This window comes from Muscardinus avellanarius (assembly GCF_963383645.1).
Source record: "Muscardinus avellanarius genome assembly, chromosome: 19".
NCBI lineage: Eukaryota > Metazoa > Chordata > Mammalia > Rodentia > Gliridae > Muscardinus > Muscardinus avellanarius.
In genome coordinates, this window is record NC_137805.1 from 35,349,806 (window position 1) to 35,627,712 (window position 277,907).

General features: G+C 51.6%; 2 protein-coding genes across 2 annotated transcripts in view; one reads left to right on the forward strand and one right to left on the reverse strand.

Annotated features, from left to right (window-relative positions):
- JPH2 (junctophilin 2) overlaps positions 1-1,287 on the forward strand; it is a gene marked incomplete at both ends in the record, with an annotated part of 73,063 nt that extends 71,776 nt beyond the window's left edge. The window contains 2 exons of the mRNA XM_080716143.1: positions 1-604; positions 1,207-1,287. The exon at positions 1-604 is cut by the window's left edge and continues 43 nt beyond it. Coding sequence (XP_080572269.1) covers positions 1-604; positions 1,207-1,287 — 685 coding nt within the window. The remainder of the gene's footprint in view (positions 605-1,206) is intronic.
- Positions 1,288-18,611: 17,324 nt separating this feature from the next.
- Positions 18,612-149,656, reverse strand: TOX2 (TOX high mobility group box family member 2; the record flags this gene model as incomplete). The annotated part of the gene is made up of 9 exons (XM_080716504.1): positions 18,612-18,678; positions 21,089-21,216; positions 21,855-22,247; positions 22,924-23,004; positions 23,945-24,172; positions 25,595-25,834; positions 58,210-58,455; positions 93,670-93,735; positions 149,558-149,656. 9 exons carry the CDS (start codon positions 149,654-149,656, stop codon positions 18,612-18,614), a joined length of 1,548 nt encoding a protein of 515 aa, XP_080572630.1.
- Positions 149,657-277,907: the final 128,251 nt, after the last annotated feature.

Consider the following 277,907-nt stretch of genomic DNA (forward strand, 5'->3'; position numbering starts at 1 on the left):
GAACTCGGAGGGCCTCCCGGAGCCACCCCGCGGGAGCCCGCCGCTGCAGGACCGCGAGCCGCCGCGGCCCGAGGCGGGGTCGCCGTCCGGGACGCCCCCGCGGCCCAAGCGGCCCCGGCCCGCGCCGCCCACGGAGGGGCTGCTGGGCCCCGGCGCCTGGAACGGGGAGCCGGGCGGCGAGGGCAGCCGGCCCGCGACGCCGTCCGAGGGCGCCGGCCGCCGCAGCCCCGCGCGCCCCGCCAGCGAGCACATGGCCATCGAGGCGCTGCAGGCGCCGCCCGCGCCGTCGCGGGAGCCCGAGGTGGCGCTGTACCGCGGCTACCATAGCTACGCCGTGCGCACCGGGCCGCCCGAGCCGCCGCCCCCCGAGGACGAGCCCGAGCCCGAGCCCGAGCCCGCGCCCGCGCCCCCGGCCCCCGACCCCGCGCAGCTGCCCGCGCCCGAGCCCCCCGCCAAGCTGGAGCCCAAGCCCATCGTCCCCAAAGCCGAGCCCAAGGCCAAGGCGCGCAAGACCGAGGCCCGAGGGCTGGCCAAGGCGGGGGCCAAGAAGAAGGGTCGGAAGGAGGCGGCGCTGGAGGCGGAGGCGGCGGTGGAGGTGGAGGAGGTGAGGATGGACGCCGCGGTCCACCCGACTCCCCGCAGGGTCCGGTGGGCGGGGCTGTGGGGGGCTGTGGGGTCCTCCAGTGTAGCCGGGATCCCCGGGTGACCTCGGGCCGGGTGCCTTTGCCCTGGTGGCCCTGGCAGAGGCAGTTCTCAGGAGCAGGGTCTCCCTCCAGGCCTGTGCCGCAGCTCGCTGGGCGGGGAGGGGGGTTCGGGCACCTGCTGCTCAGGGTGTAGCAAGGGCTTCTGGCCGGGTGCAAGGCCCAGCCGCCTGGGGTGCTGAAACTCCCCGCCCATGGGAGGCACTCCGGCTTCAGCGCTGAGTAGAGCTAGGTTCTGGGGGACTGAGGAGCGCCACCCCAGGGGGTGAGCAGTTGAGACTGTGGCCACCTGTTTCCAGGCCTGACTGTGGGGTTTGGGACCTATTCATGGCTCTTTCTGGACCCTGAGGGCTTGGGTGAATCATTTCCAGGAACCCTTCCAGTCCCCCAGGGTGCGGGGTACAGGGTGGGGCTCTGGGAGGACCCTTCCCGGAGCTCCTGGGAACTCCAGGTGGGGGTGTCTGGAGGCCCTGGAGACTCAGGCAGCCTCTGTCCACTGCTCCAGGTCCCCAACACCGTCCTCATCTGCATGGTGATCCTGCTCAACATCGGCCTGGCCATCCTCTTCGTTCACCTGCTGACCTGACCCTCGGCTACCAGGTAGGAGCCCGCAGGGATGGCAGGCGGAGGGGCCTACCCCGTCCTGGGCGTCCATCCAGTGAAAGCCAGTTAAAGCCCAGCCCCCAGCAGAACCCAGGACTCACAATGTCGGGGAGACAGACTCTGGGCTCCGAGCACAGTCCCTCTCATTCCCCGGACCAACGCGTACCAAGTAGCATCTCTGCCGGGAGCTGGTGAGGCAGCAGGAGCGTACCCCTGCCCTAGGAGAGCGTGAACCCCTACCTGGCTGTCCTCTGTGGGAAAGGCTTGTGTTCCTCACGCTTCACCCCGACGACGCCGGTGTCTAGACCAGGTTCACCTCTCTGTGATGGAGGCGCTGGGCGAGGCCCTGCGAGGCGGCTGGGCCAGCCTGGGCTGGAGGGGAGTGGCCCTCACCGTCTCAGGGTGGAATCTCTGCAGGGCAGTCTTTCTCCTTCCAGGACCGGTGTGGACGCCCTGTCCTGAGTGGGACGGTGCTGTCAGAGTTCCCGTCCCTTGCCCTGCCTCTCCCAAAGACTCTCTCTATGATCCTAGCTTGGTGTGGGCTGGAGGTTCCCACTCAGTCCCAGGAGAGAGATGGAGGAGAAATCCCTGGGCCCTGTCCATGGCACTGAGCTCTGAGGGTTCTGTTTCACGCCCCCCCCCCCAGCCCTTCCTGTAGGTGTTGATGACCTTGGGGGCCTGAAGGATGAAAGGGAACAGCCCATGACAGGAGGAGGAGGGAGGAGGGAGGAGGGAGAGCTGCCAGCAAGGGGAATCCGGGCCTGGACGTACCTCTGAACTTGCTGAGTGTCAGAGCCCCATGAGGGGCTGCCTGGGGCAGGGACTGGGGGCCCCAGAGAAGATCAAGCCCGAGGCCACGCGCTGCACCCCACTCAGAGCGCCCCTCTTCCCTTCCTCCCCTCCCCTCCTTCTGTTGCTGTCCTTTTTTCAGAGCCAGGAGTCCCGCAGAGGACGCCAGGACCCATCTCTTTGCAACGCCAAGCGGGTGGCCAAGGACGACTCTGCATCCAGAGCCCAGCGCCCCGCTCGCATCCACACCACAGATGCTTACGGAGGCCTCCCGCGGGCTGCGCAGGGTGTCGGGGTGCCGGGGGAGTAGACTGCCCGGGACTCCTCCGGGAGTGCTCTGTCCAGGGCAGGGGAAGCCCGAGGGCAGAGCCTGGCCTCCCGAGCTTCCTGATGCGCTCCTGTCCCCATCCTCATCTTGCCCTCGCCTTGGCCCTGTCACCCCCTCCCGGAGCTTGAGCGTGTGTGGGAGAAGTCACCTAAGCAGGGTATTGGTATTAAATCCTTCCCTCTTCTCCGACCCCACCTCGGCTTTGACTTATTCCTCTGGCTGGTGGCCTGGGGGCGCCCCGAAGCTGAGGTGGCGCTAATATACCGCGAACTGTGCAGTCTTACCCAGCGCAGGCGGCCATGGAGGAAACGGACAAGCTCAGCGGAATATCCCAGCATGCCGTGCTCTGCCTTCTCCCACCAGTCCAGGGAGCCTCCCCCTGGCCCAGCGGACGGGGGAGACCTGCGGAACCCGAGCCTTTGGCTGGGAAGCCACTGACCAGGGAGGGTCCGGGGTTGGGATGAGAAGGGTAGCGTAGGGTTGTAATGGCCCCTGTTTTTGAGCGTGTCTGGGGCTGGGGTTGCGTTTAGGGCTGCCGCCTTGCCTGGGGTCCATCGTGCAGGGGTCCTGGGGCCATCCGGCGGTAGCTATTGTGATGCCCTCCAGGGCCACTGTGGGCTAGAGGAGCATGCCTGGAAACCCGTGGGAGGCCATGCAGATTTCCCTGGGGCAGACGCTCAGGGGCATTTCCCAGGAAGAGTGTGGGCCCCAGCCCGGTGCATTCTGCCCAGTAAGGAGTCCCTCCCGTGACCAGCAGGTACCTCACTTAAAGATGTTTGCGCCATGCTGCCTTCGGCCCTCGGGCTTGCGTGGAGGTGGAGGGCGCGTGGGTCCCTGTCCCCGGGAGAATGGAGTGAAAGGGCTGGCAGGCTTCTCCAAGCCGGGGGAAGATGTGGCCGTGGCATCCAAGCCGAGCTGGAGGGGAGCGGCCGCTCTTCTGCCTTTGTTCCTCTCGACCGTGGGGGCTTGGGCGTGGTGGCCAGGCCTCCCCCGGGGCAGCGCGGGGGCTGGACATTTGGGGTCCACCTTCCCTTTTCCCCACCAGTCCTTGGGAACCTTCCCCTCCAGCTTCACACCCGTGGCCTCGGGTCCTGCGGGGCCTGGAGTCCCGGGCCCGCGGTTCTGCAGAGAGGGCGCTGCCGATGCCCCCCGGCCCCCCAGCCGTGAGCACAGCTCTGCACCTGCGTCTGGATGGACTGAGGGGGTGGGCAGGGTCTGCCCAGGGCTGACGGGCGCCAGGCCTCGGCTCTGAGATCACTGTTTTGGTGTTTTGGGTCCGGCCCCGTGCTGGGGACAAGCTGTGGCTACCAGAGTGGCCGGGTGGTTTGGGGCTGGCACTGGGGGTGAAGGCTCAGGACGCTGCTCTGTGCGGTAATAAAGCCGTCTGCTCAGAGGCCGCAGTGTCTGCTTGTGGGCTGGGACGAGGAGCTGGCAGAGGGGGTGGGAGAGGCGGCGGGTGCTGGGTCCTGCCTGCCCGCATCCTCTCTCTACAGAAGTTCCTGCAGCCTCCTGAGGGCTTTGGTCCTGAGGGGAGGCTCAGGAGCCAGACGTCTTCCACGGTGGAGTCTGTTTCTAAACCGTTTTCTAGAAGCTTCTCTGAGTAATTTGTGGTAGAAGGAAGGAGGAGCCCGTCCTTTGAGGTGGTGTGCCCTAGACGCCAGCCCTGGCTCTGTTCTTGGAGACGCTTCTTGGAGATGGTTTCCTCATCCATGAGATGTGGGCAGAGCCAGGCACGGGAACGCGCTCCTGTGGTCCCAGGACTCGGGAGGCTGAGACTGGAAGATTGCGGGTTCAAGGCCAGCCTCAGCAACTTCGTGAGGTCCTCTGCAATTTAGTGAGACAATTTAGTTGAAATTGAAACAATTTAGTTGTTTCGAAAGAAAAAATAATATAGGACTGGAAGTGTAACTCAGAGGTAGAAAACCAAACAATGGGGGGGGGGTAATAAGACCACTTATCTCCTGGGTTAGATTGAGGGTTACACAAAACATGAAAGCTCTATAAAGCCCAGCTGTAGAAAACACCTAAGAAATAGACTCTGTCATTATTACTAAGTAATACTATAGTATTACCACTGGCTCTGCTGCATGTTATTTATTATTATTATTATTATTATTATTATTATTATTATTATTATATTGTTGTGGTACTGGGGAATGAACCCAGGAGAGCATTCTACCTCCAAGCCACACCTCCCCACCCCTGTTTTATTTATTTGGAAACAGGGTCTCACTAAGTTGCGGAGGGCCTCACTTAAGTATCTGAGGCTGGGCTCAAACCTGCAATCCTCCTACCTCAGCCTCCTCGGTACTGGGATTACAGGTGTGCACAGCGCACCTGGCTCATCCCTTTGTGTTTTGATGGAGGACCCCAGACACCTCAGAGGGGTGGAGACGCTTCAAGCACCAGCTATGTAGTCACAGCTCAGCTCAGGTGGGGGACCCAGGCGCCATCGCCACCCTCCACCCAGGGCAAGGGACCTGCGCAGACCCACACGCGCTCACGGAGGGGGCACAGCTCTCTGGCTTGTTTGGGAATAAGCACTGTCCATTAGAGCCTTCTCACCCCGTGAGAAGGGGGAGGGCAGGGCCCCGTGCCTGTTCACGTCAAGGCTCAGTTCAGTGATTCAGCCACTGGGAGCCCTGGCTCTTGCCCCAGTGCTGCCACTGACTTTGGCTCCTTCCCCTCCCGTGCCTCAGTTTCCTCTCCCGCCCTGGAGACTGTAACCGCCGCCCCACGTCCTTCCTCCCAGGCAGTGCAGTTGTGAGGGTCCAACACGATAGTGTCTGGATGATGAGGCGTTTCAGAACCCTAGGATGACCTCAAGGAGGGATGGGCGTGGACCCAGGAAGCTCGGCGGAGGTGGGAGTGAGTTGGGAATCGTATTAATCTGCAGAGGTTTTGGTAAGACGCACAGAGGAGGATGCTGGGGCCGCGGAGGGTGGGGATAACTGTCAGGATCACCGTGGATGGTTGGCGAAGAAGACAGCGTCTGGGGCCCGGGATTGAAGACGGGTCCTGTAGCTCACAGCTCTGTGGGCAGTTTGGTGATTTCGGCCCAGCAGGTGTCTGAGGACAGCGGGCGGGTGGGCAGGTGCTTTCTACCTTTTTTCTGCAGGGTCTGCTCATCGCCCAGCAGGCTGGCTTGGGCTCGCTCTCATGGTGATACTGTTCCAGGAGCATAAAGAGGACAGACCTTTAATGTCTAAGCACTTTTCAAGCCTCCGATTTGCATCGTGGTTGCTCCTGGTACCACGGACCAGAGCAAGTCACACGGCCAAGCCTGGAGTCATTGTTAAAGCCGTGAAGAAAATCAGGGCCATTGCAGCCAATTGTACAACACCAGGCCCCTGGCTGACACCGGGGCTCTTAGTCCATTCTTCATTGTTGTAGCAAAATGCCTGAGGTCAGGTGCCTTATAAAGAAAAGTTTATTGCCAGGCGTGATGGCGCACACCTGTAATCCTCGTACTCTGGAGGCTGAGACAGGAGGATTGCAGGTTTTTGGCCAGCCTCAGCAATTTAGTGAGGCCCTCTGCAACTTAGATCTTGTTTAAGAAGATATAGGGCTGGAGGTGTAGTTAAGAAGTAGAATGCTAGCCGGGCGTGGTGGCGCACGCTTGTAATCCCAGCAGCTACTTAGTGAGGCCCTTTGCAACTTAGTGAGACCCTGTTTCAAATAAAGAATAAAAAAAATAGGGCAGGGGGTGTATCTTGGCGGTCAAATGCCCCTGGGTTCCATCCTTAGATCCACACACACAAAAAAAAGTAGACTGCCCCTGGATTCAATGCTTAGTAACACACACACACACGCACGCACGCACGCACGCACACATGCACACACGCACATACATGCACACATACACACATATACATACACATACACACATACACACACGCACACACGCACATACATGCACACACACATATACATACACACACACGCACACACACGCACGCACGCACACGCACGCACACGCACACACACCCAGCAGTCTGAAAAGGTTTCTGTTTTGCGAATGGCACAGGGGTCTTAGGGCTCAATGGGATTTAAGTCAAGGTTTCAACAACTGAATGCAAAACAGTCTTTGCTTGGTTTTACCTCAGCTGTTAACTGATTCACTTTCCCTGGCTTTTCTTCACCTTCTAGCTAATTCAGGACATCTAAGAATTTTCCCTTCTTTGCTGGTGGGGGCACTGGAGATTAAACCCAGGGGCATTCCACCTCTGAGTGATACTCCTTGCCCTTTTTATTTATTTTTTATTTTTTGGTGGTACTGGGGTTCCTGGAAGCCCTTCTACCTCCGGGCTACACTCCCAGACCTATTTTATATTTTGGAAACAGGGTCTCTTAAGCCAGCGCGCGCGGCTGGCTTCGAACCTGCGCGATCCTCCTGTCTCTGCCTCCCAAGCGCGGGGATGACCAGCGTGGGCCACCACGCCCGGCTTATTTATTGTTTTGAAACAGGGTCTCAGTAGGTTGCTGAGACTGGCCTCGAACCTGTGATCCTCCTGTTTTATCTGCCCAAGTATGGGATTACAGGCGTGTGCTACCATGCACAGTAGGATTTTCCTTCCAGGAGCGGCTGGAGACCCTGGCCCTTCAGAAGTCCCTTGGCCTTGGAGGCCCACGGGGGAGCCGAGCAGGAGTGCGGGCGGCAGGCCAGCCGTTGGCCGCCCCCCAGATTTCTTCCTGTGCCTGGTCAGCGCCCAGCCTATCCCCTGGAGCTGCTGCGCCGGCCCCCAGGCGCCAGCTAATTAGTCTCGTGGTATTTGCCTGCAAAGGAGGCCAGTTGGTAGTTAGTTCTGGCTTATCAGAGGAGTAGTTAAAATTAGCTGGCCAGATTGTTCACCCGTTATGGAAGACAGTTTGGCAGGTTAAACATACACCTACCCTGTGATCCAGTCTCTTCATTCCCACGTATTTACCCAAAATAAATGAAAACATATGTCCAAAAAGACTTGTACGAGAACGTTCAGAGCAGCTCCGGGCATCGTTGCCAAGAACTGGAAGCACCACACGTGACTATCGACGGGAGATGGGGAGGCGCACTGGCCTCCGATGTAGCGGAATCCTGCTCAGGAACGACGAGAGCGATTTGCAGACACGCGACAGCAGCGTGATGAATTGAAAAGCCATCGTAGCTAGCCAGGCGTGGCGGCACACACCTGTAATCCAGTACTTGGGAGGCGGAGGCAGGAGGATCGCAGGCTCGAGGCCAGCCTGCTCAGCTTAGCAAGATCCAATCTCAAAATTAAAAATAAAAAAGGACCGGGGATGTAGTTCAGTGGCCGAGTGCCCCTGAGTTCTATTTATAGTATTGCAAAAAAAAAAAAAAACAACTTTATATAAAGGGAACAAAGCAGACACGAGAATAGCACCTGCCGATGCCTCTGTTTATTTGAGATTCTAGGAAACACAGCCACGCTATAGTGACAGAAAGAACAGTGGCTGCCTGGGGCCAGAGGGGAGAGGATGGGGACGGGGTAGGAGGGGAATTCTGTAATGCTGGGAATGCAGACACGATGGGAATGCTCTCGTGGTACAGGGCAGGTCATCATCTGCCTCCTGCCTGGGGTGGGAGAGGATGAAGAGAGACGATTGGTCCACGGTGCAGCTCAGCCCTGGCCCTGGCGCTGTCAGACCCGTTGTTACCTCCCCACTGGGCATCACGAAGGCTGCTCCTGGAGCAAGCCGAGGCCCCTCCGGACTCTCCAGCCTTTCTCCGTTTGCTGGAGGAGCCGGGGCCTTGTCAGGAGGCCGAGCGGGGTGCGGAGGGAGGCAGGGCTGGCGCGGGGTGCTGCTCCGGTGGCCGCTGGGAGCGAGCCCTGGCGGTCTGTGGTCAGGCCTGGCCTCTGGCCCCATCTCGGGACGGCCTGGCCCGCTCAGGGGCAGAGTCTCCGTCACAGAAAGGGTAGCCTGGCTGTGCGGGCGCCTTCTCCTCTCCCGGCCTCTGACAAGGGAGGATCAGCTCTGCGGGCCAGCTGCGGCAGGCGCGTGGACGGGGCGTCACCTGGAGTCAAGGGCAACACCGCGACCCCCACCCCAGGGCCCCCAGCCCCTCTGACCCGGGAGGGAAAGAGATGATGAATTCATCCTCTCCTGGTCTCTGGGACGAATACAGTCACCCTTCGGTGGCACTCCCAGTGTACGGGAGAAGTCTGGGTAGAGGCAGACATGAGCCAGAGGAGTACCTCGCTCCCATGAAAGTCAGGTGCCCCAGGGGGTCTTTTTGGTCAGGAGTCATCCAGAGTAATTCCTCCCTACTGCGACCCTATAAAAGAAAAAAGGAAACACCTGGGTGCCCGCCTGTTTCACCTGCTCCCAAGAGAGAAGGAAAGGTGCCGGCACCACGGGATCGGGGTGCTCTGAGCCCCGGGTCATCGAGAATCGTGCAGACGGCGTAGCCGGCACTTGTTACGGGCTTGTAGGGATTTTACTGTCTCACTCCATTGTCAGAGCCAGTCCACGGGGCTGTAATTGTTGGGGGGCAGTGAGCATGGAGGCGAATGGCCTGTGTCGCTTGCTTGCGTCTGGACTGGATCAAAGCCGGTTGTTTGACCTTGAAGCTCGGCTTGGCCACTAACCTCTTCAATACGGTGCTGACGTTCTCGACTCTGACCACAAGGGGGCGCCACCACTCCACGCAAGAGTGCTGTCAAATTCACTCCAGAAACTCTGTGTGTGTGTGTGTGTGTGTGTGTGTGTGTGTGTGTGTGTGTGTGTGTAACCCAGGGCCATTCTAGCTCCAAGCTATACTCCCAGCCCTACTTTTTATTCCTTATTTTGAAACAGAGTCTCACTGAGTTGCCAAGGGCCTCACTAAGTAGCTGAAGCTGACAGCGAACCATGATCCTTCCGTCCCAGCCTCCCGAATGCTGGGATCACAAGCTCGTGCCACCATGCCTGGCGTTATTTTTGAAATAGGTTCTTGCTAAGTTGCTGTGGATCTAAGTTGCTGAGGCTGTCCTCAAACCTGCAATCCTCCTGGCGCAGCCTCCTAAGTACTAGGATAACAGGTGTGCGCCACCTTGCCGCACAGGACTGCATTTTAAAAAAATAATCACCATCGCTGCTTTCTGACTCAGCACAATAATAACAGCTGCTGTTAATCTGAAGCGAGCAATGTGCCAGGCCCTGCCGTGAGCACTGGAGCTGCTCCAGTTCATATATCCCTCCCTCCCTCATCGTCCTAGGATTTGAGACAGGACCGTGCCACGCAGGAAGCTAAGACTCAAAAGCAGGTCTCTGGCCTGCTTCCAAGTCTGTCCTGGACCGTGGGCTCCATGGGATCACAGGTGGGGCACTGGCAAACCTGGAGGTTTGGTTGTCTGTGGTTAGGAGGGCATCGTAGAGGAAGCTTCTGGAAGGGCGGTCCCTCTCTGCTTAGTCGCAGTCCCCACCACGCCCTCTTGTGTGTTGGCCTGTCTCCTTCCTTTGTTTCCTGCTGGACCCTGATCACTATTAAATTTACAACTCTATCTGTGCCAGTAATAGTTTACAGACTCCCTTAGACTAATGCCATTTTTTTGTGTGTGTGGGTCTGGGATTGGAACCCAGGGGCATTTGACCGGGCGTGGTGGTGCACGCTTGTAATCCCAGTACTTGGGAGACTGAGACAGGAGGATGGCAGGTTCGCGGCCAGCCTTAGCTACTTAGGCCCTCTGCAAGTTAATGAGACCCTGTTTCCAAATAAAGAATAAAAAAAATAGGGCCAGGGGCATAGCCCAGAGGTGGAATGCCCCTGGCTTCAATACCTAGTACTACAAAAAAAAAAAAAAGGGTTGGGGGAATAGCTTTGGAGGTAGACCCTCTGGATTCAATCCCTGCTACCAAACCACCCTGCAACATAATATCAAATCAATATTAGGCAGCCACCTCCAGACAATGCTAACGGCCATTTGGGGTGATGTGTAAAAGTATTCTTGTTTTCCAGATGAGGAAAAGTAAGACTAAAAGAAAGGTAGGTAAACAACGCTGATTAAACAGCCCCGTTTATCATCTCATTCGATTACGAGGCCGAGCGGCCCAGGGGACCAGCTCTCCATGGAGCCCGTCTCCCCGGTGCTGCAGCCACTACGGGAAGGACCCGTGCTGCCCCCGAGGCTGTCGCCCCACGATCCCTCTTTTCCCATCGGCTGTGTGGTCTCCACTGTACACGGCTCCCTCTCTGGTTCAGCTCTGCTAGAATCCACTCTCAGAGCCAGCCATCTCTCTCCAGACCTCACCCACACCTCAGCGGTCTTCTTTTTCATTCATTGAAAGGATAGTGATAGCTTATCGGGTCCACTTTCCCACAATGGAAGCCATTCTGCAGAAATAAATATGTCCAATAATTAACAAGGTCTTCCATAAGTGTTGAAACTTGAGAAAAATTGATAAGCAGGCGGGACAAAAATCTTTCCCAAATGACGCACTCCCGTCGTGTACGCAGAGGTGAAGAGGCTGAGCGGCCGCCCGGGGCGCTGCGTGCAGGACGCATAGACTCCGCGCCAGTCCCCGGCCACCAGCTGCTAAGATCTCAGGGCTGCTTCTCCCCGTTGTCCTGACTCCGCAGAGGTTCAGCGCCACGGCTCCCAGCTTCTCGGGAAATGTCCCTGGCCTGCCTTATATGCCAAGAGACGAGAAGGCTGGCGAGGTTGGGTGTAGAGAACGTGCCTGGAAGCCAGGCGTGGTGGTGTGTGCCTATGGTCCCAGTGCTTAGGCGGCCGAGACAGGAGGATCGCAGGTTCACAGCCGGCCTCAGCGACTTAATGAGACCGTCCTCAGCTTAGTGAGACCCTGTTTCAAAATAAATAAAAAAAAAAATAGAATAGGTCTGGGGGTGTAGCTCAGAGGTAGAATGGCTCTGGGTTTAATCCCCAGTACTACACACACACACACACACACACACACACACACACACACACACACACACCACATCTGGGACTTTTGGATTAAGGCCTCCATTTTTCATGCCCAAGAGCGCAGCCTCTGGGGTCTCACTTCCTGTGCGTGAGTGTAAGATAGGGCTGGGAGTGACACATGTCACTTAATTCTTTGCACCGTACAAATGATGTGACTTCCAGCAAGCACTTTGGCCTCTCTGGCCAACAGGTTCTTCACCTAAAAGCGTGTTGTAATAATATATTGTAGCGCTGGGTATGGCGGCACAAGTCAGTACTTGGGAGGCTGAGACAAGAGGATGGAAGGTTTGAGGCCAGCCTCAGCAACTTAGTGAAGCCCTTAGCAACGTAGAGAGACCCTGTTTCCAAATAAAAATTAAAAAGGGCTGGGGGTGTGGCTCAGAGGTAGAATGTTCTGGGTTCAATCCCTAGCACCAAAACCCAAACCCAAACAAAAACCAGCAGGACCATCTGCTAGGAGTCCCACCACCTAGCAGCTCCCTCTGGGGCGTATTTCTCCAGAAGGTTCCATCTCCATCTCCCAGCCCCGTGGGCTCAGATGGCCACTGGAAATCAGGGAGCAGGGCCACGTGCAGCCAGGCCCTGGTCCAGGCCTCCTGCACCATCCCAGCGGGGACTCCGAGGCCTGAGAGGTGGCCAATCAGGAGGGAGCACGGCCCTGCATCCCTGAGTGTTCTCGGCGAGGGAAGACCGGCCGGGAGCACAGGTCCACCGGGCCAAGCCACTGAGATGTAGGGTCCTGACCGGCGCACGGTGCCAGAACGTGACCTCAGCGGGGATGCATCATGACCGTGGTCATGGTAATACTGCCGAGAGGCGGCAAAAGTGAACTCACTGTGAATCCACCTGTTGACGAGGAGCCGGTCGTTCTTAGGCCGCAGGAGGGGGGACCGAGGGGTGGAGAGTCCGCCCGAGGCCACTCGCTGGGCGCAGCCCTGTCCGGCTCTGAATCGCTGCGGCTGGCGCGGGTTTGGGGTTTTTAGTTCGGGGAAGGTTTTTTTTTTTTTTGGTGGTACTGGGGGTGGAACCCAGGGGCTTTCTACCTCCGGGCTATACCAGACCTTTTTTTATATTTTTCACTAAGTGGCTGAGGCTGGCCTCGAACCCGCGCGATCCTCGTCTCGCCTCCCAAGCGCGGCGATTACCGGCGTGGCCACCGCCCGGCTGAGCTGGGGCAGTGTGAGGAGCGGAGCTGAGTGATCACTGGCGTGCGGAGCCGTTTCTGAAACGCCCTGACTCTGTAGTAGCTCCGGGAGCTTTTTGGCGCGCTCTTTCAAACGCGCAAGAACGGGTAATTCCCAGGCTCGCTGTCGCCTGTGTATGCGTGTGCTGTCAGCTGTATGCGCCGCTGTACGGCTTGTGTGTGTGCGTGTGTGTGCAAATGATGGGTGTGTGTAAGAGGCACACCCCCTGCATCTGTGTAGGAATGTGAGTGTGCCTGCATTTACACCTGCAAGCTCGGATGTGCATGTGTGTGCGTGCGTGTTTCCATGTGTGTGCTGTGCCACCGCATGGTGCGCGTGTGTGGTACACGTGCATGCACGGACACTGTGTGCACGTGCTGTGCGGTGTGCATCCATGTACTCTGCACGTGTGCACATGTTTGTGTGGTTGAGGGCGCGTCACGTGTCTGGGTGTGGGTGTGATGTCTGTGTGGATGTGTGTTTGTGTAGTATGTGTATGTTTGGGGTGGGTGCTGTGTGTATGTTATCACACTAACTACACACATGTACCCAACATGCACACGTATCTTGCACTCACCACGCAAATAGAAACACACGTACTACACACGCCTGGGTGGCACAAATGTGCACGCACATGTGCGACACACAAATGCACACATGCCAGATGTATACACCCGGCCCCCGCACAGCAGGCACACGCGAGCACTCACGAACTCTCGCCCGCCTCCGCTCTCACGCGTCCACACCTGCGCCCTCACGCACGTCCCGCGTGCAGGCGCAGGGCAGGTGGCCCTGGGAGACAGGCAGAGGCGGCTTCCGCCATAAGCACCGGGCAGGAGGCTCAGCCGAAACCCGGGGCCGCCACCTGTTCTGGACTAGCGTCCCCGTGCGCAGGTGGCGCCGCCTCGGCCCCGCGGGGGGGTCCAGAGTCCTTGATGACTCCGCAGCCCCTGCGCGCAGGCCTGGCACACGCAGCCCAGTGGCAGTCCTAAAAGCCCCAGCCTCCCCCAGCCTCCAGCCCTGCGGGGCGGGGGCCTCTCTTCTGCCCCCTCTGGGCTCTCTCTCTTTGGGTACAGGTCACATGGTACTTTTAATTTTAGAGACTTACGATTTTTAGTATAAAGTTTTAATTTTGGAATTAATTAAATAAGTGTTTTCCTTCTCCACTTCCTCAACTAGACTTCAGGCCGCCAGAGGCGGGCTCTCTGTCAAATTCCAGCGCTGTCCCCGGAGCCACGGCCGGCACACGGGGGCTGCTCTTTCATGTTCTTGCTGAATAAATAAATTGAGTTTTAGCATCTTGGATTCTGAAAATTCACTGGGAAAAACCTAATCTGTGCCACGTTGCCTGCACGCCAGCCTTCTGCAGAAAGGCGATCTGTGTGTGTGTGAGTGGGGGTTACCCCGGGGCAACCTGGGGCCAGCGGCCTCCCCTGGGCCGGGATCCAGCCCCTCCCAGCGTGTAGGGGGTGGGGGGAGGAGCCTGAAGAAGGAGCTGGGATTGGGGCTTGGTGGCGCACGCTTATAATCTCAGTACTCGGGAGGCTGAGACAGGAGGATCACTGGTTTGAGGACAGGCTTAGCAACCTAGCCAGACCCTGTTGCTGGGAGTGTAGAATACCCCTGGGTTTGATTCCCAATAAAAAGACAAATAAATAAATAAATAATAAAACAAACAAACAAAAAAGAGCTCCACAATGGGAGGGAGAATGGTCTGTGGATAAAGGCGGAGGGCTGTGGGCAGCTGGGAAAGCTTCGCAGGATGCCCGGCGGCCGCTCTCAGACCAAAAACCACAGCCTGGGCCTGGTGGCTCGCGGGTGCTGCAGCTGCCGGAGCCTGGGCGCATGACCAGAAATCCAGGCACAAGGACAGGGTGGGGGCTCCCACCCAGAGACAGCAGTGCTGGGCTCTCGGGGGCTGCATCATCACTGCGGGATGAAACGGAGCTTAGGGGAGTGGGGCGCACCCACGGGTGGTGCCCGGGGGCTGGAAGCCTCGCATTGAGACGGGACGCAGCTCGTAAAAGAAGGCAGAGCGTAGCTGGTGTGGCCCCACTGTGCCCATGGGCTCCACTGTAACTCAGGGTCCTTTCTCTAAAAGTGCTCAGAGCCCTAGAGTGGATTGGGGCTCATGTGGCTTACTGAGGGGGCTCTTGGGAAGGGGGTGAGATGGCCGGGGGGCAGGGCGGGAGCCAGGTGAGGACAGTGTAGCTGAAGAACTGCACCTGCCTGGTCCGTGGGGAGCTCGGGGCGAGGTGGCACTAGAGGGGCGTCTTCGGGGTCCCTTTGCCGGCTGTGGGAAGCACTGCCCAGCCACCTCTGTGACTGAGTGAGGTGGCAGCTGTGACTCCTGGGCTGGGATCTGGCCAATAAAGGAGACCTGGGGAGCGGGGCACCCCGGGTGCGTGGTGCAGCCCGTAATGGTAGTCCTTGGGAAGCTGAGACAGGAGGACCACAGGTTCGAGGCCAGCCTCAGCAACTTAGCAAGATCCTGCTTGAAAAGAAAAACAGCCGGGCATGGTGGCGCACACTTGTGATCCCCGCGCTTGGGAGGCAGAGACAGGAGGATCGCAAAGGTTCGAAGCCAGCCGCGCGCGCTGGCTTAGGAGACCCTGTTTCCAAATAAAAATGTAAAAATAGGTCTGGGAGTGTAGCCCGGAGGTAGAAGGGCTTCCAGGAACCCCAGTACCACCAAAAAATAAATAAATAAATAAATAAATAAATAAATAAATAAATAAATATAAATAAATAAAAAAATAAAAAAAAATAAAAACCTAAGTTAGGGCTGGGGGTGGATTGAGAATGTCTCTGGGCTCAATCCCCAGTAGAGAGCTGGTTGGGATATTGACAGTGTCTACCACAGTCGTCGCTGTACACTGGACCTGTGTGTCCCCCACCCCATCCCTAGGTTGAAACCCCCAGCCCCACTCTGGTAACATGCGGAAGTGAGGTCTTTGGAGGGTGGTCACGTCGGGAGGGTGGCACCTTCGTCCCTGGCATTCACACCCTTGTAAAAGAGACCCCAGAGAGCTCCCTCGGCCCTCTGCCACGAGAGGACGCAGGGAGAAGGCGGGCAGCTCGCACCGGACACGGATCTGCCGGGGCCTCGCTCTGGGACATGCCAGCTCCAGAACCGTGACGGTGTTCTGCTAAGGGGCCCAAGTGGAAGAGGGCAGTCGGCGGCCACTCCATGGCCCTGCGACCAGCCTCTTACACCCTCCATCGGCCCGCGTGCTCAATGCCCTGGAGGGGACAGTCCCCTGGCCTCTGCGGGCAGGACCTGGAGTCCGAGTGGGCGTCTCTGAGCAACTCCAGGAGCCTTGCGGCGGGAGCATGGGCCGCTCCTGCGTGACCCCGAGGCCAGGTACAGCCACTTGGGGGGCAGAGGCCTCCCGGGGAAGGGCCTGGGGGGCTGAGCTCCGATCCCGGGGGGCTGTCTGCCTGGGTCCCAGAGCCGCTGCTGTCCCGGCTGTCGGAGCAAGGGAGGTCTGTTAAGCTGTGGAAGGCATCGCCGTGCTCCCGACAGTGCTCCCGACAGGCCCCGCACGGGAAATCGCAACCACAGGAAATCTTTCTGCTGCACGTTGCGGCGGCTGCTGATGTGACGACAGGTTGATTTTGTTTGGGGTTTTCTCTTTTTCTTTTTCCAGAGCGGATACTCTCCGGCGAGCAAACTGCTCACAGCTCCTGAGCTGTCATCTGGAAGGGGGCAGGGGAGGGGGCAGGGGCTGCCACAGCTGCGACACCGAGGCCGGGAGCGCCGTGGCAAAGGCGGGGGCTCCTCTGTCTGGGTCAGGGGCCTGGCGCAGAGCGGGCACCTGCGGGCGCCTCCAGAGAGTCACGGGCGACTCCTCCCCGCCCGGCAAGTCCTGCTCCTCCAGAGTTAAACTAGTCATGCAATTATTATTTTGTACTAGAGATCCAGTAAGTAGTATTCTACCTTCTAGCTACACCTCTAGCCCTTTTATGTTTTATTTTTTTATTTTTTTGTGGGTCTGAGGATGGAACCCAGGAGCATTCGACCTCCGAGCTGTACCCCTGCCCTATTTTTTTCTTCTTCATTTTGAAACAAGGTCTCATCAAGCTAAGCTGCAAAGGGCCTCATTAAGTAGCTGAGGCTGTCCGCAAACCGCGATCCTCCCGTCTCAGCCTCCCGAACGCTGGGATTACCAGCGAGCGCCACCACGCCCGGCTGATGTTTTAAGACCAAGTCTAAGTTGCTAAGGGTCTTGCTAAATTGCTGAGGCTGGCCTTGAACCTGCCATCCTTCTGTCTCAGCCTCCCAATTACTGGCGAGACAGGCCGACACCACCGCGTTTGGCTTAATTTTGCTTTTTGTACACCTCCACCTAACATCTCCTGGGGAACCTGGTTTAAGGAGTCCCTGGCCTGAGATGGTTCACACTGAGGTATACAGAAGTCCCCTGCCCGGGGGGCCCACTCCACCAGCCTGGGCGGCCTCACCCCTCAGGGACCAGAGGCAGGTCTTGCTGCTGCTGCCTGCTCAGGAGCGCCCCTGTGTGGTGGCAGTTCATACCCAAAGTCTGGGGACAGTGGCGTCACCAGGATCCTGTGCACCATTCTTAGCTCACATTTCCCCCCAAATGTTAGGTTGGCTTTTGCAATGTAGGATTAGCTCTATTACATACTGAAGTCTTTTTTTTCTTGTAATGGGGCTGGGACCAGGGCTTCATGAATGTCGTGTGCTCTGCCACTGAGCTACACCTCCCGGCTCCATACTGAGGTCTTACAGAAAATCCCACCGTCACATTAAAATGCCAGCGTTTCCTAGAACATACTTGGGTCTTTGGAGCACTAGGGGTTTTGTGGACACGTCCTAGTTTCTGGAGGGGCAGGGTTTGCACAGAGGCCTGTGTCTGGCCTGCCGCGCGGATCTGCTGTTGGGTTACTATCCTCCACCCACGTGACGTCTACTTATGAAGCACTCAGCAGGTGCCAGGACCTGTGTTAATTTTTGTGTCTCTCGTCGATAGCAAAGTGGAGGTCGGGGAGCCTGCCCCCCACGCGCAGAGCCACCCAGGCTGCTAAGTGGCCGGCAGGAGTTTTTACCAGAGTTTGTCCTCTTGGGCGGCTCTGTCCTGGCAAAGCCACCACCAGATGCCACTTCGAGAGGCCCAGCTGGCTTACAAAGGACAAGACAACACGGAAGTATTTGTAACTTTTCTGAAGTTTTATTATAAAGAGATTTGAGAGAAGCACTGGGCACCAAGACAGACATTTGCGGGGCCAGAAAACAGCTGCAGACGTCAAGAACCCAAACCAAAGCCCAGCCCCCAACCACGCACACGTTAGGATGAATTGCAAGTCTGTTCTCGAGTTTTCTTCATAAATAGCTAGAAAAAAATCGTCATTGGCAACTTTAAATAGATGGACGTATCGTTGTTTTGTTTTGTTCCTGAGGATTGAACCCAGGGACATTCTGCCTCTGAGCTACATCCCCAGCGCTTTTTATTTCTGAAACAGGGTCTCGCTAAGTTGCTGAGGGCCTCAGTAAGTTGCTGAGGCTAGCCTTGAACTTGCGATCCTCCTGTCTCTGCCTCCCAAATACTGAGATTACGGGCACGTGCCACCATGCCTGGCTGGACATATATGGTTTAAAAAAATAATAATAAAGAGCAGTGCCTCCGAGTGTGGCCATAAATCGTCCGGTTCTCTCTGTGCACTTGAAGAAACCGTTTGACAGCCGCCGTGCACTTGTCTCCCTTAAGATAAAACTTAAAAAAAATGTGCTAAGGGTCATATAAAATGCCTTTTTTTTTTTACCTTAAAGGAAACTACATCCCCCCCCCCCAACAAAATAATCTTACAGATGTCTTCGGCACAGTTCTAAAACACATAGTCAACTACTTACACGGAGCCCATAGTTCGGTTCGTAGGTTTCAGAACCTTAAAGTCCACACTGGAAAACTGTATTTTCGCGGCTGTGACTGGGCCGGCCCCCGGCCGCGCGGCACATCTGGGGATGGGTTTTCTGTTGGCAAGCGACCCCGCCAGGGTGAGCGTGGAGCCAGGCGTCCGGACACGGGGGACTGTATGCAGGGCGAGGAGCGGGGTCCGCGGCGACCCTGGAGCGAGCAGGTCAGTGGGCAGAAGGTTCCCGCAGGTTCTTTGGGCTGGCGGCGGCCGGCGGGCTGCCTCTGCAGAGTCTAGTGGGAGGTCGAGGAAGAGACTCAACCCCGGGGCCCGGCGCAGCACGCTGCATCGCCCGGCCTCCGGCCCGGCCTCGCCCTGGCCAGCCCTCCGGCGAGCCTCGGGGAGGGGCGGCGGGGTTAGGTGAGGTAGAGAGGGTTGTCCCTGGGGCGCAGGCTGTGGGAGAGAGAGGGGCCGTCAGCGCTGCCGGCCGCAGCCCCGGTGCTGTGAACACGGGCTGGGGGAGCCCTGGGACCCTCGCCCTGACCGGCTGCCCCTGAGCCTGGATGAGGGACGGCGGCCCGGCCTCCCCGGCTGACCACCAAGCAGAAACAAGCCCCCAAGGGGCCGCCTCGTCCATCCTCAGCTCGGCGCGCCTGTCTTTCCTCAAAGTCCAGCATCACCGCTGCTCGCCTGCCTGTGTCTAATCAGAGCATCTTCATGTCCACATTCCAAACAGAATTCTAGGAGGGTGGTGTCTGTCTTTCTTTTCTTTTCCTTCCTTCCTTCCTTCCTTCCTTTCTTTCTTTCTTTCTTTCTTTCTTTCTTTCTTTCTTTCTTTCTTTCTTTCTTTCTTTCTTTTTGCGGTCCCCAGGGGCATTCTACCTCCGAGCTACACCCCCAGCCCTATTTTATTCTTTATTTTGAAACTAGGCCTCACTAAGTAGCTAAGGCTGGCCGCGAACCTGCAATCTCCTGTCTCAGCCTCCCAAGTATTGGGATTAAAAGTATGTGCCGCCGTGCCTGGCCGCGTGGTGTCTCTTCCGTTATTTATTTATTTAGTGGCACTAGGGATTGAAGCCAGGGGCATTCTACTTCTGAGCTACACCCCCCCAGCCCTATTTTATTTTTTATTCTGAAACAGGGTCTCACTAAGTTGCTGAGGCTGGCCTCAAACCTGCAATCTTCCTGTCTCAGTCTCCCAGGCACTGGGGTTGCAGGCACGCGCCACCGCTCCCGGCTGCCCTTTTGTCTGTAGGACAGGGCACTGTGGTAGCCAGTGTCTGTGTGGGTACGAAGGGCCCACAGGCAGCTCGCCCAGTGTGATGTCCTAGAAGGACCTCCATCCAGTATCTGGCTTTTGGGAAGTGACTCCAGTGAGGGAGAGGGCAGCATCTGCTTGCGCTGCGGGCAGGGTCCGTGCTGAGCCGCCTGCCCGCCCAGGGAACTGTCCCCAGGCACATTAGAAGTGGGAGTATGGAGCCGGGCGTGGTGGCGCACACACTTGGGAGGCTGAGACCTGAGGATCGTGGTTCGAGGCCAGCCTCAGCTACTTAGTGAGGTCCTCTGCAACTCAGTGAGACCCTGTTTCAAAATAAAGAATAAAAACTAGGGCTGGGGGTGTAGCTCGGAGGTGGAATGCCCCTGGGTTCCATCCTGGTACTGCAAAAAAAAAAAAAAAAAAAAAGTGGGAGCGTGGTGGGATTGGTCAGCACCCAAGAACACTGGCGGCCTTGGCAGAGGGAGGAGCCGGTCAGGAGGCCTACGCCAGGGCCGGGGCGGCTGCCATCACTGTCCACTGAACACCAGGGCTCCGCCTCCCTTGGCGCTGCCCCTGGGACGGTGGCTCAGTGCTGCAGGCCCCAGGCAGGGCTGCAGATCTAGGGCTAGTTCTGTTTTTTTTCTGGCCAATGGATGGCAGGTTAAGAGACTAGCATGCCCCTCCCCTCTAGTCCTTTCTGTCTTCTGCTGTCTGAAATCCAAGCTCACTCTGCCCCCCAGTTGGTGTGGCCTGAGGCCAGGAAGGCTTTCTAGAGGAGGGGCGGCTGGCGGGGACGGGGAGGGCTGGACTGTGGGCAGAGGATGCTGGCTGCGGGGGCCTGGCCGGCCCTTTCTCCTAGGGCGCCTCACGCACGGGTTCCACGCTGGACACCTGGCTGTCGTCTTCTCCAAGGTGCTGCTCGAGCTGAATGGAAACTGCAATGTCCAGGGGACACGCAAGGGGGCAGCAGGCTGCCCAGCCCACAGCATGGCGGGCTGACCCAGCGATGGCGAGAAAGCTGGCACCCCGGCTCCAGGGGGGACCCTCTGCGCCACCACTCATGGGCCAGGGCTCTCGGGCGCTCAGGGAGAGACGAGTGCCCGGTTGGCTTCTTCCCCCTTCCTGCCTCCTTGCCAGCTCCCCGACAGGCCGCATCAAGGCAGCCCAAGTCCCGCCACCTTGGGCTCTGCTTCGGGGTAACCCGGCCTCAGACACGGGGGCCTCAATCAAAGTCACACGGAAACATTTGTGGAGGAGGCGGGGCGGAAGGTAAAGGGCAGGACTGCGAGCCAGCCTCAGTCCCCAGCTGCGCCTGGCGTCCGGCGGCCTGGCTCTGCGCTGTGCCCCACCCCGCGGGGCTGACTCGTTCTCCACAGCCGCGTCCCTGTCCCTGCAGTGCCCGCTCCCGTCCCCGGTGGGCAGGACGGAGGCCGGACCGCACTGACCTGCAGGTGCCGACGCCACACTCCCCGCTGGGGTAGCTGCTGTCCCAGTCCCCGCCGCTCGTGGGGTTGGACGGACCGGGGGAGCGGGCTCCGGAGCCGCTGGGGAACTCGGGGATGTGCACAAAGTCCTGCCGGGGACAGAGAGGGTGTGAGCAGGAGAGACGGGCCGGCCTGTCCCCGGCCTCTGCGTGTGAGGCCGTCCACCTCTGCAGAGACACGCCCTCAGGGCGCACAGGCGGCCCCTCTGCCTCCAGCGTCCCTTCCTTTCCTCCGGTGGGGTGCCTTTCAAAAACTCTAAACCCCTGTCTTAGCTGACTCGGGGCGAGTCTGCATTCGGGGCCTTTCCTTCTCTGGGCCTCAGCTTCCCAGTCTGTAAAGTGGAGCCATTGGGTTAAATGTCAGCCTCGGAACTGTCTCTGTGCAATAGCTGGCGGGGGTTGGGCCTCAGAGGCTTTGGGGCGACCCAGGGGCTAGGGCCCATCTGGCAGACGCCGCATGGCCTTGGCTCCTCGGGCCAGCAGGCTGGGGTGGATGGAGTGGGGGCTGGAGTATCCCCAGGGTCGACCTGGTGATAACATTCACCATGGCCAGTGCCTCTCAGGTCAGCGGCACTAGACCCATTTCAGAGATGCAGAAACTGAGGCTCCGAGGGGTCAGGGCTGAGGTTACACAGCCGGGGAGCGGCAGGACCGGTACGTGAGACCCGCGGCCACCTCCCCGCTCCAGCGCGGGTCACCACAGGCTTATTCTGTGCCTCCTGGCTTACCTGTGGCCCCGGAGGCGAGGGGCTCATGGCCAGCTGCACCTGCAGCGCCATGGGTGCAGGCAGGACCGGAGGCTGGGGGGCCGGGGACATGCTGACCGGCGGGCTGAGGAGGGCGCCCTGTGCGTGGGGGGGCAGCGGCAGCTGCTGGTGCAGCGGGGGGCTGAGCGGGAAGGAGGGCGGTGGCGGGGACGCGCTGAGGCCGGGCAGCAGCGACTTGGAGCCCAGTGTCCGGGCCAGGCTGGCGGGGGAGGCCCCGCTGCGGAAGGCTTGCAGGTCGGAGGGCGTCAGGAAGGAGGCCAGGCCCGGCATGGAGTACACGGGCTGCTTCGGGGGGAGCATCTTGGTGGGCGGGTTCACCTGCGTGTTCTTGGTCTCGCCTTGGTCCGGGGGGCTCTGGAAGGAGAAGGAACCGATCACTCTGGAGAAGGGGCTCCGCTAGGTCAGGGCTTGGGCTGCAAGACCAGGGTGGCCTGCGAGCCACTGTGGCCCTGCTGGCTCTCTGATCCTTCCAGTGGACGCTGGGGCTTAGCCAGCAGTGACCACACAGGGCCTCAGCGCTCTGGCTCTGACCAGCAGGCTGGCCCGCCCTCCATCCCTGCCCGCCTCAGCCTCTGCGCCTCTGCGCGCATGCCGGTCCCTCCACTCGGGGCACCCTCTTTGGTTGGCCCTTTATGGCCCACCTCCTGGGCATCATCTCTTCTATAACAACTTCTAGAACAACGCCCTTCCTCCCCTGGGGCCACGGCACACCTCGGCCCTGCCCTTCTGCTGCTGAGAGGCGCACAGCCTGGCCAGGAGTGGTGACTGGCAAAGCTGGGTTCGAATCCAGCCCAGTGACTTGACTGGGTAATTTCAGGCAAGTTGCGGAATCTGAGTGCTGGGTTCTTGTTGGGAGAATTCAAGGCACCAAGATGTGTGTAAAGTGTCCAACCAGGCCGGGCACTCTGGGAGTGCACTGTGCATGTGAACTGCAGGTCTCAACCTTTCCAGACCTACAGCGCTGCCGATGCCCTGCGCCCGGGGCTCGCTCTATCCCTGTGATCAGGGTGTTGCCTAGGGATTCTGTTACCTTGGAGACCAGGCTCGCCCTGTAGGCTGCCAGAGCTTTCAGATACTCCTTCTTGGCCGCCTCGGTCTTCCTCTTGTAGGCCTGAAAGATTCAAGACACGGGCGATGCTGGGGGGAGGGTTACAGAGGGATCACGGTGGGCGCCTGGGATGGGTGAGGCCATGCACAGGGGAGGGCAGTGAGACTGGAGGCTGTAGGCCACACACTGCTCCTCCCTGGGAGTGTGGAGGTCAGGCTGTCTCCAGGCCCCCCATGTTGCTGGTGCCCTTGGGCAACACGCCTCACCTCTCTGGGCCTCCAGCACTCTGAGCACAGGAAGACGAGGCCCCAGGAATCCCCCTCTTCTGACCCAGCACCATGCAGATTTCTTTCCTTCCCTCCCTCCCTCCCTCTTTCCTTCCTTCCTTCCTTCCTTCAGTACTGGGGATGGAAGCCAGGGGCATTCTACCCCAGAGCTACATCCTCAGCCCTATTTTTTTTTTTTTTTTTCAGATCTGGGGATGGAACCCAGGGGCATTAGACCTCTGAGCTACACCTGCCCTCATTTTTAATCTTTATTTTGAAACAAGGTCTCACTGAGTTGCAGAGGGCCTCACCAAGTAGCTGAGGCTGTCCGCGAACCTCGATCCTCCTGTCTCGTCCTCCCAAACGCTGGGATTACAAGCGTGCGCCACCACGCCCGGCTTCCCAGCCCCATTTTTTATTCTTTCTTTTGAAACGGGGTCTCACTGAGTTGCAGAGGGCCTCACTAAGTAGCTGAGGCTGGCCGCGAACCGCGATCACGAGGGTGATGAAGACGTGCGTCTCCATTCCAAGCAGAGGCGCAGAGTTGGTGAGGTCACTGGCGAACACAGCTGGGAAAGGGGAGACCCAGGAGGGACCGAGGTGCCCCGCTCACAGATGGGCAAACTGAGCCCGGGAAAGCCCTGGGTGGGAGGGGCTGGTCTCACCCCTCTGACGTCGGCCCTTGGCTCCAGGGCCCCAAGACCACAGAGGATAACCGGAGAGGAATGGCGGCTCACCTGCTTCTGCTCCTCTCCCAAGCTGTCCCACATGGAGGCCACGATTTTGGACACATCCCCGAAGGTGGCGCTGGGGTTCTGCCCCTTGATAGCAGCCTGGGTGTCCCTGAAGAAGAGGGCGTAAGCCGACACCGGCTTCTGCGGCTCGTTGGGGTCCTTCTTCTTCTTTTTTTTCGGGTTCTTGGCCTTTTTCCCTGGGTCCGCTGACGGTCTCTTCTCTCCCGAGATCTGTACAGGTGAGAGGAGTCAGGAAACCCCAGGAGCCCCGAAGCCTCCGGCTGAAGGTGAACCCCACCGCGAGCCCATCCAGCTTGGCTCGCGCCCCGCCAGGGCCCGTGCCCCAGCGGCTGCTCGCGGGGATCAGGCGAGGACCAAGCAGGGACACACAGACACAGACAGGAGGACAGGCACACATGGACAGACAGACACACACCCCCTGGGCAGGAGGCTGGGCGTCAGTTTAACTCATTAGAGACAGCACTACCAGAAAGGAAGTTCAGAGAAACCCAGAAGTCTTTGCAGCCCCTGGAAGACAGCTGGATCGAGATTACTAAACGGTAGGTGAAATTGGCTGGTGCCCTACAGAGCCATGAAACTGACACCTTTGGGACTTTCAATCCTTCCTTTTTTTGGAGGGGGAGGCAGAAAGCATTTGTTTCTCTATTATGGTGTGTGTGTGTGTGTGTGTGTGTGTGTGTGTGTGTGTGTGTGTAAAAATGGGGATTGAACCCAGGGGTATTCTACATCTGAGCTATAACCCCAGTCCTATTTTATTCATTTATTTTGAAACAAGGTCTCTCGAAGTTGCTGAGGCTGGCCTCAAACCTGCAATCCTCCTGTCTCAGCCTCTCAAATATAAAGATGATAAGTGTGGGCTGCCGCATCCAGCTTCAAGTATGTATGTATGTATGTATGTATGTATGTATGTATGTATGTATTTGGTGGTACTGGGGTTCCTGGAAGCCCTTCTACCTCCGGGCTACACTCCCAGACCTATTTTATATTTTTTTATTTGGAAACAAGGTCTCTTAAGCCAGCGAGGCTGGCTCCGAACCAGCACGATCCTCCTGTCTCCGCCTCCCAAGCGCGGGGATGACAAGCGTGCGCCACCAGGCCCGGCCAGCTTCGATTATGTTTTAACACTGTTTTTTTTTTTTTTTTCTTCTGCAGAGCTGTCGTCAGTGATGGTCAGAAGCAAAGCAAAGGGGCACGCTGCTGCAGAAGCCGGGCTCCCTGAGCGGCCTGCGGGGCCGTGCTTGGGTCTGACCCTAAAACAAGGTGCCGTCCTTGGGGCCCACTTCCAAGTTTTGGCTGAATATTTTTTCTTAAATGATTCCCCCCACCCCAACTTGGTGATCACAAATAATCTCCAAAGATTGCCCTGGGTTACCCAGGTCAGCCTCCTGCATCCTGTCTCTGCTGTGCACTCTAGGACGGCAGTCTGATTGGCCTGGCTTCGGCCTTCCAGGATGGGGAGGGAGGTGGGATGACCCCACAGACCTCAGTGGTCTCTGTTAAAATGCTCAGGCCACACAAGGACCAGGGATTTGGGTCAAAGGCCCTGGATCCTGCGGCAAAGTCTGCGGCTTTGTGTGCCAAGAAGATAAAGGGTCACAGGCCCAGGGCCTGCGCGGGCGTGCCCCCACATACCTTGAAATGCGCTTCCGACTCCTCCTCCTGGGTAGAGCTGGAGGGAGAGGGGGTTGCTGACTTGCTCCCTGGGGGTGACGGGGAGCTGTGCGTGACGCTGCTCCGGATGCCCATCTGGGAGATGAGCTGGGACTGGCTGAGGGCACTCATGTGGCTGGCCAGCATGGCGGGGCGCCCCAGCAGGGTCCCCGGCCGGCCCGGGTCGTAGGCAGCTACCTCCGAGTGGACCATCTCCTGGATCTAAGGGGAGGACAGGCGCGATGAGTGAGGAAGACCTGCCCTGCCACGCCCTTGCATCTGCACCACGAACTCCGAGGAGGGGCGTGGGGCTGGCTGAAGGCGGGCCAGCTCCATGCCCAGCTGTGGCTGGCTCGGGATCCCGGGGAGGGGAACCTCGAGGTGGAGCTCCGTGTTGCTTTGACCTCTGCGTGATTCGGAGCACGTGTGGGGAGCCAGGGCTCGGTGACAGTTGACTGTTTTGCTGACATCCATCCTGGATGGCGCTTCCCGCGCACCGGGGTTGAGCCCAGCTGTGAATGGATTACTTTATAATGCTGGGCTTTCCCTCTAAAACGCATCTCTGCATCCCTGCACCGTGCAACGTGATAGCAAGGCGCGCGGATGCTGGAAGCCCGGTGCCTTCTGAGTCCTGGACCTGCCTCTCGCCAGTGGGGTGACTTCGGGCAACGAAACCTCTCCGTCTTGGTTTTTTCACCTCCAAAGTGTTGATACAATCAAACCTATCTTCTCCTTCTTCTCCTTCTTTTTCTTCTTCTTTTTGTGGTACTGGGGGTGGGGGGACCCAGAACCTTTCTACCTCCGGGCTATGATCCCAGACCCATTTTATATTTTATTTGGAAACAGGGTCTCACTAAGTTGCTGAGAGCCTCACTAAGTAGCTGAGGCTGGTTTCGAACCCGTGCGGTCCTCCTGTCTCAGCCTCCCAAGCGCGGGGGTTACAAGCGTGTGCCACCACGCCCGGCTAGAATCTATCTTCTAAGGTTGTTCAGAATCATATGTACCTGGCATATCGTAAGCCCTATATTGTATTTGTTAAGTACACTGGATAAACAGATTTCTTGATAAAGTTTAGCACTTTTCTTCCTAAAGGTCAGTAATTTTCTTATAACTCTATTCCCCATGATATTTTCTTTTTTGGTGGTACTGGGGTTCCTGGAAGCCCTTCTACCTCCGGGCTACACTCCCAGACCTATTTTTACATTTTTATTTGGAAACAGGGTCTCTTACGCCAGCGCGGCTGGCTTCGAACCTGTGCGATCCTCCTGTCTCCGCCTCCCAAGCGCGGGGATGACAAGCGTGCGCCACCACGCCCGGCTCCCCATGATATTTTCTAACTGGTTATTTGGGGAATAAAATAAAGCTACTGATTTTGTGTCTAAGCATTTCTCACACCACACACATATTAAGAATAGTGTGCACCTGAACATAATGTATATAGTACATAAAATATATATGTGTGTGTATACAAGCACACACACACACGCACACATGCGTGCGCACACACACACACAGACTGCTCAGAGAGGTTTACCAATGTGCATACTCAGTTATTTTTATTTCCTCTGCCTCTATAGTCATTTTCCTATTCTAATTTCTAATGTGAAATATCTGCAGTTTCCTCCCACTATTTTATTAGCCAAGGTGATAGGGTGTTACTTCCATGTTTGAGATGAGGGATATTGACGATTCTGTTGATCCCAAGCGCGCACTCACTCCGTCTCTCCCTCTCTCTCTCTTCCTCTCTCTCCGTCTCTCCCTCTCTCTCTTCCCTCCTCGCCTCCCCGCTCTTCCTCTTCCCACCCCTCTCTCTGCTTGCTGGCTGTCATGAGGTGAGCACCTCTTCTCCACCGTGTCCTCCACAGGCCCATAATGATGGAGCTGAGCATGTGCAGACTGAAGCCTCCTGTGAGCCCAAAGAAACCTTTCTGCCTTTAAGTTGTTTTCCTCAGGTATTTTGTCACAACCGCAGAAAATTAACACACCCATCAACCGTGAGCGAGAGTTCCAACTTATCCACACCCTCGCCCCCTCTCTGACAGAAGTCATCCTTAATTAATATAATGCAGAATGCAACTGATTCTTGACTCTAAGATGCAAATAAACTGCTCAATAGAGATATAATTAATCCTATTCTATAGAAAAAAATGACTGCACACATTATATTCTATTGCTGTATAAATATTAACCAATTCTTCATTGATTGGTACTGGGGATTGAACCCAGGGGCATTCTACCTCCAAGCTACACCCAGCCCTATTTTTTGTTCTTTATTTCGAAACAGGGTCTCACTAAGTTGCAGATGGCCTCACTAAGTAGCTGAGGCTGGCTGCAAACCTGTGATCCTTCTGTCTCAGCCTCCCAAGTACTGGGATTACAAGCGTGCGCCACCGTGCTCAAAATTTTTGATTATTTATCATGTGTGTATTCTTCAGATCCCCCCTTTGGCGGCACACACCTGTACTCCCAGTACTTGGGAGCCTGAGACAGGAGGGTCGCAGGTTCAAGGCCAGCCTCAGCAATTTAAGGAAGCTCTCAACAACTTAACTAGACACTATTTCCAAATAACAAATTTTGTTTGTTATTAAACTAGACTTGGGGGAATAGCCTGGATGTAGATCCCTGGCTTCCACCCCAGTACCTTCTCCATTACTGGCTTCCCCATTAATAATGAGTTAAATAAGTTTTTGACATGTTTTCGTTTTTATTTGTGTGACAGTCATGATCTTACTTTTTTTTGGTACTAGGGATTGAACCCAAAGAGATTCTGCCTCTGAGCTACATATAGTTCTTTCTTTCTTTCTTTCTCTCTTTCTCTCTTTCTTATAACCTGAGGGTCTCATTAAGTTGCTGAGGTCCTTGCTAAATTCTGAAGCTGGTCTTGAATCTGCGATCCGCCTATCTCAGCCTCCCAAGCACTGGGATTACAGGTGAGGGCCACCACACACCTGGCTATGATGTTACCTTTTTTAAAAGTATATATTACAACAAGGATAATCATTATAGCATTTAAAAAAAACTACAAGAAAAAAAAGACCTGAAATTAGCCCAAATATTCACTAACTGGAAAGTAGTGAAAATCTGTGCTATCTTCACATAAAGGAATTCTGTTCAGTGTTTAGAGTCACACCCAGTCATAGATGCACTTGAAAAGAGTTTCAGAAGGACACACACAGCCCACTACTTTTACGTATATGTTTAAAACCTACAATGTTAGCCGGGCGCGGTGGCGCACGCTTGTAATCCCCACGCTTGGGAGGCGGAGACAGGAGGATCGCGCAGGTTCGAAGCCAGCCGCATGTGCTGGCTTAGGAGACCCTGTTTCCAAATAAAAAAATATATAAAATAGGTCTGGGAGTGTAGCCTGGAGGTAGAAGGGTTTCCAGGAACCCCAGTACCACCGGAAAAAAAAAAAAAAGAAGACAATGTTAATAAAAAGTGTGTAAGGATAGAGAAAAAGGTAGCAAAAGCATAAAAATACCCATGACAGAATAATGGCCGTTTCCTTCTGAGAGAAAAAAATGGAGAATGGACCTGAATTTGCATCTGTAATAATTATTCCTTCAAAAGCAGGTTCCCAAGCAGAAAGAACCACCCCAGGAGCCCTTCAAAGCATAGTGTGAGCTGAGAAGCCCGGGCCTGGGCTGGGGGTGGGGTGTGGCATCCACAGCGTTAATTGGCCACATACGACCGATGAAAGGCCTCCAGTGCAGCGAGACTGATCCGCTCATCTCTAGGCCCGGGCTCCAGACTCTCAGCTCAGCTGCTTGATTGACATCTTCCCCTGGATGCCCCCACGCGGAGCAGACTGAGCCTGTTGAAAAGGGAGCCCTAATTCTCCTTTTTCCTTCCCCAGTTTTACCCAGATAGCCAATGACGTCACGGCTCTTGACACCGCCCGAGCCACAATCCTGGGCGCCAGCCTCGGTCTCTCCCTTCCCCTTGCGCTCGCCCAGGCCCCGGACACGCCACCCCGCGCCCTTCCTCCGTGGTAAGTCTTAAGTCTTGCCCAGGTCTCCCTCCCATGACATCGTCATCCTCTAAAATAGTAAATCAGGCCGGACTAGTCCTCTTCTTAATATTCCTCACTGGTTTCCCGATCCTTACGAAATCAACCTAATGGCTTTGCTTTACTTTGGGTGTGGCTGGGGATCGAACCCAGGGGTGGTCTACCTCCGAGCTGTAACTCCAGCCCTTTTTAATTTTTACTTTTCTCACTAAGTTGCTGAGGCTGGACTCAAACTTGTGATCCTTGTGTCTCAGCCTCTCAAGTCATGGGATGACAGGCGTGCCTCGCCACACCTGGCTTCTAGCTTTCCCCGTTGGATGGATCTTGTAAGAGCCGGAACAGCAGAGGTGCACGCCGCCAGCCGAGGATGCCCAGCTCTCTACTCCCACGCGGTTACACACGGATTCTCTACAAACCTTGCCAGGCCTTTGGGGAACCCTGCCTTGTGACAGACACCATACTAAATTCTGGGGACCCCAGAGCCCCTCCCCTCGCTGTCCTTCAGAATCTCACAGTCAAGTAGGGGACAGTTTCCTAAATAATGACAATTTGTGACTGTTAATAGATACAGACCAATAAGACATGGGTACAGCTATATACACCCCAAGCTTTTTAGGGCATTTGACAAGCTTTATTTGAATCTCTCCAAAGGGAAAACTATGCCCCTAACTGGGGTCCTGTATTCTAGGATGCCCGTTGCGGTGGACACTGCAGGTGCCTGAACCCCACCCCTGTACCAAGCTGCTGGACCCACCCCTGTGTGCCGGGAACTTTGGCACCTGTCCCCCTCTCTAGAGAAATACCACTGTCCAAATGGAAGCCGCCACCCTTGGGAGGATCTGTCCCCACCAGCCCCAGCAACCCACCCTGCAGCTGACCTCACCAGGGCGGGGCGGCTGCTGCAGTGTGGGAAGGGCCAGCCTTTTGTTCTGTGGTGCAACGGGACTCCAGGGCTCCCAGGGTCAGGCTGAGTCTCCAGCAAAGGCCAATCCTCACTCAGATGCCCCAGCGCCCCTGATTCCTGCAGCCTCTTCCCCGGAGGCCACTCCTTCCATAACCAAGCTCACGACAGCCACCCTCCACCTGGCGGGTGTTGGGCGACAGAGGCCCCAGCGGTGGCCTCAACCTGGGGCGCAGGAGCTTGCGGCTAGCCCATGGCTTCCTCTCCTCAAGGGGCCAGTTCTGAGCTGGATGTCATGGGCGCTCAGGGGGCCCCCAGTGGCCTCTTTCCAGTCTCGCATTCTTTCTTCCCTCTGAGAAACTTCCGAGTTCACCTTTCCCCAGACCACATTGAGGCCTCTGCACTGGGATCTGCTTTGGGATACCCAGAACATGGCCGTCAGCATCAAATTCAGGGGTATTGGTCTCCCCCAGCTCGGCGTCTCTCTGCTCAACAAAGGCCTCGCCCTGTACAGCGCCACACAAGACCCGCGCCATCACACCCCTGAGCTCCGTAGCCCCTTCCCAGGGTTCCCTGGAGACGGGCTGACCCTTGGGGTCATTAGTTTCTGAGGTGTCCCTGACATGGAACCTCCTCAGAGGTCTCCCTGCCCTGGCCCCCTGCCCCACCCCTGGCCACGCCATCTCTGGAGCCTCCCCAGGGCCTCTGGTGGCACACAGGGACACCTGCTCCTCCGGGGGACACCTGCCCTGGCCCTGGCCCTGGCCAAGGACCTGGCGCATAGCTGAGCTCAGGAAACGTCCGTGTGCCACGCGAAGCAGCCCTGCGCTTCCCGCCTGGAAACAGATGGCTGCCTCTGGGAGCCGCATCTGCAAGGTCCCCTCCAGGAGCGAGAGGCCGCCGGGCCCGCGAGGAGGAGCCGGCAGCCTTGTGAAGGTAATTAGGTTCACAGGGCTTAATAGATTCTCCGGGCTGCGGGGGCAAAAAGGTGTTTTCACAGACGCCCCGGGTGCTGGTGTGACCTGTGCAGCGGGGACAGAATGAGAAACCACACCGTCCTCCTCGCCTTGTGCCGATCCACAGAACAGACACCCGCCCTCCTTCCTCAGGGGGCCGAGGTGTCACTGAACACGGGTCTCACATCACACTCTGCCTGTGGAGCTGGGACCTTTTTTTTTTTTCTGATGGTGGCCGTGGCTTCTCGCATTCTGTCGTTTATGCCCTGCCTGGGTTCCAGAGGGTCCCCCAAATCCTTAATTTATGAGGTCACAACAGTCCACTGACCAGCAGTTTACAATCCCCTGTTTAAGTCCCCAAAGTGGGTGGCATCGCCCTCTGAAAAGGGCTCAAAGGGAATATTAGATACATAAAAGAACGCAAACTTGTCCTGCATCGTATCTTTTTTTTAAAATTTGCTTAAAGGAGGTAGATTTCCAGGGGGCACTGAGTAATTTAATTTTTTTTCTGAAAAGGGGCCAGTAAGCCAAATAAGTCTGGGAACCTCGGCCAGTCTTTTGCTGTGCAAGGTCATATATTCACACGTCTTGGGGAGGGACAGGCACGATCCACCTGGAATCAGTGTGTGCAGTCACACCGACGCCCCTCATGCCAACCTCCCCAGCGGCACTCTGCTCCCTGAGATATCCACAGGCCGAACGTTTGAAACTTCTCTCCTCTTAGGACAATAAATTCCAGCGCAAAAGAGAAGCCAAGACAGCCCATGGAAAGCCTCGCCCCCCGCCTGGGAGCCTCGTTGGTAAGCATTTCTCATAAACTTTCATGCTTGGCGGGAGATCCTTTGCACGCTGACAAATTTCTCCTGAAATTTAGATGTCTTGTTCAGAGTAATAGCTGGAGCGCACAGGTGCCCAGCTGCTATTGTAAAACCAGTAAGCGTTTAATTGAAACAAACGACTATAATAATAGTACATTATCCCTGCGGGCCGAGCACCATCACAGTTTTAATTATTGAGTTAAGAATCAGACTAATTTATCCTTTTAAAGCAGCAGCCCCATTCCTGGTTAGACTGATCATCCTGTAAAAATATGGACACTCCAGCAGAGAAGGGTCGGATGGAAAGCAGTCTGTTCCCTGGGAGGCTGGTTTTGTCTTTGAAGACTGTTTGCAAACACAGGTCGCGGAGCTGCTGGTCTGGGATTGGCCAGCTGGGGTGTGAGACGCCAGTGCAGGCTGGAATGGGGTCCGTGGTCCCTGTGCCTTTCATCTCTGGGATTCAGCCCTCGCGCCTGTTTAGAGCCTGCACTCGCTCCCTACCTTATTCCAAGTAAAAGCCGAGTCCTTAATAAGTGGCAAAGCCTTATAACAACCCTCCTCCTCACCTGCTCCCTCTCTGGCCTCCTCCCTGCTGCCCCCCACTTTTCCAGCACACTCTCTTCCTGTGGTTCCCTGAATACCCTCCAGGCTGGGGTCCCAGGGCCCTTCAACAGTATTTTTGCCCCCCCAGGGAACACTGGAGACATTTTCGGTTGTTGCAATTGGAAGGATGCTACTGGATCGAGCCAGGAAAGGCCACAGAGGCATTTGCCATCTCCAGTGGCAGGAAAGCCCCTCCCGCAACACAGAAGGCTCCGCCCCCTACGTCAATCATGCTGAGGCCGGAAAATACCGCTGAGTTAGCTCTTGCCTCTGTATGAAAGTCCTTCCCCATCCCGGGGATGCTTACTCCAGTGAGGTTCTGGGGTGACTCCCGCAGCTATACTTGTGAACTGTCACAGTCCCAGGGTCCACACTGGGCCAATCCATGAGCCATAGGTCCCGGGACACAAAGAAGGCGGCCATAGGCCTTACCGTCCAGGAAGGATCACGCTGTCTAGCAGGACCGACAGACGCTTGAGTCGACCTCCCACTACAGCATGACTGGCACCACCACCACCTTCCTCCCTCGCTGAGCAGCTGCAATGGGATCCTGGGCACCAGGCCTCCCTGCGGTCTGGGGACGGGCAAGGCCGCAGCTCGTGGAAGTCCTGCTCGGGCAGATTCTTGTAGGGCAGTAAAGTTTTCTGCTGTCAAGAAACAGTTGCTATGCCAGGCATGGTGGCCCACTCTTGTGATCCCCGCACTTGGGAGGCTGAGACAGGAGGATCGCAGGTTCATAGCCAGCCTCAGCGACTTAGCGAGGCCCTCCACAACTTAGCGAGACCCTGTTTCAAAATCAAGAATAAAATATAGGGCTGGGGGTGTAGCTCAGAGGTAGAGTGCCACTGGGTTCAATCCCCAGTAGGCATAAAAAAAAAAGAAAAAGGAAAACAGAAAGAAAGAAACAAAGAAAGAGCTGCTAACAGCGAGGGCTAGTACATCAGAGGCGCAGGCAGGGAGGACTCCCCCCACTTCGTCCCTGCCCCCCATCCCTCCTCTTGCCCTGTGAGACCACAGCCTCTGGCATGAAAGCGCTGGCCACAGCCCCTCCCAGGCTCTGCATTTGGCACCTTGTCTCTGTAACCCAGCAGCAAAGGGCCCTGAAGCCTTCAGCTTCCTGGTTCTTACTGAGAGCTTCTTAGCAAGAATTAAACACTTCCTCGCGGTGCTGGTGAGTGCAAGGGGTCGTCATCGCTTCCTTTGTGTTCGGCCTCCACAGCCGCAGAGACCCTGAATGGCTTCCCCTGGCTGTTTCTCCTGTAGACTCTTATTTATAGGACTTGGCAGGTTTTTCAGGAATGGACCTGTCACATGGTGGTAGACACGTTTGTATGTATGTATCATCTGCTCTGCGGAGGTACTGTGCTAAGCACTGGGCATTCACAGTGCCTAATGTGGGTGCCCCTGCCCCACGGAGCTAACGCCACACCCTAATTAACACCTGCCCTGAAGGCCGCAAGATGGAGGGTCCAGGGCGGACTAGGGATTTTTAAGCCGGCTTTTCATCTCTGTGACCAAAATATCTGTCATGCACCACTTAGATGAAGAAAGGTTTATTTGAGGTTCACGGTTTCAAAGGTCAGTCCAGGGCTGGCCAGCAACAAGGCCGGCACGGCTTTGGTGGCACGGCTTTAGGGCAGGGTGGGAGCTGACAGGTGAGTACTGTTGAGGCATCTCAGACTCTACTGGTCATGGCAGGTGGTCAAGGAGGACACTGGATCACCAGTGGTATGCACGGGCTGGCCACACAGGAGAAGAGACCTGTCTGGCCAGGTGGGGAGCAGTGGTCAGCTGTGAACAGGCTGAGCTCAGACGCAATGTTCGCGTGGGTTTCAGGATGGGGGCAAGGATGGTTGGTGCCTGGGAGACGGGACTGAGCAGTGGGCACTGGTACCCAGGCATGATGGAGAATCAGCAGAAAGAGGGGGGAGCCCCGTAAAGGCACCCAAGAAGGGGTGGCGTGAGCCATGGAGGGCACCAGGATCGTGACACACAGAAGGAGGGAGTTCCAGGGCAGAAGGGAGTGGCCAGCTGGTCTAATACAGCCAAAGTCAAGCATGCTAAAGATGGCACAGGCCCAAGGGGCTTGGCAGCACAGAGGTGACCAGTGCCCCTCACCAGGACAGCTTTATACCGATGAGGTTGGCAGAGGCCCAAGTGAACAAGAAGAAAGAGACGGCAGGGCCGATGGCCCCCTGTTTGGATCATGACAGGAGGACAGCGGGCAGGGGTGGAGGATGACTCTCTTTAGATCACGGGAATGCCCAGGGGATCCTGGCCACAGAACCGATTGGTCGCAGCATGGCTATGCCACTCAGGGACCATGTTCTTGTTCTGGGTCTCAAGTGGCCCTTTTTAAGAACCCTAGGAGATGGAATGGCCTGTTCCCACTTTGCAGATGAGCGATGGGGTCTCAGAGAGGCGAGCTTCATAACTCCCAGTGCACAGCAGGGAGCAGGGCCAGGATCTGAGCCCCAAAGTCTGATCTTTCACTGTTGAAGGTAGAGCGAGGACCGGCAGGGGCTGGGCTGGCCTCACCGCATCCTCACCCCGGGTTACAGCCTGCTCCCAAAGGACCCGGGCTTCTTATGACGGCACGGGGAGTCCACGCAGAATTATCTGTCTTGTTTGGACTAATCTTTGTGGCTAACCTTTCTGTCTCTTTAAAGAATGGGAGGGAATTTCTGGACAGAACAATGACAAACCACCCTGGCATCATGGAGGGGAGGCGGGGTGTTTGGAGGGGCAGGGGCTGCAGGGGCTCCAGGGTCCACTGAGGCATTCTACCTCCGAACTATACCCCCAGCCCTATTTTTTTTTATTCTTTGTTTTGAAACAGGGTCTCACTGTGTTGTAAAGGGCCTCACTAAGGAGTAGCTGAGGCTGTCTTCAAACCACCATCCTCCTGTCTCAGCCTCCCAAATGCTGGGATTAATAGTGTGGGCCACCACGTTTCTGTTTGGAAGGTGCTAAGGCCACGCTGCCCACCACCCAGGGGCCGGAGGGATTCTGGAAGGGTGTATCGGGCGTGGCAGGGGCCTTTGCTTCCCCACTTGGGTGATAGAGAGGGCACACATCACTCCTTCATCTTGTCTGTCAGTCTATCTGCCTGAATGTAAACTCCATGGATCTGGAATGGCCACTTGCTCTGCCCATTGTTCAGGGCCTGGGAGGCTGCTTGGTGTACAGGAGACCTCAGTAATAGCACGTGGGGTGAATGAGTGAATGACTGGATGGGTGGATGGATGGATGGATGGATGGATGGATGGATGGATGAATGGATGGGTAGATGGATGGATGGATAGATGGGTGGGTGGATGGATGGATAAATGGATGGATAGATGGGTGGGTGGATGGATGGGTGGGTGGGTGGATGGATGGGTGGATGGATGGGTAGATGGATGGATGGGTGGGTGGGTGGATGGATGGATGGATGGGTAGAAGGATGGGTGGGTGGATGGATGGATGGATAGGTGGGTGGATGGATGGATTGGTAGATGGATGGATGGATGGATAGGAGGATGGATGGGTGGGTAGATGGATGGGTGGATGGGTAGATGGATGGATGGATGGATAGGAGGATGGATGGGTGGATGGATGGATGGATAGGTGGGTGGATGGATGATTGGTAGATGGATGGATGGATGGGTGGATAGGAGGATGGATGGGTGGGTAGATGGATGGGTGGATGGATGGATAGATGGTAGATGGATGGGTGGATGGATGGGTGGATAAATGGATGAGTGGATGGGTGGATGGATGGATGCATACATGCATGTGTGTGTGCATGTGTGTGCGTGCGTGTGTGTGTGCGTGTGTGTGTGTGTGTGTGTGTGTGTGTGTGTGTGTGTGTGTGAAGGAATCCTGCTGAAATGCAGCTGAGAAACTCTGCAGATCTTGTAGCACTAACCCCTGGGGCCCGTTGGAACCAGAAAAGCGGGTTATTTCCCCTTCCATGATGGCTTGTCCTGCTCAGTCCAGCCCACCTCTATTGCCAGCACAGTCCCACACCAGGCCCTGTGGGGGCTCTGCTAGACCTTGGTCCTCAGCAGCTCTCCAAGGCACAGACAGTTCTGATGCCTGCTGGCCCAGCCCCACCCCAGGGCCCAGTTGGCCTCCCTCGCCCCTGGCTTCTGAGGGCTCAACTCAATGCCCCTGCCTCTGGGAGGCCTCTCCTGGATCCCACCTAAATTGGGGTTTCTGGTGATTCCTTTAATGGAACTTGCCACAGTTTTACGCAGGGTTCACAGGAGCGTGTGCACCATTCTGACAGTGCGCTCCATCTGTGAAGAACGGGGGCCCCTTTTCTCCGGGTCATCTCCCTGCTGCCTAGTCCCAGGCATGGCATACAGCTGGCACTCAGGGAATAGGCCTGGGATCTCTGAGCCCCAGAGTGGCGGCCTCCCCCTCCCGTAGATAGCACCGCCTACTCTCTATGCCCCCCGCCAAACACTGGAAGGACACCACAGCCTCCCCCAAGCCGCTCCTCAACCTGCGGCCTCCAGCAGCCCCACACTGAAAGTTCCTGCCTCCGGTCCTCTGCCTGCGCTGGCCCCCAGCGATGCCTCCCCAGCCCCGTGCACCGGGACACTGGCTCAGGCCGCTGGCCCCTGGGTACCTGAGCTTAACTGGCTACTTTACCTCTCTGGGGTCACTCGGCGAGTGCTGAAATGCAACCAGATGCACGCTTGAAAACTCCTAACCGGCTCCCCACTGAAATGTGCAGGAGGAGGAAGGAACAAAGCAGAGGCTGGCCAGAGGCTGCTCAACCGGGCTGGCCAGCGCAGCGGGGAGAGGCTCAGAGGCAGGGGCCGCAGGGCCTGGTGAGCTAGGGTGTCTCAGGATCCCGGGCAGGTGGCGGGACCCCCCTACGCGAGAAGGGAACTTAAGAAAAGGCAAGGGACCCCCCCCCCATGCCTTAACACGGAACATTCTACGTTGCGAATTGGCGCGTGCGCTAATTAAAACCATCTTTCCGGAGAATTTATTACAGGCTACTCGGCGCTAATTATAAATGCTGTGTAGCGGATCCCGCGAGCGGTTTGCTAATGCAGTGCTAAAATCTCTCTGGCCACCCTCCTTTCAATTATTCATCGGGCCCCGCAACAGTTGTGAAGTGTAATTTAAACAGTCAGCTCATGAATATTCAATTAACACAACAAACACGGGCATGTTTTACCGCCTTGCCACTCAATATTTTGTATCCTCGCCCGTGTTTACATGTTTTTATGAACTCTCGAGGAGAGCGCTGCTGGGTGAAGTCTTTGGTTAAGCAGAGACTGAAGCAGGGCTAGCAGGGAAGGAGGAGGGGGCACCTCAGGAATCCTTCCTAGGAAGAGCTGGGGGTGCTCAGGCTGGAGGGGCCCAGGCAGGGCTCAGCGGCTTCGACTGCAGAAGACAGAGGGAGGCCCAGAGAGGGAAGGCCCAGCCCCGAGGCCACACAGCATCCCAGACACAGACAGGACTCGGTGTTCCGGGCACTTCCTGCTACCAAATCGTCCACACGTTAATTGGCAGAGGAGGCTTGGGGGGAATCTGGTCTCGGAGACAAGGACCGGAAAGTGGAGGAAGCCACGAATCCCCCAATCCCCAGCCTCTGTGGGCAAGGGCCACGTGCTGCCAGGTGGGGTGGTACCATTCATGGCAACAACAGGCTGTCTTAGGATCTGGGCTGGCTCTGTCCTTAAAAACCAGAGTTGGCGCCCCCACCCCTGGCCACGTGTCACCTCTCGTGTCTCACCACAAGCGCTGGTCCCCGACCCACAAACATCTCTGAAGCTTCCACAAGTGTCTCCTGGTCCATCCTCATGTCCTTCCAAGGGGAGAAGAGGCTGTCATGATTCCCACTTCTCCGACGAGGAAGCTGAGGCTGGGAGGGCTGCGCTTGCCCCCGGGAGAGCTGCGCTGGGGCCACGGCCTCGGGGTCGCCTCTCCGCACCGCACAGCACTGCTGCTGCACTGAGGACTGGGCTTCCGCCTTGGGACCCAGTGGGGCTGCCGCTCCACTCCTCATAAGGACCCAGAAATATGAAGGTGGGGAAAGAGGAACTTTTTTTTTTTTTTGCGGGTCTGGGGATGGAACCCAGGGGCCTTCAACCTCCAAGCTACACCCCCTGCCCTATTTTTCATTCTTTATTTTGAAACCAGGTCTCGCTGAGTTGCAGAGGGCCTCACTAAGTAGCTGAGGCTGTCCGCGAACCGTGATCCTCCAGTCTCAGCCTCCCAAATGCTGGGATTACAAGCATGCGCCACCACGCCCGGCTAAGAGGAACATTTTAAAATCATCAGAGTAACTTAAAACGGAATCTACAAAATCCAGGGGTGACATGGGTGGGGGCCTGGCCACTTGGCTGACGTGGCCACTTGCTGGGCAGTGTGGAGGGAGCAGGGCAGCGACCCTGGGCACAGAGCCCTGGATAAAAACCTCATTTCCTAAAAGCTGACCGCAGAGTTCCGTGGCCTCCAGCCGCCTTCCCCTTAAGATGGTAATAACAGGGCCAGGCTCAGACGGTCATGAGAGAATAAATCAGGCACCAGAAGTAGCCAGCAGAGAGCCTGGCAGATAGTAAGAAAGCCCTGGGTACCCTACAGCCATTCCGGTCACCGCCATCAACCCGCCCAACCTGATATGACTGGCAATAGGCTTCAAACTGGGCCTAGTAGCCCATCATTCCTCCACAGGTATTAAAAATAGCCACCAGCTGGCATGAGAGCTCACGTCTGTAATCCCTAGTACTTTGGAGGCTGAGACAAGAGGATTGCAGAATTGAGGACAGCCTCAGCAACCTAGCGAGACTCTTAGAAACCTAATGAGATCCTGCGTCCAAACAAAGGCTGTGTGTGTGGCTCAGAGGTAGAATGCCTCTGGGTTCAATCTCCAGCCCCCCCCCCCAAAAAAAAATAGTCACTGAATGCCTACTATGTTTCAGGCACTGACTAAGAGGCAAAGGTTAAAACAAACAAACAAACAACAACAACAACAAAAAAAAAAAACCAGAGCAGGTCCTGGTCCCAGACATGCGTTCCCACAAGGAAGATGAGCTCTGCAATAAATATATAAATGTATGAGGGGTGCAGGCTCTGCAGGCTCTGGGGGTATCATAAGGACGCTCCTACCCTGAGAGACGTGGAAGCTTCTGCACCGGGGCCTTCAGGACGGCCGGGTGTGAGCTGGGCAGGGAGGGCGATGTGCGTGTGTGTGTGCGTGTGTGCGCGTGTGCGTGCGTGTGTGTACACGGGGAGGGCAGTGGAAGGGCCGGCAGGGATGACCAGCGCTGAGTTCCAGAGAGGTTGAGTTTTACGTGCAAAGAGATATATTGGTGGCTGGGGTTTAAAAACTGGAAGATATCAGCACCTACCAGTTATTTATTTTATTTTATTTTATTTTATTTTATTTTATTTTTTTGGTGGTACTGGGGTTCCTGGAAGCCCTTCTACCTCCGGGCTACACTCCCAGACCTATTTTATATTTTTGAAACAGGGTCTCTTACGCCAGCGCGGCTGGCTTCGAACCTGCGCCATCCTCCTGTCTCCGCCTCCCAAGCGCGGGGATTACAAGCGTGCGCCACCACGCCCGGCTATTCCTTATTTTTGAAACAGGGCCTCACTAAGTAGCTAAGGCTAGCCATGATCCCGGATCCTCCTGTCTCCGCCTCCCAAGCGCGGGGATGACAAGCGTGCGCCGCCACGTCCGGCTTTCCCTTCCCCTTTATGGGCCTAAATGCACAGAGAGATGACTAAAAAGATTTTATCGAGTGGTTAATAATGGTTATCTGTGAAGGATGCAATTTTAATCCATTTTTCTTTCTTTGTGTTTGCTTGTGTTGTCTACGGCCATACCACCCGGACGCAACTGATCTCACGTATGCTTGCTTGTGTTTAATTTTTCTTTCTTTCTTTCTTTTTTTTAATCAATGAGCACATGATATTTTTACAAGACTCACAAAGCTATGCTTTGGGGGGAAACAAGAGAAGAAAAAGATGCAAGAATGCCTTGTTTCCAAATGTATAGCAAACAGGCAAAGCCATACTCAGAAAAAAAAATGTAGAGCAATAAACTTTTTATTATTAAACAATAAACAATAAAAGTAAATGAGCTAAAGAATCGGAAATGAAAAATTTAAACATCTACGGAGAGAAAGAGGAAGGGATTAGTAAACATCAAAGGGAAATGAATAAATTAAGAGAAAGAAAAGTAATAGAATTGAAATGTAACTCCGGTGGTTGGTTCTCAGAATAAAACAAACAGAACAAAGTAGATAAACCAATAACATGGAGAAGCCTCCAGCGGAGATAAACACGAAAAAAGAAAAACATACGACTGTGGGGCTATGAATGGGGCACAATTTCAGGTAAAAGGCCGCAAAAATGGTAAGATAGTACTACGCAAGGTCAGTGGGAATAACTGTATAGATCCCAAAGTAATAAACAATTGATTTTATGAAGATGGTATATCCTTCGTAAGACGTGTGAGAAAGCTTTCTCAAAAAAAAAGTGAAGGAAATATTTTACTAAAAAACAAAACAAAACACAACAAAAACATAGAAGATGCTGAGGGTGGTGGCGCACACCCGTAATTCCAGTACTTGGGAGGTTGAGACAGGAGGATAATAGGTTGGAGGCTGGCCTCAGCAACCCCGTGAGGTCTCATTTAAAAATAAAATAAAATAAAATAAAAGAGCTGGGTGTGGTGGCGCACGCTTGTAATCCCCACGCTTGGGAGGCTGAGACAGGAGGATCGCACAGGTTCAAAGCCAGCCTCAGCTACTTAGTGAGGCTCTCAGCAACCTAGTGAGACCCTGTTTCTAAATAAAATATAAAATAGGTCTGGGAGTATAGCCCGGAGGTAGAAAGCCCCTGGGTTCCACCCTCTGTACCACAAAAAAATTTTAAAAAATAAAAAATAAATAAAAAATAGGGATGGGGGTGTATCTTGAAAGTAAAATGCCCCTGGGTTCAATCCCCAGGACCAAAAAATAAGAAATATGTTGGACTTACCTATACATCTCTATATATGCATATGTATATATATATGAATATGTATTTACCTATACTAAACTATAAAGGGAGGCAAACTTATTTCAGGAAGTAGAAATTCACATTGCATTTCTTTTCTTTTTTTAGTTTTTGCAGGTCTGGGGATGGAACCCAGGGGCATTCTACCTCCGTGCTACACCCCAGCCCTACTTTATTCTTTATTTTGAAACAGGGTCTCACTGAGTTGCAGAGGGCCTCACTGAGCAGCTGAGGCCGTCCACGAACCGCAATCCTCTGGTCTCAGCCTCCCGAATGCTGGGATTACGCGTGCGCCACCGCGCCCGGCCACATTGCATTTCTTTTTCTTTTTTTTTTTTTTTTGTGGTACTGGGGTTTCTGGAAGCCCTTCTACCTCCGGGCTACACTCCCAGACCTATTTTTATATTTTTGAAACAGGGTCTCTTACGCCAGCGTGGCTGGCTTCGAACCTGCGCGATCCTCCTGTCTCCACCTCCCAAGCGCAGGGATTACAGGCGTGCGCCATCGCGCCCGGCCACCTTGCATTTCTGAATGAACTCAGTAATAAAATAGCAATTGCCCCCACCGTAACTGGTTGCTATAATGAAATTCAGGAGAAATGTGTGAGCTCTGTCAGAAAATAGTTGAAGAGTAGGAACTCTGGGAAAATTGTACGGTCAAATATTAAAACATACTATGAAACCAAGGTAATGTAAAAAGTGCCGCAGGACGTGAGAAAGCCCAGAGAAGAAGCCCCTCCTGCGCCACGGCCTCCCTGCCTCCTCTCCTCCCTTCCCAGGTGCCAGTCTGCAGAGAGGATTCGGGGAGATGTGCTGGGCCGAGCAGAAGCGGAAGGTGCATCGTCTCTGCAGCCAGCGTCACCTAACTTGACTTGAACGAACACACCAGAAGCCGTCTTGGGGAGCAAACTCTACCTGGTTCATAGGAGTACGCTGACAACCTGCTGGGGGTGCTGAGGGGTGGGCCCCAGGGATGCTCCGGTCAGACCCAAGAATTCCTAAACCAACTTCTAGAGCAGGTCTTGTTAATGGAGCATCCTCTGCTCAGTGAGTACAGGGATGGCCTGGGCCTTCGGTCTGGGGGAGAGGCCGAAGCTGCAGGGTTGCCACGGCAACCGGACCAAAAAGAGCCCGATGCAAAACCTGCCAAGAGCACAGAAGAGAGATGGTCAAGGAGACAGAGCCCCGCGGGAACCTGGGAGCGCGGGAGGGTGCAGGCTGTCTGGGGGAGCCCCATAACTTTGTTCACCAATAGTTAAGTAGGTGGGGTTTGGGGGAGAAGAGAAAGATATGAAGCCCTCCGTGTGGGTCAGCAGGGAAGAAAGAAAACCAGCCGCTGTATGGAAAGTGCCTGGCGACCAAGAACAGCCTTGTCACGCATATGCCATGCCAGCGCTGCCCAAGTGTTATCGCGTTTAAATGTCAAGACAACCCCATCAGGTGAGGACGGTTAACGCACCCATTTTACCTCTAAGAAAATTAAAGCGCAAGGAGGTACACCTCCCAGAGTACCGCACGAGGAGGGGAACCTGCTCAGGACAGCAAGCAGCGGGGGAATTCAGATCCAAGCCCAGGTCCCCCACATCCAGAGCCAGGTCTGCACTTGGCCCTGTGGCAAGCGGAGGGGCTCAGCGACTCGGGGGGCGTGGCTCGACACCCCCAGTTCTGTCCCATGTCCTTGGCTGGTCATCATTCACTGCTGCTGTGGACACCTGTCTGGGCAGCAGGTCTCCTGCCACATGCTGGGGCAGAGTGAGCCTGGTGCCTCCCACATGTGGGAACCGCTGTGCAGGGCCAGGCCCAGGTCAGGGCCACCAAAGCTCCCCTAGAGGGAGCAGGCCAAAGGGCCTGGCCATCTGCCTCCTGCCGAAGGCATTAGGTAGCTTCCTAGCGAGGACGCAAGAGCAGGGAGCAGGAATGTGTAGCGTTCGCAGGAGACAGGGATCCCGTGCACAGGCACAGGGGCCTGAGGTCCGGGGCTCCTAGTGAGAAGGGGAGCCCTGCGCGAAGGGTTAGTGACCCTTTGGGTCCAGAATCTCAACTGAGGGCCCCACAATTTGCTGCAATCAGGGCCAGATTCCTCTGGTCCAGCTGCTGCCAGTGCTACAGGTGTCTAGCCTGAGGCTTTCTGTCCAAAGGTTCATTCCTGTCCTCCCAAGATCTCTGAGGGTGGGATTCACTGATCCGCCCTTCCCTGGCAGGGGCTCGCAGCCCCCATGGGCAGCCAGCGGGAACTTTGCCTCCGCTCACAGTGGCCCCTGGAGCCTCCCCCGCCCTGGGTCTTCTTCTGCTCCTTCCCAGGAAGCTGCCTGGGCAGAGAGGCGCCTTCCTGCTGGTGAAGTCCTGCACCAGCTTACCCCACTGCCCACCTGTGACCAAAGATGGACTGGCCCGGGGTGCGAATGTCGCTCGTTTAAGCCCCAGAGCGTGGCCACACTTGCAGCGGACAGTGTCTGAGCCCAGGGCCCTCCTGGGGGCAGCAGCCCCTCTCGGGGCCACTCAGGAGACTCTCTGGAGCCAAGCTCGCCCTGCACCCTCTCCGCCGCTCCCCGAGGGCCCGGCTTTGTCCACGGGGTGCATGAACAGAGGTGGCTGGGGTGGGGGGAAAGTGGCTGGCCTCACACGGCCCTTAGTGGCTGCAGAGACGGGAAGTGGAACTGGGCGTCCTGACTCTGGCCTTGGGGTCACTTTCTGGGGTGACCGGAGGAGCTGACGGCACCTCACTGGGAGAGCGCTCTGCCCAGCTAGCGCGCTGTGACGGCTCCTGCAGCTTTCTTTGCCTTGGTCCTCTGGAAGGGTGTGGGAAGCCATTGTGCCAGTTTGGGCCCCTCCTGCCTAGCCATCCTCAGTCACCCAGGGTGAGGGTCCCCTCTCCAGTTCAGCCACTGGAGAGGGCTGGAGGAGGGGTGGTGTTGAGGGCGTAAAACACTTGGGGACAAGGAATAAAGTTTCTACCCCACTTCCACCAGTTTCTGGCTGTGTTTCAGGACAGGCACCTGCCCTTCATCTTTTTGTGTGGTACTAGGGATTGAACCCAGGGGTATATTCTATCTTTAAGCTCTATCTCCAGCCCTATTTTAATTTTTTACATCGAGACGGTCTCACTAAGTAGCTAAAAGTCTCACTAAATTGCTGAGGCTGGTCTTGAACCTGCGATCCTCCTACTGGGATTCCAGGTGTGCAACCCCAAGCCTGTCTACCACTAGTCCATTTTTAGAAGGTAGGGCTTTGGAGATTGAATTCAGGGGTGCTCTACTACTGAGCTTACACTTCTAGCCACTTTTTGATTTTTTTAAATTTTGAGGTAAGGTCTTGCTAATTTGCCCACTGGCCTCAAATTTGCCACCATCCTGCCTCAGCCTCCGGAGTTGCTGGGATCACAGGCGTGTACCGTTGCATCTGGCCACCGGTTGCTCTCCTGAATGTCAGGTCCACATCTGAAACGTGAGGCTGATTCTAGCCCCCTCCATGGTCAACAGGAGGGTTGGATGAGAGAGGGTGGGCTGCACTGCTACCACCGGCTGCAGGGTCTGCATCTGGCCCCTCTCCAATAACAGTGTGCACAGCACGCTACAGTTTGGGAGGTGTTCACATAGGCATTTACCTACCCATTCATTCATTCATTCATTCATTCATTCATACAGTGAGTCAAATGAAGCTTCTCTAGACACCTGCTCCACTCCCTCCTTGAAGCTAAGCGTAATACTGTTGGCATGGGGATTTTCACCGTTACTCCATGGAGTAGACAACACTAGCTCCATCATACCAGCTCAGACACACACACACACACACACACACACACACACACACACACACACACGTCCAAGATCCCCCAGTCCACAGGACTGCAGGCTCCAGGCTCCCAGTCGCGTGCCCTTGCTCGGGCCCCAGGCTGCCACCTCCGTAGCCCTTGGCCGCAGCCCAGCGCCCACCCCGGGGGCTCCAGAACCTGAAACCAGGAGATTCTCCCGGAAACGCCATGTCCGGAGCCTTCCGCGGCACGTCCCGCTCTCCCCGGGAGCGCTAATATTGAGACGAGGCGTTTTATTTGTCTTGCTGTCTTTTCTAAAGACTCTACCGAATTCTAAATGGGAGAGGCAGAGCACGCGAGACTGACTTTTTATTTTCCAGCCAGGGCAGGGGGAAAATGACGCCGATAAATCTCAAGTTTTATGTGCTCCAGACATTCTGCGGAGCCAGAGACGGCTTCTCCGCAAAGCCGGCTGTACATTAAAAGCTCATTTTGCCAAACATGGCCCTGAATATGCAGTCGGAGGGAAGAGCCATTAGACAGAGCGGTATCAAAGCGGCTGCTGACGAATGGCCCTGGGTCTGCCCAGAACCCTCCCTCCCTCTCGACTCGGGGGCAGGTCCCGGAGCTCAGGAGCTTGGCACCCTGCCTGGGATGAGCTGAAGCACCTGGCCCCTGCGCTCTGCACGCCGGGGTCACGGCTCCCATTAGCAGCCTGGCAGTGGGTGGCGAGGGCGGTCCCAGAGGGCGGCTAAGCGACCATAAAACATCACCAGATGTTTTATGGACTCTGGCAGAAGGGGTGGAGCTTGGTCTGAACAGGGAGGTCCCCCTCCAGGGGTGACATTTCTGGTTTTTGCCGCAGCCCTCTGGACCCCCAAAGCCCAGGCTCAAGGCCGCCACTTCCAGGAAGCCCTCCCTGTGTTGTAGTTACTTCTGAGCGTGAATGGCTGCCATGGGAGCTGGACAGTGAAGCGGGACTCAGTCTTGGCCCCCTCTCCCCCTGCTCATTCGTTCGCTCATTCACGGAGGTTAGCTGAGTCGGCGGGCCTGAGTTCAAATCCTGGCCCCATCATTTTGATAGTTTTGTGGCCATGTCATTTACCTCTCTGTGCCTCTGTTATCCCGTTTGTAAAAAGACAAGTCATCGTACCTCTTTCTCGGGGTCATAGATTAAAGGAGACAACAAATACAAAGGGCTTAAGTGAGCCAGGCATGGTGGCGCAGGCCTGGAGTCCCAGTATATGGGAGGCTGAGAAAGGAGGACCACAGGATCGAGGCCAGCCTCAGCAACTTAGTGAGGCCCTCAGCAATCTGGTGAGACCCTGTTTCAGAATAAAAACAAAAAAATAAGATAAAATAAAATAGGGCTGGGGTACAGGTTGAAAGTAGAACACCCTGGATCCAATACCTACTACCAAAAATGTTGGGAGTCTCAAGTGGAGGCCGAAGGAGTAAGGGCTTAGTAAGCGTCAGTAGACTGCAGCTACAGAAAAGTCAGCCATTTATTTGGGAAAAGTTCTCAAGAGCACATAGGGCCGGATGAGGTGTGGTCCGTACCCTCCAATGGCCAAGATAAGACGTCTGACCACGTGTGCGTGTGAGCGGCGCCCCGCGGGCCAGCCGTGGCCAACTTGGCGCTTCTGAATCTCCCCTGGCCGGGAGGTCACTCTTCGGGCAACTGAGAGCCACTTCCTGCGCAGCCTAAAGGCTGCTGAGAGCACTGGGCATGGAGTCAGCAGCCCGCGTTCGAGACCCCCCGCTGCCCTGTTTCTAGCCATGAGATCTTGAACAAGCGATTCTCTTCTCCCATTCACTCAGAACTAAACAGACACTGGCGGTGCACTGCTAGCCGGGCCCCTTGCCAGGAGCGGATGCCAGAGGGCGCAAAGCCTCCATCCCAGGCTGACAGTCCGGATGAGCGTATAAATGGCCAACCACATACTTCCACGAATTTATTCTGCCCCGCCTTTATGTAAACTTTTGGGTATGTTGTTTATCATTGTTTTGTATTTTCATACATTAAAATAATACTTACCTTGACTACTGTGTGCGTGTGTGTGTGTGTGTGTGTGTGTGTGTGTGTGTGTGTTTTGTTTTGGGCACTTCCTTAACTTTCATGATGGAGGCAAGAGCTTTATATGCCGACAGCCCCAGAAAAAAAGACTGCTGAGTTGGGTCCGAACGCAGGAATAGGAGTTCGCCAGAAGGACAATGGGGAAATCTTCAGGCCTGGACGGGAGGGGTTCCCAAGCTGGGGCAAGTCGGTCCTCTAAGAGATAGCTGGCACTGTCTAGGGACACTCTTTCTGTTGATTTTGACTAGGAGTGAGCTACTGAAGGTCAGGCATAATGGGCAGGGGCCAGGAATGCTGCTAGACGTCTACCAATGCACAGCACGCCACACCCCAACAGAGAACTGTCCCACCCCAAATGTCAGTAGTGGGAGGTGGAGAAATCCGACACTTAAGAAAAAAGATGGAAACACTGGCACAGCGCAGGACCCGCCTCGGGCTCAGCTCTGCGCCTTCCTAAGCCTTCCTACCTCGGAGGGCCACGGGGAGGAGACGGTACCAAGCTTGTACACAGCAGGTGCTCAGTAAACGCGTGCGCTATCCTTGTCTACCTTGAAGACGTTCTGAGCTTTAGAGCCAACAGTTCTCGAAAGAGACCGTGCCTCCGGGTTCCAGAGAAAACTTTGACACAGAACAGAACGTGTTTGTTGCTTTCTGACCCTTCTTGCAGGGAAAGCCGTGCATCTTATCTCCCGACAGATGTGATCCTGTGCGTGGAAAACCGGCCTGTGCACTTACCGGGTTATCACTGGCCTGACTTTTAACAGGGAGTGAATTTTTATGACCGAGTTGTAAACCTTTGCAGAAGCCATTTTTAAACTACAACACACACACACACACACACACACACACACACACACACAAACAATGCTCAGATTTCTTAACTACATAGCTGCTAAATTAAGCATGAGGGATGGGACTGGGGAAGAAAACCAAAGTGGCCTAAAAGAGTTAGTGGAGGTAAAATAATGTTCATTAAAAATAGAAACACACACACACACACACACACACACACACACAATCTTTTGTGTTCAACTTCACACTCGTACATCATAATGTTCCAGTAAAAGGCCATTTCCCCTGAGATAATAAAAGAATTGAATTTTTCCTTATCGGTCATCTATTTTTCTAGCCCAAGCTATTACTCCCGCTCTGGGGTTGCTAAGCAACAAGAAATATTAATAGCAGCTTTTATTAGCTTAGCTTTTGCAGCCGAGTACCAGAATGAGAAAATGGGGGACATAAATGTGTTACATAAATCTTCAACCTTTCAGAGCCGGTGTTAGTCTCTGTTTTCATAATGATTTATTGAAGTGATGGTTCATTTATGAGCAAGAGGAGTGCCGGATAAGAAAACGGAGCAGTCCCCTGCAGGAGTGTTGGAAAATAAATAATTAGAGCAGGGGAGCAAAAGCTGTTTAAAGCCATTTTTCTGAGTTTTATAAAATGTAAAGAGACATATTTCGTTTCCTTACCGCCTCTGAAAAAACAGGGGGAGGAAGTCCCACCCGCACTCGGATGCATACAAAGAAACCTCCGGGCCTCTAGAGTTGCGGTCACCCCCATTTGGAACCCTCGGAGGCCCATTCTGGAGATTAGTCTCTCTTACTCCGCCCTGCGGAGGGAAATTAGACAAAAACATGGCTTCCCTGCGCTTATTATCCTGCCTCCCTGTGCTTATTATCCTGCCTCCTGCCCATAGGGCCAAGAAGAGTTGAGTCTTAGCCCGGGCGGGGCGGCACACACTTGTAATCCCAGTACTTGGGAGGCTGAGACAGGAAGACCCAGGTTTGAGGACAGCCTCAGCCATGTAGTGAGACTTTCAGGAACCTAGAAGGACTTTCAGCAACCCAGCAAGACCCTGCTTTCAAACAAAATAAGTGGGTAAATAAATCAAAAGGGCTTGGGGCGCAGCTGCAGCTCAGAGGTATAGAATGCCCCTGGGTTCAATCCCCATTTTGTTTTCTTTTTCTTTTGAGGCACTAGGGACGGAACCCAGGGGCATTCTGCCTCCAACCTACACCCCCAGCTCTATTCTTATTCTATTTTTTGAAATAGGGTCTCCCTGGGTTGCAAAGGGCCTAAGTAGCTGAGGCTGGCTGTGAACCTCCATCTTCTTGTCTCAGCCTCCCGAATGCTGGGATTACAAGCGTGCGCCACCGCGCCCGGCTTCGGTCCCCCTTTTCAATCCCTGGGACCCCCCACACTCACACACACAGTGTCTCGGGCCCTCGCCGTTTGGGTAAACAGTGTATATGACTTTGCCATTGCTTTTCAGTGCCAAGTCCTCACCCCAGCCAGGTCTGGTGTAACTAATATGGCTTCCTTTGCCTTCTCCATGCTGCCCCCATCTCCAGACACCCTGGCCAGGGACAGAAAAGCAGGAAGGGAGCAGAATGAGGTGGGGGTGTCGGGAAGTATATCGAGGGCTCCCAGAGTCAATACAAGGGCCTCGCTCCAGACTCCAGGCCCAGGGCTGCAGTGATCTCATAGGAACCATCTCCAAAGTTAGCCAGAGGTGTCCGCCAAGCACTGCCCCCCACAGCCTGCCCTGGGATGCCACTGGCAAGCCCTTCCCTTGGGGAGCGAGTCTCTGCGCCTGGCTCCCAGTCCTGTTTGTGCTGGGAGGAGAACCCACCCAGGCAGGGTGCTTTTTTTTTTTTTTTTTTTGTCCCCCGTGGTACTGGGGATGGAACCCAGGGGCATTCTAACTCCAAGATACACCCCCAACCCTATTTTTATTCTTTACTTTGAAACAGGGTCTCACTGAGTTGCAAAAGGCCTCACTAAGTAGCTGAGGCTGTCCGCGAACCGAGATCCTCCTGTCTCAGCCTCCAAAGTGCTGGGATTATAAGCGGGCGCCATCACGCCCTGGCGGGGCGCTTTGGATCAGGGGTCCAGAGCACAAGGGTCTAAAACTCAGCACTAGAGACTTTGACCCAAACTGACAGGATGTGCGCCCCAGCCCGTGGCACGGCGTGGCTGGCAGCGGGATGCCTGTGGAACCTGAAACCCTTCTGCTCTTCCAGTCTGGCACGACACACCAAGCCATGGCACCCATTTTCCCGTCCCTGAACTCCTCAACATTGGAATCTCACCCCCATTTCATAGATAGAAAAACTGAGGCTGGGAGAGACGTGACCAGTCTAAGTTCCCAGAGAGAGCAGGCGAGAGTCCCCCTGGGAGGACGGCTGAATGATACCTGCGTGCCACGTCTGTGCTAACGGAGGCCGAGACCGGGCCACACAAGCTCCAGCGACCCACAGGAGACGCAGACCCCCAAGGCACCAGGATCCACGGCCAGTGTGGGGAGCTGGGAAGAACTCATTTCCCCCTGGGGCCCAGCCTCTACCTGCCCAGGGGACTCTCGGCCCAGCCTCCACCCGCACAAGGGATTCCCACGAGCATCCCTGGTTTCACAAAAGGTGCAGGCTCCCCGGGGAGCTTGTCTGAGGACGTCAAGCTCCAGCCCTTCCCAGGATAATTCTCCCTTGAGTAAACCAGGACCGACTGTACCAACGTTTTCCAAGGAGAACTCCAAAAATAAATGATTTCAGACTTAACGGAGGCTGCTGAATACATTCCACTCTTGGAGTTTCTTTGGGTATTTTAGAAACTGATTTATACATACAATATCTCCCTCGGAATGAGACAATCAACACACACAGGATAAAATTATTGAGTTATGAAATAGGGGTCAGATGGAGGTACGGCGCTTTAAATTAAATCGGCAAAATATATCTTTCATGCTAAATTGACTCTTTTAGTCTTGGAAACGAATGTTTAATCAGTTAAGATGCCGAAGTCGGGGAGAAGCCTTGAGCATATTTAATTTTGTCAAGGGGCCTGATTCCAATCCGGTCCACGATTCCCGTTGGCAGTCATACCTTTAGAAAGGAGAGGGGCGAGTCCACACGTGGCTGCGGGGGCCAGGGCAGCTGGGCGGGGATCAAAGCCAAGGGGGCCTGGCATTCAGGAGCGGCCTCGCCTCCCTGCAGGGCGACACCTGGGCGCTCGAGCACCCTGGCTCTGTGCCATCTGAGGCTGAGAGCTGGCCCTCCTTCGGTCACTGGTAAAACTGGGAGGCAGATGGTAGGGCGCCGATCGGGGTTTGAGTTCTGATTTTGCTGCTAAGAATTTGACGGCATTAATTCACTCACAGAGACTTACAGAAGCTGCCCTGACCCTGTGCCAGTCCCCCACTTCCTATAGGAAGCAACATTGACCGTTTCCAAGGGTCACTCTGCTAACCCTGAGCTGTGCTAAGCACTTTGCAATCCCGCCCACCGCGCCATGTCAGTACCGTTGGTATGCCCAGGGTACAGACAAGGCCGTGGAGGCCCCGGTCAGGCTTTGTGTCTCCGGAGTTATTAGAAAAATCTGTGCTCCTTATCCTATATTCCCTCCCCACAAAGGACAGCGCCCCCCGTTAGGAAGTGGTAACACAACATCTCAGTCACGAGCCTCTTCAGGTTATATCTACAGCACCGTGTATTCACCTTAGGAAAGCATTTACTTCATCTTTAGAAATAGGTGATATTAAATACCAAATGCCTGTGTGTCCCTATCTCTATGAACTACATAGAGATGTGAGACTGTAATGCACCAATAAAAGTATAAAAATTTTAAAAAGTAAAAAAAAAAAAAAAATAGGCAGTATTAGTCAGCTTTGCATCGCCATAACAAAAACCCGACACTGGCAACTTAGGAAGTAAAGAGAGGTTTACTTTGGTTCATGGTTCTGTAGGTTCAAATACAAGATTAGGTGACATTGTTGGGTCCTCTGGCAAGAGTGGGCCGTCATGGCAGAGGTATGAATGACAGCCAAATGGTCACATCTCCAGCCAGGAAACAGAGAAAGAGAAAGAGACCTGGTATGCCCCCCAGGACATAAAGACCTTCCACTAGGATCCTTTAAAAGTCCACAACATCCCCCAATAAGGCCACCCTGGGGATCAAGCTTTTACACGTGGTCCTTTGGGGGCACCACAGGGTGGCCTTTTCTCTGTCTTCACGAGAGTTCTTCAAGCAATTACGCAGCTCCCAAGCCCAGAGTAATGGCTGGTACTTAGTAGGTGCTCAATAAAGAGCAATGGCTAGAACCTAGCTGGTGCCCAATAAAGGCTGTTTCACAGCTGAAGATCACCATGGTGGGTTAGACAATGCCCCTTCTTCGTCAGAGATAGCAGGCCCTGATCCTTGGAGCCTGTAAATACGGCTGTATTTGGGAATAGGGTCTTTGCAGATGTTACTAAACTAAGGATCTTGAGATGGGGGGGGTCATCCTGGGCTTGCCCTGCATCGTCACAAGTCTCCTGGGAGGCGGGGGGGGGGGTTCCATGGGTAGAAGCAACATCAAGTTGGGGTTAGACCACGGGGACATGGCCAAGCCCCAGGGAAGGCCCCGGAAGCCAGAAGCAAGAACACGCTCTTCCCCGAGGCCTCGGGAGGAAGTCCGGCCCTCCCCGCAGCTTGACTCAGTGCAGGGTGCTGGCTGTGGACCTCTGAGGCTGTACGAGAACAGATTTTTCTGCTGCTCTAGGGCGTCAGCATGTGGCAATGTGTTAGGGCAGCTAGAGAAAACACCCTCGCCTTGGGAGCCTTGGTTCCCTGGGCTCCTACTACCTCCTTCCTCCCTGTGTTGATAGGATGTGAGAGACATCTGCAAAGTCCTCCGCCCGGTGCTCGACACCTAGCAAGTGAGGACACAGATTCCGGGTCACCCAGGCAGCACGCGCCGCCCGCGGACCCCCGCCCCAGCCCTGTAGTTCCCACGATTCTGACAGGTCTGTCGTTGAGGGCCCCCCGTTTCTCCACCAGACAGACCTAGGAGACGCGTGCATTCTTATCTGGTTTTCCCAGTTGCTGCGGCTTCTCCCCTGGGTAATGGGGTTTGGCTTATCTTTCATTACATAACGAGCGACTATAAAATCCAGTGAACCCTTGCAAAGCCGGACTAATGGAAGAATTAAGGCGATCTGAGTTGGGGAGGCGTCTTCAACAGGAGCGAGTCATAAAGAGATCTGGAGAATGACGACAAAGTGCCCGCTTGGACGGAGCCCAACGCAAGAATTTCCAGGACGGCGGCGAGGGGTCATCTTTGATAAACAGACAGCACGCTCTGTAATTATCAGGGCTATTACAACCAGGCGTCTTATGCACGCGCCCGGGAGTCCCCGCAATCTGTTCCTTTGGGTAAATGAGACTAAAGGGGAAACGTGGCCATTTGGTTGCGGCGGGAATTCATTTTTATTACTAATAATGACAACAGCAAACAGGCCCTGATCCTTCCCTCTCTGTGAGACATTTGCTAAGACTTTACATACATTATCTCAGCTACGTTTCGCTGTGATCTTGAGGGCAGAGATGATTCCAAGACAAGAGAGCTGAAGCCCCAGAGACAGAGCCAGGAGCCGCAAAGCCCGTGCTAACCACTGCCCCATACTGTCTCCCTTGGTCACCGCACCGCAGGAGCTCAGCAACCTGTGGCCCAGGACTGCGGCCACCTCCCCCCGCAGCATGGCTCCTGCACACACGATCAAGTGTCCACCGGGTCTTACCCTCACTCGTGTTACCACAAATCCTGGACAGCGACAGTTTCACTAGGAAACTAGGCGGGCAAGCAGTTAAGATGGAAACCTTCTAACAGGTGGGCCGGGCCACACGTCCATGGAGTTGGAATCAGTGCGTCTCTTGGAGGAAGCGGCTAAAGACCTGCATTATTAATGGGCCCACAAATGAAATATTCATCGTGGAATGCAATTTGTTTCTACCGAGCTCTGTAGTGAGAACTGAATACGACACAATTTTGATTTTTTTTTTTAAAGGGGAGTCCTGGGGATTGAACCCAGGGCCGTTCTGCCTTTGAGCTACACCCCCCAACCCTATTTTATCTTTTCATTTTGAAACAAGGTCTTGCTAAGTTGCCGAGGCTGGCCTCAAATCTCCCGTCTCAGCCTCCCAAATACTGGGATTACAGTGCACACCCCCGCAGCCGGCTAAAATGTGGATTTTGAGTTGGCTCCCCCTCCCCCTCCCTCCCTCCCCCGCCTTTTTTTTATTTCTCATCTCGCTTCACAAACAAAACAAAAATGTGAGGGACTTAAAAACACGCAGAGCGTGCCAGGGTTTTTAAGCAGGGAAAACTGTTGGTAGTAAAACTGGAGTAAACAATAAGAAAACAGAATAGAGCTGAGACTGTTAGAATATCAACAGCATGCCCGAGGGTCCCAGGCATCTGCTAGTATCGAGCACAACTTGGTGGTGGCTTCCTGGGAAGCCACGGCAGAGGGAAACACAGGCCACTCGGCACCGTGCGATTCTGATAGGAAAGTAAAGCGGCAGCCCCATTCCCGCCACAGGCGTGCTTGTGGCCCAGGCTGATAAAACCAAGGACCGCTTCTTCCAGCACACAGTGGTAGGCCCAGCAATGCTGTCGTGGTGGTTCCTGGTTCCTGGAACACCCAGCCACTGCCAGAGACGTAGGGAGTCTTGCTGGCTGCCAGCAGCCATAAGGCCTGCTGTGTGGCTATGGGGATGCAATGGAGCCCCAGATCCTGGATCAAACCATGCCTGAAACCCTTTATACGCTCCTGGATATTTCAGTCCTTTTTGCGTAACTTAGTGTGAGTTTGGTCCTTGCCACTTAAAGATAAATTAAGAGTTATGAGTTGTAGCCGGGCGTGGTAGCGCACGCTTGTAATCCCAGCATTTGGGAGGCTGACACAGGAGGATTGCAGTTTGTGGAGAGTCTCGGCTACTTAGCAAGAGACCCTGTTTCAAACAAAACAAAACAAAACAAAAACCAACAAAAAATAGGGCTGGGGGTGTAGCTCGGAGGTAGAATGTTCCTGGGTTCCATCCCCAGTATCGCCCCCCCCAAAAAAAAAAAGAGTTATGGGTAGTATATATTACTAACCGTGAAGGGGGAAAAAAGCAAAAATAAACACAGATTCCAGTTTAGGAAAAGTTGAAAATTTCCTTATAAAGTTTTGTCTTTTGTATAGAAAAAGAGAGTCTGCTAAATTCCTATAGGTCCTGATGGTTTCAATCAGCCACTCGGGGCCGGGATGTAGCTCAGTGGCAAAGTGCTTGCCTGGCAAGTGTTACTGCCCTGGGTTTGATCCCCAGTCCAAAAAGACACACACACACACACACACACACACACACACACACACACACACACACACACACAAGACCCCCTTTGAATCAGCCGTTCATGCTGAGAAAACAATGTGCTGAGCATAGCGTCCAGGAGCCTTAGGATCCAGGTTGCTGGGCTCTTTCTTCTCCTCTCTCCCTCCTTGACCTCCGGCCGCTCTCCAGCTCAGTAAAGAGAAGCAGTCACAGGTGTCCCCGGCTCCTGAGCACAGTCCCCGGCGCGCGCTGCTCCCAGCAGGGGCTCCTTCCAGGCCTCTGTCTCATGCTAGGCTTCTACCTAGATCATGAACTTTTTTTTTTTTTTTTTTTTTTGGTGGTACTGGGGTTCCTGGAAGCCCTTCCACCTCCGGGCTACACTCCCAGACCTATATTTTTACATTTTCATTTTGGAAACAGGGTCTCCTAAGCCAGCGCGCGTGGCTGGCTTCGAACCTGCGCGATCCTCCTGTCTCTGCCTCCCAAGCGCGGGGATGGCAAGCGTGCGCCACCACGCCCGGCCTAGCTCATGAACTTTAACTCGGCGATCGATCACGCTCTTTCCTGGCTGTCTAAGCAAGATACAGTTTTTTTTGTGTGTGTTGTACTGGGGATTGAACCCAGGAGCATTCTATTTCTGAGATATACCCCCAGCCCTATTTTACTTTTTGTTTAGAAACAGGGTCTTGCTAAGTTGCTGAGTCTCACTACTTGCTGAGGCTGGCCTTGAACCTGTGATCCTCCTGTCTCAGCCTCTCAAGTTATTGGGATTACAGGCGTGCACCACCATGTCCCCCCCCCTTTTTTTAAAAATTATTTTTCATTTTGAAACAGGGTCTTGCTAAGTCGCTGAGGGCCTTTCTAAATTGCTGAGGCTGGCCTGAAACCAGTGATCCTTCTGTCTTAGCCTCTCAGACATATTACCATGCCTGGCAAGGCACGATTTTTTTTAAGTATCATTCTATTTAAATGAAATGCTCCAAACAGCACATATATAGAAATGTAAAGTAATTTGTGGTTCCCTAGGGCTGGGGGTTGTGGGCAGCAGCTTGAGAGAAGTGACTAAAGGAACAGGGTGCTCGTGGGAGAGTTGTGAACATGGTCTAAAATTGGCTGCATAGGTGGCTACCGACCCTGTAAATACATGAAAAGCTACTGAATTGTATGTACACTTTGAATGGATGAATTTTATGGTATGTCAATTATATCTCAAGTTAATTTTTTGTGGTGCTGGGGATAGAACCCAGAGGTGTTCTACCTCAGAGATACCTCCCCTACCCGTTTTTAAAAATTCTTTATTTTGAAATAGAGTCTTACTAAGTGATGGAGGGCCTTACTAAATATCTGAGGCTGGTCATGAACCTGCGATCTTCCTGCCTCAGTCTCCCAAGTACTGGGATTACAAGTATGTGTCACCACACCCACTCCTATTTTATTTGTTTTTAATTTGGAAATGGGGTCTTGCTAAGTTGTTGAGAGCCTCACCAATATGCTGAGGCTGGCTCTGAACCTGCCATCCTCCTGTCTCAGCCCCCCCAAGTACTGGGATTAGAGACATGCGCCACCACACCTGGCAAAACATAATATTTTTTTTTAAAAAAAGATCATTTCACTTAGATGAAATGCCCCAAATAGGCACATACGTAGAAATGGAAAGTAATGTGTGGTTACCTAGGGCTGGGGTTGTCAGCCAGAGGTTGAGAGTAGTGACTAAAGGGACATGTTGCTCGTGGAGGGTGACAAACATGGTCTAAAACTGGTGGCATAGGGGGCTACCTGACCCTGCAAATACATGAGAAGCCACTGAGCTGTGCACTTTGCATGGGTGAATTTTATGGTATGTCTATTATATCTCAAATTATTATATTATTATTATTGCTATTGCTATTTTGGTGCTGGGAAGAGAACACAGGGGCATTCTACCTCCAAGACATACCTCTGGCCCTGCTTTCTTTTTTAACTGGGAAACAGGGTCTCGCCAACTCGTTGAGAGCCTCACTGATTTGCTGAGGCTAACTCTGAACCTATCATCCTCCTGCCTCATCCTCCCAAGCACTGCACCGCCATGCTTGGCAAGTTAAACATTTTTAAATGAGATTATATTATGAACAAGCAATAGAAAAACCCTGAGACCTTATAAACAGAGACTTGGCAGTGACCACGGTGAGGACACCGAGTTTCCCCTCCAGGTTACCCGGACTCTGCGGATCCCATGCGAGCCCCCAGTTGAACCCAGGGCCCAGGGCCGGGGGTGCCCACTGCAACTCGGCATTGGCTCCCCTCGACCCCTTTACCCGCCGTGACCAGCGGGGCCGTGGCACGAGGCAGGACTCACCGTGGGCAGCTGGCCTGACAGCAGGTGGCTGTCCTGGGCCAGCACGTTGGACACCATGAGGGCCGGGAGGTCCATGGCTTGGTAGGGGTAGGCGGGGAGCAGGCCGTTGGGTGCGAGGCTGTGGCACAGGGTGTGGTAGCTGGCCTCGTGGTCCCCCAGGTGCAGGAGGGGCGGCTCGGGGAGGTTGGGAGGCGTTATCGGCGGGATCTCATAGTCTTCGTTGCCCTCGCTCTGGCTGTTATAGGTCTAGAACATCAAAAAGGCACATTGTTGGGGGTCAGTGCCTTAAAACCACAGCGCACATTCAAGCGCACCCACAATAGCAATGATGCCCCCGTGGCAGAGAGGAAGGCCGAGGGGCTGGGTGGCCCCATACTCAGACAGACTGCTGCGCAGTTCCCCGAGCAGGCGGACGCTGCTTCCCCCGAGGGGATCTGTCCACCGAGACCTGCCCTCCCAGAGAGCAGACTGGCTCCTGTGACCGGTTTCTCTGTTTACTCACCAGGTCTGGTCTCCACAGCCATTACAGATGGGGACTCTGGGCCAAGGAGGGAAACGGGCCGCCCAGAGTGGGCGGAGGCTGGGGGATGGGGCTGCACTGTCCGCTCCTGCCCGGCGGTCCTTCCGGGCAGCTGGGCAAGTTTCTCTTATGTGGCCCCCAGACTCACCCCAGCTGGGGCCTCTCTAGTTCTTCCGGTCTTGATAAATGGGATACACAGTCCCAAGGGAACAAAGCTAGAAGCCAGGGGGCGTCCTGGCCACCTCCCATCCAGCCTTCTTTATTTATTTTCTTCCCCTCTGTTGAGCTGTCCAGAAACCGCAGGGACACAGTGGACAGAAACAGGGTACTTTGTGCCATAGTTCTTGTGGGCATCCTTTAGCAGGCAGAAGGACTGCTCGTCTATAAAGGGTGAGTGGGTTTTGAAAAATACTACACGCGGGGTTTTAATTTTATTAAATTAACTTCCCTGCATCTACTGAAAAGCTCAAATGACCCTTCCCTCTTCGGTCCAGTGAATAACGTATATAACTTCGGTGTTGGCGTTTCTTAAATAAGCCTTTCTCAGTCACGATGTCTTATTCTTTCTAAGCTAAGTTGCTGACGGTCTCATGAAGTTGCCGAGGCTGGCCTCGAACCTGCGATCCTCCTTTCTCAGCTTCCCAAGTGCTGGGATTACAGGCGTGCTTCCGATCACACATCCCTTTTCTGCTGTCTCTCGTCTCTTCCGGAGTATAGACAAGGAAGTGTAACTCCCCAGGCTAACCTAAGCATGGCACCAAAGACCCAACGAGGAAAGTCTGAGGCGGGAAGATTGAGGCCGATCCCAATTGTGAGCCCAACGCAGAAATCCTCCTCCGTGAGACTGTGGTCTGACAGCGGCCCTGGTCCTCGGCCGCGGGCCTCCTGTTGTCTGGGTGGGTGGTGAGCGCTGGGGACAGTGGGCTGAGTACAGCTATGCCAGCAGCAGAGAGCACATGGCACCCAGAGGCCTGCTGGCTGGCTGGCTGGCACCACGGTTCCACGAGGGAGAGCCCTGGGCTGGCCTTTAAAGCACCAGGAACAGAGGAGAGGGGAAGGCCCTTCCACCCTCCAGCCCCTCTTGGACCCCAGCCTTGGTCGCCTCTCGCTCGCCGGCTCCCCCTGCAGGGCAGTGGTGGGATTAACTCGCACAGGGGCGACCAGCCCGGGAAGGTGGCCCTGCCTACCTCTGGCTTACCTTCCTCTCTCTGTTCCCTGGTCAGAGCTTCTGGGGCTCAGTCCTGAGCCCTGCTCCCTCTGCCCCAGGTCTCTCCCACCCGGACCTCAGCCAGGCTCGGTTCCCGCTCCCCTCTTGGGTATCTCAGAGCCACCCCATATTCCCACAGGATGATGGGGCACCTGCCTCCCATCCTGCACCTGAAGTGACGCTATCCGGGTCCTTCCTCCCAGAAAATGACACCATTAAGTTAAGAAAGCCACAAACCTGGCACTCACCCTCGGTCTGCCCTCCAACCCAGTGGTGCTCCCCCAGAATACCTTAAAAACCTGCCCGTTTCTCCCTGTTGCCACTGCTGCTGCCCCAGCCCGGGCCACCACCACGCCTACCTCGGCAGTGACAAGAGATACTTGCCAGCCGGGCGTGGTGGCGCACGCTTGTAATCCCAGCATTTGGGAGGCCGAGACAGGAGGATCGTGGTTCGAGGACAGCCTCAGCTAGTGAGGCCCTTTGCAACTCAGTGAGACCCTGTTTCAAAATAAAGAATAAAAAATAGGGCTCGAGATATAGCTTGGAGGTAGAATGCCCCTGGGTGTCATCCCCAGTACCGCAAAAAAAAAAAGAAAAAAAAAATTGCCAATCTAGCCAGCGATTGACCCTGGCTCTGGACCCTCTGCGATCCCGCTCTGCCCGCTGGGCACTCTCTGGTCATCTGCCTTGCTGCCACTCACCCCCCTCTGGATTGGTTTAAATGTGTCCCCGACACTTCAGAGCAGGTCAGACCCCAGCGCACCCCAGGCTTGCCCGCCATGTCTCCTGGAAAATGCTCATCTAGTTTTAGTTGGCTGACTTGCGGTGCGGTTCGTACGGCGTGTGTAGTACGGGGATGGAACCCAGGGCCATTCGATCTCAGAGCTATGCCCCCGGCCCCTTTTATTTTTTATTTTAAAACAGGGTCTTGCTAGGTTGTTGAGAGTCTCGCTAAGTAGCTGAGGCTGGTCTTGAACCTATGATCCTCCTGTCTCAGCCTCCTGAGTACTGGGAGTGCATCACCATGCCCCGCTGGCCGGCTGGTGTATATTTGGCGTGTAACGTGACTTCTGCTTGCTCTGCCCCGATGCTCACGTCACATCCTGGCGCAAAGTGTGAGCTTAAAAGCGGTTCACCGAGCAGAAGCCAGGGCCCAGGGTGGCGACGCCAGACACATGTTATTTCAGGGGCGACTGGGGCCGGGCGCCAGGTCCCTCTTATGCAGGAGGCAGTGCGGTTGGTGGCTCAGAGCAGGACGGCTGGCGTCTGAGTCCCGGCTCTGCCACTTACTACCCGTGTGTGTCTCTGGGCACATCACTTGCCTCTCTGCGCCTCAGTTTCCCCCTCTGTGACAGGGTAGTGACGGTGTCTACAGAGCCACTGCAGGGAATAAATGAATGGATTTGCGTAAGCCGCTCAAACCCAGCCCGCCTCCTCGCGCTCTGTGAACGCCGTCCTGTCCCTGCCTGCGGGTCCAGAGACGTCGAGTGGCTCCCGGGGACGCAGAGCTACACAGCTACACCCTCACTCACACGCTGCGGGTCTGTGCGGTGTGTAGTGAGCACGCGTGCACGCACACACATCTGTGTGCACACCCGTGATGACCGTGCCCAGCCTCACCGCTGAGACGGACTGGGGACCTGCCCCCTTTAGGTAGGTCTCCCCTTAGCAAGCGGAGCCCCCTGCCGGCCTCCCGGGCCCCTGCCTCTCCCACGGCTGGCCTCCCTCCTCTCAGCCCTCCGCAGCCCCAGGGCATCTGCCTCCTGCTGGAGTCTCCCTTCCCTCAGGTCTCAGCTCTGCGCGGTGTCATGGTGACTGGCAGTGTCTGGCACGCGGCAAGTACTAAGTAAAATGCCATAAATGAGTGCCCCAAACGGGGGTTGCCCAGACTCGGGGTTCACACCCCCACTGCCTAAGGCTCAGGAGTGTCGGCGGCCACCTCCTCCCTCCCTGTCCTCCAGGACCGGGAACAGATGCCGCCACGCGCAGGTGCCTGGTGAATCCCCTCCATTCCAAACCCCCCAAACCAGGGTGGGGGCTTCCGAAGTGCCGTGTGCGTGTATGTCCCGGTTAACATGAGTTACGGTCGCGATGAGCCTGTCATGCGCCAATAAAAACACACTAAGGAAAACCAAACCAGACCTCGAGCCCCTGGAACCAGCCCAGTCGGCCAGAAGCCTTCTGGGGAAACAAGCATATGTTGTGTCAAAATATTGAAATAACACGATTACGGCAATTTATTTAAAGAGGCAATTAGCGCACTTCGAAATGAGCAGCCATACACGTGCGTGCCTCGACACACCTCGACGCAAGCCAGGCTGTCCCGCTGCAGACTCACACGGCGTCTCCGCGCGCGCTCCCCCTCCGCTCGCCAGCGTGCTGTGACCCCCAAAGAGGTGCCTGGAACCCCCGCCTTGCAGACACAAGATGCGGCTTAGGGAGGGGCCTTCCACGCCACGTCAGACGCCGCCAGAGCCCCCCGTCCGCTTCCCCTGAGCGAGAGGCGGCCGCGGTGATTCCTTCGCTCTGAATCACGGTGCTCTCACGGAAATACAGACCGACAGGCCCCGCGGCCAGAGCTCTGGACCACCCAGCACAGGAGAGGAGTTGCCATATTTTTTACGCACTGGTTCCGAGAAGCAGGTAATGCTGAGCTGACTGCATGACCTGGAGTTCTCTCTTGGGTCGGAGAAGGGCGAAGCCCCCTCCTGAGATTCTTGGGAAGAGGGTTTTTTTTTTTTTTTTGAGGGGGCTGGTACTGGGATCGAACTCAGGGGTATTCTACTTCTGAGCTACACCCCGAGCCCTACTTTATTTTTTTAAATTCTGAAACAGTTTCACTAAATTACTGAGGTCCTTGCTAAATTGCTAAGGCTGGCCTCGGACCTGCAATCCTCCTGTTTCAGTCTCCCAAGTACGGGGATAACAGGCCTGAGCCACAATGCCCGGCTCTGGGAGGAGCGATCTCAGAGCACCGAAGGCAGTAACTTCTCAGGGGAGCACAGTCGGTGGGCAAAGGGGAGACTCTGAGCTCCAGGCAGTAGTGGGGAGGAAGGGCACTGAAGGAGACCCCGTAGGTCAGACCCCACTGCACTGACAAGGCTTCCAGCCTATCACATGAGCAGAAGAAACTCATTCATTCACCGTGGTAAAATAAAACGACAAAGTCATTAAACACTCAACCACAAAAAGTAAAAAAAAAAAAAAAAGAAAAGAAAAATTCTCAGCCAGGCATGGTGGCGCATGGCTATAATCCCAATACCTGGGACTGTGACAGGAGGATCACAGGTTTGAGGCCAGCCTCAGCAACTTAGTGAGACCCTATTTCAAAATCAAATAAAAATAGGGCTGGGGGTATATTTCAGAGGTAGAATGCCCCTAGGTTCAATCCCCAGAGACAGACAGACAGACTGACTGACAGACTGACTTTTAAATTTTCTTCTTTGGAAAAATACTCAAAGCTAGAACCTAAGAATAAAAAGTGGATGCGAGGGACGGATTCTAGCAAGAACAGCAAACTGCAGAACCGTGACGGGTTCTGTCCATCCCGGGCTCGATGCCGTGGCCACAGGATTTCATGAGACTGTTGCATACGGGGACTCATAACATAGACAAGATGGAGGACCGTCATCGTCATACTGACCCAAACTCCCAACTAGAGGGCTCTGGCCACAAAACACGACCTTCGTTAATGGAGGACATTCCAGACACAGATCCATTCTTTACGTTGTAAGGAAAACAAGAGCTTAAATAAATTTGTTAAAATGTCTTAAAAGGCATTAGGGTTGCACACAGTATATAATTAGCCCTTTTAAAGGGAATGATTCAGCCAGGCATGACGGCGCACACCTGTAATCCCAATACTTGGGAGGCTGAGACAGGAGAATCACAGGTTCAATACCAGCCTCAGCAACTTAGCAAGATCCTGCTTCCAAATTAAAAAAACAAACAAACAAAACAAACAAACAAAAAAACGCCGGGCGTGGTGGCGCACGCTCGTAATCCCAGCATTCGGGAGGCTGAGACCGGAGGATCGTGGTTCGTGAACAGCCTCAGCTACTTAGCGAGGCCCTCTGCAACTCGGTGAGACCCTGTTTCAAAATAAAGAATAAAAACTCAGGCCAAGGATGTAGCTCAGAGGTAGAATGCCCCTGAGTCCCATCCCCAGTACAGAAAATATACTTATTTATTTATTTATTTATTGGGTGGTACTGGGGTTCCTGGAAGCCCTTGAACCTCCGGGCTACACTCCCAGACCTATTTTATATTTTATTTGGAAACTGGGTCTCCTAAGCCAGCGTGCGCGGCTGGCTTCGCACCTGCGCGATCCTCCTGTCTCTGCCTCCCGAGCGCGGGGATTACAAGCGTGCGCCACCACGCCTGGCTGAAAAAATATTTAAAAATAAATAAATAGACAAACTGATAAGTTGGGTCCCCCCCCCGCCCCCCCCGCGTGATCTCGCAGTGGAAGCCAGAAGTGGAGATATCGCGAGACTCCAGGTGCCTCGAGACTCCAAACATCGTGATGCTGCAGATGTCACGAGAATCGGCACGCCCATAAAGCAGCGGTGCTTCCGATCCCCCACGGGACTCAGCGGCCAATGAGGACTATGCGCAGCTCTCCCCCACGGCCGGCTGACTCTCAGAGGGTACTGGGATTGGGGCGGAATAAAGCAGTGGTCTCTGATAACCCCGTTGGTGTTTTTACCTCCCTCCTAAACCCCCTAACTCTATTTTCAACCTAACAATACATGCATACATACATACATACAATAGAGCTCCGAGGTAGAATGCCCCTGGGTTCAATGCCCATCACCACAAAATGAATGAATAAACGGATTATACAATTCAGTGGCACAGCTGTACGGCACCACCTCTACCCAGCTCTTGGAGACTTTTATCACCCCCAAAGAACACTCCGGACCCATGACATGGTTCCTCCCCATCGCTCTGGCCCTTGGTGAGCACGGTCTTCCCTCTGCCTCTATGGCCTTACTCATTCCGGGTGTGTTCATACACATGGACCATATGGCATGGGACCCGCTGAATCTGATCTCTCACTTGGGAGGTGTTGAAGCTTCTCCACGTCCCCCTTAGTATAATGTATCTTGTTCACCTAGACTAATGCTGTCGAGGTTCATAGTCTATACCGGTACTTCCTTCTCTTTTATCTTACAAAATAGTCTGCTGTCTGTATATATCATAACGTGTTTATTCAAAAGCTGGGTGTGGTGGTGCTAGCGTGCAATCCTAGTACTTGAGGGGCTAGGACTAGAGGATTGCAGGTTGGAGATCGGCCTCAGCAATTTAGTGAGGCTTTTGGCAACCTGGCGAGGCTCTCAGCAACCTAGCGAGACTCTGTTTTCAAATAAAAATAAAATAAAATAGGGCCTGGGCGTGGTGGCTTATATTTGTAACCCCAGTACTTGGGAGGCTGAGGCAGGAGGATCGCAGGTTCGAGGCTAGCCTCAGCAACTTAGTGAGGCCCTGCACAGCTTTGAGATCTATGCTAAATGGGTGGAATTGCTGGGTCAGGGAGTAATTCTATGTTTAAATTTTGGAGAAACTGTTCAGCTGCTTTCTACAGTGACAGCACATGCAACAATCCAACTAACAAGGTCCCCACAACCTCACTGCCAACACTTATTTCATTTTCAAGTGGTTTTTCGTGTGTGCTACAACCATCCCGGTGGGCGTGAAGTAGCGTCTTACTGTAGTTTTGATTTGCATTCTCCTAAGGACTGGTGATACCGAACATCTGTTCACACATTTCTTCATCATCTGTGTATCTTTTTTTGGCAAAACACCTATTTAAGTCTTATGCCATATTTCTAATGATGTCTTTTTGTTGCGACATTTTAAGGATTCTTTAGATGTAGCAGATTCAAAGCTCTTATGCTATGGAGAGATATTTATGGTTTGTGAAGGTATTTGCAAATCAATTTCTCTCTCTCTCTCTCTCTCTCTCTCTCTCTCTCTCTCTCTCTCTCTGTCTCTGTCTCTGTCTCCTGTCTCTCTCTCTGCGGCAATGAGGGTTAAAACCAGGGCCTCTAGCCCTTTTTGTCTTTTATTTTGAAACACAGGCTCACTAAGTTGCCGAGGGCCTGGCTAAACTGCTGAGGCTGGCTGCCGTCCTGGACCTCTGTCAGCCTTTCCAGCACTAGGATCATGGGTGTGCACACCACACCTGGCCTCCCTTTCTTGATAATATCCTTTAATGCCCCAAAGCTCTAATTTTGATGAAGTCCGATCCACCTATTTTTTGTTGCTTGTGCTTTGGATATCAGAGCCAAGAATTCGTTGGCAAATTCAAAGTAATGAAGATTAACTCCCTTTTTCTCCTACGAACTTGATTCTATCCTGATGTTTAAGCCATGGGTCCCCTTGGAATGGACTTTCTCACACGACATGAGATAGGGTACAACTTTTTTTTATTTTGCATGTGGCTACTTAGTTGTCCCAGCACCATTTGTTGAAAAGACTGTTCTTTCCCTAAGATTGTTCTCAGTATCCTTGTCAAAAATCAACTGTCTAAGCCGGGCGTGGTGGCGCACGCTTGTCATCCCCGCGCTTGGGAGGCTGAGACAGGAGGATCGCGCGGGTTCGAAGCCAGCCTCAGCTACTTAGTGAGCCTCTCAGCAATTTAGTGAGACCCTGTTTCCAAATAAAATATAAAAAAGGTCTGGGAGTATAGCCCGGAGGTAGAAAGCCTCTGGGTTCCACCCCTAGTACCACAAAAAAAAAAAAAAAATCAACTGTCTATAGATGTATGAGTTTATTTCTGGACTCTTAATTTTTTTTTGTATTGGGAATTGAACCCAGGGGAATTCTACCTCTGAGCTACACCCTCAGCCCTTTCTGTTATTTTTAATTTGAAACAAAGTCTCGCTACATTGCTGAGGCTGACCTCGAACCTGCAATCCTCCTGTCTCAGCTGCCCAAGCCCAGGGATTACTGGCACCAGCCACCATGGCCAGCTCTGGACTCTCATTCTGTCCCGTTGGTCTGTGTGTCCTTGTTCCAGGACCACTGTAACTGTACAGATCCGATTCCTCTAACTTGGTTCTCTTCAAGGTTATTGGCGCCATCCAGGACCTGTTACACAATTCACAAGAGTTTGTGGACGAGCTTTTCTGCAGTAAAGGTCGGTGGAAATGGAAAAGAGACCGAGTGTGCCTGTAGCCTCCGTGAGCAGTGCTGCCGGCAATGACATCGGGTGTGCCGGTGCGCGGGCGCGGGCCTTGAGCTCACGTCGGTAACGTCCGCGGTGTTTGGTTTACGAGACTTTCACCTCCTGGGTTACACTCATGGCTTCGTGTGTGATTCTTCTCAATGCTATGATACACGGAATTGTTTTCTTAATTCCCCGTTTGGATGATTCACTGTTTGTTTAGAGAAACACAACCGACTGTTCCGTGTTCGTCTTACGCCTTGTACTTTGCCAAAGCAATTCATTCATTCATTGTATCGTTTGAAGGGAAAGCGGGACAGGAGCTCCGCGCCATCGGGGCGGGGGTGGGGAGAGGAAAAGCAGAACTTGATCGGACTAACAAAACTCTAAAAAATAAGCAGGAGAGAACCACGGAATCTCCTAATAAAGAACCTTTTTAAATGACAGTATTTAGACTAAATAATAGTCGACAATGTGAATGATTTCCGTTGCATTCTTAAAAGATGAAGATTAATATCTTTGTTAAACTAGATGACTCCAGCGGAGAACATTTATAATACACATGCCTAAACCCAAATGACACCGAAGTTAAAAGTAAACAGCTGTATTGGGCAAGTAAAAAGCAGAGTGGCAAAATTAATAACAAATTAAATACAATTCAGGGGGAAAAAAAAGCATTAAAGAGACCAGGAGGAATACACAAGTTGATAAATGATACAACCCACTGTGAAGAAATCACAGACGTTTACGTAGATTGATAAACCACAGGAATCCACAGTGTAAGAAACCGTTGGAGGTACAGAGTAGTAAACATAGTGAAGACACTAACGCGGCTCTTCACACCCGACAGGCCAATCAGATGAAGGAACGACAGCGGATTCGGTCAAAACCAGCAAACTCCTCGGTTCGTCCCGCTATTTAAAAAAGATGAACACACATCCATTTCAGGCATCCGGGGAACACAAAACATAACCGCATACGAGCTGCCGGCAGAATCTCAAACTTGGCAAAAGGTAGGGTATAATCCAGACCAAGTCTGGCGTGGGGGTGCGTGCATGTCATAACGGTACTTGGGAGGCTGAGCCAGGAGGATCTCGGGTTCAAGGCTAGCCTCAGCCATTCAGTGAGGCCCTCGGCAACTTAGTGAAACCCTGTCTCAGAATTAAAACATAAAATACGGCTGGGGGAGTAGCTCACGGGGAGGAGGCCCCTGGGTGCAAGTTCTAATTGCACAGGAAGCAGGAGGGAAGAGGAACACAGACTGTATTCCAAGACTAAACGCAACGGCCTGATTATTAGAAAAGAAACACACACAGGAGAGAAAAAGCAGAGAGGCAGGCTGGGAGGAAGGTCCTTCTAGGTACGAGGATACTTAACATCTTTTAGATACCTTTTGGGCTAGTGAGGAAATCACAGCTGAAATTATGAGGACAGAACCTGATGAAACCTGTGAGACTGGAAATTTTTTACCTTTTACCTAAACATATTTATTTATTTATTTATTTATTTATTTATTTATTTTTTGCGGGCCTGGGGATGGAACCCAGGGGCATTCAACCTCCGAGCTACACGCCCTGCCCTGGTTTTTATTCTTTACTTTGAAACCGGGTCTCACTGAGTTGCGGAGGGCCTCACTAAGTAGCTGAGGCTGTCCGCGAACCGCGATCCTCGGGTCTCAGCCTCCCGGATGCTGGATGACAAGCGTGCGCCACCGCGCCCGGCTTGACCTGAACACATTATAGGGCCAGAAAGAGGAAATAACTGAAGCCGGGCTTTACGGTGGAGCAAAGAGAAGAGCAGCCTAGGCCAACGGGGGGTAGGAGACGGGCAATAAAATAGAAATTGCGCTGTAGACAGAAAACCTAAGGTAGGGCTTTTCCGCTAAGGCTGGAAAAAGTCGGTGGCCATCGAAAAGGAAAAAGAAGATACCCAGAAAGGAAGGACAAATACATGGATTCTCTTGAGAACTAATTACAGATGACTCAGGAATTCCTTTTCCAACTGAGAATTACAAAGGTGGTGAGGATTCCTCTATAACACAGTATAAGGCTAATTCTGATAAAGGCCTATGGTTACCAGTTTGTTCATTTTTTACAATTTTTTGATGGTACTGAGGATGGAACCCAGGGGCCTTCTACCTCCGGGCTACACTCCCAGACCTATTTTATATTTAATTTGGAAACAGGGTCTCACTAAGTTGCCGAGAGCCTCGCTAAGTAGCCGAGGCTGGCTTCGAACCCGCGCGATCCTCCTGTCTCTGCCTCCCAAGCGCGGGGATTACAAGCGTGCGCCACCACGCCTGGCAGTTTGTTCATTCTGTTGTTTAAGTCTTCTAAGTAACTGCTACTTTTCTTTTTCTGCTCGATCCCTGGGTTTCTGAGAGACGCATGTTAAATTTTTCCCAATGATTGTGATTTTACCCACTTGTGTTTCCGTCCACCCCACATCATACACTCCAAAGCCACGCTGTCCAGCGTCTACACTACACATTTCTTATTACCCTGTCTTCTTGGTGAAGTGTCTCTTTCCTTATGGTTTTTCACCTGAGCCCAGCTCGTGCTTACTACAGAATCCTCCCAGCTCCAACGCCCACTCCAGCTGAGAGGAGCGGGTCATCTGACCTGTTTGTAAAACTCATCGACCTCAAGAGTCCGGCCCGGAAGGGGACGTGGGAGCTTTCTCCCTGGTGACTCGTGAGAAAGAATTCTCGGGAGAACTCAGCCTGCGCTGAGAAACCGGGGAGAACGCCAACTAGCACGTGACTGCCATGGGAGGTTTTGGAGGATGGGAAGATAGCTGGAGATGCCTGAAATGGTGGGGAAAGGGGAGAGATGGATGGATGGATGGACGGACAGACAGACAGAGGCAGACTGATTGATTTCAGAGACTGAGTAATATGCACGAACATGGCTTGGCAAGTCAAGGAGGTATGGCTCCGGCAGATCAAGTGAACTTTTAAGGATAGTGGAGGCACCTGGAGGGGTCTCACCCAGGATGGCGGCCCTGATGGAGCAAGGGCACCTCAGCCGCAGGAGGTGTGACAATGGGGGCACTAGTCAGCGGGCCTCCTGGGAAAGCTGGCACTCGAAGGCGGCCATGGCAGGGGCGTGCGGGCAGGGGGGCGGGCGGCAGGACCTCAGGTATATAGACAAGATGTTTTGGCCCTGTTTCTTTAACCCCACCTCACCCTGTCCCGATCCTGTCTCCAGCAGCTGCAGAGGGAAGGGGCAGAGACCACCCCACCCCACTGCAGGCTCTGGAGGCCCTGAGCAGAGAAGGAAAGATCAGGGGGTTGGCCCTGAGGCTAAAATAGCTGGAAACACTCCACCCACAGCTATAGGCTGGGACAGAGATGGTGGGTGTTTCCTGGAACCCCACCCGGGATCGCCTGTGGAATAAACCTAAATTGTTGCAACAGCCTTGCCCAGGATGGTGAATTTCCAGATGGTTTCATCCATTAAAAGCATTTCTCAGTGCCAGGCGTGGTGGCGCACGCTTGTAATCCCCACACTTGGGAGCTGGAGACAGGAGGATCGCGCAGGTTCGAAGCCAGCCGCGCTGGTTTAAGAGACCCTGTTTCCAAAAATAAAAAAGTATAAAATAGGTCTGGGAGTGTAGCTCAGAGGTAGAAGGGCTTCCAGGAATCCCAGTACCCCCCCCCCAAAAGGGCATTTCTCAGCAGGAGGTGGTAGCACATGCTTGTAATCCCAATACTTGGGAGGCTGAAACAGGAGGAGGATCGCAGTTTCAAAGCCAGCCTCAGCAATTTAGTAAGGCCCTCTGCAATTTAGAGAGACCATGTTTCAAAATAAAAATATCATAACCTTTCTAAAGGATAGCATTTCTTCTTTTCCTTCTTCTCCCTCCCTTCCCCTCCTCGTCCTCGTCCTCCTTGTCCTCGTCCTCATCCTCGTCCTCCTCGTCCTCGTCCTCCTCCTCCTCCTCTTCGTCCTCCTCCTCCTCGTCCTCCTCCTTGTCCTCCTCGTCCTCGTCCTCGTCCTCGTCCTCGTCCTCGTCCTCCTCCAGATTGAACCCAGGGGTATTCTATCTCCTAGCTACACCCCCGGCCTTATTTTATTTTGAAACAGGGTCTCACTAAGTTGTTGAGGGCCTTGCTAAATTGCCAACTGTCTTTGAACTGTGATCCTCCTGTCTCAGCCCCCCCCCCCAAATACTGGGGTTACAGCTGTGCACCACCACACCCTGCTTGGGTAGTATTTCTGACATAAGGTGACATCTGGGCTGGACATGAATTATGATAGATGTATCATCTGTGTGTGTGTGTGTGTGTGTGTGTGTGTGTGTGTGTGTGTGTGTGTGTTACTGGGGGTTGAACCCAGGGGCATTCTACCTCCAAGCTATGCTTTCAATCCTATTCTATTTTTATTTAGAAACACAGTCTCACTAGGTTGCTGAGAGGCTTGCTAAGTTGCTGAGGTTGTCCTTGAACCCGTGAGCCTCCTGTCTCAGAATTATAGGCATGTACCACCTTGCCCAGCTGCTGCTGCTTCCCCTCCCTCCCTTCCTCCTCCCTCTCTCCCTCCTCCTCCCTCCCTCTCTCCCTCCTCCTCCCTCCCTCTCTCCCTCCTCCCTCCCTCTCTCCCTCTCCCCTTCCTCCTCCCTCCCTCCTCCCTCCCTTCCTTCTGTGGTGCTGTGGATGGTACCCAGGACCTCTCACCTGCTAGACAAATGCTCCACCACTGGGTCACATCCCCAGCCCTCCATCCCACCGTTTTAATAAGGAAAGCCCAACGCCCCGCAGGAACATCTCCGCTGACAGACTGTGCGGTTATTCTGTGTTTTCAAACTAAGGAAAATGGTGTGTTAGCCAAACCCCATCAGCAGAGCAGGGCTCCCGGCGCTAAAACTTCTCCTGTGCGCAGGGATTTTATGAATTCTGCGGGGAATGAAATGCAATTCCGTCAGGCTTGTCTGTGTCCATAATGACCAAGTCAAATTAATCATGGCGGATAATACCCCTGTGTCACCCGTCCCGCAGACATTTAATAGAATCTTTCTGATGCACGTCTCGAAGCCCATCAGGGCTGGAGTGTGCGGCACTTCTCAGAAATCAGGACAATTATGCCTTCTGGTCGGCCTGTCATTTTCCTGGACAGAAAATGCTTCTTGAGGAAATAAATAAATAAGAGTCCATGCCATATGTAAACCAGATGGGAGTGTAAAAGCTCTACTATTAAATTAAATGTGGGTTCTGCGGAGGGCGGGGGAAGGGCGCGGAATAGCTTTCCGAGCCTCTGTTTCCAGGCAGAACCTCCTGGCCAGGCCGGGCGGCTGGGTGGGGAGCGCTTCCAGCGCCTTCCACGGTGGTCTCCATGCTGCAGGCCACCGGTGCGTGGCCGTCCCTGACCCGGGACATGTTTGCATCTGAGCATGGGCCTTGTAGTGGGCTGGTGATGGTGGTCATTAGACGTGAGCTTTGTTTATTAAAGCCGTATCTGGGAATGAACACGGTAACCCCCACGTGTTCTAGCTCAAGAAAGTATTAGACAACAGTTGGGTGTGGTGTAAACCTCAGTACTTAGGAGGCTGAGACAGGAGAATCACAGGTTCGTGGCCAGACTCAGCAACTTAGTGAGGCCCTCTGCAACTCAGTGAGACCCTGTTTCAAAGTAAATAATAAAATAAAATGGAGCCGGGCGTGGTGGCGCACGCTTGTAATACCAGCATTTGGGAGGCTGAGACCGGAGGATCACAGTTTGCAGGCAGCCTCAACTACTTAGTGAGGCCCTCTGCAACTCGGTGAGACCCGGTTTCTAAATAAAGAATAAGAAATAGGGCAGGGGTTGTATCTCGGAGGTTGTATGCCCCTGGGTTCCATCCCCAAACCCGCAAATAAAATAAAATGAAACAAAATAAAAAATAAAATAAAATGGGCTGGGGGTATAGCTCATACAGGGGTTGGGGGAAGAAATTATCAGACTCATACTGAGGTTCTGGCAGTTTTCTGGGTGATTCGCCTTGGAGGAAAGAAGGTTCTGGAAAGATTAAGGGCTGATGGGTGGTCTGGGGGTTTTCTTGTTCTTTAGGAAGAGGTAGTCCGGCAAGGCTGAGGTATGTTGGGAGCCACAGTATTTGAACAAGACCAGGCATTTGAAACCAGGCAGCCCCCATTCTATAGATGAGGAAGCTCACTTCCCCAGCAAGCGGGGAATTGCTAGGTTTGTTTAAGTAACATTTCAATAACCACGTGTCCAAATGCATCCCTGGTTCTTTCCCTCGGATGCTGAGAAAAAGGGCCTCAGCAAACTTTTTCTGCAAAAGTCCAGATAATGTCGCTATCATTATGAGCTACCCTGTTTCCAAATAAAGTATAAAATAGGTCTGGGAGTATAGCCCAGAGGTAGAAATGCCCCTGGCTTCCACCCCCAGTACCACCAAAAAAAAAAAAAAAAAAAAACAAACCCAAACTATAATGCAATAAAGGAAATATATATATGCATTTTTGGCTTTGGGGGGGCCATACAGTGTCTGCCACAACTACTTAGCTCTGCTGTTACAGCACAAAAGTATCCACAGGCGATACTGAAATTCAGAAGCATGCCTATGTTCCGATAAAGATTTATTTATAAGAAACAGGCGGAGGGCCAGATTTGGCCTACGGGCTGTGCGTTGCTGACCCGTCCTAAGTGAAGGAGGAAGTTAATGTCCTCTGCTCTCACCCAACACGTTTCCCCGGCACTGCTCCTTTGCCTGGTGGCTCAAGCCAGCAACCTGGGAGTGAGATTCAGGTCCTACCTCTGCCCCAGGCCCACCTCCACCTGGACACAAAGTCCTGCTGGCCCCACCTGCCAGTCCACCTCCAACCTACCCACTGTAGTCCCTGTGTGGAGTGAGCGCCCTGGTCCAACGGCGTCTGCAATGACTTCAGTGGGCTCCGAGCTTCTGTTCCGGCGCCCTCTGGTCCATTCTTTCCATTGCAGCCCAGGAAATAGTTTCATGTGCAAATCTGATGACAGTTCCTTGGTGGACAGCCCTTTGCACTCGGGATGGAGTGAGACCCTCTCAGCAGCACGCAAGGCCCTGCGTGATCTGGGCCTGCCACCCTCCAGCCACAGCTCCTAGGACACCCCCTCACCACCGTGGGCCACCCCAACGGCGTCTGATACACCAGGCACCTTCCACTGCAGACTGCCGGCCAGTCCCTCGGGCAGCTGCAGCGCCGGCTCCCCAGGGAGGCCTCCCCGGCCCACCCTCAGTAACGAAGCCCTTTTCCTTCTGCACAGCGCCTTCAACCTTCCTCATGACACTCCTTGCACTCCTGCTGATGACAGCTTGCCTCCCACGCCAGAGCCAGAGCGATGCTCCCTGTCTGTCCCACACCGAGCCCCCAGGGCCTCCAGGTGTGGCCAGGGCCTGGTAGAAAACCAAGACCATCTGTTGAGCAAAACAGCTGGGAGATCTCGTGGCTTTCCAGAAACCTCTCATCTTCCAGTCTCAGCCAGAAAGAGCATCCCCGAACCCCTGCAATGGTTTGGGTCCAGAATATCCTCCCAACGCTCACGTGTTGAAAGCAGGTCCCCGGTGCAGCAAGCTACAGAGGTGGGCACAGCTGGGGGAGTGAGCCGTCAGTGTGGGCCTTGTGGACTATACGTCCCGGGCTCCCTCCTCTTGGTCCGTTTTCAGCGGCCACGTCTGAAAGTGGGTCTTCTGCACCGTGCACGCTGCCGCTGCGGATTCTGCCTCTGAGCAGGCCAACCATGGACTGAACCTCAAAACCCTGAGCCGAATAAACCTTTCTTCCTCTGCATTCTGCTTGTGAGGTCAGAGTGACAGAAGACACCCCCAAAGAGAGCAGGCCCAAGCCCACTGCTGCCACCCATCAGACCTTCCGCAGCCCCTTCTCAGTCTTAGCACTTATCACAACTGAACCTTCTTTCTTTTCTTTTCCCTTTCTTTCTTTCTTTCTCTCTCTCTCTCTCTCTCTTTCTTTCTTTCTTTCTTTCTTTCTTTCTTTCTTTCTTTCTTTCTTTCTTTCTGGAATCCCTTCTACCTCCAGGATACACTCCCAGACCTATTTTTTTATATATATTTTTAATTTGGAAACAGGGTCTCCTAAGCCAGCGAGGCTGGCTTTGAACCTGCGCATCCTCCTGTCTTCGCCAAGCGCGGGGATTACAGCGTGCGCCACCGCGCCTGGCGACAACTGGATTTTGCTGTGTGTTTGCAGGGCTGAGGAGCAAACCCAGGCCCTCTCGCAGGCTGTGCAGGGCAGTGCCCTCGAGCTACATCCCCAGCCAGGACTACTCAGGAGATGACATTTTTAATGCTTGTCTTTCGGATAACATAGGAAGATTTTTTTTTTATCTCCAGGACATAGCCCTGGGCTGGAGATATAGTAGAAGACAAGTAAAGATGCTGTGATGTGGTTGTTTAGCTTGTGTAGTTACTGACTTCTTTGCAATGGACATGCAGCTTGCTTTCGCTAGTCTGCAAACTCTGCAAACACTGGTGAACATCCGCATTCTTAGATCTCTGCACACTGCACGGGCCTCCAGAGGGCCTGCTCCTAGAGCCACAAACGCCAAGCGACCGAATGCTATCAAAAGTTTAAAATTTAGTCCACCCAAGAAAGGACTGCCTTGCCTGGGCTTTCATTCCTTTGTTAATGAGGCTTCTCTCTCTCCTCTCTCTCCTCTCCTCTCCTCTCTCCCCTCTCCTCTCCTCTCTCCTCTCCCCTCTTCCCTCCTCTCTCCTCTCCTCTCCCCTCTCTCTCCTCTCTCCCCTCTCCCCTCTCTCCTCCTCCCTCCCTCCCCTCCTCTTTCTTTTTGTGTGCCTGTCTGTGTGTGCAGCACTGGGGGTTGAATCCAGAAGCATTCTACCTCCTAGCTTTACTCCCACCCATTTTTATTTTTCCTTTTGAAATAGGGTCTAAGTTGCTAACGGTCTCTTTAAAGTGTGGAGGCTGGCCTTGAATCTGTGACTCTCCTGTCTCTGCCTCCCAAGTACTGGGATTATAGGTGTGTGTCACAGCACTTAGCTTCTTTCTCAAATTTTTATGGCCAGGTTTTTTGTTTGTTTGTTTGTTTGTGGTACTGGTGATTGAACCCAGGGGCATTCTACCTCTGAGCTACACCTCCAGCCCTATTTTTAAATTCTTTATTTTGAAACAGGGTCTCACTAAGTTTCAGAGGGCCTCACTAAGTAGCTGAGGCTGGCTGCAAACCTGCAATCCTACTGTCTCAGTCTCCCAAGTACTGAGATTACAAGGGTGCGCCCCCACGCCTGGCCTCGGCCAGGGGGTTTTGACTGCTTTGTTTACAGTTCTGTCTCAGCACCTACACCACTGCCTGGCACCTAGTAGGTGCTTAGTAACTATGTTTTCAAATGAAGACTGAGTTGGCCGATGGCCTAAAAGGGTGTCGGGCCCAGCTTTGCACGACCTCCCTGCAGGCTCTAAGAAGTCAGCAAAGGTCGAAGGAAAGTAGCCTCCCCTGAGAGCGTGGCTCAGCATGAAATAATTCTCCTGGATCCTTGTCATTATTGTTATTATTATTATTATTATTATTATTAGTAGTAGTAGTAGTAGTAGCAGCAGCAGCAGCAGCAGTATTTGTGGTACTGGGGGGTTAAACCCAGAGGCATTCTACCACCAGCCCTTAAAAAAAAATTTTTTTTTGAAACAAGTTCTCAGTAAGTTGCTGAGAATCTCACTACATTGCTGAGGCTGTCCTTGAACCTGTGATTCTCCTGTCTCAGCCTCCCAAGTTTGTTACCGCACCTGGCCTCAGAGCCCTGACTTATCTTGGCAGTTACCTTCCCAGGAATGCTGGAGTCCCAGCTCTGCCCCTGACAGGCCCAATGGCTCTGGCCAAGTCACCGGCCCCTTTCTGAGCCCCAGCTACACCCCCGGTAAAAAGAAGTCAGGCCAAGGGATTTTGAAACCTAAATTGAATTCCTGCCCATGCTGCTGGTTTGCAGGTACGCGGGCGAGGCCGCGCTGCTTTTAAAAGCCTTTCTAAATTGATGAGTAGGCTCTCTAGTTGTTTCTGTGCTGAAATAGCTTCTGAGAAAAAAAAAAATGACATCTATTTGCAGCTCTTTTTCTTTTCCCTTTCTACCTTTTGAAAACCACAGAAGCAGCAACGTCTGAAAAGGTGCCAAGCCAGCTGCCTGTGGACGAAGGCACCGCAGTTCTCAGAAAAGGGCCCCGGCAGGGGCCTGCGGATGGCAGCGGGGTAACCTCCCAGCCAGGGCTGCGGCCCACTGCCCGGCTCAGGCCCCGCGGGGCGGGGGCCGGCACTGGTCTGGTGCCGAGTCCTCCTCGACCTGACCCTGAAAACTTGCCTGACACCAGCCACAGTGAGCACCCTGCGGCCCCCAGGCACCGCACGCCTCTGGGGAGGGGCCCTCCGCTCAGGCCACTGCCCCCAGGTGACATGGAGTCGCCCACAGGACCTCCGCCACACCCTCCTGTCTCGCCGGAGGGTGGTACCAAGGACTGCGCCCGGTTCTGAGCAGGAAGGAGCCGGGCCTGCTCCTTCTGCAGCCTGGACCCCGTGCTCCTGTCAACGTGCCTCAAATGCCCCACTGGGGGGGGCTGCGGCTCAGAGCTCCTTCGCGCCCCAAGGCTTACTGAACACCTGCGCAGAGCCGGGCTTGGCGAGCCCTGGAGAGCCAGGAATGAAACGCTGGCTCAGTCTCCATCTTTAGGCTGGTCCGTCCTGCTTCCCTAGAGCCTTGTTTGAAATATAATAATAGCTGGGCCTGGTGCTGCGGGCCTGGAATCCCAGTACCTGGCAGGCTGAGACAGGAGGAGTGTGGGTTTGCGGCCAGCCTCGGTAACTTAGGCCATCAAGAACTAAGTGAGACCCTGTTTCAAAATAAAAAATAAAACAGGGCTAGAGGTGTAGCTCAGAGGTAGAAAGCCCCTGGGTTCTACCCAGTACCCCAGTGTCTGTCTGTCTGTCTGTCTGTCTCTCTCTCTCTCAACACACACACACACACACACACACACACACACACACACACACACTTCATTGAGAAAGGTCCAGAGACACTCTGCTGTGGAGTGTGCCTAAAGTCGCAGATTCAAGAGGAGTGGGATGGAGCCAGGATCCCAGCTCAACAGTCCTGCTCCGGAAACTGAATCCTGCCCCTAACCTCCAGCCGGAGGGAGCTCAAAGCGAGTCCCCTTCAGTCAAGCCATCAGACAAGACTGCAGCCCCGAGGGCCACCTGGTGCCCTGCCAGGCCATGCCTGGGTTCCTGCCCTATAGAAGCCACAAGAGCATTGATGTGTGTTGTTTTCACAATTTAAAAAATCTAGCACATACGCCAGGCGTGGCGGCACACGCTTGTAATCCCCGCGCTTGGGAGGCGGAGACAGGAGGATCGCGCAGGTTCGAAGACAGTCACGCTGGCTTAAGAGACCCTGTTTCCAAATTTTAAGAAAGTATAAAAATAGGTCTGGGAGTGTAGCCCGGAGGTAGAAGGGTTTCCAGGAACCCCAGTACCACCAAAAAAAAAAAAAAAAAAAAAAAAAAAAAAAAAAAAAAAAAAATCTAGCACATAGAAGAAAACCCAGCTCATGGGCTTCTACTCTAAAGACTGTGGCCTATTTCTTATTTATTCTGGTATTGGACATTGAGCCTGGGTAATTCTACCTCCAAGCTGCACTCAGCCCTTTTGTTTTATTTTTTGAAACAGGGTCTCACTAGGTTGCTCAAAGTCTCATTACGTTGCTAAGGCTGGTCTCAAACCTGTGATCCTCCTTTCTCAGCCTCTCAAGTCCTGGGATTGCAGGTGTTTGTCCCCATGCCTGACTGACAGAGGGCCTGGGAACCCCGGGTGCAATGCTGAGGCCTACTGTCGGCTGTCTAACAGGCAGCTCCTGACTGCCACGGGGGCTGGGCTCCATGGCTCCTCGGGGTGGCCTGTGTCGGTGTCTCAGCCTCTAAGACAAGCTCTCCGATTCCTCCTAACTCAGGGAAGGCGTGTACCTGGGGCCAGCGCTTCTGTCTCTAATGTGCCCGCAAACCAACTAGCCATCCGTTAAGATGCAGGTCCTGGCTTAGGAGGTCTGGGTGGGACTGATCCTGCATTCCTGAGCAGCCCCAGGTGATGCTCTGGGTTCTCCAGGCATGCTGGGCAGCAGTACAAACCTTGATCCAGAGGGATCATGGTTCAAATCCCAGCTGGGTGTCTCAAGGTCTCAACAAATTAGAGTCACCTGGAGCCACACACAGAGCCTGTGTTCTGACTTCCTGTCCAGAGCTCCAAACTGTGGCCAAGGCCGGGCTCCTGAGTGCAATTTTGGCTGGGGGGGAGGGTAATGTGTGTACCCTGCATGTGTACAAATGCCTACACCCTGAGTGTGTGTATGTCAGCGTGTGCCAGCTCACTCAGCTCCCACTACATGCCGGGCCCCCGCTCCCACGAAGCCCAGTTGAGGAGGGAGGAAGTCACTAGAGGAATGCAAAAAATCTCCTCATAGCCAGGCGTGCTGGTGCAAGCCTGTAAAAGCAGGCCTTGGGAGGCTGAGACCAGAGAATCGCAGGCTTGAGGGCGGCCTCAGCAAGTAGGGAGACTCAGCAAACTAGAGAGACCCTGTTTCTAAACAAATAAAAAAGGGCTGGGGGTGTAGCTCGGGGATAGAATGCCCTGGGGTTCAAGTCTAGGTACCAAACAAACAAACAAACCTCCCACTCCCGTGTGCACAAGCACACATGAGTACTGACCATAAAGGCCCCAAGAACCAAGTATCATTCTATCTATTTAACTGAGGAACCCGAGGCACTGAGAGAAGTACACTGCCCAGAGCCACAGCCGCGCTTTGAGATGTGTGCGACCCCAACACTTCCTAAAACTCTGTCTGCCGAGAAATGGGAGTGACCGCTGCAGGGCTGAACGGACCAGGCAGCGCTCGCCTCCTTTCCTGGGGAAGCCGCCACCAGGGAAACGGTACAGCTCATCATCCATCATGAGGTCGGAAGAAGTCTTCCCCTCCCAGGAAGTTATTGAAATAAGGCATTCAGGCGGTAAAGGGCCAGCCCATGAACGCGCCCAGTAGAGACCTGACTGGCACAAGATACGAAGCCAGAAGCTGCCGAGGCCCCTTCCCTTGCCCACCAGGGCCTGGCTCAAGAACTGGAGACGCCTGGATATCTGTGAGATTCATCCGCGCTACTGCTCCGGCTATAAAGTGTTTCCTGTCATTGCTGTATAGTATTCTACTGGGTACGACTATTCTGTGATCGTTTATCCAGTCTACTGCTGATGGACATCTGGATTGTTTCCAGTTTTGTGCTTTTATGAAAAAGACCGCTATGAACATTCCTCTGGTGAACATGTGAAAGCATTTATGAAGTGGAATTGCTGGCCACAGGGATGATATTCAGCGTGCGTGTGTGTGTGTGTGTGTGTGTGTGTGTGTGTGTGTGTGTTGCTGGTGATTAAACCCGGGGGAATTCTTCCTTTGAGCTACACCTCCAGACCTATTTTTTTGTTTGTTTGTTTGTTTGGTGGGTCTGGGGATGGAACCCAGGGGCATTTGATCTCCGAGCTACACCCCCTGCCCTATTTTTTATTCTTTATTTTGAAACCGGGTCTCACTGAGTTGCAGAGGGCCTCACTAAGTAGCCGAGGCTGTCCGCGAACCGCGATCCTCTGGTCTCAGTCTCCTGAATGCTGGGATTACAAGCGTGCGCCACCACGCCCGGCCCTATGTTTTATTCTTTATTTTGAAACAGGGTCTCACTAAGTTGTGGACGGCCTCACCAAGTAGCTGAGACTGGCATCACACCTGCGATCCTCATGTCTCAGCCTCCCGAGTACGTAGTGGTGCGTGCGATTACAAGCACCAGCACGCCCAGCTCGACAGTCATTTAAGACCGGGAGTGAGAGTAAAACAACGTTTATATGTCACACAAATATAACCACTAGCCAGATCTTACCCACCCTTGGAGACCGTCACAGCAGAGTAGATTGCCAAAGTGACACAGAGCCAAGTCTAAAGCCCCTGAGGTTTTCTGGTTTCTTTTTGGATCATAGAAATCTTTTGCTTTCTACTAAAAGCCTTTGAGTAGCTATAGGAGACACTGATCACATGTTTTTTGGTACTGGGGATTAAACCCAGGGGTATTTTACCTCTGAGCTATACCTCCAACACTTTATACACACACACACACACACACACACACACACTGAAACAGGGTCTCAGTAAGTTATTGAAGGTCTTGCTAAGTTGCTGAGGCTGGCTGCGAACCTGCGATCTTCCTGTCCCAGGCTCCCGAGTCCCAGGATTACCGGCGCGTGTCGCCGTGCCTGGATCTTGCAGGACTTGTAGAAGGGCAATCCCACCTCAAGGCGTGAAGCCGAATTTCCTCAAATTCCTCCTGGCCACCTCCCATGCCAAAGCCAACCGTCACTCACGTGGCCATCCCTGCCCTTCCCCACCTGGCACTCCCCGTCCTGCGAGCCGCCCTCCTGATGCCCGGCTCGGTGCCACTGCGCATTTGTGTAGCCAGACTCTGCCACTGGCCGACAAACGCGTGCGCCGAGGCTGGCCCGGCTTGAGGGTCTCCGGGATGAACCTCTGTTCGCCTAAAACACAAGCCTCATCTCCTCTCACCCACACACCCTGCATCCTAGGCAAAAACAAAACCAAACCAAACCAGAAAATGGAGTAAATATTCTTCTAGCCCCATCACTATTTTGCTTTTCTCCCCCAAGTTGCAAAACGGCTTTAGCGTGCTGCTCACCAGCACGGCTGGGCTAGTACCGACGCCTACTTCTGGGTCTCAACTAACCTGTCAGGGCAGTGTCCAGGCTTCTGCTTTACAGACATGGAAAGCAAGGCCAAGAAAGGTTAAATAATCTGGTCAAGGTCACACAGGGGAGCAGCGGAGGCTCCAGGAGCTGGCGGGGCGCAGAGCTGGCTCTCCCTGGAGCCCGAGGGAGCGCTCCCCCAGAGCGGGCAGGAGGAGGACGCCAGGCCTGGCAAGGCGCTGTCCACTCCCTCGCCATTCTTCCCCATGAGAGTCCCGGGCTTTGAGCTTTCTGAGCCCTGCCATGGGCCGCAGAAAGGCCTGTTAGTATTATGAGCCGTTAAGGGACCTGGGCAAACCAGGATGGTCAGAGGCGGCGGCCGCGAGGTGGGGAGCGCTTGCGGGTCTTTAACCAGCTAGAAATGATCAGGAGGCATCTTTTGTTAGTTTTGTGAATTTATGGGGACCTTTCTTGGCGCATTTGAAAGCAAGATAATTCTGATAGCATCTTTTCAATTTCAACTCGTGTGTGTGTGTGTGTGTGCGCATGCGTGTGTGTGTGTGTGTGTGTGTGTGTGTGTGTGTTTTACTGGGGATGGAACCCAGGGGCATTCTACCTCTGAGCTACACTCGCAGCCCTTTTTTATTTTCTTATTTTGTTTTGAAACGGTCTCGCTAAGCTGCTGAAAGTCTCACTACACTGCTGAGGCTGCCCCCCGAAACTTGTGGTCCTCCTGTCTCAGGCTGTGATTACAGGAATGCCCCACGATGCCTGGCTTCATTTCTACCTTTTGATGGTGGAGTAAGCTCACGTTTATGGAGGGACAGATGTGTCAGATCGGGGGCTCTCGGAAACCTCCCCAGCAAAGAGCCAGGTCCTCCAGGAGATGCTACCTTCAAGGTGCCTGGGAGAGGGGGAGGGGCGCTGCTTTTGCAAAAAAAAAAAAAAAAAAATCTTTAAAACCCCCTCCCCAAGCCGTCCACTTCCCACACCGTCCTCTGGGTTTCCATCCCATTTACAGTGAATGTTTCCTGGGATTCAATTTCTCTCATAATAGTTGGAAGGAAACAAAACCATGCCCTGTAAACATGTGCTGCACTGTAGGGGAAAAGTCTTTATCCCAGGCAAGGCACAACAAGGTCCTCCCCCAAACCCGTCCCAGTGCCTTCTGGCTGTGTCCCTGCATATTTAAACATCTCCCAGGCAGGAAACCAGAGCTTTAAAATAAATATATTTTTATCCACCGGGATGCAAAATTAAGATCGGGGAGATGTAAATACCGAACCCTTCTCAGCAGTTTTATCACAATGAAAACAAGAGAGGTTTGTGCATTTTTTTCTGGGTGTGTGTTTAGGGCGGCTCATTAGTTCCGTGTGACACAAACTCCGCTCTCCCCATCGACGACGCAGGGCAGGTTTCTCTCCCCCTCCTTGCATTTCATTCTCCAGCCGTGAAATGGTATTAAATTTCATCCGATTCGAACAAAATCTATGATCTTGAGGAGCAGGTTGCTTTAAGGGCCCTCGTATTTATTCAGAATTCATGAATCAGGTTCCGATAACACAACCATAATTATTTTTAAAGTGTGATGTTTGTGGCTTTAATAGGAAATGCTCGCAAAAGGCCTTTTCTCTTTGATTGTTTGTAATCTTAGGCATAATCGCTGCTGTTGCAGGCGAAACACAATTTCATTTTAATATGAATCCCAAGCTCTTCACCCAGGTTTTAATTAAAGCAATAAAAGCCATGTCATCTTTGGCCTTTGCAGTGTACACAGACTCAGAGGCGAGCGTTTCGAAGCCTAGAATGGTAGACTTCAACAGCGGCGGGAGGGTCTCTTGCCTTCTTTATGTCTGCTGGAAAATGGTTTTGTTTCTAAAAGCTCCAGCCGCTTCCTGAGTGGCACTTTCCTCTATGCTGCCCCCTACTGGAAGGAGCGCCAGGTCCCAGCTCCTTCCTCCAAGGCTGGCCAGCTCTATCTTCTGTCCTTCTGGTTGGGCTGTCCACCCACCTCGGTCCATGCCTGGCTGGGCAGTAAGGAAGACAGGCCAGGCGCCCCTGAGGACCGAGGCAGGAGGCTGCTGCGTGAACACAACAAGGGGGGCTGGGAGCTGAGCTCAAAGCTCACGCCCCTCTGGTGCCCACAGGTGTGGAGTGAGACCCTGGGAAGCCTTGCTTTGTGGCTGGATGTTGGTCTTTATGACGGGAGTGCTCCCCGGAGCACTGGGAGGTGCTGAAGGTGCCGGGGCTGCTGGAAACATTCCAGACACCACTCATGCCCCACCTGGCTGCGCTCATATTTGGTGGTACTTTGCATACTCTGGAGGCCTGGGGCTCCCCAGTGAGCACCTCAAGTGTGAGCCCCCAGCCCTGAGCCTTCATGCTCACCCCTGAGGTCTCTCTTGCAAACAGGTCCTGGGCTACTTTTACTTTAGGAAGAATAAAACATTCCGTTTCCCATCTGCATCTTAGAAGACATCTTCCACTCTTCCAACATCCACCTGACTTTTCCTCCCTCTCCACTGCCCCATCCCACCACTGCCCAGGACCCGGTGAGTCCCCAGGCCCGCCCCACCAGCTCTGCCAGGACCCGGTGAGTCCCCAGGCCCGCCCCACCAGCTCTGCCAGGACCCGGTGAGTCCCCAGGCCCGCCCCACCAGCTCTGCCAGGACCCGGTGAGTCCCCAGGCCCGCCCCACCAGCTCTGCCAGGCTCCGCCTGCCCCTGGCTCCGGCTTCCCACCACCCCACCCAGCACCCTCCCAGGCCCCTTCAGCTCAGGGCTCCTCATCTCCCGGGAGCATCTCCTGTCCGCTGCCTTGGCTCTCTGCTCTGGGACACACCAGGAGCCCGCTCACCTTCAAAACCCTCTGCCCGTGGCCCTCACTTTTGGTCCTCACTGCCCAGTACCACGGCTCTTCTGTGCACCGAGAAGACCCCTGGGCTTTCATCTTCTCTTCGCACCCAGCCTGGACTCCTGCCCCTTCATGTCCATCTCTCTTTGGGGCAAAAAATCCTCGAATGTCCTTCTGATACACCTGACTGGCAAATCCCTGGCCATGGAGTAATCCATTTGTCTGGCCCCAGGGCATCGGCACCGGGGGCTCCTTCTCCCACACTCTGCAAAAGATACCCCAGACCGCACGGCAAGGTAGAAAGTCAGTTTCCCCACGAGAACGCCGAGTGTGGTACCAAGCCTTTGCATTCTTGTCAATCTGATCAGCCAAAAGAGTCGTTTTCTTTGTTTCTCTTATCGACTGGTCTTCACATCTATTCACACATTTCCTTTTCTGTAAACTACTGGTTCATATCTCCTCTGTTTTTTTCTACCAGTTTCGGTTGGTTTCCAGTTACACTATATTAAGAAAGTTAGTGAGCTGGGTGTGGTGGCGCACGCTTGTAATTCCAGCACTTGGGAGGCTGAGATGGGAGGATCACGATTCACAGACGGCCTCAGCTACTTAGTGAGGCCCTCAGCAACTCAGCGAGACCCTGTTTCCAAATAAAGAATAAAAAGTAGGGCTGAGGATGTAGCTCAGAGACAGAATGTCAAGAAAGAAAGAGAGAAAGAAAGAAAGAAAGATCCTTCAACTATGTTGTGAGTTGCAAGTATTCTTGTTCAATTTTCCACTTATTTTTTCACTGTACTTAGGCCGTCTGGCCATCCTACAGCTGTTCCATATCAGGTCATGGTCCAATTTTCATGCCTTTTCTTTTATATTTATTTACTTCTACTGGTGCATTTTAGTCTCACCGCGGAATGTAGTTCCGGGTGATGGGTGCCCGTGCTCACAGCCCGCGGCGAGCTCCCGCTGCCTCCCGCGCCTCTCCTCCCCTGGACATGACATGAGACAGGCTCAGCCTCTTCTTCTAAGGCTTTGAGTCACAGAAATGTCTTCCCTGCCTCAGAGTGGTAAAGTCTACTAAGTGTTGCTTGCTGATGTACCTTTATGGTTTCCTTGAGTATGTTTTTTGTTTTTTGTTGTTATTGTTGGGTTGTTGTTGTTGTTTTTCCGGACTGGGGATGGAACCCAGGGGCATTCTATCTCTGAGCTACACCCCCAGCCCTATTTTTTATTCTTTATTTTGAAACAGGGTCTCACTGAGTTCCAAAGGGCCTAAGTAGTAGCTGAGGCTGTCCTCGAACTGCGATCCTCCCATCTCAGACTCCCAAATGCTGGGATTACAAGCGTGCGCCACCAATGCCTGGCTGAGTATGTTTGATTTACTTAAATTTTGTATTTCTTTTGTATTTCTTTCATTTGTCTATTTATTTATGGCACTAGAGATTAGATCCAGGGGCACGCTACCTCTGAGCTACATCTCTACCCCTATTTTATTTTCAATTTTTTGAAACAGGGTCTTGCTAGGTTGATGAGAGTCTCACTGCTTGCTGTGGCTGACCTTGAACCTGCGATCCTCTGGCCTCAGCCTCCCAAGTACTGGGATGACAAGTATGCGCCACCATGCCTGCTTAAAACTTGCCTTTTGATGGGAAAGGAGCTGCAGATTCAACATCCTTTCCCCCTAGACCCCCTCTGTCCTTGAAACACTCTGCCCTTGGCCTCTGAGACCCCGTGGTTTCCTACTCCCCAAAACGAGCCTACCTAAACCACGTCACATTAGATCCTCCTCCTCTGGCTTGATCCACTTCCGTTTTTGCAGCCCGGCAGGTAAGTCACTGATCCTCACTCTCCCCCATCAACCTCAGCCAGCCCCAGGGTTCTGAGATCATGCATAACCAACTGGCCTTCTCCCGTGAGCTGTCCGCTCGGCAGCTATCTCTCCACAAGAATGAACATCTCAAATGTCACACGTCCAAGCCTGGCCTCATTGAATCTGCACCCGCCCATCACTTCCCCAGCTCAGAAAACGGTGCTCATGCTAGAATCCCCAAGTGACCCGTCACCCCCCCAGTCCTCTCTGCCTCTGTGGCGGTCTGAAACCTACCATCTTTATTTCCAAAACACATCTCTGATCATCTGCTCTGTCTCTACCACAATCTAAGAAAACAAGAGCCTTTACCTGCCCCGTCACCACACCGTCCTGAGCCGTCTCCCCGTATACACTCGTGCAATGGAGGGCTTTAAAAACTGCGAATCTAGGCCGGGCGTGGTGGCGCACCCTTGTAATCCCCGCGCTTGGGAGGCGGAGACGGGAGGCGGAGACAGGAGGATCGCACAAGTTCGAAACCAGCCGCGCTGGCTTAAGAGACCCTGTTTAAAAAAAAAAAAAAATGTATAAAATAGGTCTGGGAGTGTACCCGGGAGGTAGAAGGGCTTCCAGGAACCCCAGTACCACCAAAATAAATAAATAAATAAATACATACATACATACATACATACTGCAAATCTAGCCCGGCGTGATGGCGCATGCTTGTAATCCCAGTAATTGAGAGGCTGAGACAGGAGGATCCTAGGTTTGAGAACAGTCTCAGCAAATAGTGAGACTCTCATCAACCCAGTGAGACTCTGTTTCAAAATTAAAAAATAAAATAGGGCTAGGGAATGTAGCTCGGAGGTAGAATGCCCTTGAGTTCAATCCCCAGTACCACAATAAATAAATAAATGAATAATAAATAAGTTAAGTAACTGCAAATCTGGTGGGGTACACCTGCAGTCTCAGTACCTGGGAGGCTGAGACAGGAGGATCACAGGTTTTTGGCCAGCCACACCAACCTAGTGAGGCCCTCAGCACCTTAGTGAGACCCTGTTTCAAAATAAAAAAATATAAAATAAAATAGGGCTGAAGTTGTAGCTCAGGGGTAGAATGCCCCTGGGTTCAATCCCCAGTAACACAGAAGAAAAACACACATAAAAAAGACCCCTGAAAATCTGATTATGCCGTTCAGTCTCAAGCAATCTCCCCCTAAATCTCTGCTTCAATCTCAAACCCACCCACATGTGCCGGCACACACAAACACACAAGTTCTCTTGATAATTCTTAGGAAAAATTCTGAGATCGTTAGCAGAAATCATATTGAAAGTCATGTGAAGAGAAAACTCTACCCACATCCAGGAAGGCGTCCTTGGGAGCTGAGGTGTGAGGTTCCCCTAAAGGGACAGATAGGATTTGCTGAGTGAGCATGGCCAGGGGATTCCCGTTCCGGGACACAGTGTCTAAAGACCCAGAAATAAACAGAGCAAAGCACTATTTATGTCAATAAAAACAAAACAAAACACAGAAGCTTGGGTGTGGTGGAGCACACCTGTAATCCCAGTACTTGAGAGGCTGAGGCAGGAGGATCGCAGGTTCAAGGACGGCCTTAGCACCTTAGAGAGACCCCCTTGTTTCAAAATTTAAAGCAATCAAAAGAAAACAGGTACAGCCAGAGGCAAAATGCACTGGTTTCAATACCTAATACCACAAAGCAACAATAAAAATACAGCAATAAAAAAATAGAAGCCATAGCTAGTTTTTCTGAACATTAAAGCTTTGTGTGCGAGGAAGCAGGGCAGGGCGGGAGGTGCTGATCAGGGACCTAGTCTGGCTGGGGCCCCATGGGGGCCGGGCAGAGTTGATCTCCCTTTGAGGAAATCAGACAGTTTTTCTGACCATCCTCACCTCCTCCGTCCCCATTTGGCAGAGGCCAGTTTTCCAGAGAAGGGGCTGCTGCGAACACTCACAGCAGCCGGACAGGGTGCTCTGGCTGCGAAGAGAGTCTGCTAAGGCCCCAACAGAGCCCCAGCCCCCAGCTCCCTGCACTTCCCCGAGGCCAGGCGAGTACAGCCAGCTCCCTCCCTCCACAGGCTCCCCAGGGGCATCTGGCCCAGACCAGGACAGCTGGAATTCACATCCGGGTCGGCACAGGCCTCTTCCTTTTACTCTTCCCTGGAAAAGTCTTCTACTTTCCACGTCATCTGACCAGGAAATAATCCTTGCAACTCCTGGACAGGGTCTGCTCTCAGTACAAGGGAGGGAGTTGATCTCTACCAGCCCGAGGGGCTGCAGCCTCCTTCTCAGGCCACTCAGATCAGTGGGACGAAAAAAAAAAAAAAACTCCAGGAGCAGGGGTCTGGGGGATGATGACTTATACAAGCGAAGGCAGGAATCTTATGGACACGAAAAACCAAACAATGTTTGCAAAAGCAACTTCAAGCCTGTAAAAGCTGGTTTGAAAATTTGTTTAAAAGGGACACTGTTGAGTAATACATACCCACTGGAGACTCACCAGAGTCTGGGCTGTGGCTCCTGGGGCTTCTTTTTTTTTTTTTTTTTTTTTTTGTGGTCCTAGGGACATCCTACCTCTGAGATCTCCACCCCTAGCCCGACTTTTTTTTTTTTTTTTTTTTTTTGGTGGTACTGGGGTTCCTGGAAGCCCTTCTACCTCCGGGCTACACTCCCAGACCCTATTTTTACATTTTTATCTGGAAACAGGGTCTCCTAAGCCAACGCGCACGCGGCTGGCTTCCAACCTGCGCGATCCTCCTGTCTCCGTCTCCCAAGCTCGGGGATTACAAGCGTGCGCCACCACGCCCGGCTTATTCTTTATTTTGAGACAGGGTCTTACTAAGTTGCAGAGGACCTCACAAGTTGCTGAGGCTGACCGTGAACCTGTGATCTTCCTGTCTCCGTCTCCCAAGTACTAGGGTTATAGGCGTGCACCGCCACGCCCAGCTTTGGACTGTGGCTTCTAAGTAAAAAAGTTGGTGTTTCAGGAGAAGAGTTACAATAAAGAGCAGGTTTGTAACACGATAAAATTGGGTGTTCTAGAAGGAAAGAGTCTTCAGAAATAGTTCCCTATTCATATCCAGAGCTGCATCGTAAGTACCCAATACACACTCACCAGATGTATACTTAACTGGTACAATCTGATACTTAACTGTATTTATAAAATGTATTCTATACCTGGGCATGGTGATGCATGGCTATAATCCCAGTAGCTGGGGGCTCAGATAGGAAGACCACAGGTTCGAGTTCAGCCTCAGCAACTTAGCAAGACTGTTTCAAAAAATAATAATAAAATAAAGGACCGAGGGTATAACTCAAGAGGTCAAATACCCCAAGTTCAATCCCCATATCACACATGTCTGCAGGTGAGTATATATAATATTTAACATTTATTTATTTATTTATTTATTTAAATGACATTCAGAGTGTTTTCGTGTCGGAATTCACTATTGGCTATGGACCTGCATTTTGCTGAGGTATTATGTAAGTCCTTCAGGAAACCAGGTCAATACAATTTCTGCAGTCGACGAAGTGGTACAACGTGAGAGGGTGTTCACATGTATATGAGTTCAAGTACGCACTCCAGGGAAAAGTTGGGAAGGAAACAGACAGACCCTTTGCCACTAGAGACTAGAGGCCACTGAGCCACCGGGAGCTGCGGGTCCTGGGGGAGTCTGAGTTCATCTTGAGCAGAACCAGCATGATTCTGTGTTTCCCTGGGGTGGTAGTTTTGTAGCTGCTGTCAAGGGGTGGAGTCTGCCTCCCCGCTCCTTGACTCTCCATTGGCCCTGTGGCTGGCTTTGACCAATAGAAAGAGCTGGAAGCAGTGACACATGGGTCTAGGCCTCAGGAGGTCTTACAGCTCTGCCTTGGCGCCCTGGGAGGCCTTCCTCCACCTGGGCTAGGTTGCTGGAGGACGAGCACCCCGTCGGGAGAAGCAGACCCCACACCGAACTGTCCCTGGCTGCCCCGGGGCACTGCTGCCCGCTGAGTGATTCCGGGCAAGACCAGAAGAGCCACCCAGCAGAACCCAGCCAAACCGCCACACAACGGGACCGTGAACTCGAGAACTATTTGTTGTTTCAGTGAGTCATTACATTTGGAAGTGTTTGTCACACAGCAGAACTGAGATACTTTAAGAATATATCTGCCATATGTGTTTACATTATGGCTGTCTCGCGCAACTGGAGGGACTTAGTTAATCGCAGAGAATCCTGGTGTCTCCTTCATAAAGTCTTAACTCTCTGGATGACGGCACAAAAGATCTGGAAGGACCCTCTGGAAGTCCAACACCTTATTCCACAGAGTTCGAGAAAGCAAAAGTTCAGGAAAAACGAGGGGCTGCGTTCATTCATCACGCAAACATTCCCTCAGTGCCTTCCCTGTGCCCCTCGGGGGGTCCCTGGCAGTGAGTCAGAGAGGAAAACCATTTCCCCAGGGAGGTCCCAATCCAGCGTGAAATCAGACGTTAACCAATATCAGCCGGCTAGGCAGACAACCACTGCGGCCAACGCTGCCGTGAGTCAAGCTGCCGCGGTGCTGGGAGGGAGACTCCCGGGGAGGCCACTTAATTTGGATCTGAAGGACTCAAGAGCTCTCTGAGGGAGTGGCATTCAAAAGGCTGAAGCAGGTGGTGGCGTCTTGGGGTGGGACAGGCTCTCCCCGGGGAGGGGCTGGGCTATCATGTGCGACCCTGAGTCCCACTGTTGAGGTCGCCATGCTTGGCCAAGTCAGTCAATAGCCTCAACTGCCCTGTGTACAAAACAGACTGGGTGGTAATTTCTTCTTTGTTTCTTGGAGGATGGTGGTGGTGGTGGTACTGGGGATTGAACCCAAGGATATTCTACTCTGATTACACCTCTAGCCCATTTATTCATTTTATGTTTGTATGTATGTATGTTGTGTATATATGTATGGATTTATTACTTTGAAACAGGTCTTGCTAAGTTGCTGAGGGCCTCATGAAATTGCTGAGGCTGGCCTCGAACCTGCGATCCTGCTGTCTCAGCCCAGCTGGTAATATCTCCTTCTTGAGGCTGCCGTGAAGATTGGCTAAACTAGCCACTGAGAAGGGCTTCACAAAGAGAAGGTGCGGAAGCGGGTCACTGGTGCTGCGGCTCGGGGCTCGGGGAAGAGGTGTCTCAAGAACTGCGGCCCTTTTGTCCCAGCCTCAGGAGGACACGGAGCCCCTGAGTCCCGCTTTCCCTTCCTGGTGGAATGATGGTACCAATTCTTGCCATCACGCTCAAGCCAGAACGGACTTCACGGTGGGCCGGTTCTAAAACGCCAAGAGACTGCAACAGAGACACTGGGAAGGTCCCACTGAGCGCCCGGCAGTGAGCTCTGATCTCTGGAGATCACCACGTCTCCAAGCCTACTATGGATACTTAAATGACATCAGCGGATGCTCCCAGACCCGGAGTCCAGCGGGCTGGCACAGGCCACAGCCACAACAGAGGGCTTTGCTGGTGCAGCACGATACCCCAACAGGGCCGGGCCAGAGAAGGGTCTGGGTTATGGCCCTGGCATGAGCACCCACGCTGCGCAGGGAAGGAGGTGTGGTACCCTGCAGATGGGGACCACAACATCTTCCTCCCTGACGATGCTCTCTCAGGGACACAGGCCCATGTCTTACTCATCTTACGGCCTCATGGGACCTGTCATCGAGTAAGGGACATAAATGTCCATGCATCATAGGTTTCTGCTTCCCCAGACAGAAGACATGGGCCCAGAGCCTGGTAGCTGAGGGGCCACGCAGCTTGGACCGTGTAGACAGAGAGTGCAGGTCAGCCCCGGGCCAGGCTCCCCAAGTCTTTCAGCAGTTCCGAGCCAGCTCCTCAGTCCCCGTCCAGCACCCTGAGCCAGTGTCACCCTGCAGACACTGCTGGGGTGCCAGGACCTGGAGTGAGGACCCTCCCTGCAGTCACAGTCTACAGAGGGGACCCTCCCAGCACCTTGGCCTGTACCAAGGACTTGCCAAAGACTCCCAGCTCCCAGCTCCCAGTGCTCGGGCAGGGAAAAAGGTTAATGTTCAACGCCCCATGGAAATCTGATTCAAGCCGGCATCTGTGAGCCCCAAGGAGCTGTGCTGGGGTCGGGACAGCCCCGCCCAGGGAGTGCCGGGTCCCCCTCACCACCAGAGAGGACCGGAGGCCTCTCTCCTCCCTGTGTGCCAGCTGCAAGCCCAGTGGCGCTAGACAGTTCACTCCAGGTGGGTGGGACAAGCCTGCAAAGCTGAGCGTGTCCCCAGGTGTTGAGCAAGAGGCAGGGAGCCCCAGGCCTCCACTCTGGGAGGCTGCCACCTGCCTGAGCCCTGGGGAACTTGGCCAGCACGTTCTGAGTCCCCTCAATGGTGCCGCTTGAAGCCAACAGTAGCCAGGTAGTTAATTTACCCAAAACACGACTGTCCCGATTTGATTGTCCCTTAAAGACTCAGCTGATATATATATATATATATATATATATATATATATATATATATATATATTTTTTTTTTTTTTTTTGCAGTACTGGGGATAGAGCCCAGGGGCATTGTACCCCTGAGCTACACCCCCAGCCCTATCTTTTTAGTCTTTTTATTTATATGTATATATTTGGGGGGGGTCTGGGAATAGAACCTAGGGGCATTCGACCTCCGAGCTACAGCCCCTGCCCTATTTTTTTCTTCATTTTTTGAAACAGGGTCTCACTAAGTTACGGAGGGCCTCACTAAGTAGCTGAAGCTGTTCGCAAACCACGATCCTCAGGTCTCAGCCTCCCAAATGCTGGGATTACAAGCGTGCACCACCACGCCCGGCTTAGACTTTTTATTTTTTATATTTTTGCGGGTCTGGGGATGGAACCCAGAGGCATTTGACCTCCAAGCTACACCCCCTGCCCAATTTTTTATTCTTTATTTTTTTGAAACAGGGTCTCACTGAGTTGCAGAGGGCCTCATTAAGTAGCTGAGGCTGTCCGCGAACCGCGATCCTCCAGTCTCAGCCTCCCGAATGCTGGGATGACAAGCATGTGCCACCACGCCCAGCTCAGCTGACACTGTTGAACATTCTGAGAGAGGACAGTAGTGGGCCATGCCCCCCAATGCTGAACCCCTCCTGCCTTTACCCCAGGAACAGCTGGGCTCCAGCCAGCCGGGGCTGAGACCCCTCGGGGAAGGCGGGCACCCACCTGGCTGGTTGACAGGAGCTCTGGGTTTCCGTCACTCATCCCCAGGTAGGCACTGTCACCATCAAACTAGAACAGAGAGAGAGAAGCAGAGCTGAGTGCAAGGTTCTCGGGGGAGGGGGCAGGAGAGGCCGCCGCCGGGGCTGAGGGTCCTCACGAGTCACATGCGGACAATGTCAGGATGAGCTATGGCGGGCCCGTGCCTTGAGATGGTGTCATACACAGGGCTCCCTGGAAGCAGAGCCCGAGGCCAGGGTTCAAAGGCAGGTGATTGTCAAGGGAGCGCTGTTTAGGAATAACCTTCCAGGGGGGAGGGCAGGCGGGCAGGCTGTGGCCGGAGCAGGCGGCCCCCACTGGGCCAGGGACAGTTATCCAGAGGCTGGACCACTGTGAGCCGCTTGGAGCTGGTGCTCACAGCGCATGGGGGCAAATGGCCATTTTGTTTTAATTGAACTTTTTTTTTTTTTGTACTAGAGGTTGATCCCAGAAGCAGTCTACCTCTGTGCTACACCCACCCGCCCCCCAGCCCTATTTTATTATTTTATTTTAATTTTGTGGGTCTGGGGGTGAAACCCAGGGGCACTTGACCTCTGAGCTACACCCCTTGCCCTATTTTTTATTCTTCATTTTGAAACAGGGTCTCACTGAGTTGCAGAGGGTCTCACTAAGTAGCTGAGGCTGTCCGCGAACCGCGATCCTCAGGTCTCAGCCTCCCGAATACTGGGATTACAAGTGTGTGCCACCATGCCCAGCTAGCCTACTTTATTTTTTTATTTGAAACAGGGTCTCACTAAGCTGCCGAGGGTCTTGCTAAGTTGCTGAGACCAGCCTAAAACCTGTCTCAGTCTCTCAAGTACTGGGATTACAGGAGGGCACCACCACGCCCAGCTTTAATGAACACTTTATTAGCATATAGTCCTGAGGTTGAAAATTCCAAAGGCACACACCCTCCCAGGCGGCTAGCGTACTACACACACACACACACACACACACACACACACGCGCGCGCGCGCGCGCCTCTCGCCTCGTGTTTCTCCTAGCACCGCATCTTGGAAAGCGCTTTACGCCAGAACATAATTCTTCCTGCCGGCACCTAATATTCCTTCGTAAGGAGATAACAGACACGAAACTAGCTCAGCACGGGGCGGCTACGCTGTTCCTAGCTGTTTGCTATTCCAACATCTCTGCCCTGAATATGTCCGGGCCTCTGCCACTGTGCAGGGGTGTGAGTTTATCTGCAGGACGAATTTGTCAAGTGTAATCGCTGAGTCCAACAGTGCGTGCGTTGGCAAACGGTGCTAACCATCACCGTGCGGCCACTGCCCCGCTGTGCAGGGGAGCAGCGCGCACTCTTCTCTCTGGGGTCTCTGGCTCAGATGCCGCCTCCCCCGCCGCCTCTCCGGATGCTTCACCTTGAAGGCCTACCTTGCTTTGTCACTGCCCTCTACCTTCTAGCGCCCTCTATCATCCGCTATTTATCATGCCATTGCTAACAGTTGGGTTTTCTTACTAAACTGGCCGAGGGTCAGGAATCTTAGTCAGCCCGAGCGCTGATGCCTCCCACCCTCGTAGGACCGTGCCCCGCACCAAGGAGATGCCCAATGAATGTCTGTTATTCGGGGGCGGTGGTCCACGCCCGTAAGCCCGGGACCTGGGAAGCTGAGACAGGAGGACCGCAGGTTCATGACCAGCCTCACAATTTAATAAGATGCTTGGCAACTTGGCGAGACTCTATTTAAAAGAACAAAAAAATAAAATGGGGCCGGGGGTGTGGTGCAGAGGTAGAATGCCCCCGGGTTCAATCTCCAGCACCTAAAGGAAAACTTTAAAAAAGCTGTCAGGTCCCACTTGGTTTGTCATCATGGCTGATGATCATTCTGATTAAAGCAAACCCTTTTCAAAATGATCTAGAGCCGGCTGTGTTGGCGCACACCCGTGAGCCCAGTACTTGGGAGGCTGAGACAGGAGGATCAGGGTTCATGGACAGCCTCAGCTATTCAGTGAGGCCCTCTGCAACTTAGTGAGACCCTGTTTCAAAATAAAGAATACAAAATAAGGGCTAGGGATATAGCTCAGAGGTAGAATGCCCCTGGGTTAAAAAAAATCATATATAATCTATAAGTATATTCTAATAGAAAGAATGATTAGAAATAGAGGGGAACTTGCCGGGCGTGGTGGCGCACTCTTGTAATCCCAGCACTTGGGAGGCTGAGACCAGAGGATCGTGGTTTGCGGACAGCCTCAGCTACTTAGTGAGGCCCTCCACAACTTAGTGAGACTGTGTTTCAAAATAAAGAATAAAAAACAGGGCAGGGGGTGTAGCTCGGAGGTCAAATGCCCCTGGGTTCCATCCCCAGACTCACAGAAAAGAAAAAGATAAAGCAACAGAGGGGAACTAGGTGTAACCAGGCATCTGGAACACTGCGTAAAACAGCAGTAGCCAAACAGCATGGTGTAGGTTGGAAATTTAACAAGATGTAACGAAAGAGCAGGGGGAACGATGTCCCCCAAACCTGCACAGTAGCCCACTTTATTAAGTGCTGGCTGCGACCACCGCCTCGAGCCGCCACCGCCTCGAGGGGCCGCGTCCCCCGCGTGCGCAGCAGGCAAGCGAGCCATGGCTACTCGCGAGCTCTGAACGCCCTTGGCGCTGGGCGGCTGGCGTTACAGAACGGATTTTTAAGCAGCCCGATGAAGTGGTCTTTTCCCAGTTGAGAACCGAGGGGTAGAGAGCAGAGTTCCCAAAGGTACACAGCTGGAGAGAGAGCGGATTCCAGGGTCTCTGGTTTGCTCTGTGCGGCTCTGAGCCGCTTGAGGCAGAGATCAAGGCTTATCTAGATCCTTTGGTGTGATCACCAACCAGCCTAAGGGCCTGGCACACAACAGGTGCTTGCTAGTGTGATAGGGGTTCGGGAGAGGGAGGAGTTTTCTGTGGCAAGCAGTGCCCGTGGCCTGGGAAGGGAGACCCTGGACTTGGGGATTTGGGGGCTGGGGCGATGGGTCCCCATGAGATCACCAAGGAGTCCTTGGCAAGGATAGGCAGTCTCGGCTAGATCCTTCACACAGTGCTCTGGACCTGCAGGGCTGAGCTGCGGTGCGCAGACACCCAAAGGGGAGGGGACCTGCCAGCTACAGCTGCCACCTCTGCCAGGGCTCTCCTTGGCGGGGAGGCAGGAGGGGACAGTGGCTTCCTTTGGCCTGCCCTTCAGGACATTATGGCCTGGGCTTACCCCCTCAGGCCTCCTTGTGTGAGACTCTTTGGGGAAAAGAGCCCATAAGCCCAGGAGATGACAGACACTGCAGGGCCACCTCCTCCTCCATCTGTGCACAAACAAGACAGGAAGCGCTCACGTACACACCACCACCAGCACGTGCAGAGGCGAGCACAGGGGTATACGGCGCGCGCAGTGTGCAGAGATGTCTGTGTGGGCCATGTCGGCACAGCTCAGGGTTCAACAGAGCACACGGTCACACACGTCGCACGCCCATGGATGACACATGCCAGCCCAAACCAACGTCATAGAGCACAAGGACAAGCGTGCTGCTGTGCACGATCCCACAGCAGGCACGCGCAGGAAAGGAGGGCTCGCCAGGTGCGTGCAAATACACCGTGCAACTGCAACCGTCTGCTGTGATGCCCATTCACACGAACACAACACACACGGCGTGTGCATGGGCAGAGATGCGCAGAAACTGCGATTCTGCGTGTGCTTCACGGTTTATCAGGCCCTTGGCCCGCAATCCTTTTCACACAGCACAACCTTCTGCGGGCCTTAAAACGGGAAGAGAAGATGGAGGCCGAAACAACGGCCTAAGAATTGCCCTGGAACGCCAGGAGAGCGTCCTGTCACCGCTGACTGGAATAGATTAATTTCCCCCATTTCATATTCTAATTATAATTCCTTTTCCCATTGCCATCTTCAGTCCTCATTACAGCTGGAAGATTGTTCTGCAAAAGCCAGGCCTTCATCTTCTCTTCCCAAGAGTTTTGTCATGGAAATGAGTTTTAGAATCTGAAAGAACCCACATTTTTGCAAATATCGAATGTGTAGGGATAACCCTTTCGTGACGGCCACCAGGGACACAGCTCACAGAGCCTTCTAAAAGGTCTGTGTCTCCCTACACTGTGTGGTCCCCAAAGGGAGAGGGGCTCCCGGGCCCCTATTCCAACAGCCACCCCCAACCCAAGCACACTGTGTTCCCCGAAAGGATGCCTTTTAAAATCTTTTTTTTTTTTTTTGCACGTGGTAATGGGGATTGAACCCAGAGGTGCTCTACCTCTGAGCTATACCCTCAGCCCTATTTTATTTTTTATTTTGAAATAGGATCTCACACGGAGTTGCCGAGAGACTCACTAAGCTGCCGAGGCTGTCCGCAAACCTCCGATCCTCCCGTGCCAGCCTCCCAAGTACTGGGATGACAGGCGTGCGCCGCCACGCCCGGCTCGTTTCTTGGTCTTCGAGGCAGCTTAGCAAACAGGCAGCGGAAGAGGGAGCCCTGGCCTTTTGCCGTCTCTCTCATCTCCATCTGTTCCCCTTCAGCCAAGTTCCTTAACTGCTCAGCTCCCTCGTTCTCCTGACCCACGGAGTGGCTGGCTCATGACAGGTGTAAATTAAAGACCTGTGGATGGGCATGTGATTAGTGGGTGTTTGAGAGGGAGGCGGGGAGTAAAGGATGGGGCGGAAGGGTGAGTGGACTGACAAAGGGGTAGACACACAGATGAATGGCAGATGGGTGCGCGGGTGGCTGGAGGGACGGACAGTGGGATGATGGATGGTCTCCATGAGCAACATCCAACAGAAACATAGTGCAAGTCGTAAGTGTGAGCTGCGTGTGTGCTTTTTAATTTTCTAGTAGTTACGGTTTTCAGAGGGAAATATAAACAGGCAAAATTAATTTTAACAATGTATTCTATCTAACCCAATATATTTACAGGAGTATGATTTCACCATATAATCGATGTAAACATTATTTGTTTATTCTGCAGTACTGAGGACTGAGCCCAGGGGTATTCTAACTCCAAGCTACACTCCTAGCTCTTTTCACTGTTTTGTTTTGAAACGGGGTCTCATTAGATTGCTGAGGGCCTCATTAAGTAGCCGAGGCTGGCCTGGAACCTGCGATCCTCCTGTCTCAGCCTCCCAACTACTGGGATTACAGGTGTGAGCTACCATACCTGACAATTTATTATTTTTTTTCGTGTGTGTGGTACTGGGGATGGAACCCAGGGGCATTCTATCTCTAAGCTAAACCCCCGAACCTATTTTTATTCTTTATTTTGAAACAAGGTCTCACTAAGTTGCAGAGGGCCTCACTAAGTAGCTGAGGCTGTCCCTGGGTGAACCACGATCCTCCTGTCTCAACCTCCCAAATGCTGGCATTACAAGCATGCGCCACCCCGGCTACCACAACTTATTAATTATTAATTGGCTTTTTTGTTAATGGGATGAAGGGATGGCTAGCTAGGTGGACGCAGGCATGGGTGGGTGTGTTGATGGGAGTTGGGATGTGAGGATGAGGAGGATGGTATGAGTGAGAGGAGACAGGTGAATGGGAGATGGTTGGAATGTGGGTGAGATAGACAGACTCAGGGCTGTGCTGGGTGCTGGGATTCACAGACAGATGCGTAGATGGGCAGCTGCCTGGGTGGAGAGAGGGATGAATGGGTGTGGGTGGCAGGTGGTGGATGGGGAGGTATTTCTTCCTCACTCTAGTTACACTTCCCTGGACAATGGCATGGTTTCTTGGGGCTGCAACATGTCACCAACTTTCAACTCCTCATCTCTAGCTAAGTTACCTCCAAATTTCAATGTACGGTTTCTCCCCGGACAACTCCCCCATTTGGCTTCTGAGAGCTTCAAATTCAACACAACCAACACTGAGCTCCTGACCTGTGTGCTGACTTGCTCTCCCTCCAGCCTCCCCAAGATAATGGGGGTCACCTCCCACACTCCCACATCAGTGCCTGGACGTGACTCTGGACCCCTTTCCTCCTGACCCCCAGGCCAGCACCCACGCCAGGCTTTCTGCTCAGTAACCCCGCGACACATCTTCTACCCTGGCTATCGCTAGGGATCTTTGGGCGATCATTTCTCAGACCAAAATCCTGCCCGGGACTCCACACCACTCAGCCTTGTGTCCAGGACCTCCAGGATGACCGGCCCTGGCCCTCGGGTCCCGGACCCTCGGGGTTGTAGAGCTCTCCAGGGTCCCTCCATCAGCTGGATACTCTCCTCCATCTCTCCACTCACTGAAATCCAACTCTTCCTAAGGCCATATTTGTTTATTTATTTTCTGGCTGAGCACTCTATCCCAACAGTCTTGCTTTTACGCACCCCTATTCTTGGGTCTGACCTGAAAGTGTCCTTGTAGGTTCACTTTGAACCTAATTCATTCCCACATAGCGTAGCAGACTGCGTAAGGACACTGATTCTCGAGTCTGCGCACTGGTTCCGGTACCCACTGGCTGTGTGACCTTGGCTTTAACTTCTCTTCATTTATGGAACAGTAATGATAACAGCTAACATTCTTTGTTTTTTTTTTTTTTTCTTTTTAGTGGTAATTTGGGATTGAACCCAGGGTATTCTACCTCTGAGCTACATCTCTAGCTGTACTTTAAAAAAATTTTTTTTTGAAACAGGGTCTCACTAAATTGCAGAGGGCTTCGCTAAGTGTCTGAGGCTGGCCACGAACCTGCAATCCTCCTGTCTCAGCCTCCCAGGTACTGGGATTGCCGGCCTGCGCCACCAGGCCCGTTAATGGCAGCTAATAAGTTTAACTCGCGAGGTTCTTAATATCTGTTATCAAACATCTGATAGGAGTCAACATTGATAATACAATGTTTAATAAGGCTAACTATTTTTGAGAAGTGGTTAATAAATGTTATCTTATTGTTGTTATTCTATGTAAACTCATATCCCCTTAGCAGCCCCAAACCCCCTCGGCCTAGCGGACAGCCTTGTCTGCCTTATCACTGAGAGATCGGGCCTCAGCCACCCTGTCTGCTCTCGAGCCCGCCCCTATTATTTCCATCACACCCATCCTGACTTCTTTAGTCTGAAAAGGTACAGAGGCTCCCTCCCATTCAAGGCCAGCCCCTTACCTTAACTCTGTCTCCCCCATGCCTTCCTTCAACTCCTTCTTTTTTTGGGGGGTGGGGGTTCTGGGTCTAAGACGGAATTTCAGTGTGCGGAGGCAAGAGGCCAGCCAGTGCCTTCGCTGTACTGTGTGCCAAGCGCCTACCAGCACCAAAGAACAGGCTTCCAAAGGGGCGGATTTACGGTAAGTGAAATTTTGTTGCTGCCCCGGGGAACTCGCAATCATGGGAATAAATGATCACAAGGCCCCAAAACGAGGGGGAAGCAAAGGGTAAAATTTAGAGGTTCCGGAGGGGGTCGCCGAATGCTATCTAGTGTGTGCTTACTGTATACCAGGTCCTGCACAGGATGCCAGGTGTACCACAGTGGTCAGAAAACAACCCTGCCTTCAAGGAGCGCCCCAGTCTCCAGATAGGCCGACGGCTCCCAGCTCTCTGCCTGCGCTCCAAACCCGTAATGGGAAAGATGGAAAAGATAGGCCAGGTCCCAAGCTGCAAAATCACTCGATCACAAAACCAGTTTAAAATCCATCCTAGCCGGGCGTGGTGGCGCACGCTTGTAATCCCCGCGCTTGGGAGGCTGAGACAGGAGGATCGCACAGCCTCAGCTACTGAGTGAGGCCCCGTTTCCAAATAAATTATAAAATAGGTCTGGGAGTGTAGCCCGGAGGTAGAAAGCCCCTGGGTTCCATCTCCAGTACCAAAAATAAATAAATAAATAAATCCGTCCATCCATCCATCCTGACTGGTCAGGGACAGCTTTGCAACGATTCAGACTTGGAAAGTCAAGCCGCCGAGAACAGTCCTACTCCAGCGTCCACATGTCCACAGCTGGGGACAGCCAGCCCCAGCCGCCTGCTCTGAATGTCCTGTCCCAGGAGTCTACGCTTCCCGAAGCCCTGCAAGCCCAGCGCTGGCTTGATTTGGAAAAACTAGCAGAGCACAGCACTGAATCCAGCGCATGGGTTCAGACATTGAGCCACGCCTCCTTTCTGATACCCATGGCCAAAGCGGGGGTGGGGGGGGGTCTTGAAACTGGCTGGAAAGCTCTCTGCCTGGCCACACAGGAGGCCTGACAGCCAAGGCTGCTCCGAGCACGGGCCAGGGAGCAGGTATTGTATACCAGCCCCTGTCCCAGAGTTGTGCCCGGTCGTCCCTAGATGCCAAGAAACCCCAAGGCTGCCGTGAACAGCCTCACTGTAGAAATGAGCCAGGCTGGGCCCCATGTGGTTGGGAGCTTGCCTGAAGTCAGCCAGCCCTTTTGAACCTGGCCTTGACCTCAGGTAACAGAGCAACCGTGCTCTGGCCAGGCGTGATGGCGCACACCTGCAACCCCAGTACTTGGGAGACTGAGACAGGAGGACTGCAGGTTCAAGGCCAGCCTCAGCAACTTAGCAAGACCTTATTTCAAAATTAAAAAGGTCTAAGGAATATAGCTTAAAAGTAAAATGGCCCTGAGTTCAATCCCAAGTACAAAAAAAAAAAAAGAAAAATAAGAAAAAAGCAAAAAGGAGGAAGTGTTCCGAAGACGCTGCAGCTCCCGCCCTCTGCACAGACAGATCAAAGACCACAGACGCACAGCGCTCAGCCCAGCTAATCGCAGATACCGAGAGATGTGCTCGCAGATCTGAAGAGTCAACAATCAAAGCAGCGTGCCTGCGCCTGCCGGGCCACCGTGAGAACACTCCGCACAGGCACGAGCCGCTCAGGAGACAGAGGCAGCGCCCGTGGCAGCCGCGATGTGGGCCGGCGGAGAGCGCGGCTGCCCGTCGAAATCTCAGGGCCAGATACGTACCGGGACCAGGGAGCTGCTGGTGGGGAAGGCAGGGCAGAGAGGCCTACAGGCTTGGCAAGGAATGGGGCCCAAAGCCAGGCCCCCCGAGTCCAGGCCCAACACCACTTAGCCAGCATGACTGCGGGTTAACAAGCAGTGACCTGGTGCCTGGGGCTGGGGTTCAAGTCCTGAGCTTAAGCCACGTATGGGGGGGACATGCCTGAAATCCCAGTACTTGGGAGGCGGAGACAGGAGGATCCGGGTTCGCGGCCAGCCTCGGCTACTTAGTGAGGCCCTCTGCAACTTTGTGAGAACCTGTTTCAAAATAAAAGAATAAGCCGGGCGTGGTGGCGCTCGCTTGTCATCCCAGCATTTGGGAGGCTGAGACAGGAGGATCGCGGTTCGCAGACAGCCTCTGCTACTTAGTGAGGCCCTTTGCAACTCCGTGAGACGCTGTTTCGAAATAAAGAATAAAAAACAGGCTGGGGATGTAGCTTAGAGGTAGAATGCCCCTGGGTTCCATCCCCAGTACCGCAAAATAAAATAAAATAAAAATAAAAGAATAAGATAGGGCAGGAGGTATAGCTCAGAGGTAGAATGCCCCTGGGTTCAATCCCCAGTACTGAAAAAGTAAAATAAAATATCTGGGCTTATTGCTTTAACTAAGTTACTGTCCCCCGTTTTGCTCATCTGGAAAATGGGTGTGACGGCCACTGGGATTCATTAAGTTACAATACAGGCCGCACTGCCAGATGTTGCTGGCGCACTTCTATAATCCCAGTATTTGGGAGACTGAGACAGGAGGATCGCAGGTTTGAGGCTAGCCTCAGCAACTTAGCAAGGCCCTCCACAAGTTAGTGATCACACACACACACACACACACACACACACACGGAAAGTGCCAAGGGGTCGAGAAAAAGCCCTCAATAATTTTGAGCTATTTCTTACTGTATTATTTACTCCTCACAAGACACCTGCAAAGTCGCAGCAACCCCCTCTCTCTGTTATGGAGAAGCTGGGGGGTGGGGGGTCCAGCCGCCTCTGAGAGCTTAGTCTTAGGAAAGAGCCCCCACCCTCTGTGTGTACCACATGGGACTTAAAATGAAAGTCGTAAGAAAGTCCAAATGAGGGTTTATTTTTTGCTACGGTGACGACTTTCAACTCTTTGTTCCTGAAATATCGACCGTCATTTTCTCTCCCATAATATCTTTCTCCTGATTGGTGCGCCTCTTTGCGGAGGAAACGCAGGGCTTTCTGAGCTCATGTGGAAATGTGGCACTATGTAGCCCAGAGAGGCGAGGGAACCCTGCCGAGACAACACAGCCAAGGATGCCTCTGCCTGAGTCTGGAGACCAGGATGCTGGTCCCCAGAAGTCCACCCTGGCCCCGTGCAAGCTCTGGGACTGAGCCTTCTCCACCCACGAGGAGAGACAGGACCGTGGCACAGCCTGCCAGAGGGGATAGGAAGGTGCCCGTGGGCTTCTGCAGGACCGACCTCCTTGCTATTAGGAGTTGGTGTCATTATTTCAGTTAATTAAAAAAAAAATAACTCTAAGAGGTGACGTAAAAATAGCAGTGGTCAGCCGGGCGCGGTGGCGCCCGCCCGTAACCCCAGTACTTGGGAAGCTGAACAGGAAGATCACAGGTTCAAGGCCAGCTCTGGCGATTAGAGAGGCTCTCAGCAACTTAGCAAGACCCCAGTTTCCCAATAAAAGAAAAAAATGGGGTGGGGGTGTAGCTGGGAGGTAGGCCTGGGTTCAATCCCCACTACCAAAAATAACTAAATAAAGAGTAATGCCACTTCAGCTACTTCAGATGAGGGCTGTGGGAACCTGGCTCCTCTGCAGGGCAGGAATCACTGTCCCCACTTCACAGATGAGAAAGCAGAGCCCCTTCCTGGCTCCGTCTACACCCGCGCTGTCCAGAATGGTGGGCGCCGGCTGCCTGTGGCCGCTGAACACTTGAAATGTGTCTTGTCCAAACAGACGTGTTTGGTCCTCAAAGGCTCGGTGGATCGCGAACACTCAGAACAACAAAAGAGAATGCAAAACACGTCACTATTGTCTGTGTCGGAACTGGGCGCACGCTTGTAATCCCGCTATTTGGGAGGCTGAGACAAGAGGATCCGTGGGCAGCTGCAGTAACTTAGCGAGGCCCTCTGCAACTCAGTGAGATGACACCCTGTTTCAAAATAAAAAGTAAACCGGGCGTGGTGGCGCATGCCTGTAATCCCAGTACTCGGGAGGCTGAGCCGGGGGAGCACAGGTTCAAGGCCAGCTTCAGCTACTTAGAGAGACCCTGTTTCCAAATAAAATAAAAATAAAAGTAAAAAGGGATGGGGATATAGTTCGAGGGTAGAACAACCCTGAGTTCAATCCCCCGTACTAAAAAAAAAAAAAAAAAAAAAAAGTAAAATAGGGCTGGGGTTGTAGCTCAGAGATAGAATGCCCAGTAAGACACACAACCCTCCCCCCACATAAGCACACTCTCTTGTTGAAATGATACTTTAGAAGTCTGAGGTCATCTAAAATATATTAAGTTAGTTGCACCTGTTTCTTTCGCCCTTCTCTGAACGTGGCTGCAAGGAAACGTGCCACGGCAGATGTGGTCTGCGTTCTATTCCTGTTGGGCAGCGCTGCCCTGCCCCTACCACCACCACCCCCGCCGCTGTCCGCTCTGGACCCAACCCTGGACCTGGGAGAGCTGACGTCAGCACCGGCCTAATGCAGCTCTGTGCGGGCACAGGGAGACGGAGGCCCACAGAGCGAGAGTGACTTGTCTACGGCAAGAGGCTGGTGAAGAGGAATTCCCTCATTTCTCCGGGGTTAACTGAGGTCCTACTATGTGCTGGGAGCCACGTGGGAACAAGCCAGGGCCCACGTCTCAATCTGCCAGCCTGCAGGCTCGGGGTGCATGTGCCTGGGGACCCCTGGCCTGGCCGGGTTGTCCTGGGGGTCAGGGCGGCGCTTGGCACCAGCCCTCCTGGCCAGGCGGGTGGCCGGGACACAGAGCTCTCTACCTGCAGGCAGGAGCTGCGGTGCCAACCCAGAGCGGATCCGCCTCTGAGGCCACTGAGGAGCCCAGGGCAGCATCCTGACTCGCCCACCTGCCAGGAGGGCCCAGCACGGTGGCCTGCCAGGCTTGCGTTCCTCCCCCGGTGCTGCCAGTGGTAACACACATCGGCTGCATTACAGCAGATTTATGGCGAAAATTATCCTCTCTCTCAGCTCCATTTAAAGCCATTTGGAGCTCGCTCCCTTCCCCGATTATAAATCTAATTGCACATTCCAAACAGACAAGCACTCATTAAGCTTTAATTATGCACATGTTGTTTTCAACAAACATTTTCATTTGGCCGCTGTGAGGGGGAATGGTTCCCGGGGGGCCGCAGCGCTGTGGGCACCTGCGGGGAGCTGGGGCTGGGAAGCAGGTCAGGGTGCGGCCAGCAGAGGCCCTCCCCGCCAGCGCCGGGCCAGCCATGCTGGGCTCGTGACTCCGTGGCCCTACACCTGGCTTCTGCCCCGGGAGATCCCAACATGTGTGTCCTCAGCTGGTGCTACCTGTCCCCTCGGCCTCCCCGAGCCTTCGCTCAGCGGACACCCCTGGGGATGGAGGAGGGAGGACGGGGCTCCGCAGCCCGGCTCCCTGCACCCCTACATTGCACCTCTGCAGTGCTGTCTTCCTCTCCCTCCTCTGTCCACTCATTTATTCAACAACTATTTACTGAGTGAGCGTTGGCTGGGCCAGTGAGGACCACGGCAGACCTGGCTCTGGGGTTGTGCCCAGGCCACTCTCAGCCAAGTCCCACCTTCCCCCCAGAGAGGCCCCCGAGAATCTGCCCACACCGGCCTGGCCATGCGAGCTGACCTCTGTCCCTCGCAGGTCCACCCTCCTCTTCCCTTCTAAGATGGCCCACACGCTCCGTGCTCCCCCATCTAGTGCAGATCCTGCCAGGCTCCTTGCTCCCTTGCTGACCCCTCCAGGAAGCCATTGCTGATGGCTACTCCCAGGCCCGGCTGGCTGCCCTTCTATGGGTAGCACAGAGAAGGCATCTACTGGAGCAAAATGCCATAGCCAGCTGCCGCAGGTGTGACTCCCGGGACCAGCCGTCAGCATCACTTCCCCTGAAGGACAAAAGGACCCTGCGCGGCCATGAACAAGGCTGCCCCCTCCCGGCCTCAGTTTCCTCATCTGCACCTGGAGGGAATGAACAGGCGAGCTCTCCCTCGCCCAGCTGTTGCCTGGGTCTCGGCTTGGCGCTTCATCCAGGAGCCAGGCCTCCTTCTTCCCTCCTGGGGAGTGCGGGACCCGCCCCGCCTGGAGCTGATGGGAGAGGCTTTGGCAGGTGGACACAAGAGAGAGGAGGGGTCGGCGGTGGTGGGAACCCCAAGGCCACGCCTACGAGAACTTTGGGAAATACAAGCATGTGAAATGCGCGCGTGTGTCACAGCGACGATTGGAATGAACTCAGAAATCAGAGGGTGGTTTTCGATTCCTTGGAAAGAGACTTGGTGAATGCTATGCTGGGAAGTTTTTATTGGGGAGCAAGTTTAAGTTTGTTGGGGAGCGAGGCAAGCAGGAGGGGCTGGGGACGAGCTCTGGAGCTCAGCGGGTCTGTGGCGACATCCCCAGTTTGGGCAGAGAGTCAAGCACTGTGTCCCAAACATGGGATCAGGCCAGTCATGGGATCCAGGCCTACCAGGCTGCAAAGACACCCTCCTGCCACCCAAGAAGATACCTGGGACAGACTCGGCAGAGAGGTGCCCACAGCCAATACTCAGCCGACAGCCGGCTGACTGCCACGGCACTCATGACGACTGTTTATTGTGTGTGTGCGTGCGCGCACACACGTGTGTTACAGGGGATTGAACCCAGGAGCATCCTACCTCCAAGCTACACCCCCAGCCCTTTTTACGTTTTAGTTTGAAACAGGGTCTTGCCAAGTTTCTGAGAGTCTCACTAAATTGCTAAGACTGGCCTCAAACCTGCAATCCTCCTGTCTCAGCCTCCCAAGCATTGGGATTATAAAAGTGTGCCACCACACCCGGCTTTACTTACTCATTTCAAGGAACTTGCGGGACACAGATACGGTGCTTGTGCCGTGAGCCAGGCACTCTCTTTTTCGATCTGCAGAGACTAATTCACGTAACCCTCACTGCCGTGCTCTGGGGTAAGTGACTCTTGGTGCTAAAGGGTCCCACTTCACAGATGAGGAAACTGAGGTCCAGTGAGGTACAGCAGTTTCCCCGAGGCCACACAGCGGGTCAGCGATGGAACCAAGACGCAGACCCAGAAAATCCAGCTGCAGTGCCCAGGCTAGGGGCGGCCGGGTCTGCGGGCCAGCGCTGTTCCTCTCACAGAAGGAGCTGTCCAACACCAGGCTGCTTCCCCAGGGCCGGCTGCGGTTAGCGGTCTAGAGCCCCCGGGCAGTTCAGCACTGCCAATATTTGTGCCTGACAATTATCTATCAACTGAGCAGTTGGGAACACATCCCAACACTGATTCTTGCCAAAGACAATTAACTAAAAGCCGTCGGGTGGGGCCGTGGCACGGGGGTGGGGGAGTGGGGGGACTAGAGCGGCCGAGACAATGCGCAGCAATGATCTGGAAGATATTTTCTCCCCAGCGCTACAAAACAAACCCTCAATCATGCCACAAAAGGCTGGTATTGTTGCAAGGGAAATATGTCAACGACAGCGTTGGATCGGGTGGCGGTTTGAAAGAAAAAAGGAGAAAAAAAAAAAAAAGTCTTTTGAAATTGTCATTTGACCTAGAAAGGTTTTTCTAGGTCACCTGAACTTGGCACTTCTGCCTCTAACCCCAAAACCTAACACACGACAAAGTGGCAGGCTCACTTCCTTCTGTCAGGATCAGATAACGCAGGAAATGACATTTGTCAACACCGCGGATACATTTTTAAGCGCTGTATCTAAATCAGCTGTGGGGGCCGGGAGCTGCGAGGATGCTGGCGTGGCCCGGCTCTGGAAGCACCTGGATCTGGGTTCAAGACCAGGCTCCGAGCTTAACTACTGTACGGCGGGGAGCAGAGGGGCCAGATCCCCTTCCACCCGGGGCACCTTCCCAGGCTGAGGGCCACCCCTCTGTTCCCGACCATCAGACCCTTAAGCCCCAGACCTGGGCAATCTCCTGGAGACCTAGTGGGGAGCCTCTGTCCTAAGAGATCTTTCTTCCCCAAGAAAAGAGAGAGCGCAAACTACATTCTAAGACACAGCAAGTGCCCATGAGTGACTCTAATCCGTTTTCACTATTAAGACATTCCAGTTTAGGATAAATAACAGGTGTCAAGTTGGGCGTGGCGGCGCACACATGTAATCCCTGTATTTTGGAGACTGAGAGAGGATTGCAGGTTCGAGGACAACCTCCGCAAGTGGTGAGACTCTCATCAACCTGGTGAGACCTTGTTTCAAAATAAAAATAAGGGCCGGGCGTGGTGGCGCACGCTTGTCATCCCCGCGCTTGGGAGGTGGAGACAGGAGGATCGCGCAGGTTCAAAGCCAGACGTGCGTGCTGGCTTAAGAGACCCTGTTTCCAAATTTAAAAGTATAAAAATAGGTCTGGGAGTGTAGCCCGGAGGTAGAAGGGTTTCCAGGAACCCCAGTACCACCAAAAATAAAATAAAATAAAATAAAATAAAATAAAATAAAATAAAATAAAATAGGGCTGGGAGAGCCGGGCATAGCAGCGCATGCTTGTAATCCCAGTACTTGGGAGGCTAAGACAGGAGGATCGTGGTTCTCAGACAGCCTTGGCTACTTAGTGAGGCCTTCTGCAATTTAGTGAGACCTTGTTTCAAAATAAAGAATAAAAAATAGGGCTGGGGGTGTAGCTCAGAGGTAGAATGTCCCGGGGTTCTATCCCCAGTACCGCAAAAAATATAAATAAATAAATAAATAAATAACATGTTAAGGCTGGTCCAGCTTCAGAGACTTGTCAGAATTCACTGGGGAAACTGAGGCCAGGGCTGGTAGATGGCCCCCAGTTAGGGACAAGAGCATGTCAGAGGTTACAACTGTCACACGGTCGGGTCTCTAGATTCAGCCCGGTTACTCTGAAGCTCAGGGGTGTGGTGAGCATCCCAGCCCCCCTCTGTGCCGGCCCCCAACCTGAGCACCTGCGATGTGCCCAGCAGGCACCAGGCTCTGAAGGGGACCTGGGACACAAAACAAACCCCCAGGGAAGTCTGGGCTCTAAAGGGGGACACACCCCAGCACAGAGAACCTCAGTAGTGATGGGACACTAAGAGATGGGGCAGGTGTGAGCAGGTGATTCATATCTGTCAAGAAGGGACCGGTGAGAACCCTGGTGTGTGTGCGGGGAAAGAGGGGTGTCTAATTACTGAGGCGGGTCACAGTGCGGGACGGGAGGAAGGAAAGCACAGGTGTGAGTCTACAGCGACATTCAGAGTGGCGGAAGGGGCGCCTGCTTTGGCCAGAGAGAAGACAGTCATACCATAAAGTATAAATTAAGCAACTTGGTGTGGTGTCAAATGAGAACTCGCCATCGATGAGACAGAACAAGACTAGAATTAAGCTGGATGAGGTACGGATACCCTATGATCAAGGAGGACCCGTGTGACCGGCTTCACACACCGTGTTTCATTCAACCTTTAAAACAACCCCGAGGGCAAGAGATTAACATTCCGCCTAGCAGAGGAGGAAAAACAAGCTCGGCCTAGTCCCTGCGCTCCTGGGTCATGCAGCGAGAGAGTGGTAAGGCCGGGCTCATAACAATTCTCTATTTTGTCTCTCCTTTTGAAAACAAAGAGACAAAGGCCAATTATTTAATAAACAGGAGGAGGACAGCAGGGTTAGCCTGCTTAGGACCAGCAAACTAGATGCCGTGGCAGGGCACCCACCAAAAACACACTCCAAACAGATTAAAGAGTTAAGCGTAGAAAGTCAGGTTGCAGGGAAACGATCAGAAAACAGGAGAGAACATTTATCAGATCTGCGGGGGCAGGATGACTTCCTCAGTCCTCGACGCAATCACGGAGGAAGAGAGATTGACAGATTCAAATATATATGCATTAATATCTTCTGTGGAAGGAAACATAATAAAGCCGAAATGAAAAGGACATCAGACTAAGAAAATATCAGCGCCGACTAGGAGACAGTTAATATACACGCTGCAGAAATGGCTCTGTCAAATTAAACGGAAAGCAAGATGCCGAGAGTCAAAAAGACACAAAATTCGAACGGAAAAGCCACACGAGAGGCAATATTCCAAGAAACAAGCGCATGGGCTGGTGGGGGGGGGGGCACACTCAATTCGATGGCAAATGGAGAAATGCACCTGAAATAAACCCATTATGCAACCGGGAGACTACACCGCTGCAGACACGGAAAGAGGCTTCAGGCTTAATGGAAAGCAAGATGGCGGCCCTCGCTGGGCAGAGGACCGGCCAGGAGCAGGGAGAGGCCGCTGCTGGCTGCCCGAGGAGTCCCACCCTTACCGCGCTGCCTGTTTGCCCCAAGTACACCCCATCTTTCTGCAAACAGCCGTTCTCTCAGAATGCTGGGGATGGTACCAGAGATGTGCAGGACCTAGTCTTTATCCTCCTGGAATTCCCAGTCTAGCAGGAATTAGAACCTGAGTGAATGGTAAGTATATTGGGGCCCAGAGAAGGGCCGTGTAAGAAGACTTCAAAAAGAGCTAGGCGTGGTGGTGCACACTTGTAATCCTAGTACTTGGGAGGCTGAGACAGGAGGATTGCGGGTTCGAGACCAGTGCATGGCAACTTAGGGAGACTGTTTCAAAAGGAATAGGGGTGTAGCTCAGAGGTAGAACACCCCTGGGTTCAATACCCAGTACCAAGTGGAGGAGGAGGAGGAGGAGGAGGAGGAAGCGGAGGAGGAGGAGGAAGAGGAGGAGGAGACTGCATTTGGGAGGCTGAGAAAGGAGGATCACAATGCGTAGACAGCCTCAGCTACTTAGTGAGGCCCTTTGCAACTCAGTGAGACCGTTTCAAAATAAAGCATAAAAAAAATAGGGCTGGGAGTATAGCTCGGAGGTAGAATGCCCCTGATTCAATCCAAGGAGGAGGAGGAGGAGGAGGAGGAGGAGGAGGAGGAGGAGGAGGAGGAGGAGGCAGCGGCGGCGGCAGCAGAAAGTGGAGAGTAATCTGGGAAAGAGGAGACTGGATCCTGTGCGGGGAGCCAGGCAGGAGTGGCCATGATAACCCAGGGATAAGACCAGGAAACAGAATTCTCAGCAGAGCCCGGACAGGGAAGAAATATTGGGTAAAGCAATCATAAGTAAAACAGTGCGGCGGCAATTCCAAAATGTAAGTTTACAGCTGGGCGTGGTAGCACGCACATGTAATCCCAGCACTTGGGAGGCTGAGGTGGGAGGATGGTAGGTTCGAGACCAGGCTCAGCCATTTCACGAGTGAGTCCCTGTTTCAAAATAAAAAGCAAACTAGAGCTGGGAGTATAGCTCAGGGACAGAACGCCCCCAGGGTTCAATCCCCAGTACCACAAGAAAAAACGAAAAGAAAGAAATTTGCATTGATGGCTACCGTGGGAGGCCAGGTTGGAACCAGAATGAAACCACAGCAGCCCTGGTGAGTTGTGCAGACTCGGGCACCGAGTCTCAGCAGTCAGTAAACACTGGCAGAGTAAGGGATCACCCAGGAGTCAGAAAGGGGGTGACTCACACAGGTCGCAAACCCTAATTTCCTCCCCTTGGTCACACACTTCCTTCTGATTTCTTTTTCTGATGATTCATAAGAAAAAAATTCACCTTCTAAATGCATAGAAAAAAATGTTTGAAGCCGGGCGTGGTGGGCACGCTTGTCATCCCAGCATTCGGGAGGCTGAGACCGGAGGATCGCGGTTCGCGGACAGCCTCGGCTACTTAGTGAGCCCCTCTGCGACTTAGCGGGACCCTGTTTCAAAATAAAGAATAAAAAAATAGGGTTTAGGGTGTAGCTCGGAGGTGAATGCCCCTGGGTTCCATCCCTAGACTCGAAGAAAAAAAAAATTGAGTACCTGGGCTTGCGCTGCCCGGGCTTCAGCCTCTGTCCCTGGGCCAGCAGAACTCCAGGGCACCAAGGAGATGTGGGCTGCAGAGAGACCAGAGGCCCGGGAGGAGACGAGAGGCCGCAGGCTCCAACGGGGTGCAGCCGTGGCTCACAGGCCCAGGGCCCTTGGCCAGGACCCCTGCAGCTCTGGGATTCAGAAACCGGATTCTAGAAAGGTGGTGGTGTGTGGCTCCCACACATGACGAGGCAGCTCCCCACCAGCGATCAAACCCATGCGCCCTCCAAAATGGGACCCATAGACAGACGAATATTCATACAGGTGGTACAAAGGGCCCCGCGCAGCTCAGGCCAGGCTTTAGGACAAGACAGTGGTGGTGCACGCGTGTCATCCCAGCGCTTGGGAGGCTGAGACAGGAGGATCACAGGTTCAAAACCAGCCTCAGCTACTTAGTGAGGCTCTCAGCAACTTAGTGAGACCCTGTTTCCAAATAAAGAATAAAAATCAGGGTTGGCAGTATAGTTCGGAGGTAAAATGCCCCTGGGTTCCACCCCCAGTACTGCAGAAAGAAAAAGAGAGAGGGAGGGAAGGAGGGAGGGAGAGAGGGAGAGGGAGGGGGAGGGGGAGAGGGCGAGGGCGAGGGAGAGAGTGAGCACGAGGGTAGTATATAACAAAACAACTTTTTTTTTGGTGGTACTGGGGTTCCTGGAAGCCCTTCTACCTCCGGGCTACACTCCCAGACACCTATTTTTTATATTTTTATTTGGAAACAGGGTCTCTCAAGCCAGCGCGGCTGGCTTCGAACCTGCGCGATCCTCCTCCTGTCTCCGCCTCCCAAGCGTGGGGATTACGAGCGTGCGCCGCCACGCCCGGCACAAAACAACTTTTGTTTGTAGAGCCTTCTGGGTCTTGGATAGAGGATATTATTATTATTATTATTATTATTATTATTTTGTGGTTGGGGATTGAACCAACGGGCATTCTACCTTGGAGCTACACCCCCAGCCTGATTTTTATTCTTTCTTTTAAAACAGGGTCTCACTAAGTTGTGGAGGGCCTAAGTAGCTGAGGCTGGCTTCGAACCTGTGATCCTCCTGTCTCGGCCTCCCAAATACTGGGATGACAAGTGTGGGCCACCACGCCCGGCTCTTCATTTTTAATTTTTCTTTTTCCGTGATGCTGGGGATCATACTCAGGGCTTCGTGGATGCTAGGTCAGATAAAAAAACTTTTTTTAATTATTACTGGGGATTGAACCCAAGGGGCATTCTAACCTCTGAGCTACCCCCAGCCCTTTTAATTTTTCATTTTGAAACTAAGTTGTTGCTGAAGCTGGTCTCAAACTCTTGATCCTCCTGACTCAGCCTCTCAAGTGCTCGGGTCACAGGTGTGTGCCTCAGCGCCAGGCTCAGATGAGAGATTCTGAGTTGAATCAGGTGCCAGGTATACATGCGCTAGTCCCTCGTTGAGAGGCTGTGCCTCCGTTAGCCCATTGTACAGATAAGGAAAACGGAGGCTCCGAAAGGTTAAGGAAATTGTGCCAGGGGTCTGAACCCAAGCCTGGCATCTTTTCCCACACCCTCATGGATTCCGCCTGGAGGCTGAAATGCCAGGTAGAGCTTTTAATGCTATAGAGAATGTGGGGGCCGCTGGAGCAGATTGGGCAGGTGCCACCGAGGTGACGGGAATGACCCCATGCCCCCCCGGGGGCGGTCCCGGGGTGCCTGTCTTCTGAGGCAGGTCCTAGAGCACCCGGCCATCCTCAGAGCTCCCCCGCGCCCTCTGCACCCATCCCTCACGCCTGGCCCCATCCTCGGGACCAGGACACGCCGGGGATCCAGGCAGGCAGGGTTCCTGCCCCTCCAGAGCTCAGTCTGCTGGGGAGGCAGGTCACAAGGACACACACACACACACACACACACACACACACACACACCAATAAAGTGCAATCAATGCTGTTAAGCAAAGAAAGGGCTTTGGAAAGAGGATGGGAAGGAACAGACTTAAAAAGGTCTCTCTCGAGGTGGTGCTAAACCCAGTGAGCTCTGGAAAAGTAGAAACGGAGCCACCCGGCCACAAGCCGGGGTGGGAGCCTTTCAGAAACGGGGGGATCGGCAGATGCGTCCCGAGATCAGCGCCCGGGAAGCTCTGCAGGGACTGAATGGCCCGGCTGGGCACGGCGAGCGGCAGGCGGTGGGGGATGGGCGTGGGGTCCCCAGAGCCTTTGGTGGGGGGGGGGGCTCTTCAGGGGAGTAACATGCTCTGATTTACGTTTTAAAAGATGATTCGGGTAGTCATACAGAGGAGGATTTCAAGAGGCGTCCTCCATTCTGTCTTCTCATCTATAAAATGGGCTGATGAGAAACCCTGTGCAAAGCGCAGTCGGGGGTGGAGGGCTTTCTGGCACAGAGCTGACTCTCAGACGGTGGGAGAACGAAGACCGGGTCATCCCACCTAAGCACTAACCAGGAGAAGCCTGGGGGAGTCCTCGGTAAGCACCTCCCTGCTCACAGTCCTCCCACTGGCCGGCGCGGAGCACTGTCCTTGGTCCTGAGGGCCTGCTCAGTCTGACCCAGCCCCACCCTCGCCTCCCGCTGGGCCTCCGCTCTCCCGTCCGTCCGCTGGGTCAGTTCTGGATGCCCAGGCCTGTGCCCAGAGCACAGGTCTCCCGCGCACCAGCGCTGCCAGGCTCTCTCCTGCCCAGAGCTGCTGACGAGCCCGAGGGCTGACCCCGTCCTGAGCAATGAGGGGCCGGGAGGTGGCCGAGGTGCGTGTCTGTGTCGGGATCCCGGGGAAGGGGTGAGGAAGGGGATCGTGTTAACGGGACTCTGCATGAACGGTTCACGGGATGGGGGTGTAAGGAAGGCAAGAAGGAAGCATTCGGTTGGTCTGGACAGAGGCGGCTTCCGCACCGGGGTCCAAAGTGGCGGGACCAGGGACTTAAGAGAGCCGTTTCCCACGGCTGTTGTAACAAATCACAACCTTGGTGGCTTATGACGATACACGCTGTTCTTTAGTTCTGGAGATCACAAAGCCAGCGTCAGTCTCCCCGGGCTCTGGTCAAAGCGTGTCGCTGGGGAACGCGGTCCCGTGCTTTCCCAGCTCCCAGGGGCCGCCTGTCTCCCCCCCCCCCCCGGCTCCCGGCTCCTCCTCCCTCTGCAAAGCCCATCACCTAAACCCGCTGCCTCCTCCTCTCAGATGCCTGCATCCCCCCCGCTCCTTCAGCTGTACTGGAGATGGAACCCGCAGGCATTCTCCCTCTGGGCTACACTCCCGGCCCTACACACAGCCTCACTGAGTTGTGGAGGGCCTACGTTGCAGAGGCTAGCCTCAAAACTGTGATCCTTCTGTCTCAGCCTCCCGAGTCCCGGGATCACAGATGTGTGTCACCATGCCCAGCTGTCCTGCATTCCTTTTATAAAGACCCTTGTGGTTACATCAGGACCACCCAGGATGGTCTCTCCATCACAGGCTCCTTGATGACACCTCAAAGCCCCTCTTAACAGTCACAGGTTTCAGAGATTAGGACCTGGGTACATTTAGGATCATCATTTAGCCACCCAAAGGTGAGTTTAGACTATTGATTAACGGGCCTAAGTTTCCCTCTCTTCCCTGGAGAGGGCAGGAAAGGATGTGCCCAGTATGGCAGATGTCCCAATATCTGATTCTCTTCTCCTGTCATGGGACACTTGCACTGAGCTCCCCCTGTCATGGGACTAGTCGGGGCCAATCGGCTATGAGCAGAAACAACATGGTCTCTTCTAGGTGGGAGCAGAGAAAAGCAAACATGAGGTCTTCAGGCTGAGCTTGCACTACCGGCAAGCTTCCAAATGGCACAGATTTGACCAAGGCGCAGTCCTGAGTGACTCCACGGAGCAGAGCCCCACCCCTATTTCTCTGCTGATTGTCACAGGACAGATGTACAGAGGAGCGAATACAGGCCTTCCTTGTGATAAGCAACTCAGACTTGGGGGCTGCTTGTTGCTGCGGCATAACCCAGCCTAACCTGACTAATATTCTCAATTAATGAGGTAACTGACTATGAGTTGCTGACCATGTACTACGACCCAGACGCTTTATATACGTGACATGTGGTCCTCACTCAAGTGCAGTCAGAATGGCCTACTTCATTTCACATGTAAGGAAACTGAAATCCAGAGAGGCAGAGGAGATGGTCCCTTGTAGAGGGACTCAGCACCAGAATATGGCGATTCCAAAATCAAATTCTTCCCTGCTGCAAGGGTCCCACCTACAAGGCACCAGAGGCTTCCGGAGCCTTCTCAGGCCCCACACAACAGTTGCCTCAAGGGTGAGCAGGGACTCCTGCCAGGGCAAATAAATCCTGGTACCACTCAATGACAATGTGAGTCCATCCCTGATACACCCTCGCCCTGGTCCAGCTTGAATCTGACGACTAGGCCAATTCTTATGCAAGCACCCATGCAACCAGTACTAAAAAAATGTTTGTTGAGCACCAACTTTGTGCCCAGCACGGTCCAGGGCACCTGGGAAGGAGCCGTGATCAGAGCCCTCCGCAGTTATATTCTTGTACTGGAGAAAACAAGCACTGCTCCTAGTATGTACGCAGCTTACATAGATTACCAGAAGGCTCTGCGTACTATGGAAAGAAGAAAGGGTCAAACAGAAGAGGGGCATCAGGAACATCTGCGGGTCTAAAGAGTGGTCAAGGCGCTCGTGCAGGGCATGGCAGCCGGGCAGGCCGGAAGGGCCACGCTTTCCAGGAGCCTGGAGAGCCCGCGCTGAGGCCCTAGCCTGCAACACAGCGTGGCCGGGCAGCAGGGAGGCAGGCGGGTGGGCAGGCGGGGAGCAGCCGGGGACCGGGGCCCAGATGGCTCTAGATTACCCCTCCCCGGCGAGGAAGCAGCCCTTTTTCCACCGGCCTTATCTGATGTGTGGTCCAAGAGCCAGCGAGGCGGGCGGAGGGCTGCGTCTCCTGCACATCTGAGAGACCTCAGCGGGGCCTCCAGGCAGCCGACATCCGGGCCCGCAGCTTCCTCCTGCGGCTTCGCGTCTCAGGTCGCCCCGATGGCTGCTATTTTTGGTCCCCTTTGGGGTCCGATGGGGGGAGGTGGGGGCTTCTCTTGTGTAGGGCACTGAGGGCTCCTGGACTTGGACCCTCTTTGCTGGATTAAACGGGAGGGGGTCGCTTGAATGTTCCAATGCCCAGGAGTTGAAGAGAAAATGTGTCCTGAGTTATTATTTGTTAATCCTCATGACCCTCCAAGCCCAGAGAGGTTAAGGGGCTTGCTCAAGGTCACGCAGCCAGATCAATCCACAGACCGAGGATTCTAATCCAGGCTATCTAAGTCTTGGGGCCTTCATTTACAGAGAGTTCTTTCCATTTGATGCTTATACAGGTCTTCCCAGACAGACATGCTATGTCTCTGGCATTCCCCCAGTGTGAGAGTAAAGGGGCACAGTCCATGGGTGATGTCCTCTGGAGCCTCGCAGCAGCGGTAGGGGGACTATGACATGACAGAGGGGGCGATTAGCTTCCTAAGGCCCCTCCCTCCCTTCCCAGACCATCCTGCGCAGCCCAGGGCTCAGCGCACCGGCTGTCCAGCAGCAGTCTGACCTGGTTTACTGGGTGGCTGCTGTCCCAAGACCCCACCATGTGTTCACATGGCTGCTGATGGGGCTTCGGTAAGCTGTTTAGGAACTGTTAAAACGAAAGGTCAGTTTCAGCTGGGCATGGTGGCACACGCCTATTAATCCCAATGCTAGGGAGGCTGAAACAGGAGGACCGCAGGTTCGAGGCCAGCCTCAGCAACACAGCAAGATGCCCAGCAACCTAGCAAGAGCCTGTTTTCAAACAAAAAAGTAAAAAAGGGTTGGGGGATATATCTCAGAGGTAGAATGCCCTTGGGTTCAACCCCCAGTACCACACACACACCAAGTAAAGGTCAGTTCTGTTTCAAGATGGTAAGTCCCACCATGAACTCCTCTCCCAGCCGGGAGCCCTCGGAAGTTACCGGAGACACAGAGAAGTTGCTAATAGCTGGGTCCTAAACAGTCCACAGAGCAACCCCAGGTAAGTGGAGGCGGCTGCCCAGGTCTCGCACGCACACACACACACACACACACACACACACACACACACACACTCACCCACTCACCATGACACAGGGAGGGAGGTCCCGGGGTCCCCACCTGGTGGATGGGGAGCGAGACCGGAGGCCCAGGCGCTCGCTCTGAGGCACAGCGAGCCCTCAGGGCCCCTGGCGGGCGGGAGCCCCGGGCCCTCTCCTCCCTGGCCAGGTGGCCGCAGGTGGAGCCGCCCTCAGCCCGGCCCTGCCGCCTCGTGTGGATTAAGAGGGGCTCTCCCAGGGCCCACAGAGGCTGCTGTGTCTTGGTCCCTCCCGGCTCCCTGAAGTACCCTACGAGGGGAGCGGGCCCTCTGCACAAGGCCAGATGCCCCAGCAGCCAGGAGAGGGTGGGCCTGTGACAGCAGCCGCGAGCCCCGCCCCGGCTCCCAGCACAGCGTCTGCTCAGGACGCGGGCGGGTACCACGACCGTGGGCTCCCACTTCTGCGTCCACCCTTAAAGCCAGGGCCGCGGAGATCCTGACTGGTTATTTCTCAGTGTCCTCACTGGACACAAGGAGAGGCGGCCCGGACGCTGCCCCTAGTGAGTCCCCACCACGGCACCTGTCTGCCCGCCTGCTTGGTTTGTTTTGTGGTGCTAGGGATTGAAGCCAGGGGCTTTCTACCTTGAGCGATACCTCCAGCCCTATTTAATATTTTTTATTTGGAAACAGAATCTCACTAAGTTGCTGAGAGCCTCTCTATGTTGCTGAGGCTGACCTCAAACCTGCGATCCTCCTGTATCAGCCTCCCAAGCACTGCTGGGATTACAGGGGTGGGCCACCACATGTGGTTCTCGCCTTACTTTTTATATTTCAGTTTTTAGTACTGGAGATTGAACCCAAGGGCATTCTGTCTCCTAGTTACACCTCCAGCCCTTTTATTTGATTTCTCTTTTCCTTATTTCATTTTCTTTTTTTATTTTTGTGGCACAATGGACCGAAATCAGGTGTATTCTACCTCCAAGCTACCCCCCCAGCCCTATTTTTACTTTTAAAGCAGGGTCTCGCTAGGTTGATGAGAGTCTCACTACTTGCTGAGGCTGTCTTTGAACCTGCGATCCTCCTGTCTCAGCCTCCAGGCCCCGCCCTCCTGCCTGATTGCACAGGGATCTGCTGGGCTCTTACGAACCATGGGCGCCCCATTCCTACTTTAATTCCTTCTCAACTGAGCCAGACCCCCACCCACAGCTAGCCAGGCACCCTGCACGGCGTGATGGATGGATGGATGGATGGATGGATGGATGGATGGATGGATGTTTTCTGAGGACCCCAGACACCTGCTACGCTCTGGACACCAAGACCAGAGGCTGACGCGGCTCCACAGGGCCAATCCCAACCACCTCCAGGATTCCTTTGCAGGAAAGAGCTGCCAACTGCAGGTCCTGAACTGTCCAAGGCACCTGCTTTCCAGAAGCAGCCCAGGTCCCTGCCTGTCCCCACCCAGCACGCTCGGCCGTCCCCACAGCGCCGGCCTGGCCACCTCCGCCCCCCAGGGACACGCCACGGCTGCTAACCTTCTGGGAAACACACCTGCAATGCACCAATGTCTCAGGAGGAGAAGGAGCCCGAGCCTCATCCACAGAAGCCCCGGCAGCGGAGAACGCGCCCGCCACAGCCTGTGCGATTCTGCTGCATAATCAGCAGAGAAAGAGGAAAAAAAATGCCAGAAATAGCAAGCTTTCTGAGCCCTCCTGACAACTCTTGGTCCTCTATTGGCTGGAGGCCCGGCACCCCCGCCCCCCATCCCGCGCCTACAAGGTGAAATGGAAAAAACCTGTGATTTAACCTCTTATATCAAAATCCATCTTCTATCCCAATCTGGGCTGGCGCGTCGGGAGCTCCCGGGAGCGGTGTGCGCGCCGGGTCTCGGGGAGCAGGAGGGGAGGCGGCCTCCCCACCCGGCTAAGCTCCGTACCATCACTGGCTTCAGAGCCGCTCCGGAGCCCGAGTCTCCCTGGAAGGGCCTGACAGCACCTGTCAACGTGTGAAACCCGCACCCTCTTCCCTGGGCAATTAGACTTCTGAGCATCCGTCCTGCAGAGAGAGCCGGGCTCCGCGGACGCACGCCCAGGGTGCTGCTCATTACGGGGAGAGGCGGCGGCGGGCGACACGCAGAAAGCCAGCTGGCCACGCTGAGATACACCCAGCCTGTGCGCGGGGATGGAAGGAGGAAGGCGTCGGCGCCGGCTTGCAACTGGCTGGGAGGGATTGTCAACGACATGGTCCTGTTTTATGAAAAATAATAACCGTGTGCATGTGCGCCTGTGTGCTGGGATATGCATTTATGTAAAAGGTACCAAGCTGTTAACAGCCGTACCCGGGGAGCAGGGGAACAAGGTATGATTTTCAGTTGCTATTTTTGTTGTTGTTTTTCTTGCCCTGTTTCATTGTTGTTGTTGTTGTTGTTTTTTGTGCAGCATATATTTGTCATTTATTTATTTATTTATTTATTTATTTATTTATTGCGGTATTGGGGATGGAACCCAGAGGCATTCCACCTCTGAGCTACACCCCCAGCCTTATTTTTTTTCTTTATTTTGAAACAGGGTCTCACTGAGTTGCAGAGGGCCTCACTAAGTAGCTGAGACTGCATGAACCGCGATCCTCCTGTCTCAGCCTCCCAAATGCTGGGATTACAAGCGTGCGCCACCATGCCCGGCTCTACTTTATTCTTTATTTATATTTTTGCGGTACTAGGGCTGGAACCCAGGGGCATTTTACCTCTGAGCTACACCCCAGCCCTATTTTTCTTCTTTATTTTGAAACGGTCTCACTGAGTTGCAAAGGGCCTCACTAAGTAGCTGAGGCTGTCTGCGAACCGCGATCCCTCTGTCTCAGCCTCCCAAGTACTGGCATGACGGGTTTGGGCCACCACAACTGGTGTTAGCACTCCTCTGAAGCCAGAGGGCCACGGCGCCGTCACCAGCTGGGGCTCGAGACAGTGCTGGCCCTGGGCACCGCGGAACCCGGCGGGCTCTCAGCTTTCATCTACAAATAGCCGAATTAGGGCCTCATGGAAACTGTGGGCTCTGGATAAGAGTCCTGGGTTCAAATCCCAGCTCTGCTTGCTGGAGCCGCTGACAGCCGGAGCCTCGGTTTCTGAGTGCGGAGCAGCTGTCAAGTACGACGTTCTGTGCTGGGTGCTCTTAGAACAATTTCATGTTTCTGGACATACCAGGCGCAGGGAAAAGAAAACCAACAACACGGCTGCTGGGAAAGCGTCCCCGAGCTCAGGCCAGGTCCGGGACGGAGCGAGAAGAGTTCTAGGGAATCCTCCCATCGCGGATGGCTGAACCCCCGTGACAGAAGGGCCAGGGAGCCGGCGATAAGAGGGGCCGATGCCCGGCGTGGCCACAGGGGCGCCAGCGGGCACGGGAGCTCCCCGGAGGCGGCTCACTTCTTACCTATCTCCCTGGCCCTTCCCGACCCCCTTCTCCTCCCCAGCCCTTCCCGACCCCCTTCTCCCCGCCTGCTCTGGTCTCAGAGGTACCAGCACCGTGTCCCCAGCGCCTCGGGCCCGGGGTTTCTGCTGGTCTTCTGCTGGGTTTGGTTTCTGTGCTGACTGTTCGTCTTCCTCGCTAGGCTCTAAGTTCCTGGATGGCTCAGACCACGTGTCTTGTAGATGTCTGGCTCCCAGCTCCCGGCACAAAGCCTGGCGCCCAGTAGGTGTTCAACAGATAGAATCCACACAACTCCAGAACAGAGAGGCCCAACCCGGACACGATGGCGCCCGTCCAAAGGAAGGAGGTGCGGACCGGCCACCATGGCACAAAGACAGAGAGAGGATGGATTTGTTTGTTTATGGGTACTGGGGGGTTGAACCCAGGAGCAGTCTCCTCTCAGCTATACCTCCAGCCCTTGATAATTGTGTGTTTGTGTGTGTGTGTGTGTGTGTGTGTGTGTGTGAGTGATACTGGGGGTGGAACCCAGAGGCTTTCTACCTCCGGGCTATACTCCCAGACCTATTTTATACTTTATTTGGAAACAGGGTCTCACTAAGTTGCTGAGAGCCTCACTAAGTAGCTGAGGCTGGCTTCGAACCTGCGCGATCCTCCTGTCTCAGCCTCCCAAGCGCGGGGATTACAAGCGTGCGCCACCACACCCGGCAACCCAGGGACTTTCTACCTCCAGGTTACACTCTGAGACCTATTTTATATTTTATTTGGAGACTCACTCACTAAGCTGCTGAGAGCCTCACTAAGTAGCTGAGTCTGGCTTTACACCTGCGCGATCCTCCTGTCTCAGCCTCCCAAGTGCTGGGATTATAAGCGCGTACCACCACACTTGGCTTCTTTATAATTTTTTATTTTGAAACAGGGTCTCATTAAGTTGTGGAGAATCTTGCCAAGTTAGCTGAGGCTGGCCTGAAACCTGTGATCCTCCTGTCTCAGCCTCTCAAGTATTGGGATTACAAGCCTAAGACACCATGCCCGGCTAATTTTATGTATTTACTTATTTGCAATATTGGAGATCGAATCGAAGGGTACTATAACCTCTGAACTACGGCCCCATCCTTATTTTAGTTTGAAAAAGAACCCAAGTTACTGTGTGTTTCTGCTCTTGAATCTACGATCTTCCTCTCTCAGCCTTTCAAGCACTGGGATTGCTTAGGATGGGAAAGAACTTTCTAGGTTCAAATTCACATGGACGAGGATGTTTATCACATCATTATTTACAAGGAAAGCAAAAATGACAATAAAGTCCACTGATACAGGATCAATCAGTTAAACGAACCATGGCTCTCCATAAAACCTACCCAAAACCATGACTGCACACTATGCAGTCATGAGAAATGACCGGCATTTGTCACTGCGGATGGGAGCCCACTCTGCATGTTCACTTTTTTTTTTTTTTTTTTTTTTTTTTTTTTTTTGGTGGTACTGGGGTTCCTGGAAGCCCTTCTACCTCCGGGCTACACTCCCAGACCTATTTTATATTTTATTTGGAAACAGGGTCTCACTAAGTTGCTGAAAGCCTCACTAAGTAGCTGAGGCTGGCTTCAAACCTGTGCGATCCTCCTGTCTCAGCCTCTCAAGCGCGGGGATTACAAGCGTGCACCACCACACCCGGCTCTTTTTTCACGTTTTAAAAACCCTTTGCTGGCTTTAGTATCAACTTTTTTTTTTTTTTTTTTTTTTTTTTTTGGTGGTACTGGGGTTCCTGGAAGCCCTTGTACCTCCGGGCTACACTCCCAGACCTATTTTTACATTTTATATTTGGAAACAGGGTCTCCTAAGCCAGCGCGCGCGGCTGGCTTCGAACCTGCGCGATCCTCCTGTCTCCGCCTCCCAAGCGCGGGGATGACGAGCGTGCGCCACCACGCCCGGCCTGCATGTTGACTATTAAACTTGCTAATCAGAAACCAAAGATTCCGGTAACCGGAGGGTGTAGCTGACTGCCACAGAGAAAGCATGAAGGTAAAAGTGCTTCCACGGGCCTTCATTCACTCCCTTGTTGACTCCAGAATCACGTTCTTACCCTCGGCCTCCTCGGTTAGCACCGAAGCCAAGGTCCCGGACGCTACTGCAGTGTGGAAGGACAGTGCCCAGCCCCAGGGGCACCCGGCCCCCAGGGGAGCGGGGCTCACAGCCCAGGGCCCGGGGGTCACGGCAAAGGGACGGCTGTAGCCGGGACCTGAAGGCAGGCTGAGCGTGGACGCACAGATGCACCACGAGTCATGGCGGGCTCACTCAGCAGGCCCGTCAGAAGTCTGAAGATAGCACAGTCAAAAATGCATTTGTGACCGGGCGTGGCGGTGCGCGCTTGTAATTCCAATACTTGGGAGCTCCAAGGCGCGTCTAGAGGAATTCTACTTCTGCGTGACACCCCCAGCCCTTTCTACTTTTTGTCATGAAACAGAGTCTTGCTAGGTCACGGAGGGTCTTGCTGCACGACTGAGGCCGTCCTCGAACCTGCGATCCTCCGGTCTCAGCCTCCCGAGTGCCAGGATTACAGGTGTGTGCCACCACGCCCGGCTGCGGGAGGCGGCATGTTAAAAGGTACAAGCCACGGGCCAATGAGGGACAAGGACGCGAAGTCCCTGCGCTCCAGCATCTACCTGCGGGACGGACCAGCTGTGTGCAGAAGCTCAGCGGGCTGCAGAAGGTTCTGGGCCTGCCTGCCACCGTGCCGGGGCGGCACACGGGGCTGTCCCCACACGGGTGACTAGGGAGCTGCCTGGCCGTGACTCTTGACCCTAAGGACCCCAAGGCTCAGCGGGGAGAAGCCCCACCCGCGGGGGTGCTCCCACACAGTGCTCCCAAGGTTGCACCGGAGGGTCAAGCCAAGGGACCCGGGCAGGCTGGGGGGTCGCATCTCTACCGTCCCCCTGCTCAGCTGCTTCTGGGAGGAGCCAGGCAGGGCCCCTGCACCCCGAAGGGCCTCAGCCGTTTTCAGTTTTCAGATTCGGAGGCCACTCGATGGTTTGGGTTCAACACAAAGAGAAATGAGTCACCTTCCTGCCAGGCGGGAGACGCTGGGCGTTCCTCTCCGCCACGCCGGCAGTGGATCTGGGTGGCCAGGGGTTCTCTGTCCAACTGTCCCCAGAGCGAGGCACGGAGACCCCCGGCCAGGCTCCGGGCTGGAACGGTGGCCCCGTTTTGACTTGTCCAGATGACCCGCTCTAAGCCTCTCTTTCCCAGGCTGAAAATGGGAATCATAGTTCCTTCCTGGGTTTTTTTTGTGCAAAGCTGTCATCTACGGAGAAGTTCTGGTCCGGAGCCTGACACAAAGCAGGTGGTCCATAAATGTCACTGTTAGGGTCTACGGGCCTCGGGGAGCTGACCTCACCCTCTCTGGGCACCACGCGCGGCCCTATTTCAAAGGAGGAAAATGAGGCTCAAAGCGGTGAGTTGAACCGGGTGAGATGGCACAGGCCTGCCATTCCAGTACTTGGAGGCTGGACAGGAGGATTGCCGGCTCGAGGCTAGCCTCAGCAACACAGTTAGACTCTCAACAACTTAGAGACCCTTGTTTCCAAACAAAAAATAAAAAAGGCTGGGAGTGTAACTCAGAAGTAGAATTCCCCTGAGCTCAACACACACACACACACACACACACACACACACACACACACACGCACGCAGCAGTGAGTGATCTGAGTTTCCATCTTTGCATTCATGAGGGTCAGTATGCCCTCCCCCAGGCTACCTTACAATCAAATCTACAAACCAGTGGCTACGTGCACTGCCGTGTGTGTGTGTGTGTGTGTGTGTGTGTGTGTGTGTGTAGTACTGGGGATTGAACCCAGGGGTGTTCTACCATGAGCTATACCCCCAGTCCATTTTATTTTATTTTTATTCCCTTGCTGTCTTTATCTGCAAAATGGAACACAGATTTTGATATGGTAGAGACCATCCTCCAGGGCTTAAAGATCGTCCCACGAAGGTCTGAGGACCCCCCAGCCCCAGGACGCTGTTCCTTCCTGCAGGGCAAGGGAGAGTCCAGAGTCCTCCCTGGAGCACCCCCAGGGAGCTTTAGCAAACCGGAGAAACACCAAAGCTTGTGCTGATCACGAGAACAGCCCCTTACGACCGTCGGCTGAATGGTCACCCCACACACGGATCCTCCCGACCTGTGTCCTGGAACTAATTTAAAAAAAAAAATCACCCAGGGCAGGTGACCACAGGGTAAGCCAAGACAGCGCGCCCGCAAGCTCCCTCCCCGGCTCCCCACGAAGCTCGGCTGACAAAGTAACCTTAATAGTAACTGACTAATTTTAAACCCTGTGATTACCAGGGTTCATTTCCTTGGCTTCCTTTCACAGCACCCCGAGACTCTCAGGAGCGGTAATTGCCAAGTTCAATCTTAGCTCTGTCAGGCCCGAGCGTCGGCGCCAGGTAAGCTGGGAACGCTGCCGGCTCCGCGGCTTCCTTTCACAATATTGTGATGCCCGTCAGCGCCCGCCGGTGCCAGGAGCCCCGAGCTCGCGCAGGCTCCTGTCGCCGGGCGGGGAGCGCGAGATCCCGCTAGATCCTCGGGCCCAGGGCGCCGAGAACCCCTGGTTGACCGCAGGCCACGCTCAAGCCGGCCCCCATCGCTGCCCATCCCCTCCAGCACCTTCCCCAGGGCCCAGCCCGGCCCATCCTGCAGCCGCGGACCTGGCCTCTCCCGCTCATCTGCCAGACCCATCAGCAGGTCAGAAAACAACAACAACTTAAAAAAAGAATTGGGGTGCCTGCTGCTCTCTCCCTTCATGGTACTGGGAATTGAACCCAGGGGCATCCTACCTCTGAGCTACACCCCAGTCCTATTTTACTTCTTTTTTTCTTTCTTTTTTTTTATGGTAGTAGATATCAAACCCAGGGGCAGTCTACCTCTGAGTTGCACCCCCAGCCTATTTTTTATTTTGAAACCGGGTCTCACTAAGTTGCGGAGGGCCTCACTAAGTAGCTGAGGCTGTCCGCGAACCGCGATCCTCCGGTCTCAGCCTCCCGAATGCTGGGATTACAAGTGTGCGCCACCACGCCGGGCTCTATTTAATTTTTTATTTTGAAACAGGATCTTCTTGCTAAGTTGCTGGTGCTGTTTTCTCCTTTAAAAGCCCTCAGTGCCCCCCACCCGGTCCTCGGGTAAAAGTCCCCGTATTACCTGTTTCTTTCTTTTCTTTTTTTGGTGTTGGGGGGTTAAACCCAGGGGCTTTCTACCTCTAAGCTACACCCCTAGCCCCAGTTTAAATTTGATTTGGAAACCAGGTCTCACTAAATTGCTGAAGTCTCCTCAGACCTGCAGTGTGTCTCAGCCTCCCAAGCGCTGGGATTACAGGCGCGCATCACCACACCCTGCTCACGTGTTTCTTTATAAGACTCCTCAGGAGGATGGACTGCCTGCAGTACCCCAAGCCCCATACACCCCAGGTTGCGTTATCCGGGTGAATAGGATATTTCCCACAAGGCTCGGCTCCCGTCCCTAAAATGTAGAAGGAAACCTCTGCAGAACATCTAGGCTGAAACCCTACTACACTCTGCAGACACCCTGGGAGTCTCTGGGCTGCATCACATAAACACCCACACAGCACCCTCCGGGCGCTTAGTGAGCACCTACTGTATGCCAGGCACCGTCTCCCCTCGAGTCCTCCAACAACCCCCCAAGATTAGCCGCCTCACCTTTCAGGTGTGCTAACAGGCTGGGGAGGGTAAGAAGTGCTGGGGCCCTGCGCCTGCTGACCTCAGGGTCAGAACTCAAGTAGAAACCCAGATGCCAGACTAGACAGCCATCTCCTGGGCCACCCTGCGGTCGGCCTCCCGCGATGCGTCCTCCCCGCCCTCCGGCGCCACTGCGGGGGCTCGTGGGATTTTACGCAAAGCGCCTGCCAGCCTCACTCCGTCCCAGTGCCCGGCGGCCCTGGTGTCTGTCCACCATCCGTCTGTCCCCGGGCGGATTCCCAGCAAAGCTAGCTGTACATGGGTGTGTCTGAGCGTGGTGGCGGCCTTTGGGCTTCTGCTTTTGCCTAGACCTGAATGGGAGCTAGAATTGGGGATTTTCCTCTTTGGTCCAGCCCTCCATCCTGATGTGATGAAAGCCCCGTGCAGATAAACACCAATTAGGTGGGTCCAAGCATCCAATTAGGTGCGTCCAAGCATCCCCGTTCTCCAGGGAAGGAAGCCGGGGCACAGGGAAGTCACGCAGCTTCCCAGATGTGCAAAGCCAGTGACTGTCAAGAGCCAGGGCTGGGACCGAGGTCCTGGGCCTCCCATGCTGCGCGGCCAGTGGGCTGCGCTGTTACCTGGCTCACAGGCGCCCTTGCTTTACAGGAAGGTACTGAACAGGGGCTTCCAATGCCAGTCGGGATTGTCATGGGCACTGGTGGGGCCCACCCTCAGCTCCCGCCTGAGGAGGAGCCAGGCCTGGGTCCGCTCCTGCCAGGGATGCCCCACCCCCTCCCCGCCCGGCCCCGCCCTGCTGGGAGCAGCAGCCCAGGCGGCCCAGGGAGCCCACAGCAGCTCTCTTCTCTGACGCAGTAGCAGCTGAGCCCCAGCTAGGGAAATGAGCCCTGGTATATGGATAGCAGGTTCGAATCCCAGATCTCCCACTTACTACTAGCTGTGAACCCCAGGGAAGGGGCTGAGACTCATCAAGTGTGGTAGACACGCCGCCCCCTCTCTGGATGAAAACAGAGCCCTGGCCCTCCCTCCCTCCCTCCCAGGGTAGATGGCCCAGCTCCAGGGCCCCCAGCTCTATCCTGGAGACTCCAGCCAGCACATCCGGCAGCTGAGGAGGCGGGAGGGCCGGGAGCTTGCACCAACACCGCTCCGCTGAGACCTGCTCTCCTGGACAAGTCTCCAAACTGGAATAAAGTAATAATGAAACTTGAAGTTGAATAGAACCCCCAAGTTAGGAAGGGTTTCCCACACCTTCTCAGCTCTGCTCATGTGGGGAGGACCCCGGGTGCCCAGGAGGGAGCACCACCGGCCTTCCCCAGGCCATCACCGCCCACGTGACATCTCGGTTGCCATGGTTTCTGTGGATTCTAGGGAAGACCCTTCACTGACGTCGGGGCCTGGGAGGAGGGTGCTTCTTCTCAGTCGCCCTGGCCCCCGCATGTCCACGCCCGCACACAGGCAGCAGCTGCTCTGCACGGGGGCAGAGGCTCGGGGTCCACGAGGGCCCCCGGATCCCCCTCTCCAGGCCCAAGAGACAGGGGACCAGGCCCATTTCCAGGTAGGAAAGGCCAGGCTCAGGGCCGGGCAGCAACTTGGCCAGCGCTTCACGGCGACGTAAGCAAGAAGCAGGAATTCAAACTCAGATCTGTCCACTGGTCCCGTTTCTCCAATCTGCTCTTGTTCCTTTAGGGTCATGATGCTGGTACCACGTGACCCTGGTCTTCTCCAAAGCCACGCCCTCCAATAGGCCCGGAGAGCGTGTCCAAGGTGTGGGGCCCTCCACGGCCGGCTGTGAGCCGGGGCTGGCGGCGCATGTCCTGTCTGTGATCCCAGTATTTGGAAGGCTGGAGGTTCGAGGCCAGCCTCAGTCGCTCAGAAGCTAAGACTGTTTCAAAGCAAAGCATAAAAAATGGCTCGGGTATAGTTCAGAGGTAGAATGCCTCTGGGCTCAATCCCCAGGACCAAAAAAAAATTGGCAGATAGTGGGAGGAGGCCCCCTCTGGGGCCCGCCTGGGACGCAGAGGCTGGCGGAGAGCTGAAGGTCGGGCTGGCTGGGAGGTGCGTCCCCACAGCCCCCCACCCAGATCTAATCCCATCCCTTCATGTTTCCAAGGCCACCAGCCCACAGAACTAAACCTGACCCTGTGCCGCCCCCACCTAGCCTACCCAGAGTCCTCCCCACCCTCCTCATCTGAGCCCTCACGGCCTCCTGGCCCCCGAGCAGGCTGACCTGTGCCAGCAACGCCCTTTCCAGTACTCAAGCCCCAGAGCTTGCCTGGAGGCCTTCATGAGCACCAGCCTTTCCCTCTGCTCCGGACCCACAGAGCCACCCAAATTCTCTCCCCACCTCCCACCAGACTGCCCAGGGAACCCGTGATCTCCAGACCCACAGAGCCACCCAAATTCTCTCCCCACCTCCCGCCTGACCCTGAAGCACACAAGGCTGCCCAGGGAACCCGTGATCCAAAACTTCCTTTCTTGGCCCAGCCTGCTGGGACTGGCCCTTCACTAATGCTCGAAAGTGCTGGCCACAGGGCCTTTGCACATGCAGCTCTCTGACTAAAGTGCTTCATCTTGTCCCCATCACCTAGGAGCTCCTAGTCTCCCTGCAACTCTCATTTTAAGTCACCTCTGTCCCGGCCTGGGACGCCGTCCCTCATCACACCTGTCCTCCGCTGTGTGTTTCAATCCGTTACTATTCACCAGTCAGGAGCCCACTAAGTCGAGTGCTAGGTCTGTCCCATTCACCCCGAGCTCCTGCCACACACAGTACCTGGCACACAGCAGGGGCTCAACGAGTGTTCACTGTCTGAGAGGCGAGGGCAGCTGTCGCCGATTACACAGGGGGCCACGGGCCCTCCATCCCCGCACGCCCACCCTCTGCATTGGGACTGAATCTTTCTTCCTGCCTTGAGCCTCAGGGACTCTATCTGTGACATGGTAATAACGACGCAGAACTTGCAGGGCTATCGTGGGGCGTTCAAAGGACGCTGCCAAGCACACAAGAGCGTTCCATGAGCGGCCCTCGCCCACCGCGGCCGCCCTGTGTGATATGGGCATCCCGGGCCGGATGTCAGCACCCGCTGCTGCCTGGTGTCTGAGAACAGCATCCTGTGCCCAGCGCCCAGCTGTGCCTGGCGCTCATCTGACGTTCACGGCAGGAGACCAGGAAGATGCCAGAGAGTGAACAGAAAGAGGATCCGGGGTCTCCCAACGCGCGCGTGCACACACACACACACACACACACACACACACACACACGCCAATAAAGGAGCTCAAATCCAGACATCCTGGGGAAGATGGCTCAGAGTGGGTACAGGAGGGGACCCCAGGGCAGAGGGGCACGGCCCACATGCCCACACGTGGCTCCCAGAAGGGAATCCAGACTTCAGGGCCGGCGCTCACCGTCCTCCAGCCCTGCCAGCAGTCCTCCCCCAGCCGCCCTGGACCTCGCCGTCCCAGCATCCCCTCCCTACATGGTGCGGTTCCCAGTGAGGAGGACAGGCGTTCCCCGCAAGCAGGCCCATCACAGGCCCACTGTCCACTCGGAGCATCACCGCCTCTCCGGAGCTCAGCTCACCTGCAGCAGTGGAGTTTGCCACCCACTTCAATTAAATAAATTAATTGAAATTAATTTAATAAATTAATTAAATTAATTGAAATGCCTGTCCTGTGGTGGATGGTAAATGAATACCCGCTCCCTTGATCTTCTCCCCAAGTCCCCATCCTGCCCCTCTCGGGGGCCCAGTGTCCATGGCTCCCTCTGCCAGGAAGCCCTCCCGGAGCACTGTGGGTCAAGTCTGTCCATCTCTTTTTCTCCGTATCCCTCCTCCTAAAACCTTGAGGTCCTAGAGAAGAGCTGCCTCTCCACCAGGCTTCCCCTAGGCTCCATGACAGCCTGAAGACAAGCACAGGACCAAGGCCGACCACGACCCCACGCACAGCACAGCCCAGAAAGGGGCAGGGGCCAGCACGAGGCGGCAGAGCAGAGCCCCACAGCACCTGCCTCCTCCCGGCCACACTCCTCAGGACCAGGACACCGTGTGGACGCTGCGGGAGGCCACAGCAACGCCCCTGAGCCCCCAGAGCCAATGACTGACCGGCATGGGGGCGTCAAGATGGGACCCACTCTGCTCCAGCACTCCCCAGCCTCTCTCACTAGAATCCCAGCTCAGGTTCTGTGTCCAGGCGTCTCAGCCATTACAGTCTCCTGGTGCTCAGAGCCACGTCCTCTGAGCGGCAGCATCGAGACCCGCCTAGACACGTAGACCCTCGGGCCCACCTTGGCCCTGCCGTGTCGTTAGACCCCAGGCTGCCCCACGGCATGCAGACGGAAGTCTGAGAAGCCCTGGTTGGACCAGGTAGCAGCCCGCGGTGAGGCCCAAAGAACGAACCTGGGTCTTACCCAGACCTTCCCACCTGTCATGCAGCTACGTGACCCGTGTTATCCGCTGTGCTCGGAAGGTCTGGGTCCCCCTCTCAGGCCCCAAGTCCTGCGCTGAGGTCCTGGCGGCCTTTGCAAGGTGACCAGGAACAATGCCCTTGAAAGAGACACCCGAGGGTCAGCGTGAGAGGGTGCCCGTTTTCATAAAGGCCACCCAGGGTCCCACTCCGCTGGCCCTAGATCCCGGACTCCCCAGCATCCAGAACTGTGAGCTCAAACGCGCCTGTTGTTCACGACCCACCTGGTCTCTGGTTTTTGTCACGAGCCATAATGCACTAAGACATCATCCGCCCTGACCCTCGGCGGCCGGGACGAACCGGCCCCTGTGGGCCAGCGCGGGGGTCTGCGTGGCCCCTTCCGCTCTGGGTGAGAGTAAATCCCAAAGCCTCGGGCTCCTCCGGCTCGAGCTCTGACCCCACGCACCTTACTTGCCCACCAGAAGTCTGTTTCTTTCGGATGCTGGAGGAAGGAATCCCAGTGTACGCGCTGTCCATTAAAACCTTTGCCTCTCGAAGGGTCCTCGTGCCCCAGCTGACCGCCGGGGGCGGGGGTCTGCAAAAGCACCCCGGGGCAGGTGCCAAGTGGGCGGGTGCGTTCTCCACCGCCCTGAGGGGGCGCGGGGTGAGAGAGAGAGGCCCACTGATGCCTCTGCTTCAGAGTTGGAGGCGGCGGGGTGGGGGGCAGGGACCCCTCTTCAGAGACCCCGCTCCCGCCCACCCCAGGGTGTGAGCCCCCATCCGAGGGGAAGTCCATGACCTTTGCAAAACTAAATGCAATAACCAAGAGCGATGTGCCGAGCAGACCCCAGGGCCGGCCGAGGCCGCCATAATCCAGACGCCTGTTTGGACAGGAGGCACCCGCCAAAGCTCCGTCAACTCTGCCTGTCGCCCGAGGAGGGAAATTGCTCACCTTTGGCTAATCGCCCTAATTCATTTTTTATTACTAACTTTCCTGTTTTCTGTTTGCCGTCTGATTGAGGATATTGTCAAAGGCATTGAAGAAGCGGCAGATAGTACCACAATGGCAAACATAACTCTTCTCCCTGAACCCGGTGCTGATATACATATAATTCCCATCACGAAGACCTCCCGGTCCACAGCTCGGACCCTAAAGGCAGGCAGACCTGAGGCAGACAAAACACACGGTAAGGGCTTTCCAAAGATGCGCGCTGTGCGGGGCGGGCACAGTAAGATGGCACCTTGTCCCTGCGGGTGCCGCTGGACCACACTCTGGGGAAATGCCACGCCAGCACGGACCAGGGGCCGCAAAGATGCTCGCTCCTTTTGACCTGGGGAGTCTGCTGGTCATGGCCAGCACCCTGGACGCCGCATTGACGCCTTCCTGAGTCTTCTCACATCTGACCCATCCCCTGATCTAGTACATTCTACCTCCCACCTCCTCCCATGATCCTCCTCTTCACTCCATCCCCCGCCCCCATCACAGGCGAGCCAGAATGGGCCAAGGGAACCTTGTGAAAGAGAGAAACAAACGTTCTCTTTCAGCCCAGCCCAATACAGGCTACCCAGTCATACCTAATGTACCTAAAGGGACCACAGAGCGGAGCTCGACTGTATTTTAAATGTAAACAAGTCTGGCGTGGCGGCGCACGCCTGTAATCCCAGTATTTAGGAGGATCACGGGTTGGTTGGAAGTCAGCCTCAGCAACTTAATGAGAATTAGTTTCAAAATTAAAATAAAAAAAAAAAGCCCACGGGACTGAAGGTATAGCTCAGGGGGAGAGTGTTCCTGGGTTCAATATCTAATACCACAATAAATCAATACATTAATCGGTCCTTAAGTAAATATACATAACCACCTGCGGTCAGTGGCTACTGTATTGGATGGTGCAGCGGCAGCCAGCATCGACTCTCCTGGACCACAGACATCACCTCCTGCTTTCTCCAGCATCCGCTCTTGCTCCAGTCCAAGGACCTCCTCAAACGGCCAAACGGCCGCAAAGATCCTTCTCAAATATGACAGACTCCTACTGCCCTTGGGTCAAGCTCCCAAGGCCCCATCTGCCGGGGACATTGAGCAGCCCAGCTCCCGGGGACCTACAGTCACAGAGGCGAGATGGGCCGAGGACAGCGGTGAAGCGGCCCATAAGCAGACGTGGGACAGTGACGAGGAAGGTTGGAACCAGAGGCACAGCCCGCCCCGACAGAGTGGCCCCGCTACAGCGAGGGACACGGCCCCCGGGGAAGGCTGACATTCTGGAGGAGAGCGGAGGAGCACGGCCGGAACAAGCCTGTAATCCCAGTACTCAGGAGGCGGAGACAGGAGGATCGCAGGCTCACGGACAGCCTCAAGAACTTAGAGCACGACGCTCAGCAACCTAGCAAGACTCTGTTTCAAAATAAAAGATAAAAAAGGGCTAGCCAGGCGCGGTGGCGCACGCTTGTAATCCCAGCATTCGGGAGGCTGAGACAGGAGGATCGCGGTTCGCGGACAGCCTCAGCTACTTAGTGAGGCCCTTTGTAACTCAGTGAGACCCTGTTTCAAAATAAAGAATAAAAAATAGGGCTGGTATGTCGCTCAGAGGTAGAATGCCCCTGGGTTCCATCCCCAGTATCGCAAAAAAAAAAAAAAAAAAGGCTAGTGTAGCTCAAACGTAGTATGTCCCTGGGTTCGATCCCCAGTACCACACACACACACACAAAAACATTAAGAAAGGAAAGTGCCAAAATAAACAATGTTCTTAAATCTGCATGGTGGGGTGATAGGTGATTTCTCCCCATTTCCTCTGTTTTTGTCAGGTAACATCGTGTGCATATTTCAGTTTACTCAAAAGAGAGGGGTGATCCCTTAAGGAAAAAGAAAGATACCCCAAAGTCCCACGTGGTCAACAGAAACATTCCCACAGAACGCTAGAGAGAGAGATTCCGCCAGAGAGAGATTCCGTTATCTCTGAAGGTCGGCCAACTGTGAGCCAGGCCTCCGCGGGAGCAAGGTCACCCGGCTGGGCGGGCGGGGCTGCTGGCGGGGGCCAGAGTCGCACGCTGACCCCGAACCACAGGGCCGGGATTTCCAGCGGTCCAGCGTCGAAGGCCCGGTGCTCCGAGGAGACTCGGTTCTATCAGCGCAGCCAGCCCCAGACGTGCGCCCCCACAGCATGGGTGCAATCCTCCCGGCAGCCATACACAAAGCAGATGAGCGAGTCCCAGAGGAGCCGCGTGGCTGGAAACGCAGCCAAGGATATGCTGTGGGGCCACCGTGGGGAAACACAACCGGCCACATCCGGGTATTCAGTCCTTCGACAACTGTTTACTGAACACCAAGCCGGGGTGTCACCCAGCCATGGACAAAACAAATATGATATCAGATTATTTTCTTGTGGGGTATATTTTCGTAGTGTTTGTTCTGTTCTTTGGTAGCACGAGGTGGGGGGTTGAACACAGGGAAGTTTTATCTCTAAGCTATACCTTAAACCTTTTACTTTTTATTTTGAAACAGGGTCTCGCTAGGTGGCCGAGAGTCTTGCTATAACTTGCTGCGGCGAGCCTGAGCTTCCTGTTTCTGCCTCCCGAGGGCTGGGATTACAGGTGTGCCCACCACGCGCAGGCTCCTGGCGGTTTTTCCAAGTCTCCCAAACTGAAGGGCGAACAGTGAAGCTGTCATGTTGTTGTAGTTCACAGATGAATTATGCCACGAAAAAAAAAAAACACTCGAGGCCAGGATATAGATGGGGGGGGTGCTGTCATAGGGGTCGGCAGACGGAAGGCAGGGACCCCCCCCCCGGCATGGAACAGCACGCGAAGCCCCTCATGGCCTGGGGACTCCAGCGGCCGGGGCTGGGATGGAGGCAAGCCGGGGAGGCCGGCTGCCGGCCACCGTGTCCCCAGCACAAAGCGTGGCACTTGTCCAGAGAGGAAAGGCAGGCGGGAGCTGGAGCCTGCAAAGACTTAGAGCCAGAAGAGGGTCTGGTGTGACCTGCACACCAGGGCAAGGATGTGGAAAACACCGCAGGCTCGTAAGGATTCATAAGCTAGCTGATTTGCACACACGGAAGAGGCCAGACCCAACTTCTGCCCGGGAAGGGTCTCGTGTGGCCAAGAAGGCTGCACAGCTCATCCTGGCCCATGACTTCTGGTCCCTCGAGGGCAGAGTTCCCTCATGGGATGCAGGAAAGCCAGACAGAGCTGCAAGGTGGTGCGTGGTGGGAGCATCAGCCAGAAGTGGGCAGTGGGCAGCTGGACGGCGGCCCAGCGCATGCCTCAGCCGGGCGCAGGCTCAGGGTGAGCGGTGCGGCGGGGAGGAAGCGCAAGTCCGTGCTTTGCTGAGCCTGAGACGCCGTGCAGAGCGCCAACGCGCGGTGCTCCGCTCCAAAGAGCGGAGAGACTCCCAGAACAGCAGCCGGGGACGGGCACAAGGACAGGCACGGGGGCAGCCGGGCCCCCGCGGGACTTTGTAAGCCTGTCTCGTTTAAAATACAAGTCTGAAAAAAACAGGTCTGGGAGTGTAGCCCGGAGGTAGAAGGGCTTCCAGGAACCCCAGTACCACCAAAAATAAAATAAAATAAAATAAAATAAAATAAAATAAAATAAAATAAAATAAAATAAAATAAAATAAAATACAAGTCTGAGTCGGGTGTGGTGGTTCACGCTTGTAATCCCTGCGCTTGGGAGGCTGAGACAGGAGGATCGCACAAGTTCAAAGCCAGCCTCAGCTACTTAGTGAGGCTCTCAGCAACTTAGTGAGACCCTGTTTCCAAATAAAATATGAAACAGGTCTGGGAGTATAGCCCGGAGGTAGAAAGCCTCTGGGTTCCACCCCCAGTACCACCAAAAAAAAAAAAAAAAAAAAACCAAATAAATTTTAAAAAATTCAAATCTGGCTCCTGGCATCTGTAGTTAGATTTAGAAAAGGAATTAAAGCTCCTATACCAGGTGCTTAAACATGCATCATTAACTCATCTAATTACATCAACAGGCAAGCATTGTCAACCCCATTTTAAAGATGGGGAAACCGAGGTCCAGAACTTAATGGCTTTCCACATGCCACATGCCCGTGGTGCCCTTCACCAGCTTCATCTGTGTGAGTGTGTGTGTGTGAGTGAGTGTGTACACCAGGATCGAACCTAGGGGAATTCCGCTTCTGAGCTACACCTCCACCCCTATTTTATTTTGAAACAGGGTCTCACTAAGTTGCAGAGGCTGGTCTGGAACCTGTGATCCTCCTGTCTCAGCCTCCCAAGTACTAGGACTGCAGGCCCGCGCCGCCAGGCCTGGCTCAGTCTCACCTGACACCCTCACCCCCTGCGGTGCCTTCACAAGTGCTGTTCCCGCCACCGGCGATGCTCTTCCCTGCTGCCTTCACAGGGCCAAGTCCCACTCACCTTCAAGCACAGGCAGGTGTCCACTCTGTGATGGGCATGGACCAATCGCAGAGCCTTACGGAAGGCAGTCAGTGTTCATTGGACTTGAATGAAGGAAGGAAGGAGGAGTTAATGGACTTCTAAGTGGCAAAGCCAGGGTTTGATCCCAGTATGCCAAAGTGTATCTTCGGAACAGAGTATGCGTGCGTGTGCGAGTGTGTGTCTGTCTTACATGGATCAATAAAAAACGTGCAGTGTGGAATGATTATGACACATGCCGAGGACTCCATCCGCGTCTCCAAAGGAGACGTCAAAACGCACCAGTCCCTGGGGTAAGCAGGATGCCACAGCTATCTCCTCGTTGCAAGAGAATTCCTCCTTTGTCCATGGTCCTGCACGCTCCGCAAGAAGCCTGCTGGAGGTGAGCTGCCGGCGGCCTTCCTGGGCAGCTCTGCTGGTGGTAAAACTGACCCCAACCACTAGGTCACACCGGGACAGGAAGGAGCCACATGTAAATTATAAACATCTGATAAAGAAGCCCTGCCTTGGGTTTTCCTGCATGCAGTGACATCCGTAACTGCCAGTCCCCTGGCGGGGGCCCTGCAGCCAACCCTCGGGCTGGTTACAGGTGCTGTGGCCGCTGCGGGCAGCGGTTCCTGGCTGGGTGGCTTCGAGGCCACCAACCACTGCAGGGCTCCGCACCCTGCACCGGAACTAAAGCCCCAGCAGGTCAGGCCACACCAGGGACACTGCGGGGCAGCTGGAAGGCTCCTCCCGCAGAGGGCAGCAGGTCATGGGTCCCAGCCCGAATCCTTCCAGGAGGCAGGTGCCATGAGTCACCTGCATTCATCTTCTGATTCTGAAGGTGTGACTGATGCTTAACGGCTGCCTGTGAGGGCTGCAGGGACAGGGAAGGGGGCTGCTACAGGAGCCCATCCTACCACGGGACGCACTGCAACTGTCTCAAACCCCAAAGCTTCCTACACCCCGGAGTTTAAAACAGACTCAAGTCCAGATGTGGTGGGGTGCACCTGTAACCCCAATATTTAGGAGGCTGAGACAGGAAGATCGCAGGTTCAAGGCCAGCCTTAGCAACTTACCAAGACCCTATTTCAATATAAAAACAAAAGCAAAAAGGGGACGTGGCTTGCAGGTAGAATGTCCCTGGGTCCCATGTATAGTACCACATAAAATTAAATAAAATAGTCATAAAATCTGGGGATAAGCCAGGCATGGTAACGCACGCTTGTAATCCCAGCCCTGGGAAGGCCGAGACAGAAGGATCGTGGTTCGCGGACAGCCTCAGCTACTTAGGCCCTCTGCAATTTAGTGAGACCCTGTTTCAAAATAAAGAATAAAAAAATAGGACAGGGGGTGTAGCTCGGAGGTCGAATGCTCCTGGGTTCCATCCCAGACCCGCAAAAAAAAAATTAAAAATAAAAATAAAAATAAAAATAAAAAATCTGGGGATGACGGCCGGGCATGGTGGCGCACACTTGTAACCCCAGCATTCAGGAGGCGGAGACTGGAGGATTGCAGTTCGCAGACAGCCTCAGCTACTTAGCGAGGCCCTTCGTAACTTAGTGAGATTGTTTCAAAATAAAAAGACTACAAAATAGAGCTGGGAGTGTAGCTTGAAGGTAGAATACCCTTGGGTTTTATCCCCAGTACCACCAACAAAACAAAACAAAATCTGGGGATAGGGCTGCATTGCTCACCGATTTCTAGAAAGGCCCAGATGACCCCGCGGCAGGAACGAGGGAGGGGATGGCTGCCTTTAATCCAGATTCAGGTGTGGTTATACGAAGAAAGTGGAGCTCAGAAAGACTGAGCAACGGGCCCAAAGTCACACAGCTTCTAACGGCCAGGAGAGGAATCCAGGCACTTCCACCGGAGTTAGAGTCACAGAGCTGGGCATGGTGGTACATGTCTGTAATCCTGATATTTGGGAGACTGAGACAAGAGGATCGCAGGTTCGAGGCCAGCCTCAGGAACTTAGCAAGGCCCTCAGCATAACACACACGCACATACATGTCACATGTGAATCCAGCACCTGGCTGTGCATAAAAGTTAACTGAGGTCTCAGAGGGAAGTAGAAAATGGAGAAGATAAGGGTGCAGTGAGTCTTGAAGTAATGAACAAGCACCCGGGCAGTATCTGCAGAGTCACTGAGCGACCCGAGCCTGGGGCCCACAGAGGACATTGTCAAGTTCAGCTCGCGTCCAAGCAGCACAGTGGAACAATACAGCTTATGCACGAAATTGACCCTGGGTTACACGACTGGGTCAGACTCGTTTCTAACAATGTTCTAAATCGTTCCTGCAAATCGGGCTGTAATGCAAGGGCATCCTATTGCTAAACCACGTCTGAGGTTGGAGACTAAAGCAGGAGGCCCAGCCGGGAGCTCCCGGCCCCAGGGAGACCACGCACCAATCCATGTGAGAGCGAGGAAGCTTATATATGTGGTGGCACGCCTGGGATCCCAGGACCTGGGAGGCCGAGGCAGGAGAATCGCAGGTTCATGACCAGCCTCTGCAACTCAGGGAGGCCCTGTTTCAAAATTTAAAATAAATAAATAAATATATAAACTGGCCTTGGTGGCGCACACTTGTAATCCCAGCATTTGGGAGGCTGAGACTGGAGGATCACTGGTTCAAGGCTAGCCTCAGCTAGAGAGGCCCTCCACAACTAAGCGAGACCCGGCTTCAAAATAAGAATAAAATAAGCCGGGCGTGGTGGCGCACGCTTGTCATCCCCGCGCCTGGGAGGCGGAGACAGGAGGATCGCCCGGGTTCGAAGCCAGCCGCGCTGGCTTAAGAGACCCTGTCTCCGAATAAAATATATATTTTAAAAAAAAGGTCTGGGAGGGTAGCCCGGAGGTAGAAGGGTTCCATCCCCAGTACCACCAAAATAAATAAATTAAATTAAATTAGCCGGGCGTGGTGGCGCACGCTTGTAATCTCTGCGCTTGGGAGGCGGAGACAGGAGGATCGCGCAGGTTCGAAGCCAGCCTCAGCTACTTAGTGAGGCTCTCAGCAACTTAGTGAGACCCTGTTTCCAAATAAAATATAAAAAAAGCCGGGCGTGGTGGCGCACGCTTGTAATCCCCGCGCTTGGGAGGCGGAGACAGGAGGATCGCGCAGGTTCGAAGCCAGCCGCGCTGGCGTAAGAGACCCTGTTTCAAAAATATAAAATAGGTCTGGGAGTGTAGCCCGGAGGTAGAAGGGCTTCCAGGAACCCCAGTACCACCAAAAAAAAAAATAAAAAATAAAAATAAATAAAAATAAAAAAGGTCTGGGAGCATAACCTGGAGGTAGAAAGCCTTTGGGTTCCACCCCCAGTACCACCAAAAAAAAAATTAATTAATTAATTAATTAATTTAATTAAAAATAATAAAATAGGGCTGGGAGTACAGTTCAGAGGTTGAATGCCCCTGGGGTCAACCCTGAGTACCACCCACACATACACACAGCAAGGTCAAGCAGCAAGCTTAGCAGCCTCCCTGGCCTCTACTCCCTAGATGCCAGGGGTACCCTCTCCCCAGAACCCACAACCGAAAATGCCCCCCGACTGTGCCCCGGTGATGCACAACCACCGATCCGAACCTGCGGGGCCGGGCGCGGTGGGGACGGGCCAAGATGCAGCACCGAGATTTCTGTCTGGTCTGGTCCCGTGTCTCCCTGTCCTCGTACCCACATGGTTGGCAGTTGTTTTATTTACACGGGCCCAAATCGACAGGGAGATCTTTCAGCATGGCTTGGGAGCAGCAGTAAAAACATATGGCAGGTAATTATTAACTTAACGAGTCGTGGTAAATTGTAATTTTATATCTTCGTGAAAAGATGTTGTCTAACCCGAGATAATAAATTTTGATCAATTATCCCGATGCTACTGTACAACTGGGAATTCTGGTGCCTGCTAAGAATGAGCAAGAAGCGACCGGCTCTGCGGCGGTCGGTGGCTGTATTACTGCTGGATTCTGCGATTTTCCACTGGTTTTTATTAAGTGCCTACTAGGTGTCAGGTGCTCAGGACTTAGCCCTGTTCTGAGAGCTCAGTGACTCCATGGGAGAGTCGTGTCTACCAGACAAAAGGTTTTGTGGATCTGGAACGGAAAGGTTAAAAAAGGCAGAGCATTAAATTGGGCGTGGTGGTGCACACCTGTAAAAAGTACTTGGGAGGCTGAAACAGAAGGATCGCCGGTTCAAGGCTGTCCTCATCAATCTAGCAAGACTCTTAGCAACTTAGTGAGGCCCTGCTTCAAAAAAAAAAACAGAAATAATTTTCTAAAGGGATAGGGATATAGCTTAGAGGTAGAATGGCCCTGGGTTCAATCCCTACACACACACACACACACACACACACACGTATAGTAATAATCACACCTAAAGTTGTCTGGAGCAGCGATAGTACCCGGGAGCGTGGGGGAAGATTTTACAGGCAGAATCTTTGGGGAGCAGCGGGTAGGTTGTGAGGGTCCCGGATGGGCAAAGGGTGCCCCCTGCAGAGGGAGCAGCATTGGAAAGGGGATGTGCCGCCGAGGAGGGGCGGCCGCCTGTGTGGGGCGGGGAGGTCGTGCGCGCTGCACCCGCCGCCCGCCGGGTCTCAGTGGGGAAGTGGCTGGGAGCCCAGGGTGCGGGCAGAAGGATGGCTGGATTCAGGCTGCTCTGGAAGCCTGCCTCTTGGTCTCCTGGTGGTAGAAACGTTCAATGGCATGTGTTTGATTTCCCCCAGGTGCCAGGAATACTTTGCCTCTCAAACAGTGGCCCTCCCAGAGAGCAGCTAAAGCAGACTGCTGGTCTGCCTGCCGGGAGCCCAGAAAGAGGCCGGACTGTGGCGGTGCGATCGCAGCTCTGGGAACAGCACCGAGGGGACACTTTATTCTAGACTAGAACACGGGGGTCTGCCCACCCTGGGCTAGGACCAGGGAGTACTGCTGGTCCCGGGACAGTCTCCTTTGCCTTCAGGGAGAGTCTGGCATTGAGTCCCCTGCCGAGGCACTCTGAGATGGTGAGGTGCCTACGGAAAGTCTACTTAGGGGGAGACCGGGAGGCGCACTGTAAGAGAATACGGGATGCAGGCTTGGCAGAGAGAGAAGCGGGCCTGGCAAGCGGCTGTTGAGTAGCCCTACAACTCGGGACGCCCAGAGTTGCCCCTAGGGAAGCAAGGGGGTTGCCCGTGCCTCTGATTCCTGTCTCATCCAGTCATCAGCTATAGGAAGCTGCCCAGGGCCAGGCAGGTTTTGCTAGAGAGAGCAGCTCCCGGGGGGCCAGTGGTGTGAGTCCTGTACCAGACATTGCCAAGAGAGCTCCCCCAAGCCCTGTGTACATGAGGAAACAGCCCCGAGTGGCTGAGTGATACAAGCCAATGGACGGAGCCAATGAACTTACCTCTCTGCCGTCGAAGCCCACTCTCCTAGAGGGAAGGACTTAAGGTCAGGAAGGCCAGGGCCCACCCACCTGGCAGGGCTGGGCAGGGCAGCCCAGGGGACAGCCAGGCCTCCAGCAGCCACGGATGAAAAGTGGGCTCCTGTACGTTTTAACTTTCTGTAGTGCTGTTCTCTTTTGTGGATGGAGATGAAGTTTCCTGCTGGGGCCCAGGGCTGCCTACCAGGGCCTCTGAGCCTCCAGGCAACTCTGCGGGGAGGTACTGAGGCGTCCATTTCACAGGCGGAGACCTTAGCTGCTGCTGCTGCTGCTGTTGGCAGCATTCAAGCTCAGGTCTACCTGGTTCTGGAATCACACTGCCCTCAGCCCCCTGAGGCGGGGTCTGGGAAATCAGAGAAGGAAAAAAGACCTCCCCCGTGATCATCTGGGGCAGGCAGCCGCACAGCAGGGACCCGCGGGACCCAGGGTGAGGCTGGGCACCTGGTTCTGTGTGCAGACTCAGCACCTCTTCTTGCCGGCTGGCCGCCCCTCCTGCGGGGCTCTGCCCTCTGGGCCTGCTTGGGGGTGGTGGTCGCCCAAAAGACTGTTGGCTCTACCCTGTCCTGGACTCCATTGGGCTCACTACAAAGTGCTCAGGTTAGAGGAGTCAACAAGAGAACAAATTTTTCAAGCACAGGGGACAACTGGCCAGCTCCTAATTCATTAATTCATCATCATTCATTCATTCATTCATTCAGCAAATATCCGATACCTATATGCCAGGCCAGCTCAGGGACTATAACAGGCCCCCTTATCCCAGAGGTATTTATGTCAAGACCCCTCCCATGGATATACCAAATCCTATGTATATGATATTTTCCCTACATATACCTATGGCAAAATTTAATTTATAAGTCGGGAGTGGTAGCACACGCTTGTAATTCCAGCATTTGGGAGGCTGAGACTGGAGGAATGAGGTTTGCAGCCAGCCTCAGCTACTTAGTGAGCCCTTTGCAACTCAGTGAGACCCTGTTTCAAAATAAGGAATAAAAAAAATAGGGCTGGGGGTGTCGCTCAGAGGTAGAATGCTCCTGGGTTCCATTCTCGAGTAAGGCAAAAAAATATAATTAATTAATTAGGCACAGTAAGACATTAATAAGATAGAATAATTATAAAAAGTATGCTATAATAAAAATTACTTGTAGCTGGGGATGGTGGTGCACACCTGTAAGCCCAGTACTAGGGAGGCTGAGACAGGAGAACGACAGGTTCCAGGCCAGCCTCAGCAACTTAGCAAGGCCTTCAGCAACTTAGTGAGATCCTGTTTCAAAATAAAAGGTAAAACAGGCCTGGGGGTATATCTCAGAGGAAGAATGCCCCTCGGTTCAATTCCCAGTAACACACACACACGCACACGCACACACACACACGCACGCGCGTGCGCGCGCTTGAAGGTGATCCTTGTGGTGTGCATAAATTAGTGAAGGGCCTCTTCCAAACTCCCTATTTAAAACCACAGTCCATGCAGCCCCAGGGCTTGGCCTCCCCAACCCTAACCCTCTCCTCTGCTTCGCTTTTCTCTGACATTGTATCAGCAATCATAACGCCTTAAACGCCATATATGTCCTTCCTCCATACGCTCATGACACCCCACTCTAACATACAAGCTTCCGAGGACAGCAACTTGAGTTGCGTCTGTTCCCTGCTGGAGCACCTGTTGCCTAGCACAGCATGAAGAAGTGATTGATAAATACCTGTCAAGTGAACGATGGATTGCAAGACATCCCACATCCCACACGGTACCCGTTCTTGGGGGAGCCTGGAGAAAGAGGAAGTTGCTGGCCATGGAGCCAGGCACAGGGAAGGTGGGACCCAGGTTGGTCTTGAAGAATGTTTAGGCTAGGGATGAAGGATGCTTGCTACAGAGATGCTAACCCTCTTACTGGAATAGGCCCCAGATGGTTGGTACTATTGTTATCTAACTAGTATCTGGTAGGTGCCAAGAACTATTCCAGCTGTGTTACACTGCTTAACCCTCCTGAACCTCAGAGGTAAGTAATGTCTTCGGGGGGATATCGAGGAGTTGGTGGCACCTGTTGTATTCCCAGTGCTTCAGAGGCTGAGACAGGAGGATTGCAGAATTGAGGACGACCCCAGCAACTTAGTGAGACTTTGGCAACCTAGTGAGGCCCTGTTTCAAAATAAAAAATAAAACAAGGCGGGGGATGTAGCCCAGAGACAGAATGCCCCTGGGTTCAATCTCCAGTGCCACAAAATGAACAAATACATAAATAAATAGTTTGCCCTAAAAACAACAAATATTTGTATAAAAACATTCACAGCAAGCCAGGTACAGTGATGCATGCCTGTAATCCCAGTACCAGGGAGACTTGAGACAGGAGAACTGCAGGTTCCAGGCCAAGCTCAGCAACTTAGTGAGACTCTGTTTCAAAATAAAAAATAAAACAAAATAAAAATAAAATTGGGCTGGGAGTGTAGCTCAGAGGCAGAATGCCCCTCGGTTCAATCTTAAGTATCACCAAAAAAAAAAAAAAATACAAAATAGAATATTCACAGTTGCTTTATTTACAATAGCCCCAATCTGGAAACCAACCCAACTGTCCATCAGTAGGTGGATAAATCGATACAATGTACAGAATTGTATAGATTCACATATAATTGCATACAAATCTTTACAAGTTATAAATTTATACAATGTATTACTTAGCAATAAAATGGAACAAACTATAGATACATACAACAGGGATGACCTCAAAGCCTCCTTGCACAAAAAGGTGCCAGACACAAATATGTTTACTCTGCATATGAGGTTCTAAAACTTAGGTACAATTAATACACTTAAAAATGAACTTAAATAAAAGGCTGGTGATAGAAATCAGATAAGAAGTTACAGCTGAGGGTCCGGGTGCTGACTCAGAAGGGACGAGGGAGCTTTCTGGGGTGATAGAAATGTTCTGTATCTAGACTGGTATGGTGTGTACATGGATATTTATGTATTTGTCAAAGTCGTGGAACTGAACACTTGAAATCTGTTTTTTAGCCGGGCGTGGTGGCACACGCTCGTAATCCCTGCGCTTGGGAGGCAGAGACAGGAGGATCGCGCAGGTTCAAAGCCAGCTGCACTGGCTTAAGAGACCCTGTTTCCAAGTTAAAAAAATATAAAATAGGTCTGGGAGTGTAGCCCGGAGGTAGAAGGGCTTCCAGGAACCCCAGTACCACCAAAAAAAAAAAAATGTTTTTTATTATACTAAATCATATCTCAGTAAAAAAAAAATGATGAAGATATATGCCTGTAATCCCAATACTTGGGAGGCTAAGACAGGAGGATTGCAGGCTCAGGGCCAGCCTCAGCAACTTAGCAAGGCCCTTGGCAAAACCCTGTTTCCAAATAAAATAGGAATGGGGGTGTAGCTTGGAGGTAGAACACTCCTGAGTTCAAATCTCAGGAACACCAATATTATAATAATAATAATAATAATAATAATAATAATTTGCTCTAGGTCACAAAGCTACAAAGGGAGATGTGAATCCAGGTTCACCCAATTCCACAACTCTTCCATAGGGAGCTGGGATTCCCCAGGGACCACCTCCCCACCCCAGCTTGATAATGTGTTTGCCAAAACTCTTGACTTGAAGGAATTCACAGCTACCCCAGGAGGAAACCGTAGACTCCCAGCCCCCAGGTCCTGAGCAGGAGGCTCGTGGGGCGTGGGGAGGCAGAACAGTGTCTGGCTAGAAGTTTAACTCAGGTTCCCACCTCAGCCATGCAACCTGTGCGTACACTGCCCTTGACTCAGCTTCCCCTTCTGTGAATCCAAGGAGGAGGGAATCAGTGATTGCAGTATGGGGCCCCAGATCCTGGGGGCCACAAGCCCCTCTGCTCTCCAAGCACCGTCACATTAGGCATGCAATGCACCTGCCTCCTATCTGATAAGCTATTTTTCTAATGCATGTGAAATTATCGTGATTAATAAAACACACATCTGTTTCAAAGCAAAAATGAAACCGTAGCAGCATTTCGTCAACTGTGATTTTCTCAGACAAAAGACACCAAAGGAACAACCCCTGCTCCTGACTCTGGTTTAAAGAGGCTGGGAATCTCTGTGTAGAGGATTGCTAAGGGGACAGTCGCCAAGGGGACAGTCGCCAAGGGGACGGTCGCCAAGGGCCCTTCCAGGTCATCTGCCCCATGACTGTCCGACGGCGCTTGGGCAAATGCTTGTCCCCGAGGCCCGGGGCCTTGGAGGGCAAGCCTCTTATCTGGGCCCCACTGAGAGAGTCCCCACCACATGACCTATGGGTCCCAAGTGCCCTCAGCGCTGCACCATGGGCCTCAGTTTCCCCTCTAGTTCTGACCAGCTGTAAGGGAGAAGCCGGGGCATTTCTCTCCCCAGCTTCTCATCATCAGCTTCTAGCATCAGACAAGGGGGAGTTCCCCTGGGCATGGTGGGGCACACCTGTTATCCCCAGTACTTGGGAGGCTGAGACAGGAGGATCGCAGGTTAGACTCCAGTTTCAGCAACTTGGTGAGGCCCTCAGCAACTTCACAATATCTTGTCTCCAGATTAACGAGGGTCCACATCCTAATATGTGTAAAATTATGAATATGACATGGTTAACCTGGACAACCATTGGTGGTAGGGGGGAAGGGGAAACGGGGTGGGGGGCAGAGAGGGCACCAAATATAGTTTAAATATATACCATTTATGTTCAATTAAAAAAAATCAGGTTGAGGGTGTTAACTCAAAAGTAAAATGCCCCGGGGTGGGGGTGGGGGAGAGGCAATCCTGGCCAGAGCGTGCCCTACCCATAGTCCACAGCCTAGGAGGGGTGCGGCTCCTATCACGACAGTGGCCCCAGCTTAGCCTGATGGACCGGGCACGGGGCTCACTTCTTTGTGTGTGTTTGGGGGAGGGGGTGCTGGGGATTGAACCGGGGGCATTCTGCCTCGGAGCTCCACCGCCAGCCCTTTTTATATTTTGTTTTGAAACAAGGTCTCACTAGATTACTGAGTCTCGCTGCTGGCCGAGGCTGTCCGCCAGCCTGCGATCCTCCTGTTGCAGCCGGCTGCGTCCTGGGATTACAGGCGTGGGCCACCATGGCCGGCTCGGGCTCACTTCTAAGCACAAGGTCGGACTTTCCCTTCAATACCCTGGCGGCCCCGCTGGAACCCCCGCTCCGTGAGCATCCTCAGCTATGGTGCCGGGGTCCTGGATTACAGACGGAAAGCAGCGGCGCCGCTTCTCCTGCCCTCACGGCCTGGGCCCTCCCCGCCGCCGCTTTCACCCCGGGGTCTGCGGCTGAGTCCGAGGTGCGCCGAGCCTCCGAAATAAACCGGGGTCCTCGCGGAATCCCGCCCCCCAAAGGCGAGGGCTGGGCACACACCACGCCCCAAAGAGGACGCGCGGGGCTGGCCCCCCGCCCCCTGCACTGAAGGCGCACATCCCTACTCCCCACCCACGCCCCCCCACGGGAGGACGGAGCCTGCCCCGTCCACCTGCCGTCATCAGATAGCGAAGACGGACACCAACCTGCTCCCTCCCCAAACTCAACTTAACTACTTTTAACCCATTTTCCGCCCCCATCGGATCGGGAGCGGCTCGCGCACCTGCCTTCTCCCAAGGGTACCCTCCCCCTCTCCAGCTTCTAACTTTCGGGTCACCGGACAAAAGATAATCGCCCCCAGCGTCCGGGAGACCTCGGGACGCCCCCCTCGCCCGCCACGTCCGGGGCGCGGTCCGGGGCCCGGCGGCCGCGACCCCCCCCCCGCCGCGTCCCCGCCCCCCCCACCCGGCGCACTGCGGAGGCCGGGCCCCGCGCGGCTCCCCGGGGATGCGGCCGCACTCGGCGAGGCCCAGCCCCGGGGGCGCCCCTCCCGCAGCAGCCCCGCCGCCCGGAGCGGGGCGAAAAGCCGGCGGGGAAGGGGAGAGACCCCCCCCCAGGGCCGCCGATCCCGCCGCGGGCGCGCACCCACCTCGCAGCGCCGGGGTGCGGGGGGCCCGCGCGCGCGGCTGCAGCCTGCCCGGGGCCAGCTCCGGCCCGCGGACGCGCGGACCGTCCGGCCGCCGAACTAAGTTGGAAAGTTCCCTCCGCCGCGAGGGAGGGGGCGCACGGGCCGCGCCCCGCCCTGCAGGGCTCGGGGACGCCGGGCGCGGGGCGCACCCCGCACGGCGCAGCCGCCCAGCCCCGGTGCGCGGCGACCTGGGGCGGTGGGGGCCGGGGCGCCTGCCCCTGCGCCCCTCCACCGCCCCGCCGGGGGGGGCACCCCAATCGCGGTGCGGGGGGGAGAGGCCTCGACTGGCCGCTGCCAACTCGGAATCCGACCGGGGCAGCGCCGGCCCGTTCGCAAAAGGCCCAGTTAGCGCACCCATGGGCGCGGGGCGCGGGGGTCCGCGGGGGTCCGCGGGGGTCCGCGGGGGCCGCCGCAGCACTGGTGCGGGTCCCGGCGAGGGCGCGTCGGGCGGGCTCTTTGTGTGGGGCCCCGGGGGCGGCGGGCGCGGGGCGGGGGTCCGCGGGGCGGGGGTCCGCGGGGCGGGGGTCGGGGGTCGGGGGTCCGGCCAGGGGCCGCGGCCGTCGGGCGCCTCTGCCCGCGCTCGCGGGGTGGGCAGCGCACGTGCCGTCGGGGGCCGCGGCGAGCGTGTCCCCCCCGGGCGGCCGCGGCCCCCCTACCTTGCCGCAGTGGTAGTGGTCCAGGGGCGCCAGGCCGGCCGGCTCGGGCCCGGGCCGCGCGCCCACCGCGGGCGCCGAGGGGTACAGGCGGACGTCCATGGCGCGGCGGCTCCCGCGGGCAGTGCCTGGGCGGGCGGCGGTGGGAGCCGGGTGCGAGCGGGGGTGCGAGCGCGGGGGCGGGCCGGGGGGCGGGGAGGGGCGGGGTCCGTGGTCGCCCCGCCCTCGGCCCCGCCCCCGCCCCGCCCCACCCGCCGCGCGCTATTGTTCCGGCCTCGGGCGCCGCCGGGGGCCGGGGGCTCCCCCTGGCTGCAGCCGCCGGGCTCCCGGCGCCCCCGCCCCCGTCCCGCACCGGACCCCTGCCCCGAGGGGCTGCGGGGGTCGCGCGCCGGTGCAGAGGCCCTTCGGCCACCCAGGGCGAGGGGGAGGAGGAGCCGGCGCCGCACCCCCTTAATATTCGGGGCGCCGTCAACCCCCAGGCGCCGTGGGGTGGGGGCAGGGAGGAAGGTGGCGACGGCAGCTTTCGGAGATGGGTGCTGCCTTGCCTAGGGGTCGCCGCCTGCCCTCCCTCTCCTCGTCCCGCAGACCCGAGTTACTGCACGAGAGACCCCCGGGGGGATGCACGCGCTTAAACTGTCCATTTTGCACACGGGGGGGGGGGGGACTGGGGCAAGGACCCAGGGCACCCGTGAGGGAGCATCAGCCGGATGGGCTCCGCAGACCCCAAAGGATCCAGCACTTTAGAGAAGATGTGGGAACCTGGGGAGGTGGGGGGCAGAGCCATGATCTGGAGCCTGAAGCTGAGTTGGGGTCTGGAGTCGGCCTCCCTTCCAGGTCTCTGGGAATGAGAAAAGGGAAGGAAATGGGAGGATTTCCAGCCCTCAAAAAAAAAAAAAAGGAAGGAAGGAAGGAAGCCCGCTGATTCCTCGGGACACTTAGAAGCTGCCAGACCCTTACTCCTCCTGTCGCCCAAGAAGTGTCTGAACCAGCAATCTCTGCTCCTTCCCCTCCCACGCTCGGCACCTCCTCCCCGCACGGCGGGCTGGACCGGCTGGGCCGGGCCTCTATCTCAGTGCTTGGGAGGCTGAGACCCGAAGATCTCAGGTCGCAGGTCTGAGGCCAGCCTCGGCAGAACCCTGTCCCTTGGGCCGCCCGCGGGCTGGGGAGACCTGGAAGGCAAGGCAGCCGGGACCTGGAGGAAGGGCTTGCGCCACCCTGGACCTCGCCTCCCAGCGGCTGCCTGGGTTTCTCCAGTTAGTGCTGCCTAGAGCGAGGACCACTCTTTGAGACCAAAAAAATCCAGGAGGAGCACAACATAGAGGTGGGAAACAGATTTTTGCTGAAGATTTGAGGACAACAGGGGGAAACTGCAGTTAGGGAAGGAAAGAACTTTTAACTAAATGTCAGCAGTCATTGTTTCCAACCTGATTAAAAGGAAATTCCCGCTGGGGCCCTCTCTTCTTCCCCCTCCCCCAATTTGTATACTCAACTGGCCTCAGCACTACTTGTTGAAAAGACCTGACATACATGCATGCACACACAAAGGTGAACACACACACACACACACACACGCTTTTCTTCAGTGCCTTGTCATAAGTCAAGTGGTCCAAATGTGCATGGGACTGTTTCTGGATTTTTCTACTTTGTTTCGCTAGCTTTTTTTTTTTTTTTTCTTGTACCATTATAACATAGTCTGAATGACTGCAGCTTTATAATGCCTTTATGTGCTATAAAATAAGTCCACCCACTTTGTTCTTTAAACACTACCTTTGTTATTAACCTTCGAACCTTTATAGAAACTTTTAAATCGGCTCATTTTTTTACCCACATAAAATATTACTAGGATTTAGGTTGATACCACATTGAATCTTTAAGTCAATTGGAGAAAGATGACATTTTCAATGTTAATTTTTCTTATCCATGAACATGGTATGTTGACCCATTTATTTGAGAATTTTTAAAAAGTTCTTAGTCATGTTTTGTGATTTTATATGCAGAGCTCTTACACAACTTTTATTAGATTTAGATCTGGATATTTTATGTCTTGAGCATGATTATAAATGATTTACGTTATTTTCTACTTGTTGCCAGTAGAGTGCCTTAGGTCTTTTGACATTCTTCCCAAGGAGTGGCGTCTCATTACCTTCCCCTTGAAAAGGGTTGGTCTTAGTAAGTGGTTTTTAACAGAGTATGGCAGAGATGATGTTGTGTGACTTCTGAGGCTAGGCATAAATGTTGCTAAGTTTATGTCTAGCCCCCTCTCTTGAGGCTCAAAGTAACCCACACAGAGTAACCATATGCAGAGACCCTAAAGGTAAATGAAGAAGGGAAGGTGCCCAGCCGGTCCCCAGCAGAACAGACTACAACCATGAAAACTCCTGAAACGCACATCTGATCCCTTCCTGATTAAAACAAAACAGAAACTATGAGAGAGAGAGAGTTAAGTGCTTATTGTTATTTTAAGAAACAAAATTTTGGGGTAGTATGTTACTCAACATGTAGATCTAGAACATAATAAAAATAGATTTTTACATAATGTTCTTAGTACCCAGAAACATCACTAACCTCATTAATATTCTAATAATTTATCTGTAGGTTCCCTAAATTTAAAAAAATACCATTTTCTGTCCCATCTATGAGAATAAGAGTTTGTTGTCCCTTTTCTTTCTTTCTTTTTTTTTTTTTTTTTTTTTTTTTTGGTGGTGGTACTGGGGTTCCTGGAAGCCCTTCTACCTCCGGGTTACACTCCAAGACACACACACACACACACACACACACACACACACACACACACACACATATATATAATTTTTTTTTTAAACAGGGTCTCTTACTCCAGTGCCGCTGGCTTCGAACCTGCGTGATCCTCCTGTCTCCGCCTCCCAAGCTTGGGGATTACAAGCGTGTGCCACCACGCCCGGCTGCTGTGACCATTTTACAGATGAGAAGAATGAGGCTAGGGAGGAATGCTCAACACCCCAGAGTTAACAGCTGGGCCAGAACTACAGCCCAGCCTGGAAATCTCACCTGGAGCACTTCCCATGGTCTGTGTCTCTACCATCTTGGTCTCACCAACTCTGGACGGGGCTGTGGAACAATATCCGCCACAGTTTGGAGATCTGTGCGCACGGGGTGAGCTGCGGCAGCCGTGGGGCTTCCCTGGAGCGGGCCAGCAGCAGCTCCCATCCACCCTGCAAAGGGGGTCGGCCCAAGAGGCATCTGGGGCCCCAGCGGGGACGCCGCGCAGGCCCCAGAGCTTGGCCTTGTCTTTCCGTGTTGGCAACTGAACAAGTAGAAAATTGACAATTTGGTCTCCCTAAAGAAACACCACAGGCTTACATGCCTTGGGGATGGGAGCAGAGCTCAGGCCCTCCTCCCTTGCCCTCAGGGTGAGTCTGCAAGAGTGCACAGGCCACCCAGACCAGCTTGGCCACACCCTGCCTGCAGCAGCCCCATCTGGGGATGCAGAATGTCTGCTGCTCTCAGCTTCTAAGGCCACAGTAGCTAACAGCCGGGACCTAGATGTGCTTTCGCCTGCTTTATTGTTATTTAGACGTGGCAAAGCCAGATGATGGGAGATGATTGTCCTGGAGAAGATAAGTTGGTCCTCACAGTCCCCGAGAGGAGGGCCCACCATTCGAGGGGCCACGGGGAGGAGCACTGGGTGAGCCAGCAGGGAGCACTGTGGGCGAGAGCCCTTGCTGTGGTTTCTGCAGGAAGGCTTTGGGTAGGCAGCGTAAGCAGATTGAGAACTGGCCGATTTGAATGATGTCAGCGGATCTGGGGTTAGGGACTGTCCCCAGGGGACTGGCACCTGGCCCCGGGGGGTTGGGGCAGGCGAATAGTAACCCCAAGTGTGAGCACCTGCTGAGGGGGGGATTGCTTGGTTTACTTTCACAAAGTACACTCATAGGCAAGTTGTTTGCTATGTCTAGAAACGTGTTAATTCTCCTATCCAGGGGGAATAAAAAGAAACACTGACAGCCAAGAATGGCCGAGGGCCAGATGTGTGCCGGGCCCTCTGCTGAGCACTGTGTACCCACCCACTCTGGGTTTTGTCTGGTTGTTGTTGTTGTTGTTGTTGGTGGTGGTGGTGGTGGTGGTGGTGTGTGTGTGTGTGTGTGTGTGTGTGTGTGTGTGTTTATGGTACTAGGAACATTCTACCTCTGAGCTACACTCCCAGCCCTACTTTACTTATTTTTTATTTTGAAACAAGTTCTCACTAAGTCGAAGAGGGCCTCATTAAATTGCTGAGGCTGGCCTTGAACTTGCAATCCTCACGTCTCAGCCTCCCAAGTACTGAGATTACAAGTGTGCGCCACGGCACTGGGTTTCTTTCTTTTCTTTTCCTTCCTTCCTTCCTTTCTTCCTTCTTTCTTTCTTTCTTCCTTTCTTTCCTTCTTTCTCTCTTTAGCCAGGTTTCTATCTAATCATCTTATCACTTCTTTGTCTTGTCTTTATTCTCCCCCTCCCAGATTTATTAAGGTAAAATTTATAAATAAGAATTGTACATACTTAGAGTCTAAAATGTGATGTTTTCATATACACACATATTGCAAAATGATTAAATCAAGCTCAACTAATTTTTATGTCTCTTCAGTCTAATCACTTTTTTGTGGTGAGAACCTTTAAGATCTACTTTCTTAGAAAATTTCAAGCCTACAACACATCATTATTAATCTTTATATTTTCTTATTGTATTTTCCCTAAAGAATCAACGTTAAATGGAACTGGTGAAATCAGTCATCATATCTTTTCCTTGCTTTAATGAACATGGTTCTTATATTGTAACATTTAGGCATTATGGAAGATACTAATTGTGAGATTTGGGTAATATTCTTAATCAATTAATAAAGTTTCTATTTATTCCTACTCTGCTAAGAGAATTATTCTAGCAAGAATTAGTTATACTTTATAATGCACTTCAGGGGTAGCTACCAAAATAATTGCTTGGGTTTTTTATCTCCTTACCCATTAATATTATGTAGTACATTAATGGAATAATAATATGTATGATTCACGTTGAGCCATCCTTGAATTCCTGAGATATTTCTTGGGACTCCTATTTGGTCATCATTTGTTTTTTATACATTGTTAAATTCCATTCGCATCTATGTTAACCATTGAGATACATCTAAAGTTCTTTTGTGCTACTGTTGCCAAACTGCTTTTGTGTGTCAGGACTAGAGTGGTTTTGTGGGCTGGGGATGTGGCTCAGTGGTAGAACGCTCACTTAGCAAGGCCCTAGGTTCAATCGTCAGCACCGCAAAAAAAGAAATGTATAATACTGGTTTTGCCTTACAAGTTGGTAATGGTTTTGACCTCTTAAATAATGATTGAATCATTATATCTTATATTTTTACTTGGTAAATTTTGATAAATCATACTTCCCTGGAAAGTTTTTAGTTTTCCTCAACTTTTCAAATGTTCTGGTGTAAAGGTTTCCAATATATATTTTTTTCATTTAGCAGCACTGGAGAGCAAACCTAGAGCCTCGCGTATTAAGCAGGCATTCTACCACTGAATGACATCCCAGCCCTTTTATTCTCTTTCTTTCCTTCTTTCTTGTTTCCTTGCTTCTTTTCTTCCAGACTAAGGCCTAGACTTGGTCTTTCTAGACTAGCGTCTCACTAAGTTGTCCAGCTTGGCCTCAATATTGAAGTCTTCCTGCCTCAGCCTCACAAGTAGCTAGGCTTACAGGAGTGTATGTACCACTGCACTCGAGTTATTTTATGATTTTTAAAACTCCACTATATCTCCAGGAATGGTGGTGGACGCTTGTAATCCCAGCGTTTGGGAAGCTGAGACAGGAGGATCACGGGGTTCACAGACAGCCTCAGCTACTTAGTGAGGCCCTTTGCAACGCAGTGAGACCCCGTTTCAAAATAAAGAATAAAAAATAGGGCTAGGAGTGTAGCTCGGAAGTAGAATGTCCCTGGGTTCCATCCCCAGTACTGCAAAAAAAAAAAAAAATTAATTAATTAATTAAAAAATAAAACTTACTATGTCTATAATCTCTCATTTTTTAAATTTTCTTAGCCAGTTATGATCAAAATTTTTCTATATTCTTAGACCCTGTTTTTATATTTTCTTTTTTAAAAACCTTTCTATAGCTAGTACATTTGAAAAGTGAATATTTTTAAAAGTAAAGATAAGAGCCAGGTGTGACTCATGCCTATAATCCCAGTACCTGGGGAGGCTGAAACAGGAGGATCACAAGTTTGAGGACAGCCTCAGCAGGTAGTGAGACTTTCAACAACCTAATTAGATCCTGTTTCCAAATAAGAAATAAAATTGGACTGGGGGGATAGCCTGAAGGTAGAATGCCTCTGGGTTTAACCCCCAGTATCACAAGAAAAAAAGAAGTAAAGATGATATGTGTAAATTACCCGGACTTAGAAAGTGTTTGGTCAACATTGATTGATTTGATATGTAAATGTATATATATATTTTTTAATTATTATTATTTTTTTGGTGGTACTGGGGATGGAACCCTTCTACCTCTGAGCTACACTACCAGACCTATTTTTACTTTTATTTTTAATTTGGAAACAGGGTCTCTTAAGCCAGCAAGGCTGGCTTCGGAACCTGCGCGATCCTCCTGTCTCAGCCTCCCAAGCGCAGGGATTACAAGCGAGCGCCACCACGCACGGCTGAAAAATATTTTTGAGCATGTGCTAGGGATGAGAATTTCAACTGTGGCTGAGACACAATTTATGATCACAGCTGAATGGCAAAGACAGGCAGGTAAGTCATCAATTAGATAAAACCTTATCAACAAAGCCGGGCGTGGCGGCGCAGGCTTGTAATCCCCGCACTTGGGAGGCTGAGACAGGAGGATCACACAGGTTAGAAGCCAGCCTCAGCTACTTAGTGAGGCTTACAGCAACTTAGTGAGACCCTGTTTCCAAATAAAATATAAAATAGGTCTGGGAGTATAGCCCGGAGGTAGAAAGACCCTGGGTTCCACCCACAGCACCACCAAAAAAAAAAAAAAAAAAAAAAAAAAAAAAAAAACTTATAAACATAGTAGAGGTAAGTACAAAGTAGAACAAGGGCACAGAGGAGGGCTTCCTGAGGGAGGTGATGCTGCACTGGGCGCTGTAGGATGCGTAGGAGTTAGGCAGGTGAAGGAGACAGGTGGCTCTTGGCCCCATTACTGGGCGCATGCTCAGCTCTAAGCAGAGGTGGGCTGTTAATACCCATTGGAAAGAAAAAAGATTCTGTGATCCCAGTCACACAAGAGACTGTCTGCTACCATTTCCCCCTTCTAAGGACGATGCTATGCCGTGTGTCCAGACATGCCACTGACCTCTGTTCTCTGTCGCTTGTAGTGGCCCCAGTGATGAGCAGGCTGGGTAAAAAGGAGAATGAAGATGTAGTGGGTGGATGTTTCTCCTCTTGACGAGGACGTTTAGCAAAGCCCCTTATGGTAACGACCAATCTCCAAGCGTCTGTGGCTTTGTCAACAGGCGCACCTTTGGGGAAACATCAGATAGAAACGTAAGAGGTGGGCAACCCTCTCGGCAGTCTCTTCCAAGTCTCCTCTGGGCGTTGGGAATTTAGGCCTACAGAGGCCTAAATTTCCTGGTCCAAAGGCTGTTCATTCAAGGGGCTTTTAGTAGCTAAAATTGGGCCGATAGCAGTTTCGTTAATGGCCATTAGAAAGCAAAAGGCTTTCAAAGTCCTGGAGTGCCAATAACAACCATTCAGCCATGGTCTCCCTTGAGATAAATGTTTATTGGGCATTAACAATGTACTAGCTGGGCGTGGTGACACACATCTGTAATCCCAGTGCTTGGAAGACTGAATCAGGAGGATCAAAGCTTTGAGACCAACTTCAGCAACATAGACTCTCAGCAACCTCACAAGACTCTATTTCCAAACCCAAAAAAAAAAAAAAAAATGTTTTTAAGGCTGAGATTATAACTCAGAGGTAGAACACCCCTGGGTTCAATTCCCAATACAAGAAACAACAATGTACTAAATGTTTGGCGGGTATTGTGTCATGGAAACCATTCAACAGACCTGTGAGTTGGGAGGTAATGTCACCCACCCCAGGCATCAGAGCTGGAAGGAGAAGCTCAGAGAGGTGAGGTGACTCCCAAGAAAATGCTGGACCTGCATAGCCAACCAGGTCACCTGGCTTCAGAGCCCGTACACACCGACTCATGGAGGGTCATGAGCAGAGCCTGGGACAGGATGACCTGGGTAACTAAGCAGAGAAAGGAGTGAGGGAGCAGAAAGGCGAGTTACCAAGAAGACCAGGATGCAGCGCGGAGAAATGATTCTGTTAGAATAGTGAGCGTACAGTACCCAACACGACAGCATGGGTTAGGGTTGGGGTTGATTGTCCAAGAGCGTGAGGCAGTTTTCTCGAGTGATCGTCAATGTTCCATATATTGAGAAATAGTTGAGTTACACAAGTGGAAACATCAAAACTCAGCAAAGGTGCATTTGAGATTTGAACATTTCACTGTATTTAAATTTTGAGTTAATTGGGAGGTAGAGACAGGAGGATCGCGCAGGTTCGAAGCCAGATCTCTGGCTTAAGAGACCCTGTTTCCAAATAAAAATATAAAATAGGTCTGGAAGTATAGCCCAGGGGTGGAAGAGTTTCCAGGAACCCCAGTACCACCAAAAAGAAAAAAAAAATTTAGGTTAAAAAATGGGAGTCCGGCATAGTGGCACACACCTGTAATCCCCGGACTTGGGAGACTGAGGCAGGAGGATCGCAGGTTCCAGACCAGGCTCTGCAACTTAGCAAGGAACTCAGCAGCTCAGTGAGACCCTGTTTGAAAATAAAAATAGCTGGGCCTGGTGGCACATGCTTGTAATCCCAGCATCTGGGAGGCTGAGACAAGACGATCGCGTTTCACGAACAGCCTCAGTTTCTTAGTGAGGCCCTTTGCAACTCAGTGAGATTCTGTTTCAAAATAAAGAATTAAAAAAATAGGGCTGGGGGTGTAGCCCAGAGGTAGAATGCCCCTGGGTTTCATCCCAAGACCCACAAAATAATTAATTAAAAAATAGAGCTAGGGGTGTAGCTTGGAGGTAGAATGCCCCTAGGTTCCATCCCCAATACCGCCAAAAAGAAAAAGAAAATAGGGCTGGGGGTGTAGCCCAGAGGTAGAATGCCCCTGGGTTCCATCCCCAGACCCTCAAAATAGTTAATTAATTAATTAATTAATTTAATTATTTATTAAATAATTATCCAATATTTTATTAAATTTATTAATATAATATATTAATATAATATAATTTATTATAAATTTTAGTGATTTATTAAATTATTTATTTAATTAATTAATTAAAAATAGAACTAGGGGTGTAGCTTGGAGGTAGAATGCCCCTAGGTTCCATCCCCCAATACCGCCAAAAAGAAAATAGAACTAGGGGTGTAGCTCAGAGGTAAAAGAAGCAAACCAATCCTAGATTCAATCCCTAGCACTCCCTCAAAAAAACAATATATAAATACTGGACTGTAATGATCTGAGCGTATTGGGGGGATGAAAAGATGTCTACAATTTGACATGCGCCCTACCCCGTCAGATGTTCTGAAGGCTGCACAGAGAAATGGCTAGACAGATACATCCGTGATGGAGTCAGGAGAGTGAAGTGTGACACGGCCAGAATCCGTACAAGTGAATGCACAAGTGTTCCCTGCAGTATCCTCTCAACACTGTTTGGTAAACTGTCATACGTGTTCAGGGAAAATGTCACGTGCGCCGGTGACAACCGTATAAACACACCTGTGCCTGCCGCTTTTGCCAGCAGCCTGCTATTTATCTCGCTTTCCCCTTTTAAAGAGTGCCAAGCTGGACCTGGCGGCGCCTGCTTATAATCCCAGTGCTTGGGAAGCCGAGACAGGAGGATCGCAGGTCCCTGGCCAGCCTCAGCTACTTACTGAGGCCCTCTCCAACAACTAAACAAGACCCTATTTAAAAATTAAAAAAAAAAAAAGGTCTGGGGGTGTAGCTTGGAGGTAGAATGCCCCTGGGTTCAATCCCCAGTACTACAAAAATAAAATAAAATAAAACAGAGATAGCCCTTCCTCCCTGTCTTCTTCCTCCCTCCCTCCCTCCCTCCCTCATTTCATTCAGTAAATAGCAACAGAGACCGATGCCGGGTGGGCAGCAAACCCCAGGCCCTGCTCACCACCGGCTGCTACCCCTGAACTAAAGGTGGAGTTTAGCTACTATCCCTAGAGTCGGCTGCTACCCCTGAACTAAAGGTGGAGTTTAGCTACTATCCCTAGAGTCGCAGGAAGGGTAATCAAACAAGGGCACCCCCTCGATCCCCCCCGTGGGCTGCGAGCGCTTTACATGCCCCATCCCAGCTCCGGCCTGGCCCCGCAGAGGATCGCCCAGCAGTGTTTGGTGAACACAGAGACAAGGAAACAGTATCCTGTGTCCAGAGGGTGAAATTCCAGATGATTTTTTTTTCAGACCCTATTTCACGGTGTCCAATTACCTTTTGGATAAGAACATCCCACCACCCACTCAGGGCCCCCAGTGTCACTGTCAGTAAGACTCCCCCGCTCACTCGCTCATCCAGAGAGGAGGGGCCTGCAGGTTGAACAGCAAGGCTCTGTCGACTGGCTTGGCTATGTATTTATTATTGGCCTATTTAGTTTTTCCTTTTGTTTGCTATGTGGTTCCTTTGAAAACATCCAGAGAAGGAAGCCACTCTACATAGAGAAATTTGAATTTTTGAATGCTTGCTTCCCATCTGAAATGTCACTTGTACGTTAAGTCTGTCCCCGAGTTGCTGTGGCAACCTCAGTAGTACTCTTTGCCCAGGGTGACAAAGGGGCCCTTTGTTAGCCGGGAGGCCAGGTCTGGGTGCAGGGACATCCTATTCAGCCCGTCCTAACAATGGAGCACACGTCCTCCCGGTCTGAGCAGGCCAGTTGCTGGCCGATTATGCCTGCACTGTTGACAGCCTGCCATGGGGAGACTGGGAAAAGACACCCCCCATTATTTGCATCTTTAAACCAAAGTTGGGGTGTGTGTGCATGTGTGCGTGCGCGCTGTTTTTCTTTTTCTCTCCGTGCTACTTGCTGTACCAAAACCCCTGCAAAGGGCCCCACTCATGCTCTTGCAAAGAAAATACCGATTGTGAGGCCTCCCTGAAAGAGGGATGAGGCTCCCAATCTTAATTGAATCTCCTACACCCGGTTATTAAAATGGCAACTCTAGCAGCAGTGCGTGAGCAGATGGGTTCTTCAAATTTTAGCAAATTTTAGGCTGGCCCTGTCCTGGAAAGGGGTCTTGGCTGCCCCCCCCCCAGCCCCGTTCTGCAGGGGTCTCTGTGCCCAAGGCTAAGGGCAGGCTCTCCATGTGCTCAGGGCAGAGCTGGGGGCTCAAGATTCACTCAGCCTTGGGCCTCCTTCTCCCTCTGAGTTGAAGCCCTGGACAGGCAGTGCCTTGGCCAAGTGATGGGAGCTGGTCCTATGGGCACGGGGCTGGGAGTCCAGACTCCTGACCTCTGGGCCTGGCTGCTCCAAGGCCTTGGGTGGCCGGGGAAGTGCCCTCAGGCCTCAGCTGCAGCCTACTGCTTTCCTTCAGCCCCAGAGCCGTGGACTTCCACCCCAGCCCCTGCAGGTGGGGCCCACTGAGGCTCCTGCAGCTCCCTGCCCTATCACCGTTCCACCAGACCCACCATTTCACATTTCTATTGCTGATCTGACAGTATACACAGAAGCGAAGGCAGGGAGCTCCCAAACAGCCAGAAACAGTGCCCACGTTGCGCACTGCGCCCCAGGGGCCCGTGCAGCTCCTGGCATGACTCATGGCCACACGAGGCAGTTGTTGGCCCCGTGTGTGGTGAGTTAGTGAGGCTCTCAGGGTGGTCTCACTGCACCTGTCAAGCACTCTGAGGTCGAAGCCCTTTTCCTCTCCCAACCCCATCTTTTCCTGTCCTCCATTTCTAGGTCCAGAGCTGGAGCAGGATAGAGACAATGGAGGTGGTTCCTGTCTGGGTTCAGATAGAGGTGCGGGCAAACACTCTAACAGGGGGCCATGTGTGTCAACGGAGGCTACCCAGTGATAGGTCGGGTCCCTCCCTTCCCCCAAAGGACCCCGCAGTGGGGACAGGATGCGGAACCCCGGAAGCCAGAGCTGAGATATTGCGAGACTCCAGGTGTCACGAGACTCCAGGCATCACAAGACTCTGATGTCGCAAGAGAATCGGCATTCCCTCGCTGCTAGCCCACCCCAACCTCCCCCCTTGCTTTAAACATCGGTACTTCCGCTCTGCTGTGTGACTCTGCCTTCCGACCAGGACTACTGGCCGACTCTGCTGACTGCATGGCTCATCGGTCCCTTCCCCCACAGCCAGCAGACCCGCCCAAAGGCGCAGGTTGATTAGGCTGATGAAAGCCGCTTTTAATAACCTGGTTGGTGTTTGCCTCCTTCTCGACTCCGCAGCTCAATTTCAATGTTACACCCAGGGCCTGCAGCAGGCAAGAAGGCAGGATGCAGGACGTACAGAAGGACTTCCAGCATGAAGACCCTTGCCATGAGGCCTCAGGAATGGCCAGGAGCTGGCCCCACAGAGAAAAGGGCTTCAGTTTGAAGACACGGCTGGAGCACAGGCGTGAGGCAGTCTGCTCTGGCCAGGGCACCCCGAGGTGCTGTCTATTGGTAGGGAATACAGGGCATGGCAGAGAGGACCCGGCCGTGGCTGGGGCCCCATGAACCAGGCTTAGGCGCACAAAGCCAGGTCAACCATGCTCAGCCGTATAAGTTGTTTATTGCATCCAAGAAATGCGTACAACTCAAATCCAACCTGCAGCCTGTTGGCCGAGCCCTGGATTTTTCCATTTAAAGAAGAAGCAAGGTAAGCTTCCAAAGGCATCAGTAACTCATGCGGGGTGGGCAGTATGTTGCTAAATTCAATCTTCAGGAAGCGAGAAGCGAGCACGTGTGTGGGGGAAGCACTAAGTCTGAAGGGAGGCCAGACAAGAATCATGTAGGTAAGCGGGCAGGCCCTGGAGCAGCCAGGAATGTGCACACGCAACCCGCAGGCAGCCAGGGTCCCCAGGCTTCTGCGCCAGAGGGAGGACACGCCATAAGGGACGGCAGAAACCCTGAACCTTTGGGTCAGGTGTAAATCGAGAGAAGGCAGGAAAGGGTGGACCATGATAAAGAGAGTAGGTTTGAATGTTAGAGTCTCCGTGACGGACGCTCTGGGGGGATGGAGAAGGCTGAGCACTGCATGGTGTGGTCTTCAAGTTGGACTTTGGAATTAGATGGAAGAGTGGCAGTCCTTCAGGTGGTCATCTCCAGGGAGTGTCCTCGGCAGGGAGGGTGGGATGGTCTTTGGAGAAGTCCAGGACCAGGAGACCAGGTGATGGGCTGGACCAGGTGGCAGAATGACGGCCTCCTGTCTCTGTCCAGCAGCTGGACTTGAGGAGTCTGAGTCACATCCAGGGTCCCCATCCCTGCTGCTTACACATAGCAGATGAGCTATAAATATTTGTTCAGTGAATGAACGAATGAGTGACATCATTGATCCTGTTTCCCTGGATCGGTCTTGGTGTCAACTGTGAATGTCTGAGAAGTATGGAAGGGAAGGAAGCAGGGGAGCTTGTGCCAGGGAAGACGCATACTTGAGCAGTGTGTCTCTGGGAGGATAACATTAGCTGCTATAACAAATAAAGCCCCACATTTCAGCGGCTTACCTTCAGACTAGAAGTCTGTCTGCTGCTCACTGCAGACTCCGCTCTGATTCTAGGTGTTCCTTGCTCTTGACAGCTTTCCTCCAGGTGTTGATTCAGGGATCCAGGCTTCCTCTCACTGGCTCCAGTGTTCTCCATGGCCTTGAGGTGTTCTGCATCCAGTTGACAGGCAAAGGCCAAGAGAGTGGAGGCGCCTCCACTGCTTCATATAAACCCAGCCTCGGAGCGACACATCCCTTCAGTTCCCTTCCCTGGAAGAGAACAAGACACAGGGCTGACGAGGTGCAAGGCACGCTGGGAAATGTAGTCCCAGGCTGGAGAGATGGCTCCTCAAGGCAACTTGGCCCCGTTGAAGGGGTAGCAGAGTTTCTGGTGCACTGACACAGGGGGTGATGGGAACGTGAGGAAGGTGGACCTCGGGGCACACATCTGTGGCAACGGCCCAGGACGTGTGCAGCCACCACGTGACCCCAAACTCGGCCCTTGGCTTTGCTTGAGTTTGCTCTTTTGTTTTTTTGTAGTACTGGGGATTGGACCCAGGGACATTCTACCTCTGAGCTATGCCCCTATTCCTTAAAAAAAAAAATTGTTTTGTTTTAAAGGAGGATTGTGCTTGGTTGCTGAGAGTTTTGCTAGATTGCAGAGGCCAGCCTTGAACAGCTGATCCTCCTGTCTGTCTCAGCTTCCCAAGTACTGGGATTACAGGTGTGTGCCACCATGCCCAGCTAGCTTGAGTTTCCAACTAAAACCTGGGGTGACTTCCGTGTGCAGGGAGGAGGGAGATGTAGGGTACGTGCAACTGTCTCACCCACTGACGCCCACACAAGAGCCTTGCTTCATCTTGGGAAGTGGAGTTCTTTATCCCACTTTTACAGCAGAGCAAGCTGAGTGGGCGCGGTGGCAAACACCTGTAATCCCAGCACTTGGGGAGGATGACAGGTTTCAGGACAGCCTCCAAAATTTAGCGAGGCCCTCGGCAACTTAGTGAGACCCTGTTGAAAAATAAAATAGGGCTGGGGGTGTTGCTCAGAGGTAGAAGGCACCTGGGTTCACACACACACGCACACGCACACGCGCACACACACATTCAGGGAGAGCAAGCCTGGGCACAGCCGCATGGGGTGGAGTCAGGTGTGGGACCCAGAGTCCGGCTGGGTTCCTTGTCCCAGCCTGACTCTTCAAGCTCCCTAGATCTAAGCTGATTCTCCAGAGCGCTACTGAGACTTCTGTGCAATCCCAGCAAAATGGCATCCCTGGGTACAAGACAACTCTGTTCTTGAGTGAGCGCAGAGAGAGTGGCTGTAGCCAGCAGGATGGGCCATTTCTTTCAATGACAGCGGGGGAGGGGCCCCAGGCCCGGCCTGGCCCACTGCGCTCTGCTCAGTCAGAGACGCTTCCATGATTGCTCAGACTCTCTGTTGCAAAGTATAGATCTGTTAACATATTTATAAACACTCCCAACTCGGCTCTGTTTGTTACATTTCCCTTTGTTCTGAAGCTGGGCCCAGGCACAAACATCCTTTCCTTAGAAAATAAGCTGGGATTCTTACAAAGGGACAGTCAATTAAATAGCTGCATTTATCGCCAGGCCCCTCCCCCACACGCTCCCTGTTATTGGCCCAGCACCAAAAATCAAACGCCAAAAAAAGGGAAAGATTTCAGCCCCTTTGATGCAGACTGCTTGGTTCGAAGGTAGTTTTGTTGTGAATACAGGGGCCGGCGTATGGGGCTCATGCTAACTTAGCAGATGCCTGGCTATAATCAGCACTGTATCCCGGGACCTGGCATGGTCCCCGGTCCAAGGCAGGCCCAGAAAACACAAGAAAACCCACACCCTGGGTTCTCTGACCTCCCCGAGAGGAAGTAGATAAGAGTTGGCAGAAAAAGTGGGTATTTGTGGTTTTCCATTTTCAATCCAAGCTTCTCACAGCCTTAAAACTCATAAACACGTGCCCAGCACAGGGTGTCTCAGAATCAATAATCCACAAGTCATGTGTCGAGTGAATGAACCCGATAAGTAATTAATGTCCTAAGATGAGCTTCCTGTGTGTCGGGGGGAGGGGGGTTGTTGGGGGAGAGGAGCTAGGGCATTCTACGGAGCTATACCTCCAGCTCTATTTTATTTTGAAGCAGGGGTCTCACTTTGTGACTGAGTGTCCCACTAAGCTGCTGAGGCTGTTCTCGAACCAGCGATTCTCCTGTCTCCATCTCCCAAGTACTTAGGATTACGGGTGTGTGCCACTGGTACTGATGCCAAGATGGACTCTTGTGCATCACCTTAACTTCTGAAAATAAAAACACGAGGGACCCTTCCCTGTGGCAAAGGAAACTCACTTTGTGGAGAAGAACAAAGCTGGCCGCTCAGGGGGTCCCACCCTCGTCCCTCTTCTCCTCACCTCTCCACCTTGAGTCTCCTGCCTGACTCGGGCTCCCACCCCATCCTCCCTGCCCGAGGTGGACCCTCCCGTCCCCTTCCTCTAGCATCGAAGCACCTCCTGGCCAGTGTCTGGTGCAGAGGAGGGCCAGGAGGGTCCTGGGTGGGCCGCCGGGTGAGGAGTGGTGGGTACAAGTAGAACTGACCTCCTGGGGGGGCAGAACCTCTGGGAAGTGGAGGGTCTCCTCTTGTCCCCACCAAAGTTTTGGCCCTCAACTTTCCTCCTATCCTCAAATTAGTATCAGTTACATTAACCCTTTTGTGTATATTTAAATTGCCTTTTCTAGCCAGGCATGGTAGCTCACGCTTGTAATGCCAGCATTCGGGAGGCTGAGACCGGAGGATCACGGTTCGCGGACAGCCTCAGCTACTTAGTGAGGCCCTCTACGACTCAGTGAGACCCTGTTTCAAAATAGAGAATAAGGCCGGGCGTGGTGGCGCACGCTTGTCATCCCCGCGCGCTTGGGAGGCGGAGACAGGAGGATCGCACAGGTTCGAAGCCGGCCGCGCTGGTGTAAGAGACCCTGTTTCAAAAATATAAAATAGGTCTGGGAGTGTAGCTCAGAGGTAGAATGCCCCTGAGTTCCATCCCCAGTACTGAAAAAAAAAAAGCTTTTTCTTCCGCGGTGGTACGCATCTCTTAACTTTATGGTTTCCTTTCTCCACACAACTTTTCTCTCTGTCAATCTTTTCCTTTCGCTTTTCTAAAGATGACTAAAATATCCTTTTTCTGTTTTGTTTTCTTCTACTTCACATGGATTGCCGCCTTCTCTCTCTCTCTCTCTCTCTCTCTCTCTCTCTCTCTCTCTCTCTCTCCTTTTCATCTTTGATCTATCTGAAGTTTATCTTGGAGGAAGACAGGATGGTTTCTAGCCTTGCTTTTTATCCAAATGGCTAGCCGATTTAGATACAATTTGATGAATAATTCATGACTTCCTCCTCAAACGCACAACACGGCCATCACTGTGTGTCTGCGTGTGCGCCGGTCCCTCCTCTGTCTCATCCCGAGGCCCCTTTCGCTCATCGCCCCCCCGCCCCTCCACTCGGTTTTCATACTTCCCAACATATTTTGGTAAATGGTTTGGACAAGTGCCACTCATGGCTGTTTTTCAGGAAATTCCATTATTTTCTTTCAGCCCCATTGTTTCAGATTTATGATAATTGTGTTAAGTTCCCGTTGACTCTAGCAGGGTGTTTTTATTGGGATTACATTGAGTTAAAGACTCATCTTAAGGGAACGGGTATCCTTCCCATGCTAAATTCTCCCTATCCAAGATGTGCTGATATTTATTAAAGCCCTTTTATTTATTTCCATAGAGATGCATTTTTTCTTTGTAACGATCATTTCCTGATCTTATTTCTAGCAGGCAAGTCCTCTACCGCTGGTCTAGCCATTAGCCCCTAGACCTGGTTTCTTCAAAAAATAATAAAGTTAAGCCTCTGTGTTGATCTATGAGTATAGCCATTTTTATTTGAAATGCAAATGCAATTTATTATTTATTATTTTATTTATTTATTTGTTGGCACTAGGGATTGAACCCAGGGGCATTCTACCTCTGAGCTACACCTCTAGCCCTCTTATTTTTTTATTTTGAAACAGGATCTGGCTAGGTTGTGAGTCTCGCTACTTGCTGAGGCTGTCCCCCAGCCCGTGGTTCTCTGGTCTCAGCCTCCCAAGTACAGGCTTGTCCCACCATGCCCGGCTTGAAACGCAAACGCAAGGGTTTCATTTAGCAGGAAATCCTGGTGGATTGCAGAAAGCGACCCCTCCTCCGTAGTAGGAGACCATTTCTGGAGTACTTCAGTCCTGGTCTCCACACAGTTGTACGTAAAGTTGTTCTTTACGTACAACTGTAACCTTGGGGAAAATAGGTACCGAGCTTCATTTCCATAGCTGTAAAATGAAAAAAAAAAAGATACAAAGATGTGAGGATTTATTCATTCAAAGAGAGAAACAGAGAAATCATCTTTTTTTTTTTTTTTTTTTTTTTTGTGTGTGTGTGTGTGTGACTGGGGATCGAACCCAGAGGCATTCCACCTCCAACCTACACCCTGATACCTTCAGTCCTTTTTTTTTCTTTTTAATTTTTTTTTTTTTAATTTTGAAACCAGGTCTCACTAAGTTGCTGGGTTCACTCACTAAATTGTTAAGCTGGCCTTGAACCTGCACTTCTCCTGTCTCAGCCTCCCAAGTACTGGGATTCCAGGCGTGCGCCACCATGCCCAGCTGAGAAAGCGCCGTCCATACGCTTGGCATGGCTTTAAATACCAGGGACCCAGCACTGAGAAGATAGACACAAACTATGCCTCACGTGAACTCATGTTCTCGGAGAATACAGGAGACAAGATATGCGAAATTATATGACCTAACAGTAAGTGCTGAAAAGAAAAACAGAGAAATAAGAGAAGAGTACTGTACCGAGCGGGCACGCGGGGAATGGTCCTGTGACGGCGGCATTTGACTATGGGCCAAAGGGGGAGGGAGGGGCAGCACTCAGAGGCTCTGGCAATGGTTCAGGTGAGAGGCTGAGACGGGAGGGTTGCAGGTTTGAAGCCAGCCTCGGCGACTTAGCCAGACTCTTGACCTAATGAGATACCGTTTCAAAATTGAAAGAAGGGCTGGAGTTTTAGCATGGAGGCAGAATGCCCTTGAGTTCAATCCCCAGTAACACACATACCAAAACAAATACATAAGTATAAAATTATATATATAAAGCATATATCTAAAACATTATATATACACACATACATATATGCATACATGTATACATACACACATACATATTGGAGGGTGTGAGAGAAAGGGAAAGTTAAGGATATCTTCAAAATGTCCAACTTTTTTTTTTTTTCCAGTACTGGAGATTAAACCCAGGGTTATTCTACCTCCACGCTACACTCCCAGCCCTATTTTTTATTTTTTATTCTAAAACTGGGTCTCACTAAGTTAGGCAGGAACTCGCTCCCTAGCTGAGCCTGGTCACCAGCCTGCGTCAAGAAACTCTAAGAATCGAATTGCCGTTAGCTGGGAATGGTGGTGCCGGCCTGAAATCCCAGTATTTGGGAGGCTGAGACGGGAGGATCTCAGGTTCAAGACCAGCCTCCGCAAGGGTGATTCTCGGCAACCCAGGAAGACTCTGTTCTAAGATTTAAAAACAACAACATTTTTTTAAAGACTGGGGGGAATAGTGCGGAGGTGGAATAAGTACAACGAATGGGCTTGAGTTCAATCCTCAGTCACACACACACACACACACACACACACACACACACTCACACACACACACACGTTTAATTGGGATAGGCCACACTGGAGAAGTCCATTTCCACTCGAGCCAAATGCAGCTGGCTGTTCAAGGCTGGAGGTCAGCAGAATGGCCCAGACCCTCAGTATGAATTTAATATTAAGTAAAATAATGCAAATCAAATGTTCAGCTCTGTGTGAACCTTAGAAAGGAGACAGACCAGGTACACACGGGTTCCTCATCTAGGTTCACTCCCTGCCAACTCACTTGTTCCAGTGTATCAGTGTGCACAACTTAAATCAAGGCCTCTAAAATAATTTGCAAGGCTCTGATTAAAAAAAAAAAAATAGCCAGGCGTGGTGGCGCACGCTTGTCATCCCCGCACTTGGGAGGCGGAGACAGGAGGATCGCGCAGGTTCGAAGCCAGCCTCAGCTACTGAGTGAGGCTCTCAGCAACTTAGTGAGATCCTGTTTCCAAATAAAGTATAAAATAGGTCTGGGAGTGTAGCCCAGAGGTAGAAAAGCCCCTGGCTTCCACCGCTAGTACCACAAAAATAAATATATACATACGTACCTACATACATACATACATACACACACACATACATTGTGGGGAGCCAATAAGGTTTTCCCCTTTAAGAATACTTCTGACTGTCCTTTGCCCAGAGCCAATAAGGTTTGGGGTCATGGAAAGTTCAACGTCTGAGAGAAGCTCAGGTGGAATTAATTGGTTTGACCGTTAAGCGCACAGGTGCTGACGGCACAGGCTTGATTGGTTTGACCGTTACGCGCGTTGGTGGTGACGTCATGACGGTTGGCTGACCGGGAGCGGTATAAATAGGACTTGAGCGATAAAACCGGGATCGGTCAGTAGAGATATCGACCCGGGAGTGTACTGGCGATCCTTCCATGAGAGAATGAAGTATTCTATGAATAAAATTCATTGAATAAAATTCTTTTCATCCTCACTCCTCTCTTCAGAACCCGTACTTTTGCCGGCTGGCTCCGGCAATACATACTTACATAAAACAGGGCTGGGGTGTAACTTAGAGGTAGAAGACCCCTGGGTTCAATCTCTAGCAACACACACACACACACACACACACACACACACACACACACGTCTTCCCAGGCCCCTCACGGTGCATGAGGGAAACCCAGAGAGCTTCCTGCAGACACCGCAAGCCCGAGCGGCGCCCTTGTGGGGCGGATTCCAACTCCAACTCGACAGACTTGGGCCTTATCCTGTAAAAGTCCCCATGGTGGTTTTCGTGGATACCCTGGGTGTCATTCATTAGCTGAAACCTTGAATTCTAAACTCATAATGCTAAGAATATTGTAAAAGAAAAAAAAATGGAGACAAACTGAATATCCAGGCACCCGCCTCTCAGCGCCTCTCAAACCCTAGTTGAACCCACGGGGGGTCCGAGGAGCCGCCCGCAGGGAGACCCACACGGCAGGGCCGGCAGGGCCCGCGGTTTACGTGATGAAAGAGAACTTTAGCACAGGCCAGGCAGAGATACAGACAGAGGCTTACTTAGGAAAATAGGGAATGCACATTCAAGGGAGAGTGTGGGCTGAGGGCGATACATCTGGGAGTTCGTGGCTCTTCTCTTAAAGAAAGCATGACGGAGGAGGTATGGGAAGGGATGCGAGGGCGACCTCGGCCGTCTGGAGGTGATTTCTGGTGGTCTGATTTTCTTAGAGTCCCCAGTCTGATTGAAGTCTCATTATCTGATCAACAGATAAGCCATAGAGCCCCGAGCATTGTAGATTTCTCAAGATACCTTATCGCTCTTGTTAAAGATGCACAGGGCAATTATGGCTGCTTTCTCCCTTGAATTCTAAGCTCTACAGGTTTCTCCAGAATTTGGGATAGGCAGGCCTAGGAAAGAGAACTATTTGGAGCCCGTAAGGGTTGAGAAACTTTAGCCCCGGGTTCTTATATTAAAGTTATATCCTCTTTCTCCTTTTTGTCTGTTTCCTACCTATTTATTCTTTCTACCCTCGATCACTAGTGCAATCAGAGTCCTGGAGGATGGCTGTGCTGAAGCCCCTTAAGTTACGCTTCACTGGGTCTGAGTGGGAAAACGCAGCCTTGAACGCGGAGTGTGAGCTGCCCCAAATACTCAGCCACCCCACCGCTCGGATCAGGAGGCTCTCCCACCTCCGCGCTGGTCCTCGGGGGCCTGGCAGGAGAGGGTTAACGCTCCCAGCGCCGGGTCTCTTCTCTCATGAGATTGGAATGTGGAGGGGGCGCTGAGCTGGGATGCTGGTGGTCCAAGCTGGGCACGGCCATTGTTGCAGAACAATTGACCCCCAGGCTCGGAGCAGCAGACGCTAATTACCGGACACTTGTGTTGTCGTGTAATTATGAGACCTCTGTGGCCATTTGCATCAGAAACTAAGTTCGCTGGCTTGTTTGGGTCCTAACTTTCCCCCCAAAGCCTCTGCTCAGGAGTCTGGGAAAGCGAAGCTACTGACTCAGGGGCATCCTAGAAGTCCCCGCCCAGAGAGGCTCTCTTTTGGGCCACGTTAGAATCAGCCGGATGTTTGGAAAGTGTGCAGATTCTCAGGGTCGGCTTCCAGGTTTGCTGGGCGTGAGGGGAAAGGAAGATGTGGGCAGCCACTGAGACTCACAGACAGCGGATTGAGCTCTCTGGAAGCCTGGCCGCCACCCCAGGGCTTCCTAAGCGCCTCTGCGTCCTGAGCTGGAGCTGTCCCTGCCTTGAGCTCATCAAGGAGTCCTTGAACCTGCTTAGGCCTGGACAGCCGGAGGACCGAGCTCACATAACCTTCGGTCAGGTGGGGGAGAGAGAAACCACACAGAGAGAAGAGCGATGGATCTGCAGTGAAGAGGGGCTAAGCCGGGCGTGGTGGCGCACGCTTGTAATCCCGGCATTCGGGAGGCTGAGACCGGAGGATCGTGGTTTGCGGACAGCCTCACTACGTAGTGAGGCCCTCTGCAACTCAGTGAGACCCTGTTTCAAAATAAAGAATAAAAAAGAGGACTGGGAGTGTAGTTCAGAGGTAGAATGGCTCTGGGTTCCACCCACCCCTAGTACCGCAAAGAAAAAGAAAAAAAAGAAGAAGAAGAAGGGTCTGGGGAAGGGAGAGAATAGAGTAGAAAAGTTATCTTAGGGTGGCGGACACCTGTAAGCCCAGTACTTTGGAGGCTGGGACAGGAGGGTCGCAGGTTCAAGGCCAGCCTTGGTAACTCATTGAGACCCTGATCTTATCTGAGGATCCTCCAGTCTCTGGCCCCTGAGACAGATAACCAAGTGACTTTATGTGAGGGTCAGAAACTAACCTGAATTCAGTGCAGGTAAAATGGCGGCTGGCGGGAGGGGCTCTGGCTGGCTGCACAAAACACCAGAACACAAGCTCAGTGCCCCCGGGGCTATCCCAGGCTTCCTGTTTGCACACTGGCTTTCTGCCCCCTGGGTACTGGTGGCTCCCCAACACATCTCTTCCAAGCTCTCCCACCTGAAAAAGACCGCCCCCCCCCCTTTTTTGTGGTACCAGGGATTGAGCCCAGGGTCGTCCTACCTCCGAGCTATACCTCAGCCCTATTTTATTTTATTTTTTTATTTCAAAACAAGAGTCTTGCTAGGCTGGTGAGAGTCTCCCTACTTCGCTGTGGGTGTTCTCAAACCTCCGCCCCTCCTGTCTCAGCATCCCAAATGCTAAGATTATAAGTGTACACCAACCACCACGATTTGAAAGTTTCCAGAGAGATCCATGACCTTCCCTGTGTGGCCAAGAAAATGAGCTGCAATGACTGACAGCCCACAGGACCAAAGGCTGGAAGTTGGAGAGGAAGCTTCTTCCCCCCACCCCAAGGGGAAAAGAGTTTACTGAGCTAAATATCCATGGGAATCCTGAGGTGGTGACACACGCCCATAGTCCCAGAACTTGGGAGGCTGAGACAGGAGGGTCACAAGTTTGAGGCCAGCTTCAACTCTCAATAATTTAGTGAGGCCCAGTTACCAAAGAAAAAATGAACTAGGGCTGATCTGGCTTGATCGTAGGATGCTCCTGGTTGTGAAAGAGAATGTCTCTGGGCTCAATCTGTAGCACCAAAAAAGAAACACATAGGCCGGGCGTGGGGGCGCACGCTTGTCATCCCCGTGCTTGGGAGGCGGAGACAGGAGGATCGCGCAGGTTCAAGGCCAGCCACACTGGCTTAAGGGACCCTGTTTCCAAATTTAAAAAATATAAAAAATGGGTCTGGGAGTGTAGCCCAGAGGTAGAAGGGTTTCCAGGAACCCCAGTACCACCAAAAAAAAAAAAAAAAAAAAAAAAGAAAGAAAGAAAGAAAGAGAAAAAAAAAAAGAAAAAAAGAAAAGAAAAAAGAAAAGAAAAGAAACACATACACACACGTACCTTGTGACCACCTAGTGAGACAGGTAGGGCCATTCCTCATTTTGACACAATAGAAAGCTAAGACTCAGGAAGTTGCACTGACTTTTCCAAAGTCACCCAGCTAATCCACAGCAGAGCTGGACCTCCTGGCCAGGTGTCCCCGTACCCCAAGACAGTTCTCAGCTGTATCCTGCTGAGCTGCGCATCAGAGGTACGAGGAAGAGGCTCAGGTCCACCGGCATATCCACTCAAGTATCCTGGAGGAGAAAATCCAGAGAAATGTCACTCAGGAAACTGGACAGATGCGCTGGGATTATATTTTAGAAAGATATAAACGGTGCACCTCTGTAATCCCAGTACTGGTAGGCTGAGACAGGAGGATCGCAGGTTTGAGGATAGCCTTGGCAAATAACAAAGACTTTCAACAACCTAGCAAGACTCTGCTTCAAAAATAAAAATTAAAAAGGGCTGGGAGTGTAACTCAGAGGTAGATAGTCCTGGGTTCGATTCCCAGTACCACACACAAAATAAAAAGTTGGACAAAAACATCGGCCCTTGTCTAGAATTCAATGGGAGTTAGTGAAGGTCTCGGAGCAGGGTTATATTACTGGATTTTAACTGTGGTCTTTAATGAGCTGGGCATGTGCTGCCAGGGTGGAGAGAGATGACGTTCTTGGGCCACACGCTGCTCACGGAACCGTGGTTTTTCAGCATCTTGGCCTCAGCAGCTTCTGCCGTCAGCCGCATCCCAACAACCCTGGTCTCTGGACCAGTCAGGTTTGGGCTCAACGGCCTTAGCCTCGCCGCTGGAGGGAATAGGGCTGATGATTCTTGCTATGGGATTGGTCAAGGTCTGGATACGAATTATCCTCCAAAGATCCATGTGTCCAAGGCTCCTTCCCAAGGCGGTGATGTCCAGAGACGGGCTCTCAGAAGGTGATTGGATCCTGGGACTGTGACCTCAGCCGTGGAGTAATCCATTGTAGCTAAAGGGAGGGAGTGGACTGTTTTTCCCTCTCCTCTCCTCCTCCTCCTCCTCCTCCTCCTCCTCCTCCTCCTCCTTCTTCTTCTTTTCTCTCTCTCTCTCTCTCTCTCTCTCTCTCTCTCTCTCTCTCCCTCCCTCCCTCCCTCCCTCCCTCCCTCCCTCCTAGCTGTCGTGAGTGGAGCAACTCTCCTCCACCACACTCTCTGTCCTGATGTTCCGCCTCACCCCAGACCCAGACCCCTGGAGCCAGCCAACCACAAACTAAAACCTTGAGACAAAAGACACCTTTCCTTCTCCAAGTTGTTCTTGTCAGGTACTTAGGTCACAGTGATGCGAAGCTGACTAACCCCGGACCCTAACCAGCGGGTGGGAGGATGAAGTTGGGGCTCCCAGAGAGTATGAAAGGGGCAGGAAGGTCTGAGGCGTCTCTCCACTTCTATACCTCTCCCTTTATCTCTCTCTATCCCTGCTCTCATGGCAATGTCAATACCCTGCTGTTCTCTGGAGAACCCTAACGCAGGCCCGAGGGCATCTCTTTACCCCCACGGCTACTAGCTAGAACCCCGCAGCAAGGGGCACAGCCCTAACCCCTCCTGGCTGTGAGGTTAGGGAGGGAATGTGTATAAAGCCCCCGAGCCTCCACTGCAGGGGGGACGCCAGGACGAACCGGGCGGCAGGTGCAGGGCCTGGGCGGAGGCCCCTTGCACTCGAGCGCGCAAGTCATCCCTCTGTTCCAGTTTTTCAAAGTGAGATACAATTCACCTATCAAAATACTCGCCCTTCTCAATTGTTCGGTTCCGTGGTTTTTACAACCGGCACCAAGTGGTTCAACCATCCGCGCTGTCCAAGTCCAGGACCGTTTGATCACTCTCCACAAGAGAAACCCTACGGCCACTGGCAACGCCTCTGCACCCCCCCCCGACCCCCCACCCCCGCAAGCCCTGGGCCACAAATCTTCCCGCTACCGGGATGAGGGAGGTGCCTATTCCAGATGTTGCCTATCAACGGAATCTTACGGTACGCGGCTTGTGTCTGGCTTCTTTGGTGTAGCACAATGCTTCCCGTTCCATCTGTGTTGTGGTCGGGACCAGTAATTCATTCCTCCTTTCTTTTTCTCTTTTGGGCTACTAGGGATTGAACCCAGGGGTGTTCTACCTCCAAGCCACACCCCAGTCCTAGTTTATCTTTCGCTTTGACATAGGGTCTTGCTACTACATTGTTGAGGGCTTCATTAAGTTGCTGAGGCTGGCCTCTAGCTGTGATCCTTTTGTCTCGGCCTCCCAAGTACTGCAATGGCGGCGTGTGCTACCATGCCCGGCAGTTCATTCCTTTTTAAGGCTGCATAATATTTCATTTTATGGACATACCACCTATTGTTTACTCACTCATCAATTAATGGAAATTTGGGTAATTTCCTTATTTTTGGCTTCTATGAATATTGTGATGAATATTCATGTACAATTTGGGGGGGACATAGGTTTTCTTTGGGGGGTATATACCCAGGAGTAGAAATTGCTGGGTTATATGATAGCTTTATGTTAATCTTATGAGGAACTTGCCAAATGCCAGCGTGTGGAGCTGGCATCTGGCATCTGGCAAGGCTCTTCGCGTGTGACAGACGTTGCAGAAGAGGGGGCAGGCTTGTGCATGACCGAGGGCAACTGGGCTCAGGACTCCATCCCTCTTTACTAGGACGACCAATGGCAACGCTGAGGCTCCCTCCCACGGCCCCATCTGACCCTAATTACCTCCCACGGGCCCAACCAAACACTAGCAACGTGCACTGCTGGGGGCTGAGTGTCTCGAACAGGAATTTGGAGGACACAATCAAATCTCGTCAAGTCGGTAGCCCGCGTCAGATGTCACTGCTGAAGTTTCCGTCTGGTTAACTCAGCCACTAAGGTTGGACAGAGGCTTCCCGGCATGCCTCGGACCACTGGCTTCCCGGCATGCCTCGGACCATTGGCTTCCCGGCATGCCTCGGACCACTGGCTCTCCCATGCTGCCCCTTGAGAGTCTGCGCAGGTGTTGGGACACAGCTTCAACACTCTGCCACATCTCAAAATAGTATCTTCTTAAATTTATATATCCTAAAAAAGATTAAGTTTTAAATAAGAATCTTAAAAATGTGGACGCTTTGAAATGTGAGGTGAGAGACGAAACGATATTGCAGGATTATGAGATGAACAGAAGCCTGGCTGACAGCTTTTACTGCAAGAAAGCAATAATATCAGAAATGGAGAACGCTAGAGCAGAATTTTAAACTGTGCCAGAAGTGACCAAGTACTGAAGTGGGAAAAAAAAAGAGCACAGTAATCGTCAGCACTGAATGACGTCAGCAACGTAGTGGGAAAGAGAAAGAAAGAAAGAAAGAAAGAAAGAAAGAAAGAAAGAAAGAAAGAAAGAAAGAAAGAAAGAAAGGAAGAAAGAGAAAGGAAGAAAGAGAAGGAAGGAATTGTGAGTCATGAAGTAAAGAATAGAGAACCAAGTGTGTGATCTACCATAGAGGAAACTGAGCTTTCCAAAGAAAGCATTTGTCCATCTACCCATTTAATAAATATTTAGCCGGGCGCGGTGGCGCACACCTGTAATCCCAGGACTTGGGAGGTTCAAGGACAGCCTCAGCAATGTAGCGAGATTCTCTGCATCTTAGTGAGACGCTGTTTAAAAAAGTAGAATAGGGCTGGGTGTGTAGCTTGGAAACAGAAACCCCCCAGGTTCAATGCCCAGTACCACACACAGGATCCCTCTGGCGGGGGAGTCAGGAATCTGCACGGGAGATGAGTTTGGTAACTTTTTACAACAGATAGAGAAAGAGGGGGGTGGGAGGGAGGGAGGGAGAGAGAGAGAGAGAGAGAGAGAGAGAGAGAGAGAGAGAGAGAGGGAGGGGGAGGGAAGGAGAGAGGGGGAGGGAGGGAGAGAGAGGGAGGGAGGGAGGGAGGGAGGGAGGGAGGGAGGGAGGGAGGAGAGAGATTGGGAGTTTGGGCCACGGTGATATTGGTAGGAAATCGAATGAACACTAAGTTTTGGAGAGATTTGAAGAATGCGGGCCAGGCGCGAGGGCGCACGCCTATAACCCTAGCACCTGACAGGAAGGTCACAGCTTTGAGGCCAGCACATGATAACTTATTGAGACCCTGTTTTAAAACAAAAATAACAAACTAATAAATAAATAAATAAATAGGTCTGAAAGCGTAGCTCCGAGGTAGGACATCCCTGGGTTTAATCTCCAATACCCCCCCCCCAAAAAAAGAATTTGGAAATCACCAAGGGAAAGCAGATGCTGGAGTGTAGACTGCCACTGAGGTGCTTCAGCCTGAGGACCACGGCGGGCAGCGGAGGACTGGACTCTACAGGGGCAGGGAGCCCGAAGGTCAGGCGCCGTGTGAGTACTCTGTATGGCCATTTTATTTTATTTTATTTTATTTTTTGTGGTTACTGGGGACTGAACCCAAAGGCATTCTACCTTCAAACAACACCTCCCAGCCCGATTTTATTTCGTATTTGGAAACAGGGTCTCCCTAGGTTGATGAGTCCCACTGCCTCCTAAGGCTGTCCTCAAACCTGTGATCCTCCTCTCTCAGCCTCCCAAGGGCAGGGGTTCCAGGCGTGCACCACCACACCCGCTCTATGGGCCTTTAAAATGTGCCATGTCGCCAGTGTGTTAACTAAAGATAAAGGGAGAGGCCGAGACTGGAGGGAGGAGAGTAGGAGAACCAGTGGGCAAATGATGTTTAGCACCTCGGGGCTTAGGTCCCCCGGATGCTGGGTCCACGTGCAGCACCCAGAAATGAGAACCGACGAAGAGATGAACCGAGCAGGAGCAATAAAACAAGTCCACTGTGGAATCCACTGCAGATCGCTTCTATTTCTACACTGTAATCGCAGGAGCTGGGCGTGGCGGCGGTGCCTGTAATCCCAGTCCTTGGGAAACTGAGACGGGAGGATCACAGGTTCAAGGACAGCCTCACTCCGCACCTTAGCGAGGCTCTCAGGAACTGCGGGAGACCCTGTTTCAAAAGAAGAAATAAACAGGGCCGGGGGTGTATCTCAGGGGTAGGATGCCCCCGGGTTCAATCCCCAGTAACACGCGCACAAACTACCTCGCAAAGAACAGTCCTAAATTTGCGTCCTTACAAACCGTCTTTTGCTGTGATGGAAAGGCACTCCCAATTCCTCTAATTTGAGCAAGAATCTTGTCTGGGGCAGACGCAGCAGCCTGGATTGACCTCAATCAATGGTGGTTTGCCATGATTAGAGATGTCACCCGGCAGCGCTGGTGCATACGGAAGGCAAAGAAATTTGACACAGATTTAGTAATTATGGCTGAAGGTATCAACTCACCGCGGCGAGTGTCAGGTCTCTTCGTAAACAAGCCTTTGAAAGCTCACTTTAAAATCAATACAGGAGACGGCTGTCTGTGCGGATCATGCATGGACACCACCGGGACAAATTAAACACCGGGCACCTGTCTTGACATCATGCTTCTTGGGGCTCAGAGTGGAAATGTCCACGAGAGTGAAATAGACCGACTCTGTGCACCTCAGCACCTCGGGCGGAAAGAACGCTGCGCGCTGTGGGCACCCGTGGCGGAGGGTCCGTGGGTGGCCTCATCGGGGACAATGCACTCACGTCTGAGATGCCGAGGGGACACTGCAAGGCTCAGATGCAATTGTTAAGTGCTTATGAAAAAAACAGTATATGAAATTATTTTCATGTTATGTAAAATTTGGATATTTATTTATTTATTTATTTATGTGGTACTGGGGATAGAAACCAAGGGCATTCTACCTCTGAGCAATACACCCAGCCCTATTTTTTATTCTTTATTTTATCTTTTTACTTTTTTTTTTTTTTTGTGGTACTGGAGGTGGAACCCAGAGGATTTCTACCTCCGGGCTATACTCCCAGACCTATTTTATACTTATTTGGAAACAGGGTCTCACTAAGTAGCTGAGGCTGGCTTCGAACCTGTGCGATCCTCCTGTCTCAGCCTCCCAAGTGTGGGGATTACAAGCGTGCGCCACCACGCTCAGCTCGCTCTTCCTTCCTTCCTTCCTTTCTTCCTTCCTTCCTTTTTCTTTCTCCTTCCTCTTTCTTTCTTTCTTTCTTTCTTTCTTTCTTTCTTTCTTTCTTTCTCTATTTTTTTTGCAGTACTAGGAATTGAACCCAGGGGCATTCTAACTCCGAGCTACACCCCCTGCCCTATTTTTTCTTCTTTATTTTGAAACCGGGTCTCACTGAGTTGCAGAGGGCCTCACTAAGTAGCTGAGGCTGTCCGCGAACCGCGATCCTCCTGTGTCAGCCTCCTGAATGCTGGGATGACAAGGTGCGCCACCGCGCCCGGCTTAGTCTTTATTTTTATTGGCGGTTTCTTGGAGGCGTTTCTAAAGTGAGGTCTGAGGTTGATGAGAGTCTCACTACCTGCTGAGGCTGCCTTCGAACCCGCCTTCCTCCTGTCTCAGCCTCCCAAATGCACCTGGGTTTTAAATTAATTAGTTAATTAATTTAGTGGTACTGGGATGGAATCCAGGTCATTCTACCTCTGAGCTACACCTCCAGCCCTATTTTTTATTCTAAGTTGTGGAGGGCCTTACTAAGTAGCTTAGCTGGCCACGAACCTGTAATCAATCTTCCTGTCTCAGCCTCAAATTTGGATATTTAATTAACTTTTTCTATTAAAAAGGTTGTTTTATATATATATATATATACTGGGGGTTGAACCCAGGGGCATTTACCTCTAAACCATACCCCCACCAGCCCTAGGGTATTACAAGTGTGCATCACCACGCCCGGCCCTATTTTTATTTTGATACGGTATCTCACTAAGTTTCTGAGACTGGCCTCTAACCTGCAATCCTCCTGTCTCAGCCTCCCACATAATAGGATTACAGATGTGCACCACTATGCCTGGCCTCCATTAAAATCTATAAGTAAACATCTACTCAACTTTGCCCTAAGGTAAGTAAGTTGTTTGCTTGTTTGCTTGTTTTTGGTGCTGGGGAGTGAATCGGGGCATTCTACTTCTGAGCTATACCCCCAGCCCTATTTGAGCTTTTATTTTGAGATGGGATCTCACTAAGTTACCATATGCTGGCCTCAAACCTGAGATCCTCCTGTCTCAGCCTCCAGAGTGCTAGGATTACAGGTGTGTGCCACTGAACCTGGCCAAGATTGTTTTATGTTTAAATTGGCCAAAATTTTGGAAGCACTTCCCAACTGGAGAACCGATGTAGGTGCGTCGTGTTCCGGGTCGTCCCGTGCTTAAGCGGACATGATACCGGCGCTAAAGCCAGATGCAAAGTTCTGGCCTGATCTTCAGTTTGGAGGCAGAAGGAGAAAGGCAGGAGCCCGCTGCCCTGAGTCCCGGCCCTGAGCCGTGAGAGGGCTGAATGAGGAGACCAAAGCCCCTGCTCGCATCTCTGATCTAGACAGCTAATCCCGCTAAGAGTACCCTGGGGAGGAGGAGGAAAGCGCATGCGTGTGCGTGCACACGTGTGCACACGAGCGGGCTAAGGCAGTGTCCGGGAGGCTGGGGAGATCATTCTGAGATGGTCTCACATCTAGAGGATAACATCATCCGCAAACACCTGGCGGGGTGGGACACGGCCCGCGGTTCCGAGGTTTTCCTTTAGCTTGGTGACTCTTTGATATGGCTGGTCCAGCGCCAAAAAGAAAAAAAAGAAAAGAAAGAAAAGAAAAGAAAAGATCGCCCAGCGTGGTGGCGCACGCTTGTAATTCCCGCGCTTGGGAAGCGGAGACAGGATGATTGCGCAGGTTCGAAGCCAGCCGCACTGGCTTAAGAGACGCTGTTTCCAAAAAAAAGAAAAGAAAAGAAAAAGAAAAGAAAAGATTATGAATCAGAAAGGGACATCTGCAGTGGAGCAAGGCGCTCCCCAGCCCTACTGTGCACGGTGGGCTCAGAAAATACAGGGGAAATGTGCTGACTTCCACTTAAAAATGGTGACAGCCGGGCACGGTGGCGCACGCTTGGAATCCCAGCATTTGGGAGGTTGAGACAGGAGGATCGCGGTTCACGGCCAGCCTCGGCTACTCAGTGAGGTCCTTGGAAACTCAGTGAGACCCTTTCCAAATAAAGAATAAAAAAACAGGGCTGGGGGTGCAGCTCGGAGGCAGAATGTCCCTGGGTTCCATCCCCAGACCCACAAAACAAAAACAAAAACAAAAAAAGATGACAAACCTTGAACTCTGCTCTCTTTAGAAATTGCACCAAAGAGCCGGGCGTGGTGGCGCACGCTTGTCATCACCGCTTGGGAGGCGGAGACAGGAGGATCGCGCGCGGGTTCCAGCCGCGCGGGCCGGCTTAGGAGACCCTGTTTCCAAATTAAAAAATATATGAAATAGGTCTGGGAGTGTAGCCTGGAGGTAGAAGGGCTTCCAGGAACCCCAGTACCACCAAAAAGAAAGAAAGAAAGAAAGAAATTATACCAAAGAAACAATAAAGGAATTAACAACAAATAGTTGGGATTTTTTTGTTTTGTTTTGTTGGTGCTGCTGCTGCATATTGAACCCAGGGGCATTCTACCTTCAAACTACATACCCAGCCATTTAAAAAAATTTTTTTTGAAACAGGGTCTCACCAGGTGGCCGAGACTCTTGCTACGTGGGAACTGGTCCTTGACCCTGTGGTCGTCCTGTCTCAGCCTCTCAAGCACTGGTCCTGCAGGCGCGCGCCACCATACCCAGCTCGAATAAGGCACCTATTAACAAAGGCTAACAGGAGAAAGAAAAAAGTCACAACAGAAATTTTGGAAGTTTAAAAGTAGATAGACAAGTGACGCTTGGCTAAGAATTAAGGAAGCTGAGTTCTATCTAATCCATCCAAGAATCAACCCAAGAACCCACTGAGTTTACGCTAAAGACCTTCCTCATAATTCATCAACTGTTATCCGGAATCTCTAGAAATAGCAGGGAGGAGTTGACTAGACATTCAAGGACTTATTGAAAATCTGTTCAAGAGATATATTTGTGAGCCAGGAGTGTTGGCGCATACGTATAATTCCAGCACTTGGGAGGCTGAGTCAGGCAGGAGTACCGCGGGTTTGAGGCCGGCCTCAGCAATTTAACGAGGCTTTCAGCAACTCAGTGGGACCCTGTTTCAAAATAAGAAATAAAAGAGGGTTGGGGGTGTAGGTTGGAGGTAGAATGTCCCTGGGTTCAATCTCTAGGAGAGAGAGAGAGAGAGAGAGAGAGAGAGAGAGAGAGAATATATTAGGAGGAGGAGGAGGAGGGGAGAGGAGAGGAGAGGGACATTTGCGTTGTGTTCATGTTCTACAGCAGTCTTGAGAACCAATACAGAGGTATTTAGAGAAACAGGATTCAAGAAGAAAATCCTCTTTTTAAAAAGTATTAGTTTCCTCAAAGGGATGAAGTATTGCAAATGCGAAATAGGAAGGAACAGGAATCTATTTTAAGAAAAGCAATATTCTGTGACCCAAAAAAAAGTGCACTTAAAGGTAAAAATATGATAGGAAAAATTTTTTTTACAGTCAGCAGCAAGCCAGAAGTGGTGGCTCTGGCCTATAATCCCAGGACTTGGGAGGCCGAGACAGGAGGCTCACAGGTTTGAAGCCAGCCTCAGCAACTTAGGGAGACCCTGTTTCAAAATTAAGAAAAAAAAATACGACTGGGGGTATAGCTTGGAGGTAGAATGACCCTGGGTTCCATCCCCAGCATCACACACACACACACACACACACACACACACACACACACACACACACACACTTACACCACACAAGTGTCAGCAGCAGTCCTGGAAGATATATATGATGAAGTCTCCCAGAAAGTAGAACAAAAATACAAAGATCTAGAATACAGGCAAGAAAAGATCAGAAAACCAGAGAACTGCTCCAGAAGAAGCCGCTCAAATAAAAGGCACTCCAGCGAGAACAGAGAAACGTAGGGAGTTTGCCAGAAGCAAAATGCTACCAGGCACGTCCCCGAAGAAACTACCCAGTAAGGTGGGTGGAAATCATACCCATAATGCCGGGCGTGGTGGCGCACGCTTGCAATCCCCGCACTTGGGAGGCTGAGACGGGAGGATCGCGCAGGTTCGAAGCCAGCCTCAGCTACTTAGTGAGGCTCTCAGCAACTCAGTGAGAGCCTGTTTCCAAATAAAATATAAAACGGGTCTGAGAGTATATCCCAGAAGTAGAAAGCCTCTGGGTTCCACCCCCAGTACCACACACACACACACACACACACACACAAATCGTGCCTGTGCTAAAGTTATCACTGTAAAATTTAAGAATACTGGGAGCAAGAATGCAATTTAAAAAATATTTCTGAGTGTGTGTGTGTGTGTGTGTGTGTGTGTGTGTGTGTGTGTGAGAGAGAGAGAGAGAGAGAGAGAGAGAGAGAGAGAGAGAGAGAGAGATTGGGGATTAGACCCAAGGCATTCTATTTCCAAGCTACACTCCCAGCCTTAGTTAGTTAGTTAGTTAGTTAGTTAGTTAGTTAGGTATTGGTGGTACTGGGGATGGAACCTAAGGGCATTTTACCTCCGAGCTACAACCCCAGCCCTATTTTTTATGTTTTATTTTTTATTTGAAACAGGATCTCACTGAGTTCCTAAGGGCCTCACAAGTAGCTGAGGCTGGCCGCGAACCGCGATCCTCCTGTCTAGGCCTCCCAAATGCTGGGATTACAAGCGTGCGCCACCACGCCTGGCTTAATTTTTATTTTTGAAACAGGATCTCACTAGGTTGCTGAGGCTAGCCTTGAACCTGCCATCCTCCTGTGTCAGACTCCCAAGAACTAGGATAACAGGCATGTGTAACTTCACCAGACTTTGGTTTTTTTTTAATTTTGAGGCAAGATCTCACTAAGTTTCTGGCCTCAGATTTTTCAATCATCCTGCCTCAGACTTCCTAAAATCTGGGATTATAGGTGTTCACCACTGTGCCTGACTAAATCTCTTTTGACATTTGCAGGCAATCCAATCTTTGATATTTTCCCCCAATGTCCTTTGGCTTTTTTTTTTGTATTGTTTATTTCTCATTTTAAAAATATGTTGACTTTTTCTATTAAAATTTAATCAAAGGTGTCAGTCTTTTAATTACTATATTTAATTCAGTTGCATTTGTTGCAATTATCATTATAATGTATTTCACAATTTACACTTATGGGGTTTACTTGTTTCTTTTTTCTTCCTCTTCTTTTCCATTTTCTTTTGAGTAGAGAGTTTCCTTTTGCTCGTTCAAGTCATATATTTGGTCTTGTGTTGGATGCCATTAATTTAAGAGCCATACTCAAGTTTATTTATCCTTATTTATTTCTTGAATGTGACAATATTTGTAAATATAGTACGCCTTGTTTTTCATATTATGTGCAGCCTCCTCTTGATATTCGTCTGGTTCTTGTTGTCAATCTTGCTTCATTTCCAAAAACATTTAGAATTTGTCCTTGATGTTTTTATGTTTTATTTCAATGTAGTATAGGTTTGTCCTTTATTTCTTAAATTTTTTAAAAAGTTGAATCTTCACTGTTAATTTAAATATTTCATCTTCTCGAGATGGGTGTGGTGGCCCACGCTTGTAATCCCCGCATTTGGGAGGCTGAGACAGGAGGATCCAGGTTCGCAGCCAGCCTCAGCTATTAGTGAGCCCCTTTGCAACTCAGTGAGACCCTGTTTCAAAATAAAGAATAAAAAATAGGGCTGGGGGTGTAACTCAGAGGTAGAATGTCCCCGGGTTCCTTCCCTAGTACCGCAAATAAATAAATATATATATATATATATATATATATATATATATAGAGAGAGAGAGAGAGAGAGAGAGAGAAATATATATTTCATCTCCATTTTTTTCTTCTCTTGTGTTATTTTCTGAATATTGGTACTTCTATTTCTATCCTCCATATTTCAAAACAATTAAAAATATACATTTTTTTCCTCTTCATTCCGTGATGCCTCTAGGGAGAATTCCTTAAACCAATCCTCCATTTCACTAATTTTTTCTTTAGCAGTTTTCCATCCTGCTAGCAATCCATCTCTCGCATTCTTTGCTTAATGGTTACACTCTTTCCTTTTAATATTTCCACTTGGTTCTCTTCAATGATAGTCCTAACGCTTTCTTCTTTTACTTAAAATCTGTCTTTCCTTATTTTCATAATGTTTAAATTCTGGATCCTTCTCTCAGTAATTCTGCCTCGGGTGAGATGTATTCAGTTTACTGGCCTTTCTTCACAAGGAAGGTACAACCAGATGTGTAGATATTTTGGCCTGTGAGCTCACGTTCCCGGGATGTGTCTGCTACTTTGTCCGATAACATGCCCGCGGGAAGCTCCAAGGGCCAGACTTCCTCCGTTGCACCCTTCACACGGAGGGACGCCAGTTAGGCAGAGGAGGAGCAGGTGGGCTGGGAAGCTGACCTCTGATCTCTGCTGCTACTGTAACCGACAAGTGCCTGGCTGGGATTTCATTCTGCATCCGTTTCTAACTTGGCAGTGTACCTGGCTAGTGATGCTGGAGACCTGGGCTCTTGCTCCTAATTTCTGCCGCAAAGTCAAAGTAAAGACAGTTAACAGGACATTCCTAGAGGGGCAGGAGGACCCTTACTTGGGAAAAGTTTCCCACCGACCCAGTGGTTTCTCATCCTGGTTCTGCATCAGAATTGCACGCAGAGCATCTTTAAAGTACCACTTCATCGTGGTGAATATAACCAGAAGACCTGGGCTGGGGCCTGGAGATGAGGGCTGATGTCCTCAACATTGAGCCGGGCGAGGTGGCGCACGCTGGTCATCCTAGCGTCCGGGAGGCTGAGACGGGAGGATCGCGGTTCGCGGACAGCCTCAGCTGCTCAGTGAGGCCCTCTGCAACTCAGTGAGACCCTGTTTCAAAATAAAGAATAAAAAATAGGGCAGGGGATGTAGCTCGCAGGTAGAATGCCCCTGGGTTCAATCCATGGTACTGAAAAAAATATATTTAAATTTTCTCAACATTGCATTTTGGATAAAAGAGAAGAAAAAAGAATATCTCTACAGTCTTTACCTGGATTCGCCAAAGTTTTTCACATTTGCGTGTCCTCTGTCTCTTTGTCTCTTGGTGTATCTCTCTCTCTCTCTCTCTCTCTCTCTCTCTCTCTCTCTCTCCTCTGCCTATCTTTGTCTGTCTGTCTCTATCTCTCTCTTCAGGGTTTTTTTTTTTTTTTTTTTTTTTTTTTTTTGGTGGTACTGGGGTTCCTGGGAGCCCTTCTACCTCCGGGCTACACTCCCAGACCTATTTTTACATTTTTATTTGGAAACAGGGTCTCCTAAGCCAGCGCGCGCGGCTGGCTTCGAACCTGCGCCATCCTCCTGTCTCTGCCTCCCGAGCGCGGGGATGACGAGCGTGCGCCACCACGCCCGGCCGGGGTGTTTTATTTTGCCGAAGCCTTTGAGAGCAAGTAGCAGACATCTAGTGGTTCGACGTGAGTCTCCCGTGGTCAAGGACGTCCTCATAATATCACTGTTAAATGGTATGATTATATTTAAAAGCTTCCAAAGATGATGCTCATGTGCAGCAGGATTGAACATTGCTGCTCTAACTTACCTTCCCGTAACGGCCTTTCACTGCCCTCTCCCTTACCTCCCATCATGTTTTAATATGCGCGCACACACACACACACACACACACACGCACACACACACACACGCAGCTGCCTTCAGATTCCCTAAGTGTTCCTAACAGTTCTTGGCTCCTCAAATCCCTGTTTTCTCCCATGTCTGTGTGTGTGTGTGTGTGTGTGTGTGTGTGTGTGTGTGTGTGTGTGTGTTTTCCAGGGATAAGAGCCATTGACCCGGGCTACAGGGTCACCTTGACAGGAACTGGCAGCCCTGGAGCTGTGCGTATTTATGTTGCAACATTGATATCGTGGCTTAATCTAGTTCTTGATAAAGCAGAGGAGAAGTCAGGCAAAACGTAACTGTATAGAAAAACTAAAGGCGACCCTGATGCAAAATAAAGTCAGCTCTAGAATTGCTTCCTAAGTGTTCTTGAAAGTACGCAAAAGATATCCTGAGTGAGAACTAAACACCCAGAGACTGTGACGTCTGTGCCCATTTCAGTCTGGGCTTAAAATGCCTGAAATGGTGTTTTAAGTTACAGGATCCAGTCTTCGCGTTCCCTTTTTAAAAGATTTCTTAGCCAGGCGCGGTGGCGCACGCTTGTAATCCCAGCATTCAAGAGGCCGAGACAGGAGGATCGCGGTTCATGGCCAGCCTCAGCTCCTTGTGAAGCTGTTTGCAACTCAGTGAGACCCTGTTTCAAAATAAAGAATAAAAGATAGGGCAGGGGGTGTAGCTCGGAGGTTGAATGCCCCTGGGTTCCATCCCCAGACCCGCAAAAAACAATTTAAAAAAATTAAAAATAAAAGGTTCCTTGACATTGTGCATCTTTCCTAACACCTTTACCATATTGGTTATTATAAAAATTATAATTCCCCCCCATCTGATGTGCAGGAGGAAATGTCTCAGTGTTGTTTAATGTCCATGTTCATGGCTATTAATGGGTCAAGTATCTTTTCACATGTCAATTTAGTCATTTATAAATTTTTTCTGATACTCATGTTTCCAATTTCTTTTATTTTTGTGGTACTGAGGATAACAGGGGCCTTCTACCTCTGGGCTCCACCCCGAGACCTATTTTATATTTTATTTTGAAACAAGGTCTCACTAAGTTGCGGAGGGCCTCACTAAGCTGCTGAGGCTGGCCGCGAACCTCCATCCTCCTCTCTCAGCCTCCCAAGTGCTGGGATTACAAGCGTGCGCCACCATGCCCTGCATGTTTCTGGATTTTAAAAAACTATTTTAAAAAAAATTAATAGTCAGCTGGGCATGGTGGTGCATGCTTATAATTCTAGTACTTGGGAGGCTGAGACAGGAGGATCACAGGTTTGCGGCCAGCCTTAGCAACTTAGCGAGGCCCTCCTTAATTTAGTGAAGCCTGTTCCAAAATAAAAAAAAAATTTAAATAGGGCTGGAGGTGTAGCTCAGAGGTAGAATGCCCCTGGGTTCAATTCCCAGTAACAGACAGACAGACAGACAGACAGACACACACACACACACACACACACACACACACACACACACACACACACAAAGTTACCAGTCTCTCTCACCCTTCAATCCTGTCTTGAAGTAATCGATGTTTTTTTTTGGTGTGGTGTTGTAGGCTTTTAAGTCTTTCTCTAAATCATACACACACACACGCACACACACGCACACGCGCACACACACACACACACACACACACACACACTAGTTACCTTCTACCCACACATAGAGTGCAAGGTGTGGAGAAATGTCTCCGTGCCAGTCTGAGGCAAATACAAGGCTTAAATAGTTCTATTCAGAAGCCGGGCGTGGTGGCAGCACCTGTGATCCCAGCGCTCAGGAGGCTGAGACAGGAAGAGCACGGTTCCGGGACAGCGCATGGAAACTTAGCAAGAGCCTGTTTCCAAAAGGGGGAGGAGGGGGAGGAGGAGGAGGAGTGAGGAGGGGAAAAGAGGGCATAAAAGAAAAACTTTGCTACAAAAGGGAAGGAAATAAACACAGCAGATAGACGAAGAATATGTTTCTGAAAATTGAAACACTGACAGATGAAAATTCGGGGCTACTTTTGATGCAATAGGGAAAATAAAAGGCTGAGGATTCCAAAAGGGAAGAAAACTGAAAAGTGAGACCCCGGAACAATATCTTGTAAAGCTGGCGACGTGTGCGCCCGCTGCCTTTCCGCCCCTTAGCCCTCTACCGGGTCCGCGCCCCTGGGTCATCCTGCAGAGGGGCTCGAGGATCTCCACTGCAGCGCTGAGATTATGAGGAAGAAAAATGGTGAACAACCTAAATGCCCAGCAGTGGGTGACTGGATGAATAAACTGACACATTCTTACAGGAGAGCCCAAAATTAAGGCAAATGAACTACATCTATTTGTAAAAAGTCAAGTAACTTAGAAGCCCGTGCTGAGCAAGGGAGGGTGGCGGAAGGGCACACGGCCTATGCATTACTTTATGCAAATACAAAAAGCCTCCCCGCACGGTTGTATATTATTAGTGGCCACATGCAGCGCGGTCAGAGTTTTAAAGCCTGGGTAGAAGTGTACCTCCAAATGTGGGCGGGGCCAGTGGTTACCCTTGGAGACGGGTCTAAGGACAGATCTAGTCTGTCTCTTATGTCTAGTCTCTCTTTTTACTTGGTGTATGTGTGTTACTGGGGATGGAAGCCAGGGGCATTCTACCTCCAGACTACACCCCCAGCTTGACTTTTATTTTTATTTTGAACCAGGCTCTCGCTAGGTAGATGAGAATCTCACTACTTGCTGAGGCTGTCCTGGAACCTGAGATCCTCCTGTCTCAGCCTCCCAAGTCCTGGGATTACAAGACGTCCCACCATGCTCAGTCCCTTTAAAAGAATTTTATTTTGCTGCTTTATAAGAGGGAGTGTACGAAGTGATGTGGGGAGGGGAGGGGAGGGGAAGAGAGAGAGATCAGGACAAGCCAAAATAAATGCAAAATGGAACATACGCTAAATCTTGGTGATAGATTTGTCAGCATTATTTTGTGATATTAATCCCTGTGTATTTCTTTTAGGGGGAGAATACTGAGGATTGAACCCAGGGGCATTCTTCCTCCAAGATACACCTGCAGCCCCTTTTATTTTTTATTTTGAAATAGGGGTCTCACTAAGTTGCTGGGAGTGGGGGGGCAAACCTGCACTTCTTCCTGTCTCAGCCTCCCAGGTACTGGGATTACAGGTGTGCGCCACCGTGCCCAGCAGTCTGTCTATATTTCTGAACTTAAAAACGAACTTATTGGGGTGATGGAAATATTCTACATCTTGGCTGTGGTGCTAGATATAGGAATGTGAACTCCTGCCCAGTGGACCATTAAGGTGAGCGCAGATTATCGGGCGTAAACAGCAGTAAAGCGCTCGGGCTCTGAAGGAGAGAGCATTTCGGTGCGATGCTGGCTGCAGGCTCCCAGCCTCTCCTAGGGTGCCTGCTTCCAGGTGGAAGTGGAGGGAGCAGAGAGATGCCAGGGACTCTGGGCTCGGGCTGGTCCCCCACACTGGGGCCTTTGGGCTGCCGCCTTTGCTCTGGGGAGAGAGGGGCCCGGCCTCCTCCGGCTGGCGTTGGGGGCGGGGACAGGCGACTGCTTCTGCCCTGAGACCATCATGTTCTCTCCATTGAATCTGTCAGAAGCACCAGCAAAGCAGAAAAGAAGCCTGGCCTGAAACTGCTGTTTGGATGAGCGTGACATTTGTAGGCCAGCGGCTGAAGCTGGAGGAGCCTGTGTGTTGGCAGCGCACAGCCCCGGCTCCCAGACAAGGCGCACGCCGGTGGGGGGGAGAAGCTGCCTTCGTGGAAAAATACAGCTCGGAGGCCAGGCTCTCAGCAAGGAAGGAAGGAAAGAGGGAGGAGGGAGGGCAGGCAGGCACAGCGCACGCTCCCGTGTGCCAGGCTCCCTGCCTCGGACCATCCCCCAAACACCCATGCTAGACCTGAGGAGCTGAGCTCAGAAAGGGGGTGTGCTAGCCAGGCGTGGTGGCACGCACCTGTAATCCCAGTAGCTGGGAGGCTGAGACTCGAGGATCTCAGGTTTGAGGCCGGCCACAGCAATTTAGGGAGAACTTCAGTAGGTCAGTGAGACACTGTTTCAAAATAAAACACAAAAAGGGCGAGGGTGTATCTTGGAAGTAGAACGCCCCTGGGTTCGGCGCCTCCACTTCCCACGATGGCGCCTCTTCAGGCTGTGCACCGCATCCCCCGTCTCCCCTTCCTATATCTATAGTACAAAAATTAAATAAATAAATAAAAAGAAAGGGATGTGCTGCTTTGCTAAGGACACAAAGCTGGGAAATAACAAAGCTGTTTTTGACCCAATCTGTGTCTTGTCCAATTCCTGATCACCTGATGAGAGCAAAGAGAAGGAGTGTCACTGACGTTTCCTTCTTACTATTTTCTGTCTCTTCTTTTTCTTCCTTCCTGGACAAATTGAGGCCCAGAGATAATAGGGCATGTGTTAAAAATGCATCAAGCTGTCAGGCGTGGTGGCGCACGCTTGTAATCCCCGCGCATGGGAGGCTGAGGCAGGAGGATCGCGCAGGTTCGAAGCCAGCCTCAGCTACTTAGTGAGGCTCTCAGCGACTTAGTGAGACCCTGTTTCCAAATAAAATAGAAAATAGGTCTGGGAGTGTAGCCCGGAGGTAGAAAGCCTCTGGGTTCCACCCCCAGTACCACCAAAAAATAAAAAAGCATCAAGCTGCCAGGTGTGGTGGCACACACCTGTAATCCCAGTACTCAGGAGGCTGAGACAGGAGGATCACAAGTTTGAGGCCAGCCTCAGTGACTTAACAAGACTCTCATCAAACTATCAAGACCCTGTTTCAGAATAAAAGCAATAAAAAGGGTTTGGGGTGTAGCTCAAAGGTAGAAAACCCCTGGGTTCAAACACACACACGCACACGCACAGACACGCACACGCACGCACGCGCACACGCACACGCACGCAAAATGTATCGAGCTGTTTTGGGAGCAGAGCCAGGACTAGCCAGGGTCATCACTGGATGGTGACACTGAGGATGATGGGAGAATCCTGGATGCGCAGCAGGTGTGCATCCTGGGTACCACGTGCAGAGATGAGCCGTCACGGGAGAAGAGCTGTCGCTGGGGGTGGAGGGGCTGCTGGGCCGGAGGTGTCTCGAAACGCCCATAAAGAAGTCCCGAGACAGCCGAGTATCTGGTTTTAGACTCGTGGAGACAGACATCGGCTGGAACGATGGGGAGCCCTCTAGAAATGAGACTCATTGTGACCACACTTTCTTCTCAGAGTCTAGGGTGAACGCCTGGTGTGAGGAGACAGCAGCCAGCCCGAGGCCGTGAGGAAGGGGAGACGGGGGATGCGGTGCACAGCCTGAAGAGGCGCCGTCGTGGGAAGTGGAGGCGCCGCTGCCGTTCCCACCCCCGTGTCCCCAGGGCGTCCCCGCTCTGCTGATATTCATAACGGGGACCCTACACTCCAATCAGAAAGTGCCCAAGCCGGGCTCAAGTGCGCACCTGTGGTTCCAGTACACGGGAGGCCGAGACAGGAGGATCGCAGGTTCGAGACTAGCCTCGGCAACTTAGCAAGGCCCTCTGCAACTTAGTAAGATCCTGTTTCCAAATTAAAAAAAAGTAAAATGGGGCTGGGAGGGTAGCTCAGAGGTAGAATGACTCTGGGGTTCTATCCTCAATACCACAGAAACAAAACAAAACACAACTATAAGTCAGAAAGAGTCTCCATGATTCTCGATCCCAGTGGAAGGAGGTGAAGCCCAGAGAAGTTAAGTCGCTGCTGCGGCCCCACAGTCAGGGCAAGGAAAACAGTGTTATCTTCTCCACGAAACTCGCATGAAGCCGTCCGTCCCAGAGAGGGCCAGAAGAAGGATGCGGGCTGAAAATTCAAACCGTAGGAACTCAGTACTTGTGGCTAAATTTCTTTCCATTTATTAGCGCACTCATATTAACACCTGCTTTTAATGATGGTGAGTTCTCACGGTGGCTTAACAGTGAGAGAGAGAAAAATAACAACAAAATTTCAAAACCCAGGGTAGTTGTTCCAATTCTGTTCAATTAAATGTGCCCTTAGGTAGAGTAGGCACGGTGAGCCACGGCTGTCGCAGAATCCGATTCCTCTGACAAACACGCTCTCCAGGATACAAGGATGTTATTATTTCATTTACTGAAAAGGAGTAGCAGCGTGGTAGAAAAGACACAAAATTTAGAGTTGCGTGGATCCGACCCACAGCGACACACCGGCGGCCATGAGTGCGGCCCACTGCAAAACAGGCACAGTCAGCCGGGCGTGGTGGCGCACGCCTGTCATCCCCGCGCTTGGGAGGCTGAGACAGGAGGATCGCGCAGGTTCGAAGCCAGCCTCAGCTACTTAGTGAGGCTCTCAGCAACTTAGTGAGACCCTGTTTCCAAATAAAATATAAAAATAGGTCTGGGAGTGTAGCCCGGAGGTAGAAAGCCCCCTGGGTTCCACCCCTAGGGCCACCAAAAAAAAAAAAAAAAACAGGCAGAATAATACCGATTTCAATTGGCTGCCGGAGGACCGGACAAGATCACGCACAGGGCAGACTGGCTTCCACATGCGTCCCAAAGAGACTTACGGCCACATCTGGAAAATGGCACTGAATTATTTTATGAGGTTTTCTTTAAGATTATCTGAGACTTTCAAGGACAGACGATGAAGTGCGTATAAGCTACGGAACATCTCTCTCCCCGCACTTGAATGGAATGAGGATGATAAATAAAAGCAAATAAAATAAAAGTGACCACGATTATGAGAAGCCTGGTGTGGTGGCGCACGCCTGTGATCCCAGTATGTGGGAGGCTGAGAAAGGAGGATCGCCTCAACAACTTAGTGAGATCCTGTTTCAAAGTAAAAAACTAAAATAGGGCTGGGGGTGTAGCTTGGAGGTAGAATGCCCCTGGGTTCCGTCCCCAGACCCACAAAAAAAAAAAAAAGAAAAGAAAGAAAGGAGGAAAGAAAGAAAGAAAGAAAGAAAGAAAGAAAGAAAGAAAGAAAGAAAGAAAGAGAAAGAAAAAGGAAGAAAGAAAGGCCAAGGGAACCAGCCCTCCCACCTCAGTGGTTTTCCCCTGGGTTCTCTCGGCCCGGCACCACCACGAGGTCCACCAGGAGGCCCTCACCAGGCACCCAGTGCCCTGCCTGTATCGTGCCCTTTCCAGCTCAGAACTGTAAGAAATCAATCTCTCTTTGTTATAAGTCACTAGGGCTCTGATATTTTTGTTACAGCAGCACAAACTGACTAAGACAAGGCCCACCACCTAGGGCAAATTTTGAAAAGCATCTTCCTGAAAAAGGGAAGTTTGGCTCATATTGGGAGACTCTGATCATTGGTTACTGATCATTTCTGCAACGGGGAAATGTTGGCTGGAGGAAATTCAGACGGACCTCCGCATGTCGCTCCATTTAGAAGAGGGGACGGGATGTCCCCTAGATTATTTTCTATGATTTGGGGTTTTTTCTTTCCTTTTATTGGTGGTGCTGGGGATCCACCCAGGGGCATTCTACCTTTGAGCTACATCCTTAGCTTTATTTTATTTTTATTTTTATTTTTATTTTTTTTATTTTTTTGGTGGTACTGGGGTTCCTGGAAGCCCATCTACCTCCGGGCTACACTCCCAGACCTATTTTTACATTTTTATTTGGAAACAGGGTCTCCTAAGCCAGCGCGCGCGGCTGGCTTCGAACCTGCGCGATCCTCCTGTCTCTGCCTCCCAAGCGCGGGGATTACAAGCGTGCGCCACCACGCCCGGCTTTATTTTATTTTTAATTTTGAAACAGGGTTTCACTAAATTGCAGAAGGCCTCGTTCAGTTACTGAGGCTGGCCGTGAACCTACAATCCTCCTGTCTCAGCCTGGGATCGCTGGCGTGGGAGCCATAGGCCTGTAATTCAACTTTCCATGTGGACATTTGATGTCAGAAGACCCAAGGAACTCCTGGAAAGTTTGAAGGAACCAAAACATGACTGTACTTCATACCCAAAAATGTAGTTTGTATTCCTCTTTATTCAAGACTAGAGGATCCACCAACATTTCTTTTATTATTATTATTTTTTTTTGGTAATGGGGAGTGAACCCAGGGGCCTTCTACCTCTGAACTACACCCCCAGCCTTTCTTTTATTCTTTATTTTGAAACAGGGTCTCACTATGTTGCAAAGGGCTTCACTAAGTAGCTGAGGCTGGCCGTGAACTTGTGATCCTCCTATCTTAGCCTCCTGAGTACTGGAATTTTTTATTTTTATTTATTTATTTATTTGTTTTTTTATGATACTGGGGTTCCTGGAAGCCCTTCTACCTCCGGGCTACACTCCCAGACCCATTTTTTATACTTTTTTATTTGGAAACAGGGTCTCTTAAGGCAGCGCGGCTGGCTTCGAACCTGCGCGATCCTCCTGTCTCCGCCTTCCAAGTGCGGGGATTACAAGCGTGCGCCACCATGCCCGGCGAAATTTGCGTGTGTGTGTGTGTGTGTGTGTGTGTGTGTGTGTGTGTGTGTGTTACCAGGGATTGAATCTAGGGGCATTTTACTTCTAAGCTACAACCCCAGCCTTATTATTTTTTTATTCTTTATTTTGAAACCGGGTCTCACTATGTTGTGGAGGGCCTAAGCAGCTGAGGCTGGCTGTGAACCTGCGATCCTCTTGATTGGCATCCCAAGTACAGGGATTACAAGTGTGTACCACCACGCTCAGTTTAACATTTTTTTTTAAAGCATTTTTAGATAGTGAGATCTAGATAGCCAAAAGGTAGTTCAAAACTAAGGAGTCAAGAAGGGGAAAGCTACTGAAGTCAAGGGCAAAAGGTGGGTCTTTGGTCCTTTTAAATATAAAATTAAATCTCAATAACCATGAAACTTAATTTTAATTTAAAATTACAATTACTAAAAAAGTCTAGATTAAGCAAAAAGGGATTGATTATATACCTATGATGAGCCAGGCATGGTGGCGCGTGCATGTAATCCCACTTCTTGGGGGCTGAGACAGACGGATCACAGGTTCGAGGACAGCCTTAGCTAATTTACCGAGACTCTCAGCTATCTACTGAGACTCTGTTTCAAAATAAAAAAATAAAATGGGGCTTGAGGTCTGAGGTATAATGCCCCTGGGTTAAATTCCCAGTACCACAAAAACAAAATAAACAACAAAGAAATAAACAGACAAGAAACCACCTCTAATGGGTTGTCACAAAATTGGAAGGGAGGAAGTCTACAGATTTCGTAAGCTCTCATAGTGGACAGGTGTTACATACCATCATACACAGTTTTGTTTCTTGAGCTGAAAAATCAGAAATTTTAAAAGATTTCATTTTAGCCCAACATGGTGGCACAGACTTGTAACCCCAGTACTTGGAAGGCTGAGACAGGAGGATTGCAGGTCCACGGCCAGCCTCAACTACTTAGACCCTCTGCAACTTAGTGAGATCCTGGATCAAAATAAAGAATAAAGCCGGGCGCGGCGGCGCACGCTCGTAATCCCCGCTTGGGAGGCGGAGACAGGAGGATCGCGCAGGTTCCAAGCCAGCCGTGCTGGTTTAAGAGACCCTGTTTCCAAATTAAAAAAAAAAAAAAAAAAAGTACCAAAAAAATAGGTCTGGGTGTGTAGCCGGGAAGTAGAAGGGTTTCCAGGAACCCCAGTACCACCGAAAGAAGAGAGAGAGAGAGAGAGAGAGAGAGAGAGAGGGAGAGGGAGAGGGAGAGGGAGAGGGAGAGGGAGAGGGAGAGGGAGAGGGAGAGGGAGAGGGAGAGGGAGAGGGAGAGGGAGAGGGAGAGGGAGAGGGAGAGGAAGAGGAAGAGGAAGAGGGAAAGAAAGGGGCTAGAAGCCAGGCATGGCAGCACCAGCTTGTAACCCCAGTACTTGGGAGGCTGAGACAGGAGGATCTCAGGTTTACAGCCAGACTCAGCTACTTAGTGAGGCCCTTTGCAACTTAGTGAGACCCTGTTCCACAATTAAGAATAAAAAAATAGGGCCGGGGGTATGGCTCAGAGGTATAAGATCCCTGGGTTCCATCCCTAGTACCACACACACACACAAACACACACACACACACACACACACACACACCATTTTAGAAAGTAAGTGGCAATTGTGTTAATTGTGTTAGAGATGGAAGAGAGTGCAGGGAGGCGGGGGGTATGGACTAGAAAGAAATTAAAATTTGATTTTCAAAGACCTGCCAGGCAGTTGCAAACTAAAAGAAATCAGGACCAACAATATCAATATAGGACAAGATTGAATTGAAACAAGAAAAGTCTTAAGTGAAACAGAGTGTCACTCACGATGATAAAAAATAAAACACAATAGAATAACTGTGTGACATTTTATGTTCTAGATAATGCGGCATCAAAACACATGAAGCAAAAACTCCAGATAAATACAATGTGGACTCAGTATGAACACAGGAGTGGGAATCCTAACTCGCCTTCTCTCCGTTAGTGACAGGTGAAATGGCTCGGGAGATACAGACTCTACATAATAGAATTGATAAAACTCATCAAATACTTGTGCATAGTGTATTAAACTCTGCACACCAAGAACAGAGATTATTCCTTTCTTATGTGAAATACCAGTGGAAGATTAGGCACGGAGGAGACCTGAGCATTCTAAAAGTAGGTAAGTCACGGCTTACCAACTCTGACCTCGACCCAAGAAAAACCTAAGTTAATGGGAAAGACAAACCAAAAAGAGGTTGCAGTGTTCCTCCTGCCCATAACTTATTCAGTAAGGCGTTAGGTGTGTAAAGATGGATGAAACAGCCGGGTGCGATGGCGCGCACCTGTAATCCCAGGACTTGGGAGGCTGCAACGGGAGGATCGCAGGTTCGCGGCCAGCCTCAGCTACTTTGTGAGGCTCTCTGCAACATAGTGAGGCCCTATTTGAAAGCAAAACAAAGTACAGGGCGGGTGGTGTGGCTCAGAGGTAGGATGCCCTTGGATTTAATCCCCAGTACCAAAAAAATTTTTTTAATAAAATATAAATTTCCCCTTCTGAAACTCCAACTCTTGTCGAGGAGACAGAATCACATTTTTTGACATCTTGGGTGAAAAGCGCAGCGTGACGTAGTCTAAGCCCTCGTTAGTGGTTCTCTCTGGGGAATAAGTTAAAATGGGGGAAATCTTACTTTCTGCAGCGTTTTGAGATTTTTACGATGAGTGGTATTGCTAATGCCATCTGTGGGGGGTGGGCGGATAAAAGCATCTATGAGTAAGAGGAAGTAAACAGCCTAACGCTCCCGCTCGGAAAGCGAGGGGGAGATTGGTCTCAGTCCCTAACACCGAGCTGCGGCTTCGCCCCTGGAGAAATTGACCTAAATTATTATTAATTGCAGTTGTAGGCTCAGCACGCGGCCATGTCTGCAATTTCACAAAGTAAACAAACATCTTGTTCTCGGGATAATGCTGCACTGTTTATATTTGGTCTCCTGAGGAAGGACACTGTGTGCCTCGCCAGGGCAGAAAAGAACAAGTCCTTGGGTGGCTGGTGCTGCCTGGGCCCGTCTTGGGGACCCGTTTCCACTGTCCCCCATTTCAGCAACGCAGGGTGCACAGGTCACAAGCACCAAAGCACTAAAGCATCCTGGGGTCCAGGCCCTCCCTGTTACCTGAGCCCATCAGTGACAAGGGCCCTGAGCAGGGGCCGATGGTAAACTCAAGAAAACAAGGAAGGAGGCGTGGCGGTGCGGCCCATAATCCCAGTGCTTGGGAGGCTGAGACGGGAGGGAGGATCGCAGGCTTGAAGCCAGCCTCAGCAAGCTAGTGAGGCCCTCTGCAACTTAGTGAGACCCTGTCTCAGAATAAATAAATAAAATAGGGCTGGAGGTGTAGCTCAGAGGTAGCATGACCCTGGGTTCAATCTCCAGTAGGAAGAGGAAGGAGGGGAGGAAGGAAGGAAGGAAGGAAGGGAGGGGAGAGAGAAAGAAAGAGGAGAGAGAGAGAGGAGGAAAGAGGAAAGAAAGTAAAAGGGAAGAAAAGAAAATTTAAATCTGTAATCGAGGTGCAGGTCAGCATTTCCTGTTCTTACGAATGTCAACAACAAACCAGCCCTTTCAGCAGTGCCCTTGACTCTGTTACCGAGAGGAATCACGGATATTTTCATGTCACATTACAGTCACTGCTGCTGTCGCAAAAGATTGCTGACGCTCATGACCAACTCAAAATTATGGCACTAACTGAAACTATCCCATGCCCTTGTTATTTGGTAGATTAATAAAGAGGTACATTTATGACTCCATGAAAAATGTGGTCTTTAATATTTTGATAACTGTGTTTGAATGTAATCGGAATCCTTTGTAATGGAATGTGTTTATTTTATGCATGTAAATGATTTGCTCAGAGAAGAGGGCCCTGGCTAAGAAAGGTCTCTGGTCCCCAGGCAGCAAGGGGCTGAGAGTCCCCAGGGAGGCCTAATCAGCTCCCTAAGAGACAACCTGTTACAACTTCACACCTTTGAAAAGCTGAATTGACATTTTAAGAGAGCCGGGCATGGTACCTGTAATTCCAGAATTTTGGAAGCTGAGGCAGGAGGATCACAGGTTCAAAGACAGCCTCAGCAGTTTAGTGAGACTCTTCCAAAATAATAATAATAAAAAAAAAAAATACAATAGTGCTGGGGGTGTAGCACAGGGGTAGAATGCCCCTGGGTTCAATCCCCAGCACTCCATCCTGAAAAAATAAAAAGTGATCCTGCTCCTGTAGCCCCCAGCCTGTCTTGAGTGGCCAGCCCTTCCGTGCCCGCTGTCCACAGAAGGCCATGGACTCATCTCCCACCAGATGTCAGCTCCACGTGCGGGTCCGATCTACTTGCCCGTTCCCTGGCTCCTTGCAGGCGTTGCTTTTGAGATCCTCATCTAAGGCTAACCACGCATTTCCCAGCGCCCTGCGGCCACCTGAGAGGTGAGAGCCAGGGTCACACAGCTACTAGTGACTCCCTCCAGAGTCCCCCAGGCCCCAGCTGTTGCCAGCCTGCCCCCTGGGAGTCCTTGGGGAGGGGCTGCACATGCCTACAGACCTGCGGGGTTCTCGGTGGTCAGGGCACTGCCAGAGCCTTAGTTCTCATCTGTAAAATGGGTGCGATTTTACCAGGTCTGGAACAAGGTGGGAAATGTAAGGTGGACTCGCTGTCTCACCCTCCTGCCCAGGTAAACTGAGGCCCGCGGGAGGGAAAATGGGACAAGCCTATATGGGCGTGGAGATGTACTGTCCACTCCACTGCTGTGGTGTGGTGTGTGTGTGTGTGTGTGTGTGTGTGTGTGTGTGTGTTTACTGGGGATTGAATCAAGGGGCATCCACCCTCACGCTAGGTTACCCACAGCCCTATATATGTATGTATGTATATAGATATATATAGAGAGAGATATATATATATATATTTTTTTGCAGTACTGGGGATGGATCCCAGGGGCATTCTACCTCCATGCTACACCCCTAGCCCTATTTGTTATTCCCTATTTTGAAACAGGGTCTCTCTGAGTTGCAAAGGGCCTCACTAAGTAGCTGAGGCTGTCTGTGAATCACGATCCACGATCCTCCTGTCTCAGCCTCCCAAGTACTGGGATTACAAGCGTGCACCACCACGCCCGGCCCCACAGCCCTATTTTTAATTCTTTATTTTGAAACAAGGTCTCACTAAGTTGCGGAGAGCCTCACTAAATAGCTGAGGTTGGCCGCGAACCCTGATCCTTCTGTCTCAGCCTCCCAAGTGCCGGGATTACAAGCGTGCGCCACCGCGCCCGGCTCAGAAAGTACTTTGGCAACAGCATGGAGGAGGATCATAAATGACCTTGACCTCGACCCAGCAACCAGACTCCTAGGAATCTACCTACACCCATAAAGGCTTGGGGTGCAAAGCTGTTTATACGAGGATGTCAGCACAGTCTCAAGACTGGAAGAGGCTCGGAAACGCTCAGGACCCTTCCCTAGTGCCGAAGCTGATCAGCCCCCGCGGGTCCCGCTCAGCACCCACCTGCAAGGGGGCTGCCCTGCAGAGAGTGCCCGCGCAGGGGTGGGCGAGGAAGGCACCCTCAAGCATCCCCACTGCCTTCAAGAACAAAGAGGCACAGTGCACTGCAAGAGAGACAGTGACCCAGCTCTCCCTCCTCCCACACATACAGTGCTCCTTCCAGCAGTGTGGGGGCGCACGCCTGTAATCCCAGTTACTCAAGAGGCTGGGACAGGAGGACCACAGGTTTGAGGCCAACCTCGGCAATAGAGTGAGATTCTCGGCAACCTAGCAAGACCCTGTTTCCAAACAGAAATAAATTTTTTTAAAAAGGTCTAGTTCAGAGGTAGAATGTCCCTGGATTCAATCTCTAGTACAAAAAAGAGAGAGAGAGGAAGCTGGGCATAGTAGCACAGGCTTGTAATCCTAGCATTTGGGAGGCTGAGTCAGGAGGATCAAGGTTCGAAGGTTCAACCCTCAGTACTGCAAAAAAAAAAAAAAAGTCTAGGAGTAATAGAATTCCTGTTTGAAATGACAGTTCTGTGTCACCTACAAGGACGGGGGGACTGCATCCCTTCCCTGCCTCCCCTCTGTGGGAAGATGAAAGCCTAAATCACCGCATGAAGCTTTGAGCACAGGGTGGCACCTAAGGAGTCCTCCAAAGTTGCCGATGTTTCAGAAAGAGCTAGCAGAACAGGGTACTTTTTGTTTTGTTTTGTTTTGTTTTTGCAGTACTGGTGATGGAACTCAGGGGCATTCTACCTCTGAGCTTTTTATTCATTATTATTATTATTATTATTATTATTATTATTATTATTAGTGGTACTGGCGTTCCTGGGAGCCCTTCTACCTCCAGGCTACACTCCCAGACCTATTTTTATATTTTTTTAAAATTTAGAAACAGGGTCTCCTAAGCCAGCGTGCACGGCTGGCTTCGAACCTGCACGATCCTCCTGTCTCCGCCTCCCAAGCGCGGGGATTACAAGCGTGCGCCACCACGCCCGGCTTATTCTTTATTTTGAAACAGAGTCTCACTGAGTTGCAAAGGGCCTCACTAAGTAGTAGCTGAAATGTCCGCAAACTCAGATCCTCCTAATTCAGCCTCCCAAATGCTGGAATTACAAGCGTGCACCACCATGCCTGACAGAACGGGGTAATTTGCTAAATAAATTTGTGATTCACAGATAGCCTACACTATGATAAATCCTCAGTGAAAGCTGTGTACAGCGTTGGCTTCTCCACTGAGCCTAAAACAGTGCCTGGCACGCAGTAGGTCCTCAATAACTGTTTGTTGAATGAATCACTGAGTGTGGGGTTGAAGGAGAGATGAGAGTTCTGAATTCCCAGTGGAGAGCCCTGTGTCTCCAAGAAGATGAGGGAGCGGGGTGGTGGGGCAGGCAGGGGTGCTGGGGCTTGAGTGTGTTGTGTTTGTGGTAACTGGGGACCCCTGGGGGCGACTCCTCGGGGCAGCTGACCCTCTGGAGCTTGGCGAGAGACCTGGCTGTGCTCGGGACCTGGCCAAAGTGACCAGCTGGAGCAGGCAGCGCGCCCTTCACCTCCGCCCAGGCGCACACACACCCGGCTTTGAACCCCAGCCCTCCTGTTAGTTACTGACCGGACTTTGAGCGAGTTCTTCTCTGTGCTAGCCTCAGTTTCCTCATCTATAAAACAGAACATTCATGGCACATCCTTCCCCATGGGGCCACTGAGAGGGTTAAACGAGATAATCCCCAGAGCACGCGCTTTGTGGAAGATGCGTCCATCGCCTGCCTAAGGGCCAGGGGTTGAGTGAACAGCCTGGGCCCTCTGGCGCGCATGGCTCAGGGCTCGAACCCTGGCTCCAGGGCTCCGAGACTTTCCTCCAGGTGGGCTCTGGCCCAGCACCAAGCCCCCGCAGCTGGCTGGTAGGGGAAGCGGAGGGGTGGGATGGGAGCCCACGGTCCCTGAACTCCGGCCTGAACCGCTAATGTCAGAATCAGGTCCTGCAGCGTGAATTCAAGCCAAGAAACAGACCCAGCCTGGCTGGCTTCCCGGGGTGTAAAACCAGAAGGCAGCCACCCAGCAGAAGAGATCACGGCCCAGCGGGCACAGGTGGAAACGGGGCGGCGCCCGGATGCCCGCACAGCTGGGTGACGTGGGGTAAAACCACAGCTGCCTTCCTCACGCCAGTCGCTGCTGCACGCTGGCCTCCGTTTCCCCATCTGTTGAAAGAAGGTCCTGGCAAATAATTCCCAGTTGTGCTCTTTCCCCAGGTAGCCGCTAGCTACGTGTGGCTTTGTGTGTGTGTGTGTGTGTGTGTGTGTGTGTGTGTGTGTGTGTGTGTGTGGTACTGGGGGTGAAACCCAGGGGCTTTCTGCTTCCAAGCTACACTACCAGACCTTTTTTTTTTAATATTTTATTTGAAAACAGTATCTCACTGAGTAGCTGATACTGGCTTTGAACCTGTGTAATCCTCTTGTCTCAGCCTCCCCAAGTACTAGGATTACAGGCGTGTGCCACTATGCCTGGCTACATGTGGTTTTTAAGCACTTGGAGTGTGTAAAGTACACAGCAGATTTATAAGACTTAATACCAAAAACAAGAACATACTATATTCTGTTAATAAATGTCTATTTGGAGTACATGTTGAAATGAGAGTATTTGAGATGTACTAGGTTAAATAAAATATGGTATTAAAACTAATTTGACATGTTTCTTTCATACTTTAACAGGGTTTCAGAAATTATGTAATTGTACGTGTGGGTAGCATCGTATTTTGAGGGACGGCAAGCTCTGTCCTCGAAGCCTACCACGTTTGGATTTTTCATGGGGTTGTGAAAGTGGGAACTACAATTGTGTGTGCGTATGTCTGCGCATGTGTGCGTGTGCGCGTGTCGGTACGAAATTAGCAGGGGAAGCCAGGCACGGTGGCACCCATCTGTAATCCCGGTACTTGGGAGGCGGAGACAGGAAGATGCCAGGCTCAAGATCAGCCTCAGCAGTTAGCAAGAGCCTTAGCAACTTAGTGAGGCCCTGTTTCAAAATAAAAATAAAGCCAGGTGTGGTGGCGCACACCTGCAATCCCAGTATTTAGGAGACTGAGACAGGAGTATTGCCAGTTCGAGGACAGCCTTAGCAATTTAGCGAAACCCTGTTTCAAAATAAAAAATAAATGTCAAGTGCTGTGTGCGTGTGGCACTGTCGGCACGACTTACAGTATGGCGCGAGACTATAATGCACCAATAAGAACGCGGTATAAAAACAAATAAAATAAGCCGGTGGCGCACGTTTGTAATCCCAGCATTCGGGAGGCTGAGACAGGAGGATCGCGGTTCGTGGACAGCCTCAGCTACTTAGTGAGGCCCTCTGCAACTCCGTGAGACCCGGTTTCAAAATAAAGAATAAAAAATAGGGCAGGGGATGTAGCTCAGAGGTCAAATGCCCCTGGGTTCCATCCCCAGACCCGCAAAAAAAAAAAAAAAAAAAAAAAAAAATTAAATTAAATTTTAAAAAATTGGGCAGGGGGTGTATCTCGGAGGTCAAATGCCTCAGGGTTCCATTCCCAGACCCGCAAAAAAAAATAATTAAAATAGGGCTGTGGGTTTTACTTGGAGGTAAAATGTCCCTGGGTCCAATCCCCAGTACAAATATATATATATATATATATATATATATATATATATATATACACACACACATATATACACACACACTTACATACACATATATATAATTGTACTTATATAATGTTATTTAATATATTATATATATTATATATAATACATAGTATGTATTAAATACATAATATTATTACTTGATATATATTAAAAATAAAATAGGGCTGCCGGTTTGGCTCAGAGGTAAAATGCCTCTGGGTTCAATCCCCAGTACCAAAAAACGAAAAGAAGCCGGCAGGTGTTGTGCCGCGGGCTGTCGGCTGCCTTGAGTGTTAGGCTGGCTGCCGGCCTGTGGGAGGAGCCTCGGGCCCAGGCTCCGCCCCTCCTCACCGCCCCCCCCCAGCTCCTCACCTGCCCCGCCCCCCAGGGCCTCCTGCGCTCTGCACTGGGAAGTGAGGCCCGGGGCCTCGCCTGGGGAGGCCGCCCCCACTCTACCGAGGCCACGCCCGCTCCGGGGCTGCGTGCGGAGGAAGGGGCGGCTTTGGGAGCTGGCCACTCTCTCCTGTGTTCTCCCCAGCAACAGGCCGGCGTCCAAACGAGGACCCTGAGGCTCAGAGGATGGAGTCAGCCCATCCACCCCAGCCTCACTCTCAGCCCACGACCCGCCCAATGGCCACCAAGACCTAGAGGCCTCACCCCTGCCGCCGCCTTCCTCCCTCTCCGCTGACAGCGCCCCCTGCCCCCCAGCTCCTGCGGTCCACCGCTTGGATCCTTCTCTGCCCCTCCTGCCCACCCCTACCAGCCGGGCCCCACCCAAGCCCCCATGGGCCAAAGCTCCCCCCAAAGCTGCTGGAGGGCCCTTTCTAAGTCTCCAATCAGACTGGGCGTGGTGGCACGCCTGTAATCCCAGCGTTGGAGGAGGCTGAGAACAGGAGGATTGTGGTTCGAGGACAGCCTCTGTTACTTAGTGAGGCCCTTTGTGGCTCAGTGAGACCCTGTTTCAAAATAAAGAATAAAAATTAGGGCTAGGGGTGTAGCTCGGAGGTAGGATGCCCCTGGGTTCCATCCCCAGTATAGCAAAAATAAATAAATAAATTAAATTAAAAATAAATCGCCACTCAGACTTTGACGGTTTGCTCGCACCTGCACCACCCTCCTCACCACCACCAAAAGGCTCCCAGGTCCTGCCTCCCGGCTCCAGCCCATCCCTCCAGCCTCCATCTGCCTCACACTTTCCCTGGACCAAGCCACTGTAGCCCCTGAGCCTCGCTCAGCTTCTCAAAGGATCCTTCCCACCTTTGCACATGCTGTTCCCTGCAGGCTCTTTCTAGGTTGCGGAGAGTCTTGCTAAATTGCCGAGACCGGCCTTGAACCTGCCATCCTCCTGTCTCGGCCTCCCAAGTGCTGGGATTACAGGTGTGCCCACCATGCCAGCTGGGCAGCACCATGCTGGGCCTTTCGCAGGCACCGAGCACAGACAGAGGAGGTGGTTAGAAGCATCTCACGCACAGCATTGCGGAAACGCGACCTGTGTTTGTGGGATGCACACTTGCGGCAGTTCGCGTTCACACGGCCCGTGTCGTTTACACTCAGGACAGAGCGCTGGGCGGAAGAGAAGCCCGCGGCGCCGAGCATCCTGACGGTGACACTGCCCTGCACGCGCCTTCCACCGGCTCCAACCGACCAGCCCGAGAAACGCCTCAAACCAATTATGGAGAGAAAATGCAGGGCTGGATACAACCAATTTGGCTTCTCATTGATCAGAGGGGAAGAGACTATTTGCACCCCTGTGTGCCTCCGGCCGTCCCCGTAACGCCAGCCTCCGTCAGCCCTCCTATTTCTGGGCGATTTGAAACAAGACCTCAAAATTAATCAATAAGCCCTATGCCTTTCATTTTAGGCACAAAATGTAAAACGCCCCACAGTTGGGCCACGAAGGCAGGTTTTTCGCGGTTTCAATGGTGAACGCAATTAAACGTCAAGCTACATTTTCAGATGTGTCTGTTCTCTGAAATCAAACACGCCACGTCACTCGAAGGTATATTTGTCAACAAGCTATGCAGGTTGTTATGTAATTAATTCAAAATAAATTAATTGCGCGTATCTCTTTTTCTAGGGGCAGGATAAAAAAAAGTCTCTTTCTGTATAAAATAAGAGCTTTGAAATCTCATCTCTAACAGGAGGCTGATCTAAAGAAATTAACTAATTTTTTTATTTTGCGGTACTGGGGATGGAACCCAGGGGCATTCTACCTCCAAGATACCCCCCAGCCCTATTTGTTTTTATTTTTTATTTTGGAACAGGGTCCCACTGAGTTACAAAGGGCCTCACTAAGTAGCTGAGGCTGGCCGTGATCTCCTGTCTCAGCCTCCCAAGTACAGGGATGACAAGTGTGCGCCATCATACCCAGTTTGGAAGGGGATTTTGTGACTCCATGGGTGGGGCTCTCTCCAGCCTCTGTCTGGGAAAAGGGCTGTACGGAGGATGCACGGGCCACTTCACGCAGCCGGTCACTCAGCAAAGCCACAGCCATTCTCCTGCCTCTGGTCCTGGACCGACTCAGTCCTTAACCTGCAAACTCCTCACCCCGCTTCCCACCTGCAGTCTCCTCCACCCAGTTGCCCCCCCCAGTGCCCCTCACCCCCTGCTGGCCACCGGTGGGTGGCCCTGTGATTCCCTGAGACCCTGTCCCCATCAGAGCTCAGCTGCTGAGCCTGGTTATGGGACCCTGCCTTGCGGAGTCTGTGGTCCCCCATCCTCCGTACCTGCAGACCCTGGCTGAGGCCTCCCTGTCCCTCCTGGGGAGGGTCTCTCTACAAGGAGGCCATCAGCCTCAGCACCCGCAGGGCTTGCGAGGGCCCCCAGGGCGAGCGGAGGCCTGCTCAGAGCTGCAGGGATGGCGAGGGCTCGGCAAGTCGCCTCGGAAGGCTCCGTATCACAACTGGACTCGGTCAGTATTTGCTGAGTGAATAAATGGGCAGCTAGGGGTGTTTTGGGGGTACCCCGTGAGGGCCCAGATGGAGGGGAGGAGCTGTTATTATAAACGGCAGGAAGCAGCCTCACCGGTGACTAGTGGCCTCAGGACCCCCTGGTGCTCGGCCTCTGTCTCCCCCACACCCCTGGCTCCTCCGCAGTCCGTTTCCCTCCCTGGTGCATCCCGACATCTGCTGGAGCCTGGCCAGGCCAAGACTTTAGGAGCGGCTTAAAAACAGCCCAGGCAAGTCGCCACCCTGACTTCGGCTTGTGGGAACTGGACGAGTTCTGTGGCCTGGATTTACCACCCGCTAAGTTACCGCTGTGCTGAGGAAGCCCCAGGAGTGAGTCACCCCGGCTCCGATTTATAAAGCGGGGTTGAGAGCGAGCGAGCGAACGGAAGGGATTGAAAGAACCATTGCAGGTGCAGGTGCACGGAGGCCCGGGAGTCGCGTGCGACTCGCCTGCTCCCTCTGCAGTGCTCAAATCAGGGGAGTTCTGGAATTCAGACCGTGCCTCTCGGTATTCAGAAGCAATTACCGAGTTTCTGCGGGTGTCTGGCTACCTCTCAGGGACCTCGAGAGCCTTAATTAATTCTGATCGGGAAAGAGTTTGATGTTCTAGGAATAAAAAGACATAAGGGAGCCCAGACTATTTTCAGGAACATTAATTATTTAATGGACACTATTTGTAGAAAATTGGGACTCTTAGGCAGAAGTTTGGGGTTGGGAGCACCGTGATTATATTCACCCCAACTCTCCTGCACCGTCATCAAAAAGGGGCTGTTGACCCAGCAGGAGAAAGTTCTATCTGGGCTCTACAGGGCTGGTGCCGTGTGACTTTGGACAGGGTGCGGTTCCTCTCTGACCTCAGTCTCAGCATCTGTTTGAGCCTGTATTAGATGGTACCTCAGATACCTAAGATGTGACAAGGGAATTTTGAGGTTCTCATTCAGTGGGTCTGGGGTAGGCCTGGAATATATGTATTTTATTTTGTTTTGTTTTGTTTTAGACTAAAGGTTGAACCCAGAGGCATTCGACCTCTTAGCTGTATCTCCAGTTTTTTTTTTGTTTTGTTTTGTTTTTTTTTGTGGTACTGGGGGTGGAACCGAGAGGCTTTCTACCTCCGGGCTATACTCCCAGACCTATTTTTGGAAACAGGGTCTCACTAAGTTGCTGAGAGCCTCACTAAGTAGCTGAGGCTGGCTTCGAACCTGTGTGATCCTCCTGTCTCAGCCTCCCAAGTGCAGGGATTACAAGCGTGCGACACCACGCCCGGCTTTCTCCAGCTCTTTTTAATTTTGTCTTGAAACAAGGTCTTGCTAGGCTGCTGAAAGTCTCACTGAGTTGCAAACCTGCAATCCTCCTGGCTCAGCCTCTCAGGTACTGGGGTTACGGGCATAGGCTTGGATATACCCTTTAACAAAGCTCAGGAATCTGTCCTGAGGTCTTGGAGCCATACTCCAAAGAGGGAGGGCTGTAATCTTGTGACATCCACAGAAGCCCTTTCAGAGGACATTGGCCCATGAAAAATATCCATTTTTATGATCTGCTTACATGCTGAAAGGGCATATAAATCATGTTTAACTGAATTTACTCAGTCCTTGGTGTTCCTCCTCATCAAAGTTCATGTCGTTAATTCTGGGGTTGAAACGTTAAATTTTCCTCTTGTAATTAGCTCCTAATCAGCTCACCACAGCGACTCCCCGAGGAGAGTCGTAATCTTTATCCCTGAAAACTACAAATGAAACACACACAGCTCCGTGCTTCGTTGAGAATCTACAGATAAGGATGTCTAAAATGGGAGGAGACACTTGCATCTGAAAATCTGGGAGCTGGAAGCCAGCCAGCCAGCCATCCATCCATCCATCCATCCACCCACCTACTCACCCATACATCCATTTACCCATTAGTAAACTATTTATATCCACTAATCCATCCCTCCATCTATCCATTTATACACACATACACTCATCCATTATCCATTTACCTAACTACCCATCAATCCAACTTTATATCCATCTCTCCATCCATCCATCCATCCATCCAAGAAATATTTGTTAAGGACTTACCATGTGCTAGGCACTAGAGATACAGTAAATATAACAACTCGGTCTCTATCCCCCTGTATCTAAAATCTTTTGAGGGATACAGACTTACAAGAAAAACAAACTAAGCCAGGCGTGGTGGCGCACACTTGTAATCCCAGCATTCGGGAGGCTGAGACCCGAAGATCGCGGTTCGCGGACAGCCTCAGCTACTTAGTGAGGCCCTCCGCAACTCAGTGAGACCCGGTTTCAAAATAAAAAGAATAAAAAAATAGGGCGGGGGTGTAGCTCAGAGGTCGAATTCCCCTAGGTTCCATCCCCAGACCCACAAGAAGAAAAGAAAAAAGAGAAACTAAATAATCACAAACTGCAAAATATCCTATGAAGGACTCCGCAGGCCGCTGCAATTGAGACCGGCAGAGTGTGGAGACTACCTTGAGTAAGTGATCAGGGAGGCCCGCCTGAGGGGCGACAACCAGAAGGCAGCAGACGACCCGTCTAGTCAGGAGGAGCAGTCCACGCAGACCGTCCTTAGCTCAGCTCCCACCCATTTCCCAGTTAAATGTCAGCTGACTTCTGCACTCAGCCAACAGGGACCCACTGCCTCTAGCAACTGTCCCTACTACGGAGAATTTTGATAGGTCAAAGTTCTTGCTTATATTAGCTGGGTGTGATGGCATCATATGTCTGTAACCCCAGTACGTGGGTGGCAGAGACAGGAGGATCGCAGGTTCAGAAATTTAGCAAGACGTACAGCGATCTAGTGAGACCCTGTTTCAGAACAAAAAATAAAAAAGGGCTGGAGGTACAGCTTAGAGGTAGAATGTTCCTGGGTTCGATCCCTACTAACACACATGTCTACACACACTCGCGTTCTCACATGAAGCCTGCGAGGTCTACTTACTTATCTAGGTTATAAACCACCCGAGTTACGCTGAGCTAGTCCACGGAACACCTTTGGACAGCATGCCTTGGTAAGCTGAGTCTTTGCCTGGTTCCCCACCCCGTTCCCTTTAACAGGTTGCTGAAAGTTTTGCTAAGTTGCTGAATCTGAGGCTGATTTCAAGCCTGTGATCCTCCTGTCTCAGCCTCCAAATACTGGGTTATAGGCATGGGCCACCATGATCGGCTCCATGAGGCACTTGAGTAATCAAATTCATAGAGACAGAAAATAGATGGGTGGTTTCCGGGAGCTGGAGGGAGGTAGTATTGGGGATCGTATTTAATGGGTACAGTTTCAGCGCCACCAGAGTTTTGAAGACTGGTTGCACAACGGCGTGAGTGTACTTAACTCTACTGAAATATACACTGTAAAGAAGTTAAAGCCAAGCATGGTGGCACAAGCCTGTAATCCCGGTGCTTGGGAGGCTGACGCAGGAGGATCTCAGATTTGAAGCCAATGTGCAAAAATTTAGTGAGATCCTGTTTCAAAATAAAAATAATAAAAAGGTCTGGGAGCATAGAATTCTGAGGTAGAACACCCTCAGGTTCAATCCCTAGTGCCACACAGGCATATACTACCAAAAAAAAAAAAAAGGCTAAGGTACTAATTTTTATGTTATGTATATCTTATTACAATTTCTTTTTTAAAAAAATGAAGTAGGACTCTGTGTAGAGGCAGGGGCCTGAGATGTTCAGCTTAGAGTTTCTCCAATCATAAAAATACAGTAACCTATGGTCCAAGAGCCAAACTTACCTTCTACTCGGTGTCTGATGGGAAGAGGGTTCATTCCATATCTAGTGATTAATTTTAAAATTCTTCTGCAAAGATACAATATATATGTGAGCTTAGAATCAGCTTGCCCGGCAATCCACTAAAAAACAACTTATGACAGGCATTTATACACAATTGCTACCAGCGGAGTCAGCTTGCGAGAGTATTCCAAGCATTTAATTGACTTTTAAAAGAATAGCTACAGCCAGCTAATTAAATATCAAGTAAGGGAATGTGTTAATTGATATTTAATAAGGATGTCAATTGATGTCTAACTAGCCAATATGTCTCTTAAAATATGTCAATTAGATGCTTAAAGAGCCTTTCAAGGGGATTAGGAGCTGAACACATTGAGGATGTAATTTGTTAATTTTCTTTCTTTTTAATTACATGTTGTATCCCTCCCTGCCAACTTTCTCTGGAGCGTAGAGCCATTTATGAGCCATGTGACCTATTTTCCAGGTCATCTTTACGAACAGACCCACAGAGCCAGGGCAGACTTCTGCTGGGCCTTGTTCAATATCTGTGGGGCCAGAGAGAAGACTGAGTTCTCCAGCAAGTCAGGGATGCGCTTTGTCCACAACTCCCCGTGGCTGATACCCAGAGACAGCCTGTGCACGGGGCGCTCACCTGCATGACCACCCTCACCCCTCTCCTGCCCTGGGACAGCAGGAAGGACTTCAAACGTAAAGTCTCCGCCAGGTGGAGCTTGGAGAGGAAGGAGGGAGCAGGTGTGGTGCCGCACACCTGTAATCCCAGTACTCGGGAGGCTGAGCTAGGAGAATCACAGGTTCGTGGCCAGCCTAAGCAACTTAATGAGGTTCTCTGCAATTTAGTGAAACTGTTCTAAAATAAAAAGAGCTGGGGGTGTAGCTCAGAGATTCAATGCTCCTAGGAAGGAAGGACAGGCAGAAGGAAGGAAGGAACGTCTCTCATTCAGCCTACCTTCGCGGCTTACCAGTGTGTGCCAGGCAATTGGCCAGGAGGAACCAGGAACCAAGTATAGGCCCTGGCCCCGAGCTGCTCACTGTCCAGTATGGAAGATTCAAGACCAGCGGTTCAAAGGTCACCAGGGCCACACTCCTGGGGAGTCTGGCATGCGATGGAGCCCCCCCGAGACCCGAGCTGGGCTGAGATGGGGTGGGGTGGGTGTCAGGAGAGGCACCAGAGGAAGCAATGCTTGAGTCGAGGTTGAGAGATGAGTGTGTGGTGGTCAGCTGAGGAGGAAATAATGTTCCAGACAGAGCAGTGGCCGGAGCCAGCCAGCAAAAGTATGGGTTCCAAAGAGAGGAGTGAGGATTAAAGAATTCAATTCTAAGGATTTATTTCAAAGAATTCAATTCAAGCATGGAAGGGTCGCCGGTCTACTGGGCCGATATCTCTACTGGCCTACGACCGGGTTTATTCTCTTGCGGATATTTATACAGTTTCTAGCTTCAGGTCACCCCGGAATACAAGAAAGACAAGTCCAAAGTACATACGTCATGGGCAGGTCAAACAATACCCTGGTGCAACGCAAACAACACAAACCTAATCATAGCTCAGAGAGAACAGTAGCATCATTAGTTCTGAGAGAGTCTTAATTACTTTGAAACCTCCACGACCCCAAACCTTGTTGACTCTGAGCAGAAGGACAGTCAGAAGTACTTCTTTTAGTAAAGAAAAGGGGAAGAACTTAATGGCTCCCCACAAGCAGTGACATGGACAAAGGCCCTGAGCTGAGAAGATGCGGGGAGTGCTGAAGATGGCTGAAGGCATCTGGAGATTTGAGCCTTGGTCCAGGTACCTACTGCTGCACGCCAAGCCACCCCAAGCCACTGCTGCTTTAGTATGCGCACGCTTTCTCTGGGCCTTATCTGGGAAGACCCCAGGGGCTGGGCTGAGAGGCTTAGGGACATGTAGGGACTTTGGCTCAAATGACTCAAGGGGCGGGCTCAGCTGTATCTGTCAACCAGAGCCCCGGTACGTGGCTCCTCGTGTGGCTTGAGCGTCCTCACAGCATGGCTGCGCATGGCCATCAGAGGTCTTACATGCTGACTCAGGGCCCCCAGGGCTGGTGCCCCACGGAACAAGACAAAAGCCGTGTGGCCTTTCATGACTTACTTCTGTTGTGTTCTATGAAGAAAAACAGTGACACCACTGAGATTCAAGGCAGAGGACAGATTAGCAGTCATCTTCTTAAACCACCGCCATCCATTGAGAGTAGGAGCTCGTGGCAGGATTCATGGGGGAGAGTAACGTGACCTGATTTGCACATGAGGGCATCTTGCTAGAGGGGAGGAGGGATCGCCAGGGGCAGGGTAGAGTCAGAGTGACCAGTGCCAGGCAAGTGGCTGTGCTGAGTGGACAAAGGTGACGGCCATGAAGGTGAGGACAAGTGGGAAGATTCCAGAGACTCTGGAGGAGACGTAGTTCACAGGATTTGGTGATGGACTGAACCTAGTGGGTGAGGGAGAGGGAGTATTGAGAATGCTGCCTAGTTCCTGCCTTGATGCCCAAGTAGAGAACCACGCCAACCATTTCTGAGTTGAATGGGGAGGTAGAAGAGGCAAGTTTCACTGAGTGTGTTAGTCGGCTTTCAGAAACTATAACAAAATGCCTGAGGCAATCCGTTTATAAAGAGAAAAGGGTTATTTGGCCTCACAGTTTTGGGGGTTGCAGTGCATGATCAGTGGCTCCCATTGCTTTTGAGCCACTGGTGAGGCACCGTATCGTGGCAGGAATGTGTGGTGCAGTGAAACCATTTGCCTCATAGCCACAAAAGAAAAAAAAAAAAAGCCGGGCATAGCGGTGCACACCTGTAATCCCAGGAACTTGGCTGAGACAGGAGGATCGCAGGTTTGTGGCCAGCCAGCCTCAGCAACTTAGCAAGGCTCTCAGAAACTTAGGGCTGGGCGTGTGGCTCAGAGGTGCAATTCCAAAAGAGAAAGAGAGAAAGAAGAGGAGACGAGAGGAGAGACATAAGAGCCCATAATTCTCTTCAGATCAGGCAGGTCACCAGTGACCTGAAGACCTCCCACCCTGGAGACCAAGCCTATAACACATGAGCCCTTGGGGGACATTCTGTTTCCTATAGCAGTAAGATAGACTGTGTCTAGCTATGAATGAAGACAGGCGTGGTGACACACACCTGTAATCCCAATACTTGGAAGGCTGAGACAGGAGGATCACAGGTTCAAGGACAGCCTCAGCAAATAGCAAGACTCTCGACCTAGCAAGACCCTGTTTCAAAACAAAACAAAAAAAGAGGCTCAGAGGTAGAATGACACTGAGTTCAATACCCAGTGCTACCAAAAAAAAATCTATTAATGAGTCTGTGAAGCCCTGGGGATGCCCAGGAGAAGGTGCAACGTGGTCCATGGAAAACACGGGCCTGGAGCTCAGAAGAGAGGTGTGAACAGGGGCTCGCTTTGAGGGTCGCAGTAGGATTTGAGGCATGGGGGAGGGGACAGATGGCATCACTAGGAACAAGCCTTGAGCCACAGGACAGGTCAGCTGAGGAGGACAAGCAGAGGAAGCCGCGAAGGGGAGGCGGCGGAGGAAGGCAGGAACACGGAAGACCAGGGCAGGGACTTAAAGGTGGAGAAGCAGCCAGTTCTGCCAGAAGCTGCCAAGAGATGAGGAGGCGTGTTCTTCTGCAGGCGGGCACAGGACGTTGCACGTAGACATGTGGGTTTTATTCTCTTCCTGTGGCAGAGCCTTCAGGAACCTGGAGTTGTGTACGACTTTCCAAATCTCGGCAGCGTGAGTTCTGAGACTTGAGAAAAATGGTTTTAAATTTTGCGGGGGAAAATCAGCCTGGTGGTCAGTGGAAATGGACCTGCCATGTTTTGGAGAATAAGAGGAAGGACAGAGGCAGGGAGGGAAGAGACTGCACGGTGGCCAAGGGTCCTCTGGAAGATTGCTCTAATTTCCTCCCTCCCGGGGGCAGGTATATTCTGCTGCCCCAGCAGGAGGGAGAGAAAACGAGAGAGGGGAGAGTAGGAAGTTGGGGGCAACAGCCTGGGTGAACCTCTCTGAGCCTCGGCTTCCCTGAAGCGTCTAGGGCTGCAGCATCTGGAGGTCCCGCTCAGCCCACGGCCGGATGATCAAATAAGAGTATCTAGGAGAGCCAGAGTGGGTTTGAGTCCGTGGGAGATGCTGGCTGAGCCCAGAAATGACTGGGAAAGTGACCCAAGCAAGGGCCGATAGGCTTCTGTGTGGCCTCAGAGGAAATGGTCAGAGGCATGACGGCCACGTGGGCAGGAGCACAGGTTTCAGAACTGGACAGGTCAGGGCCAACTTCTGGCTCTTGCTAGCTGCGTGTCCCCCAGCACATTTCTCAGCCAGTGGGAGAAAGCTGGAAAACGCACCGAGTCAGTGTGTCCCGCACCCTCCGGTGGCAGAGGGCAGCAGGAAAAGAGAGGGGTGGCTCCAGCTTGCCCAGTATCAAGCAAAAGTCTAAAAATGAGGCAGGGAGCCTGGCACTCAGGATCAGTCAGCAAAGAGCCTGCCTCCTCTCCCCTCCATCTAGAAGGGAAAACCGTCAGCAGCTCCAGCCGCCTATCTCGGATGCTTATTCAGTTACCAATAACAACAGTTGCCATGGAGACAGGTGGTCCAGCCTGCCAGCCTGGAATTACTCTCAGACCAGGGCCAGATTAGCCACCTCCACACCCCTTCCAGACCACAGAGGAGCATGAGCCTTGCTCTCCCTCAACTCTCCAGTCAGAGGCCCCCGCCTCCTTCCTCCCTCTTTCTGTCTCAGTGCTCCACTACTAGAAAATTGAAATACAGGGCAAACCCGTGGAAAGCGTGTGGATCGCACAGTTCCTAGGTCTCTGTGAAGTCAGAGGACAGATCATGCGGGGGGGGGGGGCAGCTGTGACCTGATTGTGGGGCCGCCTGGGAGGCCCCTGCTGGGCGCAGGCCAGGGCCAAATGGATGTCCCCAGAGGTTGTCGGCCCCCAAATGGGTGGTGGTCAACACCTGGACGGGACCTCAGCTCCTGGAAGCCCTAGAAGGCTGTTCCTGCAGAAAAGGAGGCCAAACAGGAAACAAATGAAAACATGAATGGAAAAAGGAAGCAGAAATAGTTCTCACCACGGGGAAGGGATTGAGACCCCGGGAAGGGGCGGAGCTTAGCTGCAGCTACCCCGATCCATATCCAGGGACCCTGACTCCTAGCTGGCTTCTGCCCATCCTGGCGGGATCCAGGTCGTTCCCGGGACGTCACTCAATGTGAGTGGAGCTTTCTGGTTTTTTACTTTGTTCAGGGTTTTTTTTTTTTTTTTTTAATGTGTGTGTGTGGCCTTGGGAGATTGAACCTAGGAGCATTCTACCTCCAATCTACACCCCAGACCTATTTTATTTTTTTAAACTTGTAAACAGGATCTCCTTTAGGTCAAGAGCCTTGCTAAGTTGTTGAGGCTGACTTCAAACCTGACAGCCTCCTGTCTCAGCCTAAGTACTTGGATTACAGGTGTGCACCACCATGCTCACCTTTTTTACTTTTTTACATAGGCTTTTACTGGCGCACTGTAATCTCACATCATCGTGAGGTTTAAAGTGATAGGCACGTAGGCACATACGCGCACACGGCACTTGGTGAGCCCTCCTCTTCACACATGGTATTGAGGTTGGCACTTGTACCGCATCAGTGAAAGTGTTGCCTTCATTAACCCCCCTGTGGACCCCTCATTGCTCCACGGGGCTCCTCCTCCTCTCTCTGGAGTCCCTGTGTACCCCAGTCTCTCCCTAGTGACATGTATGACACTTTCTGTGACTGGCTAATCTCAGTATAATGTTCTCTAAATTGTGAGTGGCGCTTCCTACTGGAGAACGTAACCACCACGGACTGGCTGGGGCTGAGGTAGGTGGTGCGTTCCCTGTCGCTGGAGGTATACGAGCAGAGCCCGGGAGGTTTCTGGGCAGCGCCTTTTCAAGAGGCTTCCCTGACAGACATTCAGGACACGGTGGCCTTGGAACCCTGTCTTCTTTGAACCCTTGGTAACCACAGTGGGCGGAGGTGTCTCCAACTCATTGCAGAGTAGAACAGGCAGGCCCCGGCCACTTGGGGCCTTTGGCTGAGCTCCTCCACAGGCAGGCCCGGGCCTCAGAACTGGGAGACGAAGCGCCTTATCAGCTCTAGCACAGAGAAATGATCCGGAATGGCTTCCCAAGGCAGAGTCCCAGGAGGCAATGGGTGCCGCAGCCCGTGCAACGCCCGGCTTGGAGGGCTGCCCAGAGAACTCTGGAAAGGACACCCACAAGTGAGAGGCGAGGGCAGGGGAGACAGGCCTCTCCCCAGATCCCATGGGGACAAAGACCCAAGCGTGTGGCAGCCCCAAAGGCTGCACGGTCTGAGGCCAAACTGGGGCGACGGTACCCAAAGGCTTCAGCCGGGCTCCACCTCTGCTCTCGCCCAGCAGCACAGGGATTGGACGAAATCCATCTGTCCCCAAGGCCTGCTTCCCTTAAGTGAGAAAACCAGACACTTCCCAGCCAGGGCTGCCAGCCATCGCGAGGGTGAGGGGTCCGCCTTGAACTAGAAAAGGGACCCGAGTTCATCGTCAAGGCTGATGGAGGCAAAGGAACAACTTCTCCCCGGTGTGAAGACATCCTTTGCCCTCCTCCTGCTCTGCCTCTCTTGAGGGGACCGCGGAATCCTTCAGAGGCCACAGAGGGGACAGAGCCAGGCACGAGAGGCCAGTAGAGCCTACATCCAGGCCTCTGCCTCGTGGAAGGTTTCGTTTGGGCAAATAAAATATTGCCTTTTATTAAAAATATATCTGACACCCACTTGGATTAAAAAGATAAAAAAACAGAAAACAAATGTTGGTGCGGCTATGGAGAAATCAGAAGCTTCGTGCACTGTGGGTGGGAATGTAAATGGTGTAGCCACCGTAGAGATCAACACGGCAGTTCCTAAAATATTAAATACAGAACAGGGTGCGCTGACGTGCGCCTGTAACCAGTACTTGAGAGGCTTGAGAGTACTTGAGACAGGAGGATCGCAGGTTCGAGGTTAGCCTCAGCAGCTCAGTAAGGCTCTCAGTAACCTGGTGAAATCCTGTTTCAAAAAATAAATAAATAAATAAATAAAAAGGATGTCCCTGGGGGTTCCATCTCCAGAGCCAGAAAAAGTGGTTAAAATGACAAGCTTTATGTTATAAATGTCATAAAATAAAACTTACTGGAGAATGTATAAGATATCTAAAAGCTTACAGTTGGAATAAAGTGTCAAAAATAAAAAGTTAATTATGTAGACATGTAATAGGAATATTGTTTAAATGAGTTAATAAACCGGGCATGGTGGCACATGCCTATAATCCCAGTACTTGGGAGGTTGAGACAAGAGGATCGCAGCTTTGAAGTCAGCCTCAGCAACTTAGCAAGGCTCTTGGCAACTGAGTGAGATCCTGTTTCCAAATTAAAAAATCACATAGGGATGGAGGTATAGCTTGGAGGTAGAATGCCCCTGGGTTCAATCCCTAGTACTACAATAAAATTTAAAAACGAGTTAATAAATAAATATTTTATTTTATTTTATTGTAGTACTGGGGGTGGAACTCAGAGGCTTTCTACTTCCGGGCTATACTCCCAGACCTATTTTATACTTTATTTGGAAACAGGGTCTCACTAAGTTGCTGAGAGCCTCACTAAGTAGCTGAGGCTGGCTTTGAACCTGCGCGATCCTCCTGTCTCAGCCTCCCAAGCGCTGGGATTATAAACCTGTGCCACCACGGCCGGCAGTCCATGAGTTTTTAAGCTGGTATGTGCTCGACTGCACTGCATCAGAGTTAAGAGGTGATTCCCCCTTCAATGTTTTCCCCTGGCCTGGGGATTGAACACAAGGCCTCATACATACTAGGCAAGTATTCCATCGTTGAGCAACATCCCCATCCTCAATTCTTTTTGCAACTTTCTTTTTCTTTCTTTCTTTCTTTCTTTCTTTTTGTGGTACTGGGGGTGGAAACCAGAGGCTTTCTACCTCCAAGCTATACTCCCAGACCTATTTTATATTTTATTTGGAAACAGGGTCTCACTAAGTTGCTGAGAGCCTCACTAAGTAGCTGAGGCTGGCTTCGAACCCGTGCGATCCTCCTGTGTCAGCCTCCCAAGCGAGGGGATTACAAGCGTGCGCCACCACGCCCAGCTATAAATAAATATTTTAAACGTCTGAGTGTTAATTCTAATATATAAATATTAGTAGAAGATATTGATATCATCTCATGTAAGCAAAAGTTCCTTAAGCTTAATAATAATTATTTAGGATAAATAATTATATTTAGGATAATTATATTTAGGACAATTATATATATTATATTAACATATAATATATATTTAGGATAATAATTATATTTAGGATAAATAATAATTATTTAGGATAAATAAATAATAATTTATTTAGAGTAAAGCATTCCTGAGACCAAAAAATGAAAAGTTATATTATGTACTACCTCAACTTTTGTACATAGTTTTTAATTTTTCAATTTAAAATGTTTTTAAATTTAAAAAAGATAATAATTAACTATTCTCTTTCTTTTCCCTACTTGGAAAAATTGCTTAATTTTATTTTCTTTTAGTGGTGCTGGGGATTGAACCCAGGGACATTCTATCTCTGAGCTGCACTCCAGCCCTGTTTTATTCTATATTTTGAAACATAGTCTCACTAGGTTACAAAGGGCCTTGCTAAGTTGCTGAGGCTGGTCTTGAACCTGCGATCCTCCTATCTCAGCCTCCCAAGTACTGGGATTACAGGCATGTGCCATCATACCTGGCTATCCCCAGTCCTTTTCATTTTTCACTTAATATTTTTTATTATAGTCATGTGAACACACCCGGCTACCCCCAGCCCTTTTGATTTTTTTTGTTTTGAAACAGAGTCTCGTAAAGTTGCTAAAGCCTTCACTAAATTGCTGGGGCTGGCCGCCAACCCGTGACCCTCCTGTCTCGGCCTCCCAAGTACCAGGATGGCAGGTGTGTCCCATTACCCCCTAAAGAGCTCGCAACTCCTAAATCCTGATGGCTCTCAGATCCTTATCTGTCAAAGAGGCAGACGCTCCCAAAGCATGAGTCTACGAGTCAGACCCGACACGACACAGCCCTGGCGTGTGCCCTCCACCTCGAGTTTCTGTAGAGATCTGAGCCTCTCTGCGCAGAGGGAGAGAGGGAAGGGATTCTGGTATTAATCAGATCCCATTAATTTTTCAAAGTAGACAACAGCCCACTTACTCGTCTCCCGTGGAGCTCATTCATAATTGATCCCGAGCTGCACTTACCCAGGCAGACCCAGCAGAGGCCGGTGCTTGAGGGGCTCGGGAGGGCTTTCTGCTGGAGAACGGGCTCTGGGCAGCCACGGCACTCACGGCCAGGACGCTGCCAACGCAAAGGGCCTGGCGCTTCCTCTCATCAAAAACAAGAAGAGAGAAAGGACCTGTCTCTAAATGCTCTGCGTGATGGCTGTTCTGGGTTTGTTTGTAGTACTGAGGTTTTAACCCAGAGGCATTCTGTCTCCAAGCTACATCCCAGACCTCTTTTATTTTTATTTTGAAACAGGGTTTGGCGAGGTTGATGAAAGTCTCACTACTTGCCGAGGCTGTCCTTGAACCTGCCATCCTCCTATCTCAGCCTCCTAGGCGCTGGGATACCAGGCATGCGCAGCCACACCTAGTTGTTCTCAGGTTATTTCTACACACAAACCACTTGAGGGGAATTAGAAGCGACAGGTCGAGCCGGGCGTGGTGGCGCACGCTTGTAATCCCAGCATTTGGGAGTCTGAGACAGGAGGATCGCACAGGTTCGAAGCCAGCCTCAGCTACTGAGTGAGGCTCTCAGCAACATAGTGAGACCCTGTTTCCAAATAACATATAAAAATAGGTCTAGGAGTATAGCCCCGAGGTAGAAAGGCCCCGGGTTCCATCCTCAGTACCACCAAAAAAAAAAAAAAAAAAAAAGTGACGGGTCTAAGCCAACCTCACTCTGTGCCTCAGTCCTTTCAGGCTGCTATGCCAAAACGCCGTACACTGGGCGATGGTAACAGTGGAAATGGACCCCTACGCTTCCAGGTGCGGGGAAGTCCAGGTTGAGTGGCAGACCTACCGTCTGGTGGCCTCGCGCACTCTAGTTCATGGTTGCATCTTCTCGCCCTAGCTCCCTTCCAGAGGGCTGCTCCCCGTGTCTCAGCTGCAACACCATCTCCTTTGAGCAAAGACATCACTGTGTGAATCTGGAGGGAACGTGTTCAGACCCCAGCAACGAGCCAGGTCAACATCCCAGGTGTAGGAAGAGCTGAACAAGTTCACTCCAAACCTGGGGAATCACTTCTACTCTCACACCCTCTGCCGGAGACCACACACCTTTCATTCCAGCATCTGCTCAAAAAAAAAAAAAAAAAAAAAAAAAAAAAAAGGTCTGCTAGACTGAGGACTTAAATATCTAAAAAAGAATTAGTTAAAACCCTTAAAGAAAGCCGGGCGTGGTGGCGCACGCTTGTAATCCCAGCATTCGGGAGGCTGAGACTGGAGGATCATGGTTCGCGGACAGCCTCAGCTACTTAGTGAGACCTCTGCAACTCAGTGAGACCCAGTTTCAAAATAAAGAATAAAGAATAGGGCAGGGGGTGTAGCTCAGAGGTCAAATGCCCCTGGGTTCCATCCCCAGAGCCGCAAAAAAAGAACAAAAACCCTTAAAGATAAGGTGGCCTTAGCCTTCGGTCCCAGTACTTGGGAGGCTGAGAAAGGAGGATCATAGGTTTAAGGACAGCTTCAGCAAGGTAGTGAGACTTTCTGCATCCTAGTGAGACCCTTTTGCAAAACAAAAATAGAGCCGGGCGTGGTGGCCTGCGCTTGTAATCCCTGCACCCGGGTTTAGGAGGCGGAGACAGGAGGATCGCTCTGGTTTGGAGCCAGCCTTGCTGGCTTAAGAGACCCTGTTTCCACATAAAAAGTTAAAAAAATAGGTCTGGGAGTGTAGCCTGTGGGAGTGTAGCCCAGAGGTAGAAGGGCTTCCAGGAACCCCAGTACCACCAAAAACAAAACAAAACAAACAAAACAAAAATAAATAAAAATAAAAAATGGCTAGCCAGGTGTGGTGGCGCATGCTTGTAATCCCAGCCGTCGGGAGGCAGAGACCAGAGAATGGCAGTTGGTGGACAGCCTCAGCTACTCACACACCTCAGTGAGACCCTGTTTCAAACAAAATTTAAAAAGACTAAAAAATAGGGCTGGGGGTGTAGCTCGGAGATAGAATGCCCCTGGGTTCAATTCCCAGTTACACACACACACACACACACACACACACACACACACACACAATGGTGGCTGGGGCTTAAAGATAAAATGCCCTTGGGTTCAATTCCTAGTACCACAGAAACAAACAGAACGAAGAAACAAAGATAATGTAAAGAACATTCATCAGATGAATAAAGTCTGTGTGGTGAAGAGGAGCAGCAGCCCCTTGGATTGCAGGATTGGCCTGGTACCCAGGGCTGGACCCTGGTGTTTCCCTGCTGAACATAATTGGTTTCACGGACACCAGCGTCAGATAAGGCAAACTAAGGGCAAATGTAGGCAGAGTGGATTTTAAAGCCTGATCCAGCCGGGTGTGGTGGCGCGTGCTTGTGATCCGAGTACTTGGGAGGCTGAGACAGGAGAATCACAGATTTGCAGCCAGTCTCAGTTACTTAGCAAGGCCCTCCAAAACTTAGCGATAAATAAAAATAAAGAATAAGAGCCGGGCGTGGTGGCGCACGCTTGTAATCCCAGCATTTGGGAGGCTGAGACAGGAGGATCACGGTTCCAGGGCAGCCTCAGCTACTTAGTGGGGCCCTTTGCAACTCAGCGAGACCCTGTATCCAAATATAGACTAAAAAATAGGGCTGGGGTTTAGCTTGGACGTAGAATGCCCCTGGGTTCCATCCCCAGTACCGCAAAAATAAATAAATTAATTAATTAATTAATTAAATAAGGCTAAAGGTAAAGAGATAAAGATATATCATAATAAAGAGACACCTGTACTCCTGTGTTTACCACACTATTTACCACAGCTAAGATGTGGAGTCAACCCAAAAAGATGATCTCATAGAAGAATTGTGCTTCCCAGAGAGAGGGAAGGGCAGGGCTGTCCAGTGGTAGCCAATGAGAGGATGGTTAATGGTACAGAGATGTAGATGTGTGGAAGAAACACCTTCATTTTTAAAGCACAGTAGGTTGACTCTAGTTGATAAGTATTAATTATACATTTCACAATAGCTAGTAGAGAGGATTTTGAGTGTTCCCTACAAAAAGAAATGATAAAATGTTTGAGGTGCTAATTATACCAATTACGCTGATCTGACCATTAAGCATGATACATATGTATTGAAAAATCATATTATACCCCATAATATAAAATTATTATATGTTGCCCGGCGTGGTGGCGCACACTTGTAATCCCAGCATTCGGGAGGCTGAGACCGGAGGATCGTGGTTCGCAGACAGCCTCAGCTACTTAGTGTGGCCCTCTGCAACTCAGTGAGACCCGGTTTCAAAATAAAGAATAAAAAATAGGGCAGGAGGTGTGGCTCAGGGGTCGAATGCCCCTGGGTTCCATCCCCAGACCCGAAAAAAAAATTATTATATGTTGATCTTAATAATTTTAAGTAAAATAATTAAGTAATAAAATTTAAAACTATGCCAGGGCATGGTAGCACACATCTAATCCCAGCCCTGGAAAGCTGAGACAGGAGGGTCACAGATTCGAGGACATCCTCAGCCATGCAGCAAGACTCTCGGCAACCTAAGGAGACGCTGTTTCAAAAACAAAAAATGAAAAAGGGTTAGGGGTGTATCTGGGATGTAGAATGCCCCGGGTTCAATGCCGGGCGTGGTGGCGCACGCTTGTAATCCCCGCGCTTGGGAGGCGGAGACAGGAGGATCGCACAGGTTCAAAGCCAGCCGCGCTGCCTTAAGAGACCCTGTTTCCAAATAAAAATATAAAATAGGTCTGGGGGTGTAGCCTGGAGGTAGAAGGGCTTCCAGGAACCCCAGTACCACCAAAAAAAAAAAAGAAAAAGAATGCCCCGGGTTCAATCCCTAATAATAAATACACACACATGCGCACACACACACACACACGTGCACACATACACACACACTATAAAACAGAGCTGAGGTGGCTACGCTAAGATAGAATGAAATAGGCTATAAGACAAAAATTTTTTTTCTAGAGACAAAGAATATTTTATAATGAAAAAATAGTCAATGTATATAATGATTATAAATATATATATGAACTGAACAACAGAGTCCCAAAATACATAGAGCCAAAACTGACAGATTAAAGTAAGAAATAGACAACTCAATAATATTTGGAGATTTTCAATAGTGGGTGGTATAACTACGCAGAAGTCCATGCGGAGAACAGAAATCTGAGTAATACCGTAAACAGTAAGAGCTAACATCCCACTCAGAGGCAGCAGAACACGTGTTCTTCTCAGGTACTCTCCAAACATTGTATTTTTTTTTCTACTGGGAACTGAACCCAGGGGCATTCTACCTATGAGCTACATCCCCAGCCCCTTTATTTTATTTTGAAACAGGGTTTTTGCACCTGGCATGATGGTGCACGCTTGTCATCCTAGTACCTGGGAGGCTGAAGCAGGAGGATTGCAGGTGTGTGGCCAGCCTCAGCTACTTAGTGAGGCTCTATGAAACTTAGTGAGACCCTGTTTCCAAATAAAGAATAAAAAAATAGGGCTGATGATATAGCTTGGTGGTAGAATGCCCCTGGGTTCAATCCCCAGTTCCGCAAAAAAAACAAAAACAAAAACAAAAACAAACAAACAAAAACAAGGCTTTGCTATGTTGCTGAAGTCACTAAGTCACTGAGGCTGATCTCGAACCTGCCACCCTCCTGTCTCAGCCTCCCAAGTGCTGGGGCACGTCAAACATTCTTAAGGATGGGCTACATGTTAGGCTTTAACATACATTCTAACGACCGTACAAGGCTAAAAATAATAATTTAAAAAAATGTGCTTGAACTACAATGAAATAAAATTAAATATCAATGCAGAAGAAAATTGGGGAAAGCCGCGCGTGGTGGCGCACGCTTGTAATCTCAGCATTTGGGAGGCTGAGACCGGAGGATCGCGGTTTGCGGACAGCCTCAGCTACTTAGTGAGGCCCTCCGCAACTCAGTGAGACCCTGTTTCAAAATAAAGAACAAAAAAATAGGGCTGGGGGTGTAGCTTGGAGGTAGAATGCCCGTGGGTTCCATCCCCAGTAGCACAAAAAAAAATAAATTAAAAAAAAAAAAGAAAATTGGGGAAATTGGCCAATATATGAATATTCAATAACAGGCTTCTAAATGATAATAGATCAAAGAAAAAAATCTCAAGGATATTAGATGCTTTGAAATGAATGCGAACAAAACCCACAGCGTATCAGACTCAGGCAACACAGCTAAGGTATGCTTAAAGGAAAATTTTCAACTTTAAACACCAAATGAACAAAGATGGAATCGGTACCCTGAATGTCCACTTGAAGAAACTAGCAAGATAAGAACAACCCAAACACAAAATAAGAAGCAGGAAGGAAATGATGTTTAGAGCAGAAATAAGCAGAGAATGGAATAGAGAAAACCAGCGAACCTTTTAAAGATTAGTAAAATTGTCAAACCTTTAGCTAGACTAACAAAAAAAAAAAAGAGGAAAAATTCAAATGACTTAACTCGTAAATGGAACAGGTAACGTTACTGCTAATCTTACAGAAACAAAGATGGCTATAATGGAAAACTATTAGTGATTGTATATTAAGTTAGATAACCTAGAGAAAATGGAAGAACTCCTAGGAAGACCTAAGCTGTGAGAACGAATTCAAGACAAAAAATTGGAATCAACCTATGACAAAGTAATTGATTAATAATCCAAAAACTTCCCAGAAAGCAGAGCCCAAAACCAAATGGCTTCACTGGTGGATTTTATCAAATGTTTAAAGAAAAATTAATACCGATTCTTCACAAACTCTTTTTTTTTTTTTTTTTTTTTTTTGGTGGCACTGGGTGTGGAACCCAGAGGCTACCTCCGGGCTATACTCCCAGACCTATTTTATATTTTATTTGGAAACAGGGTCTCACTAGGTTGCTGAGAGCCTCACTAAGTAGCTGAGGCTGGCTTCGAACCCATGCGATCCTCCTGTCTCAGCCTCCCAAGCGCGGGGATTACAAGTGTGCGCCACTACACCCGGCTCTTCACAAACTCTTAAAAAAAACCCTGAAAATGAGAGAGCATCTACTAACTCATTCTATTAGATATGATCCCACTCTTCAGCCTTGACTAAGGTACCACAAGAAAAAAAAATTAAAGATCCATATCTCTTATGAATACAGGCACAAAAATCCTCCAAAAATACTAGCAAACCAAATCCAGTAACAAGTGAGGGTGATATACCATGGGCCAATGAAATTCACCCTAGGAATACAAAGTTGGCTCAACATATAAAAATAAATCGATGTAATAGATAATATTAGCCGGGCGTGGTGGCGCACGCTTGTGATCCCCGCGCTTGGGAGGCAGAGACAGGAGGATCGCGCAGGTTCGAAGCCAGCCGCGCTGGCTTAAGAGACCCTGTTTCCACATTTTAAAAAAGTACAAAAATAGGTCTGGGAATGTAGCCCGTGGGAGTGTAGCCCGAGGTAGAAGGGCTTCCAGGAACCCCAGTACCACCAAAAAAATAAAAATAAAAATAGATAATATTAACAGAAAAAAGGGCAATCCTACCTTCAATCACCTCAAAGGACGCAGAAAAAGAAAGTGAAATGATCCAACCACATTTTGTGACTAAAAAATTATTGGGAAGCCGGGCGTGGTGGCGCACACTTGTAATCCCCGCGCTTGGGAGGCGGAGACAGGAGGATCGCGCAGGTTCGAAGCCAGCCGTGCTGGCGTAAGAGACCCTGTTTCAAAAATATAAAATAGGTCTGGGAGTGTAGCCCGGAGGAAGAAGGGCTTCCAGGAACCCCAGTACCACAAAAAAAAAAAAAAATATTGGGAGCAGCATCGATCTGATAAAGACTATCTACAAAAAAATAAAGAAAAAAAAAACAAAACAAAAACAACCTCACAGATGCATCCTAGTTAGTGGTGTAAGACTGTCAACTGTACCCCTAAGATCAGGAAAAAGACAAGAATGCCCAGCTCACTGCTTCTATTCAGGATTGCCTTGCGAGTTCTAGCCAGGACAATAAAATGAGAAAAGAAATTAAAGGCACCCACACTGCCAAAGCAGAAGGAAAGTTACCTTTCTTTACAGAAGACAGTATCTTACATATGGAAAATCCCAAGGCATTCGCCGATAACTGTGAGAGCTTATGAACAAGTTCAACCAGGTTGCAGGAAACAAGGTAAACATGCAAAGACAACTGTGTTCGTGTACAGCCGGAAGATGAAATTAGGAAAAACCTCCATTTACGATAGCAATAAAATAAGGTACTCAGAAACAAATTTAAGCCAAGAAATATGACTTGTACGCTAAAATTATAGAATATCCTTGAAAAGATATTGAAAAAGGATATAAATGAAGGAAGAGATGTCCGCACTCTGGATTAGAAGATTTAATCTTGTTAACACGGCAGTCCTCCAAACTGGTCTATGGATTGGATGAGATTCCTACCAGAATCCCAGCTATTTTTGGCAAAGCTGAAAAGCTAATCCCAAGGCTCATTTATAACAATGGACTGGCCAGGTCTGGCGGCACATGCTTGTAATCCCAGTGCTTGGGAGGCTGAGACTGGAGGATCGCGGGTTCATGGCCAGCCTCAGCAATGGGAGGCCTCTGCAACTTAATAAGACCCTATTTCCAAATAAAAAATAAAATAGGGCTGGGGGTGTAGCTCAGAGGTAGGATTCTCTTGGGTTCAATTCCCAATACCACAATAAATAAGTAAATACATACATACATACATACCTACATACATACAACCTAAATAGTACAATATTGGACAGAAAGAGGACTCACACTTCCCAACTATAAAAACATACTACAGCCGGGCGTGGCGGCGCACGCTTGTCATCCCCGCGCTTGGGAGGCGGAGACAGGAGGATCGCGCAGGTTCGAAGCCAGCCACGCGCGCTGGCTTAGGAGACCTTGTTTCCAAATAAAAATATAAAAATAGGTCTGGGAGTGTAGCCCGGAGGTAGAAGGGCTTCCAGGAAACCCGATACCACCAAAAAATTAAAAAATTAAAAAAAAAACATACTCCAAGCTATAGTAGTCAAGATAATGAGATTGTCATAAAGACAGACAAACAGACCGATGGAGTAAAGTCGAGAGTTGAGTTGGACCGTTCATTTCTTTTGTAGTTCTGAGAATTACACCCAGGGGCGCTCTGCCACTGAGCTATATTCCCAGGCTCCTTTCTATTTTGTTTGTGAAAGGATCTCATAGTTGTCCAAGCAGGCCTCGACCTGGTGATTTTCCTGCCTCAGCCCCCGCGTAGCTGGGATTACAGGTGCGTGCCATCACACCCAGCTGGCCCGTTGCTTTTTACAAAGGTGTCAAAACGATTCCATGAAAGAAAAATCATCTTTTCAACAGACCGTGCTAGGATAATTAGGTGTTCACTTACAAAAGAATGAAGTCCAACCCCTACTCTGCTCCGTCTATAAAAATCAACCTGAATAAAAGACTTAATTTGTAAGAGCTAAAACTATTAAACCCTTAGAAGAATGCTAGGCATAGATTGCGACCCTGTGAAAGTTCCTTAGATAGAACGCCAACAGCACAGTCGACGGAGAAAAAACATGGATTCCATCAAAATTTAAGACTTTTTAAAGTTTTGAAATTTAAATTTTTATGCTTCGCTATCAAGAAAGTAAAAATATAACTGCAGAATAAGAGAAAATATTTGTAAATCATGTATCTGATAAGAGACAAGTATTTAGAATATACCAAAAAAAAATTTTTTTTTTTTTTGCAGTATTGGAGATTCAGCCCAGGGGCATTCTTCCTCCGAGCTTCACCCCCAGCCCCATTTCTTTTTTTCTTTTTTAAGACAAATATAAAGAATTTATAGCTATATACAAAGCACAAAGATGTTGGCACATTAGAACAATAATAAAAATGTTAAAAATTTACCAAAGAAAAAATACTATAAAGAATAACTATTAATACAGTGATGACAGAAATTAGATGGTAACTGAGTAAAAATGTGCAATTTTCAGAGAATATAGAATGTAGTCCCTAAGTAAATTACATAATTACTGAGGAAATTACTCTGATATTTTTATATAAAATCAGAGAAAATTTACCCAGCCCAATTCCTTATTATTTTGAAACCGTGTCTCACTGAGTTGCGCAGGGCCTCACTAAGTAGCTGAGGCTGGCTTTGAACCTGCGATCCTCCTGTCCCAGCTTCCCAAGTACTGGGATTATAAGTGCGTGCCACCATGCCTGGCTTTACCAAATATTCTTACAATGGTAAAATGCCTCAATTTAAAAATGGACAAAAATCTGCCTTGACGTTTCTCCAAGATATACAAATGGTCAGGAGGCACATGAGCATTATTAGTTCCGAGGGAAGCGTAAACTAAACCCTGATGAGATCAGACTCCCCCACCAGGACAGCTCAGTCAAGAAGACGGAGGCATGAAAGTTGGCCAGGACATGAAGCGCCTGGACGCCTGGACGCCTGGACATTGCTGGTGCGATGTGGAATCTCGCAGCTGCTGTTCCTCAGAAAACTAAGCCTAGAGCTCTTAGGAGCCTGAGCAATCCCACCCCTGTGCGATGGCCCAGAGAAATGAAGACGTGTTGAAACAAAAGTGGGTACACAAATATTCATAATATATCCATAGAAGCATATTCCTGATAATCAAAAAGGGGGAATTCTCAGGGGGTACATGGGGAAAGTCTGGTATATCTATACAGTGGAATATTATATGCCACAGAAAGGAATTGACTGTCTTCAACTATACCGTAAAGAACTTTGAAAAATATCCAGACCTAGAAAGCCAAATGTTGTTTATTTATTCACTTATTTACTTATTGACATTTATTTTTTCATTGCACTGGGGATTAAATCCAGGGGCAGTCGACCTCTGAGCTACACCCACAGCCCTGTTTTTATTTTATTTTATTTTTGTGATGCTGGGAATTGAACCCCAGGGGCATTCTACTTCTGAGATACCCCCCAGCTCTTTATTTATATATTTATTTACTTATTTATTTACTTTTTTGTGGTACTGGGGATGGAACCCAGGGTCATTCTACCTCCGAGCTACACCCCGAGCCCTTTTAAAAATTATTATTATTTACTTATTTATTTATATATTTTTAGAGGGTCTGGGGATGGAACCCAGGGGCATTCAAACTCTGAGCTACACCCCCTGCCCTAATTTTTATTCTTTATTTTGAAACCGGTCTCACTGAGTTGCAGAGGAGCTGAGGCTGTCGGCGAACCGCGATCCTCTGGTCTCAGCCTCCCAAATGCTGGGATTACAAGTGTGCGTCACCACGCCTGGCTTTTTTTTTTTTTTTTTTTTTTTTTTTTTTTTAGTCTTTTATTTTTGAAACAGGGTCTCACTGAATTGCAAAAGGCCTCACTAAGTAGCTGTCCACGAACCGTGACCCTCCGGTCTCCGCCTCCTGTATACTGGGATTACAAGCGTGCGCCACCACATCCAGCTTTTTAAAAATTTTTAAACAGGCTCTCCCTTAGTTGCGGAGGGCCTCAAACCTGCTGAGGCTAGCCTCAAACCTGCGATCCTCCTGTCTCAGGCTCCCAAGTACAGAGATTACAAGTGTGCGCCACCACGCCTGGCATATAATTCCATCGATGAGAAGTGTCCAGAACAGGCATACTCACAGAGACAGGAGTAGGAGGTGACGTCCACTTCTGCCTGGGGTCTGGGAAGGCCTCTGCAGAGGTGGTGCTGGAGCAGAGTCCTGATGGAAGAGACCGCGTGCAGCACTCAGGCCTGCCCCCTTGGGAAGCGCGTTCCAGGCAAGGGAACAGCCAGTGCGAAGACTCTGAGCTGGAGAGAGCTTCCCAGAGAGGCAGGCGGGCAGCAGTGGGTAGAGCGACGGCTGCAGGGCCCGATGGGCGGCCAGGGGCGCAGGAAGGCTCTCCCTGGGGCCTGGTGGTGTGCGGAGAGTTGGGGCCAAGTGTGTTTTGCAAAGACCTCTCTGGCTGCCACGTGAGACCAGGCTGGGGGCAGCAGGCACAGAGTGGGGGGCGCAGACCTGCGCGGAGGGAAGAACGGCCACGTACGGGTTTCCAGAGAACAGGGCCGCGTGGGCGCACGGACGGGCCATCTTGGAGCCGGAGCCGATGCGCGGAGTGCTCATCTCCTAGCGAGAGCTCCCCCGCCCCGGTTCCTTTTAGAGGCTTTTTCCTTCCCTCATCCATTTGCAGGGAGTGAACAAGGGTATTTTTAGAAAGGCTTCGGGAGGGAGAGCTGGAGAGACGAGGTGAAAGCTCCCCCCACCCGGCGCACTCCCCAAAGTGAGGTGCAGCTGCGAGGCGAGGATGCTCAGGGCAGCTCCCCCGCGCCCCGACCGGGCAAATGCCCCCAGAGCTCAAATGGGCAAACAGAGAGCATCCGACAACCCATCGGGCAGCCGCAGGAGAGGACATCGGCCGCTGCCGGCGAAAATAGAGATTCAGCTCAAAAGCATCCTCCCCGGCCAAGAAAGCCAGAGGCCATACTGCGGGTCCTCCCGTGTGCAGAGCCAGCACGAGCAGGACCAAATCCACACCGCGGCTGGGCGGGTTAGGTGCATCCCTGTAATCCTGTGCCTGGGAGGCTGGGGCGGGAGGATTGAAGGTTTGAAGCCAGCCTCAGCAACTTAGTGAGGCCCTCAACAACAGAGCAAGACCCTGTTTCAAAATTAAAAACTAAAAGGGGCTGGGAGTGGCGCTTGGGGGTTAAAGACCTCCTAGGTTTAATCCCCAGTAAGTACCAAAAAAAAAGAAAAAGAAAGAAAAAACAAGAAACCCACACTGTGGCCATCTACAGGTGGGAGGCAGAGATCAAATGGAGAGGGGCAGGCGGGCAGTCTGGAAATGTCCTGTGTCGAAATTTTGGTGGTGGCGTTTGAAAATGTCATCGATCCGCAAAGATAAATGGCGTGCATGTCACACGCCCCCCGGTACGGTGTGACAAGAAGAGCCCCCACCTCTGTGCTCTTTGTCCCCCAGACCCACAGCTCCAGCCGGATCGCCAGCGGGACCCAACCTGAGGGAGGCTGGGCACAACGCCCGACTAGCGAGGTCATGAGAAACCAGGGAAGGCGGAGGCTGAGGACGCTGCCGCCCAGGCCTCCGAGATCCCGACCCGGGCGGGACAAGCTAGCAAAAGCAGGGGAGGCCAGGAGTTTTGCTGGAGTTAGGAGCCAGCGTTGATTCTTAGCACTGACAACCACATCCTGGTAACGCAAGGGGTGTGTGTGTGTCTGTGTGTGTCCTCAAACCTCTGATCCTGTTTCAGCCTCTTAAGAATTGAGATTACGGGCGTGAGCCGCCGCGCCCGGACAGCAGAATGATCACACGAGGGAGACAGGGAGACGTTAGCCAAGTGTGGGGACCTGGGAACTCCACACTGCATTTGCAATGGCCTTCGAAATCTAAGTTACTACCAAATAAAAAGTTTATTAAAAAAAAAAGTCATCAAAAGCCGGGCGTGGTGGTGCACGCTTGTAATCCCAACATTCGAGAGGTGGAGACCAAGATTCATTCTTTCTTTCTTTCTTTCTTTCTTTCTTTCTTTCTTTCTTCCTTCCTTTCTTTCTTTCTTTCGGTGGTACTGGGGTTCCTGGAAGCCCTTCTACCTCCGGGCTACACTCCCAGACCTATTTTATATTTTTATTTGGAAATAGGGTCTCTTAAGCCAGCGCGGCTGGCTTCGAACCTGCGCGATCCTCCTGTCTCTGCCTCCCAAGAGCGGGGATTACAAGCGTGCGCCACCACGCCCGGCCTGAGAGACCAAGATTCTAATGAGCAGCCGAGGTCGGAGGGACTGCAGGGGCACCAAGAAGGGAGCCAGGGAGACGTTCCCGGCGGGGAGGACCAGGACCGCGGCCCCAGGGAGTGAGGCAGACAGAGGGCAGAGTCCAGGTCAGCGCTGGGGGCCGGGCTGGGCAGCCTGGGCAGGATGGCAGAGTGGAAAGTCTCCAGCCAGAGAGGCAGGGCCCTGGATTGTAGGACCCGAGGGAGGCGGCTGGGGTGGCTGATGAGAAAGTTGAGTGTGGTCACACGACATCTTGTCTTCTTCTTTGCACTAAGGATTGAACTCAGGGACATTCTACCTCTAAACTACACCCCCAGCTCTGTTTTTATTTCCAAAGAGTGTTTTGCCAAGTTGCTGAGGCTGGCCTCAAGCTGCAATCCTCCTCTCTTAGCCTCCCAAGTACAAGGATTGCAGGTGTGACCCATGGTGCCCGGCTTCTTGACTTTGGAAGTAGCAGAGAGCCTGAGCAGCAAGTGTGTCTGGCCAGTGCCCACCCGCTGCCTGCCCAGCCCCGCCGACGTGCCCACATGGACACGCAGCCTGCCCTCCCTGGAGCCAGCGTCCGCCATCGCGGAACCCCCCTAGCAAAGCGCAGAGTCTGGCAGAGAGATCTCCAAACTTACCTAAAAATTAAAAATTAAAATACTGCCTGCAAGCCCGGTGTGGCGGCGCATGTTTGTAATCCCAGCATTGAGGAGGCTGAGACAGGAGGATCATGGTCCGTGGACAGCCTCAGCTACCAGAGCGAGGCCCTTCGCAATTCAGTGAGACCCTGTTTCAAAAACAAAAAGACTAAAAACTAGGGCTGGGGGTGTAGCTCCGAGGTACAATGCCCCTGGATTCCATCCCCAGTACCACTAAATAAATAATAAATAAATAAATAAATAAATAAATAAATAAATAATAGCCCGCGCACGCATCGGCAAGGCGAGGCCCCGCACAACTCCAATTTCCATTGTACCGGTTTCCAAGGAATAAAACAAGCAGCGGCTTCCAGAAGAAGCTTCAGGCTTCGACGGCTGCGCCTTTTCTCAGACGCAATTGCTACTTTCGTGAACCCCGGGCGGGGGCACCGGGGAGACAGGGCAGACCGGCTGAGCCATCGCTCATCGGAGCAGGTCCTGATGCGGGCGGAGGAGAGAGGGAAAAGGCACCCGGCCTGCGCTATCTTCAGGTAGCGCAGCGCTGCGACTTACAATGCTGTATCTGGTTTCATTACGACTACCGAGGGGGGTGAATTACCACGCCGATGTCTTCTCTTTGGGTGAGATCTGTGACTCAGGTACGTGGGTATGGAATACATCATTAGCTGCTTCTGAACTTGTCTCTAATGATGGAAACGCCTCGTGGGGCACGAACGGGAGACATCGCTAAGGCCAGCCCGGCGGCGGCATCGGGGACCACGTGGAAACCGTAATGTGACGAGGCAGTTTCTCTTTCCCTCTGAGATGACAGTTAATTCCAGACCAGGAGGGCTGTCAAAAACGCTTAGTTCTGCTCCGCTTGAGTTAATTATGGGCCCGGGGCAGGCTGCCCTCCACTCCTCTCCTAATGGGGCTGGGCTCCAGGTAAAAAATCCATTTGCAAGGATGTTTTCCTTACTCCAGATCTAATTTGCTGAATATCAAATATTTATGCCAATGCAATTAAAGTAACAACATGGCTCTCCCTTCTCCCCGCCCCCAGCCGTGGGCAAGCCCAGGCCGGCGGGAGGAAGGCTCTACCAGCCCACACAGGGGGAGTTTTATCAAGGCTTGAAAGCTGGCGCTTCCAAACCTCTTTGACCCACAGCATCACCTGGGATTATTTCCTCCCTTCTTCCCGGGGAGGCAGCCCTAAGCCGGCTTGCGGCGCAGGGGCTGGGAGGCTGAGGCAGGAAGCCCGGCCGCGGTTCCCGTCTGTCCGCCCTGCGCCAGGCTCAGGACTAAGCCCTGGAAGGAGACTCCGGCCCTGGCGAATGATCGCCCAGCCCGACAGTGGAGACGGCTCAGGGCACGTGCAGAGGAGGGACCAGCGCTGACAATACAGATGATCTGGGAAGCCTCCAGAAATAAGTCCTTGTAGATCTTGGATTTGGGGTCTCCAAGGCTTGGAGGCCACCCAAGGCTCCCTCCCACCCAAGAAAACCCAAGTACAGAAAATTCCAATTTGTACTTAGGAGGGTGAGACAGGAGGATTGCAGGTTCGAGGCCAGCCTCATCAACTTAGTGAGGGAGGCCCTCTGCACTTTACTGAGACCCTGTTTCAAAATAAAAAATAAGCCGGGCGTGGTGGCGCACGCTTGTAATCCCAGCATTCGCGAGGCTGAGACTGGAGGATCGTGGTCCGCGGCCAGCCTCAGCTACTTAGTGAGGCCCTCTGCAACTCAGTGAGATCTGGTTTCAAAATAAAGAATAAAAAAAAAAAATAGGGCAGGGGGTATAGCTCGGAGGTCAAATGCCCCTGGGTTCCATCTCCAGACTCTCAAAAGTAAATAAATAAATAAATAAATAAATAAATAATAAGACCAGAGATGTTGCTCAGAGGTAGAATGCTCCCAAGTTCAATCCTAGTACTACAAGAAGAGAAAAGAAAAGAAAAGAAAAGAAAAGAAAAGAAAAGAAAAGAAAAGAAAAGAAAAGAAAAAAAGAAGAGGTTGAGTTCTGGCTAACCAGTCCTGGTTGCCTACATGATGAGAGTGTCGGCGGCCCAATGGTACATGTAAACATGTTTTTCGTAAATTGTAGCTGTTACATTTTGGAAGAAAATGGATTCGACTTCAGTCATGAAGAAAGATCAGAAACAGAGATCTGCTGATGTCTTTGGCTCTCACCTTTTAGAACTGAGAATTTTACTAAATTCCCTTCCTGTTCTCTTTTTCAAATGAATAAACTGGGCCCAACTTCAACATTTACCGTTTACGTGATCTTTATTTTCCATCACTCCAACCACCACGCTTTAGGTTGGAAGCTTTGTGACCATTTTTAATGGCCAGCAATTCATTTTGAGTTTTTTGTTTTGTTTTTGTGGTACCAGGGGTTCTCTCCCTCCGGGCTACACTCCCAGACCTATTTCATACTTTATTTGGAAACAGAGTCTCACTAAGTTGCTGAGAGCCTCACTCAGTAGCTGAGGCTGGCAATGGCCGCGGTTCTCGTCTGAGTATGGCGGGGAGCGGGCTGGTATTCCCGTCCCTTTTCACAACCTCGGTTATGACCCTGGTCAAAGCCCTCATCGCCCCACGCAGAGACCCTCGCTGTCATTTCTCAGCTGCGTGTTCTGCCTCTAGCTTTGGGGTCTTCCAAGTTCCCGCAGGCCAACTAAGGCCTTTGAGGTCTCCAAATGATTTCCCTCTCAGATGCTCAAACACCAGCATCATTTTCACCTTTAAAAGTAATTGTGGAAGAGACTCTACGGTACCAAGGTGATACAACAAGAAGAGGAATAAGAGGTGAGACTTGAGAGGAAGAGGCAAGTTTATCACGATTTGCAGATGATACGATTATATATCAGAACCCCCCCCCAAAAAAAAAAAAACGCAGACGCCATCGAACTAATGACAGGGATCGGTAAAATATAAAGTATATTTATATAAAAGAGTAGTTTCCTATATATAACAGTAGCCAATTCATAATATAATGAGAAGCTTGGCTGATGATATGTGTCTGCTACCTTGCTAAGATTTCCATGAGAGCATTAATTCAGAAACTTCAGCGCAGACGTGAATTGGGAGCCAGCTACGGCGGCCCACACTGTGACTCCAGTGCCTGTGAGGCTCAGACAGGAAGGTCGCGGGCTTGAGGACAGCTTTAGCAACATCACGAGACCCTGTTTCAAAACAAAAATAAGCCGGGCGTGGCGGCGCACGCTTGTCATCCCCGCGCTTGGGAGGCAGAGACAGGAGGATCGCGCAGGTTCGAAGCCAGCCGCGCGCGCTGGCTTAGGAGACCCCGTTTCCAAATAAAAATGTAAAAAAATAGGTCTGGGAGTGTAGCCCGGAGGTAGAAGGGCTTCCAGGAACCCCAGTACCACCAAAAAAAAAAAAAAGAAAAAAGAAAAAGGGCTAGGGGTGTGTCTCAGAGGTAGAATGTCCCTGGCTTCGACTCTCAGTAACACACACACACACACGCACACACACACACACACTGAATTGGGTATTTTTCACTCAAATCTGCTACTCCCCCCTGAATCAGTGCAGGGCTTTTCCATCTACTTATCTGCACAAGACAGAAGCTAGGACTCACCCTTACCTTCTCCCGGTATCAACTCCACTACCTGCATCCTGGTCTGGGCCTCCCTCGACCCCGCACCTGGATGAGGGCAGCAGCCTCTCACAGTCCTTCTCTCTGGGGTCTTCCCACCCATCTCTACAAAGCAGATCCACTGAGCTCTGACACTAACGTATGCCCTGGTCCTGCTGGTAACCCTGCACAAGCTACTGACCCCAGGCCCTTGTCATAGTCCTTGATGACCCTCCTAGCGTCGGCTCAAATCTCCCTCCTCTCTCCTGGTGCCCCAGCCGCCCCTGCCTGCTTGAGGCTTCACACGTGCCCCACCCCGTCTCTTTCCCACCTCAAGACCCTGACTCTGTCCCCTGCTGGGAATAAGGACCACTGATCTCTTCTCAAGAAAGCCAGCAAGAGCCAGGGACACTTGGTTCTGCTCAGTGATCACCCTGACTCCCTGGGCCTCAGTTTCCCCATCTGCAACAGGAGTTGTTTGGGTAGATGATCTCTCTGCTATCCTAGGAGCTGAAGCTCGGTCAGAGGTGGCAGCAGTTGTAGTGATGGAGAAAGAGTTAGAGGAGAGGGGAGGTGGTCCTGGGAGACGCCTGGAGACCAAGACCTGGACACGGGCAGCCACGCCCAGGGTGTTTAAGACCATCGCTGCATTTACATTCGCAGAATGACTCATTAAATCTTAACCGAAGGTGGCAGTACCACAATCGTCCTGTCATGAGGAGAGAAAAAGACGGCTAAACTTGTGGTACTTAAATATTAAGTACGTGTGCTATGTTGAAAACTTGATCCCATTCCATAGAGGCCAAGAAAGAGGAAATTCATTCAACCATCCACGAGAACAGCTTCTAGTTACCAAAGAAAGGAAGGCGCTGGCTGCCTCCCTCCCAGCGACTCCTGCCTGCCTGCTCCAATCTGTCCCCACAGAACTCTGGTTCCCCTCAAGGGAGTGATATGACCCGTTGACATGCGACACTTCCCGGCTTCCTTTGCCAAGAGGGGTGGCAGCGGAGCGCAGCCTTGCAAGTGATTATGTAAAGAAGAAGAATTGCGACTGGGCTTCAGAGGAATGTCGCTGATGCAGTGCAGACCCAGCTGAGCCCCTGCTGACGACCTTGTGACCATCACCCCTATCTTCACTCCCTCTTGTGACCTTGAGGTGACCCTGAGGATCGGAGCCGCGTAAATCAGAGATCTTTTACTTTGGTTTTGGTTTTTGGCTACTGGGAATGGAACTTAGGGGCACTTTCCCTCTGAGCTACAAACCCAGACCTGTTTTATAATTTTTGTTTTGAAACAGGGTCTCTCTAAGTTGCCGAGGGCTGGTTTTGAACCTGCAGTCCTCTTGTCTCAGCCTCCCAAGCACTAAAATTATAGTCCTCTACCACCATGCCCGGCTCAGAAATTTTCATTTAAACCCAAGCTCTGCCATGTACAAACTCAGTGAAGCGGGACAGTACCTTAAACTCCGCTGAGCCTCATTCTCATCTAAAAGTCGTAACGCCTCACTTGTGATATTGTTAAAATTAATTGGAAAGGCAGGCATGGCGGCCCACACCTGTAATCCCAAAACTTCAGAGGCTGAGACAGGAGGATCCCAGCTTCAAGGCCAGCATGGAGTAACTTAGCAAGACCCCGGTCTCAAAGTTAAAAAATAAAAAGGGCTGGATGTACCTCAGAGGTAGATCACCCCTGCATCCAATCCCCAGTACCACACATACACACAAAAAATTAACTAAAACATTTCATCAGCAGCACCAGGCTCCAGAGAGGAGGGGGACTCAGAACGGAGCTCAAAACCAGAGAGGTACGCCGGCCTCACAGCCGAGGGCACAACAGCAGTGCCATACTGCCGGCAGCAGTGGAGAGTTCACCAGGCCCACGACAGCTCCAGATCAGCACATTCAACAACCCACCAGGCTCCAGAGAGGAGGGGAGGACAGAAAGCTGAGGTGAGCAGCTGCAGAACAACCGGGTGGAATTCAGCAGTTTTTTGGCGCAAGGAGCATCTAAAACCCCCAGGGGCTGGGCTCAGCATGCCCTCCAGGGACTCAGAACAGAGCTCAAAACCAGAAAAGAAATACACCAGCTTCATGGCCGGGGGCGTGGCAGCAGCACCATATTGCCAGCGGCCACAGCAGCGAGTTCACCGAAACCACGACAGCTACAGATCAGCGCACTCAACAACTGTGAGTCAAATTGTGGCCCCTAAAGGAGAAATCCCACTACTACACCCCCAGGGACTTGCGCAGCTTTGATAATCTCCCCGGGTCTGACATTTTGCAGTCCAACCCAGTGAAGGAGTAGCGGTGGCAGAGATATCGCACCCTATTTGCAGCTCCCATTGGGAAAAAAACCCAGCCTGGCACCCCCGTGGCCTCAAGCAGCCTCGATTAACTCCCTGGGTCTGAGACTCTGCGATACAACCCAGTAAAGGAGTAGTGGTGGCTGATATTACCACAGACTCGAGACCCAGAACACCCTAAGTGAACTCATAGTGACCCAGGAAAGAACACAGAGAAGGCACAAACTTCCGAAATCATGGAAAAGAGGAATAACAATGGAGTAATGAATGCCCACAACCCCACAATATCAGAACCTGATAACACAGAAATACAGAGATCTCTAGAAGATCAAATCAGGAAAATAACTGTAGAAATAATATAGGACCTTTGAAAAGAATTCAGAGAGAGAGAGTCTAAAAGAAATAAAGGATGCAATCATTGAAGTAAAGTCCTCAATTCAAAGTATAAACAATCGATTAGACCACATGGAGAACAGAATCTCACTCCTAGAAGATGATCACTCCAAAAATGAACGCATAGTTTATAATTTAGAAAAAAAATCCGACAGCAGGAATCTGACATTGAAGAAATATGGGCCCATTTTAAGAGAACTAACCTAAGAATAATTGGAATAGAGGAGGGAAAAGAAGGTGAAACCAAAGGGATCAACAATCTCTTCAAGGAAGTAATAGCAGAAAATTTTCCAAACATAGAGCAAGAGGTCGATACACAGGTCCAGGAAACTTATAGAACCCACTTTAGACAGGATCGGAGAAGAGGATCCCCACGCCACACAATTGCCAAAATGACTAATATAGAGGCCAAGGAAAGAATCTTAAAGGCAACAAAAACAAAAGGCCAAGTGACAATTCAGAGGCAAACCAATTAGAATCACTCCAGACTTCCCACACCAAGTCATGAGAGCCAGAAGGGCTTGGATTAACATATTCCAAGCTCTGAAAGAAAACAACTTCCAGCCAAATATTTCCTACCCACCAAAACTATCTATCAAATTAGATGGGGAACTAAGAAGCTTCCACGACAAACAGAAACTGAAGGAATTTATGTCTTCAAAACCAGCGCTAGAGAAAATACTCAAGGAGATTAACTACAAAGAAGAAATAGGTAATACACGCCAGAACCAAAGAAACAAGATTTTCCACCCATCAGACAACTAAGCAAAGAAGAATAAACAGTATCTCAAACAGAAATAAAATCTTAACATGTTAGGAATTAAAAATTATCTCTCAATAATCACACTGAATGTAAATGGCCTGAACTCCCCAATAAAAAGACATAAAGTGGCAAAATTGATTAAAAACCAGAATTCATCCATCTTCTGCTTACAAGAAACACACCTTACAAGTAAAGATAGGAACAAACTCAAGGTAAAGGGCTGGAGCAAGGTAAACCATGCTAATGGTACTCGAAGACAAGCAGGAGTAGCAACTATGATATCAGACAAGTTAGACTTCAAACCCAAACTTATTAGAAGAGACACAGAAGGTCATATTTTACTGGTAAAAGGAATAATCCAGCAAGAGAAAATAACAATAATCAACATCTATGCTCCAAACATAGGGGCAGCTACTTTCATAAATCAAACTCTTTGTGACATGAAGTTACACATAAATCCCAACACAATAACACTGGGAGACTTCAACACACCTCTCACAACACTAGACCACTCTTCCAGACAAAGGGTCAGTAAAGATGCCTCAGAACTAAAGAACACCATTAACCAAATGGACCTGTTGGACACATATAGAATATTTCACCCAACAACAGCGAAGTTTACATTTTTCTCAGCTGCTCATGGAACCTTCTCCAAAATAGATCACATCCTGGGATACAAAATGAGCACTAGCAAATTTAAAAAATGTTACATACTTCCCTGTGTCATTTCAGACCATAATGGAATGAAACTAGAAATCAACTATAAGAAGACCCAGAGAAACAACATAAACATGTGGAGACTGAACACCACACTTCTGAATGAAGAATGGGTCATAGAAGATGTAAGAGGTGAAATCAAGAAATTTCTAGAAACAAATGAAAATAAAGATACAACATATCAGAACCTCTGGGACACTATGAAGGCAGTATTAAGAGGAAAATTTATAGCACTGAGTGCTCACATAAGAAAAACAGAAAATCTTCAAATAAATAACCTAATGACACACCTCAAAGCCTTTGAAAAGCAGGAACAATTGAACCCCAAAGCCAGTAGAAGACAGGAAATTATTAAAATTAGAGCAGAAATTAACGATATAGAGAATAAAAAAACAATACAGAAAATCAACAAAACCAAAAGCTGGTTCCTTGAAAAAAATAACAAGATAGATAAACCACTAGCCAACCTAACTAAAAAAATGAATCAACCCAAATTATGAAGATAAGAGATGAAAAAGAAGACATTACTACTGACAGTGTAGAAATCCAGAGGATTATCAGAAACTACTTTGAAAAATTATACTCCAACAAAATGGAACATCTAGAGGAAATTGACAACTTCTGAGATAAATACAACCTTCCTAAACTGAGTCAAGAAGATATAGAACACTTAAACCAACCAATAACAATCAAAAAGATTGAAACAGCAATAAAGAGCTTACCATCAAAGAAAAGCCCAGGACCAGATGGTTTCCCAAGTGAATTCTATAAAACCTTTATAGAAGAGCTAACCCCAATACTCCTCAAACTATTTCATGAAATAGAAAAAAGTGGGAATCTCTCAAATACATTCTATGAAGCCAACATCACACTAATACCCAAACCAAATAAAGACAGTTCAAGGAAGGAAAACTACAGGCCTATATCTCTGATGAACTTGGATGCAAAACTATTAAACAAAATACTAGCAACATGCATTCAAAACCACATCAAGAAAATCATACACCATGACCAGGTAGGGTTCATCCCAGGGATACAAGGCTGGTTCAACATACGAAAATCAATCCATGTAATTCACCATATAAACAGAATCAAAGACGAAAATCACATGATTCTTTCAATAGACGCTGAAAAAGCATTTGATAAAATTTAACATCCAGCCGGGTGTGGAGGCACACGCTTGTAATCCCCGCGCTTGGGAGGTGGAGACAGGAGGATCGCGCAGGTTCAAAGCCAACCTGGCTAGCTTAAGAGACCCTGTTTCCAAATAAAAAATATAAAATAGGTCTGGGAGTGTAGCCCGGAGGTAGAAGGGCTTCCAGGAACCCCAGTACCACTAAAAAAAAAAAAAAAAAAAAAAAATTCAACATCGATTTATGATAAAAACACTGCAGAGAATTGGAATAGAAGGTTAAATCAGTGATGTGTACATGTCTGCACACATAAGTTTTTTACCCCAATATGATGTATGAATATAATGCACCAATAAAAATTTTAAAAAATGTCATCACACGTAGGTGACTGTACTTTGTAAATTATATGACTCTCTAAAACAATGTTGTTAGTTGTCTACTCCCTTCCTGATTTTGTGATAAGTTTTCCTCCTCCTCTAAACCTAAAATACTTTAAAAATTAGAATATTAGCCAGGCATGGTGGAGCAAGCCTATAATCCCAGTACTTGAGACAGGAAGGTCACAGGTTCGAGGCCAGCCTTAGCAATTCAGTAAGTGTTGGGGCCCACTCGGCAGGACCGAGGTGGCACCCAGGCTTGTTGCCAGCGTGGACTCAAGATGGCGCCTGGGCTTGCAGCCAAGTCACGAGGCTCACGAGGCTGGCGGTGCCCTGAGCCTGCGCAGTGAGCCCTATCAGGCGCCTTACGGATAATTAGTGACGCAACGCCTCGTGCTACCACCTGCCTGCCCAGGAGAAGGTTAAAAAGCGCGCATGCCCTAGCGGGGAAGAAGGAGAAGGAGAAGAGGGTTGGTGGACAGGAAGAGCAGTTTCTTGGCGGACTGCTCCGGGCTCCGAGCTGGGACGGACATGTTCACAAAGCCACCACTGTGACCGGTGTGTGCTGCAGCAGAGACGTAGAGTGCCACGGAGGAGGGTTGGTGGAGTGATGAGGGAGAGGATAGAAGACTGATGTTGTTTTTACCTGAGAGGGCGTTGAGAGAGCATTAAAGAGGAACTGTACAAGAACCTGGGGTAATAAAACTGCTTGAGGAAGATCGTGTAAGAGTCGTCACTGCGCACGACAAATGGTGGCCCGTACGGGGACCTTCGCTTTGATCAGAACCTCGGCAGTCCAGGGCAGCTGGCTGGTAAGTACTCCTTGACTCCGAAAAGGGAGGAGGAGGCTCCGTTTACGGAGGGTTATTTTCCCCGATCAAAGGGGGCTCCATTAAGGAGGATATTTTTTAAATAAGGCTCGCGGATAAGCGAGGCTCGCGGAAAAGCGAGGGACAGCGCTGTATTTTCCCCGATCAAAGGGGGCTCCATTAAGGAGGATATTTAGTAAATAAGGCTCGCGGATAAGCGAGGCTCGCGGAAAAGCGAGGGACAGCGCTGTATTTTCCCCGATCAAAGGGGGCTCCATTAAGGAGGATATTTTTTAGTGTAAGCAAGTTAGAGAATCGGGCTGGTCCTGATTCGACTCCCTCTCCTAATCCGCCACCATAGATGGAAGACACCTGAGGTTAGTTGGAAAAGGCGCCTAATGTGTAAAGGATAGGTCAGAAGATTAGTTCCTAACGTAAGAGTTGTAAACTGCTGCTCGGTACCGTAGAGATGAGTTGTTTTCTTTAAGATCTTTGGGGAATTATTTCTACTTTCCCTCTTCCTTTACCTTGGTTAATGAGGTTGTTTTATTGATACCTGTTTTCTGACTTTCTGCTATGCTTCTATGCACCCTTGGAGACTTTGGAATTTCTGCTCTTATTGCTGTAATTGTGGCCTCTGTGGCCGTGGCAGTTATTGCAGCCACTATGAATGCTCTATCCTCACATGTGGCTGCTGGCATGGCTCAGCAAGCTCAATTATCTGGACTATATGTATAACATATGTGCAGTATCAGAATTTCTCCCATGCAGGCAATTTGTTTCGTCAATTAAGCAAGACGCTTCTAGGAACTTGGAGCCGTGAATTTGAACACACCATGATTGAGCTATGAGCATCCATCGCTGCAATTAATTCTACCCGCGTGGAAGTCGCCGCAGTACAACAATGAATGGACTTAATACATGGAACATTGGGTTTTTTAAAAGACTGGGGTGGCATGGCGTTCTGGGCATTCTTGCTGGTGGTAGCATGATGTTTCATGGTTGGATATATCAGGCGAACTCGACAACGCACACTGCAGCAACAGCGCATGTTGGTGCAAGCTATGGCAGCCCTTGAAGCTGGCTTATCTCCCCATGTATGGCTCAGTATGCTGGATCGGTAGTCAGTGACGGGTAAGATCGTCCCCGGGACCTTTCAACCTAAGACAGGGAAACAATCATGCTATTGTTCTCCCAATGACGGGTAAGAATGGTCCTTGAGGGTCGGCAACCTAAGACAGGCACGATCCCGAGCCTTATTTTAATAAAACAAAAAGGGAGATATGTTGGGGCCCACTCGGCAGGACCGAGGTGGCACCCAGGCTTGTTGCCAGCGTGGACTCAAGATGGCGCCTGGGCTTGCAGCCAAGTCACGAGGCTCACGAGGCTGGCGGTGCCCTGAGCCTGCGCAGTGAGCCCTATCAGGCGCCTTACGGATAATTAGTGACGCAACGCCTCGTGCTACCACCTGCCTGCCCAGGAGAAGGTTAAAAAGCGCGCATGCCCTAGCGGGGAAGAAGGAGAAGGAGAAGAGGGTTGGTGGACAGGAAGAGCAGTTTCTTGGCGGACTGCTCCGGGCTCCGAGCTGGGACGGACATGTTCACAAAGCCACCACTGTGACCGGTGTGTGCTGCAGCAGAGACGTAGAGTGCCACGGAGGAGGGTTGGTGGAGTGATGAGGGAGAGGATAGAAGACTGATGTTGTTTTTACCTGAGAGGGCGTTGAGAGAGCATTAAAGAGGAACTGTACAAGAACCTGGGGTAATAAAACTGCTTGAGGAAGATCGTGTAAGAGTCGTCACTGCGCACGACAAATGGTGGCCCGTACGGGGACCTTCGCTTTGATCAGAACCTCGGCAGTCCAGGGCAGCTGGCTGGTAAGTACTCCTTGACTCCGAAAAGGGAGGAGGAGGCTCCGTTTACGGAGGGTTATTTTCCCCGATCAAAGGGGGCTCCATTAAGGAGGATATTTTTTAAATAAGGCTCGCGGATAAGCGAGGCTCGCGGAAAAGCGAGGGACAGCGCTGTATTTTCCCCGATCAAAGGGGGCTCCATTAAGGAGGATATTTAGTAAATAAGGCTCGCGGATAAGCGAGGCTCGCGGAAAAGCGAGGGACAGCGCTGTATTTTCCCCGATCAAAGGGGGCTCCATTAAGGAGGATATTTTTTAGTGTAAGCAAGTTAGAGAATCGGGCTGGTCCTGATTCGACTCCCTCTCCTAATCCGCCACCATAGATGGAAGACACCTGAGGTTAGTTGGAAAAGGCGCCTAATGTGTAAAGGATAGGTCAGAAGATTAGTTCCTAACGTAAGAGTTGTAAACTGCTGCTCGGTACCGTAGAGATGAGTTGTTTTCTTTAAGATCTTTGGGGAATTATTTCTACTTTCCCTCTTCCTTTACCTTGGTTAATGAGGTTGTTTTATTGATACCTGTTTTCTGACTTTCTGCTATGCTTCTATGCACCCTTGGAGACTTTGGAATTTCTGCTCTTATTGCTGTAATTGTGGCCTCTGTGGCCGTGGCAGTTATTGCAGCCACTATGAATGCTCTATCCTCACATGTGGCTGCTGGCATGGCTCAGCAAGCTCAATTATCTGGACTATATGTATAACATATGTGCAGTATCAGAATTTCTCCCATGCAGGCAATTTGTTTCGTCAATTAAGCAAGACGCTTCTAGGAACTTGGAGCCGTGAATTTGAACACACCATGATTGAGCTATGAGCATCCATCGCTGCAATTAATTCTACCCGCGTGGAAGTCGCCGCAGTACAACAATGAATGGACTTAATACATGGAACATTGGGTTTTTTAAAAGACTGGGGTGGCATGGCGTTCTGGGCATTCTTGCTGGTGGTAGCATGATGTTTCATGGTTGGATATATCAGGCGAACTCGACAACGCACACTGCAGCAACAGCGCATGTTGGTGCAAGCTATGGCAGCCCTTGAAGCTGGCTTATCTCCCCATGTATGGCTCAGTATGCTGGATCGGTAGTCAGTGACGGGTAAGATCGTCCCCGGGACCTTTCAACCTAAGACAGGGAAACAATCATGCTATTGTTCTCCCAATGACGGGTAAGAATGGTCCTTGAGGGTCGGCAACCTAAGACAGGCACGATCCCGAGCCTTATTTTAATAAAACAAAAAGGGAGATATGTTGGGGCCCACTCGGCAGGACCGAGGTGGCACCCAGGCTTGTTGCCAGCGTGGACTCAAGATGGCGCCTGGGCTTGCAGCCAAGTCACGAGGCTCACGAGGCTGGCGGTGCCCTGAGCCTGCGCAGTGAGCCCTATCAGGCGCCTTACGGATAATTAGTGACGCAACGCCTCGTGCTACCACCTGCCTGCCCAGGAGAAGGTTAAAAAGCGCGCATGCCCTAGCGGGGAAGAAGGAGAAGGAGAAGAGGGTTGGTGGACAGGAAGAGCAGTTTCTTGGCGGACTGCTCCGGGCTCCGAGCTGGGACGGACATGTTCACAAAGCCACCACTGTGACCGGTGTGTGCTGCAGCAGAGACGTAGAGTGCCACGGAGGAGGGTTGGTGGAGTGATGAGGGAGAGGATAGAAGACTGATGTTGTTTTTACCTGAGAGGGCGTTGAGAGAGCATTAAAGAGGAACGGGAACTGTACAAGAACCTGGGGTAATAAAACTGCTTGAGGAAGATCGTGTAAGAGTCGTCACTGCGCACGACAAGTAAGGTCCTCAGCAACTTTGTGAGCCCTTGTTTGAAAATAAGAAATAAAATTGGGCTGGGGTGTAGCTCAAGGGTAGAATGCCCCTGGGTTCAATCTCCAGTATCCAAAAGAAAAAAGAAAAAAAAAATAGAATGCTATTTCCACATGGCAGCCTTGGCGTGGCGCGGTCCGTCCTGCCGTTCCGTCGTCTGACGCAGCCAGCGTCCTTTTGTACGCCGTCTGGCCACACTGGGCACGGGGTAACTCACACTCTCCAACCTGGCATCGGTTTTCCTCAAAGTAAGCCAGAAATTTCAGGTGCGTGATTCTTTAGGAGCCGTCTCTTTCGAAGATGCGACTCTCTGTTCCTGAGCACTTGATGGAGTCTGTTAATCGCGAATCCACATCCTTCCGTTCTAGGATGTTTCTTCCATTCTCTATGTGGCGAGTTTCCCTTTGGTTTTCTGTGTCCTCTCATTCCCGTTTCCTATTATTTGGATATTGGAACTCTTGGTCGGCTTCTCTAATTTTCTTTTTCTCTCCCATTTTCCATGTCTTTGCACAAATCACTCTGTTTCCAAATAAAAATATAAAATGGGTCTGGGAGTGTAGCCCGGAGGCGAAGAGCTTCCATGAAAATAAAAGAGCTTCCACCAAAAAATAAAATAAATAAATAAATAAATATAAAAACAACAAAAAAGACAATCATGTGGGAGATCTCATGGGATGAGGCAAAGCCGATTTGTTGGCAAATTCATAACCTTAGTTAACTAGAAAAGAATGAATACAGCAAGGCACGGCGGTGCACCCCTGTAATCTCAGTAACTGGGAGGCTGAGACAGGAGGACCACAGGTTCAAGGACAGCCTCAGCAAGTAGTGAGTCTCTCAGCAACTAAATGAGATCCTGTTTCAAAATGAAAATGAAAAATAGAGCTAGAGGTGTAGCTCGGAGGTAGAATGCCCCTGGGTTCAATCCCCAGTGCCTCAAAAGAGAGAGAGAGAGAGAGAGAGAGAGAGAGAGAGAGAGAGAGAGAGAGAGAGAGAAAGAAAGGAAGAAAGAAGAAAGAAAATTATTAGGTAAAACAAATATTCATCTAAATAATTTGTTTTTAATAAAAGTTCAGAATGAGCCAGGCATGGTAGTACATGCTTGTAATTCCAGTACTTGGGACGTTGAGAAAGGAGGATTGTAGGTTTGAAGCCATTCTCAGCAACTTAGTGAGACTCTCAGTAACTTAGCAAGACCCTGTTTCAACATAAGAAATAAAGTAGGTCTGGGGGTGTAGCTTGGAGGTAGAAGGCCCTGGGTTCAATTCCCAGTACCACAAAAGAAATTTTAAAAAAACAATTTTTTTTTTTTTTTTGGTGGTACTGGGGTTCCTGGAAACCCTTCTACTCCCGGGCTACACTCCCAGACCTATCTTTATATTTTTATTTGGAAACAGGGTCTCTTACGCCAGCACGGCTGGCTTCAAACCTGCGCGATCCTCCTGTCTCCGCCTCCGAAGAGCGGGGATTACAAGTGTGTGCCACCACGCCCGGCTAAAAATTTTTTTAAAGTTCAAAATAAGCAGGGAAAAGAAGCTGGAAAATATATTTAAAGGGAAGAGTATTGATTAGTAATCACATTTGCATGCATGCGTGTGTGTGTGTGTGTGTGTGTGTGTGTGTGTGTGTGTTACTAGAAATGAGCCCAGTGGCTTTCTGCCTCAGAGCTAAACCTGCAGTCCTATTTCATTTCTGTTTTGAGACAGAGTTCCCCGAAGTTTCTGAGAGCTTCGCTAGATTGCTGAGGTCCTGCACCAGCCTCCCAAAGACTGGAATCACAAGCATACACCAACACCCGGCAATTAGAAATCTTAGTAAGTCAGAAAAACAATCGTATAAATAAATTTTAGAATTGGTTCATGAAATAGCCCTGCTTTCCACCACTAGAAAAAAAGCATAAATAAACGTTATAAATGCCAAGAGGGAACTATAGATTGCTAAGAGGACTCTCTGCATAATTACATGCTTATCATTTCAAACCCTCAATGAAATATTTTCTGGGAGAATATTACATACCTAAATGGCTTCAAGAAAAACTGGACTACCTGGATAGATCCATAAGAGAGGGAAAATTTTAAGAAAGTATTGCCTTCTAGGATGGCTTCCAGCCTCAGACAATGTCATAGGCGAGTTAATTAATCTTTCACAGAACAAAAAAATTGCCACGTAATAGAAATGTTCAGAGTAGCCGGGCGTGGTGGCGCACGCTTGCCATCCCCGCGCTTGGGAGGCGGAGACAGGAGGATCGCGCAGGTTCGAAGCCAGCCGCGCGCGCTGGCTTTGGAGACCCTGTTTCCAAATAAAAACTATATAAAATAAAAATAGGACTGGGAGTGTAGCCTGGAGGTAGAAGGGTTTCCAGGAACCCCAGTACCACCACCAAAAAAAAAAAAAAAAATGTTCAGAGTATTGAAGAGGGGAGGCAGAGGAGGGCCAGGCATGTAGCTCAGCTCAGTGGTAGGACGCCTACCTAGCATGCGTGAGAACCTGAGTTTACTCCCTAGTACAGAAAAAAAAAAAAAAAGCAAAAGATGAAAATCTTATCGGCTCGTTTTACAGAGCTAGAAGAATGACTGACATCATGTCTTGAATGATCTTCAACAGCATTATGTGGAAAGAAAGACGCCAAGCCGGGCGTGGTGGCGCACGCTTGTAATCCCCGCGCTTGGGAGGCTGAGACAGGAGGATCGCACAGGTTCGAAGCCAGCCGCGCGCGCTGGCTTAGGAGACCCTGTTTCCAAATAAAAATGTAAAAATAGGTCTGGGAGTGTAGCCCGGAGGTAGAAGGGCTTCCAGGAACCCCAGTACCACCAAAAAAAAAAAAAAAAAAAGACGCCAGGCAGAGGAGCGCACACTGCACGGTCCCATTTCTAAGAAGTTCAAGAACAGACAAGACTCATCTCTAGTGACCGAAACCGGCTGCAGGGGCTGGGGTGGGAGGGGCCACGAAGGACCCTTCTGGATCGTGGAAACGCACCCCATCCTGATTCGATGGTGGCTACTAGCTGTGCGCGCCTGTTAAAATTCATCCAGCTGTACATTTAAGGTCTGTACGTTTTACTCTAAGCAAGCCATCGCTTGCCGGGCGTGGTGGCATCTTCCTGTAATCTCACTACTCGGGAGGTTGAGACAGGAGGGTTGCAGGTTCAAGACCAGCCTTAGCAACTCAGCAAGACTCAGCAGCCAGTGAGACCCTGGTTCACAACAACATAAAAGATGAGCGGAGATTATAGCTTGGAGGTGCAATGCTTCTAATAATGTCCTGTTAGGGGGAAAAAAAGTGTTTCTGTGACTTAAAAGAGCCTGCAGCAGGCGCAGTGATATATTTCTGTAATCCCAGTACTTGAGAAGCTGAGACAGGAGGATGGAAGGTATGAGGCCAATCTCAACAATTTAGCAAGATTCTTAGCAACCTAGCAAGACCCTGTTTCAAAACAAAGTATATAATTGGCTGAGGGTACAGCTCAGAGGTAGAATGTCCTTGGGTTCAATCCCCGGTTACACACACACACACACACACACACACACACACACACACAAAGCCAAGCATACTTAATGTACTATGTGCACAAAAAATACTAACCAAAGCATACACAAATGCAATCTTGCATCAGATCAGAAAAATTATACGCCAAAAAAAAAAAAAAAAACTGCAGCGGGGCACAGTGGTGCACACCTGTAATCCCAGTATTTGGGAGGCTGACATAGGAAGATCGCAGGCTTGAGGACAGCCTCAACAACCAGTGAGGCCCTCGGCACTTAGTGAGACCCTCTTTCAAAATAATAAGCAGCGGGGCTGGGATGGAGCTCAGTGGCAAAGCGCTTGCCTGGCAAGTGCACCGCCCTGGATTGATCCCCAGTCCAAAAAAAACAAAAAACAAAAAATAAAAAGACCCCCTTCAAAATAAGAAGTGAGATTCAGGAGGCCATTTTATTCTTCTTAAGAACAAAATAAGGAGGGTCCCTGCTGCCACCGCTGTTCACTGCTGTTCTGAAATTTCTAAGTGATGTGAAAGCCCTGGGAATCTACATGAATCACGACTATAGGGGGCGACAAGTACCATCTTCAGTTCACGGTTCACCTTGCTAGAGAACTCGAGAGGGCTACTGAGAGACAACTTCAGGCCTGCTTAAAAAAGCAGCTCACAAAGCCGGGCGTGGTGGCGCACGCTTGTCATCCCCGCGCTTGGGAGGCAGAGACAGGAGGATCGCGCAGGTTCGAAGCCAGCCGCGCGCGCCGGCTTAGGAGACCCTGTTTCCAAATGAAAATGTAAAAATAGGTCTGGGAGTGTAGCCTGGAGGTAGAAGGGCTTCCAGGAACCCCAGTACCACCAAAAAAAAAAAAAAAAAAAGCAGCGCACAGAAAGCAGGATGCTCCCTGAAACAGTGCCTAGAGAACAGATGGAAACCACCCAAATGTCCAGTAACAGGATTCACAACAGAAGGACGCACACGCAACGGAATACTATAGAGCAGTCAAAATGGAGATAAAATACGAAGTGGAGCCGGGCGTGGTGGCGCACGCTTGTATTCCCAGCATTTGGGAGGTACCACTTGGAGGTAGAGTGTCCCTGGGTTCCATCCCCAGTACCGCCAAAAAATAAAAAGTAAAAATATATGAAGTGAAAAAGAAAATGCGGAGATGGGCATGATAGTGCATACCTACAATCCTAGTACTGGTGGGTTGAGACAGGAGGGTTGCCAAGTTTGAGGCCGGCATGTGGGAAATTAGTGAAACTTGGTTGGCAACTTTCTGGGAAATTATTATAAAAGTGTGAGTCTAATGTATGAATGGAAAAAATAAACATGGTGAATAATGAAGAAAAACTTCAAAAACATAAATAATAGATTTTTATCTACCAGATATGAAATGGGTCGTAAAATTATAATAACTAAAAGAGTGTGGGAAAATAGACATAGCTATCAAAAATAAAAAGCCTGGAAACAGTAAATTTAGTGTCAGTTGAATCGGCATTTGCCGAGAATGGCGGTACTCACAGCACTTGGGAGGCTGAGACAGGAGGATCACAGGTTCGAGGACAGCCTCAGCAGGACTCTCAGAAATCTAGTGAGACCCTGTTTCCAAATAAAAGTAAAGTAGGGTTGAGGTGTAGCTCGGAGGTAGGATATCCCTGGGTTCCATCCCCAGTGCCACACACACAAAAAAAAATTTTTTTTTAATTAAACGAGTGCCCCTGGGTTCCATCCCCAGACCCACAAAAAATGAATAAATAAAAAATATTATTGGGCAATTTTGTGGAATGCCCAATAAACTAGGCAAGAACAATTTGTTAACAATTTGGGGAAGGAAAAAAAATCTAAAGCCTTGAACCGTATGTCAAAATAAATTCCCAAACAATCAGAGGTGTTATTTTAATTAAACCACAAAATATTGGGAAAAATATAGATTCATATTTTTATTTCTTCCCGTGTGTGTGTGTGTGTGTGTGTGTGTGTGTGTGTGCGCGCACGCATAAGTGTGTACGAATGCATGCACTACTGGGGATGGAACCCAGGGACATCCTATGTCTAAGCTACACCTCAGTCCTATTTTATTTTTTATTTTGAAACAGGGTCTCACTGAGTTGCTGAGGGCCTCACTAAGTAGCTGAGGCTGCCCACGAACCGTGATCCTTGGGTGTCAGCCTCCTGCATGCTGGGATTACGAGAGCGTGCCACCACGCCCGGCTGCTGCACCTTCCCAATTTAAGCGAAATTCCTCAGGGTATAAGCAACACTCCTGCCCAGGGCGACTTTCCCCAAGCTCCAAGTGACCGAAACAACTGCTCTCTGCCCTAGGTAAAATTCTGGCATGCATCTGCACGCCCAAGCATTGCCACCTGCACGCCCGGGTATGAGAGGTGGTGTCCACAGCCTTCTGGGACCTCAACTTAGAGCTCTAGACTGGTCCCCAGGTGATGCCAGAGCCCTAGTAATGCCCCTGCACTCCCTGCACCTACTCAACCCCTGGCGCCACCGGTCCTGCACCTGTCACAGCTTTGTCATCTCCAGAGCATCTCTTAGTCTCAGCCATGGGGAAGGTGGCTGCGTCAGACTCTTTTCCCACTTAGCGGTACGCTTCAAGTCTTCTTGTGACTTGAGAGCTTTTCTTTCTAAATCACTGATGAATGCGCCACTGCGGTGATGTCCTGCGGGCCGTTTATCCATTTGCCTGTTGAAGGACACCTCGGTTGCTTCCCAGTTTTGACAAGTACTAATAAAGCTGCCAGAAACGTTCGTGCAGGGGTTTTTGTGTGGGTATAAGTTTTCAACTCATCTGGATAAATCTTACAGAGCACCAACCGGACCTCATGGCCACGGGCCCTTTATTATTTTCCAGGGTCCATCGCCACAGCTTCTTCATTGCCATGGAGACAGAGGATGTTCTACAGGATGGGGAGGCCTCAGTCCCCCATCCTCAGAGCCTCCTAACCCTGCAGCAGGGGGCAAAGGTGTACTGCGGCCTCTACCAAGACAATGCAAATGGCTAGAGGTCCAGCACCACAGAAGAGCAAAAGAAATGCCCACCCCCTGGGAGGCGCTGTGCCAGAGAATAGGGAAGGGAAAACAGATGTGCCTTTCCCAGTTGTTTTCTCCCCAGGTGCAGCAGGGCTCTGTGATTGCCCTTCTGTACGTCCTCTCAACGGGAAGGTTTTTACCTGACTTGCTAACCTGCCAGGGAGACCAGAATTAAGAGAAAACATACATTTCTAGAAGTCACAAAACTGTTTTCCTATAACCAATAGAAATATAATTAACACTCCCCAGCTCTCTCTGAGAGATCTGTTTTCCCCTCATCTCTAGAAGTTGAAAGGAAAAAACTTATGAGTAGTGTCCTACAGGTTGAACTGAATCCTTAAACGTGGTATGTTGAAGTCCCAACCCCAGTAACTGAGAGCGTGCCTTCATTTGGAAGGAGGGTCGTGGCAGATGTAATTAGGAGGAACACAGACTGGAGTAGGGGGAGGTCCTCGTGCAATAGGACTGGTGTCCTTATAAGAAAAGGCACCGAAACTGGGTGTAGGAGCACATGCCTGTAATCTTAGCACTTGGGAGGCTGACACAGGAGGATTGCAAGGTTGAGGCAGCCTCAGCAACTTAGTAAGAATCTGTTTCTAAATGAAAGAGAAAATAAAAGAGTTGAGGGTGTAGCCTGGAGATAGAATGCCCTTGGATTCAATTCCCAGCCCAAGGAGGAGGAACAGGAGAAGAAGGAGGAGGAGGAGATGGAGGAGAGGAGGAAGAGGGAAGGAGAAAGAGGAGGACAAGGAGGAGGAAAGGGAGGAGGAGGGGGAGGAGGAGACAGAGGTACACAGAGGAGAAAACCATGCCAGGCCAGAGGCAAGAGGGCAAAGATTGCCGGCCACCCTGGGAGCTGGGAGGCGGCGGGAATGACCCTGCCCAGACTCCAAAGAGCTCGCCCTGCTGTCTCCAGGACTCCAGACTCCTTGCCTTCAGAGCTGTGAGCGAATACATTTCTGCTCTTTCAGGCACCCAGTTTGGGGCTGTTTGTTACAGCAGCCCCAACATGCTGATACGGAGCAGGATCACCACGGTCCTCGCAGAGGAAATGTCCGAGGCCCTAGCAGGTGCCGTCACTGACCTGAGGTCACAAGCAGCAGCAGACTCCAATCAAAATCCAAATGACTTGGAGACCAGTGTTCGTTTCCCAAGATGATTTGGCTGCTCTGCGTGACGGCCTTCCGAGCCGCCGGGGCCAACCTGGAGCCAGACAGCTGCGGGCAGCACCGGGCCTGCGGTGATCGCTGGATGCAGAGGCTTCTGAAAGTAAGGTAGGAGACAGTGTGAGGATCGAGGAGGGGGAGGCAGAAGCAATCACCACGGGCTGAGCTCTGTGCCAGGTGCTTAGACACCTTGTCTCACATCTCTCAACAGCTCTCCACGCAGGGATAATTCCCCAGAGAAGCTAGTTAACGCCCCTCGAACCACACAGCCGGCCCGGGGAGGAGCCTCAAGCCCGAGTCCCCCAAGCGCCAACCCACCTGGCACTCCGCCTGCTGTGTGGACGGCGGCCGATCTCCCCACGACCCTGGCTGCCATCTGTGCCAGGGGTTCCCGAATGTCTGGCTGCGCCCCACATCCCATCTCCCTGCGCAGTCCCTGCCTTTCACAGACATCCGCCATGCTGCGTGTCCAAAACCCAACTCACCACTTCCCAGACAAAACCTGGCACCCCGTCCCCTCCACACATACCACGTGGGACCCCAGAGCCATCTGCCGCCGCCCTCTTGCCCTCGAAGCCGCCATCTTCCCCGTGGTCTCTGCCTTCTCTTCCGCAGCCTTGATTCCCTGCACACTGTAGTGACGGTGGTTTCTTTTGTGCATGGGAAAGGGGGTGCTGGCAATTGAACCCAGAGCCATTCTATCTCCGAGCTGCACCCCTGGCCCTTCTGATGTTTTTGTCTTGAAACAGGGTCTCGCTAGGTTGCTGAGGATGTCCTCGAAATTGGCGATCCTCCTGTGTCGGCCTCCCAAGTACTGGGACTGCAGGCATGCGCCACCATACCCAGTCTGACAGGGCTTTCTTTTTTCTTTCTTTTTCCTTCCTTCCTTCCTTCCTTTTTTCTTCCTTTCTTCTTTCCAGTATTGGGAATGGAACCAGGGGCATTTTATCTCCAAGCTGCACCCCCAGCCCTATTTTTTTAATTCTTTATTTTGAAACAGGTCTCACTAAGTTGCAGAAGGCCTCACTAAGTAGCTGAGGCTGTCCTTGAACCACAATCCTCCTATCTCAGCCTTCCAAATGCTGGGATGACAAGCCTGCACCACCACACCCGGCTTTTTTTGAAGCACAATTTTATCTCATTATTCGCCTAATTAAAACCCTTCAATGGTAATTGCAAATCGTTACATGGTATTCACTGCTCAACACCTTTTATCCACCACACTCATTTCATCCTAAAACCATCCTACGAGCTTGACTGGTCGCATGGGGTTCTTCTTTGACAGAGGAGAAAGTTGGGGTGCAGAAAGGTTAAGTAACTTGAAGGCCTCCCAGCTATGAGTGGCAGAGCCGTGCGCTTCCCACTTAGCTAAGCCCCCTGCCCAGACATCCTGCTGTCCCTAGGGTACTGTTCAACGTCCTCACCCTGGCCTACAGGGCCTCACCCCCACACTGCCTCCACCCCCCGTCTTGTCTCTCTCTGTCCCCTCCAGTCCAGAGCCAGGACCTGGCTTTTAAAGTCCCCGAAATCCCCGAACCTCTCCCTGCCTCAGGGCTTTTGCACAGGAAACACTGCTGCCTCTAGCTCTTCACCTGGCTGGTTTCTCCTCCTCTGCTTTTCACTTTCAGTGGGGCTTCCTCAGGGAAGGCTTCTCCATCTATCCCCCTCTCCTTCCCATAATCCACCAGGGCAGGAAGTCGAACAGTCCTCTCCCTTTCTCTTCCTGCCTAGTCCAGGCTTTCCGTAGAGTAAGCGCTATTGGTTCCCAGCCCATGAACCTTTGCCAGACCAGTGTCCCCGGTGCTCAGGTCCTATGTATTGGTTGCTGGAGGATAATGTTGTCCCCTGCCCTGGAGACTTGCCTGTGGCACGTCAGCCTTTCCCAGGAGGCTACTCTCCTCCTTCCCTCTCACCTCCACCAACAGCTAGCGGCTGATTGATTCAGGAGGAAAACGCCAGCCTTCGGGCCTCCCTCTGTCCAGCCTCCCCTGCCCCCTTCTAGGAGCACTCTGCACTGAGCCCCTCACAAGAATCCCTAGAGGAAACCGGCCCTCAGGCGCCTCCTCTGCCCGGGGTCCGCCTTCACTTTCGCTAAAGCTACAGGGCACATTAAAGAAAAAGAAAAAACGGAGTGTGGATAATGGCACACGCAGTGCAAAGTACGATTAGAATATCCCAGAGACACACGGCCCCCGCTGCCCGTCCCGCTGCCGCGCGTCGGGGACGTGGTGGAGCCTCCTCCGTCCACAGCAGCGCTCCCGAGCCCCAGATGGCCTGGAGGTCGAAGTCAGTAGGAAGGAGACAGATAGAAAGAATAAAATACAATTTTGAGGGCGAATTCATTCGAACCACCCCCTCATGCCACTCCTGAGTGGCACGGAGCTCTAACTGTCTTCTGCATTTCTATCTTTTTAATAAACTCATTTAAATCTTAAAAAAAAATACAATTTTGATATGAAGGCCTGGTGCTAAAGCGTTGCAACCTTTACTCCCTAACCAGTTCTTTTTCCCAGGCTTGTCTCTCCCAGACTCCTGGGAAATCTATAGATCCTAGTTAACAGGGGGAAAAAATGGCGATTTACTTGCGTACTGTTAACAGGACTGGTACGATATCTTGAGAAGCCTATAGTTTCGGGACTTTCTAGTTTATCTATTGATCTGATAATAGAGACCAAGATGAGCCTGAGGACCCTAAGGAACCAGCAGACACGGCCTCGAGACTGTGGGGCTGAACTTGTCCTCTCCTCCTCCTCCTGCCCACTCTCCAAAGAGCCCCGTAAAAGAAGAGCCCCGCGCCCTTTCTCATCTCTGAAGTGACCACATTCCCCCTTTAATGTATATTTCTTCTTTCTTTCTTCCTTCCTTTCTTCCTTTTCTCTCTTTCTTTCTTTCTTTCCTTCTTTCACGGTGCTGGGGATGGAACCAAGGGCCATTCTACCTCTCATCTACACCCCTTAGCCCTATTTTTTATTCTTGTTTTGTTTTGTTTGTTGTTGTTTTGTTTTTGTTTTTGGTGGTACTGGAGATGGAGTCCTTCTACCTCCGGGCTACACTCCCAGACCTATTTTATATTTTTTTATTTGGAAACAGGGTCTCTTAAGCCAGCGAGGCTGGCTTCGAACCTGCGCGATCCTCCTGTCTCCGCCTCCCAAGCGCGGGGATTACAAGCGTGTGCCACCACGCCCAGCTATTTTTTATTCTTTATTCTTTATTTTGAAAAAGGGTCTCACTAAGCTACAGAGGACCTCACTAAGTAGCTGAATCTGGCTGTAAACCTGTGATCCTCCTGTCTGAGTCTCCTAAGTACTGCGATTACAAGCGTGCGCCGCCGCCAAGCCCGGCCTTTTGTATATTTTTAAAAACTTTTCTAAATGAGCGGGACGTGGTGGCGCACACTTGTAATCCCAGCACTTGGGAGGCTGAGACAGGAGGATCGCAAAGGTTCAAGGCCAGCCTCAGCTACTTAGTGAGGCTCTCAGCAACTTAGTGAGATCCTATTTCCAAATAAAATATTAAAAAATAGGTCTGGGAGTATAGCCTGGAGGTAGGAAAGTCCCTGGGTTCCACCCCAGTACCATAAAAAAAGAAAAACTTTCCTAGATAAATCTCTCCCTGGCACATGCTGGAATTCTTTACCATGGCATAAGCCAAGGACCCTCCTGATCCTGAGTTGAGGAATGAACTTTCTCCCATAACAGCCTCACCTGGGCCTTCCAAGGGCCAAGCCTGCTCCTGTTACCACAAGCCAGGCATGGTGGCACACACCCGGAATCCCAGTACTTGGGAGGCTGAGACAGGAGGTTACAGGTTTGAGGCCAGCCCTAACAACTTAGTGAGACCCTATTTCAAAATAAAAAAGAATTAAACTGGCCATGGTGGGCACATGCTTGGAATCCTAGTATTTGAGAGGCTGAGACAAGAGGGGCACAGGTTCTAGGCCAGCCTCAGCAACTTAGTGGGGACCTTGTTTAAAATGTAAAAAGGCCAGGTGTGGTGGTGCACGCTTGTAATCCCCGTGCTTGGGAGGCAGAGACAGAAGGATCGCGCTGGTTCAGAGCCAGCCACGCTGGCTTAAGAGACCCCGTTTCCAAATAAAAATATAAAAATGGATCTGGGAGTGTGTCCCAGAGGTAGAAGGGCTTCCAGGAACCCCAGTACCACCAAAAAAAAAAAAAAAAAAAAAATTTTTTTTTAAAGGACTGGGTGTATAGTCCAGAGGAAGAATGAATCTGGGTTCAATTCCCAGTACCAAAAGGAAAAAAGAAAAAACGTTTGGGGGCTGAAGGTATAGCTCAGTGGTAGAGCAATGATCCAGCAAGCCCGAGGGCCACGCTGCTAAGAAGGGAGGGGGGCGGGGCAAGCCAGGTATAGGGGCACACACTTGTAATTCCACTACTTGGGAGGCTGAGGCAGGAGGACCGTAGGTTTGAGGCCAACCTCAGCAACTTAGTGAGATCCTATTTCAAAATAAAAATAAAATAGCTCAGAGATAGAATGATCCCGGGTTCAATCCCTACAAAAAAGAAAGAAAAGGCCGGGGCCAGGTGTCCGGAGACAGGGCGGCAGGTGCCACCCCAGGCAGTGGGGGCGGGGCGGGGACAGGAGAGGGTTAAGGAGCCGCAGCCCACACGGGCACCTTCCGCGCGGCGCTCCTGGCCATTTCTTTTCTGTGAATTTAAATGCATTCTGTCACACTGAGTTATGTCACCCGGAGGAAATGCCCAACACGGCGACGTTTTTAAAGATTATTTTTTAGATCACCTATCACTATCCATTTGAAGAACGATTGTTCAATCTGAAAAAATAAATTCAAAACTGTCCCCATCTAAGCAAGATGGAAAAATAACTTTCCCTATTCTTTCCTTTTCTTTCTTTTTATTATTTTTTTTAAAAGAAGGTTTATTTCTGAAGGACAGATTTGATCATCTCCTTTAACCTCGACACGTTCTGGCCGGATTGTAATGTTGGTAAACTGGACACCGTGCCCGGCCACACTGGTAAACAAATGGGCGCACGGCCGGCTGTGTGACCTCGGGCAACGCGCTTAACCTCTCTGAGCCTTAATCTCTTTGACCCTCACCCTGAGATGACACTTTACTGACCACGATAGCCAGAGGAGATATGTCAGGAGCAGTCCTTGAATGGGAGACAGATGTAAGGTATCTGCTCCGCTAACCTGTCAGTCCCTCCAGGGTGGGGGCAGGCCCTGCCCGCTCTGCCCTCCCAGGGGTCTTGTCTGGGGCCTGGCACACGAGAAGGGTCTAACACGTGTCGGGCAGTTCAATGGGGGAGGGGATTGGTGGCCGTCTTAAACTTCTGGACATAAAGAGATGACTTCATGGTGGACAGAGGGACAGAGGGACACTGATGGGCCAGAAAGCGGAAGAGTCACCAAGAAAGCCCTCGTTGGCCCGGTCCTCCAGGCCTCCAGGTCCTCCAGGTCCTCCAGGACCTCGGGCCACACATGTGATTTCAGGTGCACACGGAGTCTTTATGTGTTTGTTTCGATTTATTTATTTATTTATTTCATAGTGCTGAGGATTGGATGCAGGGGCAGTCTACCTCCAAGCTGCACCTCCCAGCCCTTTATACATTTTTTTTTCAATTTTTTAAAAATCTGGAAACACAGTCTCACTAAGTTCCTGAGAGCCTCACTCAGTTGCTGAGGCTGGCCTCATACCTGGGATCCTCCTGTCTCGGCCTCCCATGTACTGGAATTACAGAGGTGTGCCGCCACGCTGAACCACATACCAATTCTTAGGAGGCTGCAGAAGCAGTTCCCAGGATGGATGCTAGGGAGGGAGGAGGAGGGATGGAGAACCATGAATAAATGCTTACCATAGAGAGGAAATTAAAAATAGTCAGGGACCAAGGGAAGGACAGAAATTTCCTGGTAGACAAGGATTAGATCTAGCTGCTTCCCGCAGTATGTTATTTCCTCTTAAGGACCAGGCTAGGAAGATAGCTGCTTAGTGCAGGGCAAGGACCCTCAATTTCTTCTTCTTTTTTATTTAAATATGGAATGCTTCACAAATTTGCGTATCATCCTTGTGCAGGGGCCATGCAAATCTTCTCTGTCGGTCCAATTTTAATATATGTGCTGCCGAAGCAAGCGCTCTTTGTTTTTTTAAGAATCAGAAACAGCCGGGCGTGGTGGCACACGCTTGTAATCCCAGCGCTTGGGAGGCTGAGACAGGAGGATCACAGGTTCACAGCCAGCCTCAGCTACTGAGTGAGGCTCAAAACTTAGTGAGACCCTGTTTCCAAATAAAGTATAAAATAGATACAGGAGTGTAGCACAGAGGTAGAAAAGCCCCTGGGTTCCACCCCCAGGACCACAAAAGAAGGAGAAGGAGGAGGAGGAGGAGGAGGAGAAGGAATCAGAAACATGGAGGATGTGGTGGTGCCTGCCAATAATCCCAGTACTCGGGAGGCTGAGACAGGAGGATCACAGGTTCACAGCCAACCTCAGCAACTTGGTGAGCACCTCGGCAACTTAGACTCTGTTTCAAAACAAAAAATAAGATAGTGCTGTGGGGTATAGCTCAGAGCTAGAATGCCTCTGGGTTCAATCCCTAAAACCACAAAAAATTATATATATATATATATGTATGTAATTATATACATATGTGTATGTATACATACACATACATGTATATGTGTATGTATATGTGTGTATACCTGCATATATGTACATATAAACACACACACACACACACACACACACACGATTTAGAATCCTTTTCTCCCCAAAAGCAATCTTCTTTGGAAGCACAATGGTTTCTGCTGACGTTTACTGGCCACTGACTACACGTGGGCGCCGCCCCAGTGCCTTGAGTCCCGGGACCCCACAGCCAGGGCGGCAGATCCCGCCGTCCCGCTCCCCGGGAAGCGCCAGGCACCGAGCACAGTCGTGCGAAGCACCAGAGCCCGAGCTGACGGCTGGTCGTCCCCGTTCTGCGCTTCTGCCTTACAGGTGGAAAGGGCAGGGAAGCCGGGCGCCCGCTAACCAGCCGCCCGGCAACTCCAGGGCCCATACGGAGCCTGGGTCTTGAAAGAGAAGCAAAAAATAGGCGCTAACTCAGGCTCTGCCCACCGCTGCGGTGTGTCCTCGGGAAAACCTCTCGCCCTCTCTGAGTCTCTGTTTTCTCCCGCGGAGATCAAGACGATCGCCCTCCATATCTACGATAGGTTAAGCATCGGGCAGTTCTCACGAGAATGATCAGGAGGCTTCCAGAAACTCACCGCTTGAGGAAGTAGCAGAATCTGGTTTGTTGTTGTTATTGTTGTATTTTGTTTTGTTTTGTTTTTTGTGGTACTGGGGATGGAACCCAGCCCCCTGGGTTCTACCTCCGAGCTACAACTCCAGCCTTATTATTATTATTATTTGTGTGTGTGTGTGTGTGTGTGTGTGTGTGTCTGTGTGTGTGTGTGTGTGGTACTGGGGGTGGAACCCAGAGGCTTTCTACCTCCGGGCTATACTCCCAGGCCCATTTTTTATATTTTATTTGGAAACAGGGTCTCACTAAGTTGCTGGGAGCCTCACTCAGTAGCCGAGGCTGGCTTCGAACCTGCGCGATCCTCCTGTCTCCGCCTCCCAAGCGCGGGGATTACAAGCGTGCGCCACCACGCCCAGCCCCAGCCTTATTTTTTAATCTTTATTTTGAAACAGGGTCTCATTGAGTTGCAGAGGACCTCACTAAATAGCTGAGGCTGGCCTTGAACCATGATCCTCCTGTCTCAGCCTCCCACATGTGGGATTACAAGCGTGCGCCGCCACGCCTGCTCCTTCTAGTTTTTATTTACCTCTAGAATACCAGGGCTGGCTGGATATAGAATGTGTCCATCTTTGCGTTTCTCTGCCACCTTTGAAAAGGCATCACTGTAATCAGTTTTCTAATTAAATTAAATATTGTAGGGATTATTTCATTCCCAAAGATGCTCACTTTGGAAGCCATTTCCGTGCAGGGAGAGTAATGGTCATTTTGTTCCTAGCACTGCCTACCTGAGCAATTTTGCCAAGGTGTGCACACTTAGGCCCGTTTCTATGGGAAAGAAAGCTCACCGCGGAGAACAGAACCCAGCGGTCAGCCTGGCTGAGCAGCGCCACTTTCTCTGGGTTCAGGGTCCTTTTGTTTTGTTTTACTGGGGGCTAAACCCCAGGGGAGCTTACCTCTGAGCTACACCCTCAGCCCTGCTTTATTTTTTATTTGGAAACAGAGTCTCACTAAGTCATGGAGGACCTCGCCTAGTTGCCAAGTCTGGCCGCCAACCTGCGATCCTCCTGTCTTAGCCTCTCAAATACTGGGATTATAGGTGTGCGCCACCACACCTGGCTTGGGTTCATACCCCTATGTAAAGCTAAAAAGGAATACAGATTCTTCTCCCCAGAAAAATATGTGGCACTTACCCGACTTTGGATATAACTTTGGGGTGGGGAGGATGGGGACCAGGGCGAAGGCGGATCCTTGCCCGACAAGACTGTCACCAAGGTCTCAGGTCGCTCTGCAAGTCCAAGAGTCCTCAGCGTCCTCGGTCGATGCAGAAACACAGCCCACGGCCGCCGGGCGCGGTGGCGCGCGCTTCTAATCCCAGCATTCGGGAGGCTGAGACCGGAGGATCGCGGTTCGCGGACAGCCTCAGCTACTTAGTGAGGCCCTCTGCAACTCAGTGAGACCCGGTTTCAAAATAAAGAATAAAAAATAGGGCAGGGGATGTAGCTCGGAGGCTGGATGCCCCTGGGTTCCATGCCCAGACCCGCAAAAAAAGAAAGAAACACAGCCCACGGCCACCCAGACCCTGCCCGCGAGGCGGCAAGGAAGAATACTCTTGATAAATAAATCTCTTAATGAAATACAAGCAATTAGGCTAAAAGTCCTATCAAATACATCCCGTCACTCCGCAGCCTGACACTTAATTGAATTTCTTTCTCCATCCCCTGCTCCTTTTCCCTGATAAACACATCCATTCACAGCAGGTCAGGTTTCCCCAACCCAGAAACCAATGACAGTCAATCAACTAATTGGCACAAGGAAGAGTTCTATTTTTTTAAAGTTTCCCTAATTAAAGTGGGGATGAACTTCTATAATACTTGAGCCTGGGTGACTTGCAAAGCTCCTTTGGCCCTTGTGCTTATTTTATTTTTTTATTTTTTATATATTTTTTATTTTTATTTTTGGTGGTACTGGGGATCCTGGAAGCCCTTCTACCTCCGGGCTACAGTCCCCGACCTATTTTATATTTTTTTATATTTGGAAACAGGGTCCCTTAAGCCAACTGAGGCTGGCTTCGAACTTGCACGATCCTCCTGTCTCCGCCTCCCAAGCGCGGGGATTACAAGCGTGCGCCACCACACCCGGCTGGCCCTTACGCTTATGTTTTGTGACCAGGGACGCTTGATGATACCCCCCACCCCCGTAACTCCTGAGCTCGCCACCCCCCCAGTCAGGAACTCTCCTGCGCACAGAACTGAAAACACAGCCCCTCCCAGCGGGCTCCCTCCGCCTGGTAAGGGCAGCAGCTGGACGCCTCCCCCCTACATTTCCAGGCCTGCACCCCACATCCCAGGCACACCCCTACACACGCTTCTGCAAACCTCTCCTTGCAGCACACACCCTCGCACGCACACATCTCACATGTGCACACGCTACACCGAAGCCAGGTGTGCACGTGTTGACACGCACTCTCGTGCACGCTTGTGAAAAAGTCATACGCAGGTGCACGTAGTCAAACACAAAGCAAGTCCCATAACTAAGGCCACACACACGACATTCTCCTGAAACACACACTTAGACTCTCACCCCTCGAGAGCGTGGACCCGTGAGGCTGTGTGCACACCCATCTCCCCCACGTCTGACATGCGTGTGACCCCAGCCTGCCTTGGGGAGCACACCCCCTTCGATGAGGCCAGGCACACGCATTTGCACACTTGTGTGCCGCACACACTCACACGCCCCTCTCCTGACCTTGCTGTCAAACGTGAGCTTGGGCTAGGTCCAAGCAGCTTCCACAGTGGCAAGAAAACAGTGACTGGGCATCGCTGAGACCTCAGAAGCCTGCCCGGCCCCCAGGTCTGTCCAGAACGTTCTGGGTGCTGCGTTTCCCTCACCCCCCAAGGACGCGGTCCCCTGGGGGGTCCCCGCTCCCGCCGCCAGGGTCTTGTGTCAAGGTGGCCTGTTCATGATATCACAGTCAAGGTGGCCTTTGGGCCAGGCCTTAGGAGACAGGACAGCAGGCACAGGTGAGACAGCCTCAGCAGAGCGGCGGGAAGGCCGGGCCTGGGCAGCCACTTACGGCACGAAGCCTCCATTTCTTCATCTGTAAAACAGGGCTGAAGCTGGGAGTGGTGGCGCATGCTTGTAATCCCTAGCACCACCAATAAATGAATAAACAAACAAACAAACAAATAAATAAAATAGGGCCGGGGGTGTGGCTTCGAGATGGAATGCCCTGGGTTTAATTCCCGGCACCACAAAATAAAAACAAAACCAAAGCAAAACACGGGGGTGCTGGGCAGAGGCCGGCCCGCGGCGGGGAATCGTCTCTCAATCAGCAAAAAGAGACTGAGTGGCTCCCGGCCTGGGCTCTCGGGGCTATGGGGCAGATGGAAGGGGCGCCGGGCCCTCGAGGGCCGGAGCGAGTGGACACATGGTGCTGAGCGGCCTCGGTGCTCTTTAGCGGGTCACCAGGAGCTGACTGGAGGACGGAGGCACAGAGGCTGAAGCTGGAGGCCGGCCAGGAGGAGAGGACCATGGGGATGAGCCAGAGAGGGAGCCCCGGCTCAGACGCCTGTCACCCTCCCCGGCCCTCCCCCCTTGGGGCCCTTCCAGGTTTGCAGAGCTGGGCTGGGGGGGCAGGGAGAGGAGGGGCCCACATCTTCCCCCTCGGACCCAGAGCGGATGCTCCTGGCATCTGACGCCTTCTGTTTAGCTCGTCTCCCTGTCTCTGTTTTCATGTCTTCTCTCTCACGCTGGCTGTGTGGAGCCCATCTCTCAGAAAATACTTGCTTTTGAAAGTTGTTGCCATAACAACCACTTCATTACACGCCAGGCCCAGTATCTCAGAAATGCAGAATCTTTCCTTAAAAGCGTGCGCTGCACATCAAAGGGGAATAGGAGCTCATTATTTTTACATTATTTTGCAGGCAAATAGATATTTTCCAATACACATTTCTTTTCTAAGTTGATTTTCTTGTTCAGTGGAAATGCACATTTCTCTCTTAACGCTTTCCTTCCTGCAGGGCTCAGGGCCTGCAAACCCGAGTTCCTCAAAGCAAGAGGGAGAGAAACGCTTCTCTGCTGCGCCCTCCACCCCTCGGCCCTCAGCCCCGCAGCTCAGGAAGGGCGATTTGCTCCAACTCACAATTTGCTGGAGCCCAGAAATTCTAGAAAAGATAGGCACTGTCAGTTTCCCATGCACGGCCTTCACTAGCCCGACTGTGTTCTAAGCAAGGTGTCATAACAAGCGAAGATAATTATTTAAGGGACTAAATCAAAACCAAGAAAAAAATTTAAGCATTTGGGATGGAGATGTGTCCAGGATTATGTTTTCTGGAGCACAGGGCACTGTCAGAGTTTCATGCTTTCTTTTTCTCTTCCTTTTCTTTTTCTTTTTTTTTTTTAAAGTGAATGCCTAGTATGTCTCCCCCCTCGCCAGCATGGAAGCCCAAGATGTTCATCTGCTCCGTTCACTGCTTTGTGATCGGCACCTGTTACAGTGCTCGGGCCTGTAGGCACCCAGTGAGCATTCGTTGAATGGACCAATAAAGATGCTATGAATATTCCATCTTCTAATGGTTCGCAGGAAGGGTTAGAAGTATGGGACGGCGAGCTGGGGTCACTGGTGTGGGAGCAGAGCCATTCGGTGACGGCCTGATCCAACCAGCAGGAGCTGCAGGGCCATGAGGTTCTGGGTTCGATTTTCTGCTTGCTGTCCATGGGGCTGCAGGCACACGACTTACAGCGACGCCTTCATCTTAACGTACCGGGAGGTTCACACGAGCTCACAGGGCACACAGGAATCCCTCACAAGAAATACACGGCTGTTAACAGGCAAAATGAGGCCAATTACCTGCTGCACCGCGGACGGATCTCAGAACATGGCGAGGAGAGCAGACAGACGCAAGAGGGCCCCGCTGTTTGCTTCTGTTTACAGAAATCACAAGAACTCGTCTGTGACACTAGCAGTGAGGAGGCTGGCTGTGGGGGGTAGTTAAGCAAGAGAGCTTTGCTGTTCTTGTTGTAAAGTAAGACGGAAAGAATCACAGGCGACAACAGGCAGTGCTTCTTGAGTTGTTGAAAGAGCGCCCCAGAGGCGGGGCCCGAGCACAGCTTCCTCTCCCGCCACGGTTTGCTTCTTGCCCTGGGTGTGGGTTATCAGGGTGTTTGATTTAGGAAAAGTCAGGGGGCTGCACATTTATATTCATGAACTTTGTTTTTTTTTAATACTGGTGATGAGCCCGGGAGCATTCTACCTCTGAGCTACATCCTCATCCCTTTTTTTTTTTTTTTTTTTGGTGGTACTGGGGTTCCTGGAAGCCCTTCTACCTCCGGGCTACACTCCCAGACCTATTTTATATTTTTTATTTGGAAACAGGGTCTCTTAAGCTAGCCAGGTTGGCTTTGAACCAGCGCGATCCTCCTGTCTCCGCCTCCCAAGCACGGGGATTACAGGTGCGCACCTCCATGCTCAGCCTGCTACACTTTTTACATGCATGTCATGCTAACTACAGTTGAGAGAGGAATGCAGGGGACCACCACGTGATGTGTGCATGTCTGAATGTGTCCCGTCCCTAAGGCTCCGACCTGCAGAGCCCCAGGAAAGAAGACACAAACGCCGAGTCTGTTGATGATGCTTCCTCTTTAATGCTTCCCCTTCAATGCGCACAGCAGGCAAATATATATCAGTCTCATAACCCCTCCCTCATCACTCCACCAACCCCAAGCTTCCCAAGCTAGGGCATGCACATTTCTAACCCTCTCATAGGCGGGCTGATGGTAGCACGAGGCGCTGCATCACTGATCATCCGTAGGGCGCCTGATAGGGCTCACTGCGCAGGCTCAGGGCACCGCCAGCCTCGTGAGCCTCGTGACTTGGCAACATGCCTAGGCGCCATCTTGAGCCACCGCCCCATCCCGGTCTAGCTGAGTGGGCCCCGACATGAATGTATCACTTTGAATTTCACTATCATGTATAAGGACTTGCACCAATAAAAGTATAAACAAGCTGGGCGTGGTGGCAGTACTTGGGAGGCTGAGACTGGAGGGTCACAGGTTCGAAGACAACCTCAGCAACGTAGCAAGACCTTGTTTCAAAACAAAAAAATAAAAAAGGCCAGGGGTATAGCTTGGAAGTAGAATGCCCTTGGGTTCAATTCCCAGTAACACACACACACACACACACACACACACACACACACACACATGTATAAATGATGTGTAAAACATTAACTATTATTATTTTTTGGCTGTGCTGGCAATTAAGCCCAGGGCCTCCTATATGCTAGGCAAGCATTCTATACCCAGCTCTACTATCATTATTAATATTATCACTTTAGGTTCTTTGAGCCTTGGACTTCTCATCACACACACACACACACACACACACACACACACACACACACACACACAGAGACATCTGTTAGAGTTCCGCTTCCTGAGTCTAGTGGAGCCGGTTAGTATTTTTTCCCTCTCTGAGTGCCAGGTGCTGGACCCCAGGGCTTCAATCCTGCGGCATTTCCTGGCTTGTGTTGAGGGTCAGTGCTAACCCTGGAGAGGTCGTGTCAGTTCTGAAAGCCCAGCAGACAATGGAACCAGAAGCACAGGAGCCCTGTGCAGCTCATCCCTGCAGCCAGAGGGGTGCTGAGGTGTCACTGGCAGAAACCAGGCCTCTCTCTCCAGGGACATCTCCCTCTCTCCCCTGACACCCCAGGTCTGTGGGGCACTGACCATACTAGAGGCCTTTTGCAGAGCTTGAGGGACCTAGCAAGAACAGGGCCCATCCAGCCTCATCCCCTTAACTGTGCTGCCTCCTGCAAGGCCCGGGACCTGGATAGCACGGTCCTCCTGAGGGATTACTAGCTCTGCTGAGAACTTCTGGGCTTTCAATGTGTGTTTGATTAATTGATTGATTGAATGATTGATTAGAGGGTACTGGGGATTGAACCCAGGGGCATTCTACGGCCAATCTATACCCCCAGCCCTTTTTTATCTTTAATTTTGAAACAGAATTTCACTAAATTGCTATAGGCCTCACTGCTAAATTGCAGAGGCTGGCTTTGAACCCCCCAAGTCCTGGGATTACAGGTGTGCACCACCACACCCAGCTGTTTTTGTTTTCTTAATGAACGACTAAATCTTATCCCCACTCCTTTGCCGTCTTGAAAGAAGTAATCCCAGGACTTGGGAGGCTGAGGCAGGAGGATCACAGATTTGAGGATGGTATCCGAAAGTAGTGAGACTCTCATCAGCCTAGCAAGAACCTGTTTCAGAATTAAAAATAAAAGGGGCTGCAGGGATAGCTTGGTACTAGATACTGAATCCAGAGACATTCTACCTCTGAGCTGCACCCCCAGCCTTATTTCATTGCTTTTATTTTGAAATAAGGTCTCACCAAGTTACTGAGGGTCTCAACCGGTTGCTGAGGCTGGCTTCCAACCTGTGATTCCCTTGTCTCAGCCTCCCAAGTCCTGGGATTACAGGTATGCACCACCACACCTGGCTGTGTGTGTGTGTTGCTGGGGATTGAACCCAGGGAGAATCTATCTCCAAGTTACACCTGTAGCCCCTTTTATTTTTTATTTTGAAACGGGTTCTTTTGGGGCTGATAAGTCTCACTACTTTCGGATACCATCCTCAAACCTGTGATCCTCCTGTCTCAGCCTCCCAAGTCCTAGGATCACAGGCGTGTGCCACCACGCCCAGCTCCACCTAAACCTTCTCGATGACCGACATCTGTGTCTAGATTCTCTTCTAAGCCCATTTTTTTAACATCTCACTGGTGCCTTCAGGAATTAACTGGTTTAAGAAAAAAAAAATCTTTGACATGTGTTCAAGAAAAAAAGAATTTCTCTGTCCCTCTGGAGTCTCCCGCTGTGAGCATCATTTTTCCCTGGGCTTCGCACTCAACTCCAGAGCGCGACTCCAGGAAGCCCCTCTCCTCACGGCAGGAGCAGCCATTTGCTTTCTGACACTTCTTGCGGCAGCCTGGATGGCTGTGTTGTAAAAAGCCACTCCATCCTGGGCCCACGTTTGGCAACTGTGTCTCTTTAATGGATGCCCACGTGTCTATTGTGAGTACTAACATAATAGTCGCCATGGAGATGCGGTTACAATGACTAATTACACAAAAGAGCCCGCTTCCTCAGCCCTGACAGGCAGCGCGGATGTAGTGAAGAAACATCATCTACGCGGTTGTATTCCGTCCTCAGAAGCATCCATTGGTGGTCCCTGGAGACAGGACCTTATTATGGAGTCTGACTCTTTAGCCACTGGGGCAGAAGCTTCCAGATCCTCAGCCGCAGGATTCTGATCCTGGCATCCATACCCGCAGCAGCGGACGGGATGCCCATTGGCTGCAAGCATCTCTAGATGGGCTGTCCTACCCTGGTTCACCTAGGAGGCCAGGCCACTCCAGGCTCTGTGGCCCTCAGCCCTGGCCCCCATCAGCCCTGCCGCCTCCACCATCAGCGGCCCCAGGAACATCTCCCCAGCACCTCTCCTTTCAGAGTGCTGGGTGGGCTTTTCCTTCTTGGGCCCTTCCACGACGTGGCTGGGGCAGCAAGTACTAACATTCTAAAGAGAGGCTATCCAGCCCGGAGTGGTGGCACATGCCTGTAATTCCAGTCCTTAGGAGGCTGAAACGGGAGGATCACAGGCTCGAGACCTGCCTCAGCAACTTAGGGAGTCCCTGTTTCAAAATTTAAAAATTAGCCGGGCGCGGTGGCACACGCTTGTAATCCCCGCACTTGGGAGGCTGAGACAGGACGATCGCACAGGTTCGAAGCCAGCCTCAGCTACTTAGTGAGGCTCTCAGCAACTTAGTGAGACCCTGTCTCCAAATAAAATATAAAATACCACCAAAAAAAATTAAAAATTAAAAAAATTGCTGGTTTGGTGGAGCATGCCTGTAATCCCAGTACTTAGGAGCCTGAGACAGGAGGATCACAAGTTCAAGGCCAGCCTTATCAACTTATCAAGACCCCCAGCAACCTAGCAAGACCCTGTGGTGGCTCATGCTTGTATCCAAGTACATGGGAGGCTGAGACAGGAGGATAGTAGGTTCAAGGACAGCCTCAGCAACTAGTGAGACTCTCGTGAACCTAGCGAGACCCTGTTTTGAAATAAAAATAAAATAGGGCTGGGAGTATAGCTTGGAGGTAGAATGCCCCTGGGTTCAATCCAATCCCCAGTAACACATGTGTAATCTCAGCATTTGGGAGGCCAGGCAGGAGGATCGCGCAGGTTCGAAGCCGGCCTCAGCTACTTAGTGAGGCTCTTTGCAACTCAGTGAGATCCTGTTTCAAAATAAAGAATAAAAAATAAGGCTGTGGGTGTATCTTGGAGGTAGAATGTCCCTGGGATCCATCCCCAGTACTGCAAAAAAAAAAAAAAAAAAAAATCTCAGAAGTGAGAGAGACAACATATGTCCTTCCTCCAAAGAATCTGGATGGCCCAGTGAGCTTCCCCCTTCCTGCCTGTCCTCATCCCACCGTGACCCCGGGACAAGCGGGAAACGCCCAGAACACAAAACACCCAGAACCTCAAACTACGGCTACAGCTACCTCGATACACTGAAAATGAGTCCAAAAGTCGCGCTAACAGCAAAAGGCGCACTTGGCGAGCACGCCCAAGCCCAAGTAAGAAACAGATGGCAACTTTGCAGAAACACACCCCCAGCAAAACCTCGAGAGAAAGGCGCCCGAAAGACAAAGAATCCCGTCTCCCAGAAAACAGACTCCAGACGCTGTCAGAACACCTCACGTGAGCGCTGTGTGACAGACACCGCAGGATAAGAATGTGAGCGTATTTGAAAATTCCAAAGACGTTGATTAAACAACAGAGTGACAGGAAAAGGAGAAGCCCGACGCAGTAAGGGAGACACAAACAACATTACGGGCTCGGAGACGAACTCCAGATGCCAAAGAGGAGGCCCCGATGAAAAATGGAATTCCAGACGGAGAGATAATGGCTGCTGAGGAAGACAAAGATACACACGAAGCCATCAGACAGAGGCTAAGAGATACCGAAGAGCCGGAGATGACCCTACGCCGGGAGGTTGGCGCGGACCCGCAAGCGATACAGAAAGAAGTATTCAGGGTAACAAGGCAAGAACATTTCCCTTACGTAAAGAAAAAAACAGATCCTGTCGCTTAGAAAATTGTATGCAGAATGCACACCCCCCCCAAGACGTTTCTGAATTGAATTCCCTGGGTAAAGAGTGAATATTTGTGCCGGGTACAGTGGTGCGTGCCTGTGATCCCAGCACTTTGAAGGCTGAGACGGGAGGATGCAAGTTCAAGGCCAGCCTCAGCAACAGAGACCCTCAGAAATCTGGCCAGACGTTGTTTCAAAATAAAAATAAAAAATTAAGAGGGCCAGGGGGATGTAGCTCAGAGATAGAATGTTCCTGGGTTTACTCTTTAGTACAAAAAGAAGAAGGAAGAAGCCGGGCGTGGTGGCGCACGCTTGTAATCCTTGTGCTTGGGAGGCTGAGACAGGAGGATCGCACGGGTTCGAAGCCAGCCTCGGCTACTTAGTGAGGCTCTCAGCAACTTAGTGAGACCCTGTTTCCAAATAAAATATAAAATAGGGCTGGGATATAGCCCGAAGGTAGAAAGCCTCTGGGTTCCACTCCCCAGTACCAAAAACAAAAACAAACAAACAAACAAACAAAAACCAGACTCCCGGGAAAGGAGCCAGGTGGATTTGTTCTAAGAAGGGTCTGGAGTGGAGGGCTTAGAGGCACTGGACTTCAGGGGAGGGGCCTGCCGTGGATAACGTGAACCAGGCCTCCCATGGACCTCTGACCAGAGAGCTGGGGTGACCCCAAGTCACACCACACAGAAATACCCGGGACAAGAAGACTGGAGAGAGCCCTGGAGGTCATCCAGTCTGGCCCTTTGTGTGTGTGTGTGTGTGTGTGTGTGTGTGTGTGTGTGTGTGTGTGGTACTGGGGATGGAACCCAGGGGCATTCTACCTCTGAGCTACACCCCCAGCCCTATTTTTTATTCTTTATTTTGAAACAGGGTCTCACTGAGTTGCAGAGGGCCTTGCTGAGTAGCTGAGGCTGTTTGCAAAACCAGATTCTCCTGTCTCAGCCTCCCAAATGCTCAGATTACAAGGGTGCGCCACATGCCCAGCTCCTCCCTCCCCCTCCCTCCCTCCCCCCCCCTCTTGTGTACTGGGGATGGAACCCAGGGGCATTCTACCTCTGAGCTACACCCCCAGCCCTATTTTTTACTCTGTATTTTGAAACAGGCTCTCAGTGAGTTGCAAAGTTCTCACTAAGTAGCTGAGGCTGGCCGTGAACTGCGATCCTCCTGTCTCAGCCTTTGTTTCTTTGCAGGGTAAACTGAGACCCAGAGAAAGAAAGGTGTTAGCCAAGGCTGTCATGTGACAGAGCCGGGTCTGCCGACCCTCCCTTCTTTTCGTGGTACTGGGGATTGAACCCAGGGGAATTCTACCTCCGAGCTACACCGCATCCCTATTTTATTTTATCTTGAAACAGGGTCTTCCTAGGTTGCTGAGGGTCTCGTTAAGTTGCCGAGGCTGGCTGTGAACCTGCGGCCCTCCTGCCTCAGCCTCGGGGGCCCCCTTCTTTAGCACCAGCTCCCTGCGCAGTCTGGTGGGGTCTCCTGCCTGGGAGCTGATGCAACGCATTTTGTTTGGTTTCACAGCTGCGGCGACAGCTGAGCTAAGCTGAACGTTCACAGTCATTACGCCCAGAAACCACGCACGAGCCCCAGCTCGGGGTTTCGGAATGAATCAGGCTTCCGCACGCCCTGGTCTCCATCGCATCGCATGTCTGTGTACGGTAACCTTTCAAAATGACTCTAATAATTAGTCATCTTGGCCCAGTTAAAGAAAACAGTACGTGCTTCGATTTCACTTTGCTTTCAACAAGGGAGAGGTGCCAACGGTCATCTCCCCTGCGAAGAGCAGGCGTCCCAGCTGGCGCCCGCACCTGCGTGCTGCCCCCGCCCCGCGGCCACACCCAGGCCCCTCCATCCACACCGACTGCGCGCTGGACACCAGAGAGAGGCTCTGGCGATCCTTACAGTTCTTGGTCTTTGCAGGACACAGCTTACTGCCCCACTGTGAAGCGCCACTGCAGAACCCGAGGGTACCGGCCCCAAGCCCAGGCCCGCCATGCTGCCTTCCTGCGCTCCACCCCAGGGCTAACTTCATACTGAAGGCAGTATTTGCCGTTATCTGGCTCCTACACCCAAGCACAGACTAAGAGAACAGAGACAGCGTCTGTCTTGTCTACCACTGTAGCCCCATCTAGAAAGAACTGGAAACATCTAGAAAGAACACCCAGTAAGGCTTTGGTTGCTGTGCATTAGAGGGAGGATGGGTGAAGGTTGGAGGGTGGCTGGACAGATGGATGGATGGATGGAGGATGTGTTGGATACATGCCGGGTGGATGGAGATGAGTGCTGGGTGGATAGAAAATGTTTTAAAGAAGCCAGTGCAGTGGCTCAGGGTTGTAATCCCAGCACGTGGGAGGCTGAGACAGGGGGGGTCGCAAGTTTGAGCCCAGCCTCGGCAACTTAGTAAGGCCTTATATCAAAATACAAAATAAGCCAGGTGTGGTGGCTCCTGCTTGTAATCTCAGAACTTGGGAGGATGAGACAGGAGGATCACAGGTTCGAGGCCAGCCTCAGCAACTTAGCAAGACCCTGTCTCAAAATACAAAGTTAAAAGGGCAGGGGGTGTAGCTCAGAGGGAGAATGCCCCTGGGTTCAATCCCTAGTGCCCCCCCTACACACACACACACACACACACACACACATACACACACACACACACACACAACGAGAAGAAAATGAAAGGAAATTTTTTAAAGAGAAACAGACTCTGACACAAAAGTGGACCTAACACACACACACACACACACACACACACACACACACACACACCCCACCCCAAACTCCAACCTGGAAAGCCAATGCCCAGGCAAATTCGCAGCCCTAGCACTGCCGGACCCTGCGGGGCCTCAGAAGCTGGGGCCGCGCTGCCCTCTGGTGGCGAGAGGCGGCGCTGCAGCCGCGTGGCTTCCCCAATTGAAGCCTCCTTGGGGCTTTTGACCTTGGACTTCCCAGTCCCCAGAACTAAAGAAAAAAAACCTAAAGAAATAAATGTAGCCAGTCATGATGGCGCACGCCTGTAATCCCAGTACTTGGAAGGCTGAGACCTGGAGGATCGTGGTTCGCGGACAGCCTCAGCTACTTAGGCCCTCTGCAACTCAGTGAGACCCAGTTTTAAAATAAAGAATAAAAGAGCCGGGCGTGGTGGCGCACGCTTGTAATCCCAGCATTCGGGAGGCTGAGACCTGGAGGATCGCGGTTCGCGGACAGCCTCAGCTACTTAGTGAGGCCCTCTGCAACTCAGTGAGAACCGGTTTCAAAATAAAGAATAAAAAATAGGGCAGGAGGTGTAGCTCGGAGGTCGAATGCCCCTGGGTTCCACCCCCAGACCCGCAAAAAAAAAATAAATAAATAAAAATAAAATAAAATAAAGAATAAAAAATAGGGCAGGAGGTGTAGCTCGGAGATCAAATGCCCCTGGGTTCCATCCCCAGACCCTCAAAAAAAAAAAAAAAAAAAAAAAAGAAAGAAAGAAAGAAAGAAACTGTAATCAGAAACTTAGACCATGTTCCCAATAAAAAAATGAAAAATAGGGCTGGGGTGTTGCTCGGAGGTAGAATGCCCCTGCGTTCCATCCCCAGTACCACAATAAATAAATAAATAAAAACGATAATAAGGTCCTGGAATCAAAGGGGCCGTGGTGAGCGCTCAAGGCTGCAAGCAGGAGGAGCCGTAACCAGCCCACCGAGAAGGGCAGCGTGGGGCAGCCCTGCTCCGGACCTCATGCGCTCTCCTGCGCTCTCGCTCTCGGGGCGCCTGAGGAGCCAGAGATGGGGGGCCACGCCCGCCCTCGTGCCGCATACACTCAGGGCGGACTTGGCCTGCTCAGGGCACCCTGCGTCAGGACGATGCTCCCGCGGCAGAGGCGCAGTGTTGACACTCGCTGCCGCGGTGAGGAGGGCCAGGTCAGCTCAGCTCCAGCCTAACCAACCACTGACCCTCTGGAGAGGTAGTGAGCTCCCCGTGGCCTCACAGCCGTCCTCCGGGGTGCTCTGGGGGCACCCTGGCACTAGGAGAGAAGCCGGCCTTGAAGAGGCCTTTCTCCAAGCCTGAAGAATTCAGATCCAGAATAACTAACCCCCAGGGGCTCCACCCACGCTTAACAATACTTAACAATAACTGCTGGCTGGGCTGTTTTAACTGTGGCTTTTGTTTTTGCTGCTGCTGTTTAGTACTGGGGTTGGAACTTAGGTGCTTTCTACCTTTGAGCTACACCCCCAGCCATTTCCAATTTTTTTTTTTTTTTTTTGGCTTGGAAACAGGGTCTCCCCAGGTGGCTGAGTCTCACTACTTGCTGAGGCTGGCCTCCAGCTGTGATCCTCCTGGTTCAGCCTCCCAGGTACTGGGATCACAGGTGTGCGTCACCATGACTATGGGTTTTCATTCTCAGAAAAGTTTCCACCTGTCTGCACCTGCCCCCCTCAGCGCCTGCACTCCATCTGTGGACAGCGCCTCTCAGGTTGGACTTCCAGGACAGCAGATCTGATCGCACTTGCATTCTCCATCATAGCCGTGCTCACAGGGCTGAGAAGCGCTGCCCAGACAGGTGTGCCCGCATCCCTGCCTCTGCTCGTGTTGCCATGGTGAGCGACCGGTCAGATCCCAGGCCCTAGCAGATGCTGGAGCCTGCTGCAGGCTTGAGGACCATTCAGGACGGCCATTAGAAGCACAAACAAGCCTGGCCTTCTCGTTCCCCATGATGGACTTAATGCGTGCCGGCCACAAAGGAACCTGCGACGGCTGATGCCGACTTCCTCATAGTGTGATTTCTGTGGTGAGTGCAGGTCTCCCCTGCCCTCCACGGGCGCTCAAGCCCGGCCCAGCCTGGTGGGGAGCATGAAAAAGGCAGTGTTGGTGGAGAAGGGCAGGCTGTGGATTCCCCGGGACCCTTGACAAAGTTCCTCTTCTCCTCCCTCTGGGCCGGTGGTAGGATGGTACCTCCTGAGCCCTGGAAGTTAGGTGTAGCCACAGGTTGTACTTTTTCTGTTATTTTTGTGGTGCTGGGGAAGTGTGTGTGTGTGTGTGTGTGTGTGTGAGAGAGAGAGAGAGAGAGAGAGAGAGAGAGAGAGAGAGAGAGAGAGAGAGAGAGAGAGACTGGGCATTCTACCTCTGACCTACACCCCCAGCCATATATTTTTTAATTCTTTATTTTGAAACAGGGTCTGCCGGGCGTGGTGGCGCACGCTTGTAATCCCAGCATTTGGGAGGCTGAGACCTGGAGGATCGCGGTTCGCGGACAGCCTCAGCTACTTAGTGAGGCCCTCTGCAACTCAGTGAGACCCGGTTTCAAAATAAAGAATAAAAATTAGGGCAGGGAGTGTAGCTCGGAGATCAAATGCCCCTGGGTTCCAT